General features: G+C 38.1%; 2 protein-coding genes and 1 long non-coding RNA gene across 14 annotated transcripts in view; 1 reads left to right on the top strand and 2 right to left on the bottom strand.

The window, feature by feature from the left end:
* Window positions 1-16,614, bottom strand: part of eys (eyes shut homolog) — a 268,769-nt gene extending 252,155 nt beyond the window's left edge. The window contains exons 1-3 of one of the 3 annotated variants that reach the window (XM_036126396.1): window positions 16,458-16,614; window positions 2,568-3,459; window positions 1,115-1,231 (exon numbers count right to left, since the gene is read on the bottom strand). In XM_036126396.1, the coding sequence (XP_035982289.1) occupies window positions 1,115-1,231; window positions 2,568-3,312 (862 nt within the window). In that variant the 5' untranslated portion in view covers window positions 3,313-3,459; window positions 16,458-16,614. The remainder of the gene's footprint in view (window positions 1-1,114; window positions 1,232-2,567; window positions 3,460-16,457) is intronic. The other 2 variants (XM_036126397.1, XM_036126398.1) reach the window with 2 other exon arrangements.
* A 93,767-nt stretch (window positions 16,615-110,381) lies between these two features.
* On the top strand, window positions 110,382-277,357 carry adgrb3 (adhesion G protein-coupled receptor B3). 10 transcript variants are annotated; one of them, XM_036126586.1, is made up of 32 exons: window positions 110,382-110,982; window positions 112,577-113,345; window positions 187,091-187,201; window positions 189,612-189,773; window positions 195,513-195,677; window positions 197,019-197,183; window positions 199,995-200,159; window positions 200,722-200,823; window positions 210,661-210,767; window positions 213,529-213,732; window positions 217,414-217,482; window positions 220,476-220,584; window positions 225,127-225,273; window positions 225,893-225,968; window positions 229,712-229,814; window positions 231,419-231,462; window positions 247,842-247,968; window positions 248,849-248,952; window positions 249,117-249,219; window positions 260,802-260,952; window positions 262,697-262,766; window positions 263,174-263,240; window positions 265,500-265,603; window positions 266,270-266,368; window positions 266,667-266,838; window positions 266,973-267,068; window positions 268,560-268,599; window positions 271,854-272,533; window positions 272,647-272,682; window positions 273,527-273,631; window positions 275,173-275,261; window positions 276,308-276,497. In XM_036126586.1, exons 2-32 carry the CDS (start codon window positions 112,592-112,594, stop codon window positions 276,381-276,383), a joined length of 4,602 nt encoding a protein of 1,533 aa, XP_035982479.1. In that variant the 5' UTR covers window positions 110,382-110,982; window positions 112,577-112,591; the 3' UTR covers window positions 276,384-276,497. The 10 variants fall into 10 exon arrangements, with proteins under 10 accessions (XP_035982479.1, XP_035982483.1, XP_035982481.1 ...); XM_036126585.1 differs by lacking the exon at window positions 275,173-275,261 and having other exon boundaries at window positions 110,385-110,982; window positions 265,500-265,585; window positions 276,308-277,357; XM_036126582.1 differs by lacking the exon at window positions 275,173-275,261 and having other exon boundaries at window positions 110,385-110,982; window positions 276,308-277,357.
* On the bottom strand, window positions 150,254-150,680 carry LOC118557178. The gene is made up of 3 exons (XR_004927680.1): window positions 150,651-150,680; window positions 150,392-150,528; window positions 150,254-150,292 (listed from the first exon to the last, which is right to left on the bottom strand). It is a non-coding gene; the product is annotated as an uncharacterized LOC118557178 (long non-coding RNA).
* Window positions 277,358-288,358: the final 11,001 nt, after the last annotated feature.

The raw sequence follows: 288,358 nt of genomic DNA, 5'->3' as shown, positions 1-288,358 counted from the left end.
GATTAAAAGATGACTCTCTTGCTCTGCAGTGCACCCATAATCATCTCTTGTATGAAAGAATGCCAGAGAGTACTCCGAGCAACCTTGAAACCACATTTCTGAAATAATAAGCTGAAAGCATGGGTTGGACCCAGAAGGCAAAACTATGACACTTCAAAAATGCTGCCAAGGCAAAGTGTGCTGCAAACCAAACAATGAATCAATGTAAGGAGCCACCTGGAGGGGCTTAATCCAGAAGGTTCATTACATATGCTTTTCCTCAAGTTTTGATATTCAGGGCAGCCTGAAAAGTATCCATATCTTCTAGCCCAAGTGTTTGTGATACACATTAACCCAACTGCGTTTCGCTATGGTAGATTAAACTACATTATGACTGAAGCAGCAATAATATTCAATCTGCAAGGCCAGTAGAACATTACTGCCATCTAATTTTCATACATGAGCTTCCAGTACTTTGTTAAAATGACAACATGATAGCAGTTTGGTCTTTATAAACATTTTATAGTGAAGGAGAATTAGCATAAATTAGGACTTAAACGGCCACAGTGAAACAGAAAAAAAACTAAAACATTGGTCTTAATCATCATATTTTGCACTGCCGTTCTTAGCATAATTTTAGAAAGAGGAGACTTTTATATTAAGATTTAATTTTCACTGGGTGTGTTAATGAGGCACAAACTAAACATTTAATGTTTGGTTTGATACCCTTTTTGTCTTTTCACTCTGAAATAATTCAATTAATATCTCATTTTCAGTAGAAGCAATGTGTTGTAAATTACATTTAAACTGAAAGTTGTAAGCTTTTGTTTTAATAATTGTGAGATGCTTCATTACTTATCAGCTTAAGTCTTGGCCCTCAACAGCAGCATAACATGAAGAGTTTGATTTAACCCTGCTGCTACATATAGACATATTTTTTACCTCGTTAGTTATTAGCTATCATATAAAAGTATAATTGTTTTATATTTTGACAAAATTGACACTTTTTTCTGTGCTGGGAAGCATTAAAAAAAGTGCCTATTTTTAAGGAGTTGTTGTTAAAATTGCTGTATCATGTTGAAAAGGGTTGAAAAGTAACATCTGTATTATACTAAAATTCAGTAGAAAATTTTACCTGAACGTCCAGGCTCACAAATGCATTTGAAGGATGCCGATGACAGTTGAACACATGTCCCATTTCCACAAATTCTCTGACAGTTTTCTTTCCCTACGATTTCCGAGCAGTTGATGCCTATAAAAAAAAAAAATATAGCACACAAGTTTGCCTTTTTAAAGAAACACTAAATAATAGTTTTTTTATTCATCACAGCTATGGAAATTATTTGAGACAATTTTGTATGAAAATTTTATGGCCATTATTTACACCACCTTGCAAAAGTATTTATACCCCTTAAGTAATTTCAACCTTTTTGTCTTTCTTCAACTACAAACTTTGAGGAAAACAAGTGGGAATTTAGATGACAAACCAACACAAAATAGTACATCATTTTGAAGTCAAAAGAAAATATTAAACAGTTTTCCAATCGTTTTGCAATATATCTGAACGGTGTCATTTTTACTTGGCCCACTGAGTCAATTCTTTGTAGTACTGTCTTTTTTTGCCATTACTGCTGTAAGTCATGAAAGCCTCAATCCAGATTTTACTTGATAGAGTCTAAAATATGTTTGACTAGCATTCCTGTTGCGGCTTCACAACATCATGTTATCACCAGTATCTTTCACCATGGTAACGATGTTCAGAATAATGTGGTGTTGATTTTTGAATTTTGCATTTAGGGCACAAAGCAAACCTTTGGCCTTCTCTGACCAGAGCAACGTTTTGCACTTTTGCTTTGTGCCCTAGATGGCTTGTGTCAAGCTGCAAACAGGAGTTCCTATACATTTGTTTCAATAATAACTATCTTCTTAAAATTCTTCCCCAAAGGTCAGATGTGTGGAATAAATGGCAAATTTATTCAACAGGTTCTTATACCCGATCAGTAAATCTTTACAGCAGCTCTAGCATAACCTTAGGGCTCTAGGTCAATTCTCTATTTAATGCTCTTCTTGTCTGGCTTGTCAGTTTAGGTGAATGTCCATGTTATCTTGGGATTGCAGATTAGTCAAACTTTCTTCATTTTTAGAAGATGGTTTGGATAGTGTTCAAAGATGTTTAAAACTTTGGATATGTTTTATAACAAAACGCATTTTAATTTCCTCCACAGGTTGAGGACCTGCTTATCAGAGCAAGAACTGTGTGGTCTGATCCTTGGCCAAATAAAACGCATTGACACTCCTGGCTAAAATGTGTAATATATATATATATATATGTATGTATATAGTAAGGCACCATAAAGATGTTGGGCTTTAGCATAAATAAACCAATGTCATACAATGCTGAAGAGGTAAAATTATTGTAATTAATGCACACATTGCGGTATCTTGACACAAAACAGTCATTTAAAAGAAAAAGTGTCTTAATTTGTAAATAAAGTACAGAGTGATTTAAAAAAAAGGAATAATACATATCAACCTAAACTTGAAACAATTAAAGAGAGGCCACCTAGGAGACTGACATTTCTCCTTACCTGTAAAATGTGGTGGGCATAGGCATTTGTAGGGTCTGTTGTTTGGGTCAATGGATCCATTGCTCAAGCAGACTCCTTTGTTTTGACAAGGGTTATCCAAACATGCGTCAAACCTTTCACAGAACCTCCCAAAGTAGCGGTGGTTGCATTGGCAGTGGTAGGCGTCCTTGTAGAAATCTGTCCGGCAAACTCCATTACCCGAACAAAGTCTAAGAAGAGGCGAGGCCTGGCAGAGCTGTGTTTTAACAGACACATTGAGCCTTAAACCAAGCTTGCACAACTGCGAATCCCCTTCATGAAGTGCGATAAAGTAATGATGACCTGGAGTAATCCACTTGGCCTCAACATGCTCACTTTCATTTATATTGTGGGGGAACACAAACTGATTCTTTAACTCTGCATTTGTAATGCAGGTTTCAAAGTCCTCTCTTGACACGTTGAGGAGTCTGATGCCATACGACTTGAGAGTTTCATCAGCAGACATTAGCAGCCTGTCTCCATGTTGTAGCTGAAGTGGGCAAATCTGGGGGAAGTTAAAAGGCTGCTTGCTCACTTGGACCTCCCCCCGAGAACCCCAGCACTCCAAGCCACCCTTACAGATGTTTCCGATTAAAGTCCAATTCATTTGGATTGTGTGTTTTTTAAGGTGCCACTCTAGCGGCCCTTGTCTGTTGCAAACCGCGTGGCACTTGGTAATGTGGACGGCCTCAAAAACAGCAATCAAGCAGAACAATGATGCCCACATCTTTCCCCTTGGTTGCAATTAACGCATAATCAGCTGTGAAGCATTAAGAGGAACTCCATCAGGTTTAAGGATGACGTAAATGGACTGCTTTGAGTGTCATGTGGTTCTTTGGTACACACACTTCAGGTGAACAGGCATGGCACCGACCTGAAAAAAACAAAAAACAAAAAAAAAAAAAAAACATAAATTTTTGCAAAATTAATGAATTCGATTTTTTTTTTCTAACATTGCAAAAGAACTGACAGAGAGCAGAGTTTGAAGATCTACTGTAACACCAGACTTTTGTTGTCAGTCTGTTTAGCAGGAGTTGTCACAATCATGCGCAGTGCTGCTGACCACCAAGAGTGTCACAGCGGTCTCAGCCTCCCTGAGGTTTCTACAACAAGTGACAATGTCAGATAAAATATTCTCTCTCCCATCCCGGTGCCTGATACCTCGGTGTCGGGCAGTGAGATGAGTTAAAGCAGACAGCATTGTCTTTCTCCCTCAGGCCGTTTTCATATGTGCGCTCCAGATAAAACCAACAAAGTAGGGGAGGCTCACTGCAAGAAAAACTGCCCCTTGATCAGCTCACAAAGGCAGACATGAATAATTGCTTGCTGATAAGTAATAACACCCTGAATATGGAACACTGATATCAATAGAAGGGAGGAGTGATAAACTGAAAGAGATTGCAAGTATTGTCATTAGAGCTCTGTGGCGACTTAGAGAACGTAATTTATATGAGATGAGCTTGGCTATTGTGTTTCACTGAACGTATCAGGAAGCTGCACCTGATTTCTGAGGAGAGAAAAAAAATCCAATTATCTATTTCTAATATGTCCAAAAAAAAAAACTATTGTCATTGTATTAGTGTTTGGAGAATATTCACTATAAGCAGCGGCTCACGATCATTTTGCATTAAATTGATCTATTTTTTAATTTAACTTTTTTAAAGCTACTTTCAAAAGAATGTCTTTAATATGAAATGCCTCAATGAGGGTGATAACACTTTAGAGCTGTATTTCTCAGATCTAAACAGCACTTTGATGTTTTTTTTTTTTTTAAGGATGGTAACTTTACTTATTTTGTTCACTCTTATAACTCTTGTTATTGTCATTCTCTGCAAGCTCCTGGTTTCAATGAAAAAGCTCCAAAATCCCACTTTTTGGTATTGTCAAGCCCCAAAGGGACTTATTGAGAAGTTCTGGCACATCATTACCACCTACAAAGAGAAACATGCTACCAGCGAAGACTACCAACAACAACAACAGAAAGCGTTTTCAGACCTCCCTGAAAACTTTTGCTTTGTGTGTGATGGAAACAGAACCGTATTTGAAAAATAATTAACTGTCAGCAACACAATTAGTGAATAAAATTGGGAAACTGAGTTCTTATCAGAAGACATTTGTTATGGTTGCTTGCCATTTCTTTTCTTCACCGCAGATAGGGTTTCTAACCATTGTGCCGACAACATATTTCCTACCAACTATGTGTCGAATCGCACCCACCTAGCAGAGATTTTGCATTTGATTTCAGTTATTTAAAGTCATTTTCTATTATCTATGATAGAAAATTACCCAACCCACTGAGCCAGTGCTACCAGGGCATGTTGGCAATAACACTTTAATGGGGGGGTACAATAACTGTATACAGAAACTATACACGATTACAATAAATAAAGCAAATGGGCAAAGTTCTCCATCTCTCTTGTTTAAAACTTTCCCTTCCTATAAATTAAATCAAATCATACTGATTGGTCAAAACGTTTATATCAAAGGAAAGCCAGCAGTTTGCATCAAGTCTTGACAAGCAGCATTCATTCCTCCTGAAGGAGAGTAGAGCCACAGGGACAGTCGTCTGCATTGTCCATGGCTTTGCAGCAATCCCTTATACTGAGCATGCATGAAGCAACAGTGGAGAGGAAAACTCCCCTTTAACAGGAAGGAAACCTCCAGCAGAATCAGGCTCAGTGTGAACGGTCATCTGCCTCGACCAACTTGGGGTTAGAGAAGACAGAGCAGAGACACAAAAAAAGCACAGAAGCTCACTTTAATCCAGGGATCCTTTCTATGTTATATGGTAATGAAAAATGATCTGCCCCCCTAGATTATGTCACAGCTAACAGAACGCCAGACCAGGTATACCTACTATAAAGAGAAAAAAGACAGAGAACAAAAAGTTAAATGTTGTACAATTGGGCAACAGTAGGGGATCACCTATCCAATTTTACATTTTCAGCAGTTATTGCTGCCATTAACTTTATGTTCTCCCTCTTTTTTTCTCTTGTGAGAAGTTACACCGGTTCCGGTGTTTCCATTTAGCTGTGACATCTTATTGGAAGGGGGCTATTGACTGAGCAACTACAGCTATTAACTTGATGTTTTCTTTCTATAGAAAGTTTTATATACATTCAGAACTACAGTTAGCCCCAGTTCCACTGGCTTGTAATGGCCGCGCACCGCACAGCTCTGCCCACTTTCGACTGTTTTAGGAAGAGTGTTTTTCAGAACCAGCCAGGGTATTTGTGGCTCTGCTGAAGAGCAGGGTCAAACCGTGCTGGCTTGATAGACGTTTTGAGTGAACGCCCCTTTTTTCAGTGATTGGCCGCGGGGCGGAGTGAAAGGAGAACTTTTTCTCAGAGGAAGTCCAAAAAACTGAAGAGCAACACATTGATATTAAGGACCACTATGAACATAGTGGGTCAAAGCTTCGTGAGTTGCCCCACTGAAAGCAACTCAATCTCGGTACTCCGTCCGCTGACAGAGCAGCTTGCTACCTGGTAAAAATCCCACAATCAAACCGCTAAAAATATATATGTCACTGCGGTTAAAAATCCTTTAAACTATTAATGTGTTCTCCTCACTCCTGTCATGGCTGATCCAAAAGATATAATATAAAGCTTTTAATATTAACTAATTATCTAAAATCCCACGGGCGAAACAGTGGTATTCTTCATGAGCTCTGGGGAAACGTTTGAAGCTCGCTTCACTCCCCTGTATGTATGCAAGTAGTATGTATGTATGTATGTATGTATGTATGTATGTATGTATGTAAGTAGTATAAATAATGTGTTTCATTTAATAAATTCAGTTACTTAAATATGTTAACTTTTGAATCACATTAACTTCTCAGAACCACGGATACACAAAGGAATATGCAAAGTGACCACAAAGCTGGTCCAATCAAAATGAGCAAATCAACATAGAAAAGATGAGTATGTGAATGTTTTTTTTATCATTCCAGCTAACTTAATGCGAAAAGGAAATTTGTTTTTGTACTTCTGAATCCTACTTTGAAGGAACTTCAAACAAATTCACTTTGCAATGATTTGGATGCACCTTGGTAACTTTCCCGTAAAATAATCTCCAAAGAAAGACCTATCCACTTAGAACAAGCTCCTAGTCATGGTAAATCTCAGGTATGTCATGTGAACTGACCCTCCACATTGTGTTCATTTTGGAAAGTCTGAACAACAGAACACATCAAGTATCTCCTAACTCGCTCCACCTAGTGCCCGCTTACCAAAGCTTGGTTTTACCCAATCACCCTATCAAATGAAAAGGTTAGTGTTTTGCCCTCTGCTCTAATGAATTATGAGAGGTACCTGGTAACATTTGAGCTCAGTAAAGGACTGAGATGCAGCAAACGTCTTGACTTCATTTCACTTTATTCAAAAGAACGCTAAACCCTTCATTTGTGCTGGCGCAACACAGTTCTGACAAAAGCAGACGATCTCAGCATCATCAAACTCTCAATGAGCTGTAAATGGTACTCTATTAACAATGTTTTTAAATGGAACAACAACAAAAATATTAACTGTGAAATATGAATAATTTCATCTCTAACTATATTAATTATGAATTAATTAATTATTTAGCCCATCACATAAGCATCAGGCACCATGAGAAATTACAGAAAGGTAAGCCAGTCAAGGCACTGCTTGACATTCTTCTTTCAAAGAAGGAATTGTGAATTTTGACATAACAGATGTGATAAAAGAAACTCCGTGTTAGCCTTCCTGCGCTGCCATTTTTATTTTGGTTCAGCTGTGGGCTCGGCAGCTCTAATCACAGCTGGTATGTCCCGCCTTAAACCATAACACGGCAACATGATTGGCCCGAACAGTTTTTGGTTCGGTCACAAACAGTTGAAGCCGGAGCGGTACAAGATGGATTGTCATGTGTTTGTGAATGCACAAATACTGCGAGAATTCAGCTTGCAGGCAATGTTAATTGTGCGTGACTATTTGTCCAATACCAGTAATTTAATTACTGCAAGAGATTGTGACTCGTTGAAAGGATTAAAAAACTATGGAGTTCAATCATACATGCTGGGATTTTATATTGCTGTATTGTAATAAAAAACATAATGTAATTAACATACATGTTAAAACGTAAATTAAAAATTGCAAGAAAACAACGTATTGATATAGGGTGATTTAATGGCTTTAAAACTAGTATAAAGAAAAGTAATGGAAAAAAAATGTAAAAGGTAAGGAACCGAATATCTATTTTATGTACATCCTAAGCGTTTTTGAAAAATATTCAGTAGGCTAGTTTTCCTTCATGTCAGTTGGTAGAGGGTTACGTTATTTTGAGGGTGTAGTTAACACAAGCTATGTTATCTGTCTTCTTACAGCTGTGGTAAGGAACCTTTTGTAAACTGGCAATAAAAGACCACACTGGCCTGGAGGGCTATATAAACACAAGGACAGTCTGTAATGCAACTCTGTCCAAGACCATTAAAGTGTTTACATGTAAGAATGGGGACCTAAAAAAATCAATTCTGAGTTAGACAGGAAGCCGGCACAGCAACTAAAATTGGAATAATTTGCTCTCTTCTAAAGGTTCCGGTCAGGAGCCTAGCTGCAGAACCATGAATAAGTTTGGATCTTTTTGATAGGTCAGTTGGCTTGAAAAAAAATTATTTATCAGGTAAAAAAATAAATACATTTGGAGACCTTATTTCAAATCATAGACAATAGGACCCAGAGTCATGATCTCAGATCCAGTGAGTTTACTCCTATTTCACTTATATGGCTAAATAATAGCTTTTCTCTTTTATTTATTCTAAGCCTTAGAAGACTACGGCTCACCCATTTCCTTATTTTGCTTAACAGCTAGTGATTGGATTTAAGGTAACTGAACCACTTGGTTCACCAGAGATGTAACGGTAGGGAAAATAACAATGGAAATATGTATGAAGTAGTTTCAACAGCTGACTTCCTGCCAGCCATCCTATGAGATCTCCAGAAGCAACTGAAAACCAGACAGTGTTGCTGGAGCAACACCACAAAGGTGTTGCTTTTCACTCCTAATTAATTTTCTGTCTAATTGTAAACTGTGGAAATAAGAGATTGAATTATCTTTCATCGTTTATGGTTCATTATCCCGTAAAGATAATGGTGGGATAATAAAACAGAAATTATCAGGCCAGAATTATGTTTACGGTATCAGGAGTATCACAGAAGGACTTACTCAATTCAACACTTGCACACTGTCAACACTGGCTATCACTTAAATCAATTTAGTCTGTGTTACTTTTAATTTCCCTCAAGAAGCAGTGATTTACTATTTCAATCTGAAAAACTCACACAGAAAGAAAAAGACAATTAGAATAATTTTATTGATACAATTATTTTAAGACGACGGCGCTCAGACCTCGGCAGGAAACATTAGCGCTGAATTTTACTTTAATAAGCAAAAGCAGGTGTATGAGAACAGGGATGTTTTCCCCAGGCCTGAAACTGGTGGTGGAGTGGAGATGGACAAAGTTGGTTCAGTCCATAGACGCTGGTTGGCGAGACGATCTGCTTGAGCTGTATTGGTGAGATCCAGTAGACTGCGTGAGCTGAAACTAGTGCTTCACTCAGAGAGAGCTTGGGACCTGGAAAGATAGATGTCCAGCTTGGATAAACACAGGTTTGCATGAACCTGTCCATGATGAGCAAGCATGAAGCGACAGTGGAGAGGAAAAACTCCCCTTTGGGAAGAAACCTCTGGCAGAACCAGGCTCAACATGCCGGTCTTCTGCCGGACCAATTGAGATGTGATAGGTAATGTAGTAAGAGTCCGGGAGGACTTACACTCTGATAGGGACGAGGTTGAAGGAGTACCATGGAAATGCCAGAGATGGAGCTTGGCTACGATGGTGGAGAAGGGGATGGAGGTGGGTTGAATCAGGGTCATCTGAGTCAAAATCAGACATAGCGCAACCACTGCTTGTGCTTTAGCTGGGTAGTAGGCTGAGTTGTGGATTTGAAGACCTTTTAAGATGAACTCTGGATGCTGATTGGGCTTCGTGGAGGTGCGGTTCAAAGCTGATTGGCTTGCGTCAGAGGTGGATGAGCCTCTGATTGGATGAGGGTAAGTAATTCAGTTTCTTCAGTTGAACTTCTGCCTAGGCTTGATTTATTGGACACCACCAGGCCATGGCTAAGCCTACTGACAATTGTTTTACTAACGTGCGATTGGCATCTTTTTTACGAAACCTAAACTGCATAAAAATGTCTAAGCCCATTCACAAAATTAGTAAGTGTATCCATAAACTTGAAATGTGACATGTTTTGCTTGGTTTTAATGACTTTAATGGTTAAATAAATAAATTAAAAGTTAAAAGAAACCACCAAAATTGCCTACCTTATCGGTTATAACAGCTGTGTTTTATGTACGCCAGTGAATGTTTCTGGTAAACCAGTTATGAGATGGACAACACCGATATGATATACACCATATCGGTGTATGAAATCTATCGCAACCAAAGGCATTCCTGATTTGGACAACATTTACTCTTCGGTATCTGCTATGGGCTTAGTCCGACAATAACTGTCAACTTTTCATTACAAGCTTCCCCATCTTAAGTCACTAAGTGCTTTTCATATTTGCTTTCTCTAGTATTCCCGTTTGTGTCACCATTGTTATGCTCATTGGTTGACATTAAAGATGAGCTGAGCTTATTTTTCAGGGCATCAATGGAACCACACTTTCATGCTTTCTAATGATACCAACAAGAGGCACCATGCATAAAGAACATGGTGCCTGGCCGAGCTCCACTGGACTACCCCATAGCAGATGTCATTTTTGTTTAGAAACATGGTCACCCAGATGGACATAGTTTGTCTAACCTGAAATGTATGTTCTGAACTAGTTTAAAAAATAATATAAAATCCCAGTTTTAAGAAATGTATTAATTTTTTTCCTTTTACTATTGCTTTCTTAGACCCGGACAACTGAGAATTTGCACAGGCATATTGCTTTATTTTCCTTTATCACAAAGTCCTCACTCCTTGTTGTGAGCTCTAGCATCTCAACCATGCAAATTAAATACATTCAAAGCAGGCATGAAGGGCATTGGAAGTCTATTCAACAGGCTAAATATATTATTTCCATGCTCGGCACTTGAAATATTATATCTTCCCAAATATTGTGTCCAAGCTGTCTCTTGGGATTGCAATATTACACAGACTGATAATGTGATGATGACTGCAATTGGATATATTGTGCAGCTCTTAATTTGAACTAAATGTTCATAGACCACAAACAGCGCAAGTTATTTGTTTAAATGCATTTAATCAATAAAAAATAATGAATGTCTTGTTTTTTTGGGGTAGTTGACCTGCTGATCACTGCGTAGAGCTGATCCAGGGAAAATTGGATGATTCTGATCTCTAGTTTCTAAGACACAGCTGTGAATAAGTTTTACTCTCCTTTATTATGAACCGAAATACTTAGAGGCTATTTCAACCCACTTAGTTTGCATAATGCAATTTAAATCCTGAAGCACATTATTCTATCTCAATTGAGGGGTAGTTGAAATTCATTTAATCTGAATCTCATTCAAAATAATTTCATACTGTAATTCTGCAGAATCTTTACAATTAGCACACATTTAAATAAATTTTGCTTAAACATGTGATTCAGGAATATTTAGACGGCTATTGACCAGCGATGATTAAACTGAAGGCTACAAACAACAGTGGTTTCTTTGGAACAGGAGTCAGAATCTCAGAAGAAAGGTTAGGGAAGATGGGGTCAACTGATTGTTGCAGAGAGCACCCTCCTATCCATAATTTGAAGTTCAACCCTAAAATTACCATGCCAGTCACACGGGTGCACAGAGGGCAATAGATCAAGGGAGTGTTGTAAATTCTCACTTGGCTGATAACTAAGAGAGACACAAGGAGGATGCAACAAATTATCACATCAAACTGGCGGGTTGCGTGTCAGTTGCTGTCTGTTACTTGAGATAAAATGGGATGCAATTGCTATAATGCCACTTCAAAGGGGAAAAAAATGATCAAAAACATTAATCAGCATATTTTTTCATAACTTAAAGTCCCTTTGTAGCATAAAAGGATTAGCTTGGCTCTTCAAATATGAATATTTGCTTAATTTAAGCAATTCTCTGCATATAACTACTCATTGTGGCATAAAAGATAAAATATTTAATAAATAAATGAACTCCTGCAGAGCTACAGGTTCCATTCTATTACCATATACAAATACAGTACATGCAACTTAATCCAAAACTAGGCCATTTCTAAAGAACATTTAGCTAACTTACCACCTGATGAAAAACATTGCGCTTTCATTTTTCTTCAGAAGTAGCAAAAGTTTGGCTCATTAAGCTGTCAGTGCACCGCATACAGACAGTGATGAAGATGGGGCCAAGAGAGTGAGGTGCAGATGCTAGTTACAGCACAATGGCACTTATGCAAAAATGGGGACACGCAGGTGTAAGTTGAGGTAAACATTGCTGAGATAAATAGTGCAAGCCTCCTTGCATATGGTAATTTCTCATTATCGCCAGCTTCATTCAGAACTTCTTACACCCTGACAGCTGCAGAGACTGGATCCTGGTGGTGTTTTCTGTGGAAAACTGAGTGTACTATACTACTGTTTTGCCTGCTATGGGACTAGTGAGGACTTTTCAGAGGTTTACATTTGTACTGTCAGAAAAAGGTAGAATATAATTTTGAATTCCAACTGACAAAACTGGGTGCTTTTCTGTCGTGACTCTATGAAAGTTCATCGAGATTTATTGAACCCTTTAAAATAGGAATTATTTTGTAGTAAAGCTGCTAAAATGGCAAAACCTCTCTTTCAAATAATTAGTGCAGAAAATAACTGAAGAAAACTCATGAACTTCATGATGTCCAGTATAGGTTTTTGAGAATAGTTCTTAACCATTTGCCATCATAATGCCAATCAACAAACGTTTACTGTGGGAAAAAAAATAACATACATATAGCTTATGGAGCTTTTGTCACCCAAGAATGTCTCATTTCAAGCAAAAAAACATATTTTAAAAAAAGCTGGCACAGAGCTCATTCTTTATTTCACACAAGAGTGAACCTACATCTGTCTTTAAAGCTGATAATAGGTGATGATATCCTATTGGACAGTAGGCTAAAGCAGAAACAGTCAAATGTCATCATTAGATGTGTTAGACTTCAGACCTGCTTCTGAGCTTAGAAAGTAAGAGAAACTTTTATCAAGATTTAATTTTGAATGATAGAACAAAAAAAAGGATCATTACTTGACAATACAAAGCATATTCACTCAGGCCACTAGCAGGTAAGCTTGGAAGCTACAGAAGTCAGTTTAAATTTCGGTGTGCTACTAGAAGCGGGATACCACTGAGACAACGCAGTGACATGTCATTGCAGAGGCACAAGAGGACTGCTGGACTCGTCACTTGTGCTCCCATGGTTGCTTAGTGGATCCCCGCAAAGCAGTATTACGTAACACTGATGAGCCTCCACGCTTTTATACCTCCAACAATGGAGCCCAACATTGAATTTCTGGATTGAAATGCAGCAATGCAGGAAGCCGACGCCATAACCTTCTTCTACCTCAGATACAACAAAGTGCTGCAGTAAACGTGTCATCTCCATCAGACAACTTTTGTTTTGTTCAGTGCTCTCTATAAACCAAAGGAATACTTAAAAGTGCTCTGAATGAAGGAAGTTTCAAGAACTTCTTATCTACATTTGAGAGGGAGCGGTTAGATTAGCTCATCAAGAAGCCCGGCTCCGTTGTAGGATTCCCCCCTCGGCCCAGTGCCGGTGTTGGGAGGCAGAACAGCTCTGGCATAAATAGCGTCATTGTTGGGCAGTGTCTTCCACCCCATTGCATGAAGCTGTTTCAGAACTGGAGAGCTCTTTCAAGGAGAGACTGCTGCATCCTAAATGCATAAAAAGGAGCGCTATCGCAAATCTTTGCTCCTAGCAGCTGTTCGACTTTATAAACCTCACTGCTCCCAACAAACTCAAGAAGATGTTTACATCCTTGCTGTTAATTACATTCCTATTTTCCTGTAAGTAGTCTGCTGTTGTTTTGATATGGACAAATATACATTTTTTCTTTTTTAATTACCACACTCAGTTACACACTTCTTTGAATCTGAGTATGCATTTTTTTTTATTATGCTATAAATGTGCCCTCACTGTACAGTCTCTTATTCCTCTTTTCTGTATTTTTTTTATTTATTTTTTTGTCTTCGGAGAGGATCTGCATGCTTCCATTTGCCGGTCACTTTACTGCTGCTACACCTGAATTTCCCCACTGAGGGACAATATAGGATATTTCCTTTCTATTCTAACATAACACCTCAAATCATGTTTGAGGGTTGAATTAGCCCAGAGCCAACAGCAGCACAGCTCTGCCAAGCATAACTTCACGTTGCCTGCTCTGTTTTTTTCTTTTTCTTTGAGGCAGTACCTTTATCAGTCACTAGCCCCTGTGGTATATTGTAGCGAGCTTCCTATTTATGCAGTGCTCTGGAGGAGAACCACAGTAAGGTATAGCTGTGTGCTGTTTGTTTGCAGCACTTGCACAGCGGTTGTGGGAATTATGTGCACTCTTTGCCACACAAAGCCATAAGAAAGCCCACTTAGGAAAAAAAAAAAAAAAAACACTCCCCAGTGCAATATGGCCATGGATATCAAAATCAAGGGTATGTATTGCACCTGCAGACCAGAAAATGACTTCATGAGTTTCCAACTGTATTGGAGAGGTCAATGCATATATTAAACTTTTTGCTCCAATACGTACCTAAATCCCTTTCCTTATTTTTCTGCCAAAAAAAAATTAATTAATGCAGACATTTGTAAAATATATTACATATTTTGAAAAAGGTGTACATAAAGTGAAAATATAAATAGATGATATTTAAATACTACACCAGTCAGACAAAACGTGATGACAGAATGAGTAACAAGGATTGCCGCTTTGTCGTGTTGCTCGTTAGTGAGAAGGATATCTTAGACAGTAAATTAAAATTTTCCCCACAAAGTTGATGTATTAGAAGATGGGAAGAAGGGCAAATATGAGAATGTGAGCGTGCTTTGCGAGGGCTGGAATTGTGATAGCTTGATGACTGAGTCACAGCATCTCTAAAACTTCAGCTGTTGGGGGTGTCCCTAATTTGCAGTGATCAGTATCTGTATAATGGATATTTGCATCATGGACCTGCAGGGGTTTTTCTCTGTACATCTGTCACTGCATACAGTCAGCATCCCACAACCCCAAATACTAATCCCAACAAGAACTCACCTATTATTATAAAGTTTGAAACAGTACATTTGCAAAGTGTAATTGTACAATTGAAATGTATTTGTTCATATATCCAATTACATAATGTGATTAATTTATGCTGTATGGAACTAGCAGTGGAAAACATAGCTCAAACAACCAAAGTAAGTCCAGGGATAATGTCAACTTTTGTGTTTTACAGTCACTGGCAATCTAACTTCCGTTTAAAATTTAAAATCCCAACTCTTATCATAAAAATGAGCTTTTTTTTTTACAAACAACAGAATATTCAGCTTTTCCTGGCGCATAAAAGGGAACAGTGGGGTTACAAAGTGCATCACAGTTTCTTGCACGGCTTGCAACCTGTAATGGTGTTTGTGCTGACCCCTGCCCAGTGCCGAAAGCGCCAAGGCGGATTGTGCGACCGTTAGAACTGGACAACAGAGCAGTCGAGGATGATGTCCTGGTATGATGAATCATATTTTCTTTTACATTATGCGCATTGCTGGGTGCGTGTACATAAATTACCTAGGGAGCACATGGCACCAGAATTCACAATAGGACAAAAATGGTAAGCCAGTGGAGGCATAGTTATGTTGTTGAGCAACTTCTGCAGGGAAACCTTTAGTGCTGACATCCGTGTGTTAATGACATCCACGGGTGATACATTTACATTCACCACCTACGTGACCATAATTGCAGCCTATCCGCACCATTTCATGGAGAAAAAAAAAAAAAGGATCCTGAGGTGGATGTGGCCTCTTTCAGCAGGATCATGCACCCTGCCAGCAAGCAAAAAGGGAGCACAATAACAAATTTGAAGTGCCGACTCGCCCTCTAAACAAAACTGTGAATATGTGGGATGTGCTTCAGAATATTCCAATCCGTGGAGGCCACCAAGGGTCTGCAGGACTGTTTTGGAAGATTGTCATAATATTATGGCTGATTGGTGTATGAATTAAAAACATTACAACAATTGATGTAGTGTAAAATAAAATTAGGGTTAGGGTGTTTTTTGCAATTCTGTTAAAACAGGTCGCTTGACATGAGCAAAACGTTTTCCTCATTAATCCTTGAAGACATCCTGAACACGTCCTGATGCTGAGCTCCATTAGCATCCCACACTGTGTGAGACGAGAGTGTTTGATTATCGATCGCCTTCAGCAGTGTGGAGGAGGACGCCTCACTCAGAAACTCCCTGTAGATTCACATCAAGACTCTGCAGGGGTTATTGGTGAGTTTACACCATAACGTCTCTGTCTGCAGCTCCCGAGGCTTTACCTCATTGAGCAGGTAAGCCTTAATGTGTGAGAGTTTAAAGGACTTTTAATCAGTTTTGGTTGGTCAAAGTCAACCCTGGGCTACGTCCACGCGCGTAAAAGTCGGGCAAGGCAAGTAGCCAAACAACAACAACAACAACGGTAAACAAGAGCTTTGCTTGTAGCATCACACTAACCCGACGCGTCTGTCTGCAATTCTGAAAACGCTGGGCTCGGGATTTACCATACGGTAATCTGACATCTAGGGTACGCACATGGACCATCTGCTGCATTCAACGGTGCAAACTGCGCCTCAGCTGCTCAAAGTTAATTACTCTGGTAAGTTTGCTCTGCAAGGGTGCATGCTCACCAACAGGCTGCAAATGGGTTCCGCTCGCGGACGGAGACGTGTAACATCGTTTTGGGAGAGCGGGGTTCGGATTCGGAAGGCTGCGGAGACGTGTCTCTCCGTGGGGAGTGACAGACGGCTCAATCGGCGTCCGCGCGCGCGCGCGCGCCGTGAGACATGTCGCTAAAACTGTGATCAGACGCTGAGGTGCTGGGGGCGCGCGCCCTCTGTCACAGGGCAGAGCTGCGCGAGGCGGGGCGGGGACGCGAGCTGCCTGATTGATTATTTAATCAGGCTTAACCAAAGATTCATTAGCAGAGTGCAGTCATTATCCTGTGTAAACAACTGAACCTGTTACAGTAAATGAAAACTAACATGATAGATAGATAGATAGATAGATAGATAGATAGATAGATAGATAGATAGATAGATAGATAGATAGATAGATAGATAGATAGATAGATAGATAGATAGATAAGCTACCTAGTTATTGATTGGGGTCCACCTGCATCAAGTTCAGTTTCAGTAAAACTATAGCTGTTCTGTGAAGGCCTCAGAAGTTAATGAATAATAATAACTTTTATTTATAATGCAGTTTACATTTCAAATACAATCTTAAAGTTCTACAATAGCAGGGGGTTAAAAACAGTTTCCAAAGTATAATAAAAACAAAAAAACATAATAAAACACCATGAAAGCAAAATTTAAATCATACGTACGTTTGAAATAGGAATGTCTTTAGGTGCTTTTTGATTAGAGAAAATTGCTTCACAAAATAGTGAAAAAGAAAAAAAGCTGTGCAGTTATTTAAAGCCGGGGTCAGAACAAAACAATACTCCAAGTTTTGAACATCTCAGTGAACACTGTTTAATTGGAAAGAGTGTGACACGACTGGAAACATACCAAGTCGTGTCAGTCCACCTAACTTGACAGGCCAGGGCAAAGAGAGCAGTAGCCTACTCAGCGAATCAGCTCACAGGCAAGTGGTAACTCATGAGGAGCTGCAGAAATCCACAGCTTAGGTGGAATAATGCATTGACGTGACAATTATTAGATATGCTTTCTACAAATTTTGGCCTTATGGAAGAGTGGAGGGGGGTTTAATGAAGCTGGTGAGGAGGAAATGGCACAGGACATTTCTGGAAGAAAATCCATTAAAGGCTCAAGGAGAACTGACTGCAGGGCAGATGTTTATCTTATATCAAGACACTCCTAAGCTTACAGCTACATAACCTCCAGACCAAGGTCCACGCAAAAATGGAGCACTTGACTTGGCAAGACTTGAAAACTGATCCTCACAGATGTCCTATAGCCAATCTGACTAAAATTGGGTATTTTACAAATATTAATGGGTACAAAAATGATCTAGATACGCAAAGCTGGAAAACATACCCCATAAGACTTAAGGGAATAATTGCAACAGGCTGTATTATAGCATATGTACTCAGGGGGGTTGAATACAAATGCAAACCACACTTTTCAGGTGTAGTTTAGTCTAAAAACCTTTGAAAACCATGTATTCCTTTTCTCCAATTTCAACAGTCAGTCTACTTTGGTCTGTCACCTAAATTCCAACTAAAATATATCAGGGTCAGTGGCTGTACTATGAAAAAAAAAGTGTGGAAATTGAAGAGATAAATTGTTTTTTTTTTTCTTTTATAACACCACATTTAAATAAAATTACTACTGAGCCAGTATAGTATAAAGCTAGTTTCATTGTAGGTGTATTTTATTTATTAAATTGTAATTAACTTTATAAAGCACAGCTTTGATAAGGGTGGAATAAAATAGTCAAACTTCAGTCTGGTGATGAGGACAAACACACTAACAGAATGCACAACTGTATCCGATCAATAGGGCAGAATGTTTTTTTTTTTTCTATTCTAACTTTGCAGCTTTGACACGCTTGCTGTTAGATTTTTTTTTCTCATAACATCTTGGGCATTCAGGGGTCATTCTTCTCGTACAGATTTTTTTGGTGATGGTAACATTTATCGTTTTACTAACCAGGCAATGAGCAGAGACTCCCCACCATCTTATGTGGTACACGTTAAAGTTCACTTCTTGACTTTTACATCCTCCTCGTTTACAATAGACATACTTAAACTCACATAGATAGAGAGAATCTGTTTTAGCACCACATTTTTGTTATTTCTAATGTTTATTTGCTTAGGGAATATTTTGACAGCTTGTTTACAATGCATTTTACAATGACCTACATCCCCATTTACTGTACAGGTATACTCACACCAGGGAGCAGCGCAGCAATCAGTCTTCTACTGGTGGTTGATGAAAAGCAGTATGAAGCAAGGGGTTAAGTGCCTTGCTCCAGGGCAATTCAGTGGTGTGCTACTGAGGGACAAAAAAGTGTTGGCCATTAACATTCCCAGCCCTGACTCCTCTATAGCCTCCCAGTGTCCTTTCAAAAGCTGGCTGGTGGACCAGAAAATGTACAAGTTTCCCTGATAAAGTCATTTTAAGAAACATCTTCCATCTTTGTTTAAAGGGAAGCCATGGCATTTGCATTAAGATGACAGAATCCTTTTATTTGTCAATAATCATAACGTGTGGCAAGACCAGACCCGGCTGCAGAAACAAATTACAGGGGGGGCATTCCATTTTTTTTAGGGGGGCACACTTCATATAAAACAAATTATATATATATATATATATATATATATATATATATATATATATATATATATATGCTTCAGGGTGAACAGTGGCTCTGTGACTACTTTAATGAACAAACAAATAGCAATAGTGTAGTCAGTGTTGCCAAATTAGTCAGGTTTCCAGCCAATTAGTCTTTTGAACACATTGAGCTGGAACAAAAATACCTTATGGGCAGATTGTAAAAAAATTCAGAAGCTTTTCACAAGATTTGTTGGGCTTTTAGAAAGATTTACTAACAAAATATATCAAAATAGTTGTCTATGTCTGGAAGAAAACTAAAACCATTTTAATATAATGCCATCTCCTTCGACTCATACTGGTCAATTTATTTTTTAAATAAGTCGAATCTGTCGATCTGACATCATCAATGAGTAATAGTTATATTAATTAATATTGATTGTTATAATATAGCAAGAATAATGGTTAATCAAAAGTTTAGTCAGTATAAACACCCAAGAGGGATTGAGTTCTACTTATCAACTTAAAAATATTTCATGACTGCGTGTAAGAGAAATGTTTAATTGAGCTATACTGAGAGAAATTAAGTTTATATTAAGGTAGATTTACAGCTCATGTTGGGAAGCTATTTATAAGTTGTTGTTTTTTTTCGGCATGTTTTATGTGTTTAATAGTTCTGTGCTTTTAACATGAGAGAGTTTGAGATTTGGGCTTGTTTTTTTTCTTTTAAGTTGGGCAGGTTTTGTGCTGGGTTTGGGTTACTGGAAACTAGCAGTGAGATAGGGTAACCTGTAACGCTGTTTCATGATTCAAAAGTCCACCGTAAGCTACACGCTGATAAACATGAGCACTGGTGTCAGGCTGAACACTGACTGAAGTAAAAATTCACACTAGAAGAGGTTCTGTAATTACAGCAGCTATGAGAACAAGGACCAGAACAAAACAGAGTTCACTTCTGCCTGCAAGTAACTCAAGTTTTTTCAGTTTGTTAGTATTTTGCTTAGTTCTGCTCCTTGTGCTCCTAGATACTAGATACTACATACTAAAAAATGTATATTAATAGTATCAATAATGGTTGGAGAAATGTTATTTTCCCCAAACGTAAACAAATAAAACACGGTTGTTGCTACAATCAAGACCTTGTTGTGGCCACATGTGCAAACGCTAACTTTGACCCACTTTTAAGCTCCTCCAGGTGAGACGCAGAGTAAGATGTTTTCATAAAGGTCACTGACACCTTATTTTTCTTTCATTCCTTCCTCACCGTTGCGTTTGCGGAAAGAAAAGGAAAGAAAAGAAAAAAAAAGATTCAAGACCAGTTGTGCTTGGTGCTCCTCTCTCTCTCACTCGGGACCCCACAAGTGCTCGCCCTAAAAGAGATCTGCAAATCATCTTGTCAGCAGACAGTTTCAAATAATTTCAGGAGGATTTGTAGGATGGCAGTTCTTATCAAAATACATCAGGATGAAGCACCTGCCTGACCTTAAGGGCTGACATATTCTATCTCATATGCTCATCTCGGAGAAAAGACGCTTAAGTTCTCGACTTTGGTTTCCTCCCCCACTGCGACTAGATTAACGAGCTGCCCTTTTGCGTGCAGCATTGGCCATATTTCCTGCAGCTTAAGGTAGCTTCATTATACACAGAAATATTGACCTTCCGTGCTTTTTATGAGAATGTATCACTGAGAAAAGCCAGCATTTATCTATATAGCTTGGCAAACTACACTCATCACTCCATATCTCCAAGTGTTGTACATTCTGGCATGGATGTATGGCCAAGAATTGTAAGGGCTCTCTATAACAGCAAGTAATTATATGATTTTATTACTAGGGTATATTCTATAATAAAAAAATAAACCACTTCAAGAAATTGCAATCATGAAGACATGATCGATTAAAAGAGACTGTTTAGCAATTCTGGCATACTTCTGTCTCTTAAAATTGTGCTGTATGGTGAAGCTCAGCTTCATGAAATTAGATTTTTTTATTATTCAGTAATTCTCATAAATAATCCAAGGGAGTGTCAAAGATAAAAAACATATATATTTTATTTTGAGCTATATACATCTGTCTGTCTGTCTATCTATCTATCTATCTATCTATCTATCTATCTATCTATCTATCTATCTATCTATCTATCTATCTATCTATCTATCTATCTATCTATCTATCTATCTATCTATCTATCTATCTATCTATCTATATATCTATCTATCTATCTATATATCTATCTATCACACTAAAATAATGTGAATGCATTATTGAAGTACTATTAAAGTATGTCTGATTCTGATGCAATAAGATTTACGCTTCAGTTTAAATGCAAACGTGAAGCTATAAGCTGATCAACAATAATATCAATAATTAAATGCATTTATTACTGTGGCAATGTCTATTCACTACCATTGCACTAAAATGAATGAAGCACAAAAAGAATAATCAAACAACTTGTTAACAAAAACACCAGTTCTAACCCACACACTACACTTATTAGTAATGGGGGGATTTTATTATCCAAGAAATCAACACTGAAAACATTAATATCAAAGTAAGACTCTTGAAATTACCAGGAGCTCATTGGTTCACCAGAAGGAAAAGGTTGCATGGCCTAATTCTGAATACTAATACTTAAGGGGAGTAATGGCCTAGTGGTTAGAAAGCAGGGTGCTCGCGTCCCAGAGAAGCTGCAAATCCCACTCCCTTCAAACCCCTTTGAACCCTTCCCACGGACTGCCATTCTGGGTAATGGAGCAAGACCCTTAGCATGCTCCCTGGGGCGCCGCACAGTGGCAGCCCACTGCTCCCTAAGGGATGGATTAAATGCAGAGGATGAATTTCTTTGGTATGTTTGTTGCTATGACAAATAAATAAAAAAAAAATATATATAATACAACTTAAATCCAAGAAGTAAGTGGAAATGTAGATGAATCCAATAGATGGGAGCACCATGGTGAAGTTTTGTCTATGTGCTTATTATTGCAGTTAAAAAAGAGGAAGAGGAGGATGATCGAAAGGAATGCAAATGCTCCTTGCTGGGGAAAAGCAGACAAGCATCACATGTTGGTTGCAGCGGCAGCAGAAAAACTTCATTTCCCAGAGACATGCCAGCCATGCTGTAGGTTGGAGAGAGGTTCATCAGCTGTCACTGCGTTTGTCACACTGAAAGAGCACTAACTGCTGATTTAGGCTCATGGTGAGAGATTTTCTTTCACAACAGAAGATTTTGGCTCCGACAGCCAAAAAATTTCACAGTGGGAATCTGGCTTTCAAGAATCCGTCTGAGTCACTGTAAACGGTGCAGGTCCAACATCCCCGCTCAAATTAGCTGAAGTCTTGGCACAACATCTTGGGGTCACTCTGGGGCAGGAAATTTTGGTGACATTCTTTCTGGCAAAGGCAGTGGAAGTCTGGATGATCCAAGTTTTGGATCGTGATGGAACCTTATGGTAATAGGAAACGGGAAACCCCTATAAATAGAGTTGTTGATTTAAATTGACATTTGTGTGGGGACATATGTAGAGTCTTATATGAATTTTGCACAGACTTGACTGACAAACAGAATAACAACACAGAGCTGCAGGAACAGGGGATTGATTTCATCCCAAATAAGAGCTTACTGGAACAGTGGTGTCTTATGACCACCCATCACAGTTCCAGATAAGACTTCATCTACGAGCTAGACTAGTCAGGAAGGAGTTGATCCATTAACCTGTTGCAGATTTGGTGAGTCACGTTTAAGTTAATAGACATCAGTATTCCAATTGCTTTATTTTTAAGCTTTTTTGGATTTTCCCTTGATGACTAATAACCTTCACCAGCATATGGACATCAATAGCTTTCATGGTATAATTCTCTTTAAACCTGTTTTCCTTTGGGTGCCATTAAAAGCCCTTTTAAGCTACACAAATACAAACATAACACTTAGGCCATAATTCTTAACTCAGCGCTGACCTGATGGGATGAAACTTCCCAGTTTCATCCATGATCCGGTACTCTCACACATGCAATCAGTTCATTTGATAAAACACAGTATTCACATTCATAGTTTGACACAATTAACAACAAATAAAATAAAAATATACAGTTAACTAAGAAAATACGATTATGAACCTTAATAGAACTTTTTTTGTTTCTTCCTCATCCTAACATAAGAGAGACTTCCACAAGTACTGCTTTGTATTCAGATAAACAGCTTGAGAAAAGCAGCCCATCAAGTCCCATACTGATGCTTTAAATCCCAGGCCACCATTGAGGTGGATAAGAATTTGTTTATACTAAACCTACGGTTCTACAAGGACCTTGAAGTGACCTGCTGAAAGACAGTTATTTTGGTTTGAAGTTCACATCCAAGGTACACCTGTTTAGGTACAGCTGTTCACAAAAGGTAATTTCTCCCACTTAAAATACGTGAAGTACGGACTCAACAAGGAGCGTTGAGGCTAGATATGTGGAGGGTATTTTAACAACCCCATTTATCATGCATCTTTAAATGACTAGACAATGATTAAAACCCAAAGTTCAGTTTGTCAGGACTAAATCAAACCTTACCAAAATATAATTTTTAAGACTAAATGAGAGTGAAGACAAAAACTGATTTGCAGCAGTTTATTGAGCTTTAAATCACCTTGCTGTAGGTGAGAAAGTCTTTGGGCTTCATGCTCTTAACTATAGTTTGTGCTGACTCAACAATTTGGTAAAAAATCCTACTTACGCACACACATTTAGCTGCATGAAGCCCACTGAGAAATACTTACCTCCCTGGTTAACACATATATAATTAGTTACAAGTTCTCTGTTCATATATTATACACTCAGGTACATACCGTACATTCATCTTATGAGTGAACAACAAGGACAGCAAACAATTTGACAGAAAACAGATGCTTCACATTAAATGTTTTACGTGTGTGTTAAATGTGAAATGATTCATTTTTACTTTGTGATTTAAGTTAAATGGAATGTTCTCACCTACTAACTCTAACAAGACTTGTGAATGTAAAAACATACCTCAGCAGATGACATTTTAAGAACCCCCAGTCGAGAATGTGAAATATGAAAATAGAGACAGGAACGTAAAAATAATGAATGTAGACAGACGGTGCTAAAATGTCACAAGAAGAAATACATTAATTACTGATTCATAGGCCAAATGCCATGTACTACCCAAATTGCCTCAAAACTTAAATGTTTAAGGCGACAAGAAACTGAAACTGTACTTTATCAATTTTCTTGAGACTTGCAAGAGTTAATCAACATTTACATGTGACAAATTCTACCTCAGAGTTATGTGACATTTCCTGCTCACGCATGCCACACAGAGCCAAAGGTAAATGGTGTCGCATTTTCACATAAACATAAAATGCAATACATCATCATGCACCTCCCCAAATTGACTTACAAGTAATGTATTTCCATCAGGCTCTGGGGGTTGGGGGGTTTGGGTGTTCACTTTGTGTACAAAGTGAGTAATTGCAGCAAATAGAAGGAATGAATCTGTGTTTACAAGGTCAGAAAAATCAAAGACGGCACACAGCAAGCACATATGATTCTAAATACCACACCAAGGACCAGTGGTGCCTGAAGCCTAAATAAGCAAACACCTTGAAACATGAGATCTCAAATAGAAAATGTGGTTTTCCTGTTTTTTTTTTTTTTGCTAAAATTGAATCCAAATGTGTTTTGTGTATCCCTGGCCTTGGTACATTTGTTATTCCCACATCATTTTAACAATAATCAACCTTTGTACTATTGGAAAACATGACCTATGGTCTCTGCTGTTTTGACTGATTACCCTGGACCCAGTTGTGAGAGTATTGAGGGTACTGGAAAAGAGGACAACACCATCATTTTGCTCCACCTCTGGGATTTAAATATTAAACATAAAGGACTGCAGATTATTATCCCTGTCACCTTGCCTTAAGCAATGATATTCTGTTTTAACAGTACAATCAAATACCTGCTGTGTCACATATTAATGTTATACAAGTTTTGTGGAAAAAAATACATGTTTTTACAGGCATGGAATAGGCTGGATAAAACATTTTCTTGAATGTTAAGCGCTGTTCTGGTGCATAATGCGTTGGTACAATTTGAAACAGTGAGAAAAATACCAATGAAAATGTTTTGTAACATGAAACCATTTTATACCAAACACTAAATCTTGTTGCTATATTGCTATATTTTTTTTTTGTTTTTTTAGATTTTGAAATGCAACATGCAGTGACTTAAAAAATTATTGACGGCACCTTGGCTTTTTTCCTATTTTGTTACATTCATCCATCCATCCATTGTCTATACCTGCTTATCCATGCAGGGCTCCGCCGACCATTGGGTGAGAGGCAGTGTACGACACAGATACACACAGGACAGACAGCTATGCACACACACACACTCACACCTAAGGCAAATTTGGAGAGACTGACTAACCTAACAGTCATCTTTCTGGACTATGGGAGGAAGCTGGAGTACCCAGAGAGAACCCATGTAAGCACAGGGAGAACTTGCAAACTCCATGTAGAAAGACCCCAGGCTGGGATTTAAACCCAGGACCTTCTTGCTGCAAGGACTACCAATACTACCATCTATGTCTGTGTGCAGCCATTTTGTTACATTCCAACTTTATTCCAATTTATATGTAATAATCTTATTTTATGAGATGGATCTGCAGAAAAAGGTTTTGGTTGGTGAAATTAAATGACTGAAATATATATGACAAGAGAATAAAAATAAAAATTGGCATATGTGTCCACACCCTTAGCTATAAAGCCCCTAAAAGGTTCTGATGCAAACAATTATATTTAAAAGCCATATATTTTGTGAAATTGAGTCTGCCTGTGTGCTATTTAAGTGCCACACGATCTGTCAGTATAAATAAACGCTTAGGAAAATTCCCAGAGGGTGCAATACCACTAAAGAAGAGGCATCACACCATGAAGACCAAGTAGCTCTCTAAAGTCAACACAGGTTATGCTACAAAGTATTGAGGTGAATTTTTGTGATTAACCAAATACTTTCCAACATAATTTACAAATAAATGATTTAAAAATTCTACAAAGTTATTTCCATTATTTTTGTCTCGTTTTATCTCTCATAGTTGAAGTGTACCTATGAGGCAAATAACAGATTTCTTTCATCTTTCTAAGTAGTAGAACTTACACAATCAGTGGTTGACTAAATACCCCCCCCCCCCCCTACTGTATTACCAGTTTTACAATTCCCATCTTGTTTTTTAAAGCCTGTACCTTTTTATCACAATCTGCTTTTGCAATTAATATTATTTTCATTGGCTAATTGTTATGGAAATATTATAACAATCAGGGCTGGGCTTAGGTTGCGTGGGGGCTTAAGCAGATATTGATTTTGGGCCCCTCTTACAATTAACAACATCAACGTCACTAAAAACATCTCAGTACAGATTTAATGGAATCAGAGGGAGGGGGCAAAGTTTAATTGGTTAAGCATAAGAACTATCACGGATAATTGGTTGTTATTTGCTGAGATGCATTTGCTAACAAACCAAGCTCAAACACAAAGATTAAACTTGTAGCATCAGATTGTAATAGTAGGTTACAACAACCATGAAACAATGAAGATTATTCTTTGCTCTTTTACAGATTAAATTTACCAATTCAAATTCAAAACAATTATATATTTTTTACCTATGCTAAAATTGTCAAATATATATATATTTTTTTATTATTCTCACTCTCAATAAACACATTCAGAATTTAGATGTGTGGTCTTTGTTTAAACTTAAGCATTTTTGGGAGGCCCCTAATGATCTGGGGGCCCTGAGCTGCCAGAGCTCCCTGGGCCAGCTCTGATCTCAACTATCTTGGTTCAGTCTTTTTGAATGACAGAGGTTCATAAAATCACCTCTGAGAATTTGACTTACAACATTTCCCTAAAGGAACCCCAGAGTTTTTATTGTAAAATAAACTACCTGCTCGTTTTAAATTGAGTATGTTGAGACCAGAAATGTAACTCTAAAGAAGCTTTCCAAAGGTCATTTCCAAAAGAAAAAAAAAGGTTTATCTTAAACTACACAGAAGGATTCTGTAAAGGAGATGCTTTGACCATACATAGAGCCACAGCTTAATTCTGAACCACTTTTTAACCCCACACCCCCAAAATAAATACGACAAAGTAAAATATTTTACAAACTTTGTACAACCAGCTTGCTGATAGATTTAACACTAATTTAAGGAAAGCTATGGAGTCAGAGCCATACTTTTACAAGTATTCAACTTTGTAGTGTCCTTAGAAAGCTATGTGAAATCCTTAAAGTCGGTGAAACATAAATCATCTCAGAAGTAAAAGACATAAAACTCACTGAGCTCTGCTCTCACATGAAAGTCTCAGTCCATGCTGGGAAAATAAGAAAAGTGAAAATGTCACTGCTTGTGCTTGAGTACTTTCTGGTTGCATCCTCAAAGTATATCTGTGACTTCATCTGTATGATCATTTGGGTTCATATTTCATGACATTTTCAGGAAATGTACTGTACTCTAGTTGCCTTAATATAACATCTAATAATGACACAAGAAGGTACACAGATAAGGTGTTATAGCCTAGTAGTGATACCATGAGGCAATCCTAATTTGCCACTTTCTTCTTTGACACTTGCTCATTTCCCAGACCCAGCCAAAATCTTTAGTATCTTGTATTTTCTTCATTCGTAAGGCAGAGCTTTCTGTTTTAAAGGAACCTTTTGCCCTGTGTTAAAACAATAAAACAAACAAACAGAAACTGTAGCAACAAGCATGCAAGCCAACAACCTTAACATTGATTCAGCAGCTTTAAAAATATATTTAAAATAAGAAAAGTAATCAGAAAAGTCATTTTCAGTATTGTCATCATGGGATACAGTTTCTTTCCCCCCCTGTTGACTATGTAGTTGTTTTATGTTGACAGAGGCATAATTTGAGCTAAGTAATGTACTTATTCATCCATGAAGCAGTTTAGACTTGTAGGCTGCCTAAGTGTCTCTTGGTTTAAATCAGTGATGTTAAAGCAGCAGCTCTTGCTTGCACACTGAATCTGTAGTGTCATGATGACATTACAGTGCATTTTGGGAATTCACTAAAGGTTGCCACTTAAAATTAGAACAAGCTATCTAGGGTCAACGTGTGCAGCTAAGCAGTTTATCTTTTAAGTAGACAATGGAAATTACAAGTTCTAGCTGCAATATCTATGTATCACATTGTAAGCAGATACTAAATATTATGGACCACCAAAATGTTCAAAATTAATTAAATAAATAAAACATTATGAAAAAAAATATCTACTTGAAAAAACAGATATACATATTTAAAGTGGCAATGAAACTGTGAAATAACCGAATGTTTATAAAATGATCAGTTTTTTAAATTAGACATGAAATGACAGTGGAATTATTTATTTACTTCATCTCTTGCTTGAGAGAAAATAATGTTTCATACAAAACTGTGATTTTATTTATTAGCTAAATGCATCCCTTATTTACTATGATTTAACACATACCTTTACTTTCAAGTTTGATTAAAATATTACTAGGAGAAACTCACTTCACAGGCCCACTCCCTTTCTAAAATGTTTTAATCATTTATCCCAGTCAGATAGCATTGACTAGTTCGTCAGCAGTAAACATTTTAATTATCTCTGCCTGAGAATATTAAATATTTTAGAAACTATATACCAAGATTATAAAATACATTTCAAAATACATTTTGAACATTTTTATGCATTTGAGCTAATGAACGGAAGAAAGCACACTTTATCCATGCATTTTGAATTGTTGACACCTATCATCTACTTAGTTTAATTAGGATTCCTTCAAAAATTGCATCACATAATACATTAATAATGAATGAAGTGTTTTCTTCCAAAATAAAGAATACTAAAGTCGGCAAGCTTTGAACAGCAGATGGGGGGGATCAAGCACATTCTCCTTTTGACCTAGTTATCAGTCAACTTGGCCTCCCTCCAACAGAATCATTACATCTCTGGTGTGATTCAAACAAAATGCCATGACTGTCCATTACCCACAGGTGTCTTCAAGTCACTTCTGACTTTGCTCTGTCTCACTGTAATTCCCTTGATATATTATGGGATGGTAATTGGATGGGGAGTTGCCATGACTCAGAGAGGCCAGAACATGAATCAAGTTGAACAGAGCATATCTTTTGTACCCAATGACACCTGAGAGGTCATAGCTCTTGGAGTCCATGACCATGGATTTATTTTTGACAGGTACTGACAGTGCATTGTTACTTGTTTTGGTGCTGTGTTATTTTCCTTGATCTTTAATTATGGCTGCATATTTCTTGGTAAAATTAAAATGTAGGCACAAACTAGAACATTAAATAGGACATTTTTAAATGCTGCTTCATGGCTACTGCCCACTTACTCACCTGCTTTTTTTTTTTTTTGGTCAAACTAACATCACAACCATCAAAAGCAAATGGAGAATCTATAAAATAGTACATGGCCAAATAGTAGTATTTGGGACATGTGGGATAGAAAGCACAAAGTGATATTCTGGAAGCCACAAAAAACACGAATAACTGGTCTGTGTTTCAGAGTAACATGATTTTGTTTAAATCTGTGACCTAACTGGTGGCTGACCTCCTGAAGCGTCTGTGGTTGCTCCAAGCTGCTGCAGATGCTGGTAAAATGATTGGTTACATTTTTGACAGCTTGTTGAAACTTGTTCTACTGCTGCTATCAAAAAAGCTAAATGTAATTATTTATGTAATATGACAGACAAAATCCTAAAACATTTTGGCAAATTTACCCATTTACTCTTGTACTTCTAAATTCCCTATTCATATTGTTGTCAATTCCACACATGTGAAAGATAAAGAGGAGACAGTTGTTTTGATGAACATTTTATCTTCTGCCTGTCTTTATTTGGAAGGCCCTCTTTTAAAACACTGCTGACACAAACACCATCTACTAAACCTGGACTAAGCCACAGCTCTTCTTTCATTCCTTTCTCTGTTTGGGATGTTCAAAAGGCCCTAAGGACACTTGCTTCCAAAAAGTCAACAAACCCAGACAATTTATCTACCCACTTTCTACGCCTGGCTGCATGTACAATAGCAAAACCAATATTCTATAGTCCCTGGAATGTGAAACACAGTGTATGTGCTGCTTGTACTAAAACCTGTTGAGCCCTCTGACTTGAATAGTTGCAGATTAGTTCAACGCTTTCACTTTTTGCTAAAGTTTTGGAATGTTTGCTGTTAAAAGTGACCAACTTAAGAATCATTTGTAGTCCCACAATATTCTTTCAAATGGTCAGTCTGGTCTTACAAAGAAAGACACTGCAGTTTTTGCTGGCAAAAAGGTATTTAAATGCATTATAAATGCATTGGACACTAAGATTATTCTAAGATGTATTGCTCTATTTATTGACCTTTTGAAGGCATTTGATACTGTCAGGCATTGTGTTTCAAAAACTGCAAGCACTGACTGACTGTGCACTCAGCTGCTTTAGTGATTGGTTGTCAAACTGAGGGCACTGTGTTAAAGGTAATGTATCCTCCTATGGCCTTTGGGATGTTGTTGGTGGTGTGCCTCAAGGGTCTGTTTTAGGAACCATCCTGTTCATGATTTAATTAAATAATATAGGTCAAGACACAAACGCTCTCACCGCCCTCTGTCCCACAGGTTCTGGGGATATTACCTTATCTTTTGGATGTCCCACATGCCAATCATTCTGACGTGTTCACATCACGCCAGTGTGCATGCTTGTTCCTAGCCAACTCTGTCTTCTTTTTAACCGACTAGACATGGAAGTAGAGATGTTTTACTTTTGTTAAAAAGTGAAAGAGGAGTATCTACACTTTACTATGCAGTTACTGGGTTAAAAAAAGTACAACTGTTATTCTGTTATTGTTTCAACATCCCAAGACTGCCTAATATGATTATAATCACGTCTGTTTAAACTCCAATTACGACATTAATGCTCAATATTTCACCTCCTAAACAAGTAAATGGCTCTGTGGTTGTTTCCAGATTTCTGATGCAAATTAATTTGCTCTGATTGTCACTCATCTTCTGTCTGCTGCAACCAAAGCTCCACCTTCCTGAGTCCATTTCAGCTGTCTGCATTATTCCTGTAAAACATATTTTGTTTCTAGATACATCCGCATGAATAGACCAAATGAAACAGACCCAAAATGTACAAATAACCACGGCATAAAGTTAAGACCAAAAGTATTTATAACTCTGATTGTTCTTCCTGCTGCTTTGTTAAAATTAACTGCAGGAATTACTGATGACTGCAAACTGTGAAAGAAGCTGAAACAGCTCCACAGAAGGCAGTGTATAGACTGAGCTCTGAATGAACAGTGCTGTTAAGGCATCACCGGCAGCCCAGATGGGCTTCGTTTTTTTTTTTTTTTTTGGAATGAAGATTGCCATGTATGCCGTGCATGCGGTCAGGAAAACGCGTGTCAAATGGTCATCGTGGGAAAGTTGAGAGCAACTCTATCGTGGCGTAATGGCAGATGATCTGCCCCCCCCCCCCCCCCCCGCTAAGAGAACGCTGTTGAAATAACAACAAACAATGCAAACCGGAGAACAGTAGGAGAACTCAGCAGAGTGAGAAAAATAGACTCTGATGTCCACCCGCAGCCTAAGCCTATAGCAGCAAAACTACACTAAAAAAAAACAAAAGAAACAAACCAAAAAAAAAAAAAAAAACACCTACTTGCTATGGTTATGCGTCATGAGGTTGTGCTCACATTGTTGCAGAGGCTTTTGAGCCTGGATGTGATCAAATTCAGTCTACATTTGTCAATTGTAACAGTTAAAACTACGACAGGTCAGACTGGTATTGAACACAGACAAAACTAACGTCAGGCTGTTTTTCAACTGTAAGAAAGCGCCAGCTTTTCTACCCTATATTTTATCCTCAGAAAGTTCCTCTATTGAGTTTGTGTCTTCCTATAAATATTTGGGGTTTCTGATAGATAAATGCTTAACTTTTAAAGCTCGCGTGGAGAATCACTGAAAAGACAAACTTTTTTTTTCCTTCTATAAAACCAGGACACATTTTTTTTTAACTAAAAAAACTAAGTAGTTGCTGCCACCATCCTGCCTCTTTTAGACTAGGTGAATAATCTATATTTAAATACGTCCATATTCTCTTCAGTTATTCAGTTTTGCTGATCACGGATCAGCAAAACTGTTATGGGTTAGTTTATTGAAAATCCAAAATAACTTACAAACACTAGAAACACACAGGAGCTAGAGCAAAACAAAAACCATAGAAGCGATCAGGCAGGGTGACAGGAGACAACAGTATTTAAGCGCCAACGAGAGGAGCTTAAATACTGAGAGGATAGGAGCTGGAACAATGGCAGGGGTTGATCGACTAAATGATCGCAGGTGTGGAGAAGGAGCTGGAAGGAAAACTGAGGAGAGAGAGAGCTAGTGGCAACAGGGGGCGAGAGAGAACAACAAAGGAACCAGAAAAACAATCTAAATGTAACTGAGGAAAACAATAACGCTAAATACCAAAACCAAGAACTGTAACAACCATGACAGTCAGAACCAAGGCTAGTTTGTAGCTATCCTGTTATATTCATACTATAACCTTGTACTTTTATGACCAGTTTTAATTAGAACACAACATAACAAAAATGTCCTTTACTGTCCTTCTTTAGGTTAATCCAGGTGTAAAGGGATGCAGATTCACATGAGGCAAAATTTAATCACACAAAACAAGAGCTAGATTTAATTTGCAATACCATAAAAATACTGTACGCTGTGCTTACCTATTTGTGCATATAAAATAAGAAAATAAAGCACGGTGTTTGCTTTTCATTACAACAGTTTACAGCTGTTATTAATCCTGGTCCTTAGACATATCTCTGGAAAGTTTCACATTCACATCACTGAGTGACTCAATGATATTGCAAACATGAGACAGATGGATGAATGCATATAGGTGTATCGCATCAAGCACTCCTAAATTTTCTAATGGACTACATCTGCACACAATGGAAATGTACATTGTTTTTGTACATTGTACATTGTACAAAGATGGAAAGGGAGTCAGATACTACCTTAGTTGTGTTTATTTTAGTGCTTGAAATATGCAAGCGCTGCTTCAACTTTACCACTTAAATGTCTAATACAGTGGCTCACAATCCTGGTCCTCAGGACCCTCTGTCTTTCATGTTTTGAATGTCTCTTCTCCAGCACACCTGATTTACATTACATGACCTCCTCCACACATCAAGTGCTGTAGAAGGCTTTTAATCATCTGTTTATTTAAATCATGTGTGTGGAAGTAGGGGAAAAAACGTAAAACAAGAAGGCCATTGGGCCTTGACGACCACTAATGTAATAGATCATATTTTACAAACATAAAAATAGAAGCAACATAGTGTGGCATTCACATCAAACACTTCTAGATTATTCTGGATGATTCACACAGACATTAGCCAATACTGACGCGATAGAGCTGCACTTTTTTACTTTTAATCTTTATTTTTTTTGTTTAAAGAAAAGACAAAACAAAAATGTATAAGTATCTTTTCCTGCCCTGGAACAAATGCCCCTTTACTCTTCTCACTGTATACTAATGACGGAACATCTGTGAACCCGTCTTTGCAACTCCGGAAGTTTGCAGATAACACCACTTTCTTTGAGCTGATCCAGGATGGTGATGCAAACCTGCTACCCACTGTAGAGATGATGGTTGACCCTCTGTTTGTCTTCACATGTTGCAAGCTTTTGAATCTGAAGTCAGATTCCTTGTTTGTACCCTCAAACTTATCGAAACAAAGTTTGACTCTGAATCTTATAAATTAACATTTCAATCTAAGGCCATTTCACAATGTACATTAATTTTATTTTACAGCCTACTGTTTAACCTAATTTACTTTATTGCAATCGATGTGCAAAGATGCTTCCATTTGATTGACCTAGACTCCTACAATTCAGACAATCAGCCTTTTGTAACACATTTTGTTAGAAGTTATCGCTTCATGCATGCTCGGTATGAGGGATTTCTGCAAAGCCATGGACAATGCAGACAACTCTCCCTGTGGCTCTATGCATCTCCAGGAGTGAATGCTGCTTGTCGGGACTTTGATGCAATCAACTGGTTCCCTTATATTGGACATTTTTGACCAATCTGTATAATCTGACCCAATCTGTATAATATGATTGAATTTGACTTTGTAAAGTGCCTTGAGATGACATGTTTCATGAATTGGCGCTATATATATAAAATTGAATTGAATTGAATTGAATCATTTGCAAACAGTGCAAGCTTGTGAGAAAAGCCTAAAGTAAAGTAAACAGTGTGTCAGTCAGATTGCTGATATAAATACAAACTGTGAGGTTAAATTAAAATTTGTATTCTGTCCTGCTGCCTATGTTCAGTGGTAACAAGTTGATCTAGAGGCTGGAGAGGAACCAAACATGGAGCAGCCTGTATTATATAGATGAAGTGAAAGAATTTACAGCGTGTTGCTACAGTAATGGCTTAATCATAGCTCTGTTATTTTATCTTTCTGACAAATCAGAGTTTACAGCCAAAAACAAACAAACAAACAACACATAACTAACTCCTATTAGCAACAAATCTAACACTGTGACCATGTTTTCAGGACATTTGGCTCAGTTGTGAAACACTTTAATGATACTCTGATTACTTAAAGACTTACAGTTTTAACATATTTAAGACAAACGTATGACTTCTCTGTGTGTTTAGAAATAATAGTTCAACTTCAGATAGGCTTTCACAAGTCAACAAGTACAAAAATCACTTAGAATAATTAATTCTGTACTAGAGAATAAACATGCAACGATAGCAGCTCACTGTTTGAGTCATACTAGACAAGTAAACAAATATCTAAACTAATATTCGAAGAAAATGTGTATTATCTTTTATTTTCAATGTGTGATTAAATAAATAATAGCAGCAAGAGTTACGTTTGTATTGACAAGTGGACAGCAGTTATCGTGGTGAATGCTGAGGCACTTCCACTTTGGCTAAAGAGTCCTTCCCGATTCTACCTTTTTAGATGCAGCCTATATCTCACTTTCAGCCACTATAAATAAATAACAGGAAGGGAAAAATGACAGTGACTTTCCAACATCCGGCTGCGGTCAGTGAAGAAAATCATAGTCACGCTAAGGAGAAAGAAGATGGGTGTACCTACATTTTGATGTACAGGAGACATACATTGTATGCATATTCGCCCAATTTAGCCCATTTCGATACAGTTCATGTTGTGAACCTTTAATTCACGCCTGAAGGTGTTTTTATATAGGGATAACATCTAAATTACTCGCTCCATTCACCTTGCTCGCATTTGGTGTGAACGCACCTTAAAGAACGAGGGCCTTTTCAGAATTAGAATATAATTTTAAAAAGCAGAAGGAAATCAAAACAAAACTCTAAAGTCACTAAAACATTGCAAGCAAAAGCATTATTAAAATAAAATCTGAAAGAGTGATCAGTGCTCCCTGTCCAGATAATTATTTTTAATTTACAGATTAATTTGGGTTTGAGAAACAAAATATTAAAATAATAAAACAGACATAACTAGCCAACATTCAATATGATTATTTTTGATTTTATCAGTTTTTAACTGTGTGTATTTTTTATCTAATGAGTTTTATATATTTTTTTTATTTTTTATTATGAAGAAAGTATGTCTCAGATTTGGGGCAGGCAATAAATTTGATCTTGCTACACATCTATCTATCTTGATGTAACAGTATTCAATGTCCTAATTTTTAGGTCCATCTTATCAAAATCACATAAAGAAAAAATACAACGTGTATGAGGAGAACTAAGCAATAACATAAACCAACATAAAAAAGACCACTACTACACATTTTTCAATCTTAATATCAGCATGCATAGCTGAAAATGAAATAGACTAAAACAGATTAGTTTGCACAATTATTTGTAAATGGGTTGTGGTTATTTTTTTTTCCACAGGGACTTTCATTTCAGTTTGTGCTGCATTGTTCTGTCCAACCTTCACTTACTCAACCAGGTGTTTGCAATCCTCTTTAGAGCTTTCCTTACTCAGCAGGCTGGTTTCTGATCTGTAATATCTCTTTTACAGTGTGCAGCAGGTTATTTCTTGTTTCCCCTGGTGGTTTATACAATATACACTTCAAATGCAGTTGGACGTGTGCAGTGGAACGATTGCTTTTTATGATAATATATACAAACAAATGGTATGATTAAAATTGAACAGGTTAGAAATTGTTCTGCTGTGCCAATGTATCTATCTATCTATCTATCTATCTATCTATCTATCTATCTATCTATCTATCTATCTATCTATCTATCTATCTATCTATCTATCTATCTATCTATCTATCTATCGTCAATAACTGTCTAAAATAATCAATGAAATGTTTTGTTGTTTCATTCCTCTTTCTCTTCTCTTGACCTTGGGTGGGCTTGGAGGTGTTCCCAGTCGGTACCCCACTGTGCTCGGCAGATTTCAGTTTTTCAGATAAAAAAAAGAAACACCCGAGGGACATATTGAAACAGAGATTTTTCCTCTAGAAATGTTATGTGTTTTCTGCCATGTTATAGAATTTTTTTTTTACACCAACATAGCTTTATTCCCCTAAGGCATGCACCATCAAGGCAGTCTTCTAACTGAAATCAGTGCCGTCCGTACCGTCTTCACTATGCTGCCACCTGCAATGGCAACATCTGTAGGGAGTTTTCAATTACATGCCCTTATGATGCTTAGCTATTATTTAAAAGTTGTAGTAATAGAAATACAAATTAAACATTTAAGATTCCAAAATGCAAAAATTTTGCCTTATAAAGCTCTCAGACCATATTTGGACAGGCATCAACATTCGTTGTTTTTTTTTTTTCCCCCTCAGAGGAAGAAACTTATACAATGCACATCCCTTTCTTTTTTCTCTGGCTATACTTAGCAAGCAACCTGCCATGCCTCACCAAGAAGGCCCACAGACACCTCCATCCTCATTCTCTGTTTTTTCAAGGACTTCTCGCTTTGATGTACGGAGACCTGGCATTGTTAACACAGGGAGAGTGCGCCTGGCATGCAAATACTCCGGATATTTATTATTTGTGCAGGAGTGTTTCAGGACTCTTTCTCCTTGATGCTTGCAGTGAAGGTTAGTTTCTGAATGTGGCTGTGTTATGGATGTGTCTACGCTTTCATTTTTTTACAAAAAGAAAAAAAAAAAGGTAAGGGAATGTGCATGCCATCTCAAACATTTTATCCCCTCAGTATGTGAATTTCTATGCAGCTGTTTCTCTGAGCATCGACTGTAGGATTTTTTAAGATTTTTTAACAACTATCAATGACATTGCACATGAATTACAACCACTAAAGCCATGACACAAATATAGGATTTAAATTAGAATCTCTCTGTTGAACTAATGAATATAATTTTGCACAATAGGTTTTATTTTAATTAATTATAAAAATGTCTGAATCATTTCACTTTACCATCTCAATTAATTATAATGTCAAAATATTTATTCATTGCAACTTTTCACTTCAAAAAGTAACAAAAAACGAATAAATCATATAGATTAAAGAGAGTAGCATAATATGAGTGTTACTTTCTGTTAATTTTGATTTATATGTTAATGATAACTTTGAGTTAAGGGAAACCCAAAACTCATCAACTCTTAAAAGTTAGACCATTGAATAGGACCAATAAGAAAGGATTACAGATTATCAATGTAGTTTGGTCAGTGCAGTTTTCCAGCAAATCAATCCTAGTCATATCATGCTCATTGAACCAGGTTTTGGTGTTTTTGGCAGTGTGGGCAGGGGTCAAGTTGTGCTGGAAAATGAATGGAAACAATGAACTTCAGTTGTCTGAGAAAGAGACACTACATAACACAATTTACATTCAGTTTTTTTTATCCCCAAACAATTGCTGCGACGTACAAGATGCTATAATTATATTATGATCAGGAAATATTCCCAAGCTGCAGGTGATGCAGACTAACAGTCCCATCTAACAGGCAGAATAATAACAGTTTTTTGTTGTGAGAACAAATACTCTGAGTTTGCATTATTCGCTGCGAGGCTTTTTGACTCTTGACAAGGAATCACAGAAAGAAACATAGCACAGCAAATTAAACTAAAGTGAAGTACACTGATTTAGGCCCAACTGTTTAACATTTGAACAACAGCTTCCAAATTAAGGATCAGATAGAGAACAAGCATCAAAGCCAACATGTACCTTGATTTGATTAAATTGATGCCCTCTTTTGATGGGTCTAATCTGGAAAATCTTCCTCAAAACACGTGCCTTTAATTGCTTTTGTGATACTAGCAAAAGCAGCTCTGCGAGATGAAACCGCTTTCCAAGACAAATGTTCTTGAAAAGCCGCAGATCAATTGACAATTGCTTTACATCACATATAAATGGAAAGTGAGCCATTGATGTAAAGCAGCGTGCTGGCCATGCTCCAAGAGGGGACTTTCAAACAGATGGGAAGCTGCCTCTGCCAGGTATGGATGCAGCAACAATGCCAGCAATGTGACATGTGGTGATACACAGCTCAGAGTACTAATTCTAAAATTACGTCAATTCTGTCTCCGCTGAATGCATCAAGGTGGAGACTGAGCTCTGGAAGCTACCACATAAGTGCAGAGGAAGAACTTATGTATTTAATAGTGTGCATGCAACATGAAATAAGTTATTCACTGGTACCTATGGCATAAACAGGAAGGGTGAAAAGCTAGTGCTGCGATATGGCCAGGTGTAGTCTCAGTTCCTGTCTGCTTGGCAAAAAATTGCCAATCTTGTATGGAGGTAGACTGCGAAACCTTGAGAAAATCTAAGGAGTGAGTGTAGCGAATACAGACAAGTTGTTGTGCACATCGTGGGTACACACTAACAATTAATTAGGAAGGCATGTCTTCCTTATTGTTCATTTTCAATGAAAGAAAGGCAAAGAAAAATCACAATGTGCGAAGAGCCTTTGTATGATCGTGAATGCCATCTGCCTTTTAATACATGCATATTTTCATTTACTTATTTTCATAACTATGTTCAGTGTTTGGGTTAGCTCAATTAGTAAGTCCCACCCTACAATAGCAGTGCCCAGTATGTAACATACGTGGGTGGAAATCTGAGGGTGTTGTACTGGTTGAGAGCTATCCACACAAATTTTCTGTTAATTGGGTGCAGCATTCACACTGTTTCATATATTGCTTTGGTACATAAACAAACTTCTCTGTATTTAAATGTAGAAACCTTTAAAAGCCATTGATATTTTTTTTTCATTCCACTTCACAATTATGCACTCGTGTATTGTGTCTAACATTAAATCTAGAAAAAAAAATACAAAGTAGCACAACACTGTAAAATGAAGTGGAAGCTGCTTTTAAAAACATTTTGCAAATGAGTATTCAAAAAATGTGTAATGGACTTTTATTCAGAACCCCTTTCCCATATACTTTATAGCTACACAGTTTGTCGCCTCTTTTATACAAGTTCAAATATATTCCAAAGAAATAGAGGGATAAGGAAAAGTGTAACGGATGTTTTGCAATGTATGGTGTTTGGGATAATTATTCTGTATAATTTAGGTTCTAATATCATGAAGAAAAATGCTCCTTTATGATTGCTTGCAGCGATAAGAAGCTGGATCGCAGGTAGTCTCTCAAACCTATCGCCCAGCCTCCTCAATAAAATCAATAAAACCAGTGTGTTATATGCAAAGGTCAATCCGAATGGTACTGAAACAACGCCTGGGGCTACAATAAAACAAGTTTGATTGATTATAGTAAAAATGTCATTGTTAATACCATTATCATACCACTGATTTAGCAATGTGTTGTACACTGAACACCATACTTCTTAAAGAACAGTGATTCACCCGCAACCTGTTTACTTGGATCACTTTTTAACCCTCTCATAAAAGGATGAGCGCTCAGACAATGCGAGCATCTCATGAAACACACAGACAACCTACTCCCACTCACTTTGCTCCCTGAGACTGTGCTCTGCAGAAAATATCTCCAGACCCAGCAGGTTTCTGTCTTTGGCATAGCAAATGGACGTAAGATAGTCATCGGGCCTTTCTGCCGTGGGCCATCCAGATACGAGGCTAAATAGGACAACAACAATAAGTCATGAGTCTAATATAGAAACAGCTTTTCCTGCCCACAACTTATCTTAAAAATGCTTTTACCCTTATAGCTGACAGGGGGTTTATATTATTGTAGACGAGGTGATATTTTTGTCCCAAAGCAGCTTTTAAGATGTGGCGAATAATAAATTCAATAAGACCAAAGAAAAGAGTCGGGATGGATTTGAAATTAATTGTTGTTCTCTTAAATGGTTGTGTGATAAAATTGGATAAAACGCAGAAAAGCAAAAATGAGTGACAGCACAGCTGCTAATTTCTTGGCCCAAGGTGCCGATGGTAAAATCCATAATGCATCTCCTCTAAAGGTTACCTAGAGGACACAAAAACAATAAATAGTCAAAATGTGTTTGATGTCTAAACAAACAAAAATCCAGCCAGACATAAATTTGATAAAGATTTTGTCATTTTAAAAAGCAAAGCAGGTAAAATGTGTGTTTTTTTTTAAACTGCAACACATTTATTTTATTCCGATGCAATTCAAATAAACTCTTAATATTTTGTTATTTTAAAATAAGAAATAAAGGTTTGGGCACTGAGGGATTTATTTTTGGCCCAGCTGTGTGACTGTATATGTGTGACCCTTCAACAGTTAGGCTAACCATTTCAACATCAGCTCTGAGGATTTTTGTTGGATGTTGTTTTGCTGAAGGCCAGACATGTAAGAAATTCTCCTTTGAGGCATGAGATCAGTCCAAAGGTTGTGATGTTTCCTTCACACGGCACTTGATGCTTCTCATCATGGATTTTGAGGTATATTTAGCAATATGTTAAAATGGTTGTGTTCCTAATATGGTTAAGTCTAGTAATCCAATACAAAAAAAAAAAAACATGATGCGACCATTCTGATATTATTTGCTTGTTTATTTAGAATATCTAAAATAGTTTTTTGCTGAATTTTCCTGATGAATCATTCATGAAGGTTCTACTTCATGCTGCAGGGTAGAAAAGAGCACCCCCATGCTTGACTTTTTTAAATCAAACTGAGCGACTTCTCCAATCAGAGGGTTTAATACACCTCTTCATCAGTCCTATGCCCAGATCTCTTGTGTGGTTTTCCACATTTTTTAGAAGTCATTTACAGCTCCAATGTTCCTTTCAAGTGTAATTAGTGAATCATTTCATTCACTGAGAAAATTACTGACGATTATTGAGAGAGCTAAAAGGGAGAGAGCGAGATGGTTTTAAAGCAGAGTTAATAAAAAAATGCAATGCCACAACCTTCTCACCAATGACTGCCAACAAGTGACAAGTACTGAACAAATGTTGTGTTTTGATTATTTCAAAAAAATCTAAATCCCTCAAACATTTGGCTTTTGTCTGTGTACACTTAAAATGTCTTCCAGAAGTATTAACCCGTAAAGTTAACATGTTTCTCCCTCAATGTATTTTAGTAGGAATGTATCTGGTAGACTGAGACAAAGAGGTGGATAATTGTGAATTGAAAAAAAAGATACATGGCTTAAAAAAATTCCTCTCCTCCCCAAAAAACAACAACAAACAAATAAAAAAACAAACTCTGAAACATAGTACTAACTCCTGAAAAGCCATATAAATCCCAAGAAATCCCAAGTTTATATTATTTGTCCACTTAAATAATTTGGCCTTTCTTCTGGAAGACTGACAGCGTAAAAGCTATGAAAAATCATTTGGAATTTACCATGATCCATGTAAGGGAGACAGCAAATATTTCCAATAAAGGTGCTCTGGTCAGATGAGACAAAAAAAAAAAAAAGGTCTAACTTACATTCCAAACACCGTGTTGAGGAAAACCAAAACACTTGATTCTGAAAGCACAACCCCCATTGTGAACTTTAGGGGTCACAGCAACAGCAGTAAAACGAAAGCCAGTCAGAGTTCATGGGAGTATGGATGGAGCTAAATACTGAAGGATCATGGAAAAAATCCTGTTGGTTATAAAAAAACATAAGAGGTTCATCTTTCAGCAGGACAACCATCCCAAACATACATGCACAGTTACTAAGGAAAGGTTTGGATCAAAGCCTATGTATGCGTTAGAATATCCCAGTCAATGTCCAGACCTGAACCTACCCAATAATCTGTGGCAATATTGACAGTATTGACAGTCTCCAGCAATCCTTTGGCAAGGTACGCTGTGGACCGGTCACCAGTCCGTTACAGTGGGAAAAAAGAGACAAACCGCAAACAACCTTCAACACAGACCCATAGGGAGTTGAGAGACAGCACAACCTGACCGTCACTGTGGGAGAAAGATATTGTACTCCTTTGAAATAAAATGACAAGCAATTCATGCAGATCTCCCATAAAAAGCTCAATGTGCTCAAATTTCCACCTACATATGTTACATAAGGGATGCTACTGATGCCTGTTATTATATAACATTTAAGTATTTTTTTTTCTGGGATAAAAACAAAAAATAAAATTAAATATGAATGCAGTAAAAGACAGACGACAAACATGTTCGTGATCCAAAGGTTCAGACAGCTTTGCTGACATAGTTTTGGAATTTCTTGAAAAAAAAAAAAAAAAGATCAAGTTGGAGGTTTTAAAGGTAAAGCATTCAGGAAAACAGTTCAAGTGGTTCAAATACTTGTTCCAGACACTACAGCAAACCATGCTTGCTTCTGGCCCAACTACTTGGCAAATTAGCCGACTTTGTGCAACAAGGCATTGTGAGTAGATTTCAGTCCAGTGATGGTGCCAAGAAAACAATTGTACCTCCCTCTGGGGGTCTGGTGTAAAATATGTTTGGTTAGGAGAAAAATATTGGACTTCTGCTATGATGGAATTTTAGAACTGAAATTTATCACATTTTTAATACGATAAAATAAATAACAAATTAATTAATTTTTACTTAGTAAAATCCAATTGTTAAAACCTGACTTTGTTCTACACATGAATTTATATCACTGCTACTACATTCCATCAGAATTAATGTTTTGTTATTTTGTTCAGCATATTACAAAAATTAACAAAGAAAGTTAACGTATAGTCCTGTAAAATTAGAGAATATTTAATTAATATCTGTTTTCCCTTACAATGAGAGGTTCAAAAAATAAGGCAGACTTATAAAAACATTGGCTCTGCATAATGAACTCAAAAAAGTGGTGCATTTGACCTTTTCTCTCATTATTCTTTTCAAAAGTAACAAAGGACCACCAAGTGTCACAACAGTAAATCTGCTTCATTTGCAGAAATGCAAAGTAATTATATAATGCATTCGGAAGGAGCAGAAATAACAGAGGACATGAGGTCAGCAACACAAATGACATTATATATGTTATCTAACAAAGGTCTGTGCAACCCTAAATGAATAACATTACATCAGGTTTTTAACCTGCCTTGTGGTCAAATTAACCTCACCTGACTGTCATGTAAGCGTTCTGTTAGACCCTTGTCTAGGCAACAATTACAGATGAGTCAGGCAAGAGAATATGTGTTTGGTGCTCAGGAAAGGAACCCAAAAATTTACTGAGGAAAGAGAGGTGAGTGTCATCAGAGAGCTGAAGAGTATAGAAAATGATAACGAGTAGAAAAATAAAAATGACTTACTGTTTGTTGGGATGGTGACGACCCAGGAGGGAGGCGAAGACATCCACAGGGGCAGAAGTTGGCAGATTATGGTTGGTAATGATCCATTACTTGTTTCCAGATTGAGGTGGTTATGGCGGCAGAGCGATGGAGGCTGGATAGGCAGGTGAGAGGCGTAGGTGAGAGGCATTGGTGAAATATGGAGGAGGTCTAGGGGAGAAGAGGACCGGTGAAGTGATTGCCAGAGGGCTTTTTTAAGGGCTTTCCAAAAAACAGTGGCAGAGGTCCTGGATAGAACCAGGGACTGCAGATGAGGGGTTAAGTGAAAAGACATAAGAACAGGAGCAAATATAAAAGTCTTGATAACCTCTCTAAGAGTAAGAATGAACTGGCATCTGTCTCAGCTGAAATGACACCGACTGTCATGCTATAGGGTTTTGTTTGTTTGTTTTGAACTTTTTCAGCCCTGTCACCTCTCAGCCACCATCCTATTAGCTCTGTCCACTCCTCAGCCACCAGTTATCCAATCAGCTCAGTCTCCTTCCAGCCAACACTAATTAGAGTCCACTCTGCTCCCCTGTTCCCATGCCTACTTGTACCTGCCTCAGTCATCCACTCTCTGCCAGAAAGTCTCGTCTTGCTTCATGTGCTCTGCCGCCGTGCCTCTACCAGTATCCGTGTGCCCAGCAAGCTGGACTCTTCTGTGTCATTTGTGTTCAGCCCTCACTGATGTATACTGCCAGTGTCTGCTTGCTGCACAAGTCTGCCCTGTGTCCCTGTGAGCTCCAGCCGCTCGCTCTGCCTGTTCTGGTGGTTCTTCGGTTTGCATCGCCTGTACTGGTCAGCTTCTGCTTTCATGTCTGGTTCAAGTCTGTCACTGCCTGCTACACCTGTTCAAGTCTGGTTCTGCCAGTCACCCCACCTACATCCTCTGGTCTCCTGCCCATTACTGTCTGCCTGCCTCTTCATCCACGATCTATTATTGTAATAAAGTTTTTAGAGCTAAACTCTGTGTCTGGCTGATGTCGGGTTGTCCAGCTCTATTCATAACACTGACAACAAGTGCTGCTGTGAACATGCAGGATATTTGTTCACTGAAACCTATTAAAGATATGAAAAACTAAAACTGGTTTGCTCGGTTTTTTAGCTTAAAAACTCTACTCTAACTGAATGTCCTGGACAAAACCTTATCAGCATTTATTGTTGAATGCAGAATGGATGGTGCATTTTCCAGTAATAGGCAGAATTTAAATCCAGGATACGGTAGAACTGCTTCGCCCGATTAATTATGAAGAGGATTGTAACTGTGACCCGTCCATTAAATAAATACAAAAATTGGCACAAGGCATTTTTTTATTTAATTTTTTGCAAATACAGTTGTCCATCACAAGACATTATAATTAGCTTTTCTGATTACCACTACGGGAGAACAATTAACAATAACAAGTAAAAATCTAACCCTAAACAGGGTCAATTATATAAAGACCATATGATTCACAGCTTTTTTCCTAGCTTTGATTATCTGCATTAGAGTGCTTTGACTCGGGGTCTACATGGGGTATATATGTGCACTTTGCACAAATCATTCTTGCAAATAGATTGGTCACGTGGTGCGCTTTAAAGGTTAAGCACATGAAGGAAATGACAAAGTAATTATGGAGATGACTACAGCATCCCGAAGAACTGCTTTGACTAAGTACACATTAGAATCTCTAAATATCACTTGTTATGCGTTAGAAAACATGTGAGAGGAATAGACACATGTAAACCGATCAATGAGATATAGCTGCATGTGTGTGTGTGTGTGTGTGTGTGTGTGTGTGTGTGTGTGTGTGTGTGTCTGTCCGCATGTTCCATTACAAATATTCAGTTGAGGGCATTGCAATGGTAAATTACAGTCTGAGGTTCTCTACTCTCTGTTCCACCAGAGATGTTTGTGAGCCACTGCTGCAGCTAAGCCATCATTCAGGGCTCTCTTTCTTTGTTGTCAACGATAGATTTTTTTTGACTACTTCATAATTCATAAAGTAACTTTCCTTGACTTTCCTTTATAACTATACCTTCACGTAAACACAAAAAGTCCCATTCTTGGCATCTTTTTCTTGTCAAAATACCCATCATACTTCAGCTCACGTGGATCTGAAAAAATAAATCTGATTGTAAGAGGCTCCAGTTAGGAATAACATTTGTTTTATTAAAGAAAGTTTGCTTCCGCTGTCTTACATCAATGCCCTTTAAGTTGGCTTTTTGACAATATTTTGATATCTTATGGTAAGGATTATGACTGATATTTTTCCAGTAGTCTTTAGCTTCTTCTTTAGGCGCTGTCTTTAGAATCCTGACAATAATGGCTGTATCGATCTTTTAAAATGAGCTATTTTAAAAACAAGGTTCAGGACAGGTAACAGGACACATAAAAAAACTACATTTGAAGGACTTATTGCCTAAACTGTTCTAAAAGCAAAATGAAACCCTAAGGGTTCCAAAAGTCATAAAACTAAATCATGACACATGCATAGAAACTACCTACTAAGAACCCTAACCCATTTTGTAATTAAATCTTGATTAGTAAACCGTAATAAGAATTAGCATTAGCTTTTTGCTGGCAACTGTGGAAATGAGAAAAGCAAACCATGGTCGAAGCCACTTGACATTCCCTGTACCTTCACACCACTGAACAAAAAATAAGAAAGAAAAGAAAAGAAAAGAAAAATGGGTTAATTGCAGAGTTTCATTGATGATCTGGATTATATTGCAAAACTAATGGATATATGTTTTCTTTTTCTGTACTGATAAACATAATTTAAAAGCTCAAAAATGTATGAGTCTAAGGTAAGACTATGACCTTTGTTGCATTTTTGTAAAAACAGCCATGCTAAAAGCAATATTATCTCATTTATTTCTGGATAGGCTTTATTCGCTATCAGATTAAATTCACAAAAAATGGCAAAGGTCCACTGTTAAAATGTGATAGCTCTGATATGTCCCTGCAATTTTTCTAATCATGCTGCTATCAATATTTCAAACACGCTTAGTGGAAAAGTACATTCATAAGGTGGCTGTGTCAGAACACCTGCTCCTTTTCCTAACAAGATGATGTATATGACAGAAAATTTCCAACACTGGCCTGGGTAGATGTCCCTATCTATTGCTTGTTGAGCCATTTATCTTACCAACATTGATGAATTCATTACATTGAAGGTTCTTTTTGGCATAATGAAATGCCATCCAAAACATTTGGGGTTTCAAATGTGGAGCAAAGACATATGGCCCAATTATGGAAATGCATCGTTACTCTGTGGACTCATATTACCTCACATGCTGTCTTGTTTGCTCAAAGTCTCTTGACAACAAAATTAGTTTGAATAGTATGCCTTTGCAATCCTTTTTTTTTCTAAATAAATAAGCTTTGGCATTGTATTTATCTCAAGATAGAAAGCTTAATTGCACTTTAATTGAAACCCAATGGACCAAACGAGTGTCATAAGAAGCCATTAGGATTTTACTGTACACTATATAGTCAGGTTTAAATAGTTGTTAGTCTTGCATCGATTATTTCCTTTAGATATTACAATATAAAATATTCAGTAATTTATTTATTTGATTAATTTGAAACATTCTAAAAATATGTCTGTCTGTGAATGACCAAACATTTTGGAAGTTTGTAATTCCGCTCATTCCACAGGGGTTAAAAAAATCTTTTTAAGACAATGTTTTGGTAAAACTACTCACCGTTTTTCAGTTTAAATGACATTGAGTGGATAACCTAAACCTAGTGTTTATCACTGCTTGCTGTCACCTCCCCACTTGCCCGTGCAGTAAAAGTTTAGATGGGACATGTGTCACTGGTTTTTTTCACCTACGTTCCCCCCCCAGGTTTTCATTGCAGGTCTTTGACATGGGCACATGCATTTAGTGAGACTCCCATGTGTCGCCCAGCACAGCAGGACCCTGTAAGCCTCCAGGAGACGTCATATATCAATGTCGTAAGAGCAATCATCCACTTCAGGAAGGCTCGCCTTCTGCAGCAACAAAGACACATATTAAAGTGTTTTGCTCATGGTTTTCTTGCTCATTTATTGCTCCATTTATTTACATTTTTCCTTTTTGGGCTGGTATTATTCAAAGTGGGTTAAAAGGTATATGTCTTGTCATAACTATGGGATTAACCTTTGCATGAACACTCAGGCAAAATCTAAATGGTATTTGCTTCCTTCACAAGGTTGCCTTTCCCAATTTAAGACTATATAAACGTCAGAATCATCTGAGATTACGTAATTGCTTCTTATGAGATCTGTAAAAGCAGGCAGCAAATTGAAACTTAATTATGTATGTATGTATTTATGAATCCTTTATTTAACCACAAAATTAACTAATAGAGACCAAGACCTCGTTTTTTAAGAGTGATCTGAATGAAAGGCATCACATAATTTTACAGAAGCCAAATGATCTGGTGTCTCTGTAATTTCAAAATGTTTTGAATTGCACCACATAATCAGAAAAAAACCTTGTAATGTTCATGTTGCTACTCAAGAAGTATTCGAAATAATGTGAAATGAGACAGAGGTGAAGAGTGTTTGTTTGAAAAAGTTAAACACAGGGACAGAAAAATTAAAAGGTATAAAACTCTTAGCATTGAGGGGGACGGTGTTCATTTGAATCCCCAAATCTGGATAAACTATAATTTCTTTGCAAATAATTTTTAGGGCAAATATGGGGATTTGTAACAGCCAGAAAAGGATTCCTGTTACATACAAATTAATGTACACCAATATTGCCATTGAAAACTTTTGAATCCCTGGTTTAGGATTACGTAATATTGCTCCAGAATTCCTCCACTAAGTTCTTGCCTTATGAACTCAAATTCATGTTGGCAACTTTGCTATGACTAGTTTGCTCTTAGTTGGTTATGGTACTATGCATTAATGCCAATTTGATTATTTCATATATAGTTAAGACTTTACGTTGCATTCTCAACAGTCTCGGGGTTACTTCACTTCCTACTTCTTAAAGACATGTCACCATTTCTAATATGAAAATATATTTAAATAGTATGAGCTCATATTTCAAAAAATTTAAATAGCAAAAGCGGTAAAAATTAATATCTAGATGCCTTGTGACAATTGTGTTTCTCCTTATAATATTCCTTAGCTCGGGAAAAAAAAAAACATATTCGTTGTTGCTATTTGTTTCCTCTATCACTCCAAGTGCTCATAAATTACAAATAAGATTAATATAAAAACTGACAATGTCATATAAACATAAAACTTAGGAAATATATTTTTGAAACATACGATGTAAAGATCAATTAAAAAAGCTCAAAATTGGATTATGGTATAAGGAGGTTGCTGGCACTGGGTTTGTGAATTCAACGTGGTGAATGGAATACAGGGTATTGAATTATAGGGTTATTAAAGATAACCCCTTTTATCCTAGAACGAAAACCACACAACACAAGTTTAGTCTGTTCTATAGAAAAGGACAGAGGATAAACCCTAGCAATGGACTTTTACTCCCTGACAGTTTGGTATCGTCTGTGCCGGGCCATCTCTGTCCTTTTGCCTTTATTGTCACACATCAAAAAAGGGTCAGGAGGATTCAGGAATTTACAACATGGGGGTTGAAAACAAACAAGGGAGCAAGCTTTGTTGCGGATGGTGATCAGTCACCAGTTTCATGCACAGCGGGATAAGGCAAGGCATTCCTTATCTGGGAGGACCATTTGTTCTCCCTGTCTAAGGTTAAAAACAACAGAACCTTCCTGAAAGCAAACTCTTAAAACAAACCAAATGCTGTAACTTGATAAAAATAAAATTATTACATTCATATTTTTCCAAAAGGAAAGATATGTAATAAAATGCCAAGCCACCATCTTGACAGCTGAAATTCAGGATAACTGAAGTATCAAACACAACAAAACACCAAACAATTGGTTTATTTTCTTTGTGGATTTCAGGAAATCACAAAAACATTTAAAACTTATGCTGCTAAAAATCCAGTGTTTGAAACTGCAACAGTGAAATGGCTTTAATTTAACCTACATAAAGCCCATACCCTTATATATTTGTACTGGCCTTTTGTTCAAATTGGTAATACTGCACATCAGTTGACCATTTGGGCTCTGTTGCAGTTATTTAAAATAAAAAGTTAGTGTACACCAGTTGTGCTAGCTAGGAGCCAATACATTATTTTCAAGCTACATTAGTAGTACACAGACAAAATGTCTGTTTGCACAGCCTAGAGCTCAACGATGAAATCCTGCACCAAAATGTAGAATAGGGAATCAATCACAGCAGCACATGAGCAATATCAGCACACAGACAGTTGTTATAAGATATTCAGAAGCCTTATAGTACATGCCAAGCTTTCTACCCACACTGATCCCACACTCTTGTAGCCTGTTATTGCAGTCTCCAGCAAGGAAAACCTGAGGACTTATTATTTTAGTGCAGATCATGAAATAAGATTTTTAACTCATTCGGTTTGATGGAGCTTGCTGGCTTTGGAAGAGAAGCCGGACCTCAGCAAAGAGGAGCTCTGACCCAGGACACCTGAAATGATCCATCTGCACCTCTGTACAGTGGTTCAATTCAGGGCATGCAGCCATGTTTTAGATGACCCATGTCTAAACAGCTTAGAAACAGGATCATGCGTAATTTTCTTCGGTTGTCCAAGCAGCAAATGGACGATGTCTTCATTTGTATCAGAAATTTGAGGAATACTTACATCCTTTTTTTCCATATGTTTAGTAGAAATGATGGACGGCAATTATCAGAACCAGGATGGGAGGTAATTGGTGAAAACAATTAAATTGAATTAAATTCTTGTCTCATCATCAGAGGTTTGGCTTTTGTTTTAACACGAAATTTTGTCTGACTATACGTTGAATACTTAGAAGCAACATTTTATTTGGTTACATCAATCCTTAATGAGTGCGGGGCTGCAGCTGACAGCTGCATTGCCCTGAGCTGCAGTATAACTGCCCGTGCTCTTTTCCTCTCTGCAGCTTTCGCGATGGGGGGCTTTGTTAAACAGCAGAGCCAGAAAACATCCTCAAGCCCAATGGCCATAAACAGGATTGATGTCTGCATCCAAGGCATTTGACTTTATCCAGTCAAGCCTGAGAAAAATCATTTGGCATCGTTGAGGCAGTACTGGCATTCTAATGAACATGTATTCACCTTCATATCTTTTCTTTCACCTGTTTTCAGCAATTACCACCGGATGCAGTTTAATAGGATGATTAAACATGAGCTGGCTCAAAAGTGCAGTTATATAATGACCTTTACGTATGTTAGAGCTTACTCTGGAGTTTTACAATTATTTTATTTAGTAGCTGTTTTATAATGCACAAGTTATGGAGAAGAAACTGTGCTAAAACATTTCTAGTTAAGCTGTTTTACTGAAACATCATTAGTTCAACTTTGTAGTTTCTATTTTCCCATGTTTTATTTTGTTTCTACATTTTATTCCAACTTGCTTTTATTCAGTTTTCTTTTCCTATATTTTATTCAGGTAAAGCACTTTGCATTGTCTTTGTATTGAAATGTCCTATACAAATAAATTTGCCTTGCCTGCCTTGCCTAAAAGAGCAGAGAATGTTTCTCAAAATAGGGTTTGATAACTTATTTGCTGTCAGATGTCTGGAAAAAAGTATGTTCAGCTTCCTAAAGATGTTCTAAAAGTTTTAGATCGGTTACAGGAAAAAATAAAATGAAAGTCAAAGCAAATCATACTCGAAAGGTAAAACAGAACTTCATCATAGTGTTTGTGAAAGCCTTTTTATACGTGTGCCCAGTGTGCCAGGGTATTAGAATCTAGCAATACTGACGCATAATGAGAGGACACTGTTTGGATCATTGCATGCATCAAGCACTGGATAATAGCCTCATATTTCTTGGTAGCTATTCTAAATGCATTGCAATCATGGAATCTATTGTTTTTTTGTTGTTTTTTTTCTCAAGCCAACTGGCCATACTATTAAAGGACCACCACCACCAGTATGCCACAGTCATACCATTTTACTGTGTTCTTTTCTTCTTTTCACTAAATCTAGTGTGGTTTTATAAAAGCAGCACTAACAATGTCACCTTGCTGTGTTCTTTTGCTACTTGGAGACACAAAGTCGGTATTTTCTGAAAGCTATTTTTCACACAAAAGAATGCAGCACCGGATACTTCTGGACATGTTCTAGTGGGACTCATTTGAGAATGCGACTGACTGCAAAATACTCTCTGAAAGAGTTCTTGTTTTTTTCTTTTCTCCTGAAATGTGTATGCAAACAGTAAAAACAGATGGATCCAAAAATACACGTGGTATCGGTATCAACAGGAACACATTGAGCATTACAGAGAGGTAGCGGGCCTCAGCTACCTTTTCTTTTTTTTTTTTTTTTTTGCTCTCCCTCAAACAAAACCCTGTAATTTCCACACCTTGCTTTTTGTATCATATCATGGCTCCTGGGTGCTTTAACTGGATGCAACCCTGGAGATTTTCTTACTGTGAGATTGCTTCTCCAGCAGAGAACATCCAGCTGTGTAGCGCATGAGCCGCAACTGTGAAGAAGGTCTGGACCTAATTCCCCACAGAAATTCGCTTCTGTACATCTGGGGAAACAACTCAAGTTATTTTTGCACACTGCTCTCCGTGGTTCCGCTTAACTTTGTGTACAAGCAAACAGCTGAATAACAAGCGTAACGATGGCTTTCCTACTGCGTATTTATTCAGCTCAGCAAAATGAGGCTCAGAAGTGATTCCAAAATCTATCCTACTGTTTGGACAGATATGGTCTGACTTCTAGAAGATTTTGCTGCTCTTTGATACATTAACATTTTCAGGAATCGCTGAGCAAAAACAACATGTCCACAGCAGCTTCTCTTGCTATAAAAACAGTAAGTTTAGCGAGTTTGCAAGGTAGATAACCTTTGATGATGCATTATCTTTTGCTCAGGGTGATTAAGAATTTACCACTCATAGCTGAGATGAGTGACATGACTACACCACTGGATTATTTATGGTTGTAGGTATGCATGCAGAACGTTCACCGATAAGTAAGATACTGCTGTGTTTTTGTTTTGACTGCGTCCAAAGCAACATCTCTGAATCCAGGTGGACGTGCCGCAAGACTGACAGCTAAAATCCAGTCGTCCTGTCTGAACAGTGCAGTGTTCGCTGCAAAGCCTTCATCCCGATGCTGTACTACCTATCTGGGTTTAATCCGAAGCCGTTGTGGAAACTACGGCCGTCGAACGACCAGAACAACAGCTGTGGACGATGAAAGCAGAGTGTGGGCCGACATTGCTAACAAATGAGTTACACCGATTTCCCACACAAGTTCCCCTGCTGCATCTACGGATAAAGACGTGACTTATCGTATATAATGATGTGAGACATGTTTAAATGTGTTTTAACTCCAAGAACATGCCTATGCTTCCGTCTATTGTAACACATCATAGATATATTTGGTTCTTAACGTTTTATATTGGCAGGTTTGTCATAAAGGTAAAAGTACTGGCTTGCCATGCAAAAAAACTGAAAAACTAAACAACAAAAACAGCAATATGCAATTAAGGTGAGATCATCTGCCACAACATGATCTAATACTAAACTTAGATTACCAGCAAGCAATAAGAAAAATCTGTTACACAGTTTTTAAATACATGTAGATATGCAATGACTGAAAATTTAACGTTTATATTTGTGACCAAACAAAAAGCAGCATAAGATCCTATATATTTAGTTGATCTTTCTTTCTTTCTTTCTTTCTTTCTTTCTTTCTTTCTTTCTTTCTTTCTTTCTTTCTTTCTTTCTTTCTTTCTTTCTTTCTTTCTTTGGATTAGTGTTATTTTGAACATCATACACATTGAGTAAAGATTACAGATTAGGAAAACCCTCAATGTGTAGCTTGTTTAACGTTCACACAATACGTTTGGTGTCTGTATTGCGCCAGGTAAAAAGGTTCGGCTGGACTCCCAGTTGTTTTTCAACAACATTCATGCAGCACATATTCTGCAATGTGCAGCCACAGTCTTGCTGAGAGTATGTTCACTTCCAGGCAAAGAATGTTGCTGGAGTTAGGATGGATATGGGCCTATATTATAATCCCTGGCAGTATCAGCCCACAGCCTACATGCAGAAATCTCCCAGTTTTTGCTTATCCCAAAAGTTGGTTAAATCCTACCTGCCACAGTTATTCAACACCTATTCAGAATGTCGACAAAAGAACTGGCATAAAGTGGTTTCCCTTAAACTTTTGCTTGAAAGTGGGTGAATGAATGAATTCCTAATACTTAATTAACCTACATACTTTTGCATTGCCATGCTGTACTATTTCTGAAGACTTTATAAAAAAATGAAGCATTGATAACTTTTATTTTTCATATTCAAACTTTGATTTGATGTGCCCTACGGTGAGCATTATATTTTAATTGGATTCTGGATAAAGCATATAGCTAATAGATTATCCATAAGACCAAAAGGTACACACACAAAGAGAGAATACAATTAAATAATAACAACTTGCAGTAAATATAGCTTGTGTTTCTACCACCCTGTGGCATTATATAAAGTCAACTTGAAAATGCAACTTCAATGTCTGCAGTTTGCAGGAGGATTTATTACTCCACATATTTAACCTATGTAATAAAGTTTTAACTCCTATGGTCTCACCATCTGCCTTTTCCACACAACACTGTGTGAATACCATACTTAAATATCACACAGGACCCCACAAATGAAAGCTAACCAGTTTTTCTGTCACATAATTACCATTAGTGGATTAGATAAATAGGTCCTGGAGGACACAGGATTGGGTAAGCCACTGTATAGTCTTTTGGATAAATGTTATCAATGTACAATGTGACACATCCCAGTACTGGGTAAATTCTTGATTGCAATCAAAAAAATCTCACGTCTAATCAAGGCATTACAAATCAAACCAAATTATGACAAAATAGGCTTTGAGCATCAGAGCTTGAAATAATGTTCCCTGTGGCCAAAATAAGCGTCATAGTGAGAACAACAAAAATACAATCAGTTCTCAGGATGTGACAAATGATGAGCAATGCAATACATCTGCCCAAACAAGATGAATGTTCAGGATATTTCTTTCTTTTTTTTTATTTGTGGAACCATTTTCACAGTAACTTAAGAGCAAAACCCCCTGCAGCATCGCTTTATACATTGTACAACTTGTTTGTGAAAGAAAATTTACTGATCATGGAATTGTACCTCTAAACAACAGAGACATGTTTAGAAAAAACTGATTACTTAATATTTTGTCCATCCTGTGGCTGTAGGTCACCTCAAAATAAAAAAAAGTATAGCTTATTTTAATTCTATGATTTGTAATACTTAATTTTTAATAATTATAACACAAGATAAAATATTAAAAAAAACTTGATTCAGCATGTTCATCCTTTGCAAATCAGTCACCGCAGGGATTATGAATAATTAACCAGAGGTCCATTTAAGGGGAGTAGAAGTCTGAAGAAATGCCTGTCTACATAGCGAAAGAAATTCATACCCTGCATTAATATATATTGGAAATGGAGTAGAACACATTAATATAGATGGGTATTTTCTATATGGGTCAGTTTAACTGGTCAAATGACATTAATGTAATGGTTTCTGAACATCATCTTCATGTTTCTAGTCTTTATGATATTAGCAAGACAGCTTGATGTGTATGAAAAGTAAGTGTAATTGCCAGCAGAACAGTAATTTTTAAAGTTAAAATGGCTGCTTTATCATTAAATTAATTGAGTAAATAAATGCATTGTACAAATGTATACTAACAATAAAAAGATTGATGGGAAGAAAGGTGTGCCTCCCCTTCATTTTTTTTTTTATTGGTCTGATCCTATGATAGTGAACTGTCCAGGGTATGACCCCACCTCTTGGCCAGTGACTGCTGAAGATAGACAACAGGCCACCTGTGACCCCGCGGGTATATACAAATGGATGGATGTTTTGATATAATATTCTAATTTTAAATGTTGTGCTTTCATTAGTGATTAGCAGAAAATCATCCTAATTAACAGAAGTAAAGGCTTGAAAGTGTTGATGTGTGTCTAATTAATCAACAGTAAACTATGTGTCTCACTCAGTGAACTATTGAAAATCCACTTTTCAGTAACATTCTGATATATTGAATACAACTGTATTTGGATAGATGACATCATGTAGCAGTAAGAGCTGATCAGCTAGAATTAGGAAACAATGGTAGATGAACGACTTTTGACAGATTCAACATTTATTCCGAAACATTTGAGTTGTAAAGTGTTCATTTTACGCGTGTTAAGCCAGAGTTTGACTCAGATAATCTGCAAGCAATGATAGATGCTGACATGGAAAAGTGAAGCTCTTACAGAAGTGAAGATGGACATGATGGTATTCAGAACTCCCACTTGTAGAAATCTATTCATAGCACTGTTGCCTTGCAGCAAGAAGACCCTTAGTTGCATTCCTGTCCATTCACCTTTAGTCACAAATCTGGAGTGCAGGTGCAGAAGGCGGATACGCACCTGGTAGTCACATTAATCTAGAGCAAGTTACGAACCAGACCAGCCATTAACATTTACCAGCCTCCAAACTTTATCTATCTGTAATCTTTTTTTTTTTTTTCATTTTAAATGTTTTTACTTTATTGTCTGTGCAGCACTTTGTCACAGCTGCTGTTGTTTTACAGTGCTTCATAAATAAAGCAGTAGTAGTAGTAGTAGTAGTCATATTGGACCTATTGTAATTATAAATTCCATAAGCAATAATACTCAACCTGTCGCTGACATTAACTACTGAGTTTGTGCCAAGAGAACAGAGAATGACAGGACCAGCTATAGTCCATAGGTAACAGGAGAGAGAACAGAAGGTAGACTATACACCTTAAGGCATGTTCGTAAGGTGACATATGTACATTGAATAGTTTCTTTATATCAAACTGATGGAGTGGCTGCCTGACCCAGACCAGAAAGACAGACTAAAGCTGCGTATTTTCTTCTCTCTGCCTGTAGTGCACTGAGCATTTTCTACTTTACTTGAGTGGCCTAATCAACTCAGAGTCAGAAGTTTTTTCAGTGGCCAAAAAATTGGCTGTTACAGGATGACCTCCCTAACTCTTACACCACTATTGCCCCAAGTTAGTTACTAGTTTCACATTCAAGTGTTGATTGTCCTCTTAGTCATAGTTCAACTGTTACACTACGGTTTCTACGGTTTCCATTTATTTAATCTATGTTGACGTTGTTTTTTGCACTTCCTGACATTTAAAAAAATCATGGTAAATCAATATCAGGCTAAACTATGAAAAAACTGGTGGAGAAACAGCAACCGTACCCTCTTGAATGTTGTTGGACCTTTTATTCCCAAAACTCATGTGTTGAATAATTATGCTGAGAGTTCCTGTGCAAGTGAACAACTCAAAAGATGAAAAACTAAGCCTTTTTTAACTGAACAATGTATACAATCAGTGTAGTATTTTTTTTTCATACAACATTTCACTCCATATCATTCTTATCCATGCAAGTTATTTTCAGGTTATTGTGCTCTTTAATGATCTGAAAATGTAATCACTAATTCTTTGATGCAAAGTATGAAAGGTATAGGGATGAGGGTTTATATATATATATATATATATATATATATATATATATATATATATATATATATATATATATATATATACTTTTTTTTCTTCAAAATCCATGCAATACAACCATTTGGAGGGCTCCACACTGACAGCTTTAGACACAAAAGCAGAATTTTAACAAATATGCACTAATTTGTGAAAATAATGAGCTAATGAGCAAAGGAAAATGTGATCCAGGTTTCTATATCTGTAAGTAAAATCAGTTTTTAAGAACACATATTTCTTATTTACATGTGAATGGGATTTCTTGTTTACATGTAAATGTTTGACAACAGAATAGGAGGCAACAGAGAGAACCATCTGTTAGAACTGTGCGCGTTTTGACTGTTCAAGAGGAGACAATTTCACATGAAAACCCACAATGTGTTTTTGACTAATCACGGATAAATAAGGTCATTTTAAATTCTTCCTGGCATACAAAAGAGAAAGCTCAGAGCCAACAACCTTTTGAAATCCTTTCAGCAAGGATTAAAGGCATTAAAAAAGACAAAAAGCAGCCTGAATAACCTTGCGGTCACTTTGGTGGATTACCCAAATGTTTTAAGCAAAGTCTCTGTTTCTCAAGTATTGTAACATCTTGATTATTTTTTTGTCATGTTACAGCTGCAAAGCTCAACATATCTTAGAAGGATTTTAGATAGACCAACATAAAGTATTGCATAAAATTAAAGGAACTGTGTGTAACTAATGTTGCTTTTAATTAGCAAAAATCAAGTATTGCTTTTATGAATACATATTCTGGAAAAATCTAATAACATCCCATCAAAACTGAAAGTATTCTCATAAGTTTTGAATTAGTAGTTTATTAATCCATAGGTAGGGGCTGCACAGTAGCGCAGTGGGTAGTGCTGTTGCCTTGCAGCAAGAAGGTTCAGGGTTCAATCTTGGGCCTTTCTGCATGGAGTTTGCATGTTCTCCCTGTGCATGCATGGGTTCTCTCCGGGCACTCCAGCTTCCTCCCACAGTCACCTAACACCTATCCTAACACCTAACAGTGTTAGGTTAATTGGTCTCTCTAAATTGTCCTTAGGTGTGCGTGTGTGCGTGAATGGTTGTTTGTCCTGTCTGTCTCTGTGTGTCAGTCTGCAACAGACTGGTGACCTGTCCAGGGTGTACCCCGCCTCTCGCCCACTGAACACTGGAGATAGGCACCAGCAACCCCCACGACCCCATTAGGGATTAAGCGGGTCAGAAAATGGATGGATGGATAATCCATAGGTGTCAGTGCACCCACTGGGTGGCACTATGTGGCAGTATAAAACAAGCAAAGTCAACCGTAGTTCATTCTATTTGCTGTTTTCTGTTGAAATGGAGGACCATCCATACTCTGCCCAGTGAGAGGAAAGAAAAAGTAACCAAGTAAAAAAATTACTATTACTATTAAAAATTACGATTATTTCCAGTTGGGGAGTGGACAATTCATGAGGGAGCGGTGATTCAAATGGATGCAGAGGTTGCAGGTTTTCTGCTCAATAGGCTGGTTAATTCAATATAACAGTGAAGTTTATTTCCGTGTTATGATAGAAACTGGGCAGTGTAGTCCCGCAACTACAGGAGAGGGGTAGTTTGTTTGTCTTGTCTCTCTCCCTCTCAGGGAGTATGTGTGTATGCAGAGGGGCGGAGTGATATCAGCCAGCCGATCACAGAGTCCATAGCGCAGCAGTGTGAGCAGGTCTCTTCAATCGTGTTCGTTGCTTATATTAAAGCTCAAATAAGCGACTGCAAGTTCAGAAATGAGCCCAAAAAAACGTGACTCACGGAATTTACAAGCGACTTTAGATAAAAACAAGGCCAAAAAACAAGTGGACTTGGAAACAGTGCCAAAAACCATTTCACATGATGACCGTAGCTATTGGCAGTAGCTTGGTTCCAAATATTTGGAGGACATGTTGACATCGTCACATATCTGATACTTCACGGCTCCTGTAGTAGTTATCACATGCTTAAGGGAGAAGTTGTTTGTAAGGAGACGGTAGAAATTGGAGAGGTGTGGTTGACCTCACTGCTCGCAGTGACACTGTCTTCTAAAATCTGTGATCGGTTGATACAAGTAACAAACAAAAAACAACACAAATGCAATCCTACTAATCAATGGAGAGAAATTGACCTATTAGAATGGATTAAGAAATGTGTGTTATGATGACGTAACTAACCAAGTTTAAAGAATTGTCACACAGCAACAAAATGTTTAAACATAACTTTTTTACAACCTCATCATTATTTTGATTTGTTTATCGTTATGTTTACTCACCATACCGGTGAGTAAACATAACGATATGTTTACTCACCTTTGTTTTCAGATGTTTGTCTTTTTCTAATTCCACTTCATGGTACTCTGGAAGATTGTGCCAGTGTGTGTGGCTTGCCGTCTCTCGCTGTCAACTCTGTTTGTATTCGTGCTGTTTTTTTTTTATGGTGGCCAAGAGGTGCAAATGCACTAGAAGTCATAATTGCGCAGCAAACACAAAAAGTACTCCAAACACAAAACTGAGGCTAACATACAAACACACGCAAAGGCAAATGCTGTATGTAGCAAAACCTAACTGCAAGTTAAGAAAAGCTGCAAACTAGCTCCGCATAAGGAAAGTGCTCCAGACCACTAGGGGGAGTCGACCACCAACCAATTCATATGGGTCTACCGACCCCAGACTGCAGTCCGCACTCTGATTACTTCACTGACTGCATTTTATTAAAACATATTTTTTAGGAGCGACAGGGACATTTATCTGTGCTCTAAATATTAGCTTGGAAACGTTATTCCCCACACATTGTTAAAAACATGGGGGCTGATCATATATTTATAAAAAATAGGTGTTTATGCAATACACTGATCAATATAAAATGTCTAAAATGGTTTATAATAAAGTTTTGCATAGAAAGCAAACCAAACAGGAGTAATATTACCAGTATTCAAGCTCTTTTAGTTGGTCTCTGTATGTTAACATGGGAGTGCTGGACCTTGTCCTATTCCAGCTTACCTTCAGTTCTACATCCTTCATCAAAGCATGAATATCACTGTTTTCAGGACTTACTCCTATATTTCCAAAGAGCCCCATGTGTAGCAAATGTGATTTAGTCCTTTTGTTTGATCTAGTATCAGATGATGTGAGTTGAATGAGCTAAGAAGTAAAGCTGATCTAAAATTTAAAGAAGTTTAAATGACTTGGAGAAAAATATGGGGCTGTAGATGTTTTGACTGATGACCCGGGAATAATTATTTTCTGTGGAAGACATACTTATTGCATGTTTCATTTTCAAATTTTTATGTGAACGGAGTACTACATGTATGGATAACCCAGTTAATTGTGCATATTGTATAAAAGTAATTCATTAAATGCTAATTTAAATAAAACAGTTTCTGGTTAATATCATACTAGGTGATACCATGGGCATGTGTCAATTGTGCAAAAACAAATAATCAAACATTTTATTATACAAAGCAGGGAACTGAGGTGAAAAACTGAGGGAGAAATTAGAAAGCCAAAAACATCACATTAAAAAGGATGGAAGGATAAATTAACAAAATAAAGTTTTGAGTATGGAACAGAAACTTGGTCATATTTTTACCAAATTTCGGATGAAGGCCACTACCATAAAGGATAATTGAGGCATTAGATAGAGCAAATGAAGATAATAAAACATGCTCAACAGGCTACATGTTTCTTCAGAACATAAGTCTCCCTCTCCATGACATCCAAAACCAGCAAAGAAGACTGCAACATATTAAGCTGGAACCAGGTGTCTTAACTACGGATGATATGGCAATCACACCAAGTGTGGAGCTGCACCCAGGATTGGGGAAGCTTTTTGCATATGACATTGCCTGGGCATAGGTGAGAGCAGCAACACATGTATGTGTTTTTATGTCGCCAGGAAGCACAACAAGATAGAAGTCAGTGGTGGTTCACATATTCAGTGGCAATGGCATTAATTACAAGCCAACTATCCTGAAAATAATTGAGAGAGCAGCTTCCATAAAACCTTTTGTGGTGAACATCACCACTGGCATGGACAGTCCAAATCTAGCAATGAGGTGGGCTTTTGACAACAAAATATACATCCAACACCCAGCAAGGTCAAATAAAAGGCTATCACATGAAGCCTTCAGTCTGGTCCCGAAAACTGAGAAGCTTTTCCAAACAAGGTCCGGTGCATCCTTCAGCAAGCTCTAAAATCTTGCAGATACTCCAGAGAAAGAAGCAAGTCTGCAGAAAGCATGCTGCCTTTCATCTCCATCCATCCATCCATTTTCCAACACGCTTATCCCGCGAGGGGTGCTGGTGCGTATCTCTAGCCGTCAATAGGCGAGAGGCGGGGTACATCCTGGACAGGTCGCCAGTCCGTCGCAGTCCTATCATGTCATAATGTTCAAATAAATAAATAAAAATAAAATACCCAGCTTTATGAAAATGCTAAAATAATATGACACAAATGCATTTCCTGTCCAGCAGTAAATACCAATTTTGTGAAGGTCATAGTGTTAAAGTACTATTGTTCAAACATCTTGATTCAGCTCTTATTTCAGGGGACAGAAAATGGCATCTTGTTACCTTGGCGATCCTGTGTAACATGCTTCAGCAGGAGAGCAGAGCTCTGGTGAAAAAGGACAGGCTACATATTTATTTTTGGTATTCTCATGGAGAGCCAGTTGTGCTATCAGAGGGCTGTAAAAGCTGAGAAGAATAAATATCTTTCTGATAATTGATTCTAATTGTACCAACCCCAGAGTTATGTTTAAAACCATAGACTTGATGTTCCCAAATTTGTTGGTTCTGACGCCTCCACTGAAATCTGTGAAAGTTTCCTCCACTAATTCACTGATAAAATTGTGTCAACTAGAGTTTATATCTCTCAACCTTCCTATGACCCTTCTATTCCTTTGCACTATTCTTCCACTTTCAATCAGTCTGAGCCTGTGTCCCTCTGTTTTTTAAAGGACATTGTTGGTCATATGAGACCTTCTGGTTCCCCCACAGACTCCATCCCGCTTTGCTTGTTTAAAAAGGTACATCCTACTATTGAAGTGTACTTCAGATTATCAATAGTAGTCTTTCCTCTGGTACAGTACCTGGGGGTTTTAAGCATGCAGTTGTACATCACCTTTAATAAAATATAAGCTTAGACTTTTCTCTCTGCTTTAATTTCAGGCCTATCTCTAATCTTCCATTTATTTCTAAAATATTGGAGAAGGTTGTCTATAAGCAGTTATTACCATTTTTAGAGGACAATAGTATCACTGAGCCGTTTCAGTCTGGGTTCAAAGCCCTTCACAGTACAGAGAACACACTTATGAGTGTTTGCCTAATGGTTAGAGCAGCTCGCTTGCACTCAGAGACGGATGCAAGTACCCGGTTCGATCCTCAGTGCCGGCACTCTGGGTCCCTGAGCAAGACCCTTAATCTCAGAACGCTTCCCGGGCGCCGCACAGTGGCAGCCCACTGCTCCACTAGGGATATACCACATTACGTTGCTGGTACTTGTGTCAGTGCAATGACAATACAATTGAATTCTATTCTATTCTATGAGGGTTTAAAGTTATATACTTTTGTCAAGCAACTCTGGACAGTTTGTTGTTTCTAGTGCATCCATTCCTTTCAATAATGTTGCTCACAATATTTTAATCTCTCGTCTTGAGCACTGTGCGGGCGTTAGGGGTGCCCCCCTGATTGTTTTCGGTCCTACCTTACCAGTAGGAGTGTTTGTGTAAAGACTGACAATTTTATGCCTTCCATAGCTCCTCTTCCATATAGGATCCCTCAGGGGTCCTTCGTCTGCCTTCTTTTATTTGCTTTTACCTACTCTCCCTTAGCACAAAACAGCACTGTCCAGCAACTAACACAACCCTTAATGAAATCAAAGCATGACTTTATCTTAACTTCCTCAGTGTAAATGAGAACAAGACAGAAGTTATGTTTTTTGGACCAAGTTACTTTCATTCTATCTCAGGGACTGTGCAACCAATGTGTGGATAAAGTTTGACTCTGATTTTAAACATGAGAAACAGATAAGCAGTGTTGTTCAGAAAGCATTTGATCAACTTTGCCAAATAGCAAAGATGAAATAAATTTTAGCAAGACCTCATTTGAGAAATTAGTACATGCTTTTATTGCAGTTCGTCTTGACTACTGTAATTCACTGTATGTAGGCATTAACCAGACCTCTCTTGTCTGTCTGCAGCTTGTGCAGAACTCTGCTGCTCACTTGTAAACGCAGACCCGTGGCGCTAGCATCCCTTCACTCGCTCCCTGTATGCTACAGAATACATTTTAAGCTTCTGTTATTTGCTTTAAAATGCTTGAACAACCTTGCTCCACCATATTTATCTGAGCTGATTCAGCCTTACTACCAACCCCTATCCCTTAGATTAGCTGATCTGATAAAACACACTTTTACTTTGTGGCTTGAAATACATTGTGATCTTGTCGTGTATGGCATTTTAAAATAATCCAACAGTGAACCTGATTTTTGGCTTTTGATGTGTATATTTATAACAATTTTCTTAACCTATTCATATCTATACGTGCACCACTTTGGCCACCCCTGCCTTTTTTAAAAATGTGCTATATAAATAAAGCTGATTGATTAATTGACAGATTGATAAATTGATTTTCCTACTTCATCTATTTGACATTAATGTGCACTCACCTGTTAGCATTTTACTGGGATTGTCTGCTTGTATAAAGCAGCTGTATTTGGCAAAAAGACGACATAAAATTGAAAAACAAAAGGTGGACAAAACCGAACCGGACAGAGGAGCAGCACCTTTCTCCACACAGCTCTAGGAGGAGAATAGAGGAGTGTTGAAATGTAAATTGGGCGAAGGATCACAGGGTGATGAGTCAGACGTCAGCACATTGTCGATCATATTGCTGCATGTTTTTCTCTGCTTTCATGCACCAGCCTGGAAAGCGAGAAACCCTCCGTTCAGCAATCAAAAACCAGAGAGGAGATGGTATCACACAAGCAAATTCTTGATAACTATTTAGGCTATGGACACTGACATCAGGATGTACAACACAGCACATTTTTTTCTCAACTCTTTTACATCTTCCCTGTATATATGTATATAGAGTGTATGCCAGTGTACTTTATTTTGTTTTGTATTTTGAGTATATTTATATATAAATATATATATATATATATATATATATATATATATATATATATATATATATATATATATATATATATATGTATGTATGTATTATGTATATATATGCCATTTTAAAGACTGCAACTAATAAAGAAATTCCTCTATACTATATTGTTTGTACATTTTTTTATTTTATTCATGATTCATGTTTTCCTATTGTTTACTTGTCCTCAGTAAAATTATGTTACTAGATCACATAACTAAATTGCGTTACTAAATTACGTTATTTATCTTTAACCCGACCGGCCACTGTCACTAATTATTCCTATGGGGATGATGAAGTTTATCTTATCTACATATTAATAACTGTATGACTGCTAAATAAGTTTAAGTGATCATTTAGCGATAGATCAGCCAAATAGCTCTCTCTGTCTCCACCATCTTCCTTGCTTAAGACACTCTTAGGCTCGTTAAAAGTCCTCCTATTCCTAACATCATTTCCCTTTAGGAACTCTCTTAGGGGCTAGGGTGCTTTGTGAATAACTTGCATCTTACTGAGGTAGAACTATGTAAAAGGTAAAAGAAAAATCTTAGAATTCAGGAAATTCTAAGACTTTTCTTAAAACTATGTCAGTAAGAGCTACATTTAGTCTTGGGATTATTTGCATACAATCATTTCAGAGGCCATATTTACATTTAGTACTAAATTGGGTGTTACTTTGTGAATCCACCACTAGCTACAATTACAGCTGACCGTCTCTTGTGGCTGGTCTCTACCAGCTTTGCACATTTAGGGAGTTCAACTTTTGTCCAAGCTTGTTTACAAAATAGCTCAAGCTCAGTCAAATTGAGTGAAAACTCTTTGTGAAGAGAAATGTTACAGATTCCCACAGATTGAATTTGGGTCTGGACTTTTACTGGGCCATTCTGCCACTCAAACTTTAAACTTACTGCTTTAAACTTATCCATTCCATTGTGGCTTTGGCTGTGTGTTGTCCTGATGGAAGGTGAACTTCCACCCCACTCTTTTGCTGCATCTAATAGGTTTGCTTCTAGTATTGCCTTAAATTTAGCTCTATCCATCTTTCCATCAACTCTGACCAGCTTCCTTCAATATGATGCTGTAGTGATGCTTTTTATGTTAGACTGTATTGGACTGTGTGTTAAGAGTGATGTGCAGTATTAGTTTACCTCCACACAGTATTTGGCATGTTGGCCAAAAACTTCAGCTTTTATCTAACCTGACCAGAATACATTCTTCTACATGTTTGTTGGCTTCTGGCAAACTGCAAATGGGACTTTGTATGGCTTTCCTTTAACAATAGCTTTCCTCCCGCCACTCTTGCATAACTGCCAGATTTGTGGAGAGCACATCTGAAAGCTGTCATGTCAACAGATTTTCCAACCTGAGCTATAAATCTCCCATGAAACTCCTCCAGAGTACCCAGCCAAATACTTCAAGTAAAAGGTCGTGCGTTGACAGTTTTGCAGTTGTGTCACCTTCTTTCTATTGTTGGATAATAATGAACAGTACTCTGTGAGATGGTCAAAGCTGCGGAAAATTGTTTTGCAACCTAAACAATGGTTTTAATTTCTTCACTGCTTTATCCCTGACCTGTCTGGTGTCTTCCTTGGTCTTTGCTGTCTTTTTATGCAAAAAAATGATCTGATGAATACTAAACACCAAACTTCTGAAGCCATTTGGCTCCAATGGATTTTTCTAAGGGGTATGAGAGTAAGGAGATCTAAATAGAAACCAAACTTTTCATATTATTTATAAAACTACTCAAAAGTCCTTTTATTTATTTTTTATTTCCCCTTCACAATTAGGCAGTACTTTTTGTTGAAATATTATATTAAATCCCTATAAAATAAATTGGAGTGTGCGGTTTCAACCTGATATAATGTGAAGTGTGAATAATGTTGCAAGCCACTGTAAGATTTGGTGTCCAGACTGCTCAATAATTTCATTATTATGTGAGTAATGTTTTTATAGCTGAAGTCTCATGAAACATTTGTTTGAGTAAAAGTTTATTGAATTATGCCTATAAACTAAACCATTGTTTCCTTCTGACTTAGTACTTTTTTTATACTTTTAATAATTTTGTTATCCTGCAGGTGTTAACTGTTTAAAGCATTAACTGTTGGAACTCTTGAAATTATGCCTTTTTAAGCAAGCTTCAAGCTGTTAAGCAAGCTGGTCCTGGATGCAACCTAAAGGTTGATGTCCCCTTTCTGCAACTGGAACTATTTGAAATTTACAAGAAATACAAGCAGCTATGTTTAGAAATCTACGTGTAGAGTCAAGTATACCACTCATAACCTTGCACTCTTGACAAGAGATGGGTTAGTTTACATTAAAAATTAATGTCCTATGATGTTCTGGGGCCATTCTTTCTAACCTTGGTCTAGATACATTCAGAACAATGTCCTCAGGGAAGGACCTGTGCCACCTGGAGTTACTTGGCTGACCTACATCCAGGGCAATAGGGGCAAAACCTGCTGTGACTCACCCTCTGTCTTTGGTTCTGAGCCTGTGGAGATCTGACTGCTTTTTGGAAGGTTTTAAATTCTAATGTCTTAGTACGCTTTAAAATAACAAGATCAATAGTGACCTAGATTTTTATTTCACCCTTAGAGAAGTCTTTCATCACTTTCATTTCACTCTTCAGGTCATTAGGAAATGCTCCGCAAATAAAGCTGATTAAATGGACTTGAAAATGATTTTTACCACTCCCAAAACTGATAATTATAGACCAGAAAAAGTTAGTTAAAAGGTAAATCTAATTGAAACTATATGCATTTTGCAATTTATACTATATGTATAGTGTAGGAAAATAATCTGGTTTCATCTATGCACATCCTCTTTCAAAAAAACATGATTTTCATTTTGTGCTTCTGATAATGCTTTTGAATTATTTTTTTCAACCGTTGAAAAAATGTTTCAAAACCAAGGACTTTTTACCAAAAGTTGTTCTAGCAGTACAGTGACCTACGCTGAAAAAAAGAATTTGGTCGTTTGTTGGTTCTACTTAAGAATGTTTAGTTACTTTAACACTATTATTTAATGTCTTAAAGAGAATGTAATACTGTTGTTTAAATACTACGACTGAAGACAAATAATTCTGCATTTGGATCTAACTAGGCGTATTGTGTTGATCCAACATAATTGTTTCCTCCACTTAGCGAACGTAATAATATTGTGTAGGTACTGCATAATAAATTACTGCAATGAGAGAAATTAATTTCCCTGAAATAATCTGTTGAAAAGAGACATTTATCTAAACATTAGTATGGATAAATATAAACAGACCTATTTAATAAATTGGAATATTTACTGAAAAGTTCACTTATCTCAGTAAATCAATTCATTAAGTTCAACAATTAGATATTTTAATTACACACAGAATGATGTTTCAACCCTTTTATTTCTGTTAGTTCTAATATTTCCATTTACAGCTAACAAAAACATGAGATTTAATATTAGGATATTACATCACTTCAAATAGAAAATAATATACAGATATAGACAAAAAAAAAAAAATCATGTTTTATACCATGTGAAAAGTTGCTGTTCTAAATGCATGTTTCTAAACAGAAAAACAAGCCTCCTTAAAACACAATCTAATAATCTATTATTCTGTAATGTATAATCTACGACTTATATGATCTAATCTAATCTTAATATATAATCTAGCTACTCTGAGATGTTTGCCTGTACAATTAAGCAAATCACACAGTTTTTCTCTCATCGTTCTGTAAAGTGGCTGCTCTCTTTCCTCTATTTAACTTGAATATTGCATTTTTGTCTGAATATACCATATAATCAAAAATTGCACAATATTTTATCTCTTGCTGTTCAGATACATTCATTCTCTTTTTCTTTAGGAATTAAGTTTCAATTAACTTATTATTCATATTACTAATCTAGTGTGTAACTAGTGTATAACAAATCTGCCTTCTAACACTACTGAGCTACACCAGAAGTGTACAGCATGATTTGTTTCATTAGGTGGCTTAAACCTAGGCATAGTATTGCAAACAGCAGTCCCTATGCTATAGTAGCTGTAAGACAACCTTGGTTGGGGCAGTGGTGGCCTAGAAGTTAGAGAAGCACGCTTGCATTTTAAGGAGGATGCAAGTACCCGGTTTGATCCCCGCAGACTGCCACCATGGGTCCCCGAGCAAGACCTTTACCCCCAGATTGCTCCCAAGGTGCCACTCAGTGTAGACAGTCCACTGTTCCCTAAGGGCCTAAGGGAGGGATTAAACATAAACAGTCTGTTGGACTATGAAGGGAAATCTTTCTTCCTTTCTTATCTCTGTCTATGTTATTATTTGCCACCGTCATGCCCAAATATCCCCAATGTGGGACAATAATATATATATATATATATATATATATATATATATATATATATATATACACTTGCTTTCACAAATCACTAAAAATGTACATTTTGTTTATTTGCTTTAGTATAAGTTGGGTAGTTGGTGAATTTAAACTTCTTATCTCTACTTTAGTTAATTAATATTTTATTTGACTTTATTAATAAACTCTAATAGGAAACCTGTGCTTTCTTTTCTAATGAGTCTTAAAGTTATAAATTATATACTAAATTATAAATAAGTGCTACATTTTATTTCGATAAAGTGATTAACCAAATGTGCACACTCGTGGAAGGACATTTTTATTAGACAAGGTAACAATGGCACATGCAACACCCGTGTAGTATGATGCACAAACGTCAAATTATCTCTGCTTTGGAATTGCAGCTCACATCATGAGCACTCATGAGATAGGGAGGATTAATGTTATAAAAACAATACTCCTCAACACAGGCTTATTTATCATCAGAGCAACATTTCCATGATCTCTGCTGGAGTGGCCAAAAGCTGCCGAATGATTCTCTTCTCGTCTGCAAACATTGCCAGCTGTGACTCCAAGGAAACATACAGTGTCCATCTGTGAGACTCCAAACCACAGCAGGCAGTGTTAAAGACCTTTCAGAATAAAATAAAAAATAAATAAAAACAAAACACTCTCTGTGTAATAATATTATTGTGTGGCGTACCAACAGTGAATAAAAAACCCATACACATTTAAGGATATGGATGAAAATGGTCAATTAGTTAAAACACCCCCCTTTTAATTTATTTATTCACAGAGGTGAGCACTGAAGTGGCTAATTAAATGTAAGCTGCCCAATGTAATTTGTCATGGCATCTCAAAGACCCAAGGCATACTCACAGCAGGCAGATGCTACTCAGCACTTCTCTAGCAACATTTTTCATATGGGTCACCATTTCCTTAGACGCTGTTCATGCCAGATGGTTAAGTTGGAGGTGGTGGTGGTGGTGGTGGTGGTGGGGGGGGGGGTATTTCTTTTCAGAACCATCTATCTGCATGTTTTAATTGTTCATAAGTGCCTTTGTTATTGAGAGCCTCATTTTTATTCCAGGTTCTTGAGAGTGAGGCAGCAAACCCCACCCAGCCCCCGCTGCTTGGTGATCATTAACAGTCATACTGGACAAATACTGGGGGGTTAGTGTATAATCCAAAGTAAACTGCTGAATAACCAAACTCTGTCTGTGTAAATGCAGAAGAAATATCTGTTTGTTGAGAAAACTTGTTATTACAAATATGACAAATAAGAGATCTATGATGACACCTTTGCCCTTCTTAATGAGGTCTCTCCTTAGAGAACATGCCATCGATCTTTTTTTCCCTCTCATTTAACATGACCAAATAATGAAAATTGTGACTTTTGAACCTCTTTCAAAAGACAGGATGGTTGTAAAAGAGAGCAAAAAACAACAACATTTATATATGTACTATATAGAAATAAGAAGCCGGGTCAGTGATCAGACAAGACAATTTGCAATGAGTTATTGAAAGTAGACATTGGAGTTCCGCCCCACCTCATTCGGCCATTTCCTTTTATTTTTTTTTAGTATGCTGGGGGAAGGTGTAATGAACTGTGTAAGGTAATGCACCAAACAATCGAACATTTTAACTTATCCACTTGTAGCTTCAGCATCCTTCAGCTTGGACTACAAAATCCATGTGTAAAATAAAAATGGCGGATTTGCCAAATTGGTTAACCAGAAGTCCATGAACTTGTTAAGGTATTTGCTGCTTGTCAGCAAACAGTGTCACATTATTGCTCAAAAATCTATTTGGGAATAGAGAAAACTGAACTGATTGAAAAATATGATTCAAACACAATATAAATATATCTATGCATCACCTGGTGAGACTATATTTAACTTTTCTGCATTGCCTGAGACTCCAAGTACACAATAAATAATTGCACAGTATTTTTCCACTTCTAAAAATGTTGTATCTTCTGCTGTACAGCTTAATTTTAAATGTATCTTTTTTCATATCATGTTTTGCATTTATGATGGTCTTCTGCCGGAATGCTCATTCTACTGTAGGTTTTTCCCAAGAGTATTTTTGATTTGTGTCTGTGTTACGTATATGTCCATTCTAAGCTGGTATCTCACCAAACGTCCATTATGGTTACATAATAGCAAAAAAATATTTATTTTTTATTCTGTCTTGTTTTGTTTCTTTGTCTATGAAATGTGCTTTATAAGAAGATTACTTTGTGGCTTTGTACTTATTTTAAACAGAAAGAAAGAAAGTAAACACGTTTTAAGTGAAACAAATGAAATGATTCCAATGACTTTCTGGAACCTGAATGTGAAAATGAGTATGAAGTGGAAAAGTTAATTTTGTTGGCACACTCAGAAAACAGGTTGAGCAACCAAAAAAAATTGCCCCAAATTTAACTGTTTTGCTGCAGCTGGTTTCTCTAGTGTCCTTGGCTGAATTATTGTCTTAGCCTACCGGCAGGAAGCAAAACTCAAAAGTGAAATTGTAATGTATCCTCTGCGCAGTAAATAAATCCTTAACTTAAATTGTTACGCTTCTATAAACAACATACTACAGATGGTTCCCAGTCTTCTTTTGATGTATGTGTCACAGGATTACAAACATGTGTTAGTCAGTCCGTGCACCTTTGCATTATCTGAACTCTTATACCACACAAGTGTTCTGGAAATTGTCTGTGGTACAGTTAACTTTGATACAAATGAAGTGTAACCCCAATGAAATAGTTGTAGTGTTTCAGAATGACCTATTGATACAGAGACAGCCCCAAATGTAATATACACTATGAGAGTGGAAGATCTCCCAAGACTGCCTGGCGACTCAAGCTAAGGCAAAAGTTAGATTGCCTTAGCTTGATCTAATGTTCTAATGTTCAACATGATCAAATGTTGATTTACCTATACAAATTAATATTTTGCTGTTGGCAAACATAAATGTATACCCGACCTCTGCATGATTAAAGGGTTTCACTCTTATTCACTGTTTAGAAACAAAATTTCAGACTTTCTACAGTGACAAAAAACAAGCAACAATTGTTAATATTCTAAACTACCAAATATGTCACCACCATAGCCCCCAGGTTGACAGAATAATTTATTTGATTTAGCTTGACTGACAAAGAGGAAGTGCCACACTTTCATGTTTAATGTAATTTTCAACAGGAAATCATGCTGAGATTGTGACCACTTTAATATTTACTGCAATAACAGTCTAGCAGCAACTGCAGGAAAAAGACATTTTTTTTAATCTTTTTTTGGGCAGCTGAAATCTCAAAGTCAGAGTACAGTTAAAACTATTTAGAATCAATTAATGAAGGCAGACATATGATGACAAACACCTACTTTCAAATGAGGTTAATAAATGGACAAATCTTAAGACAAATGAAGGATAAATAACTGCAATTTAATTTTATGAATTTGAAGTTTACAAACGTCAAATGTTTTGTTTGGGTATTGTTTTCACGGTTGCAGCAATGCATCCTTAATAAATCTTTTTGAATCTTATTGTTAAAAAGCCTGTTTATGAACGCTGGAAATAGGCACCAGCAACTCCCGCGACCCCATGAGGGAATAAGCGGTTTGGAAAATGGATGGATGGATGGATGGAAGCCTGTTTATTTACCCTTAGATTACGCAACATTTGTGAGGAAAAGGATTTCAATTGTTGAACAGCAGAGTCTCCAACACTGGGAAAACGAGGGTCGTCATACATGGTCGTCATCAATGTCAATGCATATCGAGAAGAGATTCTGCAACAAGTGGCCATCCCATATCTGCACTCATAGAGACAGAGCTCTATCCTCCTACATCTGAAAGAACGTCAACACAGAGCAGGGCTGCTCAGTGACTACCTCCAGAGTTTGGGAGAAGGGGTGATTGGAATTGCCAGCCTGCACAGCTGACCTCAATGAACACTTGTGGGGGTCATAGAGAACGTGCTGTTCATGCCCGAGTGACCAACATAAGCATATTTGCTGTCTAGAGACAACTGTCGTTTAAGAAATGGAAAGCGATCTCACATCAAGCTTTTAACCAGCCTGCGGAGGAGGAGGAGGCTGTTCTGGTACAGTTCTGGTAACGTTCTCCCAAGCATTACTGAGGCTTCTCTTTGTGTTCAGTGAATAAATAAGTAATTTGCCAATACCTCAAATTTCTTCCAACTTCAATCATCTAATTCCATGAATGCCACCAAACATGGTCAATAGCATAATAAGTTGTGCAACAATAGTAGAGAGGATTCAGATGGTTTATAATGCACATATCCACACATGCATTTTCCCTACAAACGAGGCACTATTTAAAGGAATTTCAAAAAGTATCCCAACAGTAGAAACGTTGTTACAATAAGAATTGAACAAAGGCGATTTATTTTACTAAGTATATTTATAAAAAACATTTTAAAGGGTGTCATTGCGTAGAGAAAACAATTAATTAAAGACAATATTTTATGTTGTATTTTGTCACTCCTTCAGGCAAATATAGCTGCAGTACATTTGTGTATCGTACAAGCCCACATGAACAAGGCTTTAGTCAGAACCATGCCATTGACATCAAGGTGAGAAATGTGTTCCTTAGTCACACTGCTTTTTTGTTGTTGTTGTAGGAGGATGAATTGTTATCTGTGCTTATTCTATCAGAGACCTAATGCTTCATGACTGTTGCTAGATTGTCATTGTTGATGGAAGTCAATAGACCACAACAATCTGACATGAAATCAATGGAATTCTTTCTAAAATCCAATTCAGCTTTAGCTGAACATACATCAGCACCTGATGCAATGTCTTCATATGACCTCATATCTGAGCCATGCAATTTGAATAAACACATGAGTTATTCAGGGATAACTAATAACTCCTCTAACACTGCATATGTGTGGTGATCATTTAGCCCTTTAATACAATAGTTATGGAAAACCTGCAGACCTGATTTGTCAGCCATGCCATGTGAACCCCTCACTTAAAGATTACCAACTGTGCACAGGCAGAACATCTGCCGTTATTGATCCACTGGGCTCAACTCCCCTTCTGATCTTTATGACATTGAGACCTTATCAGTGACAAACAGGGACACTCTGTGATGCTAAAAGAGCCAACTGAAGGTTTATACATAAATACTTTACACGATACCAGAATTCACAGCATAAAATATTTGAGACTGTTACTGCATCAAATATTCAGGGCTGCAAAGTTTGGTTAGCACTGTCCCCCTGCCTCATTAAAGTTGTCGAGTTTTTGCTGTCCAGGTCTTAATGTGTGGAGTTTGTGTGTTTTACTCACGCATGTGTGGGTTTTGATATTCCCAGTTCAATCCTTTTTAGGTTCTGTTGGTGACACCATATTGAATTTTGAATATTGGAGTCTTGTAACTCTGAAAAACATGGTCCTAGAAAAAGGAGGGCTGTATCTATTCCATCTTTTATTTGATTGCTTCTCATTCCACAGCAAGCTGTTTTTGCTTATTCCACAGTGATTTTCTAACACATGAATACGTTTTCATTTAAACTAAGTCATTGTGACTCTGGCTGTGTGTTTGTTTTTTATGACCCAGCTTGAAGTTGAAAACACCACCCTAGTCAGACAATTTTTTTAGGTTTTCTTCCAGAATTGCCCTGTATTTATTTATACATTTCTGTTGAAGGAAAGCATCACCACAGGATGACCTTGAACACATCCACCCGAGGGAGGGTGTGTTCAAGGTATTTGCACTGTTAGTTTTCTGCAATATGCAGACATGACATTTTGCTTGTAGGCCAAGAAGTTAAATTGTGGTATCATCTGACATTGAAACACATCCTTTCTCATGTTGTGTCGACGTGGCTTATTGCCAGCTTTCGGCTTTTGTGGAACAAAGTATATTGCTACTCCTCAAATGGCTGCCCTATTTTTGGACTGCAACTCAAATTGTTGACATATCAAACTGGTTATCTTACTTGAGTTTTGGACCTTGGCAGCTCCTCCAGAGTTACCATAGGTTTTTGGCACCTTCTGTGATTAATGTTTTCCTTGCCTGGGCTGTGGGTTTAGGGGCTTTGCCATATCTTTGTTGGTTTGTGGCTTTACAAAACTCTTTCCATTTCTGATGAGGGATTACACAATTCTCAGTGAGATGTTCAAATCTTGGGATATCTTTTATGTAGGGCTGGGCAAGTTAACGCGTTAATTTCGCGTTAATTCATTAGACTATTAACGGCGATATTTATTTTATCGCGCATTAACGCATGTTGCTCACATGCTTCAGTCAGTGTCAGTCAGCAGGCGCGCTGACTGACACTGACTGAAAGCATGTGAGCAACATGCTTTCAGTCAGTGTCAGTCAGCAGGCACACGTCAGCACTCTCTCGCTCCCCCTCCCCTCTCGTACATGGCTCAGCGGCGCCAGCCAATCAGCACGCAGGCTCAGCCTGGCCCGCGCACTCAGCTCTTACACAAACTTAACAAAGAAACAGCTGAGAGAGACCGCAGCAGCGAAAAAACATGAGCGCGGGAAGTAGCACCGTTCGGCTTTATTTTAATACCGTAAATGAAATCAAGCTGTATGTTTTGTAAAAAGCCGGTTCATTTCAGTGGAAACACAACAAATTTATCTAAGCACGTGAAAAAACATGAAAACGTCGAGCCCCAGAAACGGAGAGAGGAGACGAAACTTCTCTCATTGCCCCGGCAGACCCACAGACGTCACTGACTGAGGCGTTTCAGTCCTCCAGGGAACATCCATGTAGATCAGTGGATGGATGGATGGATGTTACTGGAGCCCACACATAACATGTAATTAAGACCTTGAAAGAACCCAGTACATATATTAAAAAGTGTTATTTAAGATAAGATAACATTAGCTAATCCTTTTTTTTATCCCACGACGGGGAAATGTATAGGATTAAAGCAACAGGCAGGTGCACACAACACAGATAAAATTACATAAGGATTGAAATATATAAGAGGTGGATTAGCGAAAAAACACTGAACATAACATTATTATTATTATTATTATTATTATTATTATTATTATTATTATTATTTAATTGTAATAATAAAATAAAAACCACAAAACCCAAAAGGTCAACAGTTTCATGATACATCAAGCTTAGGGACTGGCTAATATACAGCAGGTCAAAAAAGGCCATATTTTGGCTGCAGTGCTTGCTGTTCTCTTATGAAGAAAAGATCAACTAGTGCACTAAATTCAATAGATGGGTTGAAAATATCCAGTATAAAATAAGTGCTACAAATGTTACAACACTTTTGTTCATATGGCAGCAGAACATTAAAATAAAAGTGCTCTTTACACTACTTTTGAATTCATTCTTGGAGTTTGTAAATACAATGCGATTAATCGCGATTAATCGCAATTAATCAGGGCGATTAATCGCGATTAAATATTTTAATCGTTGCCCAGCCCTACTTTTATGACATAACCCTGCTCTACACTTCCTTACCACCTTATCCCTGACTTGTCTCTGTGTTTCTTGGCATCTGCTTCCTTTTCTTTCTTTCTTTCTTTCTTTCTTTCTTTCTTTCTTTCTTTCTTTCTTTCTTTCTTTCTTTCTTTCTTTCTTTCTTTCTTTCTTCTTTCCTCTTTTTTTGTTTTGCTTTTTTTAACATGTCCTGTCTGGCAATGTTGCATTAAAAATCGCTTCCTTAATGTCAAAAAGAGCCCAACAAATTTACTTTCACTAGTGGAGCATTACTGCTTTCGCTATAGTGCTCCGCTTGATATATATGCACTTAATAGATATTATTTTGGGATTTTTTCTACTTTAATGGACACAGATGCTGTTTCCTTTCTAATTTTCTCTGACAAACCAGAGACTTTCACAGAAGGGCTGTGTTAAAATTGGTTTCAGTTTAATAGTTAGAGGTTGTATGGGGGAACTATTGTTAGCACTGTTGCCTTGCAGCCAGAAAGTCCTGGTTTCAAATCCTGCGCTGGGGTCTCCCTACATTCAGTTTTCTTGTTCTTTCCATGCATACGTGGGATCTCTCCAGGTACCCCTGCTTCCTCACACAGTCCTAGAACAAAAGTGCTACGTTATTTGCTGTCTCTAAATTGTTTGTCCTATCGGCCTCTGTGGTACCCTGTTATGGGCTGGGAACAGTGACATGTGGTAGGGTTCATTGCTGGTGAGGCACTGACGTCATTAGAGTCAGATTTACAAATATATACACTCTACAGAGTAGACTCATTGCAAAGTGCTGAAGGAGACTGATTGAGCCAAATCAATTCACCAAGATACATGGAAAAAATATTGATTCTTTGATGAAAAAATAATAGTAAATTCTTTGTCATTTGATTGGTAACAGTTTATGAGTTATGGTGGATTTTAGGGGTTTCTTTTATTTGTGCAATGAGAACCCCCAAAACTATGTATTTTTTCCTCTGTTTAAAAATTAGATGTTCCTTTGTGTTGGTCTACTGTGTAAAATTTAAAGTTTGAGGTTGTACAGTGACAAAATGTAAAAAACAAACAAAAAAAAAACATTATGGATACTTATTCTTACTCAAAAGTAGTGCATATATCAGCAGCAGGCCCGTATTAAGACAATTTGGTGCCCCTGGGCACTATACCTCCCTATACCCCCCCCCCACACACACACACATACACACACACACACACACACCCCACCCCACCCCTTACCCATGTTGTCCTCCGGTCAAAAACATCAGACATAATCAAGGGGATTTCTGTAATGTAATTTGCTATTTACTAACTTACACAACTACATGTAGGCATATGAGCAGTGAGCAATATTCAAATATCTCAATTTAATATGTTGAAATAAAAAAAATCTTGATTTATTTATCATATATTATTATTCTGACATCAGTGTTCACAAAACGAATAATGCATGGTCTTTCAACAATTTCAAGTAAATAATATAACAATTTATGAAAAATATATTTTTAAAGCCTGAGTCATGTGATGCCCCCCCATGGTTGGTGCCCCTGGGCACTGGCCCTTATGGATAATCCGGCACTGATCAGCTGGACAGGTTTAATTTTTGAAGCAGTTTTTTGTTCGTCCATTGGAACCGATCATTAAAGAAAACTGAAGTATATTAATAATTTTCAGTGAAACATTTTGCAACATTCAAAACATCTGATGGATCAGAACTATTTTAAAGATACATTAATCAGGAATTCTGTCTTCTACAAGCCAATTTGCATCAGGGAACTTTGCCCCACTCTAAACATATAAATTTTCTTGAACACCGTGGCTTGACCACTGACTTGTGTACAGGCAAAAGCTTGTGTTTATGTTTATTCTGGCAGTCCTAATGGAGTAAGTGAAGAAGGGCCAACTGTAGTAATGCATCCTGAACGGGTTCTCACACCGTTCTCCTGTTCCTTAAGTATCAGTGACTTGAGAAGGACTTGCTTTTAAGCCCGTTGTTTGTTAAATCAGACAAATTTGCAAATGTTGTTACTTTTATCATCTGCAGTTTACAACTGATTATTTTGAATGCACCAAAAACCTGACAAAAGACCTCACATGTACAAAGGGCCTTTCATCTGGCCATTTTAGTTGACGTGACACGCTTTGGCCAGCTAATACCGGCACCTTTTATGCTCGCAGATTGAAAGCTTCACGTCCGGTCTATATGAAATATTTGGGTTTTTTTGCTTTGCAGACAGAGGTGGGTTTGAGGTCTGCTATAATATCATAAAACCTCCGTTTTATGATTTTCTGCTGGTTTGCACAACAGCTCACAAGCTGCAGTTGTTACTATGGCAATATCAACTCTCATCCTTTGTTCATATTGCTGTTCTTAGCCCCCATCCTTTCCAATTCCCTACCATGTCTCGTGTCATAACAAAAACCTTAGCATTGCTAAACTCAAGAATTTCACTAGGATTTTATACCATAAACTGGGCACCATTTTTATAGAAGAGAAAGGAAGAAGAAAAAAGACAACCAACACTAAAAAGCTTTTTAAAGTAACATTACAAATATGTTATTCAATATAATATTGACAAGCTATATCAATAATTAAACGAGTCAAAAGAAAATGTAAAAATACCACCACTGACTTTTTAATAATGTACATAGATGCTGTTTCTTTGCAGTTAAATTAATGTTTCCTAGCCATCTACTTATCTGCAGTAGTGATCATTTGCCCTTTATATTTATCTCCTTCAGCCAACTAAATACTCAAACCGGCTGAGGTACCAGCAGCAAAAAGAGACATGACAAAACAAAAATAACCTGGACTCCACACATACAGTCTAACCACTTTCCTGGCCAGATTATAATCTCCCTTTCCTGTTAGAAATAAGTGACTTATGTTGTTTCTTCTCAATTCAAAGCCCATCTCATCTACAGTGACAACTTTCAACTGTTTCCATTCAGCTTCTGCTCATAACATAGGCCAGAATCAGTGCTCCTCAAAGTCATCAGGAACCTCCTTGTTTCCAAAGGCTCAGGTTTCATCAGCATCCTCATCAACCTCACAGCAGTTATCAAAAACCTTCATCACCGCTTCACTTCTCTCTGCCTCGAGTGCAACCTCAGTATGACTGGTTGTGTCTGCTTAAGGTCACATCCAACAAACAGACAACAGTTTGTCACATCAACAACCACACCTCATCTATCACTCATCAGTACCAAGGTGCCCTCATGAGGAACAGTGTTTAGTTCTCCTCTGTTTATCCTCCACAATATTCCTCTTAATAACAACATACAAGTAATGGTATCCACCCCTATTTTTACTCTGCATCTGCACCAATATCCATCACTACCGTAATTCACTCAGCTCTGACCATCTGCATTTCTAAAATTAAATTATGAATGCCATCCAACTTTCCCCAATCCTAATTGTCATAAATCAAGCGTTATGATCATAGGTCTAACCAGTCACAATTTGTGTTCTACCAGAAACATTACCCAGTATTGTCAGGAGTAAGAAAGTGGAAGTTCCTGTCTCATATATATGCACTATGTACTGTGTTTTTTGGACTATGTAACACTTTTTTTCATATTTTGGCTGATCCTGCAACTTATAGACAGGTGTGGGATATATATCAAATATAACATGTTTTTAAATTTTAATTCACACTGACCAACACGAACCAAGAAGTAAACATTACTGTCTATAGCCGCAAGATGGCTCTCCCGACTTGTAAAAACTATATGCTGCTTGTGTACCTCTTAAAAATTAATAGAAACATTAACTCATTGATAACAAAGACTGATCGCAATGTTGTTTTGCTGTTTCAATATGGATTCCTGTAGCGGGAGCGCTGCATGATGCAGCTCAAATGGGCTCCCAGACAGCGACAGAAACACATCACTGGGCTGCCTGTCAAGTTAGTAACAGCTAGTGCTAGCTTATCTTTTCTCTAAGGTTTACAACTTTGCCGATGCATGTTTAAGATATTTACTGACCTTTCTATGTTGCTCTCAAACATCTATATTTAGCTTAGCACGTAGCACCGTCATGCTCACAGTCTAATTTCAGTGTAATATTGACAACTTTCAGTGTAGCGCAAAGTACACTATTGAGAGCCTTGCCAGTTGGAGTTGCAGGTTTGTTATGCTAATTTACCCCATTCAACCTCCCAGGTATGGTCCATGTTATTCAGGCTGTTGTGGATGCAGTTGTGTAATTGAATAAGTTGCCTTACCAGATTAACTCAATTACAAATTAACCAATCAGAGGTTTATAAAAACCATGACATCACGGTGTGGCCTTTCAATTGTTTAGAGGCATAGTAATGTTAGTGCATGTAAACTTCTGAGTTTGTGGAAAGTATTGAATTTTCTTAAAATCTTTCATTGATTTCATTATTTGACGAAGAAAGTACAGAACTTGCCACAAAGGAGGTGGGAGCAGCAAACATGCATCAACCTATTAGGTGGTATAGTGCTTTACTGAGAGGAAGAGCACTAAGCAGAGCAGTCAACAAATTATTTGCTCTAAGCCTCTCCTCCAGCTTTCCTTTGAAGAGACCAGGGTGATCCCATCATAATCAAAAAGTTCAATTTCTCTAGGGTTTTGAGACTGCCTTCCTGTTATGCTCCTTTTGGACCTGCTCCAAACACTGATCCTGGCATACATGTGGATGGCATGCTCGGCACAACCTCAAAACACATCAAGGGACATTTCTCAAATATAGAGGAGCACATTGCCCTGAGTCCCTTACATTCCAGCTCACCCTTTGGAGAAAAATCTCTTCTGCCATCCTCAGCCAAGAGGTTCTCACTACCTACAGCTCAAGATGGTTGTTAGGGGCGGACAATAGGATAATGAGTAAATCTCTCCAAATCATCTAGAAATATATAATGTAAACACATTTTAATTAAGCAACAGGTCATCTTTGGTCTCCCAAACCAATCTGCTGAATCTTAAAACAAAATAATGGTTCACAAGCCTATGAGATTAGGTAACTTTGTTTACAAGGAAATTATTGGTGCTGCACTCCACACATCTGGTTTTTAGGCAAAATGGAGAGGAGAGATGTAAAAATTGGTATAATGTTCTGTAATGCTAATCAGATATGATCCAGCCCCTGTCTGTAATGATATGCAACACCAAAAACTAAACACTAAATATCATGATTCAAAGCCACAGTCCAAAACTCATGTGGGATTTGAAGTTGACGAAACATTTTTTGCATAAAGTGATATAGATTTCCCTAGCACACATAAAAAAAAAAATAAAAAAAAACATGGACATTGTAGCAGAACATTATTTCCTTTTGGAATGTCATTTCTACAAGAAATTACCAATTTGTAAAGATGGCTGGTAGAGATCATTTTAGGCCCTAAAGCAAATGAGCAATGCTGCTGTTTTTGTAGTGAAAGCTGGTGCTATAGGCCACTTGTGGTGCTATATCTTGAGGCACTTTGGCACAGTCATACATTCTTGGCCATGTGGTCACTTGGCTTGCTGCCTCTTGACAGAATCCAGGCTAAGCATAACTTATGTCCTCCATCACAATGAAAATATTTTCATTGGGTGACTTTTTAATATTCTAATATTTTAGAGCATTTCATGAGCCACAGAGTTGAGTATTGAAATGGATGTAAAAATACCTCATTGTTTGGAAAACCATTCAAAATATATTTTATTTTATCTGTATTTATGAGTCACAAAGGAAAACATAACTGAAACAATTTCATCAAGATCCCTAGAAAAGTGAGGTAGCTTAATATTCCTCTACACAACACTCTTTTTTTTTATTTGTACGACCAATGACTCATTAGTAGCACAGTCTGTGGTTCAAATAAAATATTAATGCATATCTGTAGGTCTTTTAACTCCAGCCAAGTTAACACTTGCAGCACACCTAAACCCCGTATCAAACAGCAACAGCTGCAGAGGAGCCCCGAGCCACCTCAGCTTAATCCAATTTGACTGGCCATCACTGTGGGCGATGCTGGATGGAAAATTATGTGAGGTGGAGGGAGCTTTTTACTTTGCATAAGTGCCCAACATTTAATATGCGCTGGTTTATATTTGCTTTGGAAAAAAAATCTGTCAAATTTTTATATTTTACATTCATGTTTTACCATTCGGTTGGTTAAGTGATTACATTTCTAATCTGTTGTTTTTCAGAATGAGTGACATGAACAGAAGACAGTGGGTGTCACTCATAAATCTTTGACAAGTTTCTGTGTATTCATAGGGATTTTAAAATTAGAAATATGGCAAATGTATGAAATAGCCCAAAGGATTACAGATTGTATCAACACTAAAATGCTGGATCTTCAGAAGTAGAAACTGGACAATTCTCTTTCCTATTTATTGGATCCTTTACAGCCTACACATAGTTTGGAAAAACGGCACATTGTCTGAGAAGCCTGAGCTCCACAGTGACAGAAAAAGTGCAGAAATAAGCTTTTAGCTAATCCATGCCAAACATATCAGGCATCTGTCACTTGAAGTCCTGGCCAGCCTTCTGCTTCGCAAGCTCATTTGGCACTCGAAGCTAAAGATTTTGGAGACAATCTTAAGATTATGCTGCTACATAGCTCTCTCTCTATACTTTCACGGTGCATGCTCTTTATTCTGGCTGCCAACATATCAAGGGCTCCCTGTGGTTTAAATGTCAGACAGATGCTCATTTTTAGCAGACAGAATTAACTTACAGACAGCTCAGCAAGTGGGTGCCTGGAATGATGGGCTGCACCACCAGGAGATAATGTTACTCACCTAAGCTACAGTTTCGCGAAAATAAATGAGATGTAAGCAGATGCAGACGCACCATGGCCTCAAAACAAACAATTAGCTTCCTGCAATTTTTAGGTAAGGGGGAAATGTAGCAGATTGTCTTAATCCAGTTTTTTCTTTGACAGTATTTATTCTGTCACAAGCTTCTTTCACAGTTTTCCATGACAATTGATAAGAGGGTGTCACTCAATTAGATTTACATGATAAGAAGGCATCACCGACAGTGATAACTTGTAACTTGCAGCAATACGGATAATATGGAGAACGAGAAAATCAGATGCATGACGGTGAATTGGAATTTCACTGCAATGTTCATTTATTTTGGCAATTGAATTCAAAATCTATAACTCCTAGATAAATTCCAAATCAACTGATGTATTTTAGACACTTATTACTTTTCATTTTGATGGTTGAGCTCCTGAGGTTGTGGTAAAACGTTTTGTGTCACTTCCTGTTTTCTGTTGCTGTGGTGATGATTGTGGTTTGGTGTTCCAGACTCTTACACATAAGCACATTTAAAACACATTCTCTGTTGCTGCACTTCACATTTGGGAACTCCGTGTGTTTCACACGGTTTGCTTTTCCCAGTGTGGTAAGAGGTCGTTAGCCTAGGTTTAGCCTAGCCTAGCTTTAGCCTCACAATGGCATTCTTCCCCTATCCTTCCACCAACTTCTCCATCTCTGTATATGTCTCCCCCTCTTTCCTGCACTCTGTGTCTGATGCTTGGTAATTCCTCTGCCTCCTTTAGTGATAACAATATGTGTAATAAATGTAGTGTAGCTTTGGAGACGAGAGTGTCAGAATTGGAGGCCTTGCTCCGTGCTCTTGAAAAAACAGCAAATAGCCGAGGTACCTTAGCTAAGGTGAAGCCACAGATATTAGCTTCACATAGCATTCCTCCAGCAGTTTCCGAGCAGCCGAGTATCCAGGCTGGCTGGGTGACAATATGCAGGAAGCATAGCTCTAGATGCCAGCCCCAATGTCACCACCAATCCATCAATATTTCTAACAGATTTTCCCTACTCAGCGACTCACCCGCTGAGAAGCAGACTCTGGTGATTGGCAGCTTTATAGTCAGAAACGTAGCACTAGAGACACCAGGGACCATAGTAAAATGCCTGTCAGGGGCAAGAACGGGCGACATCAAATCCTACTTGAAACTTCTGGCTAAGGATAAGCATAAATACAGTAAGATTGTTATTCATGTGTAGCGGTTATGACACCTCGTTACGCTAATTGAAGGTCACTAAAGTTAGTGTTGCTTTGGTGTGCAAGTTTGCTAAAACAAAGTTGGACAAACAAAATTTTCTCTGGTCTACTGCCTGATCTGACTAATGATGACATGTTTAGCCTCATGTCATCATTCAACTGCTGGTTGTCTAGGTGGTGTCCTGATAACAACGTGGGCTACATTGATAACTGGCAAACTTTCTGGGGAAAACCTGGTTTGGTCCAGAGAGACAGCATCCCGTCCACTTTGGATGGTGCAGCTCTTCTTTTTAGGAATCTGGTCAGATTTATTAGTTCTCCAAAATGCTGACAACCCAGGGTCCAGACCAGGAAGCAGAGCCATAGTTTAACACACCTCTCTGCACCCATTACGCCATGTCTTTTCCATCGCCAAAACTAAACAGATTGAAAAATTATGTAAAAGGAGCAAGTGATAAAAATCTCATGAAAATCAATATGACTCAACTTGAACCAGAAAATAACTCAAATAAATGTTTTGTTTATTAAATATAAGGCCTCTCCCTTCAAAAACTTTATTTGTTAAAGAATTAATTTCTGATAATCAGAATGATTGATTTTGTCTCACAGAAACCTGGCTGCAAGAGGACTGCGTTAGTATAAATGAGTCAACTCGCTCTAATTATTTGAATTTCCACATTCCCAGAACTACAGGACGAAGAGGAGGAGTAGCAACCATCTTTCAGTCTGATTTATCAATTATTCCCAGGCCAATTAATAAATACAATTCTTTTGAACATTTGACCCTTACTTTCCCCCATCCAAACTGCAAAGCAATAAAACTTCTTCTGTTTGTTGCTTTGTATTGTCCACCAGGCCCTTACTCACAGTTTTTAGATCAGTTCTCAGACTTCGTCTCTGTTTTTGTGTTAAACACTGACAAGCTTATTATACGGGGGAATTTTAACATTCATGTTGACAATGAATGTGATAATGTTATTGTTGCCTTTAAAACTATCCTAGATTCAATTAGTTTTGCTCAAAATGTGCATAAACCGACACAGTCTTGCCTTCATACTTTGGACCTTGTGCTGACATACGGCATTGATTGTGAAGAATTAACAGTATTTCGTCACAACCCTGTACTATCTGACCATTTTATTAACCTTTGAGTTCAATTTAACGGAGTTTTCTACACCCAAAAGAAGGTTTCAGTACTGTATGAGATTATGCTGTATCAAACTCTAAGGAGTCTGTCCCCATTTTAATTTCCTCAGTATCATAGAAATTTACAAATTTACAATTCACAAACTTACCCAAAGACATAGCTCTGTTCATCCATCCATTCCCTTAGCTCTCAACAGTAATGCCTTTATGGGATTCTTCATAAACTAAAATTGATTATATTAAAAATAAAAGCATTGGCATTCTCCCAAACATGATTACCTCGTTCTCAGTAACTGATGCAGACCTATACCTAATCTTTTCCTATTTAAAATTCTTGAAAAAGTACTTGCTAATCAAGTATGTGAACATTTACAAAGTAATGACATATTTGAAGAGTTTCAGTCAGGCTTTAGAGCTCATAATTGCACTGAAACAGCTCTGGTGAAGGTCACGATATTCTTATGGCCTCAGACAATGAACTTGTGTCTGTACTTATCCTCTTACATTTGATACAGTCGATCACAGTATTCTCCTAGAAAGACTTGAACATACTGTTGGGATTGAGAGAAAAGTAATAGGCTAGTTTAAATCTTATTTTACCTTCTCATTGACCGCACCAGCTGAATCCACAACTCAGCTGCTTCAGTAAAGCTCATCCCATACACCTGTTTCTTCCCCTTTATAAGCTCTCTTCAGATACCAAGACAGGCATGAAAAATTCTAGACATCGCTATGGCTTTCAATAATCTGACCCTTTTTTAATGTTTCTGACCATGATCTTGTTTCCCCAATTTTCCTGTCTCGCCAAGTCTGTGTCAGGTATCTACCCTGATTTCTGAGATCTGGATCCTGACCTTGCAAAGCCCCTTGGAACTGTCAGCCAATCTCAACTCTGACCACTAGTGCATGAACCAAGCTTGTTCCCCAGACTCAGACCAACCCTGAGCCATCCTGTCTGTCACTTTTGCTGCAAGTAAGCCATCTCTCTCCACCACTAACATCTCCACTTGCTACAAAGGTCTCCTACCTGTGTCACGGGTTCATTCCAAAAATAAACAAAAAAATGATGGCTCAGTCGAAAAATAGCCTTTGTGCTTTTCTTTTATTAGTCCCAGGTGAAAAAAATTAAACAATGTTGATATTTTCAGTTGAAAAAAAAAACACAAAAACAAGTATTCACAAGACTACTTACAGAACAAACTTACTCAGACAGCCAACACTACCATGGGATCCAGCATACCCCTCTAGTGAGCTCAGCTCCCCTTTAAATACCCCTTTAGCCCCTCCCCCGGGTAAACCAAAATACAAATTAAGGGGTTTTAAGGACAAAACAAAAAAAAAAAAAAAGAAAATATAACAAGACTCAAAACAGTTTTCTGCATAGAAACTCAAAAAAAAAAATAGCCAAAATGACTCCAAATAAATCTACAAAACGTCAGAAACATAAACAATATAAAAATACAATACTAACACCCAAAATGGTTAAGTCCTTTGTCACGTGACTGGCGAAGCGCGCTACTCTGCGCTATTTCCAGCATGACGCGGAAGTGGTCCGGTTTGGTCCCTGGACCAGGAACAGCTGGAATGAAGCAGAGACGAGAGGTGAGTGTGTAGAAGCTCGGCGCCAAGTGCGCTCCCGGCACCGCGCTCCCCTGAGCCAGAGGAAGCGCGGACACGTTGAGTCTGGGATGGGCGCTTAGCGGCGCTCCATCACAACCTGCATAAAATCTTTATTAATAAAGATTATAAACACAACACCATGTCTGGTTTGAATATTGGGTTCCCTGTCTGTCTGCCCCGTGGGAAATATAGCTTTCTGAATTTGCTCAGACCATGAAAACTTGAAACTAGTACTCAAGAAACTTGGATTCTGTACCTCTTCACTCTTCCTCCAGAATCTGGGACCTTGATTTTGAACTGAAATGCAATATTTACTTTTGTTTGAAAAGATATCTTTGGATCAGTCCTTCTTCTTAGCTCAGGTAAGACATATCTGACTTTGTCGCTGATACAGGAAGGGTTTAAAACAAAGAATGCTGCAAGTGTAACTCAAGTCGGGAACATATCTGTGTGGTGACTGTGGAAGAATTGTATCCAAATGTATCAGGCCTTATGAATCTAGCCAAAATTGACTTTGCTTCATAATCCTCTCAAGAATAATGCTGCTATTCAGTTGTACATGGAAGTTAGAAGTTCTTACTTACGAGAAGGACAATTCAACTGGAATGCCCTTGGAGGTCAGATTTGAGTTGGTATGTTGGAGCACCACAATCATACCCAACTTCAGGATTCAAGCTAACTGTAACACTTTAACTGTTTTTAGCAGTTGTTAATCATTTATGTAACATTCAGGCAGTCTTCGTACTCACAGTTTATAAGACAGGATTTTGCAGTAATATGCACAAAATACCAAGTACAACAGTGTTATTGTCGCTGTTGCTTTAACAAAATTGTTAAGACTTTCCATTGTGGCTTAACGAGCAATAAGGAATTGGCACCTATTGTTGCTGATGTTCAGTTGAACAGTTCAGCACGGCTGAAGATTTTGCAATAAAATGTGACTTTAAAACAATTCTGAGATTCTTGCAGGCTGATTTTTTTTCTTTTATTCAACAATGGTTTTGGACAAAGTGTCCATGTTTTTTCTTACTATTAACTAAGCTGGAAATTGGAATGCTATCAACTTGAAGATGTCGTCACTCCCACCAGTTTCAGGTTTTAAGTTCCAAGGAAATTTGACCGCAGCATAATTTTATTATTATAATATATTATTATTTATCCCTGTTGCTTGTGCATAGTTTTTGACCAACATTTTTCCTTCCATTTAACTTTATATTAATATGCTTGGATATAACAAACTGCAAACAGTCAGCTTCCTTAAGAATTATCTTTTGTCATATGCCCTCCTTGTGGAAAGTGTTAATGACTGTCTCCTGTTGAACTGTCAGCAGACTTTCCCATGTTTGTGTATTGCAGTATAAATTTTTTTTTTATCTTCTATGTTTTCTTTGAAGCTAATTTGGGAGTTTTATTAGCTGCAAGGCTTAATCATCAAATTTAATTATCTTATTCTGTATAATATATCTATGAGTTTCACTTTTTATTTTGAATTAAAATTGAAACATATTAGAATGCACTTGTAATGCAGTAATCATTAAAGAAGAAAAAAGAAAGGACACAATAGATTATAGCTAACAGGGATTACATAATTCTGTTTTCACAGTTTGTCCAACAGGCAGGGGCAGGTTGTTGCATTTACATGAAGCTCCCCTCCCCCCTGCTCGCTGTCTTCAGCTGGTATGATTGAGATGTTGGACGTTGCTAAATGTGACAGAAACAAAATGTTGCATCTAAAACTGAATCTTTAAAGGCAGCAGGATTCTGGGTGCCTGTGAAATGCACTGAAATGGAAAAGCTTTGGCACCCTCTGCTGTCTGAGGGTTTTCCAGATGGTTGATATTTACACAGAGCTGCTATAGAGATGCAGTCATAGCAGAGGGCAGAGAAAGCAGCATGCTTGGTGGAGAGGGGGGAAGGTAAAAGACTTTCTCTCTGTGTGGCTTTCAGGTTTATCATGCTCAGATCAGTGCCCTATTAAAGTGTTTTTGTCATGTCTTTTTTGAGGCAGTGATGCATCCGGTGTGTGGGTGGTAGTGGAATGGGTGTAAATTATTTTGGTTTGTATTTTTTTTATATGTCTTCTGTCATTAGAGGGATTCCTAATATCTAGAAAAATCAGTAAAAAAAATAAAGTAGTTTTTCTCTTTTGTGTGTGTTCAAAGTTCTTTCCCCCCGTTCCCAAAGGATCTCCAGACTAATTGTCGCTGTTGGTTGTTTGATATTCACATAATACCTTGCATCTTTTCTCACATTCCCTGGAGTACAGCACATTTGCTCGGCTGTTATTTGCCGGGGCAGCGCTTTACCTGCATGGTGTGCAGCATTCTGCGGATATCCAGGGTGCAGTAAGACAAAAATTAATTGGTGACACTGAATCCTGTGGTCTCTACCCGCTGTGAGCCCACACCATGCTTTGGTGTGGTAACCCCATCATACCTCCCATCCAAGATTTTCTCTGACAGGTCCAGCAACACTGAGCTCCTGCTTATCATTTATCATCCCAACAGATTGGCTTGTGTAATGCATGGCAGACTGATGGGTCATCCTCATGCTGGGGTTCTGGCTGGAGTAAATGTGTAGCAAGTTGTCTGCATGATTGGAGAGCTGAGGAATGGAGGATATTACTTGTCATTAAAGTGTGAGGCCTCTCTAATTCATCTCTCCAGGCTTCACCATGCAAAATAAATTCTTCAGAAAGCTCTGATATTCTATTAGCACACCTGCAAAGGCCCCAGAGGAACGGCTAGGACTCCTTAGTGGTGTTCCTCACCAGATTCCTTAGAGATGTACTCAAGATATTACCCCATTAATGTATCCCACTACTCATTGAGGTGAGGTGTGGAGGGTGGGGACGTAGTTCCTCATTAATGCACATTTGCAGGACATCACAGGTGGCCTTAACTCTGCAAGCTACCCTGGTAAGGTTTGTAAGGGCTTTGGGAACTCAATGGATAAGTTTTGATTTGCCTTGTTTGAAATAACGACTGTATATATCAAGCATTAAGTAACCTTCTCAGTTTTCATTATTGTATTGTGGTATGCTTAGTTTAGTTTTTAATTTGTTTATCTAGCACAATAACATTCAAAAAAATAATGTTTATTTTAACAAGATTTAAATTTATCATTAAAAACCATTAAATTGAAAATCTTAGACCAAGTCTCTTTGTCCATCATGGGATAAATTTGCCTTGGTCTCCAATCTTTCACTTGATCAGGTGTGTCTCAAGGTACAACACATGGGATTTTTAGTTTATAAGCCATTTTTTTTGTTTTAGTTTTTCTGCTTTCTTTCTTTTATTTCAATATGCTAGTAAGAAGGGTCAAAAACATTCAGCAACATTTTACTACAAAACAGACCTATGTATTAAACTTGACAAAATAAAGTAAGGGTTTCAAAAAGTTTTGTCTTTCTGTTTGTGGGGATAGACTAAAACATTTAATAGACAAACAAAATAGAGAAAAATTCACAGAAAATAGTTAGGAAATGGTGCAACTTTCTCTTATTAAACCAAACATCTGGCAATAAAGTTTTAGTTAATTTTAAAAAGTGCATGTTTAATTTATTACTGAGCAGGTAAAAAGAAAACAATTCAAACTAAAATGATTTTGTGTGTGACAGTTGGCTGACAGGAAATGGAGTTGATATGGGAAATGACATGCGGCAAAGGTCCGGGGCCGGGACTCAAACCCAAGTGTCTACTGTGAATAAATATGGGAATAAATAGGAATAAAAATGGGAGGGCCATTGTGCCTGTAGCTACAGTACACCTCATTGTCTTTATGCTAATTCAAAAAATACATATATCTATAATTTGTATCTGATTGTAATAACAATGTTAGTCGCAAAAAAGTTAATATATATCATGCCAATTAACTAGAGTCCAGTGAACAAACAAAACATAATTGTAAAACCCCCCCAATTATAACATTATTAGAAACACAAAAAATTGTGTTTGAAAAAGTTTTATAAACTAATAAAACACAAACGCATAAGCAATAAGTATTTTTAATAACAATGGTAAAGTAACAGCTAAAAGACATATTCAGACATATTTTGTTACATTTTGTAGGGGAACATTTTTCAGCCCAGTGGGACATTTTCTGGTTTAGTAGTAGTGATGGAAATCCAATATGTACCTGTGAGAAAAGTAGAAGAATGACGACCCAAACTTTGATGAATTGAATAAGAGTGAATATATTGTTGTGACATAGACCTTTAACTTTAGATATATTCCTTCTATGAAACTGTGTCTTGTAATAAAAACACATATTCAGAATATTTTAATATAATAAGTAAGAATTCCAAGTTACTGAAATAATATGATCAAATTTCAGAGTTTGATAGGGTGGCAATCCTAATAGAGCATTTCTGACCACCAAAGATTTATGAAGAGTTGCAGGAAAAGTGCTTTCCCAAACCATGTTTTTACAACATAAAAAAAAGCATTTCCAGTCCCTGAGAATTTTGCAGATGAATCAATAGAACGTTTAGATAGATCCTAGGTGTATAAAAATGTTCTGCTGCAAAAAATATAAGTAGTTTAGTTTTTTTATTTTTCATATAATTACATTTTTTTAAATAAGCAGTAACATTTTTAGTCACTAAAACCAAGTTTGAATAAGCATTAGCACGAGTTGTATCACTTTTAAACAAAATTGGTATAAGGACATGTCAAACCTATTGTATAGAAAGTCAGTCACATAGATAAGGAACAATAATGGTGTGATGACTGATCCTTGTGGAACTCCACATTTTATTTTGGCCATTCAAACAAATTCCGATCTTCAGATCTTCCCACTTTTATGATGGAATCAGTAAGCACTATTGTTCTGACATATTGGAAATAAAAGACAAATCAGAAAAATTCACTGAAGAGAAGCATACAGAATCATTAAGCTTTTTATAAACAAGTATATGGTCTCAGCAATTTTATTTCAGTTAGTTTTATTTATATAGCACAATTTCACAATGTCATCTTAAGGTACTTTACAAGGTCAATTCTATCAAATCAATCCGATAGACTGGTTAAAATGTTTCATACCTAAGGAAACTCAGCAGATTGCATTGAGTCACTGACTTTGCAGTAATCCCTCCTACTGAGCATGCATGTAGCAACAGTAGAGAGGAAAACTTCCTTTGAGCAGGAAGGAACCTCCAGCAGAACCATGTCAGTGTGAACGACCATCTGCTACGACTGACTGGGGGTTTGAGAAGACAGAGCAGACACACAAATTGAGCGCAGAAGCACACATTGATCTAGGAATACTTTCTATATTAGGGAGGGTAATGGCAGACTAGTTCCTTAGGTGGCTTTGTCTAGAAAAGAAACACAGTTAAGAGCAGATTAGCTCAGAGCCAGTTTTCAGGTCAAGAGGATGAAAGAGAGCACATAGAGTTAGTTGCAGTTAAAGCTCAGCCAATAGCTAGGAAAGAAACGGGACTAAACACTGAAAGACAGGAATGTATCATCTATAACATGAAGTTGTTTACAGCAGTAGCTCAGTCGATCTGAAGTGAGAGGCTTGCTTTGATGGCAAAGTTGTTGCTCTTGTTCTTATATAATTTATTACTTCAAACGTTGTAACACTTTATTTTAGCAAGTATTCTATCTCTGTCCTGTATGAGTTTTTAAATGACAGGTGTCATCTTGTCTCAATGAGACTACCTGTAAATGCACGTTTAACAACTAGAATAATTTACACTGGCTGTTTTTTTTATACATTTTGTAAAAAAAAGTGTAAATAGACAGAACCTAGATTTTACTAACTATCTTCATTGGTAATATATAAACCATGTTTTAAATGACACTTTAAGCGTACCAGAAAATGCATTTCATTTTCTTGCACCACAATCATCCAGCTTTCTTCCACCTTCTTGACTTCAGGGATGGGCAGGTCGTGACAGGGTCTAATGGGTAATAGAATGGGACTGAGTTGCACCAGCTGTCATTCCTATTCAATGAAAGTCACTTACAGCACAAACAAAGATTAAATAAGTGCAAAGTTGAATAAAAATAAGTTGAAATACCAAAGATTTTATTGACATTACAATAAGATTTAGCTTTTAACATAATTAAATAGTTATCTAAACAATCAATCTGTAAAGCTCCTCCTCCTGAGGACAATTGTCAGTATATGCTCATTCATCTCATATCCCTGATACACTAGAAGAGGAAATTCCCCATAAAGTTGTGTGTGGCAATTTAAACGGACTGTCTGGTTGTGATGACACAAACACAGTTTACCGTGACCATTCCTGTTGCTGAAAGCAGCTCTGTGAGCAGATGCGATCAGCAGAGGCAGAGTCTACCTCAAGCTCAGATTGACAAGCCAGACCAGACTCAGGAGATGGATATCACAGGGGACAGCTGGGCTGCAGGAAAGCAGTGGTGCAGGCAGTTTTCAGCCAGTCTCATTACCCTGGACAGGTTGATGCAGGCAATTGCTCCTCAGACAAGGTGGGCTCCAACAAAATGATTGAGCTCTCTAGTGTTAAAAATGACAGTTAACAATTAGGTTGTTTGCTTTTTTCAGAGCAGAATGAGGCATGCGTATGCTGTATTGTTAGCACCGTGTACAGGCACCATTAAACAATGAGCGGTGAGGGAAAATGTTTTGACATCTCGGGCACACTAGATTAGTTTCTATATGTTTCTTCTTAAAGACACTTCAGGAATCAAACTGTAAATTTGTTATTTCAGATGGGTAGAATCCAATTAAAATAACAATTAGTGCAATGAACTAACATGATGGTTCCTTGTCCTTATCGTAATACAGCACTTTCTAAAGCTTGTCCTCTACCATTCCGTAAGAGTTGTGCCTCCAGTATGTTTTCACATGCCTTCTCTGACCGTAGCAGGAACATAATGTCTGAGCACTAACTTTTATTTATCAGCCAAACCGTTAAAAGTTTTCAAACATCATGTTAAGAGTAAAACAACAGCAGGCAAGCAGCCATTCTCTTCACACAGACTGACAATTTCAAATGTTTGCACTGAAGAAAAATGCATGCATACCCAATTTTATATCAACACATATCCAAATCTAAATGTATAACTTTAGATATAAAACACAGACATTTGTCTTCAAACCAGCTGTGAAAAGTGACAGACATTTGGACAATGGAGTGTGTGCATTAATACTATGTATGTATGTGCAATCAGCAGCACTGAAAACATTCTATTCATTCATATTATTTTCTTAAATGATGTATATCTGGTCAGTACTTATGCCACTTGAACCTTTTCACCTTTTGTAACGCAACAAACACATTTTTAATGAGGTTATTTATTTATTTATTTTTAGAAATAGACGTATGGAAACTCTGGCATGCATTTGCCTTCAGCCTTCCTTTCATCAATACCTTTATAGATATTCTTCGCTGCAATTTATGCTTCGAGTCTGTAGGGGCACGTCTCCACTAGCTTAAAGCTGGGGACACACTACACTGTTTTTTTGCTCCATTATACCTCCTATTCCCAGTCGATGAATGTCTGCATCAGTCAATGCTAGTTCTAGTCATTCAGGAGGGAGTGTTGAAGCAAAAACACGTTTTAGTGTGAGAAGAGGTGAAGACTGGAGTTTGCAAGTGTGTAAGAGGAACCGACCCCACCCAACTTCAGCTGCAATTGAAAAAAACGTTGAAAGCCAATTGCTTTATTTGTAATTATACAACATAATGAACATGAGGGCAAAACGGCACTTGCCAAATTCAAATTCTAATTTGACGAATTACAAATCAAGCAGTGATAAAAATAAAATAAAAAAAAGCAACAGAGAGATATTTGGATATTTAAAACTAAAATACAGTGAATAAATCCACATATTTAAAGAAAGGTAATCATTCCATTTTTGAGAATGTCTTCTATCAGAGCCACCTACATGTTTGTTCCTTCAAACTGTCTTCCTCGCAAGAGTTTTTGCGAGAGTTTCATGTGCTCAATCGGCTTTGGTTGGTATAAAAGAAATCCTGTAGTCTGTGATCGAGTAGCAGGCGCGGTTGTTAAGTTCTTGATCTCCAGTCTTTCAGTCGCGACACCAAAACAAGTCTGTCACAGTGAACACGAGTGTGAATGCCTTTTCAGAATCTGTCACAAATCTGTGGAGTTGTGTGTGTCCTGCTTTATTCATCAAGAGGCTCCATTTACACAAATTATTCTTGCAAGACAGTTCAAGATCATTTGAGGTCTTGCCACAAATGCTTAATTGAAATGAATTGAGGTTAAGTCTGACTGGCCATTCATACACAGGAATATGCTTCTATTTAAATAATTACATTTTAGCTCTGGTTGTATGATTCAGAAATGCTGTTGTTTGCTTTTAACGTTTTAAATGGTCCAGCCCCATGCTAGTTACATGATCACATCCACAGAAGTTCAGGAGCACTCCAGTCCACCACCCAGTTTCCTCAATGTCTGAGATCACAACTAAAATCAAGCTTTTGCATGGCTGCCCTTAAATTGTGGAATAACTCTACAAAGTTGCACTGCTCACACTATAGAACCATTAAAATGTGTGTTAAAACTCCTCTTCTTTTATGCCTTAAGTTATTTTATAACATTTAACTTATTGTTTTAATCTGTATTTATTTTAGTTTCTTTGGTGAAATTGTCTTTGGATTCACTACTGTTGTTTTTAAATGTGCTTTATAAATAAATTTGACGTTGACATTGAGATTGCTGAAAGGTGAACCTCCATTACCTGACTCCGCCAGATAGATTTGCTCCGCATATCCATCTGGAAACCTTCCGTTGAAGTAATTTTGGGAAGGGGCGAAAATATTGGTTAGCTGATTGGCCTATGTTGGTGATAGACGGGCCAAATAAACCAATCAGATTTGTCGTCGCTCGTAACAGAGCGACGACGAAAACACAACCACAAGCCAAGCTACTCTTGCTGCTGCAGGTAAAGGCTCGTTAGCTCAGCAAAGAAATACTCTGTAATTCCGATAAAACTTGCTCGATAGCCACGCTAACGCTAGTTTCATCGGCTGAACCCGCCATGTTCTTTAGACTGAACTGTCGCGCTTCTCGTTGCGTCACACCTCAACCCGCCTCAAAGCCAACGCTGATTGGATGTTCGTTTAGTGAATGGCTCCAAATTTTCTTTAACGGAAAGTAGCCAGACTGATCTGCGAGTGAAACCTTGAAAGCTCGCGAGATCAGGATGGTCTCACGAGGCTAGAACCTCCAACCCAGTCTCAGGTGTTTTGCAACCTCTTATACAGGCTTGTCCTTCTCCAGTCCTAAAGTGCAAATGTCCTGCATGTTTTACACGTGTTTCTTTCTACAGCACAAATTGTTCAAATATTTAAATTACCTCCTCAGTTTGTCAGGGTGTCCTGTAGAGGTTTGGCAATTAACAATTACATGATTCAGGTGCACTGAATGAGAGAATTATCAAGAACATGCATTATATTGGCCCATCAGGACAATATTTGGAAATCATTGCTTCAAAATGTTTTCTACCAGAATTCCCTTGAATGTAGCTCTGTCCCTTTTCAAATAAACTGTAACCAGCTTCACTGTCCCCAAGCCATGGACATGTTTAGGGTAATGAGCAACTGTTAGTTTTCAGTCCCACAGAGTATTTTATTTGTAGGCCAAATGTGTTACTTTTAAACCCAATAACCAGAGCGCCTTCCTTCACGTGTTTAGAGGCTGTGGATCTCTGCAGCTCTTCCAGAGTTACCATGGACCTCTTGGCTGTCTCTCTGATTAATGATCTCCTTGCCCAGCCTGTCAGCTTTGGTGGGTGGTCGCGTCTTGGTAGGTTTGCACATGTGATACTCTCCACATCGTTTTCAGATAACAGATTGATCTGTGCTCTACAAATGTCTGTGTATTTTATTGGATTTCATGTGAAAGACCCACACGAAGGACAACTAAGTCAGTGTTTTGGAGTCGCCATCACAAGAACCCAATCTCAGTCCCTTAGAACATTTGTTGACACAGCTGAACGGTGTGTGGGGTGAGGGCACACTACAAACCCGTTCAGGATCAATGCGTAAAAATCCCAGCAAGCTTTTGTGAGAAGACTGTGAAAGGCTACCCAATGACCCAAGTCATTTCATTTAAAAGGTGATTCAGTTAAATGAAAGGAAATTTATCTAAAGTCATAAATCTGAAAATTCTAAGAATTTTTCCAAAATCCTTTTACTCTATATTATGGCCTTTAGCAAATAGAAATCATTTCATTAATCTTATTTGACCTAATTGACAGGAAAGGTTTTGGTTGATTCAACGACTGAGAGTGAGAAAAAAAAAATGTTTTCTTTTTCTACAGCAGTATGCAATTGTTTGGTTTCAGCTTTGTATGCCGAAGACCAGACCCTATGTAACCTAAATAAACCATGTTCCAACTTTAAAAGGCTTGTTTCAATAAAGCGAGGTTTCAGGATTCTGTACATTTTGTTCCAGAATAAACATCTTCTGTGGTGTGGACATTTCAGAAGAAAACGGTCTCATGTTGCTAACCCAAAAGCTAAGGTTTGTCTGGTATAATTTTCTGTTTGCCCTGTCGACAGCTGATGCTTGGAAACTTTATCATTTCAATTCAGCAATTATGTGAGAATTTCATCTTCCATTGTCTGCCAGGGAGACTAATTATTTGATTGTAGAAATTCCAATTAGCAGTATCTCAATGTTGTGCAAGTAGCAACAAAAGGCAGATAGACCCAATGGTCTGTGTTAGGGCTTTATACTTCAGATAGAGAAGTACAAAGAACAAGGCCCGAACAGGATGACTGAGGAAAAATAGTGCTTGTTATGCTCAAATATTCTCTGCACAGCATTTTGCAATACATCCGGTAGAGCTTTGGGGGAATGTCTGTATTAATGCAGAGTCCGTCTCACAAAGCTGCTACCGGTTGAATGAGTGTTTAAGTAGCAAAAGACTCACTGGAGTTGGATTTCTACCTACAGTAGAAAGAATGAAAAGATGAACGGGATGAAAGATTTGTGTAAATGATAGGATCATGTACAAATCCAACTAAACCTTGTACAGGTTGGTTTGAGTAACGGCTGGGATCTGGGAATCATTTCGGAAAAGTAGAGCAGATAACAGGGGGTTAATAGTGAAGCTAACATAGACTGATCGATGGCTTATGATTGATAAGATGGGCTAAAGCCTACAGAAGACAATTGAGTTCCTAGTATATTATCTTAGCACTATACATATATTTTCTTCTTTATTAATGGCTATGCAGCTCTCTTCAAAGCCTCTCCTGGTACATGGGTACACAGTTCCTCACAGGGTAAAACAAATTATGAACGGGAAATTAAAACGTGGCAGGCGATTTGTCGGAGAGATAGTTTGTTATTGTGCACATTCAGAATTGATAATTGCATAGCTGACCTATGATCTCCATGATTAACAGGGATGCATCTCACTATATGATGACTGCAGACAGGATTTTTTTCAGGTTTTTTCTTTACGTATGATTTTCTGCCTTTTTGTATGAAATGAATCAAGCTACTTTTAAAAACCTGAAACATTCTATGAGAGGAAATAAATTACAAATGTTGTTTTGTTTTTTTTTCAACATTTGTTTATTACTCAATGAGAGGAACGCCTACAACTTTGGGAGCCATAGCCTTTTTACTCTTTTCTGTTTCTCAATGGAAAGATACACCCCTTAACGCACTGATACTTCATATTGGTTTTAGTCTTTCATCCAACCCACAGTCAAAGATGAGTTTTTGTAGACAGATACTTGTCGGTCTACAGTGCGGGGGCGGCAGCCGCTCCGCTCATGGAATATTTACTGTGTGTGTGGGTGTGTGTGTTTGTGAGCATGTGCATGTGGGGGGGCACATTCAAAGGGATGGATAAAGGCCCTGAGTATTCATGCTATGCGTATTGTCTCTGATGGGGAAATGAACCTTGCTTGGGAAATACCTTGATTTAAAATTAATCACTAAACCCAGACATGGAAAATTCAAATAACGGTGAGAGCTGAATGAGAAACCAAACTCCAAATCTGTAAGTAGAAACATATGGATGTTATAATATATTTTTTTTACCTATATGAAATATTCTATAGCCCCACATCCCTGTGATGATGCAGGTATATATGGATGGATGCAATTCTGCATCCATCCATATGTACCTGCCAAACAATTCTGCATGTTAAGACTTAAAGTATGTTCATTCATATGATTCTAACCAAACACTACACACCTTTAAATGGAAAATTAAATAGAAATTAAATTTTTGATTTGGAGATTTCGACATGCATTGTAAAACCAAATTAATTTCTGAATATGTATACCCAGCCATTTGGTGAACAAGTAACAATGTGGCTTGGAGTTTTGGTCTGCTTGGGTGGAAAGCATAATCTCTCTCCTGAAAGGAAATCTTTCCAGTGCCTGTCTTAGACTTAACTAAAGATTAATATATGTAATATGCAAAAACTTGCTTGGAAAAGTAATAAATGACACTGGTTAACAGCAGGAAATAGATAATAATGTTGTGACTGTTTAAGAACCCAATGGAAGTACAAAATATAATTTAAAGGTCAAAGCTTTTAAGTTTGAAGCCTAACACCAATACCCTGTTTCACAAATTACATTTCGGAGCGGTTTCTGAAGGAGCTTGATAACTAAAGGATCTGCCTCCCATTCCATTTTTATAAACTCTAAAAACCACCATTTAACATGTTGTCTGAGAGCCAATGAGGAGAAGCTAAATATATGAGAAAGGTGATCTTTCTTTATAATGTATGATGGGAAGAAAAAAATTAATATAATGTATGATGTCTCTTCCAACTATGTTTTCTTTTTTTACATTTTGATTTGATAATCTGAATAATCTGAATATATATATATATATATATATATATATATATATATATATATATATATATATATATATATATATATATATATATATTTACAGCACTGTATTTTCCATGGTATATAATAACACTGCTAAATCCTGAAGTCTAAGAGCATAATTCATTCAAAGAAAATCTTCATGTGGGTCTTCCATCAACAAACTTAAACTACTGGGAGAAGTGTTGTGACAGTTATGAATTTGTAAGTAAACAAACAAACAAAAAAATGTTTCCCCACAGCAGTTTATCTTTGAAAACAATTTTTCACACGCTTATGTAAAGGTGGTGTAAGCCTTAAAAAAAATAGAAAGTATAATTCTAACACGGGGTAAAAAACAACCTCATTCAATCATGCATGCTCACAGAGCCTCACACTTGCTTTTCCAGTGAGTTTTGTAAATCTTCACTGGATGGTTTCGGTCTTTGGGAGGAAAACAAATTTCCTGCAAAAACATCCACCACCATGCCACCCCATAACAGCAAACGGAGTGTTAAATAAAATGCTAGAAACAGTATTTCCAGTCCTCTGCTGTTTGTTTGGTGAAATCCTTCCCAAAGCAACACAAAGAAAAATGCTCCTTCTTCACTTTGAACTGTGGCACTATTTTTTATTTCCATTGTTTCAAGGTGTTACCAAAGCCTCACTTAAACCTTTCAGTGAATTTGAATGCCTATTATTGCTTAACATCTTGTGCCTGACAATAGGCTGGAAAAAGACTTAAAAGGCAGCAGAGTAGCTGCTGTGAAAAAGATGAGATCATATCGCCCCCATAAAACATTTTTTCACTGCTGGCTAACTGACTTTTAGATTTCCCAGATTACTGTGAAGACGCTGCAGGGTCAGAAGCACATTCGCATTCAGACTAAAAACACCATATGAAATAGACCTTAGCCCAATGTCTCAGAGCAAAGACGTTTCAAGACAATTTTCTTACAGCAGTGGGTATCAAAGTGCACTATGTAGTGCACTATATGGTTCACCACATTAATCACGCAAGGTGGTTCTAAAGTGGGGCCGCATAAGCCTGTCACTGCAAATAAGTTATATCACAGAGTCTTTGAAAACATCTGAACTACATTTCAATTATTAAATAATAATGTGTTTAAATTTTAATGCTCCAGTGCAGTTAAAAGTTTTATACTCACTCAGAAGTTGATACTGTTGGTCTGGGAAAATTTTTGTTTTATTGATAAATGACGAGAAAAGAAAAAAAAAAGATTCTTGTTTAAAACTTAATCTCCCCGTAGCCAACTTATCTACAATTAATGCTGGAAAGTTGAATATATCAGCTTTTATTTGCCACATCTAGGAGAATATGTGAAAAATAACAATCCATCCAGCTGTTGTTGGAAAAGGCGCTCTTTTATTTTCAGGTGAAAGAAAGTGGTCAATAATTCATTATGATATTTACTGGTCAAGACCACAAAGTCAAAATCTCACATTTCACACATTGGAAGTAATTTTGATACATCGATTCCATGAGCACTACGACTTGAAGAGACTTGGCTATCCACCTCGCAGACAGGCATTGATTATCTTGTAAAGTTAACATGCTTTTTTTTCCCTTTGCTCCTTTTTGAAGTATTTATGATCACAAAATAAGAAGAGAAGCATTAACATCCCTCAGCACTTAACCTTATCTAGACTACAGCACTCTGCAATTTCAGGAGGAGCTTTTGATTAAATACCAAGAACATTTCAAGAAAAACAGTCCTTAAGGGGACCGAGGCAAGGACCCGCACTTTAATTTGTTAATAGGGTGGTAAATCATCATTATATTAACTGTGTTGAATTATAAGACTCGGGCCTGTGTACACTGATAGTGACGTTCATGTGACATGAATCAAGTAAGCCCATAACTAGAAGCATGAATCCATAACAGTTTATGGGACCGTTAAGGTAGGCGCATATGAAGTGTTTGTGGATACCAGCAGTCTCACAATAGGTCTAGACGTGCTCATAAGTCTCACAGGTGTGACACCGTGTGTAAAAGCAATCATGCTCGCCTAGTCACAATCCCTGGGTAGGTTACTGCTTCTTTACTTAATCATGTTGCTCTAAATATTAAGAGATCTGGGAGTTCTTCCTTTGAGATTTTTGTTTTTTACACGAAGCGGCAAGACAAAGAAACCTTTTTACGGGCACATGAGTAATATTAAAAGAGACTAAGAGTCTGCATGCATTCCAGCTCCTTGCTGGAGGTGTATAAAGAATGGCAAAGGAGGATCAGTGATAACATAAATATGGAAGATATCTGGTATTGAAGTTTGGATTGGAACATCGGGGAATGAAAAACTGTGTAACACCCACTGAAGTAGCCTAATATTTGTTTTGAGGAACCTAGGAATATGTGAGACAAATATTCCTTCAACTAATAAGTGTTAAAACCTTTCACTTGTCTTTATGGTGATACAGATGGAAACGTCACCAACGATCTGAAGATAATGAAAGAGACAAGTGAAAATTTGTGTCTGGTTATTTGTGTTTCATTTGAAAAGAGAACTTGTTGACCTTCCAGTAGCACTCGACAAAGATACATAAAGAAAACTTGAATCCCTAATGTAGCTGATGTTGAAAAATAGCATCATACATTTCGCTGTAACAACTTTGGGCATATGGTAATTTTTTTTTCTGCTCTGTAAGCTTTCAATTCACCAGCAAGTATGAATTAAAATTGTTTTATATAAAGCTTCCAGGTGCAGTTCATTGAGATAATTTCCAGTAAAATCAAACACACACTGAGAAGAATTGCTATAGTAACAAAAACAAGAGGAAGTGACATTTGCCTCTTCTATTTGAAATAAAATGAAATGTATGGCAGTGCCAAAGGGACATGGTAGGAGACAAAAGACATACAAAGTTAGTAATATTTAGCGATACACACAAGAAAATATTAAATAGTATTTATTAGGCAATTGCCAAACACACGATACAGAGCTAATAATTAAAAGAAAATCTGTTCTTCAGTCACATTAATCTTTGCTACAATCAAGAACAAGTGCTGGAGGCTAGTTTACCATGTACCTCTGAAGTCAGTGCTTGGATCTGAGAATAATACCAACCATACAACACTGTGCTCCATTTTCGTGTCTGACAATTGGTGGATATTGTGGACCTTTCCAGTGACCAAGTTAAATAATATTAGCAATGCAGGCTGGTTATGTCTTTGTTTGACTCTGCACAACAACTAAGTGGTGTTTAGCCCCTAATAGCAATATCAAAACTTCATATTTGTAGTGACTTCTATTCAGAATGAATATTTTGCATTCACTTTGAAGATTTATGAGTAGCAAATCTAAAATAAATGTATGTAATTTTTTTCATTGAAATTTTGTTTAGGTTTTAAAATACCTGGGAAATAATTGTACAGATACCGAAGAAAATATTAAGTCTTATACTTATTACTCAATATTCAGTTTTGCTAAATCATCTCGTCTTAATAGTTTTTCGTGCCTGTGTCTGCATGGATTCTCTTTTCATGCACATCGTAGCAGCAAATTAACCAGTTGGTAAATTTTTAAAGTTTTCCATGCATGGTTGTAGGCATGAACATATAAAAATATTGAAACGCTACACAATGGCTTAACCAAATTTGTGGATAAGGGAAATGTTTATTTTATAGATATCATGAAGTTAATTATTATAGAAAATTATTCAATCAGTGATATAGTCAATGTGTTGACTTACTATAAGATAAATAAATGATTTTGGATGATTCAGTTTTCCATTTCTTAAGGTTTTTTACCAGTTAATACTGTATTTCAATTAACAGTATATCTGTGTCAGGATGCAGCCTGTAGGCTGCATTCTGAGCTTTTCATGCCTCCTCCCTTTCCAGCGCAGCCTGATTGGGTTCACCTGTCAGGCTGCAATTAGCCCTGGACTCATTTCACCTGCTGACACAACTATTTAAACTCACCTCAGTTTGCTCTCGGTCTTCGGCCTGTAAAGGTTCAATTCCTGCTCCGTCCACAGCCAGTAACTCTATTCCAGCTCAGCCTGCAGTCTAGGTTCAGCTACACCTTCACCACGGTTGTCCTCTGGCGCTCCGCCTTGGTCTCATGTCACCAGCTCTGGCGCTCTGTCCTGGTCTCAAGTCCTCTACTCCAGTACTCCTTCCTGGTCAGTCTCTCCGCGCTGTACCGGCCAGCCAGCTTCTGCACCCTACAACTCCGCTTAATAGAAGACTCTGGTTCCTCAAGTCATCCATCATCCACCTTGTACAATAAACTCTCTTAAAACCAGCTCTGTGTGTGCGCGCTGTGTCCGGGTTAATCCTAGACAAATATCACGACAATCTGTAAATTACTTTTAATTTACTGTTCAATTTTATATCCAAATCATTTTATGGTTGGTAGTACAGTGCTGTTTTCCCTCTAAACACTATTTTAACTTTCAATTTTTAATACACCAGCTACAGAACAGTTGTTGTGTTGTCATCAGTAGGTTACTAAGTTAATAATAAACTGTTTTGAAATTTAGAAGTATTAAATGCGCAACAAGGAAACAACCCAACTTGGGTCATTTTAAAGAGTGCTGTGATGGTTGGCGGATGATTGGCTTTAATTAATTAAAGTGGGATCCTGAAATCAATTTCTGCTTAGAGCCCCATTAAAATCTTGGGCTGGCACTGGTGGCTAACGTAAAACTTTATATGCAAGGCAGCCATATTGGATTTTGAGGTTGGTGAAAAACCTCTTACTGTCCTACTCAAAATTCTGATTTCAATTTTTCAAACATAGGCAATTCAACTAGAAATGCCTAATTATTTTGCATCCCTCAAAAAAATCAGTGAATGCCAGTTTCTATGAATGTGGGAGAACGAGCAGCATTCCTGTAATAAGGATTTAGCATAACATTTCTTGAACCACATATTGCATCTTTGTAAACAATCAGAGAAAAACTGCAAAGAAGAGTACGATAAAAAAAATAAAAAAAACCCTGAACAGACATGCTCATTTGTGAGTCACTGTTACATCATGCATCAGGGCTTCCAGCATGGAGAAGTCTTATCACAGTGCTCAGAAAAATGTGACTAAAAAACAATTAAGACTTCATTCATTTGACAGTATGTTTTGCATGTTTGTATTAAATCCACTCATTAAAACTGACAAAAACCCTTTAAAAAATATATTTAAGTATATTTAAATCACTTATATCATATGGATAGATAAAATTCTATGTACATCAATAAACTGATGTTTAGCATGTCGCCAATAGACTGAAATTGATCATTAAGGATTAGGTTACAGGCCTGGATGATGTGAAGCAACTCTTATGCCAAAGAGAGTAACAATAAACAGTCAGACAGAAACGCACACATGCTTGAGTGCAGGCTCAGTCACACAAACAGAAGCAGGTGATAATAGGGCTATTCTTTATTCAGAGCTATGAATAATTCAAAATCTGCGCGCCCAAACAGATTCTTGAGTTGACAGAGTAATATGACAGATTTTGCAACAGATGAGAAATATCGCAAATGCTTTTGAGATTCCAAAGGGGATATATGGATCTGCTGTATGCGGTGTGATAGTTTAAATGAGTTGATATAAATGTGATACTTTGGAAGGCCTTTATGATTGTGTGCACTTCTTTTTCAACACCAGTTGTTCATTCTGTTACTTTCTAGACACACTATTGTTAATTTGACTGCAAATAGCCTAACAGTTCAGATTTATTTTTCCATTGCTGCTGGTTATTTTAAGCAACTGCCAGGAGGAGTATAAATATGTCAATATACTAATTATGTGTATGTTGCAAGCCCCACACACATACACAAAAAATAAACAACAACAAAAAAACTCCACAATACAATAATTTAAATAACAAAATACTTCAACTTTCAGTATAAAAAACTCTTTAACAAATTAGTAACAGTAAACTAAACTATTAAGTATAACTGGAAAGAATATGGAACTACAAATGAACTACAAAAATAGTAAAAAGAGAAAAAAAATGACAATAAAACTGAAACCAATTACCAATGAAACAACACAATGACATCACAGTTCAGTTTAAAAGCTAAGAAAAACAAAACAATGCAAAGCAAAATGGGAAAATAAAACTATTTTCATAAAATAATGTTTTAAGAATTATTTGCTGAATTAGAAATCAATACCATTTTGGATAATTGATTTGTAATATTAATTTGACAACACAGTGACTGATTGAATGGAGCGATGGACTCTCAAGATGGTAGCGAAAAAGATTTATGCCAACATAAGTAGGCTTACGAACAAAAAGTGCAGTGATGTCATATCCGGAGTTAGTGGCTCTGGTTTACAACAAAGAAAATAACCTGCTGCTGCGTTATGAAGTCTTACAAAGTACATGTCGCACATGTATTTTTGAAGCGAACATATCATGCAAAATCATATTTTTCACATTTAAAACATTCTGTTGTGCACTGGGGAGTCTCTGAACGCAGAAAAGTTGAAAATTGTCTCTCCAGGTGCTGCCAGAAAGTGAAATGTGGGGGTAAATTAACAAGGAATTCAGAACAAAGCATTGCAGTTTCACTTTATGTAGATCACGACTGAATTATTTAAATTTGAAAAGAATTAAAAAGCATGAGAATCCCCCCTTTAAGTACCACTAATAGAAATATTAATGTGCGTATGAGCTAGTAACATGCTATGGCCCATCTCAACGCAAAAGAAATGAGCTGTGTGGTAAACACAGCAAAACTAATGGCGGCTGCCATCTTAGCATTAGCAGCTGGAGTAACTGAGACTGTTTGGCAAGTTCATGCAGACACATTTTTAGGCGAGTCAGTGAGAGGAACGGAATGGAAAATACAGACAAAATGCAGCGAGCTCACATTTCTGGAACATCAGTGTTTAGAGGTACTTGATGAAAAGTTTGTTACAACGTCAAAACACAACCAAATAAACAAAACTGAAATAGTTTTATCCTAAACTTAGTTCTTCTGCCCAGACACAGCCTTACTGTGAACCATTCTAAGGAGCAGGATAGCATGGACGAACACGGAAGAAATGACGGCCGCTCCCACACAAGCAGCTGGGGCAAGTGTTTGCTTGGATCGGGGCTCGCTTGAGGCATGCGGAGCTGCGGTTTTAATCCAGTCTTCTTCAGGGAGTGGACAGAAAACTGCCTTGTCAATCTAATTAGGAACACCATCTCTTTTTGAGGACTCTGTGATCAGATTATTTCTGTTGAAGCTCAGACAGATGGGATCATGGGGCCATGTCTTCTTTGAAGGTGGAGTCTTTTTTCACACCCAGCCATATCAAGACATTTGCATGGATGTCCTCCCCAATGCAAAGAGTTTAAGAGTTTTTGAAGCATGCAGCCAAAAATCACGAAGTAACAAAATGCAATCCAGCTGTGTGTGGGGCAGAAGAAATCATTAAAAAATGTATATAAATAATCCAGAGCAGGTTTTCTCAATTAACCTTTCATTTAAGTTCAGTTTTAGTAATTCCACACTGAGTCACACAGTTCTGTTCTAGGTGATTATTTCCCTGCAGTGCTATTATTGATTTTCATCTTGTGGCTTGTGTACATTTAGCCACGCTTTGTGATGGATTTCCTCTTTCCTCCTGGTCATAGAGATCAAACTTGAAGGGTGCCATTTGAGTTTAAAGACAAATCCTTGCTCAAGAGACTGATGGCAAAGTTCCTGAAACTTAGACATTGGCCTACCTGTGTTCTGGCCCAAGGATAAATACTGTTTTCATTGCTTAATAAGGCTTTGCATGAATTTCTTCCACCTATTATGTAGATGCCTGTAAGTCAAAAGACCCAAGAAAGCTCTAGTGTTTATTAGGGCTGTGGAACGTGGGCAAGCCCGAGGTCACCCCTGATGATCCACTGGCTGCCCGTGAAAGTGCCAAAATAAAAAGCTGCCAGTCACAAGACAAGGAGACCAACTGTGCTAGAATAGTGGCCGTCTCAGTCATAAATTTGGCAACAGATTAACAATGGCGTAAACACGGCGTGCTGCAGAATGCTGTGAATGAAAACAAGTTCTTTCAAACTGTCACAGTGCTGTGGCTTGCTATGCTCTCTGGTTGGTTTTGGAGCATTCTTTGGTGAAGCTGGCTCACAAACACTTCAGGCTGAAACTTCCTGGAGATAAAATCGACAAATGGGCTTTCATGGGCAGCATCTGCTCGGATGGAACCAATTCAGTCAAAGACTAAAAGAGCCAGCCAGCCAGGCTAATGAGAGTTAACTGTTTATGGTAACAATGATTAAAGCTGATGACCCAACCATCCAAAAAAAGCATTCTCGTGTTGCAAATTCGGCATCCTGCAAATATATTGATAGCCTTAAGCTTTTTCACAAATTGCAATGTGACATATAACATATTTCACATGTTTTTTTTATATTTTATTTGGATTATATGTGAGAGACAAACACAAAGGAACTCATAATTGTAAAATGTATACATGGTTTTCAAAACACTGAAATGGGTGAAATCCATGTTTTCAGCTCTTTTACTCTGTAGCCACTGATTTAAAAATAAACAGTGCAAACAATTGCAAAAAAAAAGAAGGAAAAAATGGCATTGTGAAGACCAAGGAACAGATAAGAGATTAGGGCAAGGATAAGTTCTAAAACTATTTCTAAGCTTTGAACGTATTCCATAGTTTGATAATGGACAGCATATGCCTCACTAGTAAACCTCTCAAATAAATTCCTTTCCATCTAAACTGACTGGCTAGACAAGGAGAGCATAATCAGGAGAATAAGCCAAGAGGCCCATGGTAACTAAGGAGGATCTATTTGTGTACCTCAGTGGGGAGACTATTTTGATAGGACAACCATTGGGTGTGCAGTCAACATGCCTGGCCTTAAGAGTTGCAAAACAGTTTACCACACCCCATATAACAAAGAAAATATGTGAAAAATCACCCTAAAGAGAGCACACCCTTAGTGAAACATGGTGGTAGCATCATGCTTCGGGATACTTTTCTTGAGCAGAGACATAGAAAAGACTCAAAAGTTGATGGGAGGATGAATGGAGCTAATGACAGAAGATTTATCAAAGAAAATTTGTTGGAGGCAACAAAATACTTTAGATGCATGGGGCAAATGATTCACCTTCCAGCAGGACAATGATCCCAAACATAAAGGCAAACATTTTAAATACAATAGTCTCAATTAAAAAACATAAATTTCTTAGAAGTTGCCACTCAATCTCCAATTACTTTTAAGCCGATATTACTAATCTTGAGCCATTTTTGCAAATAAGAACTGTAAAAGAAATAAATGTCTCTGGGTGTGCAAAGATTTTAGACACATACACTAAAAGAGCTGCAGTAAAAGGTGCAAGGTATCGTGGACTAAATGCAAATAAACGCCACACTTTTTAGATTTTTGTCTCTAAGAAAAAAAAAAAAAAAAAAGAATCGGAAACTGTTTGATTTTCCTCCGACTGCAACATTATGCATTACTTTGAGTTGGTCATCATATAAAAGCCAAACAAAACGCACAAGTTTGCAACGTGGCAAAATGTGACAAAGTTAAAGGGGTTCGGATACTTTTGCGCAGCGCAAAAAACAAAAACAAACAAAAGAAAAACATATTGATAAACTTAGCTTAACTGTTCAAGAATGTGGATAATAATTATCCTCTAAATGTTTTTGCGTCATAAAGTACATCCACCTATGTGAACAAATCTCTTCTCAATCCTTAACAATAATAATAAAAAAAGCAATCAGATCCATCCCCGTGTCCATTATGTTTCATTTCTCCGCATGAATTCAGCCAGCAGGCAACGGAGGCTATTGCAGAGCCATTGATAAGGCATTGTCACTGACGAACTGCTGAAGCCAGGGGCTTACCGCGGGATTTAATTGACTGTTGATTATTAAATAAATGCCTCTCAGAAGATCAGGGCACAGCGTTATAGAAAAGAAAAAGAAAGAAAAAAAAGCAAAGGTCAAAAACGTATTCAGGCTACACAGGCGCGCCTGTGAACACATGTCTGAGGAGAGCGCGGATGGAGAAACCGCACCTGCAAAGAAAGAGACAAGCAACTCGCAGCAACTTTTTTTTTTTCTCCTCTCTTTCTTCATTTCTTCCGAAGACAGCTCAAGTTGTCCCACAAGCGTTTGTTATTCCGGCAACGTGAAAGGTGGAAGCAGTGTATGGCTTTGACTCATCAGAAGAGTAGGAGTAAGGTGGGGGAGGAGGGGTGATGCCAGACAAGCCAGGTCCCATTGACAGAGCGCGTGGATTGCAGTTCTGATCATATTTATACTCCCTGTCCTGGAAAAAAAAGAAAAAAAGAAAACAAAGATCACAACAAATAATCCACGAGAATAGTCCTGTTTGCAAAGGGTAGCAGAGTTGTCTGAGCACCGAAGAGGGTCCAGTTCAAGGGGGGGAACCCTTTTGACTCAAAATAAGAGAAGGCTGTATTGGGTATATAAAAAAGGGGAGAAGAAAAAAAAAAAAGAAAAAAAAGGGGAGGAGGATGGCAGGAAAGAAAGTGGTGGTGGTGCCAGACGCAGCGGCAGTAAGAAGCGTACGTACGTGCTTTATCTTAGCGGCTGAGTGTGACGTGATATTGCAGCCTTGCTTCTAGAGCTCTGCAAGCACCCAGCAAAAGCGCGTCTGTTTCGCTCTGTGTTCTTTAACTCACAAGTCAAGCCAAACATCTCACATCCACCCACCAAAAGGATCTGTTCTTTCTTTCTTTCTTTCTTTTTTTTTTCTTCCGATATCTTTTTTTTTTAACCCTCAAACGACTGGACTTTGCCGGAGAAGAAATCATTGAGGGGGGGAAACATATAGAGACGTGGAGATTTATTTTGTGGTAACACAGAACAGAATTCGCTCGCTTCTTTTCATCACTTCAAGAATTTCTTCTTTCCCTTTCCCCCTTTCCCCCTCTCTCGCTCTCTCTCTTGGTATTTCTCTCTTCTGCTCGGTGGCTGTCGTGCGTTTGTTGCGCTCCGGTTTTGATGGGAAAAAGCCAGCCGAAGAAGAAGAAGAGGACAGGGAGGATATGAGCGGGCAGAGCGGAGTGTAACGCATTTTATTTCCATCCACTGAACCATCTTGTTGCGCCGGACTTCTATTGTCGGGAATGGGGAGTATTGATTCACCGAAGGGCTGCAGAATTTATTTATAAGGATGTGGCCAGTGTTGGGAAAATAGCCATAGCTTCCGCAGTGTAAGGTAAGATATTGTTATAATTATCATAATAATTATGGTTATTATAGATGAAGGAATTTTCCTGTGTCATGTCTGTCGTAAAGTTAAGTACATTTGCCCCATCTATATTCAGCACGATGAGCGTTCATCCGCTCGCATTAGTCTGGGGTGCTTAGCAGATGATTTTCTATTTTTTTTTTTTTTTTAAAGAGCTGATCTCCCCCTTAAGAGGCTAAAATCACTTTAAAGTGCTGCGGTATGAGATGTCGCCCCTGCGTGCCTCTATATTCACATCTACTCTCCAGACCAAATTGCTCCAGGAAGCCTGGCCAGTCAAATCGGGACTCTCTTGACGACCGATATCTCCTCTCCGGAATACTGATTCTTTTGTGAATCCCTTGCATGGCCACGAATCTTGCGGGAGGGCTGTGGGATCATATGGGTTTACATATCGCAGCAAAAGCTGATCTAACTCTGCACAGCTTCCGCAAATCCTTACATGACACATATTATCCCAGTCTGCTCTGACGGAGAGCTTTTTTTTCTCCCCCTTCATCATCCTAAAAGAAGTTAGAGGCGCATGTACGTTTATTCTCCGGGAGAGAGAAAAAAACTGCAATCTACAGCCTACTTTGGGATTTTTCACGCCTACACTCACATACACACACACACACACACACACACACGCGTGCGCGCGCACACAGGGGCACACACGGTTTGAGAAACGCGCACACGCATGCACATTCTGCTGTGACACTGCTCACAGCTGCATTGCCTGTAGGATTAAAGCAATCAGGACATCGCATTGCATTCTCTCCCTTTTCCCCCCCTTCTCCCCCGCGTTCATGCAAAGACGCGCGCGCGCGCACAGACCCACTCAAATGCTGGCTCTTTATCAAATTACATTATCAAATATGTCAAGCTCTGAATTCGAGAGAGACGCAGGTTCGTGCGTAAGTCCAAAAGCGCGCAGAATGATGAAAAAAACGACGGCCCTGCATGAGGATACATTAAAGATATGCGGACCTTATCGTTTACGACCCCCCAAAATAAAATTCACCCTTTTGTTATCTAACTGTTCAGTCTACATTTAAAGAACCCAGTTCGATTGAAAAAAAGATGCTGGTTACTGCGTAAAAAAGAAAAAAAAAGAAAACAAGAAATCGTCGCATACTAAAACTCGTGAGGACCTCCATGCCAATATTCGCAGTTTGTGTTTGATCAATCTACCATTCCGAACAGCTATATTCGAATATCTCCTGGGATGGTGCCAATCCAAATCTGACCCAATTAATAATGTCTAAATGACTCACATTATTGCGCCCACCTCCCTCAAAAAAAAAAAAAAAAATTAAATAAATATAAAAACAAAGAAGGGCCGAAGCAGCCACAAGGTGGCAATGTTTGCACAAAGTATAGTTGGAGAGGAGAGGCAGGATGAGGGGGTGCAAAAGACATGCTGCTGAGGTTAATGTGTCTTTTTTTCACCCTTTTCATGGAAGGACTTGGCGAGAACTATGTGAAGCATGTCAATTAGACTTGACAGAAATCATCCTTAATGTGTCTGTGCTCTGATTTAATATTCTTTTTGCATGATGTTCTTCATCTTTCCCTGCAGGCCAAATGACATAGGATGAAGGCTGTTCGAAACCTGTTGATTTATATATTTTCCACCTATCTTCTGGTTATGTTCGGATTAACTGGTGCCCAAGATTATTGGTGTTCCACTCTGGTCAAGGGGGTCATTTATGGATCATACTCGGTGTCTGAAATGTTTCCCAAGAACTACACAAACTGTACATGGACGCTGGAGAACCCAGACCCAACCAAATACAGCATCTACCTTAAGCTATACAAGCGAGACTTGAGCTGCTCCGAATACTCTTTGCTTGCTTACCAGTTCGATCACTACTCGCACGAGAAGATTAACGAGCTGCTCAAAGTGAACGCATCCATTGTGTATCTCTGCGATTCAAAGAATAATTACATATTTTTGCTCTACGACAAAAATTTTGCTCAGCTGCGGAGGGTTTTTCCCTACGATTACAATGGATTGACGCCGCAGAAGCTGGATGAGGAGGAGCAGTCTATCCTGGAGTTCTTAGTATTGAATAAGGCGAGCCCCAGCCAGTTTGGGTGTCAAGTGCTTTGTACGTGGCTGGAAAACTGCCTGAAAGCAGAGAAAGGGACAGTGGAGGCGTGTGGGATCGTGTACACCAAATGCACATGTCCCCAGCATTTAGGCGATGGAGAATCAGAGAGCATGCTCATGCTCAATAATGTGGTTTTACCTTTAAACCCACAAACGGAGGGTTGCTTGTCACCTCAGCTGCATGTCGGTCAGATCTGCAATCTGAGTGCAGAAGTAAGACGGCCTCCTAAAGAAGGTAAGTATCCACTCATCCTTTTTTCCTTTTTGCTCTATTAGTAGAAAATTTAATGCACCCTAGTCTCTGCATAGATACGATAATAAACATGTCAATGAAATGTGCACGTCTGTCACTCCTTCCTCTGCCCTAAATGCATGTTTGAAACTGTGATGGCCCATGAAACAAAGAGCACACATAGATACGTGGACTGCAGTTGACTGAGAAATGTGTCAACTACAGATTCAAAGCTGACAGGGGAGTTGGGTGTAGCAAAGACCATGCCAGCACAGAGCAGACCACCTAAAGGGGTTCTTTTGTTTGGTCAGACTAAATTAAAAACGCATTGCAGTGAATTTAAAATGGATGGGTTTCTTTTTGTTTTATTTTATTTATTTGTTTTTGGTTTCTTTGTGCACATCAGTATATAAAATGGCTCCAAATCCAAATATACTATGTTTGTGTTTATGTATACATTTATGTCACAGTCATCCTTATAAAGTTTGACAGTACTCATCTGGACACATTTTGCTTTCTTATTTGGCCTATAAGAATGGGATCATTGATGCAGCAGTGTCCAATTGGTGTACGTCGCTCAAGCGAGGACTTAAAACTTCCAGTGCTTCGTCATTCAACAGCAGTAGTACTTTTCAAAAGTATTCATACCCCTTGAACCGTTGAACATTTTTGTCACCTAACGACCAAAGATGTTGACATATTTGAATTGAATTTTTGTGTGTGCACTAGACCTGTGCAACATAATTAAATATTTGTGTAGTTGAAGGAAAAGAATACTCATTTTTCCAAAATGTTTTAAAATCAAAATCCAATGCAACCAGTTGCCCTTCAAGAGGGAAAACCAATATGCCAAAACTTTGAGCATCCCAGGCATTGCCGTTTGATTCACCCTGAAAAGTGGAGCCAGCATGGTTCAAAACTTACCAACACATACCCATTCACCTAAACTGACAAACAGCCAAGAGGCCCACATTAACTCTGGTGGAGCTGCTGAGATCCACAGCTCAGGTGGGATAATCTGTAGGACGTGACAACTGTTAATCATGCACTCCACAAATTGTCCCTTGTGGAGTGTGGTTAGATTGTTGAGTTATGAAAAGAAAGCCACAAGAAGTCTCATCTGCAAATATATGGGAAATGCAATGGTCAGATAACAAAAATAAACGTTTTGGCCTACATGTAAAATGCCATGTGTGTCAGAAAACCAACACCCTGAACACACCATCTCCACAAAGAAGCATGCTTATGGCAGCATAGTGCTGTGGAGATGCTTTTCTCCAACACAGACAGAGAAGCTTGTCAGAGCTGATGGAGAAAGCTAAATACTGTAAAGTAGAAAACCTGCAGAAGACTTGAGACTGTGTGATGGTTAACGTTTAAGCAGGACTACAGCCCTACCGTTACAGCTAGGGCCTCCGTAGAAATGTTGAGATCAAAATATTGTCATGTGTTGGAATGGCATGGACCTAAATCTAATTGAGAATATAAAGACTTGAAGGTGATTGAACATAGACAGTCTGTGTCCAATCTGACTCAATCTGAGATAGCTTTTTATATAGAAAATGATCAACAATTTTAGACTCTAGATATACAAAGCAGGCAAAAATACGACCCATAAAAGTTGGAGCTGTAACCACCGTGCAAACTGGAGATCATACATATGCCACACTTGTCAGGCTTTTATAAACAAAAAGAAAATGCCCGTATTCTTTTCCTGCCACTTCATAATTAAGCCCTAATTTGTGTTAAGCTATCGCTTACAATCCAAATAAGCCACGTGGAAGTTTATAGTTGTTACAGTGCAAATTGTGAAACATTCAGGGGGGTAATGATACTTTTAAAAGACACTGTAATCAACAATCTTTGAATAAAACATGTTTGCAGTTCTAGAGCTGTTCAGCAGGTATGCTGTCCGTTCAGTGTTGCCATAGAGCAATGCAACGTCTTTTTTATGTTGGAAATCAGCAATAATTTATGCAGTGGAATGCTTACTTAAGAAAATGTCTCAATCATGGTACCTGTTTGCTGTTGAAATTTGCACATGCACATGATATGCATACCTACATCAACACACATTCACACATAATTAAGCTGCTATGATAAGGTCTCAGAATTAGGCTCGCACATGTTTAGAAGAGGGAGTCTTACAAGGTGTTAAATCTTTATTTCTGAGAAGTTGTTTTTAGAGACGTGTTTTATCAGAAAGCAGTACAAAACAAACAAAAACAACACAAATGAGTTTGCAGCAATTTCGTTCAATTTCAATTTATATAATACCAATTCACAACCCATGTCATCTTAAGGCACTTCACAAGGTCAATTCGATCAACTCATACAGACAGACACGCAGCACAGCTCAGCGAGGCTCTTTTGCCATGCGACACAAAGGATGGGGAGTTATTCTGACACACAGAGCCAAAAACAATAAATCAACTTCTAGGTTTTTTGGCTGAAAAAGGTTGTTAGCGGAACCTTGGTGCAGTTTACCAAAAACAAGCAGCATCCAGTATAGCAGGTGGCGGCTGTTTGTTCAACTCTACCTGAGAGTTGCCGAAAGCATCAAAATCTTTGGGACATGTTCCAATTGTGTCGTTTCTGTTTTTTTTTTTTTTTTTTTCCTTTTTGCTTTTTAGAGAGAGAATTTTAACTTGGCAATACTATTATGAGTCACTCTTGCTTAAAATGTCTGCATGATGTAACAAGCATGGATGACAAAACCACTTTAACTGCAGTTCACCTACCACTTGAGTCCCTTAAGCAATAATGCATGCAGTATCTCATGTAAATTACTATTAAAGTTCAGCCTGCAGTCAACTAACAAGTGCAGCAAGAGCGAGTGTGATTCAGCTTTGTATAACTTTCTTTTTTTTTTAACTGTATGATGTAGTGAGAGATACAGTACCAGGAAGCATTATTCCGACTTTCACAGAAAAAAATATTTGCAGCTTCAAAATAACATTTCACATATTCTTTCTGTTTGCATGTTAATAACAGCTTAAGAGCACAGCTTATTTTTTTTTTTTCTCCTCTCGGAAGATTTTCCGCGAGCTTCTATTTATAGAGTTGGTTGATGGGAGGTTTTAATAAATCCTTTTTCATCTGGATAACCGTGAGATCACCACTGGGTTTAAAAGAGCACTGTGCTTCCCGTGGCATCCTGGTGACGGAGTGAGTGTTGCTGATGAAGAGTAAAGCATCGCAAACAGCCAACAAGAGCTCCATTTGATAGAAATCGCATGTCTTTGATCTTCTCAGTTCCTGGTAGACCATGGCTTTTGGAGAACATCAAAGGAAAGCCAGGCTGGAGGTTGTGTACTCAAGCTATTGCCACCGTAACACCCCAGCGGCGCTCCACGTTCAAGGAGCATAGCACTTAAAGGTTAAAGCTCTTAACTAGTTAAGATGATTAGACAGACAAAAAGACAGATGCCATTCCTTGATATTGTGTCGCTTGTTGAAAGCCAAGCCGGCTCAACAGAATCCAGATGTACCATCTATTCGCGGTAACTCATTTATTCGGTGTTATTTTTATAATACGTTCCCCTTTCATGAACACAAAGTTGTAAAGGGAGGCACAGCATGGCAGATTAAAACTCTCCTCTTTTTTTTGTCTCGGGTGTTCTCTGTTTGTGCGGGTTTTTCCTCCTACGTCCCTCACAATCAAAATCAAGCAGGCTGATGACTCTTAGCTCCTGCAAAGTGAATGACGGTGTTCTTATTCCTCTCCTTCCTTTTGCTTTGAAATCCAATTAATGCTCGGATTAGCTCAAGCTAGTGTGACTGAATTTTGAAGCATGGGAGGTAATTGCTGGTTTAAGCAGAGCCAAGCTTGCGAGTGTTTTACAGATTTCCGCTTTTAACATACATTTAAGGTAGGCAGACATTCCGTAGCCAAACTCTTCGGTAGGTACCGAAAAATGACTGGGCTTTACAGTTGCAGGGTACTACTTAAAAAATAAGGCACAGTGAGAGTGCAAAAATATTAAACCTGTTTGGTATTCTGCTCATTGTAGGTGAACTCTAGAGAAGAAATCGCTAATATTGACTGGTTAAGTATTAGTTGAGTAAGAGTTCCCAAAAATCACTGTATGATATCCTACATAGTTTTGTCAAATCACAGTTCGGTATGTATTTGTTACATTTAAATCAAGATAAACAGACAAAAATGTGTCAACTTCCTCTCTATTAAACATTAAATGAAGAATGTTTACTTTTTCATCTTATTTATCATGTCCCACCATTGGCCAGTATTGCAAAGGTGACACAATCATGTTTTATCAATTACTTAAAATAGTGTTTTAGGAATTTTTCAAGAAGACTGTGTCAAAATATTGATGCTATAAAATGGCTTAAATTGTTTTTGAGTCATTTTAAAAATAGATAAGCGCACCATGGAGTTAAAATGCAAAAAGCACACATAGTTGTGAAACCCTTCTGGACAAACATTCTCCTCACCACACAATGCCTGTGTGTCTCCAGAATAAAGACCCCTATTGCCTGCTGGGGCTGGTTGAATGCATCAAGAGTCTAACTTTAGCTTAGATTTATTTGTACAAGTGATGTGTACCTTTGGTCACTACAAGTGAAAAAACAGATTCAATTCAGAGCAAGTTGTGTACTATATTACTGGTTAACATTGCGTACACAAAGATGTTGTGCGGTGCCTCTTTCTTTTTTCCAATTACTCCGTAGTTGACTAAGAAACCATAATTTTCCCTGACCATGAGACTTCAGTGATATGTGGAAGCCCTCCAACTCTGCTTTGTTTTGGTACCTCTGCTAAAGGTTGTAGCGTAGTGTTCTGGACTTTTGTTCTGCATGTGTACAAGTGTACAGCAATGCTGCAGATATGTGTGGTGAACCGAAGGGCGTGAAACAAAACCTTTTGGTTTGAGGACATGTGTCTTCCAACCCTTATTAATCAGGTAAATTATCTGCTGGAGTAGCTTGCCTGTAGTTGGGTGATTAGAAGATGGGCCACGCGCACTTTGCTAACCGTAGTTTACAGCACTGTTACATTAATAATAGTGATTAAATGCTGCTGCTTTAGTTTCACACGGGGACAGATTTTCTTTGTGATTGGAAATGTTCCAAATAGATTAATTATCGCATCTTCGGCCAGCTGGACATCGGTGAAAAGCAATATGTCAATAAGGGGCATCGCCCTTTTACCTTATGTTCCATACGGCTGCAGAAAACTGTGGGCACTCTGGGACTTTCTGTTCCATCTGATTAAACGGACCTTAACGTGAAAGAATGGTAGGACATGTTTGCGTTTTTCTTTTGACCTTGCCCAGGCATTTGACCTTGCTGTATCTCAAAATGACCGGCTCATGCCTTCTCTTTAAACTTTGGCTGCTGGACAAAAGAAAAGAAAAAGAAAAAAAGAAAAACATTGTTAATCATTATTCGGTTAAATTATTTGTTTTTCTCCTCGCAATTAGCTGGGAGTTGCCAGTTTTCAGGAATCATAAAGAAGTACTGAAATAGAGAAATGTCTTCTTCTGAGGTTCCCCCCATAAGTCAATATTTGACATTATGAACAGATTGTTGTACCTGAAATTAGAGTTACCTCAAACATATCAGTACTGCATAACCGGTTTGAAGTGAAATAGCTACATAAATTATTTTACACAAAAATCGAACTCTGATATAGCTGAGTCCATCATTACTTCCAACCTTATATTATCATAGTGATACTGAATTATTAAGAAAGGGCTCGTAGGATTTCAACATGTATAAATTGGTTCAGATAGATTGATCCGACATAAGAAGTAAAATTCCCAAATTTCCAGCTTAATATTTTATAACTCAAAGTGTGTCCCCCGCTTTATTAGAACAATAAGTAGGCTAGAATGGATTCAGACAATACAGATGTTTTTTCCTCTTTTTTGCTGTTGCTGTTGAAACAAACCTATTGTGGTGAAATGTGTGATCTAACTCAATGTTTGATCTGGCTTCTCTCAAAGTAGGAAATAAGTCCCCTATTACAGAAACAACAAAAGGACAAAGATTTCACCAAGTGTGTAAGAAGAAGCTTTTTTTTTTTAATTGTAAATGCTTCTAAGACGCAGACAGCGTGCCATGTTGAAAAAGGCGGTGGGATTTATTAGAAAATTAAATGTGAATGGAGCGTCATGATGCGCCGTCACCCGCCAAAGTCCTGAGCACTGCAGCAGCTTAGCCTGGCTGTTGCACATAGTGAGGCCCTTTATTCACTTTGGATCTCTGTCAAGTCACTCAGTAGTCACACTGCATTATGCTCACTCCCATTGTTCAGTACACTTGGAGGCCATTTTAGTTCCAATTCAGTGAAGGAAAGCGCGCAGATCAACGGCACAGAATCTGTTTTGTTTTATACATGTATTATCTGTCATTAGTTACAGTAGGCATCTCGAATAGCCCGTGTCCCAGTTGCCCCAGAAATCCCTCCGTTTTAAGGTTTTCTGAGCCGACAGCAGATATTTCTTTTCCACGTTTAGTTGTTGGGTTTTAGGTTTAGCTTCTTTAGCTTGGATGTGGAGCTGAATTTACTTTTTTAAAATAAATCTGAATACTCTGCACCTGCAGAATGCTTCACACGTCGACTTCCGAAGATATGCTAAAATCAAGTCAAACAACAAAACCAATCCTGTATTAGGAGCTGGGAGGGAACCTATGATTTCCTAGATCAAGAGAACCAGAAACAAGTAAATAAATAAATTATTACTATTATTACTATGTATGAAAAATTATTCTTGGGTCCTAGTATGAATAATATAAAATTTCAAGACACTCTGAAATGACGTCTTTGCAATCAAACATTCTGATACATTGAAGAAGAAAAAGTGCTCTTTTTAAACAAACTTGTCTTAATGTAAACTAAACCTCAAAAGGTTTCCTTTAAAAACAAAGCAAAAGCAATGCAGAACATTTTAATTCTTATAAATGATTTATAAAATGCAAATGCTTTTTGTACATTTTCCACTCACAGTATAGTCAAGTCCAAACTTATTCATAACCCAGGGAGATTCTGATGTTAAACTGTTTCAACTTAACCAAGGAGTTTGAAAATATATATTAAAACAATTTGAGAGGGGGACAAATTTAAAGCAAATAATTTAGCAGTTTTTATTGTATTTTACTATATTTTATCAGAATGGAATATGAGAAATTACTAACCTCTTGTTAATTATCTATAGAATAATCTTTATTGGCATTGCAGCACTCAAACAGTTCTTATAATTGCTGGCCAGCCTTTTGCATGTTTCCACTGCTATTTTAATAATTTAGCTTGATAGGCTGAACATATTTGTGGTTGGAAGGTCTCTTTACCACCACCCTAATCGTTTTCCCCCTCCATGGATTGTTTATCAGATTCAAGCGAGATCGTGGTTGGGTCATTCCAGAACATTCATTTTACCCAGAGTCAGAAGAAACACGGCAGTCAAACTGGAAGATGACTTTAAACCTAAATCTGCCTGGGGCTAGAATAATTTGGTGTTTAACCGATGCTCTAGCTATCCAATTTAACAAATAAAACCAAGTAGATAGGTCAATCCAGTTAAGCTTGAACACATTTCTTATGGGTATTTCAGGTTGCCAAGCCCTTTTAATTTTTTTTAGGTCAGAAAGTATGTTAGAAATTTCACTCTTTTAAAACATATATCTATATATCAGAATGCATCCAAAACAAATATGCTGATAGTCGGGCTTTTGGTGAGCGTATTCTGTCAACCCTGACAAATTTTCAACCACATATAGACATTATTAAATACCTTAGTATGGACAATTTTTCATCTTTAACTTTTAAGATAGAGGGCACCAAAGCCTTCATTAGCAAATATATTAGATATCTAAGTTGAGGCTTAATTATGACTGCATACCTACCTGAAGTTGAAATATTTGACCAAATGGCATGTGCCAAATATATGCATTGCTGATTGTAACAGAATAAAATGTACATTTTTGGGAATCAAAATTAATATAATGAAACTCTGCAAGTCTGACAGTAAATCAGTTTGATAAGTGAGGACCTGATTTACAGATACAGTTGGAAACCTGTTGTACCCCACTCTTATAATGAGGGTACTAAAAATGTCAGCACAAAATTGTACAACATATAATGGGTCTAAGTTTTATTTTCTAGATTTTTTAGGACTTCAACTTGAATTTAGTTTACATGTAAATTATTTTCTGTAAACTTTGTAAGGCACCATATTTCCATTCATTCTAGTTCAGATTCATGTTTGGGCTGGTTAACTGATGAAATAAGAGAGATATCTAACCTCGGCCGAGCCAAAACAGGTCTGAATAACCTCATGCTGATAGATGAGATTTACTGGGGCAACATAACCATATTTCCTCACCTCAAACTAAGAGCACATTGTGGAACACTAATTTAAAATCCCTGGCTGTCATAGCAGGTAGGAGAGATAACCTTGGCGGTAACAAAATGATCCACACTTGGTACAAAATACACTGCAGATAGTTCCATTTCATACTACATAAATCAGGTATAAAATTACCAAGGTACAAACAGCAAGGGGGCAAAGTGACCCGTACCCTAGTTTTGCACATTTGTATAATAAAACATACTGGAAATCTACAAGTCTGGCAAGAGATTCCGAGCATGGAATGCTTTTTGTTACAGACAGCGCTACCTTTGTCAGGTGTTATATATTATTGAAAAGGAAAATATCAATCAACAGATTTTTTATAAGCAGCAAACAGATGTGTTTTCGATTTTGAATGAGAATGTCATTCCGTGCAGATTCATTCGATTGCCTCACCTGTGTACAGTAATACCTACAAACAGATGTTGTGTACTGACTCAAGCGTAATGTGCCAACTGCATTATAGAGTTAGAAATGTCAAACGAAAGCTTCGGCAACATTCACAGCTGGCGAAACAGTCTATTGGCAAGGTCTGTGCACTTTCTCGCACCGAAGATGTAAACGGCAGGAGGCTTAATTTTTGTGCTGAGGGAAATGAGTCCCATTTAGACGACGTGGAGAAGTGCTTATCAAAGGATCAGGATTTGTTAAACCAATTTTACATTCAGTTCCAAAGACAAAGCGAGCCTTGGCTGTAAAGATCGAGAAATCTCATTCAGCTTCACAGAAATGTTTTCGGACAGATATAAAGTTTCCTATTTTCAAGGGACACCTGCATTGAGACTGACCACCGACAGGTTATTCTCTTATTCACCTTGCCATACTTGTCAGAGACTTCAGAACCCGTGTAACAATCAAAAAACAATATCTGTAAGATGTGGTCAACAGCATCGCACCTGACATCTGATCTCTGAACACCTAAGCAGCTCAAGGTGGCCACATAAGTGCAAACAAGAGCATGAAGGGATTTGGATGGAAGGAATGGAATGCAAAGTCTTTTTGCAAAGACAGGGAAGGGACAAGTTCAATTATACAGTCATCAATAATCTTTGATGACTATAACTAATAATTATGACTAATAACATTTTTTTAATGGCAGTGGCATGCAAGGGTTGTCAGCAATGACAAACACCTCTTTGTAAATCATTTGCAAGTTCCAAGAAAGAAAAAAAAGTGAAAAAATGAAAATAAATAATTGAGCCGTAAGCAAAGGCTTAGAGACTCTGAGGTCAGAGTGTAGTATGAACACCTTAGCAGATGTTGTTAGCAGCTCATAAACACCTCATGAAATTAGGTTAGATGGTTTCAGTTCTTATGGGTTTTTTCATGTTTCCAAAGGCTTCTCATGCACTTCATATGCTTACTTTGTAGTTGCTTCTATATGCAGTAAGCATGTCCGCGGGTGTAAGAATGTGTTCATTTGTGGATGCTTAGGATTCAGTTCTGGCAGATGTATGATTTGAGCATTTGCTTGTATTTGAGCACGTCTTGTCTCCTCTCTACCTGCCACCGACTGCAGCGTCAGTCCAAATCATTTTTGTTCCACTTCTTGAATTACACAGTGAGAGGGGTTTATTTCACAAACTTCTACTCTCCTTTTTTTATCTAAACAAATCTTTGCTCAAAGCGGCTGAAAAGTTCTTTATTAACTTTATCAACTCTCAGGACTCTTTTTTTTTAATGTAGCAGCCAGTATTTGAAGGTTTTTGCTGTGAAGTTCTGAGTGTAAATTATGAGATGAGGATGAAGATAGGGTTCTCTTCAGATGATTCTTTCATGAAAGTCCTATTTATGTGCGTGTGTGTGTGTGTGTGTGTGTGTGTGTATGTGGCTTAGTAGATCAAGGCACAAACCCTCAAAAGTCATTTGAGTTTAGTGAAGATCCTTTGCTTTTAAGCAAGGGCTTTAATTTTCCTCTCTAGCTGTGAGCAGTTCTTGGAAAGTTTGCTCTGATATCCAGAACTCAATGTTTTCGGTTTTATTGCCACGTGTTGAGGACGCTACAAATGAATAACTTTGTATACCTTAATTTTTGTTTTCAATTATATGTGAACATGAATTATCTTAGCTGCTAAAGAAAGACTTACTAAGATGTGGTCATCTACTTAAACTGAAGGGCTGGAGAAGGAGAGTATTAATCAGAGAAGGAGCCAAAGGCCCCTGAAAGATAATTTGTTGGCAGGACAACTACGCGTACGCATTCGTCAAATCTGGTCTTCATGAATAAGTGACAAGAAGAGAGAGGAGAGCCACTGCTAAAGGAAAGCACCTGTTAGATGTTGCAAAATCCTCCAGACTTGGACCTTTAATCAGGGCAGAGACCTCAAACATACCGAATGAAGGAGGATTCAGAACTGATAGAATAGTTCAAGTTAAATCTCAAACTCTAAATCTGCAAAAGTGTTAAAAATTTCTAAAGGCAGTGTAGTCTGTATGCTGACGGAAGCAAAAACTCAAACGTACCTGTCTACTTTAGGTATCATCCATCACCAGGGATTACATACGAAAGCACAATTCATGCATTTGGCCCAAACAGGTTTCAGCCTGATTTCATGACTTAATACCATGAGTGCATCAGTGCTCTGTAACAGGTCCCTCTTTTTTCACCTTTATTGTCTACGACAAACAATACTGCAATAAACATTGTGAGTAATAGGTTTTTCCTATAATAATGTCATATTACAGTGGGATTTGTAATCGGAGCAATGACTTATGTAACAGATCCAATCTTGTGATGTGCAATGCCTTTTGTCCCAAAAATGGTGCTGCTTAACCAGTAAAATCAGGCATGAGCAATGAGTAGCCGTGCAAGTCTGATTTATTAGTGTTTTTATCCCACCCATATGCATCTCTCATGTTATGATTCAGGGCTAGATTTGTGTGTCTGTATATCCCAGCTCCCACAACAGTTCATGCATTATTATTGAGAATCCACAGGTTTATCTGATTTGCTTTGAAGTTCCAGTTTAGCTCTTTCAGCTCTGCATGTTAAAAAGGGGCACAGAACAAAGTCATGGACATCAACCATCACTGACCGATGCTGTTGAAATGTTGAACAGAAGCCTGGCTGGACCACCTAGTGGAAATACAAACAAAAGAACTGAAAAATGGCCATAAAGAAGCTTAGATATCAGCTGTTTTACCTTTTGATTTTTCACTTTAGAAGCTACTTCTGTCATATTTCTTTGCAGATCAAATTTCTGTTAGTTTTGCCCTGATGAACATGTGGCTAATAGGTTTTCTATATTTTGTCAAAAGATTCTATAATGACACACTGATCAACATGCTATGGGAAACCTTTGGATGTTCGATTTTTGCAAATCATTGATGTGTGAGTATGGATTGTGGCTCAGTATGATTTATCTTTAAATGCAATAACATTGCAAGGTTTTAATACAAGATTGAAAATACTTTTATAGCCCTCTTGCTGTGACCAATCTTTACTTGTTAATATTAACACACAAGGCAACAACTTGCTGTGGCCACTGTAAAACAGTTTTTTCTTCATTATTTTCAATGGGATTTTAAAGAGGAAACTTTAAACTGGGTTTTGCAACTTGTATTAGTTGTTTGCCTAGCAAGCGTTATAAAAACAGGAGTATATGCATGAATATTCTGGACAAAGTAGGGAAGGCTTCCAAAAGGCAATCTTTCCTTAGTAACAGCATCAACACCAAAGAGGGTTTCACAGCAACGTCGTAGTGCTACATATGATTTGTTTTCTAAGTAGTACAAGATCAGGTTCTTGAGTTTCTGACCAGCTAATCAGGCCAATCAGGGATGATCACATGTTGATCTTTCATTAAGCTGATTTCTTACTGCATCTTGATATTCAGCTGATCAATAACTTTGATTGACCTTTTGATGACCTTATGAGACCTTATGATTCAGAGGTTTAGCAAAAATCTTTTTCACATTTAAAAGATCCCTGTGTCAGAATGAACCTAAGAAGTAAGGTATCCCTGCAAGTGAAGACACTTTTCCAATCTTCTAATTATCCTAATTGTTTATTGTCATCAAAATGCATAATTCGGTGCAATGATATCTCATTACTTGCCTTAACGACAAAGACTCTCCCAGTGTTCCACAGAAGAGAAGAGGGAACATAATCATCTTAATTTTATTGCATGCAGTAAGCACTTGGTATGAAATTAAGGTTTGATATTTTTGCTAAACAGCAAAAAGAAGCAATTCAGCTGACTTGTAAAAAAAGAAAATTAAAAATGAACAACAGTCATGATTCTCACATGACATTTTTTTTTACAATGCTATGTTGTTCCAATCACTATTCATCCTTAAAAAAAAAACATTCATGTGAGTCTGCTAGTATAATACCCCACAGCCATGATGGGAGGGCAAGACTTAGAAGGTCTTTGTGTGGATAAACACACCCAACTATCTTCTCCATCTTTTATCCATTAAAAAATAAAATGAAATCAGCAACAAAAAAAAAATAAAGCTCACTTTCATGTGGAGTGGCCTAATGCAGCATATTTCATCAAGCTCTTGTTGTGCGGAGCTAGAGATTTCAATGTGAATTATGCCGAGGCTTCAGCCCTCTAAGATGCATGGCGTCTGCGTTTCAGCACAGTTAGTTTTGGTCTGTCACTGAATGGCTATTTCAGCCCACAGAGGAGATGCATTTGCATAAACATCCACCCACAAAATCTGGCAAATGAGTCTGTCACTCAAAAACACTGTCTGTGTGGTAAAGTGGAAGCAAAAAAAAAAAAAAAGATTTTCTTTTTTTTTATCTCAAGGGGTCTCTTGCTGCTTTAAAAGGCAGTCTGTTTGCAGCGTACGGCAAGTGTCCTCCTGTAGCTGTAATGGATGCCGCCTTTAAACTTACAGGGTATGCAGTGATCTAGGGCATCATACCTAATCATTATATGTATAATACCATACAGGCTATGTGGCTCCAGGTAAATAATGTAACATCTGTTTGACCCAAAGTACTTGCACCCTATGTTTGAAGTATTTAGTCCAGAGTTGGATTTTATGAGGAGAAAATGCTAATTATATCTCAGGTCCACATTTGCACCCCAAGTGATTCCACAAATATGTAAATGTATACCAATTTGTCAAGATGAGGAAGGACATTTTTTTTTGCACCTGTCTACACAATGCGCAATATTTCTTTTGGGTTCCTATCTGTGTAAACAAACCAAACTTGTTTCTGGTTGTTTGCATGAAGGTTATACTGATGTGCATTTTATCAAAAAATCTAAACAAAATTACATGTAATGTAATTAGACAAAATAAAAAAAAAATCATATAGGAGAAGAAGAATTAAGAAAACAAGAACATTGTGACACGGTTAGGCTTTGTCAAAGGAAGAGTGCATTATGTTTAATGAATACTAAACGGAATCTAAAAAGAGCTTCCAAAAATCAGCAACTGCATGAATAAATAAACAGCATGAATAAATAAATGTCATTACACAGAGATTATTGTTATTTTTTAGCTGATCCGCATGAATATTCGTCTGTTCCTTGTCTGACTGACTTTAATGCAACATTCTATTTTTTTTCTGCTATCTAAAAAAAGTGGTAAAGTGTAGGCTATGATTAAATGCCGTGCATCATTGTTTTGGCACTCTAACATTCTGCTTAGATTGCAATCATAACTATTAATTGTTATTAATTTTAGACCTTTTCTCTGGATTGCATTTTGAATCTCAGTAATTGTGCTGGACAGATGTAAGGAGGGACATTCAGTAATTAAGCCGTTGCTTACCAGGACAACTAATACACGCTTGCGTTTGCCTGTATGGTTTCATCTGCCTTTTAGCTCCCCTCCCTTTAAAGTTGAAATGTTATGTAATGCGGAATGAGATGTAGCAATTATCACTGTGCAACTTTCTTGTGCCAGATTGTACACAGCTTCTGTACTTTTTGAAAGAGAAGCAGCAAATGTCTGTTGAGTCTTTTCTTGAATAAAGTAAAAAAAAAAAACAAATTCATTAGTCAACACTGATATTTTGAAATATGATGTTTTCAGCACTTGGTTTTTGGTGTCAGTTGCAATGGTTTTTAGCATGCAAAGCTTCCTTTTCAATGGTAATGGTAGCTTTACTTTGATAGATTTGGCTGTTTTGGTTTGAGTACCTTAGGTACTTGGCTCTATCACTGGGAGCTTTATATTTTTTTACCAATAAATATGATTGGATTGTGGATAAAAAAGCTGTTATTTTATGTTGGGGTTTTTATTAATAATGTATTTTATGGGGTTGTTTTCATGACAAAAAATGTGGCCCACTGGTTTTTTGGTGACCCCGCTTTAATGAATATTTTGACTTGACAAATGCTGTGCTCAGCGTTGTAGTGTACAATATGATTGAAATGCAGCTATGGGCTTCTTCTTATTTGGATTTTCGCTCACTTCTTTACTTTTTCCCAGTGCCGATCCATTTATATCTGGCTCATTGTCCCTTGGTGTTCCCTGTGCCTGGCTTGTACCACTGCACTTGCTGCCTAATTCTCCTTCTTTCACATAATGGGATGATCCTATCCTGCTTTTGTATTTGATTGGCTGGATGGTGCACCATTCGAAATAAAATCTTGTCCCTGTCTGCATGGATTCTCAGCAGTGTGGAGTATCTGAAGATTAGGGTCTTTGTTACAAAGACTCGTTTCAGACTCCGTGACAATGGATTAATGAGAAATGAGAGGGCATTTTAGCAATATTCTTTGAAAATCTAAAAGGACCCTTTTTTGTTTCAACAAACAGATTAAAAGTTTCATAAAACAAAAACTACGATTTGAATAATCTGTAATCAGTGCAAAATACTCAGGTTTAGGTTTGACTAATGCATGTGGGTTTAGTGCTTTTTCAAATTGGTCCTAATGTCCAAAAACAAACTCAATGATTAAAAAGAAAATGTTGATAGGTTCTTGTTATACTAAATCTGGCTTTTAAGTGTCTTTCTGGCAGTAAAATTTAAATAGTGATGCTAAATATATTAGTTCTCATCGGTCAAAGCACAATCCAGTCATGACGCCAATATGGAAGTCTTGCTCATAACATCTGCTGCAGACCCATTCCTAAACAGAAGGTGTCACTGCATAATGCTGCCTCTTACCAGGAATAGTGCCTAAAAACGTTTAAGCTTATCCATGTTGGAAGTTGTAAGGGAGAGAACAACAGGCATTAACATTGAAGCAAAGCTGTCACTGATGGCATTGAAAGGGATAGCTTTTTCCATTTTCAAATTTTCTATTAAAGCCTATAGTGTAAGAATATCTTCTCAACTCATGATTTTTTTTCTTTTTTCAAAGTCAAAAACTAACACATCAATACATGCATCCACATAATAATGTGCACATTTAAAGATATGCTGGTTGGATCAAAGTGATCAATAAAAAAATTAAACAAACTAAATAAAATGAAGAAAACAAAGATTGACAGATCACTTAAAGATAAAATAAATAAAAGAACGAGATTTAGAGGATCAAATTTGGCCGCAATACATGCCATAAAAAACATTAAAACAAGTAAAAGTAAAAATGTTTTTCCCATAGTTCCATGCTCAAACAACCACTGCAATGTCACAGGAGCAGGCCACTTTGCAGAGACCACTGTGCATTGGAGTTTCACTTTAAAACAGGGTATGTATTATTATCAACTCTACAACCATCTAGAGCAGGGATTCCCAAACTGTGGTGCGCGCACCCCTGGGGGTAATGGCGGTTTGACAGTGTTTTTTCCCCACACCATAAAGACATGTAAATAAACATTTCCTTTGTGGAAACTAAAATCAAAACAGCAAATTTAATTAATAAATAAAATGTATTGACATTAAAATTTGTTTATTTTAAAAAGTCTTGTTCTACGCTTCATTTTAAGATGAATTTATCTTCTTCTACGCATTGAAGCACAATGCGTAGAAGAAGCAGCTTGTGCCCTCTACTTCATTCATTCTCGCAAATATGCTCAGTTGACTGAAACCAGGGAATCGTAGGCAACTGACGAGTGAATTGCAAACCAATGACAAATGTCAATGTCATTGACAAATGTCTCTCCAACTCTTTCCTCGTTTCACGTCGTGTACGTCAGTAGAGGGACAACTGAATTCGGGCCGAAAGTTTTTACAAGCTTAAACTGAGCGACACAGTCTCTCTATCAATCGTGCAGCGCGTACAAACAGCGCTGCTCATGTTGCTCATGGTGCGGTGACTCTGAAGCTCTACCAGCACTGACGCGCATGACCCCGGTTGCAGCCTCCGCGATTTCTTGACTATGGTCACGCACAGAGCTGCAATATGTTTCATTAAGATTCAGACAGGCGCAGTTCATTTTACAGATGCGGTTTTAGCGCATATTCAGACAGGGACAAACCGGCGGTGGGGCTGAGGGGAGCTGAGGTGTGTTGTCATGGGCGTGTTTACCTGCTGAATGTAGCCGCTGTAAAAGTTTTTATTTCTCTGATTAATAACATATTTATGGAGCGCTCTGGTATTGTTACCCTGGTCTGCTCTACCAAAGTGCTCTCTCTCTCTCTCTCTCTCAAATCAAAGTTCTTCATGTTAGTATTTTGCGACGGAAATTGTGAGTCAGACTCAGAAGAAGCTGGTGCACAAAAAAAAGTGAGAACACACACAGGTAGATCATCAGTTTAATCCCTTGCTTCAGAGACATTTCAGGTTGTGGAGGTGTGGCCGATCTGAGCGTGTCTTTCTTTCTCTTGCTCCAGTCTGAGCCACTGATTCACCTGAAAATCTTCAGGATTCTGTTGTGGATGTTGCAACTTTATTGCAGTTTAATTCAATTTATGTTCTAATTTTATTCCCACAATTTTTGTTAAGATGGTTGAATTCATGTAACTGCAACAGATTCTTTTCTTTTTTTGGAGGGGGGGGGGGGGGGGGGGCGGCCAAGCCGGTTGGGACACTGAAAGGGGTGTGCGGCTGAAAAAGTTTGGGAACCCCTGATCTAGAGCATGAATTATAAATTACAGACTTAATCCCTTTGTTTCCTTGACTGCAGGGGTTTTGTCAATAACAGTGGACTAATGATTTTTATCCTTTGGATAATAACAAGCTCTGTTGGAAGCAATTGATTGTCTTAGACTTCTCATATTTATGTTTAGCACATTAAAACAGCATTAAGGCTGCAATAACACCAGTTAATCAAATCATTAAAATTTTGACCAGATATTTGGGCCAAGCCATTACAAGGTGAGAACAGAATTTCTGCATACCTTTGCTAAATACACCTTTCTTTTCACCCTCCCAACTGAGCATCACAGTGTGTTGGTATCAAATGCAGTCCATGGTTAGCCTTCCATCAATGCTGCACATCTTGAACTCATCAGTCAATAATGCTGTCGGGCAGAGTGTCAGAGTTCTGAACCACAATCAAATTTTACTACAGCAAGAACTAAAAGATGGGCCTGCAGCATATCAGTCACAGTCTGGTTGCCCAGTCACTGCGTCTGCACACTACATTAGATTGCTTTGCAGTCCTTAAACAAACACCAGTTAGCCAAAACATTTTGACCACTAATAGGTGAGGTAATAAAAAAAAAAAAAGATTACTTTATTACGATCGAACCTGGCATCTGATATATTAGACAGCAAGAGAACATTATGTCCTTGCGGATAATGTTGGATGCAAAAAAAACAACAACAAAAAACAAGTCATATGTGAGGCTATGAGTGAAATTGACAAGGGGTAGGATTGATGGCTAGATAGCTGGACAATGTCTCTGTGGCCAGTGGACTCCTGCGGAAGGCACCAAGAGCCAGCTCAAGGTTGTATGGGGACCTCGTAATTATTTAGTGGGACCCGTGACTGCAATTCTAACTGCTAAGAATGACCTTTGATAATTGACCCAAAAATGCCTTTCTTTTTAAATGAAGCATAAGTGTGATTTTTGTTTTCTTGTTTGGATTTCATATGAATGACAAACATCATACTACTTAATTTCTATCATTAAAATACTCCACGTTTAGTTTATTGCTGACCATGTAAAAGTAATAATAGTTAACTAGCTTCATTATATCTAGGGGCAAATTTTATCATGTACAAAAGCTAAAACGTCAAACAATGTGACTCAAGCTTGGAAACTAATATTGGAAGTTGTGAAATTTATTGCCTTTAATTGTAACATCTTCAACATGGTTATAAAAACTAACTTCTTAATATTGTCAACTATAACGTATGGATTTGTCAACTGTTCTTGTGTTTATTATATTGCTTTTAGAGCCCCTAAGACTAAGCCAGTGTTCTACTTCTTCCATAAACAAAGACCAAACACAGGGTGAACTGTATATGCCAGGATATTTACTGTAATTTAACACTAATTTTATGCACTGAATGTCAGCTACTTTAAATTATATTCGGATTCATTAGCCAGTTTCATAATCAGTCCCTGTCAAAAAGGTCAGTTCATTACTATAGCACAACAAGACAAGTAACAGTAACAAGACAATTCAAAGTACTGTACATGAACAGAACATAAGAAAATAAAACATTATAGAGGAAAGTAAAATGCAGTGGAATAGTAGCAGTAGGTCAAGATAAATCGGACAACAAACTTAATATATCCATCCATCTTCTAAATCGCTTAATCGCTCATGGGGTTGCGGGGGTTGCTGGTGCCTATCTCCAGCGTTCACCGGGCGAGAGGCGGGGTACACCCTGGACAGGTCGCCAGTCTGTCACAGGGCAACACAGAGACAAACAACCATTCACGCACACACTCACACCTAAGGACAATTTAGAGAAGCCAATTAACCTAACAGTCATGTTTTTGGACTGTGGGAGGAAGCCGGAGTACCCGGAGAGAACCCACACATGCACAGGGAGAACATGCAAACTCCATGCAGAAAGACCCAGGGTTGGACTTGAACCCAGAACCTTCTTGCTGCAAGGCACCAGCGCTACCCACTGCGTCACCGTGCAGTGGGTACAAAAGTTTGAACTGAACATTAAAATTTAAAGGAAACTCTTAATGTTTCTAACCTATATTTAAAGGAACTCATGATTTCAGAAATTGTAAGGTCGTTGGCAGTTTGTTTCAGATAAGTAGAGCATGGTAACTAAATGCTGTCTCTCAGTGTTTGGTTTTGGTTCTGGGCATGCAGAGTAGACTTGAGCCGGAAGACTTGAGTGGTCTGGATGGTTGAAACACTGATGGATGACTTATTCAGGCAAACCTCCATTCTATCTAAGCCCACACGTATGCCTACAAGTCAAGGAAGGGTACTTAATCAGTCAATCACAACAAGATTTTGATTTAAGCATGGTAATCTGTTAACAGAGAAAAATATAATATTTTTACATTTGGCTTTCCCTTATGTAGAGACAGAAATAGAAGGATAGAACAAGAGAATGTTGCACAGCACTGGAAACATTTTTTTTCCTGTTTTGCCTTTGTTGGTGAAGGCCAGAGTCAAGAGGTGTGTGTTGCTACATGACTTACAACATTGGAAATTACTTGCATAAGTGAGTCATTTCATGTTTCATGACAAAAAAAAGGAAACTTATTTTAGATATGTACAAACTCATCGGTGAACATTTTAAGCAAGGTCAGAGTGGTGGATTTTTAGCAGGTTGGGAATTAAGAAGATAAAACCTCCAATGAGCTCATATTTCCACACAACATAATCAAACTATGCATTTAAACAAAATAATCTAAGTGTCCGGTGTGTGGGATGGAAGGGCATCTAGTAGCACATTTTGCAACCAATTGTGTACGCCCACCTAATCTCCAAACTCCATGGGCTTCATAAAATATAAAAAAAGGCTCGTAATTACAGTGCAGTGCAACATTGTGTGGTAGAAGGAAGGTGATTGTGATCCATAATATTGGCATTTTAAGGAAAGCTGAAAGCTTTACAACATAAATTAGACATGATTCCCATCCCAACCTGTGAACTCTTTAAAAATACACTTAAAAACGTTCTTGTTTAAACAGGCTTTCCGCTGATAGTCAATAGTTATTTTAGGGATTTTCTGTGCAGTGCTTTGTAATGGTTTTGTTTGTCAAAGGCCCTTAACTATGGGGTTCCACTTAGGGCAGAAAACATTTTTTTTCCTCTCACATACACACCAGTAAAGCCATGCACACATTACTATAGACACAGTCACACACACTCTGTCCTAAAGGGCACCCCACACTTAAACAAATAAATGTTCTTGTTTTAATAGATGCAACAGTAAGCAGCATGAGGAGCTCTCCAGTCATTTCCTATTGTTGACGGTTATCCTCAGTTCAGGATGATTCAGGAACAACTCATTAATAGTTTGTTAATCATCAGACAGTTACAGATTAGTTGTTTCCCAAGAACAGTGAGTACTCGGTTTGTTGCGCCATTCCTGTACAATCAGACCAAGAGTAAATATCCCAACACGAAACCTATGACTCAGCATGTCATAAAACACATCTTTTGTTAGATTACCTGCTGTACTGCTTTTTGTTTACCCACTGAAACAAATAACCCTCACTTCTCTGGGCAAACAGGGTCTATTTTGCATGACCCTACTTATCCAGCTAGGATAAATACTCTAGTGTACTGAAAGAATAATGTGATCTTTTGACACAACTTCTAGTCTCACCTTTGTCTGGCAAAACAAGGACCTGACCCTTTAACGCGTTCCCGCTGAGAGTTCATGGATGAGGGTGTGGAAGTGCTTTAGAATTCCCCACTATCAAAAAACAGTGGCAACTTTTAGAAGGCAGGGTTAGCGGCAAGTACATTTCAGAGGTATACTCCGTAGAATAAAAGCGTACTTGTAGTATTTAGAGCACTGGCTTTTTTTCTCTGTGTTACACCTCGCAGTTGGTAGCCTACAGGGCAGCATATTTTCCTGCAGCAAGCCCTGGGGGTCTGTGGAGACAGAAGGTGTTGCCACAATTAGACTTGCTAAAGTTCATTTTTTTCTGATTTCAAAGTGGTTTTGTTAGTCAGGATTTCAGGAGTGTTTTTAGAGTACAGCATATGTGGGCCAGGAATTACTAAAAATTATGTTTGATGCAAGATAATATTCACGATAGCATTCTAAATGTTTTAAATGTGCATATAGGCTTTATTATCCATTCTTGTTTTTAAAGACATATAGGATTACTTTGATTTCTCCCCATTTTTTTTACCCTTAGCACTGCATTTTTGCACTGACTCGTCCTAACCCATTTTAAGTTTTATTATTCCTCAGTTCCTCTTCATGACTCTGCTTCTTGATTCCCTGTCCCCTGTACCAGAAGAGACGAGGACAGACAGAGAGTGCGAGAAAGAGAGAGAGAGAGAAAGAGAGAACAAGACAGAGAGGACGCCAAGTAACTGGCATTTATCATTTATCAGACATCCTATCTTGGCAGCCGTCATGCTAAACCAATCAATTTGAAATGGTGTGTGACAAAGCCACATCATCTACCCATTGTTTCATAGCACACAGACGAATTTAATTATGCTCTTAAGATAAGCACAAAATAAGTTTTTCATAAAGTTATGTATTAATGGACCTCAGCAAAGAAAAGTCTCTTCTCTCCTTGATCTTCGCTCCTTCATTTTAGATTTGAAACAACCCTCAAGATGTTTTTCTGACCTCGGTTTCTCAGCTCCATGCAGGAGAGAAATAAAGAGGAGAAAAGGAGTGAGGCACAAACGGTACAAATGAGTTGAGCTGAAGTCCACTCAAGCCAGTGTTAACTGGTTTTTCTTCCCTGTTTTGTTTATTACAGAAACATGCAATTCAGTCCTTAAAAAGCTAAAAAAAAGCATAAATTACAGTATTTTAAGTAGATTTTGCTACTCTGGCACTAAAGGTATGAGAAGCCCTAATATTTGTAGCTATGAGATGTATACTAATAATTAGATCTGAATATAACTCCCTGTACGTTAAGGTAATCAGAAACATCATGTAAAGCTTATCTTATCTTATCGTAACAGCACGATCTTTTCAAGCTAATTCCATAGTATGGATTTGCATGTAAGCATGGCCTTTTTGTTTCATTTGAATTGAAGTGATCTTGCATTCTTTTTCCTTATCCCTCTTCCTACTTTTAAACCCCCATCCTCTCCTAAGTGAACATTTTCTTTGTCAAATTAGTGCAAGCCTGCCGCAGAGACCAGTCAATTCTGCCAAGACTGATGACTGATTAAATGGTTAAATGTTCTTTTGCAGCATTGCATTAAAAAAAAAAAATGTTTTTGAGCACACCAGCATAATGAAATGTGACAGATAAATCAGAAGCACTTGGAAGATGGCTTTGAATTAGTGAATCGATATTTTTCTGCCAAACTTAATCTAGAGCTTCCAAACCTGCTTTGATTTACAGACCTCATGTAAAAGCCTCCAGTTAGGTCTGCAAATATTTTCCTTTGGCATTAAATTTTAGTGCAGTTTAAGTTGTTCTTGCCTGGATCATTTAACAAACATAAACAAACAAAACAAAAAAAAAAAAAGAACACCAAACAACAAATAAAAAGGTAGATATGTGAATTCACAATTTTTGACTAGGATTTCTAAGAAGATACATATTTCTATGAATAGGAAAAAAATGCATATTCCTAATCTCACGGTTGAAATTAAATCATATTGAAATCCTTAATTTTGCCTACTGAATAAAGCTGTCAATTTGCTATCATAATGTTATGGTACGACTGAAAGGCAATTAGAGAAGAAACAGGGCACACATCTGAGAATAGGTCAGGTATTTTCAGGATGGCCTTTAGCATCAGTGTAGGAGTCAGCTGTGTAAAGTGCCATAGCAACTTTTTCACATTTTTCATACGACAAACTTTAATTAATTCTATTGGCTGTAGTGCAATATTGTGGATTGGAAAGGACAAGATTGATAGTTTACCCCTAAATAAAATCTTTTGCAACCAATTGCCTTCAAGAGGTCACATAAATGTGAAATAGATTCCACCTGCGAGTCATTTAAAGTCAAGTCATCAGATATTTGTTGGACAACATTGGTGAACAAATAGCTTCATGAAGACAAAAGACCATGCCTGTCAGAGTTCAAGTGTGGGACTCTGCTGATAGGACAACCATTAGTTGTGCACCACTAAAACCTTAACCAGGCCAGCTAGATTGCTAATGTGTAGCACTCCCTGTTTTTCCCAATATAAACCTGCGACTGTTTCTATCAAATCTGTTCAGGGAAAAGAGAGACATTAACTTTTCGAGTTCATTTGGGGGAGCGACACCTAGTGCCCGTCCACCAAAGGTTGGTTTTAGTCAATCAAGATATCAGATGAAAATGCAAGCAGCAGGAATAATGAGAAACCATGACAAGGTAAACTAGTCAAGGCACTTCTTGCTGTTGTTCTTTCATAGATGAAATCGAGGATTCTTATGAAATAGACGCAATAGCATCTTGGGGGCGCGACAGCTCTTGCGTTCTTTACAGCTGTATGTCCCGCCTTAAACCATAATACTGCAATGTGATTGGTCCAAACCTTTTTTGGCCCGGTCCCAACAGTTGAGGTGGGAATGGGAAAAGATTCTCGTGTGTTTGTGAACGCACAAATTACAGGTAAGGTTACTAAAACCTTGCCTTGTTGTAAGGATGGAAAGAAGAAAGTAATTGTTCAACAAAAGCCACAAGAAGTCTAATTTCCAATTGGACACTAGCCTTGCAGGGGACAAAGCAAACATGCTGAAGGCGGTGCTCTACAGAATGCTATGAGTGAAGGAAAACAAAGACTGCACATCACCTACCAAACATAACAAAACCCCTGGTGATACATATAAATGGCAGCGTCAGGCAGCTTTCCTTCAGCATAGAAAGGGAAGGTGGTCAAAGTAGAAGGGAAGATGGATGAGCTAAATACATGGCAACACATGTGAGAGGTGGCAAAACCCCAGAGACTGAGGTGGAGGTTCACTTTTTAGCAGGACAATAATGCTAAATATACAGCTAGAGCAGCAGTGGGATGGTTTGAAACAAAGCATAATTATGTGCTAGAGTGGCTGTGTCAAAGCCTAAACCTCAATCCAATTGGGAATTTGTGGCAATAATTAAATTCTGCTGTTCACTGATGCTCTTCATCCACTCTGATATAGGTTGAGCTTTTTTACAAAGAAAAATGGCCAAACAGTTCAGTTAGCCATTCATTTTCAGATGTCCAAAGTTGGTAGAGACACATCACAAAAGATTCAAAACTGTAATAGGGTGAAAGGTGGTTTGACAAGTTCTTGACTGGGAGGGGTTGGGGGGGGGGGGGTAATACAAATAAGTCACACAATTTTTAGATTTTAATTTGTAAACATTTTGAAATTATTTTTCCATTCTCTCTATTTTGCACCTATGCACTACTTTTTTGTTGATCTGTCTTATAAAATCCCATAAAATAGATTGACATTTGAGGTTGTAGATGTTAAAAAATTCAAGAGGTGTGAATACTTTTGCAAGGCAAATACAACCAATAGATAGTCCATTAATTTTCATTAAAATTGTTGTTTTCTCTAAAACAACAATTTGCAGTTAAGAAATTGTGATCACACCATTTTGTTCTTGAGATAACAGTGACAAACATGTTTTGTTTTATAGCCATTATAGCAGTTCTTTTCTCTAAAAACAAAGACGTATTTTAGATTTTGAGTTGTTTGAAGATTTAAAATTTAATAAATGAAAGCACAAAATATTTAAACAGTAAGACAGTTGTACTATTTTTCAAACATTGCTGAGAATCTGTACAGAAACATAAGAGTTTCATACATGATGACAGTGTTTGGTGCAAATCAGTGTTGTCATTGTGGTAATCACTAAGGTACATTTCTATTTTGTGTTTGCTGTATACCAGAAAGCTGTCTACTGCCTCACTGAGGGGGATCCAAATCAAAAATGGCTGCTATGTAAATTCAGTGTTCACTTGTGTAATCTGTTTAGTCTTTGATTTGGTGCATTCAAAGGCACCTTTGTTTCCAAACGAAACATTAATAGACCGTTTTTACGTGTGAGGCACTTTTACAAGGCTTTGATTTTGTCTCTTTGAAAAACAAATCTATGAAAAGAGGTCATGTGACAAACAGCTGCTCTGTGTGCATGTGTGTGTTTGCGTGACTGAGTGTTTTATAAAGCTGGTGAATATAGAGCAAATGGCAGTAAAGTAATAATGAGGAGAATTCTCGCATTGCTTCTCTACTCTCTTCTCTGAGCTGCATTTAATTTCTGCCACTATAAATAAACATTTCTTGAACCACTGCTTCATGATGACTTTGACAATGCAAACATATTTATTATCGTTCCCCATGACCTCTGAACAGGAAAAGAGAAATGAATGCGAAATTTCAATAATCAAATTTCTTTGCCGGTTTTAGATGTATTCAAGCTGCTCTTTTAAGTAAAGGCCATGGCATAAATCTCCTGGAGTGTCTCACGGTCACTGTTGAGTGCTAAATTCAAAAAGAGGAAGTAAAACCCAAATCACATTCACACACATATTGAGGGGTATTGACTAAAACATAAGCACTATTTTGTCTAAATGCTGTGTGCTTGTGGCTCATTAGGTGCTCATGTGCTCACTCGATATGTAAAGAACTACCACTTTTGTCCTGTCAACATTAAGCTTAAAAAATTAGAAAGAACATTGTCCTGAACAATATATATGGATTTTCTTTTCAAATAAAATGAACAAACAAATGAACCTATTGTAGCTGTTAAGTACCCTTCGCAAAATTGTCTATCTGCCTTACGTTTCTATGGCAAATGCAACTACAAGAAAAAAAAACATCTACAGCCACGCCTTTTCCGTATTTTATACTCCATCCTGGATCTGGATTATTTTTGGTTTCTGCCAAAAAAAGAGAGAAAAAAGAATAGCATAACCGTAGCTACTTAGAAATGTCTGATACAACTCAAATACGCAACATTGCTTAGTAATGAGCCAGTAATGATGGTACACAGCCTTAATTCTCTGACACGTATTCCCTTCCAAAAATACTTGTACTGGCTGATTTGTCTAGGTACTTGATCCTAATTTTGGGATTTTCTGATTGCTTAATTTGTTAATTATTTGACCACTTGGAGGTACTCATAAACCGTAAACAGAAAAATTTGAATTTTCAAGTCAAGTGGATTCTTCTACAGTAAAAGAGAGTGCTGTCATATGCACGTGTCAAAGTAAACGCTTTGTTCTAAGAATAGTACAGTTTAAATAACCTGACTCGGCCAAGATGGATTTGCTCCACATATCCATCTGGAAACCTTCCGTTGAAGTAATTTTGGGAAGGGGCGAAAATACTGGTTAGCTGATTGCCGTATGCTGGTGATAGACGGGCCAAATAAACCAATCAGATCAACGATGCATATGACGTACTAACAGCAACGACAAAAACACAACCACAAGCTCTTGCCGAAACCAGTCGGGAGAAGAGCAAAAACATCTTTTCCTCTGAGAAAAGCCTCCAGAGCAGTGTTTTGCTCTTCTTTCAGTGAAGAAATACTCTGTAATTCCGATAAAACTTGCTCGATAGCCGCGCTAACGCTGGTTTCATCGGCTGAAGCCGCCATGTTCTTTAGACTGAACTGTCGCGCTTCTCGTTGCGTCACACCTCAACCCGCCTCAAAGCCAACGCTGATTGGACGTTCGTTTGGTGAACGGCTCCAAATTTTCTTTAACAGAAAGTAGCCAGACTGATCTGCGAGTGAAACCTTGAAAGCTCGCGAGATCAGAATGGTCTCATGAGGCTACTGTTTAAAGTCATTCATAATAAATAGTATTAAAGGAACAATATGTAAGAAATTTACCGTAAAATTAACCAAAATCATTCTCCTTTGTCACCCGGGATGAAAGTAACATTCCCTATAAACAATCGGTGCTCTCCACCAACAATGTCATAGTAACGTTTTTCTTCTTTTTAAAAAAAAATAGGTACAGTGCGGAACATCTTCGGTGCAGTGTGTAGCTCTTGTTTACTTCCTGGTTCCTGAGCCAATCAAATCAGAGTTCCAGGGTTGCCAAAAGAGAGCACAGCATTTGTTATTTTACGTTGGTAAAAGAGCAGCAGTTGACCAGAAATAGAACAGAATAAAACAGCATATAACTATCCTGTGTGAGTGAAAATTCAGTGGCGTCATTGGGAAGTGTACTTGCCCATGTTTCACAGCAGCAACGGACCGTTGAGCAAACGGCATAGGTCCTTTTTGGATCTCCGCGTCTCTGTGAGCAAGCTGTCCAACAATAACAACTTACTTTGACTGAATAGTCTTCACCTGTCATCTTGAATATAGCTTGAATATAACTCTTCAAATGGTAGGAGGAGGAGAGGGATGTTGTTCCGATTTCAACCACTATTATTACTTATCACTCTTTTAAATAAATCAAAATACACACAGATTCATAAAGAACAAGGCGAGCAGTCTGTAAAATGCTGTTTGTTGTCAAGCAGCTTTATATAAATGTACTGAATTGAATTGAGAGACCGTCATCAATATTAAACATCATATGCTTGTGTGAGGGACCTTACTTTTGCCAAAAAAAAAAAAAAATCCTCTTTTAATAACGCGCATAACATTGTAAACATCCTTTTCACACCAAGATACATGACTGTTTGGAAACAGCTTTAGTTCATTTGCTGCTCCAGAAAGTCTGAAATTGTCAACACTTTCAAAACAGGAGAGTGTAAAAGAGAATATCTGATAATGTGATTTTTGCATTTTAAGGTTAGGTTAGTTTTCTGTTTCAAAAAGGACATAGTTCTATTAATTAGGTCTCTATAATCATGTCTTACTTAATCTCTCATATCTTCTTAATCTAATCATTAAATCTGAATTACAAGACTTTGTAAAACACAGCTTTAAGACTTTTATGAAATAACAGCACTAAGCAAGCCCTCAATTTGTGTGTTAAAACTCATCCAAGAATATTGGTATCCATGGAAACCACTGGAAAAAAAATGTATGGTGCATCCTTAGACAGAGGTCCTGTGGTACAGCATCCTCAATTGGCATTCACTCCTAAGGACCCAAGCTATTTATGTATGTTGACACTTTGTAAATATTAAATAGGTTGTGTCTCTGTACCAGAGAATAACCTTGCAGACAAATGCTGAATGTAAAGATTTGCAAAAATAATAAGAACACAAATTAGTTTATCATTTGTGTCACGCCAAGAAATGTAAGCTGAATATGATTGTAACTTATAACTGAATTGATCAAGTTTCATGAATAATTATTTTAACATTCTAAATAGTTTTTAGGTATTACTGTTTAGTGCTTGTAAAATGGGATGTTTCAGCAATGTTTATATGTACAAAAATACCATGTAGAACAGTGTTGTTGTCATCATTACTGTTTTAACAACAGTGGCGATGGTGGCAAAACCAACAATGAAGAATCACCACCTATTGTTGTTAAACATTTCACGTTCAGTTGAACAGTTCAGCGCGGCTTAGAAAAGAAATAGATTTTGCAATAAAATGTGACTTTAGAACAGATGCTGAAGCTCAGGTTGGCTGTATTCATACGTCTAACAATGGCTTTTGTGCGAGCCTCCATGTTTTTTTTCTAAGGCGTTTGAGCCCCTGCTGCAGCCAAATACACACAAACAAACAACATGATGCTCCCACCTGATACTTCACAGTTGCGATGGTGCTCTCAGGCATGTTAGCTTCCACCTTTACCCTTCAAAAATGACATTGACAACAGAGCATCTCTCCAAAAATGAAGGCCTATGTCCTAAATTGCTTTTGCAAACTGCAGTCTGGATTTTTTCTGATGCGTTCAGGGTAAAGCCTCTTTCAACCCGTACCGGTACAAGACTCGTTAATGACATCATCCTACAAGCATAAGGCAGCATCTTCAAATCTTTGCTTTTGCATTTGCACATTTTCCACCTGAACATGTTTATTTTGGGGACATACACCCGTCTCTTTGCTGAGCTGTATGATAGCTATGTGGTTTATACTTGCATAAAACTGTTTGGACGGATGAACGTGGCACATTCAGGCTTCTGGAAATTAATGAACCAGACTTGTGGAAGGTTATTATTATTATTCTAATATCTTGCCTGATATTTATTTATTTTCATTCTTTCCATGATGTCACACAAGGAAGGAATATTTTCGAGGTGTTGCCTTAAAAAAACAACTTAATTCCAATTTACTGAAATGTGAATTGCATTAAAGAAGATTACACAGCATCTTCTACTGGGCTTTCTCAATTTATTTAAAGGCAAATGTTAGGATATAGAAATGTCAGACTTTAACAGAAAGTAATTGGAAATTATTTCTCTCATTATTTTTGTATTTAGCGATAACCTTCATAACTTTAACTGCCCTAAGTAAGAACATGTTTAGTCTTATTTTATGCCAGAAAATGAGAAAAAAAAGCTTTTGTGTATTTTTATCCAGTGCATCTAAATATTTTGTTTCAACTATTTGTCTTTAATGAGTAAAAAATCCTCTAAACTTCCTGTGAAGTTTGTTTATACTTCAGCATACTTAACATTCAAAATCCGTGATGTTTCCGTAAGTGAAAGCCAACTTAGCATCGATGTTGGCACTTCAGGTTTTCTTCGGTTACAAACACCTGGAAGTGCTTCAAGGAGGTTCTGCTCTAGGTGCACGTTTATTTGAAAATGTCTTTACAACACAGCTCACTCAAGCAGTGATCTAAAGTGATCACTTAGCAGGTGCCTTCGAGTTTGGAGATGCTCCAGCTAAAGAGCTCTGCTTCACAGACCATCTTGCTGAACCATCAGCTCAGCGGTGTCCACAGTTCCACTGTTGAGATGTTGTCTCAACAGTTACTGAAGTGCAATAATTGCAGCTTTGTTCTCTGAAATGAGGTGACAATTAGACGAATGGGTGTAAGTTGAGCATTAGCTGTGAAAGCGAGATAATATTTCTTGCCATTTGGCAATTTGAACAGGCACAAACCAAATTGTGGGAAATATTGCAATAGATGGTTTTGTGAGTGCTGTTCTTTTAGGGTGCAGCCCTGGACTGGATAGTGTCTCATATGAAAACTAGACATTTTGGGCATTATTCGTTGAAAAATGGCACATATAAACAGTATAGAGTAATCTACACCTGTAATACCATCTTTATCCATCACTGTTGAACCAAAGGAGACATGATGAAACATATGCTGATTTAGTTGTCTTAGTATTGAGCACACTGGCTTAACAATAACCCTAAGAGATCAGCGGCTGAAGGCAGATAAATAGATTGCTCATCCCTAGTGTCAACTCTTATCACCGCAAAGTGTCGATGTCTGCGCAGCCCTGTTATGATGAGTCTCCATCCAAAGCCTCACTGTTGAGTCCTTGAGGTGAATTTCACCCCTCACTTGCTGTCATAGTGTTGACTCTCCATCTGCTGTGGTGCTTAAAGGTGCATTTGAATGTCAGTATTTGATGCTGGATGCAGACAGAAATTATGGCAGAAAATAAAAATACAGATCAATTTTAATTTTAAAGTCCTTGAAAAGGAATCTTGTTGCTTTTGTCATCTAGTCTATGAAAAATGTGAATCCTTGGAGTGGATGAACTTGGATTTAAAATATTGATGTATTTAATGTTGGATGTTTCGGCAAAGAAAGTTAATCTGAAATAGACGATGCATATTTATTAGACTATAATAAGTTGTGAAACTGTAAGTGATACACTACACTACAAAAACCAGTCAGAATCACATACACACTGTTTGATAGAGGGACTGTTCCTTGTGTGTTTTAAGGAAAGGGAGTCCACAAGGCAACTAACTGGAGCACAATGACTAACTGACAGCAGTTGGCCAAAACATCCAGGGACGCTAAGAACTGACCTAGAACTCAGAAGCTGATTAAATACACAACAAAAAAGCACTAAAGTTTGAACAGTGCACTTTGTCCGAAGCCAGTGAACATTTCTGTTTCATCCTTAGTTTTGACTGCAGGTACAAACATTTTTCTGTTGTTAGTGTTATAGACTTTTTAAAATGAGGTAGTGTTGAAAAAAACGTTTTTAATGGTTATAACATCTGTATTGTTGTAAAATGTATTTAGTCCAACCCAATCCACTTAATAAAATATGAAGTAGACAATAGAAATGTAAAAGCAGTAAAATAAAATAAAATACAGAAAACAAATAAAAAAAATAAAAGGCACTGCCAACACGCGATACAAATATGCATGTATACACATGAAAGTCAACACTCTACATGGTATCAAAAGACAAGGAGAAGACGTGAGTTTTGAGAAGATATTTAAAATGAGACAGATATGAGGTGTGTCTAATGTGCAGCGGCAATTTGTTCAAAAGTTTTGGAGCTGCAATGGCAAATGCTCCATCACCTCTGAGGTTAAGCCTAGCTTTAGGCAATGTCAGGAGCAGCTGACCTGAGAGATCGACTAGGAGTGTACGGGTGCAGCAGCTCAGAAAGGTAGCGTGGGGTGAGGCCATTCTAGGCTTTAAAAGCAAATAAAATTATTTTAAAATTAATCCTAAAATGGATTGGCAGCCAGTGGAATGAAGGTAAAATAGGTGAAAAATACACCTCATACTTCCTCGTTAGCGGTTCCGTTGGTCGTTAAACTACACCTTCACTGCATTAAGAGAATAAACAATAATAGTTAGATTTTCAACCCTTTTTTTGTTTGTTTTTATGGTATACGGGGGCTTGAAATGTTTTCATTTGTCAAAAAGGGGGCACAACCGAAAAAGTTTCAAAACTGTTGGTTTGGATGAATAATTACGTCTTTGATTTGCGTCAATGTGTTTTATTGTGACTTCTGAGCCGACGTCTCACCAAAATTTCATTATGGTTACATAATGACAATAAAGGCTCTTGATTCTTTATTCTTATGTCTTGGTAGATCTGCAGCCGGGCTCTACTATTTCCATTTTTCAGTGCTTTTCCAAAACACTGCTCCGTGAGACGTTCAAAGCTTGACATACTGTTTCATAACCCAGCCCTGCTTAAAACTTAAAACTCCAATGTTATCCCTGACCTGTTATGTGTGTTCCTTTGTCTCCATGCTGCTGCTTGTTTGCTGATGTTCTCGAACAAACCTCTGAGGCCTTTACATAACAGCTCTATTTTTTACTGAGATCACATTACACCCAGAAGGACTTTGTCTCTGAATGTAGTTGGTTGGACTGGAATTTGTTTAGGGGTTTCGCAGTAAAGGGGGCTCAATTTTGTTTTACAATTTATATTTAAACAGACACACACACAAACACAAACAGTTATCGTTCTCCTTTCACTTCATAAATATGTATTTACAGTATTTTTGTTCTTTTACAGAAATTTCCACTGAAACAAATTGAAACTTATGGTTGTGATGTTTAAAACTTAGAATGGTGTGAATATTTTAAGCTATGTAGACTGCTGTCATTTTAACAGGTCAGATTTTCCCCACATCTGCAATCTTATCTAGAGGGGATGCTGTAAGTGAAATACATAGGAACTTTGCTCAGGTTCTCATTTAACGCATTGAGCTGTTAAAAAATGTTGGGAAATAAGGAGTTAATCCTGGAGGTATTTTGACAAGGTCGGCATATAGAAATCTGGATTGGTTGTGTAGTGTTAGAGCAGTGATACACACACAAAGCGAATCAGAAGTAAGCATGGCATGCTGAATGGACTGGATCACAATAGCTCTCAAATATGAGTACCTATAAAAATAAATAATTTTATTGATAAGCTTTTGTTAGAATTTAGAAATCTAGAGTTGAAAGCATTTTTATGTGCCTTATCTTTATTTATTTTTTGTTCCTGGCCGTAACCAGTGTAATATTATGCACATGCTATATATTAAATCTCTTCCTGATTAGCCAGAGCTTTTGATCCCTTTTTCTAGGCGCTGGCTAACGTTACTTATTTAGTATTTCAGTCCCCTTTCCACCAACTGGGAATCATTTTTCTTCTTTCTTTTGTTGCTTTTTTATGCTCAAGCAAGCATTAAGAGAACTCTCATGTGAGATACTTTATATGAACACAAAACACTGAACGAATCTCCGTTTATGATTTCTGCCCCAAGGCCGCAATTGTTCACAGAGAACAGTGCAGAGAAGAGTTTTCTTTTTTTTTTTTTCTCTGTCCTTGTGGTTGCCAGGGCATATTTGGATGTTTGGCCACTACTTTTTCTATGTATGTCCTACAAATGTCCTCCATCAGTGTCTTTATGAGATACTTTGAAAAGACATTGATTTATTTGCCTACAGCTTTTTTGGACATTAGCAATGCGAATAAAACAACAACAAAAAAATTGATCTCAGGGGGGAGCGGTGGTTTGTATCTATTCCTGCAGCATGTCAGGTGTGTCACTTGCAAATCTGACTGAATTCCCAGATGGACTGCAGCCATCAGTGCTGGCCAGACAGACACATCTAAAGCAAGCAATGAGATTTCTGCAGGAGTCTGTCTTTCAGGACGGAACAGCATTGGTGAAGTTGGTGTGAAAGATGTATTTGGTTTAGAAACTGTCTCCCTGCTTTTAATGCACAGAGGAAACAAAATCTTCATTTAGAAGGCCCCTCACGCTCATGGGTAGGTCAGAGCCTGTCAAACAAGGACTGTCACAATACCTGCTGTCTTTAACAAAAAGGAGGAGCGAGTCGATGCCAATTAATTATTCAAGATCCCGGCAGGAAAAAAGAAACCCACCATCAGATAATGTCGGTGCTGGCTTCGACAGAGTAAACACCCACACAGATCTGTCACCACCTTGGTATGTTAGCACTACATTTTCTCATGAGACTTTAAAATGTAAATTAAATGCCTATGGGGAAGTTCAACTTGTGTTCCAAGCAAGTTTTTCTAGAAACCGTTGCTGTGATTAGAACGTCCATCATGGAAATATTTCTAAGATTGAAACTTTCTTAGATAAAAAGGTCAAATGTAACAAGCACATGTGTGTGACTCATTTTAAAGGTTATCATTAAAGTACATAGACTGGCATGTGTGCTGACTTTTAAAACATGCAGAGAGGAGCTGGGCTTTAGTGTCTATTACACGAGCAGCCCTCGTTTCTGATAATCCCCGGGTGCATTAGAGAGCAAGATGGTAAGAGAAGAACAAATTTTCAGTCATTACAGTAACCCTGTGGGCATGGTACGGATCAAAGAGCAGACCTATGGTTACTAACAGCAAAATAAGACAAAGTACAAGAATGTTTTTTGTCTTTTTTTTTTTTTTGGGAGGGGGGGTGCTTTTCTGTACTAGCCAAATGCTACATTGCCTTGCATCAGTATTCATCCCTACAAGTGCTCAGTAGAAAGTAGTAAAAGGTCCTGCTTACAATGCCCCAGAAACCATACACTGGACACAGCAAACACATATAAGAATGTGCTCTGGTCAGGTGAGGCCAGAATGGAACTTTTTTACATTTGTGATCAAACCAAAAAGGGTTCAGGTCAATCATGTTGCAGTGTTATGGTTTAAGGCAGGACATACCCGCTGTGATGAAAGCAAGAGCTGCTGAGGCCACAGCCAAATCAACATAAACATGGCATCGCAGTAGGATACACACTAGCTGCTGCTATCACACCTGTTTTATCAGAATGCATGATTTCATCTTTGAAGGAAGAACATCAAGAAGGGCTTTTTGTACTTTTGGATGGCAAAGATGTTTGTGCCTTCTTACGACATTTTCATTTGATACCGTGATTGATTAAAACCAACCTTTGGTAGGCAGGCACTAGGTGTCGCTTTATCCAATCAGCTTGGAGAGATTTGCTAAATGTCCCTCCTTTCCCCAAACGGTTTCAATGGGAGTAGACCCAGACTGATAATGGGTAGAACGGAGAGTGCTACACATTATCAATCTGGCTTGCCAGGTTAATAATTATGCCAAGTCATTGCATTGCTTACAAGATTTGCAGCTGTAAATACAGTGAATATTTTTCTACAGTGTTGTCTTAGTGGAGGCTGAACACAAATGCACACCATATTTTCACAAACAAGAAGTTGTTCCCTTCCATTCTACATTTTTGCACTACTTCGTATTAATCTATCACATAATGCTAAGGAACACTAGGTTGTACCAAGATTAAAACATGACATTTTTTAAAGGTGCACACTGCATGAAAAGTGAGATTTTCGTCCCCGTAAACTACCGCAGATCTCCCTCATTTTCGGCAGTTACCGACAATTTGCAACCCGCGCTTGTTGCCGTTTTCAGTGCCACAAATTGTCGGAACCGGACTCTGACGTATGTGGAGAGCGATCAGCTGTACTAATGGCCCTAATTAGCATATGAATGCAGCGAACCCGCGCGGCTGGCCAGGTCTGGCTTGAATAACCTACTCAGTATTGGCTGAAACCACTATTTTTAAATAAGTAAAATCGCTCCTGATTGGCAGCAAAACCACACGTGGCCAGGCCAGGCTTGAACGTTCTTACTGAGTATTGGATGGAACCACTTCTTTCAAACAAGTAAAATCACTCCTGATTGGTTGGCAGATCCCCAATAACTTATTTACATATATATATATATATTTATATATTTATTCATATATTTATTTATTATATATATATTTATTTATTCATTCATTCATATTATGCTGTATATTCATGTTATCCTATGTAGGCTACTACACTATTATTAGGCTACCATCAAGGACATGAATGAGTTTATACAGGAAATGAACATTTGCCAGGAAGATGTTTATGCAAAGAAAGAGCTTTATTAAAACAAACACCTATATACAACGCGAGGATCCAAAAATTACAACTCCGTGAACTGTCCGTTTGCCTCCTCGGGGTTGTAGGTAACTGCTGGCGGCGTTCTTTCTGAGGCAGGTCCGATGTGCAGACGCCTCCTGTGCGTGGCTCTGTACTTCGGCGTCGCCTCTAACCGGGATTGCAGCTTCACACAGAGTTCAGAGAAATCCGGTGTTGTGCGCAATTCTGTTCCCCCGTGAAAATCTGTTTCCCCCGTGAAAATCTGTTTCCCCTGTGTCGGGAATGCGCTTTGCAGCCGTTTTCCCGGCGCTTCTAATTGATTTCTCGGTAAAACAACTCATATAATCATGTCATGGTTGTAACAGTCAGTTTAATCGGCAGTTGTTTACAAAATTGTAGAATAAAAATAAACAAACTATGTCTTCTTACGCTGTATTGTGTTATAAATGGCAAGATAAACGGTCTTTTTCCAACTTTTGTCACTTTAACCTGACAAATAAAAGTAAGCCATAAAACACTATTCCAGCACCTACTGTGTATTTATGATTTTACATTGCTGAAAGAGGAGGATGGGATGGCTGATAGCAGGACACAAACATTATGGCTGTTTCTCAATTCACGAGAATGCGAGCGCGTTCTCGTGAATTGAGAAACAGCCTAAGACTTCCTGAAAACACAAGAGTGTAGACTTCCCAGTACATCCCTTTGTAATATAAAATATGACAGTTTACTGGATTAAGGAAATTTCTAGTATACTACATGCTATCACACAATTTTTGACAATTTAGAAACATTTGCTCTTTATTTCCCAAAGTTTTCGGGAGATGTCTGAAAGACCGTTTATTTATTTTTATTTTACAATTTTGTAAACAGTTGCCGATTAAACTGAATGTTACAACCTAGACATGATTATAGGATTTGTTTTACCGAGAAATCAACTAGAAGCGCCGGGAAAACGGCTGCAAAGTGCGCTCCAGAGACCACGCCAACAACGCCATCTTCTTCGCCAGGCTGGAAAACAAATAAATGAGAGTGGTATGAATAAAAATCAAACGCAAGTCACAATAACATTAAACAAGGAAGGAGAAGCAGTAAAAACAAGTCACTTACAGATAATGTCGTCTTTATCAACATCGTGTAAATCTGGAATTGCAGACATGGCTCCGAGCAAATAGGAGGTCACCGCCTCGCTCCGGTTCATAGCGCCTGCAATTTGTCTCCGAGTTGTGAAGACGGCATACTGCTTCCTGTAAATGAAAATACACTTTAATAAAGCTTGTTCTTTTGCAAGGCTACTAGGCTAATCTTAGATTTGGTTGTAGGCTAGGCTACTTTTAGCTTAGCTAGCAGTCACCGAACATATTCTTACCTAAGCTTGGGATTCTGCACCCGTCTTCTCTTCTTGGAGTTAGTCTCTCCCGCACAGTTGTTCGACTGCAGAGCCGCCAACTTGTCCTCTATGGACAGCAACCTGGAGTTTACCGAATTCTGCAGTTAAGTGAACCGCTAATTCATATCGGCACTATTAGCTGACGAGACGGTCCACTGCTGCTTCTTCTTCTTCTTCTTCTTCTTCTTCTTCTTCCGGTTTTTATGGCGGTTGGCAACTAACTTTAATGGTGCATTACCGCCACCAACTGGACTGGAGTGTGGTACTGGAGTCTAGCCTTCCCTAATAGGTTGCAAACAAATAAAACAAACACACAAACAAACATAACGAAACAAACCAATCAAAACAAAACAAACAAAAAGATCATACTAAATTATTTTTATTAGTCCTGTATTCCTCAGGAAGCCAATTACGTAGTTTACACTCATTTCCCCTGTGTTTTTTTGCAGAATTTCTTATAAGTTTAGCCTCATCTGTTCTCCTTGTAATTGTAAGACTAGTCTTTGTCTTTCTTCCTGATATTTATTACAGTGTACAATAACATGCTCTATAGTCTCTGGACTACCACAGAATTCAGTTGCTATCAGCATGCTTCTTCATTATTAACAAAGTTTTATTTAGACGTGTGTGTCCATACCTCATTCTAGAAAATACATCCTCCTCCTCCTTGCTTCTGTTTGTATTTCTGCTCTTTCCCACTTTATTCTGAATATTATAGAACTGTCTTCCAGTCTGCCCACCGTCCCATAATGTTTGCCATTTACCCTTAACTATGTTTTTGACCATACTTTTAATTTCTTCTTTGCTGTAGTGCACTTCAACATCTATATTAGAATGTCTTGCTGCTTGCTTAGCACTTTTATCTGCTAACTCGTTTCCTATTACTCCTATATGAGCTGGTACAATACCAGAGTTATATTAATTCCTGACTTTATTAGATTATTTGCAGCTTGCAGTATATCATACACAATGTCTTGCCTTGATTTTGACCGAAATACTGATTAAAGCTGAGCTGGAATCTGAAGCTTGCCTTCCTTGGCCTATTGACCTCCACCCAAAGCAAAGCTAGCCACACAGCAATCAATTCCGCTGTGTAAACTGCTAAATCATCACTAATTCTTTTTCCAACTTTAATGTTTAATTTTGGAATGACATAAGCAACACCCATTCTTTTATCAGTTAGTTTATATGCATCTGTATATATAGTTAAATCCTCACTATACCTCTCCATTAAAGTGGGACTTATTTTTAGTTCATTAAACCCCATTTCATTTACTTTAACCTGAATGACCCAACCAAAACTTCTGACTTGAACATTTCCACGCTCTTGGCATTGCTTCAGTACCGACTGACTCATATGAGACAGTCCACTGATAGCAATCAGCAGTTTCTTCTCATCAGTCTGCGGACTGGCTGAAAGTTGTAGATCGCGTCCAAGAGGAGTTGAAGGGGAGTTGAATGCGAGACATGGGTAAACTCCCCCTGCAACCCTGATTTGCATTTGTATAGCTCACAGCATTTTCATTTACATGTTAAAGCCTCTCCTAGAATTAGGAGGAGCGGGGGTCATGGGGGGACCACGCCAAGCAAGGCCCACGACAATTTCTGACAATTCACGGCAGTTTTCGGTGTTGCCTGCAAATTACCGTGAACAGCCGTTAACCTGAACTTCCACGACAATCTACAGTGCCGCATAGTGACGAAAATCACACTTTTCATGCAGTGGCAAGACCTTGTATAGGACATATAGTTGTTTGTTTAGGCATGATTGATTTTTCAGCTAGTTATCTTTAGCAATGTTTAAAGGGTGAATGACTGTAGTGTGATGCACTTTGGGGTTGTCGGACTTTTTTAAAGCGCTAAACAAGTACAAGCCATTTACCATTTAACCATTTAGAATTGGGTCGTTGTAGTTACAGATAAGTTATTATTTACTTAAAGTAAATAAAACCATACCATACCATACCATACCAACTTTATTTATGAAGCACTTTATACACCGACAGGACCAAAGTGCTGTACACAATCATAAAATACAATGCAATTATGAAATAGAAAGGATCAACTATAAAATACATATTAGAAACAGACACAATAAAACAAAGTGAAATCTCTCAGATTGTGCCAAAAGCCAAAGAAAAAAGATGAGTCTTAAGAAGGGACTTAAAAATAGCAAGTGAAGAGGCCTGTCTTATGCTTAAAGGAAGATAATTCCATAGTTTAGGAGCTGCCACAGAAAAAGCTGAATTTAATATTTAACATACAAATTATGGCAATCACTAAAGAAATATTTTGTACTAAATTAGATGCAAGAAGTGGATTTTTTTCAGATTTTTTCTTTAGTTTCAGCAATCTCCCATAGAATGTTGCAGTGCTATTCAAAAAGTATTCATACCCCTTGTCAATCTGATAACCTAAATACTGTAGGATTTAGTGCAACCATTTCCCTCCAGAAGTTACTTGGTTCACGGGTGTGTCATCGAATTATTGTATAAAGAAAGCTGGTCGGTGAATGCTTCTGAGAAGCACATTAGAGAAGAAACAGCATAACGAAGAGCTTGTCTGTTGTGAAAAGTCAGAGATGAAGTTGTGGAGAGGTTTGAACTAGAGTTGGGTTTTAAACAAGACCCCAAGCTTGGCATATTTTGATGCTTAAAAAAGGGTATTTCACTAGCTTTTCCTCCAACCCGGATGACGTCAGTATCTTCAATAGTTTCACATAATATCTTAGCTCAGCCTATAACACTGAAACTGACTCACCAGATGGCTATGCTGCTCATCTGACCATAGGCTGGCTCTCTCCTCCATCTCATTACTGGAAAGGGCAGAGAATGAAGTAATAGTCTAGTTAGAGGTTGCCACCTGCAGCTTTACAGTGCGTTACCTTAGAAGACTAAGAACCAAAGCAACACATTTAGGGATAAATCACTTAGGCAAGAGCTTTGTTTTAATATTATTTTGAGGTTTGACAGTTTCTGCCACAAATTGCAAATGTGCCCCATCTGAACAATAGACTGCAAATTATTCCACTCATAAATCAAATTAAATGTATTTAAAGCAGGCGAGATTGTCAAAGAATATTCATGCACATTCCCTAAACCCCTCATTGGACTGGGCTCTGAAACATTTGCACCATTAAGCCGGTAATTTAATGACATAATGATTTGTTCCGTGATAATGCTTGCTGCTATTTGTTTTGGTCCATGGGCCTGATCTGAGTACATTAAGTGTAGTCATAGCTCGTTAAATTCTTAATAGCAAACAAAACACTGTGTATTTTTTAATCATACGGTATGTGTCAAAATCCATGGTAATAATATTCAACATAGTAGCAGCAGCATTCTCTTTAAAGAAGCTGTTATGGAAAACAAGGGAGAATGTGTATGGGTTTACATCCTCTGTATAGTCATCTGGCCCACTCACCTGTCAAGTCTTTTTAAAGGGCAAACTCAATTATTTGTTAGTTGTTTGGAACAAAAACAGAAGGTCACCATTGTTACTTGCGGAGGCCACAGTAGCTCTGCAGTTTGGAAATTTGCTAAAGAGATTTAATTATGGATGGAATGGAGAGAACATCTATCACATTTTACACCTAATATTATGACATATTTGTCAGGGCATTAATTTAAATTAATGGCATGGGGGAGGCTGAGGAGCTCTGCAAAGCCTTTGACAGCCCAGCTCTTCAGAGACAGAGGGATTTTAATGAAGGTGATGGGAACAAAAAGCATGGGGTAGTTTGAGTTATACCTGTGCAACTTTTATTTAAAAAAATCCTCAGCTTGTTTTGGAACGTAGCAACTGTCCCAGTTTTTATCCACTTTTTCAGTAACTAACTTGGCAGTTTATTACTTGTAAGTGCAAGCGGATCTTCTGCAAGAATATTCCACTTTCTTTCACCACTCACTTCCTTATTGTCACTGATTCCTGCATATTTTTGGAGGCACCAGTAACTGTCGGGCTTGTCAGTCTGATTCTCCCACCTGAGCTCTGGACATCTCCAGTTCTCCCAGAGTCACAATGGGTCTCTTGGCTGCTTCTCTTCTTAAGCTCACCTTAGCTGATCTGTCAGTTCAGGTTGACAGCCATGTCAATCATGTGAGTTTTCATCTGGGACACACTATTTCCATTCCCAGATGATGGATTGATCAGTGAGAACATCAGATGTTCAAAACTTGGAATATTCTTTTTTATACAACTGAATGCTGCTTTGAACCTCTGAAGAACTTCTTCCCTCACCTGTCTGGTGTGTTACTTGTTCTTCATCATGCTGTTTGTTCACCAGTCTTCTAAAATAAATTGCAGATGCCTTCACAGGAAAGCTTTAACGTGAGATTAAATTTCATACAAATAGACTCTTTTTACTAAATGACTTTTCAAGGTAAAGAGTTTGGATTTTTGCTTTGGCTAGAACCTTTTTCTTTTATTTAACAAATATTTGTTTCTTTCTGTTGGTCTATCATATAAAATGCTAATACAGTGAGTATGGGAAGAATTCAGACCGAGTGAATCAGAAGATTCACTCTGTCTCATTGCAGCCATTTGCTAAAATTAAAAAGTCAATTTTATTTTTTTTTTTTTTATTTTTTTTTTTATTTTTTTTTTTTTATTTTTTTTTTTTTTTTTTTCCCAGTGTCCTGTCTAGCACTATGGCAATAGGAATTGATATCTCAATGCCAGATGGAGCTCGACAGATTTTGCTTTTACAAGTGGAGCAAACAGCTTTCGCCATAGTGCTCCACTTGATTTATGCTTGTAAATAGCTTTATTATGATTCCTGCAAGGAGAATTTCAAATTATATGGACATGACAATGGGAGAGTAAAGGAAGAACAAAAAGTGAAAGAAAAGAAAAAAAAAGAGTAGAGGTGAAAGAAAGAGGAGATAAAAGGAAGAGAATGATAAAATGTCCTCTGTCTGCTCCATCACCTGGAAAGAGACACAAAAAGAACAGCACAACCAACAGACATTAAGCAACAGATACACTCTTATTACACCTAGATGCCATTGCTTAATCATATATATTAATATGTAAGCTGACATGTGTAATGTGATATTTGAAAAAATAAAGTGACACAACATAAATAAATAAATAAATAAATTATAAGATTACTGTATATAAGTGAACACTTAATACCTGGGACCCAGCACCAGTGGGAGATGTGAAAGTGCACTAGTTTAGGTGAAGATTATCCAGAAATAGCTTGATAGTGATTGTGGAGAACCAAAGACCCACCTTCCCCGAGCACAGAGGCAGGCGTCAGGGGACCCGTAACCCCAGACTCCCAAAGGGGTCCCTAAAGCAGGTCGCCCAGGAGGGGCCGACACAGGATATCTGCAACCCCCCCCCCAAGGAAGGAGCAGAGACGACCCCGAGGAAATCCCCCAGCCACCGCAATGTCGACGCCCTCAAGAGCCGCGGAGACGAGCCCGTGGGCTCCGCCGGCAGCCAGCCCCGCTGAAGTGGTCCCGGCCATGGGCCCTGAGGGCCAGAGGCCCCAGGGGCGCCCCGCCCCCGCGACGAGGGCCCCGGCCGCCCCCCGGGGGGCCAGGCCCCGCGAAGAGGCCGCCAGGAGCGGGCCGGCGCACGCCCGGGAACCCGCCCCAAACCCGAAGCCAACTAATGCGCCAGGGGGCCAAGGCGCCCGCCAACGAAGTGGAGGAGGGCAGGACGTGGGGGGATGGGCTCCGCACCTATCGGAGGCTTGAGATGTTCTTGGGAGAGGGAGCGGACCACACCCATACCTGAAAAAAAAAAAAAAAAAAAAAAAACTCATTCACCCCATCCCTCCCTTGTGCCCCACTCGCCACACACAGAAAAAAAAAAAAAAAAAAAAAAAAAAAAAAAAAAAAAAAAAAAAAGACGCTGTACACACATTCCCACATAACACTCACATCCAACACTGACCAAAGGGGGGGGGACACCCCAAATCGACTATACGACTGCTTGTGCCCGACCCCCGGCCCCGGCCCCCGACCAGACGTCCCCCGGACCGGGCCCCCCCAAGAGGGCGGGCCAACACGACCCGCACGAGCCACCCGGCCAGAGCCCCCCCCTCCCCCTAAATACCTAATAAACCCACTCCCTCCCCCCACCTTACCCTTGCCATCCCTGCCCCCCGCCCCCTGGGGGGAGCGGAGGCATCAGCCCCAGACCTGGTAGGCCGCTGACTGCACACCGCAGCCCCCCGCCAAGACCCCGGACACAGTGGCCCGCACCTCCTCCAGGCCCCAGACTCCTTGCCTCCATCGGAGAACGGGGGTGTGCAGAAGACCCCGACCCTCCCTACGCCTGCTCAAATGTTGTGTTGTTGCATGTTGTTCTCAAGTGCGTTTAAAAACTGGGAGCGCCGAAGGGGATGCACGGCACAGCCCACCCCCCTTTCGGAAGGTAGCTGTTGCCAGCGCACCCCTTCCGTGTGACTGCCCAGAACCCTCAATGTCTAAGTGGGAGAGGAGGTGAAGGGAGCCGTCCGAGGTGAGGCCCACACAACATAAGCCCCCTCCCAGACGTCTTCCCCCCACCCCCCCCCCCTACCATGGCCTATATAAGTGTGTGATGTGAAAAATGTTTGAAGTGAAAGTGTCTAAGATGCAAAATAAAATTGGGGAGAGGGGCGTCACCAGAAAGTGGCAACCTCCAGTAACGCCCCCTCCCTCATGACCTGCATGTGTGGCGGCGTGATGGAGCAGGCAGAGGGAGGAGTCCGGGGATGGGGAGCAAATGACTGGGAAGCCAACCCAGGGAGCCAGCTCCCCTACTGACTCCAATAGGCACCCCCGCTCCCCGAAAGCCCCACCTAGAGAAGGGGGCCTCGCCAGCGGCACCACCGTAGCCCGGGGGCCAGGGAGAGGCCGCAGGGCCCGCCAGCCAACCACCCACCAGGACCAACACCTAAGCCCCCCCCAGCCCACCCACCAAGCCTACTTAAACTAAATAAATAAATAAATAAATAAATAAATAAATAAATAATAATAATAATAATAATAATAATAATAATAGGGGGGGACCCTGGCCAGCCGGCCCGCACGAGCCACCCCAACCCCACCCCCCAGGTGAAACCCGCACCGGAAGACGACACAGACCAGGACCGGGACAGGGGGCCGGACACAAGCCCACCAGAACGTCAACCCCCCCCAATCCCCCCCCCCCACCCGTGGATTTAATCCCTCCCCAACACTAACGTTCAAACAACTCACCATACATTCGACAGTAGACATCCAGGCTGGGCAGATCCCTACTCCCCCTCCTTTCCCCCTCCCCCCACTGGCAGAGTGCCTTCCCAATAAAGGAGAAGAGCATCTGCCCAGAGGTGTTAATGACCATGCCCCCCTACCAGCTCAACGGGCCCCGAGATCCCCCAGCGCACCAGAGGCCCCGTGCAGGGGCGGACACCCGGGCGCGCGCCGGCCCACACCAAAAGCGGCACACCCCCCGGAACCGGAACCCCCGAGGCCCCGCCGGGGCCCGCGCCCGAGGGCGGCGCGCCCCAGGGACCCCAGACCCCCAGACCCACCCCGGCCCCACCCAGCGGCAGCACAGCTACCAGGTCAGTAACCCACGTCCGTCAACACGCAGCTCCCAAAGAGCGCCGCAAGCGGCTGCTGTAGGCCACCCGTAGGCCTCCCAAACTCCTCAATTTAAAGTCAATTTTATTTATCACGAACTTACACTCAGCACCCCATCTTGACATGTAGAAAATGTTGCAAATTTCTTAAAAACTAACATATAACATGGTCATAAGTTTTCAGACACTTTGCTGTGACACTCATATTTAACTCACAACGCTGTCCATTTCTTCTGATCCTCATTGAGAAGGTGCAACGCCTTCATTGGAGTCCAGTTGTGTCTAAATAAACTGATTGGACTTGATTAGGAAAGGCACACAATTGTCTATATAAGACCTTACAGCTCATAGTACATGTCAGGGCAAATGAGAATCGCGAGGTTGAATGGACTGTCCTAGGATCACTGAGACAGAATTGTGGCAAGGCACAGATCTGGCCACGGTTACAAAATTAACTTGAGGTACCTAAGAGCACAGTGGCCTTCATATTCTTTAAATGGAAGAAGTTTGGGACCACCAGAACTCTTCCTAGACCTGGCCGTCCAGCCAAACTAAGCAATCGTGGGAGAGGAGCCTTGGTGAGAGAGGTAAAGAAGAACCCAAAGATCACTGTGGCCAAGCTCCAGAGATGCAGTAGGGAGAAAGAAAGAAAGTTCCACAAAGTCAACTATCAATGCCGTCCTCCACCAGTCGGAGATTTATGGCAGAGTGGCCCGGCGGAAGCCTTTCCTCAGTGCAAGACATATGAAAGCCCGCATAGAGTTTGCCAAGAAGCACAGGAAGGACTCCCAGACTATGAGAGAAAAGATTTTCTGGTATGATGAGACCAAGATTGAACTTTTTGGCATTAATTCTAAGCAGTATGTGTGGAGAAAAACAGGCATGGCTCATCACCTGCCCCAATACAGTCCCAACAGTGAAACGTGGTGGTGGCAGCATGATGCTATAAGGGGTGTTTTCAGCTGCAGGGACAGGACGACCGGTTGCAATTGAAGGAAGGATGAACGCGGCCAAGTACAGAGATATCCTGGAAGAAACCCTCTTCCAGAGTGCTCAGGACCTCAGACTGGGCCGAAGGTTCACCTTTCAACAAGACAATGACCCTAAGCACACAGCTAAAATAACAAAGGAGTAGCTTCGGAACAATGCAGTGACCATTCTTGACTGGCCCAGCCAGAGCCCTGACCTAAACCCAATTAAGCATCTCTGGAGAGACCTGAAAATGGTTGTCCATCGACGTTCACCATCCAACCTGACAGAACTGGAGAGGATCTGCAAGGCAGAAGGACAGAGGATCCCCAACCCCAGGTGTGAAAAACTTGCTACATCATACCCAAGAAAACTCAGAGGGGTGCTTCTACTCAATACTGAGCAAAAGGTCTAAAAACTTATGACCATGTGATATTTCAGTTTAATATTTTATAATAAATTTGCAAAATGTTCTATATGTCTGCTTTTTTCTATCAAGATGGCGCGCTGAGTTTATATTAATGAGAAATAAAATTGACTTTTTCAGATTTTCGGAAATGGCTGCAATGAAACAAGAAGTGAGGTCTGAATACTTTCTGTATCAACTGTATATTTAATAATAATAATAATAATAATAATAATAATAATAATAATAATAATAATAGTAGTAGTAATAATAATAATAATAATAATAATAATAATAATAATAATAATAATAATAATAATAATATTTGCAACAGACATTCAAAATTATACTTTAAGAGAATGTTGAATGCAAGCTCGTTTACAAGCAAATCTCATACTGCAAGTTTGAGTTGGATTTGAATCTATAATAATCTAGTCTTTTCTAATTAGAACCACGCCCTGCTTAGCTGAGGTTTTGTGAGTATTACATGCAGCTGTTAGAGCACCACCCAGCATAGACTGTTGGGTCCAAATGCCTTTTGACCATTACCTCACTTTGTTTCACCGCAAAGCACAGAGGATGCCTGCATTATTCAAATGCAATTTGTGTCTCTGTCATCTGCCATGCAAAGGCCTGTCAAATGCCATAAAAAAGGTGGGTGGTGCTTTTTCGTGTTTCTCGCCTGCTACTGAACTGAAACGAACTTGGCATATATGTAGAAGCAATAAACCAGGGGCAGATATTTGTGTGAGAGCAAATGCACGCTTTCATGGGTGTATAGTTTAAAGCACTGCATGAGTCTGCGTTTTCTTTCCAAAAACTGCATTCCAGCAAATGTTAAGCAGAGTTACATCATGCAGATACACTCTAATTAATGCTCATGGAAATCTCCAAATAGTAATTAGCATGATAAAAAGACTGCTTTTATTTCAAGCACGTTGTTCATATAATGCATGGATTAGCACTTTCAAAAACGATTTCACAAAACAATAATCAATATTACTTAACAATGGACATGCTCTGTCTCGTATACACACCCACTAATCAATTCATTTTGAAGTCTCAATGCTATCTTGATAATAAAGAGATGATAAAATTGTGTGGTAACTTTTTGTATCCTATCTCCTTCCTCTGACTTTGTTGCAAATATTGCCCAAATCCACCTATTTGTGCCTCTCGTCTTCTTCCCACTTGTTTTAAAACTCTGCAGAGAATTTATTACTCTAGCCACCACGGGCCAACTGCTTTGGATTCGAGACACATCAGCTTGCTAGTCTCAATAATGCCTCTACATGAGCCAATTTCTCATTAAAGGAATTTCAAACACCCTACTTAAGCTTTATCTGTCGTCCGCAATCCTATTGCTGTGTCCATTAAAAGGATACATTCAAAAAAAAAAAGCTTTGGAAGAAGACACAGCACTCCAATTCCTCCCTACGCTGTCGTTAATATGGACAAAGTGGAATGCAGGTTGGATTTGACTGAGTTGCTTAGTAACAAGGAATCAGGAATCTCATTTTATTCTCAGCCGTTTTAAATGTAATTATGTTCTTTAAGGGAAAGGTGACTTGCCTCATCTTGAACAAGCCAAGTTTAATATCAGACAAATCAGAAACTGCAGCTACAGTGTTAAACTGAGTGTTGAAGGATCAATGCAAAAATGTTTGTAATCCTTCCGAAGAGTTACCTGTTTTCTGCGGGAGCTAAACTGAACGGAGTGTTGCCAGTTTCTTTCTGGCCATTAATAAAAATAGTTAATTTTCGCAGCATCAGCTAAATGCAACAGACATCAGAGGACAGAAGCCCACTGCAGTGGTAAACAAAAGTGCTCTTGTTCCCAAGAAGCTGTCTTCATCGCCGCAGTCTTCATCGCCCTCCCTCTTTACTGCGTTTGATATGCTGCTGAATAAATAGTTGGTGTGAATTGGGTGAGATTATAAGCAGAAGGAAGTGGATAAAATATTTTAATTGCAGAAAGCCTGTTAGGGAAACATTTTTTTTTTTTTTTAACTCAGATCTGTTTGATTATGTGAACGTACTTGCTGTATCTCATTAACAAATACATCTTACTTACCCAACTCCTTATAAGCCACACTGAGTCTACAGCTCTACAGTCTACAGTTTTGTAAACCGGTGCTTAGGAACAGTAGTACCTGGAGTAAAAGAATAATATCAATTTGTTACTCTGAGTGCTGTGTTTACCTTTTAGTTTACTGATTCTCAATCTGGATCCAGGCCGAGCCCACACCTTATTTCCAGGACACACCTTATGTTGGTATTAGAAAAGATCATTTTGACAGGTGGTCTTTCACAAACCAAATCATTTTCAATTTGAAATCAAAAATAATCCTTGCCCTTAAGGAAATGTCAGAAAGTGTGAGTTATGAGGGAGGTTTCCGTTCACTAGAGTAGGCATGAAAACGAACATTAGAATAATAAGAAAACAATTTCTTAAGATTTAATTTTCTCTTATAATAATAATGACAAGATGGTCAATATAGAAAAATAAATGTCACTACCCAATCAAACTCTTACTCACAACTTTTCCTCTACTAATGAAGGATATTGCCACAGAAGCAACATTTTCACAAGAATCCCCTTGGCTTTTCTCTGCTTATTCTTCAGCACCTTCCGGGTTTCATGCAGAGATGCTCAAAACACAGATGGTGGATATACATCTAGGTACATCAGAGTAAATAGAAATATGCGTTCTGATAAGGCTGGTTTGTAAGGTTAAAATTCCCTTATAAAAATAGCAGCATTAAATCTTGTATAAAAATAATTTTACTAAGTCCACATTTCTGATTTATTTATTTATTGTTGCTGTGAAATAATATTCTAAGCTTAAATGTTTTGTTCAGTTACTTTTAAGTTTTCTTTTTCTAATCCTATTCTATTCTCTTTCTTCCTACTCTTATATAGTTTTATTTTACAATGTATTCTACTAGTTTATTATTTATGTATGTTTTATTTATAAAGGCCAAACAGTTAGACTGAGTTATGACAAAGGCTTGTATGCACATTATTTTGGTAACTAAAAATTCCTTCCAAAGACAGTCCTGGGGGGAAGAAAACCACAAAATGTTACATTTGCAAATGGTTTATTTATTGGAAAACACTACAGCGTCGACTTGAAAGTATATCTCAGCATACTTTGCATAAAAAGTACAACACACATGATTGCAGTAATAACTAAGATAACAGTTCTCGTTTAAAACAGATTTTATTAGCTTAAAATATGAGCAGTAAAGCTAGTTTAAAAGTGTGTTGCTGTAGTACAGTATTAGGGTGTATACTGACCTTAACAAATGCATTTTTAAATGCATTGACAGACTTATATTTTGACATCGTTTGGCACTGGATTGAATAGCTGTTTAGCTGTAAAATATATGGAAGTGTCTCATCCAAACTTTGTTATATCTTTTATTTTGGTTTGAGCAATAGGGAATTGGATGCCGTTAATAGTCCAGATCTCTAAAACTGTGGAACAGTAAAGAGAGAAAGGAAAATAATGAAGCTGGAAACATGAATAACTATGATGCCTGCTTTTGGGAAGAGAAGATAATGAGAGAAAATCTCAAACAGATTTGTGCTCTTGTGAGATTCCCCTTGGAAGTCACTTCTGCTGTTATGTGTGTCACATTTCTGCAGTTTAAAGAAGGGATGTGTGATCAAAATGTGAGCACTGGATCTTTCTTTGCTAATCATAAGTTTATTATGAAGGAGGTCACACAGTGCTGACTGCGAAGCAATAGTTGACCAAGACATTAAAACAAGGAGAAATAGGAATGCCTCCACTGTTATGAATTATTGAACATGTCGTATAATGAATCCGGTCTCCCATCTCTGCAGGGTGCCCAGAGACACAGGAATCACTGATTGCTCCAACTTCAAATGAACATTCTGCATTTTTCATTGACTTTTAAATATAGTCAGGGAGAAACTGTCTGGAGTTACCAGTATTAGTAATTTATTTGTCAGTTGGTATTAGGAGAAATGCTAGATAAATAAAATCTGCCAACACTAATAAACCCGTTTCACTTTAACATATTCCCTTTAATTTCAGTGACGTAGGAACATAGGACCATGCCATAGTAACGTATTATCATAAATCTATGTAATATAATTACACATTTGATACTAGCATACAACAATCTGATCAATAGATAAGAATATACCAGATTTTTAAAACATGAAAATGATTCCAACGCGTGAGTGGCACAGATCTCACACACCATCTATATCGAACATGTATGCCACTGCTACACCATTTACACATCTACTTCTTAAATACCTCAGCAATGATCCAACAATAACGTTAATTATTCTCATGCAGCACTTTCACGATGTTCTGAAAATGTGCTAGATGCATGAAATTAAAGGGGACCTTTTCTCCTACCTTCTAATTGATTTGGATAATTATCATATGATCTCTTGAAGGCATTTATAGAGCATTGGATTTGTTTTCCAGCTGCTCACTGAATCCTAAAATATCAAAGACAAAAAATTGAGAAGGTGATATCACTGTAAAAGCTATGGTCACCATACTCATAGCATGGTCAGTTTAACACACCTGATCCCAATGGACATGCATTATTCAGAACTGGACTGCATCAGAAATTACACGTGCTTGAAAGACATGACAGGACTTGACATTCTGCAAACTCTACTTTGTTTTTCAATGTCACAACATACACTGCGTGACAGGCAACAGAGAAGCCGGTTCACATCATTAAAATACGGTAGTATTAGCAATAACCAAAGTTTTACATATTTGTGCTTTTACTTTAGAACTATACATTAGCTGAATTTAAAATTACAGCACAAGCTGGTGTCATTTATGAGAAAAAAAATAAAACCAAAGACATAAAAAGATAGATGCCAACCTTCCTTATTACTTGAGCTCACTTCATAATCATTTTTCATTTAATAGAAATATAAAGACATGTCTGCATAAAGGGTCTTTTTTTTTTACAATACTCAAATCTAATTTATGTTTTACTAATTGACTTGATTTTGTACACTACAATCATAAACAATAAAATAAAAAGTAATAAATAAACAAATGAATAAATAATCCTTGTACCATATAAAATGGGTCTTTAAGCTAATGCCTACTGTTGTACGATCAGTATTAAAAATAAGCAATGAAGAGCAGTAAATGCTGTATAAATACAGATTGTAGGAGCTCTTTTAATGAGAAAAACCTGGACATTCGTCTAGACAAATCAATGTTATTTAAGAACACCATTAATACTGTCTTTCATATTTAATCAATATTTATCAGTAAATGATCTTAAATCTTTCACCACAGGAAAAATACAAAACCTACTGGCATGATTATAAATATTCTGGGTATGTTATATAAGAACAAATGTCTGCAAAGCTGTTAATGTTGTATTTTAACAGTAGTTCATAGCAGCTGGTGGTTGTGATGCATCTGTTATCTCGAAGAGTGAATTAGGGAACATCTTGTGTGACAGAACACATGTGTGTTGTGAACGAGAGCTGGCTGTTTCTTACTTGGACCCAAAGTATGAGATAGTCAGGGAAACAAGACTGAAGAACAGGAGCTGTGTGGGAGCTCTTGGACTAGTTCTAACAAGCTTGGGGTATAAAAATGCCAATGCAATCAGATAGCATGGTATTTCTCTATTTTGGGATAGACTGCAGCTGTCATTAGTGTAATGCTTTTTCCACTTTTTTTCAGTATTTTGCAGCTACAGTCCAACTCTTTTGAATTTGAAACTTTTTTTCCTCATATTGACAGAACTAGACCTGATACACTGATATTGTAAAAACGTTAAGGTGTTTTGATATGCTATGTAGTATTACCAAATGGGGTCAAAAGTGCAAAGATGCATAAAGTAGAAACGCGGTGATGCTAAAATAACAAATGTGCCAAGTCTCCTTTTGTCTCTGCTGTAGTCTGAGAACAAAGTGGTTTGATGGTAATATTGCAGAGTAGATCTAATCTTCACAGTAGGAGACCTATTGGGATTATTTTATTAATTTCAGACTGGCAGTAATTTCAACTAACGGCCTGTTCTGTGTGCACACATAAGAGTGAGATGAATAAAATTCCTCCAAATGAATAAATGCCACACATATATCTAATGAGTCATTGGTATCACTGTTTGCATGCATGTTCAAAAGAGGCCTACACCACATAGAAGAGATTGAGACAACAAATATTTTCCAGTTTTTAAAACCTGCTAAAACATGGACCTTTATGAAAAGGGAAAACGTCTGCAAATAATATAAAAAAATCTTGCTAGATAGTTGTACCACATGGCCACTTATACTTATCCTGCATTCCATTTGTCCTCGGTAGACAGAAATTTCCACTGGACCTGCCCCTAAAGTTGGAATTATGAGTTGGAAAGTCGGTGCAACATGGTAGTACTACTTTTCAGTGTTCAAAACATGGTATATTTCAGCACTGTTTATGCACACACAATACCACAAAAAACAGTGTTATTGTCATTGTTATTGTTTTAACAACAGTGGCCATAGTGGCTAAATGAGCAATGGATAATCGGCACCTACTGTTGCTTAACGTTTCATGTTCATTTGAACTGTTCAGCACAGATTTAAAAAAGAAAACATATTTTGCAATAAAATGTGACTTTAAATTAATTCTGAGATGCAGGTTGGCTGTATGTTTACCTTTAAAGGGCTTTTGTACGAGTGTCCATGTGTTTTTAAAATAACAACCTGTATTAAATATACCTTTCATTAAGCCTATAATAAAATGTTTTTATGGGTTTGATGTAATATTCATATGTTAAAAATCATGTTTTAATTAGCTGTAAGTGAAAAACAAATGATCATAATTAACAGTAATACAGGCTTGAAAACATCAGTCTGTGTGTAAGTAATCTATATAATGTGTTTCACTAATTAAGTTGAGTTCCATAGTGGCACTTAAACATTGTGTATTGGAAATTGGGGTGGGTGGGGGGATTAAACAAGAGATGTACAACAAATGCAACATACCCCATCTACTAACACTGTAAATTTGTTATAATTGGTCATTTTAAAGCATGTAGCTGTCTGGTTGGTTGTTTAAAAGGGCTATATAAGTGAAAGAAGGGAAAAAATAACTAAATAATAATTTGATTTGATCTTAATATTTAGCAGAACTGTTTGCTAGGATTTTAACTGGACATGAACTAAACTGAATTTTATATAATTAAAACTTATTTAACATATTTCTTTGGTAAAGTGTCTTGAGAATACATTTCTTATGCAGTCAACACAGAGTAGAATTAATGGCATTGACTTTCTCATAATTGTGTCAAATTAGCTACTAAAGCAGCTATATAGTGTAAACTGCAGAATACTGGCAGAGCTAAATATTATAGAAACATTTCAAAAGATGTAAGAAGCAAAAAAAGCATGTTAAAATAATTTGAAAATGCAATATCTAATGTATGAGGAACTCTCGAGTTGCAGAGAAGTATGTTGGAGTGTTACAGGACATGTATGAGAGCTCTAAGACAGTGGAGATGTGTGCTTTTGGAGTGACACAGGAGCTCAAGGTGGGAGTGTGACAGCATCAAGGATCGGATCTGAGCCCCTTCTCGTTTGCTGTGGAGAAGGAAGATGAGTCCAGACAGGAATCTCAATGGGGTATGATGTTTGCAGATGACCCTGTGATCTGTGGTGAGAGCAGGGAACAGGTGGAGGAAAACCTAGAGAGATGGAGGTTTGTCCTGGAAAGAAGATGAATAAAGGTCAGCAAGACAAAATACATGTAAATAAGATGGACCCAAGTGGATATGTGAGGTTACTTGGAGCAGAGATAAAGAAGGTGGAGGATTTTAAGTAATTAGGGCCAGCATTCCAGAGCAATGGTGAATGTGGAAAAGAGGTGAACAGACATGTCCAAGCAGGTTGGAACGAATGGTGAAAAGTGTCCAGTGTGTTGTGTGATAAAAGAGTTACAACAACAATGCAATAAAAGGTTTACGAAACTGTGTGGAAACCAGCGATGTTGTATGGTTTAGAGACAGTGGCACTGAGGAAGAGACAGGAGATAGAGCTGGAGGTAGCAGAGATGAAGATGTTGAGCTTTTCTTATAGATAGGATAGGATTAGGGATGAGTATACCAGTGGGACAGCGCATGTTAGATGTTTTGGGAAAAAAAAAGGCAGAGAGGCCAGACTGAGATGGTTTGGACATGTACAGGGGAGGGATAGTGGGTACATTGGTAGAAGGATGTTGAGGCTTGAGGCTGGATCTGCCAGGCAGGAGGCCCAGAGGAAGACCAATAAGGAGATTAACGGATGGAGTCAAAGAGGACAGGTAGTTGATGAAGTTGGTGAAGGTAGTTGGTGTGAGAGAAAAACATGCAGACGACAGGGTTAGATGGAGACAGATGACTTGCTGTTGTGACCCCTGAAGGAGAAAAGCAGAAAGAAGAACATTTTATATTTTCCCATTAATAGTCATGGTGGGCTTGTTCAACGCTAAGAACCGGCATGCAAATGGCATGCTATATATGTCTTCAGATTGTTTTAAAAATGCTATCCTCACTTAATATTAGCCATAAAAATCAGTGTTTTCATGTTAATTTTCATTTTAGGCAAATATGATGGTTAGTCAACAGATAAATATTTTAGAATGTCGGCTTTTCTTCAGTTACTGAAGACAAAAAAGTAAAGCAGTAATAGAGCAAATATATGTTGTATTTTTTGCTTAAGTTTACCAAACAGGACATTTTTACACATACTCATCTCCCTCTTGCTGGCTGCACATGAACTCTTGATTTTCTGTCTGAAATCATCTAAACTGGAAGAGATAAGATTAACAAAGGTCAAATAACACACTGCATGTATTTCTGATTTTCTAGGGACAAGCAGTCCATGACACAGTGTGTCATGTAGATGACCTTTATTTAAATGTTATTGCATGTCCCTGTCGATTAAATTATTGGGTCAATGCAGGTGATTTAGTATATGACTATTCATGAATGGGTGATTTCAGATCAAGAGAAGAACAGAAAATATGCATTAATCAGCTTTCTAAAATTCCACAATGAGTTCAAAGTTAGGCCTTCAAGGTGCTACATCCATTTGGCCAACAATCATCTTTTCTTGTCTAAAAAAGTTATCTCCATGTGTGGAGCATAACTTCCAGAACCTTTCGCCCCGATTAAGAAATGCTAATTAGATTAGAGCAAGTGAGCTCAGCCCTTTTTTTCTTATGCTGATTAGAGCTAAAAAAAAACATATGCATGTGGTAACATTTTGTGCACTGAGAAGCTCATTAAAGCTGCCTTCACAGAAGTGGAAGAAAAATCGGTTTGTTACTCAGGCTAACCAACGGATCATGTTTTGTTTGATGTGCGAGCAGCAGAAGTCACATATGGTTGCTTCCACATAAAGGAAATGTTGAAAGCACTGGTGCAACATCTGAAAATGTATTCAACATGACTACTTTTCAGAGTTCTGTTATTGCAGGCCCTGCGATTAATTCTAACATGGCGAGTTATTTTGTTAAACTCATGCAGGCGAGACTTAGATAAACTGGAAGACATTATGTACTCGCCATAGCTATTACAGACACATTATTTTCTTCAAATTAATAGCCTCCTCTGGTTCCATCAGTGAAGAAAGACATGTCTTAAATCAACCCCCACCCTCACAGCAGTCTCAAGAGGCAGACTACTTAAATGCACTGACTGCATATCTGTAAGATACATCGACAATAATGCAAACGTGCTGACAATAGGTCAGGCAGGCTATCGGGCCTTTGGTGTTGTGGGCCTTTAAAACTTGACGTTTCTCTGCGCTGAGTGTGTCACCAGCTGCCTTTTTCAGTGCTCTGTAGAGCAGAGCTAGATAGACAGCCACCATTGTGTTCACAGATAATGCTCTTCAGTCATCCTTAATGTCATCGTGGCCAGAAAAGGCTCGGAAGCTGAACGGGCTTCTAAGCGCCGGGAGAAAAGAGTTACCTTTAATAATAGGCCTAGGGGCGGTGATTGTTTTACTCGCCAATTATTTCGAACAGATGAACTAAATGTTGTTCTGTACCTAACAGCAGAGAAATGTGGAACAGCGCTGCAGTTGTCGTTTATGCACAGTTGTTTTAGCCAGTTGGTGCAAAGCAATTAAAGACTCCTATTTATGTTAAAGCTGATTAAATTCACCTTTCTTTTTTTTTTTTTACATAATACTTAATATTCCGGACATGTTGAGCTGCAGGGAATGCTTGTGGTGTGGTAATCAATTCCATACATTGGCCATCGGTAGGATGCTGAATGGCTAATTGACCAATGTAATGGTGCATAGCTGCGTGCTGGTGGACGATGAAGACATGCACATTAAGAAACAATTAATTTCCAATACTAATGTCACTCTTGGCTGCCTTTGCCGCTGCTTATAACAAGGAGCTGTCAGTGATAAGTCATTTCACACTTCATCTAAAGTGCAATTTGATCCAGGCTGGGCAATGCCACAAGGTCTTTTTGTTGGATTGAGGAACAATTGTAGTTTCTTTTTTTTTGTGTGTCGAGAGTCACTATATCAGATTGTCTCATACCTTTACTGCCTTCTGTGCAAATGGGCATGGCATGGGCCAGGATTTATTTTTCTGGATATTTCCTTTAGGTCAAATTTGTCCAAAGGACATTTGTCAATTTTTGTCAGGTTTGTAGAATTTCCTGAGTTCCTCCTTTAACCTATTGAAGATGCTAGTAATACAGCTGCTGCTGGCTTAAGATAGGGGATTTAGCCTTTTACGCCTCTATCTCACTTCACTCACTTCAACCCCCTTTAGTGGGGTACCTGCCATTTTTGGGTTGATTCAAGAAGGTAGAGGTGAAGGTGGAGGAGTAGCAAGCTACAATCTAATTTTACATTTTGGGCTAGTAGCCAGTTCACACATTGAAATAATCAGTTTTTCAAGATACAGTAGCCTATGTCTCTCTTTTTTGATCTAACTTTAAATAAAACTGCAGTAAGAGATTTTACACTTGGTCGTTCACAGAGTGCTTTATCCGAGTACATTTATTGAAAGTTGAGTGGAAAGAAAAAGCGCTTTAGAAAAAAGTGCACTGGGAACAAGATTTCAGAGAATTGTCAAAAAACTCCAAACTTTTTCTTTATATTCTATATTCTGAATAAATTATAAACGGCCTTGCTGTTAAGCATGTAATAACTACTTCAGAAGCCGCAAAGTGTCACAAATGTGACAATGTTAAAAATGTTCTACGTTTATTTGGCACCAAGCTACTACTATTAGCTACGGTAGTCATGTTAAACGGTTTTTAGCTCTTTTGCAAAGTCCGCTTATTATAAGCGACATTGGGCTTGTTAAATTCCATGAATCGCGGGCTGAGTTTTTTTTGTTGTTTTTTTTGGGCTTGTTTCTAAATGTGAAGTCATTTATTTGGGCTCTAAAATAAGTGTTATGGATTATGATATTACAGAGACTGGGCTGCAATAGGCAGTTACTATGGAAACAACAGATAAGTAACAGACACTGAAGACACAGAGCCTGACATACTTAGATTGGACAGAATGATTAGGGGGAGATGTGTCAGTTTGGACGGCTCTACATTATAGTATGATCTTCTCCACCAATGTGATGAACGGAACACTGATATCATACTGTGCATGCCCTTAAATGGGTGTACACAATTGGTCCTACTTAATGTCTGTGTGAGGAATGAACGGGCCCTCTCTGGCGTCGTTGTGTATGAGAGTCCAGTACTGACGCTGTAAATATCCTCCCGACTATTAGATTAAATATGTTAAAATATAGTTTCAAGAGTCTTTTTATTACTACAGACATCTACAATAGAAACACTACATTATTCAGGCAAAAAATACAAGTTATAAAGAGACCCGCTCGCGATGCTGCACTACAGACATTGTGAACCAGATGAAATATCACTCTGCATTCACACATACTCCCTGAGAGGGAGACGAGGATGGACAAACGAGTCATCTCTGCCGGGAGGACAGAGTAGTTGGTAGTCTACACTGCCCTGTTTTTAACACAGCACCAAAATAAACTTCACTGTTATATTGAAATAACTAACCTGCAGCAGAAAGTCTGCTACCTCCGCATCCGTTTTGAGTCCCCACTCCCCCATGAATTGTCATCACTCCACCTAATAATTATAGGTACGTTGATGTAACCTCTCATTTTCTCCCAGTTATTATTTCATTTTCTTTTCTTGGTTACTTTCTCTTCCCTCACACTGGGCAAAGAGTATGGATGGTCCTCCATTTCAACAGAAAATGGCAAACAGAATGAGCCACAGTCATCTTTGCTTGTTTTCTACTGCTCCTCCACCACCAACAGAACGTCTTAATATAGAAGACAGATAGGGAAACGCGTAAGGCTAACAAAAGTGTCCCTTTTTGGCTACTGTAATCAGAAATGCCGATGTACTCATTCTAAGTTATGCAAACATTTTTGATCTGATGTTATTAGACTTTGGCAAAATATGTATTTATAAAGGCAATACTTGATCTTTTCTCATTAAAAGCTAAATTAGTTACACGCTGTCCCTTTAAAAGATTGTAACTCACTATTTCTTTCTGTTATTTGCACACCTACATGTGCACCATATTACAAGATCCATTAAAAAAAAATCACACAAATGCCCATTGAAATATTTTAGATGTAAAAAAAAAAAACTCAGCTTAAACTAATACGTACTAATTCTAAATATTAGGACTGCAGACAATTTTTTTATTTTATTTGTGAGAGAGTAGTCCGCATCATGCAACTCTGCAGTTAAACAACAAACAAAAAGAAAATAATTACTGAGCGGAGATTTTAAATCTATTCAGCATATTTTGGACTTTTTTTCAGACTATATAACTTTATTGGTAAGCAAAAAAGTTTAAGTCAGCAAATGTCAGAAAAAAAGTTGACTGACCGGTTGGTCGGTTGGTTGATTGACTGATTGATGTGTTTATGTAAATAACAGCGATTCTGAGTGATGGTGCTATATGGGATGCCACAGGGTATAATATTTTCTCCATTTGTGTTTCCACTGTACTATAAATGGTTTATTTTGATATCAAATACACTGATATCAAAATAAAGGAGGTATCTCCAGCGGTCACTCGGCAAGAGGTGGACTCATACCCTGAAGTCTGAAGTTAATTTCATTTGCCAAATATTACGGCAAATATGACACAGCTTTTGTATATAGTGGAACACAAACCTTAAAACTTGACTAAACTAAACTGTTTTGAAAAATTGTTAGTGTTAGTAGCAGTAAACCACAGACACAAGTGGGATGTCACCCTGTGAGAAAGAGCGGCATTAAAAAGTTCTGTGGTAAAAAAGGATTTCACCGATATTTTAAAACAAAAACAAAAATCATCAAAGTTTATATTTTAAGCTCTTTTTGGCAGTAATTAGCACGATCAGTGGAAACATAGCTACTTGTAAACAGCATCCCATATTCGCTTAGAGTGACTAGATTGTTACTGAAAATAGGAGATTTCTATGAAAGTGTCAGAATTGGACTATTCAAGGGGAGGAAAAAGTGAAATTGGAGTCTTTGAATGAATAAATCATTGCAATTTTGTTGTAATATTTTCAGTTTCTGATTCCTTTTGGTCACAGCCTGAATGAAAAATCTCTTTAGAAAGATACAGTTTCTCTTCTAGAAGCTTCTTACAATTTTTTTTCTCCTTCTCCTTCCACCTCATGGACTCTATAAATATCTAAGTCTCAGCTTTCTTGTAACCTTGTGGTGCATACGTATGGATTTTTAGTTTTTACCTGTCCGATCATTGATCAGGGTCAGTCAAGTTTAAAATGGGCCAATTCCAGTCGACAGCTGATTTCCAAGTATATTGCTACAAAAACAAACAAGTCAACAGGTCGGTTAAGACATGATTGATAGATACAGCTTTCTGTTTGTAGAGTTTTTTTTTTCCCAAGCTGTTCAATAGTTTGTTTTAGTTCAGAGTTGGATTTATCACTTCTGATAGATGTTCTTTCTCGTATTTGCAGATAGTTTCTCTGTTGCGGTGCTATGTAATCCAAACAAATCAATATTGACACCTAGCATGAATTTAATTTAAAGAGAGAAAAAATTACATTAACATTGTACATTAACCCCATTTATTTTACAATCCATGTGCAGTAAGTGATGTTTTCTATTTATTCAATGCCCAGGGAGCTGCTTACCTGCATGACTTCTAAAAAGCAAACTGATTTAATTTTATTTCTCCCTGAGGATAAAATATCACTGCTTCCATAAAAGATGTGTTTTTGTTTTGAAATTTACATTTACAAAAAAAAAAAAAAAACTGTTTGCACTCTGGTCAAGGAACAAGTAACTCAAATGAAATGTGTAAAAATGCATGGTTTATTATTTTAGTTTGCTCAACTCTTAATACATCTACTGAGCCCTTTCAGAATAAAAGCAGCAGATCTTGTTTTATCAATATGTGCTGCTCTTCTTCCGGTAAAACTTATGAGATGCGCCTACTGTCCTGCTTAGTCATACGGCGTAATTAAGCTTACATAGTACTTACTTTCTAAACCTTTGAATCTTTATTTTCACATCAAGGCAAAGGTCTTTGCACATTACCTTGGTTTTGAGAATCCTTGAAGATTGTAGCACTGACAAAGGAGGCATTTTACAGATGTCTGAATAGGTTGCTTATCTTTGAAGTATAAAGTTTTCAGAGGTCATCAGGTGGTAAGATCACCCGTCAAAAACTAAATGCTGTTGTTGATCTGGCGCTTAATCCCAGCAGAGTTTTCTTACCTATGCTTTCAGGTTCACCTCTTCCAGAGCACTTTACAGACTATATAAAGAGAAGAAAGCATAAAGACCTGCCAGTTTTAGAGATCATTAGAGTTGATCTATCATTTTTTTTTATTATTATTATGAATAACCAGTTATGAGAAGCAGCAAAATTATCAGATAATCCCCATTAACAACACTAGGCTAAAAATACCTTTAATTCATTTGATAAAATCATCACTCTAATATCCTCATACAGGTCAAGGGGAAATTAAAAGATGAACTGGAGTGACAATAATTTCATCAAATTAATGTAGTCTAAAAACTATACATGCGTAGATTAAACAGAAATAATAATAAAAAAATGTTTTTTATTTATTGCAGTGCAACCATGCATGGCTCCGAAAGCGTGTAACAACTCTGATTGTTCTCATGCTCCAAGACTAGCCATCAGAATCCATTAAAGGCCATTCCTACCGGACCACTGCTGTGCCCTGATTTGTCTGCGGACGCTGCGGCATCCTGTCAGTGTCCTTGTAATTATTTTGGAGAGCGTATTTGGTTTAACATGAGCTCAGCCAATGAGCCACGACAGGGCATGTTGCAGGCATCTTCCTCATGACTAACTTGCACATGACACAATGTTCCCTGCACTGATAGATGCAGGGTGGCAGTCCGAAGCAGTGGGTTTCGCTGCTGTGAAAAGATCAGACGTGATTGGTGCTGTAGAAAAAGCTGACAGCATGAATTATGAAAGTCTCATTAAGGGCTGTAGGAAATGATTTATCTTGCCACAAAATATGGTCATCCAACCACATTTGTCACCAAGGTTACGGGGTCCATATTGTGTTTTGCTCATTTCATTTTTTTTTTTTTAGGTGTATAATTTTCCGTTTATTAGTAAGGGATTTCCATGGAGGTTAAAGCATGACTCTATTAAATGGAAGGTCACTGTCTGGTCCGCCAGACAAAATAGCTCAGGAAAGGACAGGTATGCTCTTTGGAAATTGGCTGCAGTCATAGAGGTGTTAAAAAAATGTGTCAGGATTCTCACTTGACAGATGCATTGCTTGGCATGGTGGCGGTGAGCTTGGCAGTACATGTGACTACCAGGTTATTTGCCGGGGTTGTGTTTTTCTATACTGTAGCCAAGAGTAAATTTTCAGTGTCCTGTATAACAGGAGGGCTGTTGAAAAATACACTTCAAGAGGCAATTAGGCAAAAAAATTTCCCAACATGTCGCTGACAGGATATATGTATTTTAAGCAACTTGGATAAATTTCACAAAAGAATATTCCTTCAAGTGCTTCATAGTAGAGTCCTAGTTTTTGGAACGTCTCAGTATTTCAGTCCAAAGAATTGTTTCAACACTATTCACATAACTTGACTTCTCTGTGAAATGGTTTCATTAGTAATCTGCTTCCATCTTTGTTTCTGTCAGTGCACAGTAAGTCCTTTCAGTTGCGGCCCTGCAGCAGCCCTACTTTTAGTCACGGGTGGCTCAGCAGTGTCGCCTTTCCAAACAGGCTGGCAATTCTGCAAGTTAGAAGCTGCAGTCTTGGAACTACTTTAAGTTTGCCATCCTGCTTAGGCAGATCTTCCTGAAAGCCTCTTACAGTTTAAAAAAGAAAGCTTGCACATTAATCCGCAATGGACAGTTAACAAGGAATTCAGTCTCTTTATTTGTTTCCTAGATTTGTTTTCTCTTCTTTCTAAAGCTAATTAAGGTTTACATTTCAGCAAGCACTTGATAACAGCAACAGTTATGGGGTTGCTGCTGGATGTTTATTGTGGCAGCATAATGAAATCAACTGTTTAGACTAGAATCTGTAACTCAGCTGTTTGACTTTCACAGGAACATACATGTTTGGTTGTGCTGAAATGATAGAAAAACAGACTGCTTGCCGAAGTGTGAGGGAAAAAGAGAAGAAAATATCTGCTCACGGCACCCAGCAACAGGGCTTCCTGATGCAGTACTTTGATAACGTCAGAGCTCCATCTAGGTTGCTGCGCGCGGTACTGCTCGATAACCTTGTGGGTTCAGATTGTGCTGTAAGTTATCGGCGCAATCTCCCACTCATTTGAATGTGCATTAGTAGTACAAAACATATTCTCTCTGAACAGAGCAGACTGCATTCTGGTCGTTTATCCCTGCGCACATCCTCCATTTTTGGGCAAGTTCACATGACTTTTCAATGAGATGCAGTGGCAGTTGCACAGAATTCTAATTTGGCTTCAATCTCAGTCATTAGGAGAGTCAACAGGAAGCAAACAGATGGCAGAAGGAATATGATGGATAATTGTATGTCTCAGAGGACAATTCGTAATTTGTATCTGATTCCGAGCAACCCCCTCATTTTCTTAATGAGGGACTAATTGAGTTTTTTTTTGTACCTTGGCTCAAGCATATGGTCCCGGCTTGATAGGATAGTGGCAGGAAGGAGATATGCTGAGGACACCAAGATGAACTTTCTAGACTGTTATGCTTGGATGGTCATTTAACGCTGAGTCTGGATATAAAAGTGTACTCATGTGCCAGAATATGATGAGTCTCATCACATCATAATCACTTTGTAAGACTTTATCATGTTTATTGTTTCTTTCATCGAAAAGTAGCTTTTTTTCCCCTTTCTACTTGGCACTGGCATCAAAATGACACAGATATGTTCCATAGCTGACATCTTTGAACTAAGTGAAATAGAATTGCAGTTTGCCTTTTAAAAAATTGTACGTTCAATTTTTTTTTTTTTTTTTTTTTTTACGTAATGCACTTTTTATGTATTCCCTTTGTAGCTGCTGTCCTGTGAAATGTGATTTTAGCACATTTAATTTCCTTTCTCTCCTTGTCATATTCTAGCTGTCAAATGTAGTTGGAGTCATTTTCTTTAGAGGAAAAATGTTAAAACAAAGTCCGTGTTCATCGAATTTCATTGATGGTTAGTTGTTAATAACAGTTGCATTTTGACACACGGCTCAGTTGGTTTGGATAGTAATTGTCTTCGTAACTCAAATTGGTTTCGAAATGCATCTTTTACTGTGATTACTTTAGCTTTGATTGCTATCAAAGAAATAGGATCTGAGACATTTAACTGAAAAGCAAAAACAGAAGAAATCTGTGAGGGGGGAAATACTTTATTTTATTTTTGTACTTATACCAAAAAAGGGTGAAACTGTCGGGTTTTTAGCCAAGGTTATCATAGCACCAAAATCTTAAACTGTCACATGCCTAGAGAATTAGTTTTGCTATTGTCATTCAGCATTGCTTAGTCTAAAAAAAAAAAAGTACGCTTCTATGCCTGAAACTGACTGTATCTTAAAACGTATTTTTCACAGGCAACACCAACATGTCAAATAAAAACTATTTGTCAGTCCCAGTAGCTTAGCAAGAGTTAAGTAATGGCTCACAGACAAGCACAGGTTAAGGAGGCATTCCTCTTTGCCGTCTGCAGGCAGCATTCTCTCTATTTGCAGGGACTTTACCTTTTCAAAGTGCAGTAGCAATGAAGTGCCTCTCATTAAAACCTGCATTTGTGCCAGTCAGTCAGTCAGGAATGCTGGGGGAGGCAGTAAGCGAAGCGCCCCAGATAGAAGCTACTCGTCGTGGCTTCTGAGTAAAGGCTCATTTCATGCAAGGTTAGACACATCAGTCATTGGACATGGGGCTGGCTTTTACTGCCTTTCAATAAAATTACACATGGAACGTGTCCACAAGGTGAAGTAGAACCTGGATATAAAATGTCTACATCTGGATTCTCTGCACCTGGCGTTCTCGCTGTCAGTGTGGGCTTAGAATTCACGGCACGTAGCGGATCAAAGCCTCACTGAGGGCCACAGCCACAGAACCTAGAGATGTTCATTCAGTTTGAACATACTCTGTGTGTGCTTATTGCTACGACATTAATTATATCAGGCCCAGATATTACTCTATCTGTTGATCCTAATTAGCTAAAAGCTTCAGTGAGCTGTGATGGGTAAGGAACAATTTTAAAAGCAAATTATAGCCATCGACATGTTTTTTCATTTGAAGAATTTTCCTGTCCAACAACATCCATGTGTAGAAACTCCTGACAATACGATGATGGCTTGTGAGACCCTACAGCAAATGCACCACTATTGCCTTAAATTATGAGCCCTGTTATCATTCTGTTGTAACAAGATCATCTGCTGTGTTTACAGCCCAGCGGTAACTGGGTTGTTGCTGGGCCTTGGTAGCCAGTAATCTGAACAGACATTTTTTTTTTTTTATGTTTTGGCCAAAGATTTTTTTTATTATTGTTTCCAATGCTCCACAACTGCCATGGCTGTTTCTGTTTCAGCATGTCATGCTGAATTTCGCTAACAAGTGCACTACTGGAGACCAGCTTGTGAAGCTGATTGGGATAAAAGAGTTAGTTATCTTTCCTTGTCACAGTGGCTGGCCCCATCTAAAGCACCCTAACTCAAAAAGCATATTAGTGAGTCAAAATTGTTTTTAAAAGTTGAGAGAAAGGAATTTTTGCTACAGATAGCTGAATCTACCCCCACCCTCAGATAATTATTACTGATCTGCTCATCAAGCAGGCAAAAATGTCTGCCATGTTAAGTCCATGACACAGCAGGCCAACAGGAAGACGGTTTCATTTACAGTTTTTGAGATCTTTTTAATTAGTTATTCATTTCTGCAGAAAGCAATAACAGGTTTGATGTTGAGATCTAACTAATGATATTAGTTGAGATCCAATTATTTTCATTTTCCCAAATCAGCATCTTCATAAAACGTTAAGCATGTGATACAAAGAAATATCCTTACATTTTTCAGAAAGAATTTGGTAATATTTTTCTCTATTTTCCATCACACCAGTAACATATGTTTGAGTAATATTTGGGGAAAAAGTATCTAATCTAATTTTAAGATTTTTATTCATATTGCTAAAAATCGCAGCGAGAACAATATAATTGTTACCGAGATAAATATGGGGTGGGTGGGAATGTCCATGCCCAGTCTGTTGAAAAATACAAAAATTAAAATTAAAAAAATCAATGACATCTATGTGTGTGCTTAAAAACGCATTAGCTTCAAAATCCTGTGAAAAACATCACATTTCATGAGTATGACATTATGAATGTTTGAGTATGTATTGTTCTGGATGAGAGTGCTAAATGAAAACATGATTCTTGATCTTACCATGTTGAGCAATACCTTGAACAAAACAACACATATGTGCCTGCTCAGAGTGAACAGTAGTATTTTACTTTGAGTAGGAATAATAATGATTATAAGTCTTAAATTAGACAATGATAACTAAGAAAAGTCCATATTATTAATGCCATTTAAGAAAAAATATACTCCACTGTATTTGCCTTAGTGTCTTTGTTGCAATTTCTTTAAATATTCAAATATTTTCCATATAACTTTGAGGAGAGGTGCTCCTTGAAGGCAAATTCAAACTTTAGAGTTAATCCATATCCCTTTGGTTAAAAGGACATTGGTCTTGGTGAAGGACTGTGCTCCCCAGTTGTAAAAGCTGCTCATTATATAAGGGAAATAGATTATGTAAATGGTTGCAGTTATATGCGTGTATTGGGGGTTTTAGTCCAAGATTCTGAAAGCGTTTAAAGACATTTAGTATGGAATCCTATCTCCTTAAACAATTTTGCTCTCTTCAAAAATTTATGAAATTGTATTTGGATTACATTTTCCCCAAAGAACTATACACTGACTGCATATTTGATTAAATTATAGGCACATTTTATGTAATATCTAAGAACATATGGTTTCTTTATATTTTATTACAGAATGTTCCTTGGTTATGCATAAACAACAAATAGAGATGAATTTTGCCATAATTTGCTATGACCTTAATTTTATGTTTATGAGCTTTCCATAGAAGGAAAGACCGTTGCTGCACAAACAAATCGTCTGGCTATTTTAAGCAAATGTATGCCAAAAATCCTCTGGAAATGAGCATCGAAGAGCAATCCCTCTCTTCCCCAATTTGCTTAATGACGCACATTTTCAGGGACACCATTGTGGCTCTGAGACTTCTTTCTTTGATATAATGATTCATGGCTGTGAGGTGAAGTGCAAGCAAAACAAAGTAAATAAATCATTTTTTTTCACTGAGCAAAAGGAAAGAAAGCTCTATGTGATGGATTTGTCTAAATGTTATTTTCTCTCCATTGTTGCTGAAGTGTTAAGGCTGATGGATATTGATAATAAGTATTCTGTTTGGTTTTGACTGAAAGACAGACACCTCATAAATCTTAAAGTTATTTTTTTTTTCACAAGTGCATCATTTATATGTTTTGAATATTGGCCAGGAACAGTGGAAATGTTCCTTAGTAGCGACATACTATATGCATCATCTGTGCTTTCTGCCTTGTAATGCTCAGAGGAATCATTGTCTTCTGTTGCTTTGACAAATGACAACAGCTCACCCCTCCGGTTATTAAAATTCTTGTTCATCTCTCATGTTTACCGTCACATGGCCACGGGCTCAAATACAATCGAAGCAGTTCAATTAAACCATACTTCACAGTACTTTTCTTCTTTTATGTTTTCACATCTTCTTTCTTTTCATTCTACTGCAGACTTTCTAAAAAAAAAACATCTTGGGTTTGTGGCATCAAAAGTACCTCCAGTCTCATCGAGTTAAAGCTGAGACACACCGTGGACCGCATTAACTAACTGCAATTTGTGTACCAACAAGTTGAGCTTTTTTAATATTCTCCTGTCCAAACTGCTGTAGATATAATTACTCAAATGTCAGAACCTTTTTTGTAGAGAGTGTGCTCTGTAATAACTGGTTGAGATCTAAATATCTTATGAACTCTGCAGTTAAGGACAAATTGCATGTTGCTTTTGTCTGGTTTTCCTTCATGCTCTGTGAGGAGATTGATTAAATCTTATGAGATTGATTGCACACATAATGTCACACCAATAACAGAATGAGTTGATCAATTATTTGCAGATGCAAATAGCTATGGAAAAAAGATACATTTTTTTATATTTTTTAAATCCTGAAACTTCATTGGTTAATGTTTCAAAGTGATAACACAGAATGAAGCAGCCACTGGCTGAAACACTGTTACATTTTAAGTAGAATATAAAGAATCTTTCCGTACATTGCCTTACAAGGCCAAGTAGCCTGTTGTACATTCCCATATTTGCTTTAAAGGGACCTTGTCACGTACTACGATTTTACATATTTCTACTTCAGTAGCTCACTCTGGTTGCATACAAAGGTTTTTCGGTTAGATTATCACGCCCTGTTGGCTTTTTATATTTCATTTATATGGTTTACACTTTGTTTTTGCCCTATTTGTTAGTAAACAAAGGGCTTTTGTTTATATTTACAACAACAAGATCTCATGACCGGATATATGATGCTGTGCATGTGTGCAATGTGTAAATAAGAGAAAGCAATGGACCACACAGACTTATATACAACATTATAGTGATGTTAAAATTGATAAATACAATCATAATTTCATTCTTACCTGTGAAATGTAATGCCAGTAGATTTGATTTGTACTGTGAATGGGTTGGTGCAAATCCACGCAGCTTATGAGACCTTTCCTTATCAGTACACTATGCCACTTATAATAAGGCAGCGTCGTCAACATGCGATTCAGCTCTCAATGAGTTGTCTACGTATATATGTCAATGGATAGACTTTACACTTCAATCTGTCATTCACACACATATTCACATCCTGACGGGGGTGAGCTATGTTAGTAACCACAGCTACCCTGGGGCAGACTGACAGAGGTGAGGCTGCCATATATCAATACCACCGGGCCCCCTGACCACCGCTACCAGGACACAACAACTGAGACGGTCGGATTTGGGGATGCGGCATCCTGCCAATTGCAGGACGAACTCCCTAACTCCTCCACTACTGTCGCGAAAAGAAATAAGTTATGCAACCCTAACCCTGTAGATTGAGTATGTCTGCAGCTACACTGAGCTGACACTTTACTGTGAGGCATTGCAGGATGGTTAACTGGCTCTTAGAGTCACTGTGTCAATTGTACTACTTGCAAAAGGCACAAAAATGTTTATATCTCCTTTTCCATTACAAGCTCCAGGATTTCAAGCCCCATTGTATGGTCCCCAAGGGTAAACCAAAGTCTGGGGCTTTTGGGGGTTTTGTGTTTCCATTTGCTAAGGACCATTTATGCAAAGCGGGTTAATCACGTGTTGTGAGGTTATGTGGAAAACTGCAGTACCACTCCAGTCCAATGAGTGGTGGCAATCATGGGACATCATGGGTCAAACAGATAGAGGCAGACTGAGAAGCTGAATCCGTGTCCTCCTGCCACTTACCCAGACTCCAGACAAAACAGGATGGACAACTTATGCAGATGCCGTTACACCTCCTTAGCCCCTTTTACAACGATCCTACCTTTTCTCCCTGCTGCAATCTGCTGGGCTTCATTCTATTCTACTCCTGTTGGTATAAATAAATAAAAAAATTAAGCACAGCCTCCCTCTGCGTGCGCAGGGACCACAGTGGTGCGACGCAGGGGACCAGACAGACTGATCTGTCTGATCCAAACTTTGCCTCATGGAGTTAAAATTTAGAGCTTTGTGAGTAGGGTTTTGCCTCATCCATGGCAAGAATAACCAGGGGGATTTTTCAGTACAATACCGTGGACTTTTGATGGGAGCAAAATTATCTTTATAAGGTCAATTTTAGGACCTCTAAACTTTTCTTTATACTTATTGCCTTTAGGCTCCATCCTCAGGAGAAATATAATTAATTCCCATTGCTATGCTGACAATTGTCAGATCTATCTGCCCCAGAAGCAGGGTGACGGCTTCTCGGTGAAGGCCCTGCTGGACTGGCTCGAAGACATTGAAGCTTTTAACAATAAGAAAACTGAGGTAATACTATTTGGTCCAAGTTGATCCTGTGACTCTAGTACTGACTTGGGACCCCTGAGGGCATATGTTAAACCAATTGTCACTGATTTGGGTTTTTAGTTAGAGAGTTAAATTAGATCGCCAGATCACAGCAGTTGTTATATCATGTTTTTATCACTTAAGGCAGCTGGCAAAATAGAAATTCTTTTTGTCAAGACAACTCCTTGAAACAGTGATCCATGCTTTCATATCATCCCGCCTGATTTATTGTAATGGACTCTATGTTGGAGTGAATCAGTCTTTGCTTTCTCGTCTACAGCTAGTTCAAAACGCTGCTGCTCGTCATTAACAGGTACTCCAGAGACAGAATACTCCTATTCTGACCTCATTCAACTGGCTCCCAGTACATTTTAAACAAGTTAATTTTAAAATTCTTATTATCGTTTTTTTAAGTGTTTGAATGACCTTGCCCTGCTGTACCTCTCTGAGCTTCTTCATCCCTACTTACCCACTCGGCCCCTTAGGTCAGCTGAACTGCAGCTCCTAGAGGTACTGAGGTCTAAGAGGAAGCTCAGAGGGGGCAGGGCCTTTTCCATTGTTGGTCCTCAATTGTGGAATAACCTACACCTGCACATAAGAAAGGCTCATTCACTGCCCACTTTTAAATCTCGGCTTAAAACCCATTATTATTCTTTGGCTTTTACCACTACGAAGACATGGTTTTCATTTTAAAGCATTATCTTTTTTATTTTAATTATTTGTGGATGTGTTTTAGCTTGTAACGATGTACATCACTTTTTAGCTGTTGGTTGTTTTTAAGCGCTTTATGAATAAACATCGTATGGTATGGTATTTGCTGACTTCTTAAGTTAAGTGGTTGCACTGGACTTATTTAGAGGTATTGTAGTGAAGGACGCTGAATACAGATGCACACTGAACTTTTCAGATTTTCATTTGTAAAATACTTTGAAAACCCTGTATCATTTTTCATCCTCCCACTTATGTGCTACAATATGTTATGTTGGTTTTTCACATAAAATCCAAACAAATGCACTGAAAAAACAGGTTGTATAATAGTGTGTATACTTTTATAGACACTGAAGATGTGTATAAAAGTGAAAAATAGCTTTTTAATTTGTCGACAAATCAACCCTCCTGCAATTTGCTTTCATGTTAGTGAAAAAGATGAGAAAGTTAGTAATACTTGTACTGTCTTTATTATGTTGGTGACTTCTGCAAGGGTTTATCTTAACCTAACCCTTGAGCTTTGGTGTTTTGTATATCTGTACAGATTTTTGCTTAAGCATCCGCATTCCTACAAGTATCCCTATTCACAGTGTTAGCATTTAATGAATCAAGAGTTGTCGGTTTGAGCCAAAGATGGGTTCCGAGCATTTTCACATTTAAACAAAGCAAATATAATTATAGTGGCATAACACATTTAGTTTAATTTGGATAAATCAAATAGAAAAACCTTGTGCTTTTATTTTATGATTTTCCTAAAAGATGAAATAACTGACCAAAGAAACAATTTTGCCAGAAAAAAATAAATAAAGGTTCATAGTCATGAGTACCACCAGGTACAACAGAAAATACAGAGTAAGAGATACAATGTCTGCTGTGGTTAACTCCGCTGACACATCTGGCTATTAGTTAAACTGCCTGCTGTTTTTCCAGCCATCAGCACGGCTGCACATTTCTCTTTTGGGGCACAAGGGTTCACACAGAAGCTTTCAGCTTAATTTCAGCAAAACAGATGTGGACACAATCAACTCAGACTCAAAGACCTTTTAACACGCCTTTGAAGCCGGGTACTTTATGAGCTCATAGTGCTGAAGATCGTTATCGGCATCAAAAAGGTTATGATGTTTGTTTCTACCTGCCGGCTTTTCCCTCCTTTCATTATACCCTTTTAATATCATCATTCTCTATGCAAATACAAAGACAGCTTTCTTGGTGCTACTCCGGGGATATGGAAGCTAATCCTTGGATCATTGCCTTTTGACTCGCTCAAGTTATGGATCTTTTTCTTTTAATCAAATAATTAATAGATCAATACAATTTGTCTTGTTGGGTAGCTGTATCTTCTGGTTGTGACCGAATGGTTTATAATAGCATTTTAATTTTGATGAGATCAGACGAGATGATTGATCGACCCCTTTTTGGAAACAGAACTCAGACGATGTTAGCTTTCCGAAAGCTGAAGAATTCAGAGATCTGAGGCTAACAGTCAAAAGATAGTTAACATTGTTAAGAGTTTTTTTATCCTATATAAACAGGTGATATCCTACCTGCAGTGGATAACTATCTAGGTATCATCATTTAGTATAAATCCACATTTGATTATCCAAGTAGCTGAAGCTAACGGCTAGTCTGGGAAAAGACCAATACCAAAATAATCTTCTATCATATTGACTGCAATTTTTTTTTTTTAAATATAGCAGTTTATGCAAACTCTCTAGTTTTATTAACTTTGAAACCATTATCAAATTTACAACTTATTTACAAATGCTTATTTACACATGAAGATGTTGTTTTAGGCAATGCATTGCTAAGGATCTTCCTGTGTGCAATGAAAACTTCCAATTCAAAGTAAAGTCATTGTCTGATGTTAAACTGTTTTAAAAGCAGATTATAGTAGTTTTGGTGTGCGCTATTTTTCTAATCTTAATACATATCTATCAGTTTCTCTGGCCAAAAACTCTTGGTTCAGTTCTTAGTTTGTGTTTCACACTGGAAGATAACCGGTCCTGCACTGCTTCAGCCTCCATTCACTGTGTAAATAATCATCATCTCCTTTGCAAATACCCGTCGAGTGCAAACATGACGATGGTTCAAAGGATAATAAATTGGCCCTAAGTCTGTTTTGGTCTTGGTACCTTCTTGGACCAAGAGAACTATCTACTGCAGGTAAGATATCCACTGCTCATATCCGTCTGACAGAGCCTCACTTCAAAAATCCTGCACCAGCCCTTTAAACAAGAGTCAAGACTTTAAACATCCATATCACTGGCTGATGCATTGTATTGTCTGATGTACTAACATAAGTTATGTGTGAATCTGTTGTTAATGCATCAAGTGTATTGCCAAACAGCAAACGACAGAATCATCTCATTAGGCCCACACTGCCAGAAGTAATGCTAGTCCTAAATCAAAACTTGAAGTAACAAATAATTTGCATAAGCTATTTAAGTATTGATCAGTGCGTCGGATTTACTTCAAACGGCTGATGCAAATTCCAAAAGCATTATTTCTAGCATCACTTTTCTCAGTGTCGGAGCACCGTTCTCATTGTGTCTTTGTTCCTTCGTGGGAAACAAAGAGGACATGCACTGTAATGTATACAGCTCAGAATACATTTGTATCTGGTTATACTTTGGGCTTTTCTCAACCAAAAAGAGATGACATGAAAACGTAAGTTTACTGAGGAAACCGTGGATCAATAGCATGCTATGTCCATGACCCCTTCCTATGTGGCTTTCTGATGGCTTACACATTTTTTTACTTTCATTTATCTTTGTTTTCTTTTCTGGGTGTGCAGGAGGGAGGGAAGGCGGGCTTGTAACTAGTTAGATAAGTTGTTAGAGTCTTCCAAATCCAAGTGAAATTACCTGCATGTTTGCTATGTGTCTTCGCTGTGCTTTCAAGTTCAATTAATACTTCCAACTCACCCTTAAAAATTTGTTGCATTGTTCTATGCCATAGAGAGAACAAAAAAAATATATACTCCAAAAAAAAAAGAAAGATAACAAAACTTGTGTGGTCTTTGTTTCTAGCCATGTATCGCAGTTTGCTTCAAACATCCTGAAAACCGAATGTAATAAGCTTTTGTTCTATAAGAAGATCTTGTTTAAGCATAGCTTTCATATGAACCTCTATTTTGTCCCATAGAATATGGAATGATCGGAGAGCATACAGTAAAAAGTCAGCGGCCACGATCAGTTCATGACACAAAGGCCCTGAAGGAGCAAGCTGAATCTGCTAAATTTATGGCACAAACTGGTAATGCAATAGTTATGTTTCTTTACTTTATTTTGTTAACTAAACTTAATTTCCTCATGCATGCTCTCTCTTGTACTGCAGTTTTCAAGTGGAAATGTTTTGCATTCTTATTTTTTCCTACCCATTCTCAAACGCCACATACAAAAGTGAGGACGATAAATTTCCCATCCCTTCATGAGTATTTACTTTGAATTTAGAGACTAATTGGGTTTTTGTGAGTGTTTGTTTTACTGTCATATAGTGAGGTGACATGTAGCTTTTTCACACAGCGTTTTTTTAAGAACATTAATTAAACGACAGTTAATCATTTCCTCCAAGACATGATAAATTAAATGTCATTTGATTTTTTTTAATGCCCCTTGAGCCAAAAATAAAACACTTTCCAAAAGTGATCTGACAGATGCTGCCCTTAGAGAATCACTGAAGCTTTGTGGCTTTATCAAGTGTAGCATCAAATTCATTGTTAAAGCCTGAGGGAATCTAAATTCATTTAATGCACTGTATGACATGTCACCCTATGCATTTCTAAATATAATTATAAAGAAAATAAGCCTAATGGAAATTAAAGCAAAGTGTTTATTTGTAAGAGTTAAGTTTATTCGTCTTTAAGTTAGATTACAATCTTTTTTTTGTTGTTTACATGGGTGGGTTTATATCTAACTTATTGAGATTTATTTATTTTTTTATTAGGGGAATGTTTTATTTTTTGTCATGTGTTGTTCCATTTATATTGCTGTCGTTGTTTGACAACTGTCTTTCCTTTCATTATCGTTTTGATTTCTAAAACACTATACATCCAACACATACCTGCCTGTACTAATATACACTCATTGACATCTCTCCTCTCCATCCGCCGCAGGTGTGTCTGTTCCCCTGTTGAGTCACATTGCTGAGCTTTTCTGTTTCTCATTCTCACCCAATTTACTCTCCCTATACTGCCTCATTGAACAAATTGATCCACCTTTCAGTTTATTTTATGATCTCCAAAAATTAACGGCAGGATTAAGATCACATTTGGCTGAATCTGTGTCCTGTGAAACAACTTTAAAGCGTACCGTGTTGTTGTTTTATTTGTAATTCTGATCCAGTCTGATGACTCACAATGACATAAATGTATTCAGAGCTGCAACTAAAAAAAATGTTCATCTCTGTGTTAAATTGTTTCTCTCTAACATGAAGCCTCAAAGAAAATTAAGGCTTCACCTGGGGGTTTGACATAATCAGACATCAATTATTCGGCGGCAACTCTCATGAAAGAATTTGTCTCCGCAATTCCCACCAAATGATTCCTTTTACATCTAGACGATCATGAATTTGGAATCAATCTCAGTGCCTCATCATATTCTCATGGCTTCATTTAGTATTCATGAGCTTTTTTGTTCCCTATTTGAACACAAAGACATATAGGCCCTATAATGGTTACTGTTACTTATATATCCATCAAAAAGTTGCATACTGTAACTCCCCCCCCCCGCCCCCAAGTCTGGATGCAGATTCAAAAGCTTGATCCGTTGAAACAAAATTTTTACTACGTCATGGTTTAGACAACTTGCTAAGTGTATTTTAGGACAACCACAGTGTAAATTTGATCTTCCAAAAAGCTCTCACTCAAACATGAAGATGGCTATGATCTGCTAAAAAAAATAACATAAAAAAATACATTTATTAAAACACTGCTAAAGCTCTAATTTACCTCAATCACAGAGTAATAAGGGGAATATCGTTTAGGAAAAAAAATTGGAGCCAACCAAACTGGCTCCAATGTTGTCAACCAGATGGTTCACCGCAGTGCAAGGGAATCCTCCTCTTAAACCCCTTTTCCTGTACTAACACTCATCAATTTCCATTTTCCTTTTTTTTTTTTTTGCAGATGTCTTTCTTGCATGTCACAACACTCTTGTAAACCTTTTGTTCCTAGTGACCTTTATTCCCGCTTCTTTTTTGTTTAACCGAAATGCATGCAGTTCTTTTTTTAAAAAAAGAGAAAAGTTAGATGTAACCCTGTTGTTTACTGTAATGCCTTCGCTGTGATCTTTGCATAAATACACTTTTTTTCCAGTTTCCTGTAGACGTCCGACTAATTTACACAGCTCTGTGACACTGCAAACATAATTAATGCAGCTACTCTCTGTAATCGCAGTTGCAAAAACACTTATGTGCTGCATGTTAATTAAATATGAAGCCAGACAAATTAGGCTTGGGTATTCATCAAAGATCACATAAAGGTGGCACAGACTGTATAATAGCGGTTCTGTAAATCTTTAGAGTCCCCTTTCTAACCCCAACGTGACTCATGTTGGCCCCCTCCAACCTTACTCAACCCAGCCCGACTTGCCCCACACCCGTTCCGTAATCCGTGGCGCAGGACCGTATTGCTGCATTTAACTAGTGTCACCCTTCTCCCACACAGGTGAATCAGGTGCAGAGGAGTGGTCCCAGTGGAGCTCATGCTCTGTAACATGTGGTCAAGGGTCGCAGGTGCGAACAAGAACATGTGTCTCACCATACGGAACACACTGCAGCGGCCCTTTAAGAGAATCAAGGGTTTGCAATAACACTGCCCCTTGTCCAGGTAGTGTTAGCCGCAGATTCTTGACTATTAATGTTTTGCTTCTTTGTTGTTGACATGAGAGGAATTTTGCTGTTCTGTTCTAACAAAACTTGCAATGTGTCTATTTAAGTATGTGCTGTTGTTATTTAGAGCTATTACATTGAATCTAATCTTTCCCTTTTTTTGCGAATACTTTGTGATTGTTGTTTGGTTTTTTTTTTGTTTTTTTCATTGCCACTTTTTGTGTTTTCCCATTCCATATAACTGTAAAGCAATACATCAGCACCAAAAAAATAAAAAATAAAAAATTAAAATGGCTTCATGACACGTGGATCCTCATGGAGCTTGGGGAGCCGTAGATACTGATATCATCAGCGTAATTTTCTTGAAGGTCAACTGTGAATTTGAAAATAGCTTGGGAGTGTTTTTCTATACAAGCTGGAAGGCATTTCATCATAAACTCATGATGGCATGGCAAATGAGTCACTGGTAGACAGGTATCAAAATCAGAAGCTTTTCTGACTGGTGATTGCAGCAGGCTAATGCTTGTTAGTATGCAACTGAAAGGAACGATAGCCCCCACTCCCCTCACCGTCGTTATCCATTTTTGGAATTATTTGCACAGATAAATACATAGATTTGGTAATTAAATTCTGCACTCGTGTTTGGTTTGATGATGCTGATAAGTGTGGTGCTTCTGAGACCACATTGCAAACACCAAAGTAATTGAAATGATTAAAAAAACAAAACACTCCAAGCTGCATCCACTGAAAGCATCTGAGATTTTTGATGAACCATACTTCTCTTTCCAGATGGGGCGTGTGTGTAAGTAAGAACCCAGTAGCTTTCAAGCAGGGAACGACCTTTTGTTGAATGTGAACTGTGAGAAGTTCAACCTCACTCAGTCCAAAACTGTAATAATTATTGTAAGTTTGTCTCTTTATAGCTACATAATTTAGGTTTAGCACAAAACAAAGAGAAAAATGGTTTTCCGACATGAGAAATATTGACCAAAAACTTAGTGTGCAGCAGTTTTCTTCAATTTTGTTTACTCAGATGTATCAAAGAGTTTCTGTTAAGCCATTTTACCATTTGATTGTTTTGCTTCTCTTTAAGTCCCATAGTGATATATTAAGAGATATTTTATTTATATTATACAACAAAAAAAAAAATCAGGATCAACTTTTTTTTGGAGCTATCTTCAAAATCCACCTTATATTTGGTACAGTAAACCTTGTATCAGGCCATTACAAGCATATTATCTGTATAATTAATATATTGTAAAGAAGACATAAATGATCTTCCTTCAAACTATCTGTAGTATGGCATGATGGAAATATATCCCCATACTGTGTAAATATTTTCATGTAACAGTTGCGGTCTAAGACAAACCCATGCCTTGTAGTCACAATCAGTGAAAACAGCAACACCACTGGTGAGCACTGCAGGGTGAAATCAAACATGCTGTTAGAAAACCGAGGCTTCCACAAAAGTTGTGAAGCTGTTCTCAAAACAATGCATCTGCCAAAATACATTTCTGCTTCGTGAAATATCTCCTTTGATTCACGAGTCCCCTTTAGAGCTGAACCGACAGAGTGTTCGCCTTTCCTTCCTTTGAACTGAGTTCACTTTATTTTGCAAAAGAGAAGCAGCTCAGGAATTATGAGAAAACGTAGCCCTAATTTTAACCATGAAAGATGTGTGCAATACCAGCCAAAAGTACAAATAATTAATGCCTGTTATATTGTATCACGTACTTAGCCATGTTGACAAATGCTACGTTTGCTAAAACATTGCTGAACGTGTAATAAATGATAGCACCAATTTATAACATTTGTGCTTTGTACTAAAATTATAAAAACTGATGTAAAATTTTACATATTTTGGTATCTTTGTAAAAGGTCTGACCTCTGATGATATGATTAATGAGCAAAAACACTATGGTTTCAAAGCAGCATAGTGTTAAAAATTAAAATTAAAAATGAACCAAAAATCCAAAAATATATCAAATGATTTAAAACAGCTTATATTATCTGCTGCTGCAGAAATTATGTTATATATTATTCCAATTATTTATAGGTATAACAATGTATTTCATAATTATTCTAGTTTTGCCTCCCCTTGACATAATAATGATGAAAAGATAGGTGAGATTCCTCAGTGGTCATAACATGAGGGTCAGCTTGTTTAGTTAAGTCATCACTAGCTTTTGATAATTTGAAGACCAAGGTTGAAGTTCTGATTCAATAGCAAGTACTGAGATTGAATTAAAAGTTGATATCCTCTAAAACACCAGAGAACCAGAAGATCGATTTGAAGTCTTGTGTTTAATGCAAATGTTGGCACTGGTGGGCAACCTCAAAAGTTGATATAATAAAGACCATATCAATGTTGCTGTATTTCTAAAACGAGTTTGCTTATTGCATGCACCATTATGCTTTTTCTGAGATTGTACTCTTCATAAATTCTGACAGCAGCCCAAAAGGCGAATGTTATTTAGTTAGTCATGTGAATTGCTTGCTTATAGTCTCTTTTCTTTTACCAACCGAAACACTAACTTTATTTTTTATAGCAAAGCGGAATAGGAGGGGGACCTTTGCTGCAAAGCAGGGATTGTCCTTATTTTTTACTCTTGGAAAAACATATAAACTAAACTGGCTTTTTTGCTGAGAGCAAAGTGTTGAGCTCAACACACAGTGTGCTATTTAAAAAAAAAAATAAATCTAAAAGGACTTGAAGATGTCACACTGTGTAAGCCGAGTATCATTAAAAGTTGTTTGTTTCACATTGATGTGAAATTATCCAAATTGTTGCCTCAGCAGAATCTAGTAACAGGCATTATACAACAAATGGAAAAGATGTGCTATCATCAATACTCTCAAAGTTAGATTCCAATTATAGAAAAAAACAGGACATGGGTGAGGAAAAGGAGACAGCTGTGGACACATGCATGGCTGGGAATAGGAGGACAATAATAGCAAGTTGGTCTGAGCAGCAGTTAAACGACACAAACTTCCCAGGAATCCTAATAGGTCGCTACTTGATGTTATTTCTGGCCGTTCTTTTGTCATCAGCTGTCGCTCAGCTTGTCACTGAAGAATCACAGATCACCAATCAATCTCATGAAATATTTTATTTATGATAGCTGATAATTGCAAAATGTGAACCCAGTTTTACTCAAAGCTATAATGGCAAGAAAGAAAGAAAAAACATAGCACTTTGCGTTGCATCGCTTTAACCAAAATTTCAACCATAGTAATGGTGTGATGAAGGATTTTGGTGGTTTAAAACCTGTGATTTTTTTTTTTTTTTTTTTTTTTTTTACAAATATCATATAACTTGAAAGCAGAAACCAACCTATACCTAGTGAGCTTTGGAAGTGATGGTGATGCTAAATTCAGACTGATCTCTTAATTGTGGCCTATAAAACTTGAAAACATTTTTCCATCTAAAAAAAAAAATACTTTTGTATAATCACAATGGGTTTTCAAATCTCATCTCTCCTGTGACTAAAAGCTAATTCAAAATACTGTTATGTCTGTTTGATATTTCAAATGTTAGTCTTAACAAGCGGAATCATATTAAATGTTCAAGTCATCTTAAAATTAAAACAACCTCTCTTTGGTAATGTTTCTGTTCTGAAGTGGATCATATACATGAGGAAATATACTGCATGCACTACAAAAGCAGTGATTGTATTGCCAAGTAAGAATAAAAAGAGGAAAAAACATGAAAAGAGACAGCTCTTGGAACAGGAATTATAAACCGCTTTATTCTGACTAGAGCTAATCCAAGATAACAAGGTAACAAGGCTCAACCTCACTGAAAGGCCTATTCTAGTCTATTCAAATTCCTCATGTTCCAGTTTAACACTAAAATATCATATTTTTTTTGCTGATGTTTGATCTCTGATCGTGTTCTGGTTTAAAGTTTTACTCATTGTTGCACATCATCATTGCTCTTGGCCGTAATCATGGCTGTAGTTCAGGAAAAAAAAAAGAGACGCAACCCTATTTCATCAGCTAACTGTGTTGACTGGCTGCTTTGAACCCTTAATTTTCAAAGTAAATGCTTCAACCACTAGGGGACTCTTAGCTAAGAGCATCAAAGCAGCACCTAGAGGCAGGGACAGATGATAGCTTTCCTTCCGACTATCAACCTGATCCCAAGATTTGTGCTTCATGGATAGTGACCCTTCTGAGGAAGAATCGTACACTCCCTGTGGACAAAGATGTCAGATTTTAAGTTCTTACACCCTATTTTCAGTTAAAAGATGAAAAAAGGCCAACAGACACCCCGGATCTGCATAGGGTTTCTATAAATTATAATCCAGAGTTGATTTTTTTTTTTTATCTTTTGGACCTGGACGGGTTTTTTTGAACAGATGAAAAAAAAAAATAATCCTATCAGTCCTATTACAGTATTTTGTATATAATTATAGATTATTAAAAGAAAAACTAATAAGATTTTTTTCTTAATTTCATAGATCTGCAAAAGTAAAAGATTTTTTTGTGATTGGATTTTATCATTGACTGCTTTTATTGGTTCCATTAAGAATTCAACAGTCTCCTCAAACATTTAATAAGAGGTTAATTGCTCATATTTGAAAGAAGTGTTTTTCATTATGGCGAGCGCCAGGCGAAACAGGAGGGGTGATGCTTCCGCATGCCTTTCAGATTTCCATATTTTACTCTTCGAAATAAAACTTTTAGCCAATGGCAAATATTCTCTGCAGCTCGGGGAAAATTCACCATCTGTCAGCTAAAAAGATTAGCTGAGCTTACACACAAACCAGGATGCCACAGAGACGTTGTCTTTCAGTGGCTGTTGTTAACAATTAAGTTTATTCTTCAAGGCAAACATTGAATAAAAATAAACTAAAACTTATGTCAGAAAAAGGCTGAATATATTTGATGTGTATACATTTTATTATCTGTTATTAAAATGCAGTTTAAAGTTGTTACCAGCAGTATGATCTGTAATACAATAAGGAGGACTGTTATAATTATGTTGCAGGAAATAACCTGAGAATTAGAACTAGACGTAGATTCAGATGCTGTTATATTCGCCTAATGTTTGGTGAGGTAGCATAATATGCCCTAAAATTGCAAAAATAAATAAACAAAATGTTACAGATTTCTAACCTTTTCTATTTTGACTACCCTTTGAGAATGTGACATAAAATATACTTCCTTGTTTCTAATTTGTCTTGATAATTAGTCTGAAAGACTATTGTTTGAAAAAGTCAAAAAAAAAATGTGACCGACTTTATAGAGGTCCAGAAACAAGTTACAAGTTGTGTGTATACCCTACAATATATATTTTTTGTGTATGGGCAGATTGCTAGGATCATTGTCAGGTCACATTAATCCACAGGTTGGCAGCTACTAAACTCAGGGCCACCCAAGAAGCCCCAATCTGAAGGAAATGAGCTAAGTGTTATCACTGTGTAGTCATACATGCGAGCTTAATCTCTTTATTCAGATTTTTTAAGTTGTGTGATGAAGCTGGTTGTTAAGAAGCATTTGCTGTGATTTTGCAAATGGTAAATACCCAAAAGAGCAGCGGAGACAGATGTCTCTGGCAGAGGCTCTGGGAATCCGTGAACTCTGCATGTGTGTTGCGTGTATCACTAACATGTTGCTAAACACTGTGATTGATTTTATTTCCTTTGTGGCTCAGTGACGTTTAAGTGGTTTGTCTATGCTGTAACAGAGATGGCGACATTGATTAGGCCTGACGCCTTTTCTGTGCCCGCAGTACACGGTGTATGGGAGGAGTGGTCACCGTGGAGCCTGTGCTCATTCACATGTGGCCGAGGTCACCGCACTAGGACTAGGATGTGTGCTCCTCCCCAGCACGGAGGCAGGGCCTGTGATGGACCTGAGACCCAGACTAAACTTTGCAACATAGCCCTGTGCCCAGGTACCATTTGTCTGCTATCTAAATAAGTTAATATCTTACCATTCTATAAATATTCTCTAAAGGTATTAATACAAGAAGATTTTAAAAGTTTAAATACTTTAGATGAGCTCATTTTAAAACATCACATTCAGCTTGATTACACAGCTACGCTGTGCTGTCTTTAATTAATGCAATACGGCGGAGGTAAGTCAAAAAGAAAAATCGAATGGAGGATTTGCGTTGCATCTGAGCCTTCTTGCACAATAATGCAGTTTAGGAAACCCTGTTGAGATTGGAGACAGTAATACCGACATCAAAATCACTTACTTGCAATTGCCTGGGAATGGTAAGCAGATTAGTGATGATTACTTTTTCCACACAGTGAATGTCAGCTGTGCTCTGGAAGCAGACTCAGTGGAAGACCCTTCCGTTCTTGATGCTCTTTTCCTGGAAGCGGCTAATAAGAAACTATAAATCTTCATGAGATAGATTTTGGTGTGAGGGATACCTTACCAAACTCCATTTTTACAATATTGAAATTTGTCTCGCCTTTCGCTAACTCTGATTTAAACCAGTTTACAACCAGAAGCACAGTGCCTTGCAAATATATTCAAACATTTTAATCTTTTTCACATTTTGTCTCATTACTGCACCAAACTTCAATGCGCCATTTGTGATTGCCACAAACCATGTAAAGGACACATCTAAAAAGCATGTGCATGTCTTACAACAGCATGTGTTAATATGGCCCAGTCCAAGTCCAGGCCTAAACTGAGATTCTGTGGCAAGATTTAAAAATTGATGTTCACAGATGCTTCCCATCCAATCTGATTGAGGACAAGTTATTTTGCAAAGACGAATGGGGAATAAACTCCAGTCTCTAGATGTACAAAATCAGTAGAGACATCCCAAATTATGTACAGGTTTAACTGTTGCAAAAGGTTGGCTAAATATTTTGGCACAGCTCAATTTTTTTTAGATTTTTACTTGGAGAAAAGAACATAAATAAAAACAAATGATAATTTCCCTTCTATCTCACAAGCATGCAGTGCTTTGTGTTTATCTAATACACAAAATCCCTATAAAATACATCACATGTTGTGTCTTTAATCAGATAAAATGGGGAAAAAAACATCAAAGGGTGTGATTTATTTTGCAAGGCAGTGCAGCGCAGAATCCCAGCCTGCGTAATTTCTTGAAAAAGACCAGTATTCATGTAACAGTTTGCACTCTGCTTGATATCTGCTTTATTGGCTTTCAATCTGAGAGAGGATACAAAAATCTGAATATCTCCCCGTTTCTGTCTGCCCTCTTTTTCCCCTCGCTTGGGACATGCTTGTTGGGTTGTGGTTGGTGCCTCAGTGGACGGACAGTGGCAGGAGTGGAGCTCTTGGAGCGATTGCTCGGTGACCTGTGCCAATGGCACTCAGCAGAGGACCAGGCAGTGCTCAGCAGCCGCCCATGGGGGATCTGAGTGTCGCGGTCACTGGGCAGAAAGCAGAGAGTGCCATAATCCTGACTGCACAGGTAAAAATCCTGAGCCTCTTAATTCTTTATCCACTTCTATGTCTAAATTGGAAATAATGACAAGCAGAGACAACATGCGTATTCTAATACGTTTCTATTACCATCATTAAGAAGTACTGTCATCATTACTATAACGTTTGGATAGACTTTTAACTTGCTTTTACTTAGCTCATGCACTCTTTCCTTTGCTCAGAGAAAAGCCCGATAGCAAGAATCAAAGCTGTGTCGTAAGAATCAAGAATTATGTCTAAGACCTTGCTCTATCAATTGGATTTGAAAAAAAAAATCCTCTTAGATAGACTGTATGCATTCCACATAATTCAGGGTTAGCTGCCCAAACTGTCTGTCAACATTGTGGATGTATTAGATCCTCAAAGATGTCAGCTTAATAGTCTCGATCAAGCTTTGAATTGTCTGATCATGTGAAGGGTCTGAGCACTCCCGTAATCTCCTGATGCAATTTCCACTGCAGCAGCGTAAAACAGAAAGGTTTCTGTGCTGCTTTCCACCGGATTTCTTGTGTGTGTGTGTGTGTGTGTGTGTGTGTGTGTGTGTGTGTGTGTGTGTGTGTGTGTGTGTGTGTGTGTGTGTGTGTGTGTGTGTGTGTGTGTGTGTGTGTGTGTGTGTGTGTGTGTGTGCAATGTGTTCATCTCTCTATTTCTGACCGTCAGTCTAATTTGTTACCAGCCAGCTGACCTTGTTCTCTTTTTGACCCATAAGTTATTAATGCTCAACGATTCATAGTTTTTAATTTATGCTTAGGAAGTGGTGCCTCTGAATGAATCCACACATTGCACCACATTGCTTATCGGTAATGTTGTGTCTGTTTAGCAATCCGTACCCTTTTCCAAGCATTCAGTCGAGCATTGCTCATAAAACGGCGTCTCGGTTTAACAAGTGCGCAGACTGGCCATGAGAGATCCAAGGCAAAATTTGTTGAGATTTAAAAGGCCCTATTTTAGGAAAGAAACGACTAAGGCCCTTGCTGGATTGAAAATTACTATTTTGTGTATTGAAATCAAAAAAGAAAAAAATATATATGTTTGAATGACTGCCCCTATAAGCTCTTTGTAGCACCTTGAGCATGCATCCAGTTGAGCAATCATTCGCTCGGGCGTGGACTGATCCACAAGTATGTACCAGGGTCCAATCGATATCTGGGGAGAGTTATGGCCAACAGGTCACAAGGGTTTAGGCTTTTTGTCTCATCTGGCAGCCTTTCTGACAGAGGTTAGCTGTAGGACGTGAGATGTGCTCCGTGTGTGTGAAACAAGGGATACGTGACGGTTAAAATGAGAGTGGAGAGTGTTTCGAGCTCACAGGGTGCTGTGCTTTTCTGTTCATGCAAGGGCGTGTTATTGAATAAATTGCTGAAGGGAAGGGTCTTTTGGTGTTTAATAGTGTTCATGACCAGGATAGAAAACATGACACTTGATCTAAGAAATTTTGCATGAAATTGTTAATTATTTATTTTTTCATCATTTGTTGTGATGTGGGCTTAACTATGATAGACCAGTACAAATAAGTTTACGATCGTTAACTGGAAGGAAAAAAGATATGTGGTTTTCAAAATATAAAAAACAAAAAAATTATGCCCACAGGACAATACTGCTACCACCATGATTCACTGTGGATATAGTATGCCCAGAGTGATGTTAGTTTGTCAACAAACAGCATCTTTTATGTGGGTCAAGAAGTTCCGGTTTGGTCTCATCTGAAAGAGCCCCATCTTTCACCTGTTTGCTGTGTCTTCTACATGGCTTTGGGACAACTTCTAATGTGACCTTTTACAAATGTCTTTAAACGATGTTGTCCGTATTGCCACTCTTCCATAAATGCCAGATTTGGATAGTGCCTGTCAACAGATTCTCCCACCTGAGTTGTGGATCTCTGCAACTGACTATTGTTTGACTATTGAGCCGACGTGACAAGTGAATTTCTCCAACGTGAGATCAATAAAAGCCTATCTTATCTTATCTTATCTTATCTTATCTTATCTTATCTTATCTTAACTCCTCCAGCATCACCAATGGCCTCCCTGGTCTCTTTTTTTGGTCTCTTTCAATACCTGGCCTGTCAGTTTAAGTGAAAGGTCATGCTTTGCCACATGTGCCAGACTTTCCAGGTGATAGATTAAGCGTGCTCCATGAAATGTCCAAAGCTTGGGAAGTCCTTCTTCTCCACAGCTTTATCCCTGACCTGGGTGCTGTGTTCCTTGGTCTTCATTAGGTTGTTAGTTGTCAGATATCCCGTGCAAACCTTTGATGCATTCAAACAGCAGTTGTATAAATGAGATTGAGTTACACACAAGTGGACTCCATTTACTATTTAGCAAATGTCTGTAGATGACTACTTGTCCTGGACTTTTTGGGGGGTGATCGGAGTTAAAGGGGAGTGAATACAGTGAATAAGGTTGTTGAACACATTTAAAGTCTGACATTATGTGCTACTTTATGATGGTTCACTATGTTCCCCAAAATATGGTACTTTTTGGAGTTTTAGCATGGACAAATGTGAACAAATTTCAGGGGTTGACATATTTTATTTCTTTACAAGGGACCTACCGATCAATGTTTAACCATGATAAACGGTAGCTTACTAAAAACTAAAGTAGACATCTAAAAACTACATGAAATGATCAAATACATCAAATATATTTCTAATATGACATCAAAGTTAAAAGCTTGAATGCCACTTAATAAAAATACCATGATGGACTTTATCTCCGAGTTTGCTTTCACTCTCTCTCTCTCTCTCTCTCTCCTCTTCTCTGAAAGTATCAGTTTCTCACCGGTATTGATTCTGTTTTAGCTAATGGCCAGTGGAATCCCTGGGGTCCGTGGAGCGGCTGCTCTAAGTCCTGTGATGGAGGATGGCAGCGGCGTGCCAGAGTGTGTCAGGGGGTGGCGGTGACCGGGCAGCAGTGTGATGGGAACGGAGAGGAGGTCCGAAAGTGCAGTGACCAACGGTGCCCAGGTGAGTCAGCAGATAATAAGCCTCAAGTCTTGGGAGTCGCAGCAAAGAAAAGAGGGGTTGTGTGTAGATAATTATCTGTGCAGAGGGAGTGACGTGTCTTGTTATACAAGATAAGATAACGCAGAATCAGAAGGAGATGGAGATAAGATGACGTGGACGAGTGAACATGAATATGTATGCTTTGATGCATTAAGGACAGACTGAGAAGCTGAAAAATCCATCAGCTTGAAGTGGAGTCTGAAGCAAAAAAAAAGTCTCTTAATGCTTCCATTCTGTGATGTACACAAAGAAAAAATAAATAAATAAATAACATCAAAACCCCTTTTAACTTTGTAGTCCCCACATTCACAAAAAAAACACAATTTAAGAGGCAACGATTTTATTATAAGGCTTAAAATCCATGCTGATATTCCCCGACACTGTTGCAGCTTTGATCTCGTAGCATTTCCATACATCCACGCATCCTCGTATGAAGTATGAGGAAATTGTTGCGTCATGTTGGAAATACTTAAAAAAGAGCTTTGGATTGCTGTAGCGTCACTTGTATCGTTTTGCTCTCCAGCGCCGTATGAGATTTGTCCAGAGGACTATGCAATGTCGATGGTTTGGAGACGGACGCCTTCAGGAGAGCTCGCCTTTAACAGATGCCCACCCAATGCCACAGGTAAGCGCTGAAAGTCTAGTATAATATAAGAAAAGCAGTTAACAAACACTGAAAGGGTTAAAAATATTGCAAACTGTGCTCTAGTATTATAGGTTGAACATGCATCTAATTTAGTTACTACGTAAAAAGCATTTTTAGCTATTTATTGGTCATTGGTTAAACTCCCAACTTCCCCACTTTTTGTGCTCTCCTTCTTTAAGCAAGTAGTCCTCACTCAAAAGCTGCTCTGCAGTGAAATCCTCTGCTAAACGGATATAATACCCCTATGGTTATATACCAGAATGTGTTTGTTCATCTGAGAAGACAGCACATATTCATTCAGTCCATTTCCATATACTCTGGGGTTATTCCCGGCTGCCCCCGTCAGTCCACAGTCTGTGCACTGAATGGGAAAATGGTTAACTTTGATCCCAAAGGCATTGTTAAAGGTTCAAGAAAGCCAGTCTGAGATGTCTTATCAAACATGAAGCAAAGGGAATGAATGTGTGGACTAGGAGAAGAGAGCAGGCAATGCATGTTTTGAATTTGGTGGGATGGCATAGGATGAAAAGAAGGGGGAGGAGAGAGGAAAGCAAAGATAAATGAAAGAGATGCCTCGGATAAATCTGCCGTGATACAGGTTACTTTTGTTCTTGCAGAAGGTCAGACTGCTAACTAACATGCAACAGAACAATGAGGGGGGTTTGAATGGTGAGGCTGGATGTTGGTTCCACACAGTGAGCTATGTCTCTGGTGTTCCTACACGACATTTATTTCATAGGGATGAAATGGCACTCTGGTAAACTTGTCGCAAACCCACTCTTATTCACAGATGGCTCACCTGCGGCAAAGTTGGGCAGAGGAAGATTTACTAGAATGACATTAACTTTCAGGCTTGACATTAGTTTTATGGTCAATAACTTCTTGACACTGTGCTTGCAATAGCTATGTGTGTGTGTGTGTGTGTGTGTGTGTGTGTGTGTGTGTGGGGGTCTTTTCACTTAGTTGTGAGGTCTTGAAGGAAAAATTAACCTTTCATTCAATGAAAGATTATACCGTTTCTTAATGACCAAGTTAGGATGGAATGTGGCCTCTATGTTGTTTATAAGGGGATTTGTTTATTGAGAAAACACAACTTGTGCAAGAAAGGGTTCCTATGAAGTTTGGAATTTGATTGAATTGTTTTCAAGGTTTGGGTGTGCATGGAAATATTTACAAAGCCTATGAGGAAAAAAAACTTTTTTGTTTAAAGGCTTTATTCCATATTCTGTTGAATCCATTTATCCATCCTTGCATCTGCTCACCAGTCATCCATCCATCCATCCATCCATCCATCCATCCATCCATCCATCCATCCATCCATCCATCCATCCATCCATCCATCCATCCATCCATCCTCTGTTTACCCAGTATACATCTGTTTTTCCTTCCAGTTGGTTCCATATTTAAAGCCTGGCCATACTAGATTTGTATTTCATTTGTTTAACAAAAGCTGAAAATGACTGATTTGAGATTTTAAAAAAATCTGTAGCAGCCATGGGAAGATCAGAACTACCTGTGTTGTAATAATAAAATGCTAATAGAGGTTTTGTTCAGTGCACCAAAATAAAAAAAATAAAAAAAGTTTGCTCCAAATTTCATCATCATTTCTCTTTGCTTGAGAGCTATGTCATCTCTGAGTAGTATTATGATGAAGTACAAAACTGGAGAACACAGACATATTTCATATTTAGGCACAGTGCCTCAGCTTGTCAAAAGTGGCATATTGCCACAGAAAAAAGAGTGACTAACTACGATTGAGTTTGGGTCAAATTTATTTGTAAAGCCGTTAATCACACTTGCAGTGTCAGCACGTTTTCACAGGGCCCCACATTATGAAACCATATGAGAACAAACACAACATTTGACTTTTTGCAATTCCTGCTGAGAACATGATGAACTATTGAGCTGAAATTTAAAAAAAAGTGCATGTAGTGAATGTAGAACAGACATGTTTAGGAGCTTTAGCACATCCTCAGCTGCCATCGGTAGGATCATCAAATTCATCCTAGGACAAGAGCAGGGTCATCAACGTTGCCTTGGTGATTATAGATGACAGCTGCTATCAGATACAGGAAGTAAGGAGGAATTGGCAGGATTCAGATATGCATCACATCACGCAATATTTTTTTAATAAATATTTATAAATAGTGGAGCACGTAGAATTAAATTATAACCTGGATCACCTTGTGTGGGTTAAAATAAAGCAGAATGAGAATAACAAAGAAAATGAATCATAAATAGATGCGGAGAAATACATTTTAAAACAAAAGAGTACAATGTAACCTTCTTTTTGTCTTCTGTTATTTATTTGGATCACCAAATCATTAATTAAAGCATATTGTAGTTATAAAAATAAGCCCACTGCTAATTAAACAAAAGAGTTTTTACATGTACAGTATCAGACAAAAGTAAATACACCCCTCAGGTTTTTCTACATATCTTATTATACTGTATCATTTCATGGAGCAACACTGAAGATGTGACACACTGAATTATTTTGAGGTGAAAGCAAATTTATCCCGTTAAACAATCTTTACACTGACGAGTTTACATGTATCAATGTGCACACATCAATTTCTAAACCCATGGCAACAAAAGTGAGTGCAGCCCTAAGCTTAAATGTTAGGTTGAAATCCAAGGGGGGAAAAAGTAAAGAAGGAAAACAGACAAGCAAGTTTTGCCTAAGAACCCCTGCAAAGTCCCTTACTGGTGCCAAGAACCCTTAAGGTATCCCACAATCCTTTGCATAACACAATGTACTGTATAAGCACAACCCCCTCATGGAAATCGACGAAAATGTCCAGAGAGCAGAGATCACACAATTTGTAGTTAATTTTCGGAAGGCTGTAGGCCCAGATCCGACTTGCATCATCCATGTGTGTTTTTACCACGTAATAACGTCGCTGTTAAAGGCTGTCCGAATTCGGGACAGCAGTCCAAATCTCACTTTGACACCATGACAGAGTTCTTACTCTTGACCCCGTGAAAGGTCAAGGAACAGGAGGTAAGAGCAGGAGCTAGAAGGTGTTGTTAATGGATGGAGTCAAAGCTTTTAAATAGACTTGAAACCCCTGCGTGACTCCCTAAGCCTCAGACATGCAGAGGACAAAAGGACCTCTGTGATCAGTCTGGAAGATGCCACTAGTAAAAAAAAATTAACATTTTCTCTGATTATGAAATGTTATTGTGGACCATAGGCTCGGAGGGGTTGCAAAAGTAGAGACTTTGAAATATCTGAAATTAATCATTTCTGTGTTTGTTTCATTTTTAACCTTAAACAATGACAACTTGCTTTAATTGTGACATATTGTAGTAAATCTTTGTTTGATTTAAAAATCATGAGAAATCATGTTGTTTAAACTAGATTTGTTTCCAATTATTAAAGAAACATCGTTTGAACTTTGGATTTGGCATGTTGAAGTAAGTGGAAACATTTGTTTATTTGTTTAAAGGTTATCAACCTGATATTGTCTTCAACTGATATTGCCTTAAATAAATCTTGAGATAAAAATGAAAGACAGAGAGTTGTCCCATGCATTCTTCAAGGTTAAGCTTTTTTCAGGTTTGGGCAGAAGTGAGTAAAGCACTTCACAGTAAATGTCCAAATTCTGCCAAAATGATTCATGTTTTTTGTGGCTACCATTAGTTTCCAGCACTGCCTTAGGTCTCTTGGGCCTGGAGTTCACCAGAGCTTCACAGGTTGCCACTGGAATCCTCTTCCCCTCCTCCAAGATGACACCATGGAGCCGATGAATATTAGAGACCTTGTCCTTCTGTTTGAGGATGCCCCAAAGATTCTCTTTACGGTTTAGATCTAGAGAAATGCTTGGCAAGTCCAGCACCTTTACCCTCAGTCTCATTAGCAAGACAGTGGTCATCTTGGAAGTGTGTTTGAGGTTGTTTTCATGTGGGATTTCTGCCCTGAGACCCAGGTACCCAAAGGCAGGGGATCATTCTCTGCTTCAGAATGTCAAAGTACATGGTGGCATTCATGGTTCCCTCAATGTACTGTAACTCCTCACAGTTAGCAGCACTTAAATAGCCCCAAACCATGACCCTCCTACTTTCATGCTTGACTGCAGGTAAGACCTACTTGTCTTTGTACTCCTCACCTGGTTGCCACCACACTTACTTGACTTCACCTGAACCAAATGAGTTTTTGATCTCATCAGACCACAAGACAGGGTTACAGTAAACCATGTCCTTTGTCGGCTTGTATTCAGCAAACGGTTTTGCGGGCTTTCTTGTGCATCATCTTTTTTTCTTATTTTTGGGGTGCCAGCCATACAGACCAGTATGGTGCAGTGTACGGTGTGTTGTCTGAGCATGGACAAGCTGACCAGCCCAACCCTTCGACCTCTGCAACAATGCTGCCAGCAATCATCCATCTAGCATTTTCAAAAGACAACCTCTGGATATGATGCTGTTACACGGGAAGTTGCAGTGTAGAAAATACATGACATCACTCTGCCTTGACTGAACAGCAAAAGAGCTCCGTTTATTGTCATCCAGTCATTACATAAAGCAGCAGCTTTCAAAATAGCAACTCATCCATCTCTCACTGCTACATCAGCGGCCCACCTATATATACCTTCAGATCCCCTCTTTGCAATTCAGATTAGCCAACCACATCCTTCCAGGAAGGGGAAAATAATACGAAGATCACATTGCTGATAAACTATGTCAACATTAAAAAATATGTATCAATAATTAAACATAAAGTAAACATGTTGTATACTTTATGTTTAATTATAGTAAACACAGTAACCAAATCTCAACCCTTTTGAGCTGCTGTGGGACCATCGTATTTCCTCAGATTACCTCAACAAACTGCCAGCTATTCCGAACGTCTGCAAGGCTGTATTTCATGCAGATGGAGGGTTTTTTAATTAAATCAAAGTTTGAAGTACAACATTATTATTTCAAGTAAAAATCATTATTTCATATTTCATATATGTCTTAACTATGTTATATTATTCATTTTGCTACTCATTTGATTAATTATATGTGAGTTTTATGCAAAAACATGAAATGTATAGGGTGACCCCAGACAATTGACCGGTAGTGAACCTACACAGTGTAAGTAATTTTATACTTCTTTTAATTAATTTGAATTTCTACACATGGCCAACCAATCAAACTTATGGTCTTCCCAGCCCACATCCTACAAAAGAGCAGGCTTCATCTTTACCTGCAATACAGGATGGCATCCACAGAAGACACACCTGCATTGTTGTTTGTCCTGAATGTCCTGAACACAAAAACCAGCACTTTTACCAGTACATTGTTACACAATGGGTTTTCTGCACTCATTTAACGACATTTAAATACCATCAAGTAATTAGGGTAGCACCCAGTGCTCCTTAACAGATGCTAAGCATGTCCACTCAGCAAATTTACAGCAGCACTGTATTAAATATATATATATATATATATATATATATATATATATATATATATATATATATATATATATATATATAAACACCATTCCATTACTGTCCATCACTGTCCTTCTGAAAAGTAAACCTCCTCTCCAGTCTCAATTATTTGGCTCCAGTCTCATGGTTCTTCCAGGTTTGTGCTGTGTTTATCTCTGTCCATCTTAAGTTTAACTTTGAACAGATTTTTTGTTTCCTTTTAAGAAGAGCCTCCCCATTGCATGATGCTGCCATCGACCATATCGTGGTATTATTGTGCTGATGGCAGATACACATAATAGATGGCAGATTAGCATAAAAAATTAACAATGTATGGATTTTTTAATAGCTAGGAAAAATTTGGAATGTTTGTAATTGATGTTTGAAATCTCTATGTCACTATGACTGTGGCATTCAAACATAAAACAGTACATTTACCATTAAATTATGTACAGATGATCTCTGGTTACTAATTATGTGACTTCTGCAGCTACGTGTTTGCTCTGGATTTTATTTAAAAGTAACTGAGTAAAAGGCACTGAATACAAATCCTTCCACACTTTTTAGATTTTTATTTTTTTCTAGAAAACAATTTGAAAACCATGAATTGTCCTTCAAGTCATAATAAAATATATTGAAATGTGTAGTTGTAATGTGAAAAAATGGAAAAGTTCAAGGAGTATGAATAGTTTTTGCAAGAAACTTTATAGCTTTGATGTCTTTAAACTTTTATGTTTGATGCAGTTTACTATATATAACTTTTATTTTATTGGTCCATCATGCATGAAATCATTTTAGGACAATTTAGTTTTGTTTTGTCCCACCACTTGATCAGGTAACCTAAAGAAATCTCAAATAGTTTGGTAACCTGCCATCTCCCTCACTACACTGTTAACACATTTTGATTTATCTTTTAAAGCTTCAGTAGGTTACTGTTATAAAAATGTATGTTTTATACATTTGTTAAAACTGTCACCATGTCCAGACACTATAATACAAGACAGATAATCTGTGGGAAAAAATCAGGCTCCTCTGGCTCCTCCCAGTGGTCCTCCTGCCATTTGCAGAAATACACCGCTCCCAGTCAGAAGCGACCAATCAGAGCCAGGAGGAATGTCTTGGTGGTGTCAATCACACCGGTGTGAAAACTGCATATTTCTCGATTTGCAACTGGTCTGAAAACAAAGACAGCTAAACAGAAGAAGACCAGTGACAAAAAGCAAGCATTTAAGTGCGGGACAGAGCCCGCACTAAAATGGGGGTAAACATGGGATAAACAAGGCAGGCTCCAACATGGATGATGAGCTGTGAGGGAGGGCTGTAGCACAGCAGAGAGCAAAGGAGGAAGGACCTGTAAGGTGTGCTTGTTCAAATTTTCAGGCTAAGTCAACAGTCTTCTCAGAACTCCCTACTGCAGTTTTAATGCTGATGAGAGGTGGTTTATAGAAAGGTCCCTCTTTAAGACTCATGCTCAGTATAGTGTTAAGGAAGCAGTGACAGTGTCTTAGTGAAGTGTCGTCTTGAATTTGATGAAGCACATCTTCACTGACCTATGATTCATACACAGACTACTGTACATGCTTCACCAATGATCTAAGGACAGAAAGATTTAGTAGTGAGGAATCACAGTGAAGGTCTTGGTTTTCCGCCTTAGACCCTGTGTGATCCCACCATGAAAAGGGATCAAAGCAAAGCGAAATATTTTTCAAAATAACTGAAAAATATCTGCATTCCTCATTAATGCATGCACCACACATCCACATCTATGAAATGCAAACATTTGTTTTAAGGCTTTAATACATAGGTTTTCATACTTGATAAGCATTTTTTTCTGAAAGGCTCTTATAAGCAAAGAACTAATGTCTGGTCCAGCCATTCAAATAAAAAAAGGCTCAGCCTGGGATCTATCGTTGTGGGATTTCTGTTAAGTTTTTCACATCTCACAGCTTAGTAATTGATATAAAAGCAAGATTCAAAGGTAACTATCTTAATGAAACAGTTTATCTTCAAACAGACCACATGTTTTACTGTTAATTTAGGCAGAATTAATAGCACGTTTCCTCTCTTAGTTAACTGTGACATTTAGGAATGCCAGAGTTAGATCACTAAATGAATGCCTAATTCCCAGGTATCACGCTGTAATGCGATACACCTCTGGTGACTTCATTGAGCCACGGAGCCTCAGAGTATTCTTTTGATGGCTGCAAATGTGACATAAAGCACCCAGGAGAAGCCAGTTTTGAGGGAGACAGATGCTCAACGCAGTGTAAAGCGGTAGGCATGTGATGCTGCCCTGTGGGCAGGCTCATGGTGCTGCATGGGCGCTCCCAGGATGTAACAGTGTTTTGTGCGTGCTCAAGGCTTCAGACATATCTCCAAGTTGTGGCTGTGGAGAAGAGTGGGTGTACGAGGTGGTGTTTTTGGATCTCTTTCTGTTTGTGTGCTGAGGAAGAGGAGATAGTAAAGAGCTTTTATGAAGTGTGGATGCCCAGGGAAATGTTTTGTACCATGGGAGTGTTCCTTTAGGATATGAACCACCTGTGCTGAAGCAGTGAGGTGACGTATGAAGTGCACTCCAAGTTATATTGGACCCTTATGTCGGCTGTGCACCGCGATGTGGGTGGATATTGGGTTGTTCCTCTGTTACTGTATCTCTGTTCAAATACCAGAAAGACAGAGCTGGGAGGTTTTATGGGGTCCTGAATAGAATGGGATTTGGTGTCTTCCCAGTTACCATTGCCCACCACAGCTCAAATGACATCTCCTTCATACTGTGCATATTTGAAAGCTTGCGCATCACACCACTAATCCATTATTATAGTTGGTGACTAGAAAGTAATAAATTCAGCCCACAGTATAATAGATTATTAATTGGACAACTGAATGTGTGTTGCATGCCTCTTGTGGGTAATTTAACATAATTTATGTGTAGAATATTAAATGTATAACGTCTACATCTTATGATGTTTATATTTTTCTTTTTAAGTTTTTACTCATATAAACTGAGCAATCTGGTAAATAGTTGTCATCCTTTAGTCATCTATTATTAGGCCTGATAAGGGTTACTTGCGCTGTATATTACCCAAAAGAAAACAAAGCAGCTATTTGTAAACCTGGATGCTGTGACTGTTGTTGCATTTTCTCCTTTCTTTGTGAGGATTTGAGGTGCATTTCAAAACAAACTAAGAAATCTATTCCTATTCAACTCATCAATCTGCAGATCTTATTTCTCCTGGAATGAGAAATGAAATGGCAAGCAGAGGCTCCGTTTCTATAAAATGACCATTTACTTTAAGGAAATAAAAAGTTATCACGACGTTTATTTTCTTAAAGACACTCATGTAATTTAATTAGCTGTTTGGACTCATCAGCTTTAAAGGATTAAAGAAAACTGGTTAGCTTTTACCCTAGATTTTCTAATTATATTACCAAACTGCATATATACATAGCAAAGAAAATTGTCTTAAGCACTAAACACAGTTGTACCTAAAAGCTAACGTAGATGCTTGGGGAAGGTTTACTATCAACATAAATAAAGGGGGTAACAGAGATGCTAAACTTTGGAAAAGCTTTTCCCACATGTTTAAAACATTTTATCTACATAATGTCATGACAGATGATTGAAAGGACATCTAAGTGTGCTACAGGTTTTTATGCAATACTTGTTCATGATTTTGTGTCTTACTGGTATATAAAGCAACAACGTTATGAGTATGCAGATGTGTAGATACATTTTCTGAAACAGATATTATTAAATGATTATCGTTTTCTAATTTTACCTGGTATGACTTAGCAAATCAATTTATTATTATTATTATTATTATTATTATTATTATTATTATTATTATTATTATTATTATTATTATTATTATACTTTTGCTCATGCTTATCCTCTGCTAATAACTATAATAGCTGAAATGCTCCATGTTTGAGCTTGAAGTTGTAAGCACTATCAACACGACCTGGAAAATAAAATAAAAATACGTAAAATTAAAATCATTCGGACTGTGTCGTTTGCTATAGTAAAGCTATTTTATTCATAAATGTCATTGCTTCCTTACCATATTACCTGTTCTCCCTCTATGCACAACAGTGGGATCAATTTTAACACAAATGCTTGTAAACATCATGGTATTTTGATAAAGGGTTATGTACATATGAGATAGAAATCAGAATAAGGATAACTCTCACAAAAACAATTATCTCTCTGTGTTCTTTTTTTCCTCCCCTTTCCACTCCACCGCTTCCAACTGCCTTTCTTTCCTCCTTTGCTTTGCTCCTAATCCCCTCCACCCTACCTCTCTTTGTGCTCTCTGTGCTTACTCATCTCTGCTCTTATCCCTCATTCACTGATTCCCCTCTCCAAATCTGTGGCTGTCCCCCTCCACTCTTGCAGGCACCACTAGTCGACGCTGCTCTTTGGATCACCGCGGCATGGCCTTTTGGGAGCAGCCCAGCTACGCTCGATGCATAACAAATGAATTCAGATACTTGCAGCAATCAGTAGGTGCAAAGTCAGCTTCCTCTCACAGCCTCTGTGTCCAATGGTTCATAAATAACCTCCCCAGTGTTTTCCCGCCCCCTTGATCTCATCACGCGGTAGCTAAAGATTAACAACTTTCAATAGTGAAGCAAATTAAAATGCAGATTTGGCTGTATTCTCTTTTCAATGACTGGGTATCAGATTGTTTGATTTATTATTTTTTTTGGCATGTTCTTATCTGTGCCTTTGTTCTTATGCTACTCTCCCAAAAACAAGCTGAATACATTATTTTATACATAATGTACTATAATACATTTTATGTATTATAGTATTATTAACATTGTTCCTATTTTAAAAGAAAAACATAGACATACAATCATAGTGTAGTCAATGATCATGTGTGAGCTCTTTTTTTATAACCAATTATTTTTTTTTAAACCTAATGACTTTATGTTGTGCTATTTGAAAAAAAAAAAAAAAAAATATAAATATATATATATATATATATATATATATATATATATATATATTATATATATTACCTGGAAACACAGTAGTAAATCCTTCAGTTCTGCTAACCTCCCTATTACTGGTAAAAGCAAAATGATCCACAAAGGCTCAAATTGCACATAAATACAAAAGTGTAGAGCTGCCAGCCTGGACAAAGAACGATAGAGCTATATTAAGTTATAAAATGAAAACTTTATTGTTCTAACAATGCACTTTTTATGTTTGTACAATATACAATCATGCTATTGCAATATCCTTTTCATTCACTGTGCAAATAAATATACAGACAGACAGATAGACAGATAGATAGATAGATAGATAGATAGATAGATAGATAGATAGATAGATAGATAGATAGATAGATAGATAGATAGATAGATAGATAGATAGATAGATAGATAGATAGATAGATAGATAAAATAAATCACATACTGTTGTAACATAATTATATATTGTGCAAACATGAAAATTATATGACTAAATAATACCATTTTCACATTAAAACATGATGATTTTATTGTTACAACATCATATATGTCTACCTTATAACAATATCATGTTGATGATATTGCAGATACAGTAAGTGGTTGAGAAAATGTCTCGTCTGTCTGAAGTCCTATTTCATGCTTGGATTGAGCCATTCAGATTTTACTGGTATTCAGCTGATTGGACAGTATTGTGATAATCATGTGTCCTCTAAGAAGGAATTTAAAACACATGGGTAGGAATGAGTCTGATCCAATTGAGGTAGAAGCATTTCTCATCAATTCAATCAAACCAGTTTATTTATATATCACCAATTTACAACACATGTCATCGCAAGGCACTTTACAGTCAATTCAATTAAATCATACTGACTGGTTAAAGTTTCCAATCTAAGGAAACCCAGCATATTTCATCGAGTCACAACTTGCAGCGTTCACTTCTCCTGGATGAGCATGTAGCGACAGTGCACAGTCGCTGGCCTTGTGTCATTGACTTTGCAGCAATCCTTCAAACCAAGCATACGTCTAGCGACAGTGGAGAGGAAAACTCGATCAACTGGAGGTGCAGGGGAACTTCATGGATACACACTACACCACCTGACGTGCATTCACACAGGTTGTGTGAATGCACGCAGCCTGTGTCTTCTGTAACCCCCAGTGGGTCGAGGCAGATGATCGTTCATACTGAGCCCGGTTCTGCTGGAGGTTTTACCTTCCCGCTAATGGGTGTTTTTTCTTTCCACTGTCGCTTCATGCTTGCTCAGTATGAGGGATTGCTGCAAAGCCATGTACAATGCAGACGACTCTCCCGGTGGCTCTACGCTTCTCCAGGAGTGAATGCTGCTTGTCGGGACTTTGATGCAATCAACTGGTTCCCTTATATAGGACATTTTTGACCAACCTGTGTAATCTGATTGATTTTGACTTTGTAAAGTGCCTCGAGATGACATGTTTCATGAATTGGCGCTATATAAATAAAATTGAATTGAATTGAATTGAACTGTGTCGTCACGCAGCGTACCTGACGAAATTTGCAGATATATGTTGATCCATACAGGGTTGAGCAAAGACAGAATTGGCCAAAAACAGCCCTAAATTAATGTTTGATCACCTTGTCTTCTATAACAAACTGTAACCTATTTTAACAGCTATAGATTTAGCAATTTAGAAATGTTTCACTTTGTAACAAGAAAATAGATTGTTCTAACAATACTATTAGACACATATACGTTTGCACAATAAATGATGTTCATGTAATATACGTATTGTAAGAAGCTGAAAAAGTTTTTTTGTCATGATGAATATGTTTATTGTTATAACATTTTATTATAAGTATATTGCAATAGCATGATGGTATATTGTACAAACACGGAAAAATATATAGTGAGAACAGGTTTTTACATTATATCATTTTATAGCTCTATTTTTCTTTAGCCTAGGTGGCAGCTCTGGGCTTCCATACTTCTAGTACTGCACCTGTGAACATGTATTTACGGACATAATTCCAGTGCAATGATGTGAAATGTAATCTTGCCATGCAATTTCTGCCTAAATATGAATCTTCTGCTCCAGTTACCTCCTTTATTCATATTGGCTCATTTCAAAACATCCGCAAGGCACAAAACATTTCAGCCCAGCTTAGATATAAGTATCAAATAAAGTGCCTCGAAGAGTCGACTCTTTTCTTCCCAATTTTTTGCACTCCATTTACTCCAAATGTGTAGCTCTGTGTGTGCCTGACAAACTGGCGAGAGGACACTGATGCCCCAAGTTCTTTCCTCTGCTGTTCTTGGAGGTTCAGGGCCATCTTGCAAAGGGCCAGAGGATGCTGGCGGGGGATGGGATGTCCCAGGTTACCAAGAATCTGCTGGACCTCACCCAGCGGAGGAACTTTTACGCCGGTGACCTGCTCTCATCAGTGGAGATCCTTCGCAATGTGACAGAGACCTTCAAGAGGGCGAGCTATGAGCCTTCCTCTGATGACGTTCAAGTAAGTGCTTCCAGCTGCTTCAGTTTAACATGAGGAGTAGATAATCTTTTTCACCAAAAAATATATCAAATAGACAGTAAAAGATTTTTCACTCAACCCTGCATTAGATCAGATAAAGCAGTTTCTAATATTTCTGAAACAACACAAAGGCTCACAAATACCCCTTGTGGCTTTATCATATCTTGAGATCTTGATACATCCTAATCTGTTTCATCTCATCGTGCTGGGGTTAACTGCAGTCTGATCCTCTTTTTGTCAATAGGATGATGGAGATTATAGCTAAAGCTCCACCCCCATCTCCAATAAGACAATTTATGCCCTAAACATTATACCAATGCTGAAGACGTACTTCTCAGGCCTGCATACATGTTACAGTTTGTATATATATTGGTGACTGTATACACCTTGGGATATGCAAAAAGGCTACAGAATAGCAAATAGATAATTATCGTCATTCTGAAGGTAACATTTGAATATTACAGGCATTTATGTGTGTGTAAATGAGGAAATTAATTCCTCCTACTATTCCTCTTATGAGGTTCTTATCTCACTTTGTTACATTATAAAGTTTGTTTTAATGTCATTGTTCCCCACACTAATGTGAGAAATCGATAGAAATCACAAAATTTCCAGGAGCCAATTCTTTGTTTGAAATTTAAAAAAACAATAATAAATTAAATTATTTAGAAGTACACAGTGAGTCCTGTATCACACTGTACATCATCTGCTGACTAAAAAGCCTTTTAAATGGGAAACTATAAACATGTGATCTGCAGAAAACATGAACATAACATACATTCATATTGTTATGTTGTCTTAATATCAGGATTGGTGATCTTCAACCTTTTTTTAAAAAGCGTTGATGAACACAACTAAAAACTTATATTTAGATGCAGGGTAATAACCTCCTTGCAAAGTATTCATGCCACTTTATCTTTTTCACATTACAATCACAAACTTTAATGCTTTTTTTTTTTAATTCATATGTCATATGGAAGACCAACCCCAAGTGGTGCATGTTTGTGAAGTGAAAATAATCTAGTACATGATTTTCAAAAGTGCACTAGATTCAACCCTCCTGGTCCAATTCTTTGTAGAACCACCTTTTGCTGCCATTACAGCCACATTTTTCTCGTTATGACTTTCCTGACTTTGCACATCTGGAAGATGCTTGTTTATTGATGCCTATTCTTCTTCCGCAGATCATTTAAGGTCAGACAAACTAGATACAGAGCTTCTGTAAACAGCAATTTTCAACTCTTGTCACAGATTCTTAACCTAATATAAGTCTGGGCCAGTCAGACAAATTACCATTATTTGCCCCAAACCATTACATTGTAGCTTTGGCTGTATTTTTACATCCCTTGTCCTGCTGGGAGGTGAATCCATTCTAAAGTATTTTGCAGTATCTAACAAATTGACTTTAAGAATTGCTTAAGATTTAGCTTCATCCATCTTGCCATCAACTCTCACTAGCTTTTTCGTCTTTGCTAAATAAGAGCGTCCCCACAACATGATGCTGCCACCACTCTTATGACGGGATGATGTGTTCAGGGTGGTGCTCTGCTATGCAAAGTGTTTTTAATGTAGACCAAAAAGTAATTAGAATGAGTTAATTTTCGTCTCATCATACCAGAGCCGCTACTTCCACGTTTGCCGTGTCCCCTTCATTCCTTGAGGCCACTTGCAAACGGGACTTCCTAGGGCTTTCCTTCAACAATGGCTTTCTTCTTGCCACTCCTGTATAAAGACCAAATTTGAAGAGTGCACAGCTTATTTATTTAATCTTAACACAATTATCTCAGTTGTGGATTACTGCAGCTCTTTCCAAATTCATCATGGGTGTCCTCTAGCTACTTCTGTTTCACCACAGGCTGGGCCTTTGAGTTTAAGTGGATGTCATGCCTTGGTAACTTTGGATTTGTACTCTTTCTTTTATCGGATGAGGAACTCATTAATGCTCTGCGATGTTCAAAGCTGTTATTAAGTTCTCCATCCTTTATGGTTGAAGTTTGTCTTAAACCCAAATGCTGAGATGTAAAACGATGATGTTTTAGGGAAGTAGTCCATAAAAACTTACAAAAACACAGGGTGCATAGACTGGATACTAAAGGCAGCGCTAAGCAAACAACATTGGAAGAATAAGGCGGGGAAAAAACACAACAGATTTAGCATACATGCTGTTTTATTATTATCATTATTGTCATTCTGGATACTTAAACAGGGGCTAGCACATTTTCCGTGTGCATGCATATCCAAAAACATACCTGTTAGGTTAATTGGTTTCTTTTAAAATAACAAATAAAACCAAGGTCCCACAGATAATGGCACCATACCTTTATCCCTGACCTGTCTAGTGTGTTCCATAGTCCTCATAGTAGAAACCTTTAACTGGTAGTGAGATTAGATTACACACAGAAAAAACATCTGTTTACAAAGTGATATCACAAAGCAAATTGTTTACAGTATTGGATTTAGGGTATCGGAGGAAAGGGGGCTGAATTTATAGTCACATCACATTTTTCATACTTTAATTTGTGAAACGTAAGTTCACTTCAAATTAATCGGCAAATGCGTTTTGGTAAATTAAATAAAACCCCAGTAAAATACATTGAAGTTTGGGGTTGTAACATAGTACAATGGGCTGGTTGATGAACATTAAAAAAAACATTGCAAATAAAAAAAAAAAACAGAAACACTATATAACTTATTTAGATATTCAAAAGCTGTAATGTGTAGATTAATGATTGTAACGGATACTATTTTCTTAGTTTTCTGATCTATCAACACTCTCTTTCTCTGTCATAAGAAATGTGGTGCTCATTATTTTCTGTGGAAATGAATGCCAAATGTCCTGGCTATGGATGGGGAACCTCGCCCCATTCAGCCAATTTCTCCCCATGCCACGGAAAAACATATGAGATGAGGAGAACATCCCATCTCTTGTTATTAGGAGAGCTCCATAGTGTGTGTATATGTGTGGGCAGGCAGGAGAGCAGTCAGCCAGCCCAACCCCTCCATGTGCCTGTGCGCTAATGCAGTGTTAAAGTGGGCACATTACCACCAGAGGGAGCATAAGCATTCAAGTAGAAAACAAGATAGCCTGTGTCAAGAGAGGGAGACAGAGAGAGAGAGAGCCACTCCCTCCGGCATATTGTAGACCAGACAAAATAACAAGGCGAAAGATCAGACAGGGGTCCTATTACTACTGTAGGCATGCATCCCCGAGTAGGCCCTGCTTTTCACTGCCAAAGAAGACAATCTGCACAGCTGCTCAAACATTCACTTTCATCTTTTCTTTTTTTTTTTTTCTTATTGCAGCTTGTGCTTGTCTCCTGTAGCAATAAGTGTTCTCTGCAAGCTGCAGGAGATTGGAAGGTGTAGGTTTTCTCCCCCTGCTGTAGCTGAAACACAAATTTCATCTTTTCCCCATTTGTTTACCGACATGGTTCCAGTTGCACATATTTTCGAGTGTTATTGAGCCCTGCAGGGACCATCATTATCCCCTTATAGAAATACTTGGTTTTTACTCCACATTAAAAATGTCTGTAAATCATTCAGAGCAGTTAATGTCAGGATTTTTATTTATTTAAAAAAAAAAAAAAAGCAAACCGGCTCCAGTGCCTGCAATACTTGTGCGTGGGTGAGTTATGTATTTTTCTCTTTCATCGTTTTCCACAGAACTTTTTCCAAATCATAAGCAACCTCTTGGAGGAGGAAAATAAGGAGAAATGGGAGGATGCACAAAAGGTAAGCAAATGTGCTGTGCTCCTAAATAATTCAGATTCCTGCATGAGCATTTTGTCAGAAATGTTGCTTTTCACTCCATCTGAAAAAAATAAAACAGATAAGTAAAGGTCAGGGGTGTTTTAGTTAGGTATTCCCTATACAAACGCAAGGTCATTCAGCAGACTTGACATCTGGTCTCATTTAAAAATCCAGTACCTCAGACTTCCACTTGATGGCAGCAACACAGTCACAGAAACTGTCCAGCCATTAACGCTGCAGAACTCATTCCTCTTGCCTGCACATTGTTTTATCCAGCCCACAGAGATCATCGTGTGATTAGAGTAGCACTTAAGTTGAATTTTAACAAATGCACAGTCAATTCAGACATTTTAGATCTTGAGGCAAAGCAGCCGCATCTCCAATTCCTGCCTGACTTGTGTGACATTGACACCGCAACCCAGTGGTGACAGAACAAAAATGGTAAAATATCCCCTACAAATAAAAGGAGATACACCAGAACATGAGCTGTGTACCCTCGTGGATGCACTCCCATCTTGAGGGGTGGCATATCTTGTTTTGAAAACTGCCCCCGGTGTCTAAGACAACCTGAACTCTGAAGTCGCACATATCCAGACTCTGACAGAGACGCCATCTGTGATGACCGCAGGTCTGCAAAGGGCATCTGCTCAGGTGTCACCTTCAGTGGTAAACTGACTGAAATAGGGTGTCACCTGCTTTGACACATCAAGAAGAAGCTGCCCCACACCCCCCCCTTAAATAAGCCAGATCTCTCCTGCTAGTTGGCAGGAGATCATCCTACTCCAGCTAAAACCGAAGCAGTTTTAAGCACTGCACGGAAAGCCTGGCTTTGCTGTCGATACAGGTAGTAATTAGGTGTTTACATACTGGAGCCTCTGTTTACCAGCCCCCATCGAAATGTTGTCTGAAAAGGAGAGCTCATAAACAAGCGGTTTCATTAGTCGGAATGCGTCAGAGACGGGTACAGACAGATTAGAGAAAATGTAGGCACTGGAAATGTTTGTGGCTGATTGAGCACCGAGAATGTAGATGTGACAAGATAAATTATTTCTGTAGTGATTAATGTGTGTGTCTGGTTTCATCACCCCGGCGATTGGACAGCGACGTTGCCCGATTCCAACAGACACCGCTCTGACTTCACAGCTAAATGTTCTTCGCACTTGTGGGTTTTGCTTGCATTAATGAGCTCCGTTTCCACATCACCCACACACGCGCTGCGCACTGTGGACGTTCAAAACTCCCCTTACATGAAACACCTCACTATGAGCTTTAGCTGGCTGCAGGGTTGGCTCTGTGCAGAGATCACTATATATTCACCTCTTGTCACTGTTACCATGGCAAGCAAAGGAAGAGCTCTGTCTACACAACCTCCACTGCAGCCATTTCCCCATGCCGCCTTCACATCCTGCGGTTACCATGGAGACGAGCAGCAAGAGCATGACTGCACTCTGCGTCAGACGTGCCGGAAGGGGCGATGTGGTGCTCCACCCCCGGCCCAACCCCTACCCGCCACCCCACCCCAATCCCTGCGTGGCTTTCACTCTGCTGTGTCAGAGGCTTTCGACTTCACCATCACTGATGAACTTAGCCGGCTTAACGGCAGCTAATGTGTAGGCACGTGCAAAATACAAGTTACAAAAGTGGCAACAGAGGAGGGACTGAAATACCTACCTCAGGTGTTTGCATGATATCAGCTCAGACGAGGGTGTGAACCGCTAATTTCCACTCAAAGGCTTTTTCTAACCTCACAGCGTTAGCAAGGTGTGTTCACACATTTGTCCGAGCCATGCACCGGTATTTGCACAACTTGAGAGGAACCGTGTCTAGCACTGAAATGTATTACATCACTGGTTTGTGCTGCTGGGGGTTTGTGACATGTTAATGCACAACACATTCACATTTAGCCAGGAGTATTTACATAATTCCAGATTCTTTCAGAACACAGCTATAGCTATTTAAATCCTAGCTATTAGATCAACATGCATTCAAATTCTTGATTTGTAGGGCACAGCTGACTGGACCAGTAGTGCTATAGGTCTCGCCATGTCCCCGTTGCAAGCTCTCGCCTAGTGCCAATGCACATCGGGTGGCACATGGACAGAAGCAATTGCCCTTAACTTGGCTGGGCCTTTGAAAGCATTAGCCAACCAGCAACTGTGCTGGCAGAGCTGCTGATTACAGTTCTGATGCTGATGTTACATGGGTGGCTCAGCTCGGGTTTTATTATTTATTTTGAGTATTTATTTTTATTTCTGTTGTTTGGTTTATTTTTTTACTTGTTTTAAGAATATTCTAAGGAAATTATTCAGAGCAAATAAGATTAGGCATTAAATACGTCACTAAAGACAGGTCCTTTATCCACCACAATTCTCGGAAACAATCAAACAAAACAAAAGAACAGTAAACCGTGTCAATAGAGATCACGATACATCAAAAGAAACAGTTTACAGCAACTGCAGATGTGTGGAAAAGATAAGCACTGAATTTTAATTCCTGAAAAAACAAGATGGCAGAGACTGACACATGAAATAGTAGTCGTATGCCAAGACGATGCCTTGCAGATCACTTTTACCTGAAAATGTGTCATTTAGTAGATAAAGCAGCTGAAGGACGACAAGTGTTTGGAGTCCAGGGTCAGGGTTTTTCCTTTTTGTTTATTATTTTATTATATTTTTTTTTCATGTAAGACACAATTTTCCAGATCGTGGTCCACCTTTGCTTAGTGACTTTACAATATACGATCTTTTGCAAGTATCAGTACTGGACATAAATCATCAGCCAAAACTTTAAAGGGAAAACTTTGAAAACCTGGAAACTTCTATTTTTGCATAGTATGTAAATATTTGGTATCAACAAAAGAAATAAAATGCTGTTTTTTTTAATCCTCGGTATCTCTTCATTAATATTTACCAATGCTGAATTGTACGATAATGGAAGGATGTTTAGTGTCCTCTTGTCCTTCTTATCTTGTTCAGATCTACCCTGCGGCAGTGGAGCTCATGCAGGTCATTGAGGAGTTCATCCATATTGTTGGGCTGGGCATGAAGGATTTCCACAATGCCTATCTGATGACTGGAAACTTGGGTAAGAATCAACTCCCTCTCTCCCTCCCAGACTCACTGCCTCCGAGTTCGTTTTCACCACTTATCTCATCTCGATGTGGACACATAATCCCAGCGCTGCGCTGTCTCCCTGAGTCAATTTCCCCACCATCATTAAATTAGGATAAATGGTGGATGGTAAGGTTGAGGGGAGTAAAATTACTGCAAATCAATAATCTTAATTAAAACTGATCCTGTGGTCTCAATGAGCTAAATTCCCATGACACCGACAATTCCAGTATCACAAAAATAAAGGAGGGGAGTGACTCGCCAAAAGTACATTCCGTGCACATTTATTGTTTCAAATGCTTATTTCAAGAATAAGATCAAATATTAATTGTGTATTTGAAGTTGAAATAATTCCGTCTGACATGACATCACTGTGAAGCTCTTTGAGCAAGGCTTGATTAGCAGTGTGTACCCTGAAGGATGTTTTTTGCAGAAGCGCATAAACACAAAAAGACTGTCATTTCCTTGCAACATTCTTGAACAAAATAAATAAAATAAAAACATACTATGCGAGTTACTGATGAAAGGCCAAGCAAAATTAGCAAAGTTATTCTTTGCAGCTATAATGAGCTTTTCCGGTACACTGATTTTTGTATATTTTACATCTCCCCTTGTTGGTCTCTGGAGTCTGACTACAGAGTTTATGCAATATTTCTTTTCCTTGGAGTTCCTTTGTATTCTTTTAATTTCTGTTGCATAGCATCTTGGATGATCCAAGGTCCCTGTGGTCTCATTTTGATTTCTTTCTCTATAATGAATGGCATCTCACTACCATGGAATAGTAGAACTGTGGGCTTGACTCAGTCATGCATGTGAATGCGTACATTTACTGTGGGGCTTTAAGAGGGTCGATTCTTACTTTTATTCCTCACAATAGACAACATTTGACCCACTTCCAGCAATTGCTTTCACTACGTGAGTCGTTACAGTGTGTGATTTCAATAATGTTGAATACGTAGCCCCCAAGAACCGCACACTGTCGTTGAATGAATGGATCTATCAAAATGTCATTATGACACTGTGTAAGAGTCACATTAACTGATAGCGTTGGACTTAGAAAGAAGCTTAAGTGCATTTCATAATGCCAGGCATAATACTTTTTCCATGTAAGAATATCTCTGTGCTCTTCTTTGAATTAATCCTTTTTTTTAAACTGTCTTAATGGCATTTGTCCCCACTTTACAACCAAAACGTATGAAATTAATCTGTGTACAGCATTAATAGATAACTGACTAAGTGCAAAGTGTGAAAAACTTAAAAAAAGTTGCCTCATCAAAAAGTTGTAATGGAACTTTTCTTGTAAGGGTTTTGATTTTACAAAACTAAACAGATAAAAGCTTTTGTGTGATGTTTACTGCCTCTTAAGTGTATGTTAAGTCTATTTCATGGGTTTCAAACTCTTATTGCTATCGTGACATGGAAAGATGAGTGAATATTATTTATTTACAAAAGGCAGAAGATCTTTACATTTGTGGTTTGAGCTAGGATTTAGATATGCAACAGTAATTTCATTTGGACTGAATATATGAAATCGCTGAAATAAATTTCTCTATGTATTGTGCATAATTTAACCTTTTCTTTTGTGCACGTTTCTAAATTTTACAACTGCACAGGTATAGGCCATTGGAAAAATGTATTACTATCCCTTAAATCTTTTGAAAATATATAATTTCACAGCCACACATTTCACAGTGTGTTTTTTCTTGGGATTGTATGTAGTAGACCAACACAGGCAGTAATGTGAAGTGGTTTGTTTGAAATCATCAGTGAACAAAGAGCATCATGAAGATCAAGGAACACAGGAGATAAGTCGCAAATAAAGTTGTAGAAAGGTTTAAAGGGGACATATCATGTAAAATCCACTTTTTCAGTCCGACAGATTTTGTTGTGGAGTACTTAGTCTCTTGGAATTAATATTTGTGTGTAGTCTGTTCAGGTGCTGTGTACATATCTTTATGCTATGTTTTGGTCATAGGTTTCAAGCCGTTAAGTTTTCTCTATTCTCCTTTAAAGGTTTTTGAACAATTACCTCACAGTATTTGCTGTAGAGCTGCTAAACAAGGCCACGGACTTCCAACTTAGCAATTTTGTGAATCTGCTATTTTTATTTTTTGCTGAAATTTTGTCGTCCAGGCTGAAGGATGCAGAAGCTACAAGCGGATAAGTTAAAATGTTAGGTTAGGGGTTTAACCCACACAATTCATTACACCATCCCCCAGCATACTAACAAAACGGCTGAACAGGGTTGAGTGAATCTTGGAGGGGGCCGCGGTGTGAAGTGGCTCATTTGTTTTTAAAAAGACCACACCAAACAAGTTCCTCCCAGGCACATCTCGAACTGGGGCAGAAGAGGGGCTGAAGGGGTAAATTAACAAGGAATTCAGATAAAAGCACTGCAGTTCCACTTTTTACATACCACAACTGAATGATTTAAATGTGAAAAGGAAGAACTTAAAAGCATGATATGCTTGTCCCCTTTAAAGCAGGATTAGGTTATAAACACTAGCCATCTTTCCCATTTGAACATCTAACAGAAAATTAATTAATTCCATTATCTAAAAATGGCAAGAATAAAACACAACTGAAAACCTACCAAGGCATTACTGTCTTCTTATCTAAAAGGTAGGACAAGGAGAAGAAGCCAAGACTCTGGGACTCTGTAAAAATCACATCTGAAGCTCTACAAATCTGTCCTGGAAGAAGAAACCCCTAAAATCAAACTAAAGTCAAAGCATGGCCTGTAAATTTGCCAAAAGCCATAGAGTGGACACACAAAACTTGTGGAATGAGGTCCTCGCATCAATTTGACACCAAATGTAACTTTTTTGCATATCATAAAAACAAACTCTGCACACCACCCCAAACACACCTTCAACATCATGAACAAGAGTTCATGGGAAAACAGGGCAATCCTTGAAGAGAACCTGTGTTTAAAGAATTTTTTTTTTATAAAATTCCAATACAATTCATTGTGGTTGTAGAGGGGCAAGTGCAAAAAAATTTCCTTTCAGTAACTTTGTGGAGCACTTTATCTAGTGAACCTTCATGGAGGTCATAGTTTATGGATAATTGGTATATGCTGGGAAGCTGCATACTTATTAGGAGTCAGACATAATAATTTCAGCCCACAACACTCCATCCTCGTGGTCACATGGCCCTTTTGATTAGCGCAATGGATGGTTTGGTGGATCCATTGGTGGAAGCCAAGTGGGAAGCATCTGGCTGAGTAAGACATTGCTGCATCTTTTTGTCACTTATTTATGGCAGCCTCTTGACACTCGGATAAATAGTGGCCGCCACTGTGGTACCGTCTTCTGCCCTGCTACTTTTGGTAAATAACCTTAATTGCAAAAGGCTCTCCAATCCAGCAACTCATTCTCACTCCTTTTGAACATTTGGAGGACACAATAAAGCTTGAGACATCTTAAAATAAATTATGCTGAATACACCATGCATTTCTGCCATATTTGTTTTGAATCTTTTAGTGCGAATGGTCATATTACTAGAAATACCGTTTTTATTTGCAGGTGTTTTTTTCCTTCAAGCAAGATGTTTATTATGAGTTGATACATTGAATATGATATAATGTTGCCAAAATTATAGGGCTGTTTGTGCAATGCACATAGACATGCTGTGACTGCTTTACCTAAGTTCCCAAACTGGATAAAGCAGGTGTGAAATTTTTTATTAACCTGCAGAATTGCTTAAAAAACCAATGAAATACAGCTTGCCTAGGATTTTGTTATTCGTCATTGTGTGCCCTGCGACTAAAACCACATGCCCAAATAAACACACTCTTACCACCGCTGCTCTCAACATCTGGCGCTGGGAACAAGCCTCCTGCTGCTCGCTGATTTCAAGCTTACTATAGGATCATCCCAGATACACAGGCACACACCTCCACTGTCACAGATTTCCCTCAATCATGGAGTCGTGCCAGGATATAAATTGTACTACCAGAAGAGCACAATGAACAATGGAGTTTTTACATCAATGGTGGGATTAGCTGGAGTTTCCCCTTTGCTGAGCCACCACCTGACTGGGGCCTGATATGATAGCAGGTAGAAAACGGTGCAGCTTTGTCCTCCCCCTTGTAAATTTGAGGCCTTTTTTTTTGGTTGTTAATCCATGGTGTTTTTTTGTTGTTGTTATTAGCTTAGTACACACTGTTTTTTTTTAGCTTCACAACAGGCAGATGAGAGAATGAGAGGTGATAAGTGAGATTAGCGGTTCTCCAGTTGTGATGGGCCTGTTTTAGGTTTGATTTAAGACTTTCTGATGGATGTGCTGCTGGCTCATCTTAAATCTTTGTATTGAAGTATAAAGCTTTTGTATAGAAATATCCTGGCAAGATTGGCAAGGTTTTCCCTATATTTGTCAATTACTTCCAAAGCAAAAATAGACTGTTTTCAGTCCTTCTTTTTGTGTCTGGTTTAACTGATCATGAAATGATCTTCAGACTCATATATACCCTGGAGTACATCTGTAATCTATATTTCTTTATTGGTTTCTGCAGTGGCCAGCATACAGAGACTTCCAGCCGTGTCTGTGATGACTGACATCAACTTCCCCATGAAAGGTCGTAAAGGCATGGTCGAGTGGGCCAGGAACTCGGAAGATAAAGTGGTCATCCCAAAGGGCCTCTTTGTTTCCCAGTCAGCAGGTATATTACTGAATACATCCAGTATTTCATGGAGTCACAGCCACTCCTGTCCAAATCTTCTTCTTTTTTTCTCAAAGCCGTACACACAGACTTCATGCATTAACTTGGTTCTTTGTCAAACTTTAAAATGAACACAGACACCGATGTTTTAAATAACCTTATGACAGATCCTTCAGTCCCCTGAGGAAGCTCTTATTGTTTATTTATGTTGCATCACCAACTTTTTGGTATTATAAATTTATCAAGAAATAATTTTCCTGTGCTGTTTTTACTCATCAATTCCTATTTTGTGGCATGCATTCACAAACTGCAGCTGCCACTTTATATCCTAATCCAAAACTAGGCAAATTTGTTAACTGGTTTAATCAGTCTTATCTGTTACGAATCAAAGAGGACAAAAGAAGTCACTGATTAGGACTGAGTCGTGTGCAGTCACAGCTGCCTCACGGTGCTTTAGACTGGGTATAATAAGGCAGACTCCCTGAAAGCATTTAGGAGTCATGTTTTACAAAATTTTAAACCCTATGGAAACATTTCCACTGCTTTGTTTAAAATTCAGCGTCTGTTGAAACAGGTGTGCATTCAAAACCATCACCTGATCCCTCATTTTCTATTTCAGACATGGAAGGATCCCCTGTGTTCATTCTGGGAACTGTTCTTTACAAGACACTTGGACTCATGCTACCTTCACCAAAGTAAGGAAAACATGTCTCTTAGACACATGACAGTAAATAGGACTTCCAAGGGTTTTATGAGTTTTGAAGGCGATGCCTCGTCTAATGTTTTCATCACAAACAAATGAACATGGACAAAAACATGCAAATGTAGCACATGCCTCAGATTTTGAAGGGGTCGGATGAGGGTAAGTGTTTTAAAAAGCAGTTTATCTTTTGCTTGTGAAAACGTTCCAGCTGGGATCTTGAAACAGCTCACCGCTACCCAGGAGGAGGTGGGCTGCTGAGCTAGAGCAATTTTCTTTTATTCAGGCAAATAACAAAAGGCTGATAGTTAAGAACAAAGGGTGTTACAGTACAACCAGCTTTGGAAACAACAAGTTACACGGCACTGGGATTATGAGAACAAAATTATATGAAATTTTAGCAAATTTTGGAAAGAATTCCCATTTCTTGTTTTCACAAATACAAGTATCACAGATCACAAATGCATTTACAAAAGTATCTGCCCCAGTCCTGATTTGACTACAGACCTCAATAAACAATTATTTATTTTGAAATGTCATTGAAAAGTTAATTTATTTAGGCCACTAAATTCAATAAGTGAATGGTTTTATAGATGAAATACACAGAGAATTATTTTTTTTTAAACCTTTATTTCTGTTAATAATGGGAATTTGTTGCTTCCAGCTAATGAAAATGCAACATTTAAGATTAGACTATTACATCAGACCAGTAAAAATACAGATTTCTGATACAGAACGGAGGGTGTGGGTAAAATAACACTAAATACCTGCTTAAAAGATTTTCAAAAGGTATTTTTAAACTGATAAACGAGCCTCATCAGAACCTAAATTCTAATTTATTGAATATGACTGTATTTTGCAGTTTTGATGTTAGTCTAATACTTCACATGTAAGTTTGTGGGTTATCCTCTGCAGATATAAAATTCTCATTTTACCATGTTGTGCATTCAATGTTTCTTTACAATTTTTGTTTTATTTTCATGGTTATACATATTAGTTAGTGCACATCTTTACTATTTTCAACATTACCACAGTGTATACACTTTTCAATCTGCAGACTCATATGGCATTTAATAAAAATCCATCTGTAATGCTGCTTTGTCTGGGAGCATTAAAACGACTGTTACAGCCTTAAACCAAAATTGGCCTTCATTAGAAAATTTAGAAGTTAGATTTATTTATGATCTTAGAGTATTCTGTAATTTCTGGACACTTTTAATAGATGAGGTCTATAGTTACGCAGTATTACACATTTGGCAGCTACATTTTCCAGTTTGTTCCATATGTTATATCCACCAAAGCATTGCTACCTCAGCCTAGCTGCTACCATGAAAGAAAAATAAAATGCAATGTCAGGGACCTCTTTAGCACAAATGACAGATTATTCAATGGTGGATCAAATGATCTGGTGGTAGATACAGAATGTTTTCAATTGTTTTCCTCCGATAATCTCCCAAGACAGTTGTTTTCCTCATCTGACTTCAAGGAAATTAGCAGCACTGCTAGAACGTCCAAGTGAATCACCTGATCAGAGGGGTTTCCTATAGAGACAATCAAAAACAAAAGCACTACCTTTTCTTTACTGGAGTTGTTTTGCCTCATAGGCATTTTCAGTGCAGCTCTTCCCAGATAACAAGACATGAATAATGTTTTATTCTCCTTCGAAGGTGTATTCTGCCCATTAAGAACACAAAAATCTGCATCACAATGCATGAAGCAAAGATAAAAACAGGAAACCGTAAAGGAGCAAGAATTGAGCAATAACATCTTGGACCTGACAAAACCATCAACCCTTTTTGAAGTAAAGTGCAACAATACAATTGCAACAAATGATACAGAGCGTGGCCGTCTTGCTTTCCCGCTCAGAGTGGGCCCTCTGTATCCATCAACAGCTCAGACAGTGGGTCATCTTTCCATATCTGTGGTTCATACATAAATGGCAACAACCCTCCTATGCCGAATGTCAACATTTTCTTCATAATTTGCTATTAAATCTCTGTAAAAATCTCTATAATACTCTGAATTACTGCTACTAAGTCTCCTCCTGACAGTCTTGATTTGGGGAAATAACTCAGCGGTTGTGATCGCCCTTCTTCTGTGACACAGATTTAATCTCATTCATCTCTAGAAGTGTTTGCGGTATTTCTGACCATTGCTGTCTGAGTTTTATTCTTTTGATTTAACAAAACTAATGCACTAACTTTTGGCTTGTTAACTTGTGACAGAATGGTATTTATGACCTATCTGTTGTACAAGCAGTGGTGCCGCAAGGAATTTTGACTCTTGTGAAATAATCAAAATAATCCCAAAGCTCATATATTTGTATAAATGTTATTTTTTTGGGCCCCTGTTAGTTTGGGGCCCTTGGGATTGTCCTAACTCTCCCCCTACCCCCACCCCATACGGCACCCCTGTGTACAAGGATTCATAGCAGAGAAATCTGGGCTTTAAAACAAATGACACTTCAGATTATTGCTTGTGCACTTTTTAAAGACAGTTAGAGGACTTTGTTGGCTCTTTAGGAAATAAAATGCACTCACTGTAGCGTGGAGTATTTTGTTAATTAAGAGTGACATAAGTGTCTGGAAGAGCTGTGGGATGGCCCAAAGAACCATCTGACGTCTGCTCCTGGAGAACAACTCTCTGGCGCTGATATTCAAGGACAGAGCGGTGATTCCAGGACATGTCAGGCCAGCTGTGCAGTAGAGCATCAGCAGCAGCCATCGCTGTCTGTGTGGAAACAAACCCATAATGGGACGCTACATATTGCCCTTTCCAGACCGACACGGGAATACGCTTATCAAGAAGGGGCCGCTAGACTTGAATAGTTTCCATTTGCCACTTTTTAAGCATGTACTGCTTTGACGAAAAAGTAACTCCTATGTCACTAAATGTCAAAAATTTCAAGCGTATTCTGGGTGGAGCAATTTGGTCCATTGAGTTCCATTTGGACGTCAGTTTTAAAAATTGAATTCTTCAACAGAAAAAAGGCAGAGACAGAAAAAATATTTTCGGCTCCAGTGGTGTTTGGAGCAGAAGGGCTTTTGCTCTTTTAGCTCAGCTTTTCTTTCAGCAGATGGCAGTTTAATTTTTAGTGGAAAATGTTCTTTTTGAGAACAAGAAATTAGGGCAAGACTTTGAAAGCACACGTGACCGTTGTTAATTCTGTTTTCTGGTCTTTTTGGGGAATTTTAACAAGATACCAGATACATGTTTTTTTTTTTTTTTATAAATTCTTGCCTTATTAAGAGCTTTAACACCCTTTTATTCAGCGTGTGATATTAAATATTCAGTGCAAAAAAAAAACAATCTTAAGAAATATTGGAGTAAACACCAAATTTAAAATCATTTGAAATGTTTGCACATAAAATTGTATGTTACTACATAGAGACATTTGGAAAAACTCACAATTAAAAATTGGTTCTTTTAGTTTGAACATAAACACCAAACACATCTTTAATACGAAGTTGCCATCTAATCTTTAAGTATTTATAGTTATGGTTTGATTACAGATTGCTTTGCTGTTTGAGATTCTCATTGAGCTTCACACAGTGGCGATTTTGTTTTGACAGTCAACATAATATAACTTGCATAAATATATGCAAATGTGCTAAAATAAAGTTTCATTTTATTTATTTATTTTAAATAGGAAGCACCAGTAGACAGTTTGGCAAAAAAAGGAGTGGGAGGAATTTAATAAGTTTCATGAATCTGTGTTTTTTTTTTTTTTTTACTCAGGAATCACACTGCTGTGAACTCCAAGGTTATCGCTGTGACTGTAAGACCCGAGCCCAAGGCAACCGAGTCCCACCTGGAAATTGAATTGGCTCACCTGGCAAATGTAAGTAAAGTTATTCTGAATCTTGTCAACCGTCAGTCCTTTTGTCCATGTCCAGTTTAGAATGATTAGGCGACACCTCAAATTAATTTCAAAGCGTAAGAGTAAAAATCTGTATAATGATTAATTTAAAAAAAAAAATAATCTAGCTGGAAATAAATTATAAAATTTCTTTGCATATACGTGGTTTCTAAGCATATCTGACAGTTTTCTGTAGAGTTAAAGTTATGACCTCTGTGGACAATTAATGTTCATCAATTTCTATCCTTTTCTAAACCAGTACAGACATGTATTTTGGATCATTGTCATGTTAGAACAACCAAATTCAACCATCAGGCTGTTGATCAGAAGTGAAGTTGAAAACTTTCCCCCATCTTTATCACTGCTCTCAATTTGTATAATACAGATGCCCCACTTCCAACAGTTAGTATAGTCTTCCTATGTTTGGCTCATCTTATCTCTTCTCATTCTGGAAAAAAAAACCTAATACTTGTCTCAAGTAACAATAAAATGTCTCATGAAGGGAGAAGTGTTGGTTTTGGAGCAGGGGATTCCATCTAGGTTGACATCACACAGTTAATGGCAATGTAAAACTTGCTTCAGTGTGGACAGTTTCACTGGCATTGCTGTATCTCCTCATTTATTAGTTGTTGTACATTCAAACTAATTTACGTTTGTCTGAATAGGAGAATTTGAGTCAGATAATTGAAACCATAACACAAGTGGGTGCTCCAAAAGGACAATGACCCAAAATCCATGTTAACACTGGTTTTGGAATATATAATGTAAGCTAACAGTCATGTTGAATGATCCCAGCCTAAACCCTTTTAAAAATGAGTTATTTAAGCTAAAATAAAACAGCCTGGAGCTTGACTGGAAACCATTTGCCATTGGTGATAAGACAAGTAGTCAAATATCTAGAAATAGCAGAAATAATGTGTGGTTGTTTGTATATATTTGAGTTTGTCTGTATAATTTTGACCATGTTTGGATAAGATCAAATCAGCAATAAAACCAAACTTGTGTGACCAATTCTTGTTTTTTGGAACTATTACAATACTTGCACCCGCATTGAATTTTCACCCGCACTTCAGCTGCAAGCCAAATGATAAATCATTTGGATCGTTTGGATCTCTGGTCTCTTTTCTCATTGCATTTACACAATTTCATGCCATCGACCTTGTGTTACGTAAATAGCCTGGGATATTTTTGCGTACAATCTTCTACAAAGATCACAGTGTCCATCGGCGTCGTTTAGGAGAGGCACAGCGACGGGTAAATGGCTGGATAATTAATTTGCAAGCACAGGGTGTCAGAAGTTGCGTTCATTTAATTACAAGGACAATCCCTTTTTATGATCCAGACCTTCTTACACATCTTGGAGATGAAGCGAGTGTAAAGCTGACGACATCGTCAAATGTGTCTGTGCGGTGCTGTGATAGTGCTGTTCATGCTCTAATTCATGGTTTCTGTGAACCATGAACATTTTCAGAAGATCAACACTGGACAAATAAACAATTATTTGTTAATGATGGTGCTGTGATGATAAAGATGATCAGTTATAAACGTGATTTATTGAGATTTGTTACACTTTTCTTGTATTCCAGGGAACAATGAAGCCGTATTGTGCGCTCTGGGACAGCACCGTAATGTAAGTGGGCATGTGATAATCTATTCCATATGAGTGAGCAAATCTTAGAAATCCCACAATATGATTCACAGCCTTCCTAAAGAGCAGCAATAAATCAAACAGATATACAGTTAAGCAACTGATGTTTATGTTTGCTGAGACTCCCGCCTATTCTGGACCGAGGCTGCATGAATTCAGTTCATGGTTTTTGTTCAGGCACTGGATCTCTGGCCTCTTTTCTCGTTTCATTTACAGAATGAAACGAGAAAAGAGGCGTTCCTCTGCCGCCATCAACCCTGCAAGACTTTAACATGAGTCATACTTGAGTCATACGCTCACCCCTGGAAAATCATAGCCGTAGAGAAATCAGTTTCGATGTTTTCTGGTGCCATGTACTTATACAATGAAGAAGCAACCGGAGATATAGAAAGGGAACAATTTAGGAGCAGGTGCTGATAGAGATACACACTTGATAAACAGAGTGGGACTGATCAAACTGCTAAAGCATCAGTCCTGCTGTGCAATCCAAATGTATTTAGCATTTAATATTTCCACCATAACATTTGTCATGTTGCGGCAATGAACCTCCATGAGTTGTATTCAGATTTTATCTGACAGACCAACAATGAGTAGAGCATAATTGTGAGTGACAGGAAAATGAAAACGTTCGTTTGAATAATTTACAAAAAAAGGCTGAAACATGCTGGTTGCATTTGTATTCTTCCACATGAGCCTGATACCCCAAAAATGAAATTCAGTGCAACCAACTGCCTTCAAACGTTGCTTAGTTAGTAAACAGAGTCCACCCGTGTGTGATTTGATTTCAGTATAAAGACAGGTATTCTGCGAGGGCCCCAGAGGGTTCTGTGAAACATTATTGAACAACCAGCCTCATGAAGACCAATGAAGTCATGAGGCCAGGCAGGAATAACTTGGCCAGCCAGATTGATAAAGTATAACGGAGTGTAGCACTCTCCGTTCTGCATCCGTTTGTGGAGAGGGGGGACATTCAGCAGAACTCTCCAACTTCATTATGTGAAGCGACACCTAGTGACCACCTACCAAAGGTTGACTTTAGCCAATCATGGTATCAGATTAAAACTTATGCAGCAGGCGTCATGAGAAACCACAAGAGGTAAAGCTAGTCAAGGCGCTTCTTGCCGTTTTTGGTTCGGAAACAAACTGTTGAAGTAGGAGCGGTTCAAGATGGATTCTCATGTGTTTGTGAACGCACAGATATCACAAGAATTCATCTTGCAGGCAAGGTTAGGTCAGGGAAAAAGTTGTTGAAAAGCTTACAGGAGGCTAATAGGGCTATAGTTAGTATGTAGGAGCTTCAGATGGCGGCAGCTCAGGTGGGTCTGTTAGCTTCACTACTGTGGAGTCGTGCACTTTCCTTCAGAAGGAAGGGGGAAGCAGTTCAGAGTTGATTTGGAAGATGAGTGGAGTTAAATGCAGGTGACGCTGAACATACTGCCACAGCTACGATGTAATGTCTCAGTTCAAAGCATAATTATGTGTTAGAATGGCTGAGAATCTATTTATGTTTATAGATGTTCTCCATTCAGTCTGATTGAGCTTCAGCTAATTTAAGAAAAAAAAAAAAATGGGGCTCTTGGTGTGTAACGCTTGTAAAGATATACCCCGAAACATTTCTACCCTTAGTTGCAGCACAAAGGTAGATCTATAAAGCATTTACTCTTGGAGGCTGAATGCAAATGTGCCCCACTCTTTCCAAATTATATATTTGAAATACTTATATTGTGTTAAAGTTCATAATTCATAGTCCTTCCACTTAATAATTATAGAGTACATTGTTATGGCCTATCACATAAAAAGTTAATGAAATACATTAAAGTTTGTGGTTGTAACATAAAATGTGGAAATGTTTAAGGGGTGTCAGTACTCTTACAAAGTGCTGTAAATCCTGACTGGAAATGTGTCAACACAACCTTAAACAGTGTGATTTACCCATTTATTTGCTCATGCATTGAGATGGCTTATTTCTATTTTTGCTTTATGCGCAATATGAAACTTTGTGGTATTTTGCCTGTGCTTGTCATTATGGTGATGTTTAAGGTGCTTTGTGTCCTTTTGTTCTCTGCTTGAACGATTTTGTTTCTCTGCTGGTAATGTTCTCCACATGCCATCAACTGTTATAAACAAAGTTGTGAGAGCACTTTCACCTAAAACTAGAAACAAAAACCTTTTTTTCCCCTATACAGGGCAACAACAGTATAGACAGAACAATCTAAATCTCTGTTGGGGGTTGAAGATAGAGGAAATAAGCTGGCTACTTGACCTCTGTAGGCCAAGAGTTCAGGCTTTCCTCCACAGGACAACAGCAAAAGAGGTTAATTGAACTGTTGCTAGGAAACTGAGGGTAGAGGTTCTTTAGGAAATTACAAACAGAAGGCAGGGCAGATGGGCGGGGTTGCTTATAAGAATGACTAATATGTAAAAAGAAGACTTAATACCACAGCAAAGCTTTATATAGATCTAGAGTTTTATTGGAGTATATGATTATGCTTTGCTTTTGTTTTTTGTTTTGTTTTTTCCTTAAAGCTTCATCCAAATAACATTACCTAATGTAAGGACACTCCGGAAACAATAAGGAAATAGACCCAGGGTGCACAAGTCCAGTCCTCAAGAGTTACTTTTCTGTGCATCCTTAAAGATGGAAACCCTCCTCCAACAGACCTAAATCAAATAGATGAATTCCCTCATCAGCATCCAGTCATTTAAGTCATTATCAGAGGCATGATAATTAACCATATATTTGATTCAGGTTTGTTGGAGGTTTACCTTGCCTGTAAGCTGAATTGTTGCGGTATTTGTTCGTTCACAAACACACGAGAATCCATCTTGTCCCACCCCTGCCTCAACCATTTATGACCAAACCAAAACGGCTCAGGTCAATCACGTTGGAGTATTGTCATTTAAGGCGGGACATAGCAGCTGCACCGAAAGCAAGAGCTGCCGAGCCCACAGGCACACCAACATGGCACGCAAGAAGACGCACACGTAGCTGGTGTTATCACATCTGTTTTGTCAGAATCCATGATTGTCACTAGTGTCACTAAGCTTGTTGTGGTTGCATATGGAGCCTGCTGTTTACATTTTCATTTGAAACCCTGATTGGCTAAAACCAACCTTTGGGTAGGCGGGCACTAGGTGTTGCTCAGAAAGTTCTGCTGGATGTTTCACCTTTCCCTGAATTAATTCAATGGGAGTGGACCCAGATTGACAATGTGCAGAACATGTAGTGCTATACATTATCGATCTGGCTTGCCAGGTTAGTTTGAGATGGGATGCATCTATAAGTTGTGGGATGGTTGCTCTTGAGCACTAGACTTGGGCACCCCTGAAATAAACTGTCATACTATCGATCGGTTCATGACCTGAAAAAAGTAAAACTGGACACAGCAAACAGAGTCCGATCAATATAAAAAACATGCAAATGGTTTGTAAACGGTGAATGCGAGGCAAACATGTTTGCATTTTCAGGTAGCGGTTGCTTCACTGGTAGATGCTTGTTAAAAACAGGGATTAACTCCTGTGACTTAAACCTGAGTAGACTTGCACCCTGAAGAATCAAGACTTGATTAAAAGTGTTGCCCTTGGACCCCAATCTCATGAATGATCTTTATCGCATGTAACCAGGGTAGTATGACAAGCTGTCAGTGAGATTATTTAATTAAATAATTAATGTCTCCCTTGAGTTAGAATAGTGTATAAAGGTGATTTGTTTTTTCATGGTAACATTTAGCACAGTATGCAGGTGCCTGTAGAAGGGGTTCACCGCTGATGCCAAGTTACTCAGTTTTCATTTAAAGCTGTCTTTAAGTGACAGTTCATAAAGAGCAATCTACAGATTGAAGCTTTGATAGAGATGCACTTATTTTCTGTGAAAAGGGTGGCTTTGATTTATTAACCAGAGAAGTTAGCAGATTGATGCTTTTATTGGTTTACAATAGCTGTTCATCTTAGTTATACCTTTATAATAATGACCACACAAATGTCTCTCAAGAACAATGTTGATAATTCATAAGCTATGGCAGTGCAGTGTTATAGTGGACTAGATGGCATTTGGAAATGTTAATTTCTGTCAATAAAGACTTGAATCTAACTTGAAAATAATACTTGTGAACGAATCTGCCACTAGTGTGGCAATTGCTGGTTTTACAATTAGATTAATACATAAGATTATCTTAAAGCATCACTATGTAACAGATTCATGTGATTTGCTGTCCTCAGAAATAAGTAATATACTTGATACATTAAGTTTGCATTTAGAATTAAAACCTTTTTTAATAAATAGGATTTATTAGAAACTGCAAAATTATAAGAGCAACCAGAGAGAAAATTGGTTGGTTAATAGCTGATCATGTAAACTATACCTTAAAACAGCATCTGATTTTAGCATGCTCTGTCCTGTCTTGCAGTATTTGAGGGCAACTGATCTATTTTTGAACTGCAAAGGTACAACTAGGACAACTCTCCTCCATTTCCTTTATGATTTTCACAAACCATATGCTTTCAGATCAGCATTTTTTTTCTCTGATCTACAATAAGTCATTTTAATCAGAGTGCTGCTGAATGACTCCACGGGACTGTAATCATCTTCATTTCAAACATTTGGCACTCCCCATTACCCAATAGCAAATGCTCTCAAGACTCAATGATGGGGCAATGCACCATCTGTCGAACACGTTGGTTTAAACCGAGTTAACATGCTCTTTGAAACTATTGGCAGACTAAAAAAAAATAAAAAAAAATAAAAAAGCAAACAAAAAACAAATTGTGGATCAGCCTTACAGCGATCAGTTTTCATTTAAGACTGGAACATCTTAAAAACCAAAAAGTTACCAACCTGATTGTAAACCAACAAACAAAGAAAAGACTTATTTTAGTACTTAACGGGTGTCTAAATGTAAAAAGAATAGATAAAAAAAGTTACAAAATCAAAATTAGTTGAGAGCTGTAGTGTAAAAGTGAGTGATTAATTATAATCGGTTACATTTTATATTAATTTATCCCAAAATCAATTTTTTCTTACTTGCTAAAGAAATTAGCAGTATGTTTTCTATATTACTGACTACTGATCACAATCTAACTGAAATTCTCAACACAAATAATTTGATTAGTTTCACAAGAGTCTATACTGTGTTTTACTGAGATGATGACAAAGATAAAGCACATGGATAATTCTGAAACAGCTCTAATTCTTTTAATATACTGAAGTTGCAACTCCACAGCAGGAGCAGTAAACACTTGAAATACACAACCTTTTATCTAATTTTTAAATGTCAAAGCTTTTAGCTCTGAAGCTATTTTAAGGGTATCAATAGTATCCCACCTCCAAGGAAATGAAAATCAGATTTAAACACATTGTAGATCACTTTAGAATAAATTAATTAGCTGTTTTTAACATTTTATTTTTATTTTGAAAAAAATATATATAACATCTTCTCTTGGTGACTCCAGTGTCTGCTTAAAGTGGTTACTACAAGCAAAAAACATCCCATTAAATAACACTACTGTGGAGATTATTTGATCCAATTAAAAAAAAAAAATTGTATTAAACATGTAACGCCAAGGACAGGTCTTCTTTTTGAATGCCAAGTTTAGAGAATGAAGCTAAATTTCAGTTTGTGTTGCTTTCTTCTATAGATGAACAAGCTTAACATCCTTTGAATGGTGCAGAAAAAGCCACCTCACTGTCTGACATGTTGATCTTCATGATCCTCTCTCACATTATTCAGCAGTGTCTAATGGGTTTTAAAACAGAAGTATTTGCAGGTTAGCCTTGGGAAAATATTTTCAGCAACTTTATTCCTTTCACACTTTTAGTCCATCTGCAATACGTCTTTTTATATACATTATTAGCTTTATTTTTGTTTAAAAAGTGAAACAAATTTAAAGTTATACAAGTCTTATTTTGATTTAAAAGACTTTTAAAGTCCAAAACAAGTATAGATGTGTGTTTTCAATCATAGTCCATAATCATTTTTATTAGGAATTCCTATATATCACAAACCTTCCTCATTAAACACAAAAACAAAATAAACTTGCAGGAAAACAAAACACAGATTCAGGGATTAAAGAAATTACAGATAAAAAAAAAAAAAAACTTGTGTAAGGATTTCAAACATTAATGTGAAGCCAAAATTAAAGATTCAAGACATAAACCCAGAACTGGAACAAGGAAAGGGGAAGATGGCAGTCTGGCTGGAAACAAAGGAAATGCCAAGGTATTTACACACTTGGGTGGTTGATGACTAACAACAGGCAGGTGCTGATAATTAGCTGAAGCCAGGAGAACGGAGAGAGCACAAAACAAAATGGACCATGAACCTATGAAATGAGTGAATGAAACAGAAAACCAAGATGAGCCAAATAACACCTGAAGCTTTTTGCTTTTATTACAAAATAAATACAAGAAATGGAAAAAATACAAAAAAGGAAGACACCTAAATTAATACATTTAAAATAAAGCATTTTAGCCCAAACACTAGCTTCTAATGAAGCATTCTACGGTATGTGATTATCATGAAATGACAGCAAAAAGTAAAAATAAGAAAATAAACCTAATCTAGCCGCTTTTACTGAAAACAGAAGTGCAACAATTATTCCTACTGGAGCTACAACTGAACAAATATGAATAATTTATTCCAGAAATTGCAAACTAAAGACTAAAACATGACAGAAATGATTGGCACATTTGTCAACAGTTAAAATCCAAATGGAAATGTTTTATAATACCCAGTGCAATCAAATCATTAGTCATATGAAATGGCTTGTACTTGTATAGCACATCAAGTCTGACAACCACAAAGCACTTCACACTACCGTCAGTCATTCACCTATTCACAACCCTGATGGTGGTGAGCTACGTTAGTACCCACAACTGCCCTGGGGCAGACTGACAGAAGCGATGTTGCCATACATTGCCGCCACCAGATACTCTGACCACTGCCAGCAGGCAAGGTGGGTGAAGTGTCTTGCCCAAGGACACAACAACTGAGACAGTTGGAGCGGGGATCAAACAGGCTACCCGCCAGTTACAGGACAACCTCCCTAAGTCTTGCGCCACAGACGCCCCAAGTGTGAAAAGGCAGTAAGAATTGACAAATACCGTTGAGCATGACCTCTCACCACTACTGAATATATTGTTGTCAACAACAACTATTATTTTTTATTAGTATTTAGAAAATATGAGGTCTAAAATCACATTCCTTTTGGCTTTATATTTTGGTCAACTAAATCAAGAGTAAATTGGATCAACTTAAATGATTCAGTCAGCTTAGATTAAACTAGAAGTAAAGTGACAAGAGGTGACCTTATTCTGACTAAAACTCAACTGTATTTTTCTCAAAAGAGTATCCAGTTGAAACAAGTTTAAAATATCCTGTCAGAAATATCTTTGGTTGCATATAAAATATTTAGACATGTTATGTACCCAAACAATGTTATTTGGGTTTCTGTGCATACACTTAAGCAACAAATAGTGTGAACACATGCTGTAGCATGTGTTCACATTATTTAGTGTGGTAGTTTCAACATCTTACTTCAAAGATTTTATATTGTTACTCTTTCACTCTTTCTAAAGCACGAAACATATACAGTATACCAAAGTATTACTTAATTCAAGCTGTGCATGCATTTGGTCTTCAGTCTGCTGTTTTGCAGACACACTGCTCTTAGCTGACAAACTGTATCTAATGGTGCATCTATGTCAATTTCTTTTGCAACTGTATATATTTTGAAACAGCGTAATTTGGCTTTTTACAAAGTGAAATTCAGTCAGCAAGCTGACTAGCAGTGAGCAGTGAAGCTGCAGGAGTGATAGCTTTGTCATTAAAATGACTTTAAACTGAATAAACTGTATGACGGAGAGCAGCTTTGAAGCTGCAACTTTTTAAAACCATGGCATACCTTGTTATCAGTCACTAACTTACTCCTATTTCTGACCCTGATTAAAGGTGTTAGTTAAACTGAACTTAAAGATACCAGTGCCATTTGCACTCCCTGCAAATGTTGTCAGTCTAGAATCAAGAATCCTTAGAAGCTAAGACTACATTAGGGCTTGTTAAATAAACACTAGAATAACACCTGCAAAATAATTGCTAAATCTTATGTGTCCATTCCAGATTTTTAGTTTAAGCTGCCTTTCTTCCTGTTTGAATTTTAACAGGATTCTTTAATTGTGTTTGATTTCTGTGTCAGGCTTAACATTCCCAAACTTTTTTGACAGTGTTTCGCCTAAAAAGGAACACTTTGCTTCACATACCTGCACTTGATCAGAATCAGCTTGTTTTTGTAAATTTTTGATTGTTGACAAAGTGCAACGCCAATATTAAGATGAAAACAATTTGATGTTGTTAATTAAGCCACTCTGGGTTGGATTACAATGTACAGTTATGATTTTTTTTGTGTATAACAAAAGAATGGATGCTTAAGAAAACAACGTGGGAGATGTTGACCGCAGCTGGCTTTAATCTTACTGTGACTAATGACGGAACAAATTTTGCATTGATCTTTATTCCATGTTATTGTTGTGTTTGTGTCTGTGAGAGTTTTGCGATGTGAATGTACCCTATCTTTATATTCTCATGTGGTAGTTTGAGTGCAGCATTAACATGTTTTGGTGATATTTCAGTCACAGTGTTATTTATTTATTTGATCCTTTTTTTTTACTTTAGTGTAATTAAAAAAGGGCATTCAGACATGACAAAAATTTAGCTGTGGGCTTCAGTAACTGAAATGAGCCAATATAATTTCAACAAAATATTCAAACTGCATATAGACATGCTCTTACACCGTATGTCTACCACGTTGTCAGAGTTTTTCCTCACTCTGAATTAATAAAATCTTTCCCGCTACATGGAAATTCACACTCATTTTTCATTCTCCTCGTCCGGTTAAAAGACTCAGTGTGGCCCACAGGCTGGTATAAATTGCCCATCATCAAGATATTCAAGATGGATGGAATAATTTTCTAGCACTGGCTCCCCACCCTCTGCCTGTCATCATCTGTCAGTCTTACAGGAATTTATAAAAACTGCCTGAAGTGCAGAGCTCAAGGCCCATTCCAAGCCCCCCACCTTAGTGTCTGGAAAATAAAATGTGGGCATGCAAAGAATTCAAAGATGTTTTACATGCCTGGAAATATACAGCATGGGGGGAGTAGTGCTCATGTGCTTTCGGGAGAGCATCGGGTAAAGAACTGCTGCTTAGTGTGTTCGTTTATGCCGGGCTTCTGCACCACCTCGTTAGCTCAATAGCCATTAGCTTTAGTGTTTAACACACATTGTAAGTGGATCCCATTGACATTTAAAAACATAAAATGGCTGCAGGAATTCTTGTGTGTATAGTTTATGCAAAAGGTTATGAATATTGAGTCAAGCGTTTCTGCGTTTAAAGCTTTAAACACCAAATCAACACAAAGCTCTATCAGCCTTATATTTCAGTTCCATCCTGATGTAAAAAAGCAAAAAACACTTTGCTTCTTAAAACATTTCCATTCATGTAAGTTTTGATATAATGTTTGAAAATGCATTGCTGAATGTGTACAAGACACGGTGACTTGGGTTTGAGAATCTGACTCGAGCTGCACATACGTCACAAAAATGAAAGACTTCAGACTTCGACTCCTGGTCTGAGACTCAAGTCCTAGGCCTTGTCTACATTAAGATGAACACTGTCATTTTATATAAATGATTAAGAAAAAATGTGGGTCCAAAATGAATGATTAAGAAAAAATGTGGGTCCACACAAGAGGATGACACACAACTGAAAAGGCTGTGGTAGATGTAGCAGCATATGGAAGAGCGAGGAAGTGAAAAGTCTTGGAGAACCAATCGATGATGTTGAGAGTGAAATATTTAGTTCTGGATATGGGGAGAGGTGACAAAATTTAGGGCAATGTGGGAACATTATTGGCTGGGGATTGAAAGAGGTTTGAAAAGACTAGTTTGAGGACGGCAAGAGCTCTTATTCTTAGCACAGATTGTTATTCCAGGGTGGCAGGAGAAATGTGAAGTGTGGGCCCAATGGATGACCTTAGAAAGGTGCCAAGAGATGGCTTGGAAGACCAACCCTCTCCCTCCATTTAATTCTGGAGGGCTTCTTGGATATGTTTCTCCACTTCTCAAGAGAGGGAACCAAGGGTGCACGACAGAGGAATGGCAGATTCTGGATCATTGGTGCTTTCGTTGAAGGAAAACTGTCTGGAGAGGACAACATGTCTGATATTATGGGAACCCGAAAGTTAGGGAATCGTAAAGTTAAAACGGGAGAAGAATAGGGACAAACGTGACTGTCGGGGGTTAAGGCATTTTGCTGAGTGCAAGTAAATGAGGTTCTTGTGATTCATCTAAATGATAGCTGGTGTTTTCTGGTGTTGGGTGTGGGCCAGTCCTGTACTGCTTTGAATTTTTTGGTCTTCAACTGTCCACCCTCAAAGATGTATTCTAGGAAGATACTAGATTAATTATGAAATACCCAACTGTGAGCCTTGATAAACAGGAGTTGTTTTACAATCTGACTGATGTTGAGTTTGTGTTCTTGTAAGTTTTTTAAGAAGATCAAGATATCGCCCAGACAAACGACAAACAAAAATGTTGAGGAAATTGTGTAGGACATCATATATGAAGGCTTGCAAAAGAACAGACGTATTCCTAGAAAGCAAGACCAAGTACTCATAGTGATTTTGGTGGGCTTTGAATACTGTCTGCCATCAGTCACCTTTGCAGAGAAGGACCAGATGGTCTGGTTACAGAGATTTATTTTGTTGAGGAGATAGTGGCTTTCTGAGCCAGCTCAAATGCTGCGGATATAAGGGGAAGTGAGTATTTGTCTCTAACAGTAATTGTTTGAGACTTCAATAATCAATGCATGGTCTAAGAGTTTATTCTTGTTCTTGACAAAAAAAGAACCCTGTCCTAACAGGAGAAGAACATGGTCAAGTTATACCTACATTGAGAGTTTTAGAGATCCATTTATCTATGGCTTTGTGTCCCAGGTGTGAAAAGTTGTAAAAATGCCCTGACAGAAGAGGAGTACCAGGAGGAGGTCAACAGTGCAGTCTTACGGACAATGGAGGCGAAGAGCGAGAGCGAGTTCTTTACTAAAGAGCCGCTCAAGGTCATGAGACTCAGGAAGAGAAATGACCTTGGGAGGATCAGGAAGAACTGAATGGAACGGCATAGAGAAGGCGGGTAGTTGGGCAGTGAGAACAACGGGATTCAATGAGAGAGTCAGACTAGTTGATATGACTGGTCTGACATTTATAGATCCATTTCATAATCTGACCAAATTTAAGCTATTTTGCAAGAGGATTGAGACAAAAACCCAGTCTCAATATGACATGAGAAACTCCAAAAGACGTACAGCTGTATTTGCATAGTAAAGTGGTTAAACAACATATAGGTGGGAGAAAAACAAATGTGCTCAGCAATCTATCCTTTTACCTCCTGTACTCTTCACACACAATTGTATTCTATCACAACTATCCCAATAAAATACCTGATGGCTGTGGGTTTTAGGGGGTCAAAATTTTGCTTTGCCTCTATTTTATCATCTAAGAACATGTAACATAACTAAGAATGATTGAATTTCTTTACAGATTCTAAGTCACGTGGGTTTTGACACAGCTGTGGATGTATCACTGAGTACATACACAGAAATGCAGTCAGCAAAGGGTATAACATGAATCTCATGTCATCAGTTTCACTTTGGTTAACATCAACACTGACACGTCCTCTTGGGGGCATTTTATATTCTGGAGGCCACCGAGCCCTCATAAGGTCATACAACACATCAAAAGTGGCCCGCAGAAAAGTCCCCAGTCAGCAACTGTTCTCCTGTCAGCTTCTCCTGTGCAATGCACAAAGGGGAAGTTATTATTTAGCAAGTCAAAAGTTAGGGAAAGACTCTTCACCGGGGGAGATAAGTCTACATCCAAAAGTCGAAGACAAAGAGCTTTCAAATGAGCTTTCAAATGTGTCACACTGTCATACATCGCTGCAGACAGAGTTTGCATATGAAAGTTAGGATTTCAAGCCTGCAGTCGAAAGTAGTGATCAAGCACTTTATTAAAAAATAAAAAGCGTCTCTGTCCAAACGTGCATCTTTTTTTTCTCTGCATGAATATCATTTTTATCCAAATAAAAAAAAGTTTTCATGCTGCATTGCTTCACAAAAGACCTTCCCCAAAGTATTAAAACTGTGAAAAAACTTCTTTAAGTTTAACTTGTCACCACCAACCATCACTGAAGTGTTGATGTTTGAAGGGTATTCACATAGGTCCTTATGCTTGCTATCACGTGTTTTTCCTTCTATTTCTCATGGTAACTTTACAACACCCACAGATCCCTCCTTGCTTCAGCAGGCAGAAACACTTTTCCGATTGGAGTTTTGATCTCTTGTTCCTAGTCAGAGATATTACTATATGTCTGTGACAGTCTTGGTGAGAAGCCATGGAGAAAAGAAATTAAAACAGTTTATTTATCACCCAAATCTCCCATATTTGAAATTCTGATAACTTTTATTTCATGGATTATAGCTCTTTATTTCTCCTTTGTGAATTATTCCTCCCATTTGTTGGGAGAGATGGGCCTCATAAATCAACTTTATTATGCACGGATGATAAAGTGTATTTTAAACAAGACGTTTACTGAATTTAGTGTATTTAATTTACTCACTGCTTATAGTCATTCTGTCTAATGTCTAATTAAACAAATGTCCTCCTAAAAAATTTTTTATGACTCTGCCAGACACAAATACATAAAGTAAGAGGAATTCACTTGCTATTTGTATCCAGTCTGGGTTAAAATATGTTATCAGTTGGTTACACAGTTTAGTAAAGCGTAGTGGTAATAAAACAGGGAGGGTGGGGGTGAATGTCATATGGGGACATTTATGGTTTCAAACCCCGAGCAATGGTTCGAAATTTGCAACTGGCTCCAAGGTTCCTTCAAGGAATAATAAATATTGCTGCCATATTGATCAAATGACAAAGCAGGATTGCCTTGCACTGCACTGCGCTCACAAATCAACATGCAGTATGTTCTCTGTCGTCGTAAATCAGGTGCTCGCATCTTGTTTTGCCTTCTTGCCACGGAAAGGTTTGGATGCAGAGAAGAGTGGAGAAAGACAGCCAGATGTTTAACAGGTCAACAGTCAGTGGTGCCACCCGGTGTATGTGTTGGAAGGGGGTGGGGGGGATTATCTTGCTGAAGGGTAATGAGGTAATGGCCATCCCTATTAAGTTGCTGGCCGCCATCCTCCACCCACTTTGGCAAAGGCAGTTTTGTATGCATAACATTTTTTGTATACACTTAACAAAGGGTAGACTATCTATAGTTGCTACATTGTTTAATTATTAACCTCTTTATATTGGTATGCTTTCTGCATCCGTCCTTCATTCAACCCTGTTTTGAATGTCTCCCACTTACTCCTGGTTCTGCCATTAAACAATATCAGGATCCGTCACATGTTTAGGCCAAAAATTGGACAAGGACATGGAGATGATTAGCCTCTGCCTCTGTTGAGGAATTGAAGAAGCTTAGATTTCTTTAATATTCTTTAGCACAGCTACATTGTCAGGTCTGGTGTCTCTCAACCTCCTCTTGACAATATTCTATAAATTCTCAGCTACTCTATAAATGTGCTGTTTAATTCAGGTGAGTCTCCTCGCCAATCAATCACAGTGATATCATTTCTCATTAAAACAAATATGAGTACTTTTTATAGTTTTGGAAGGAGCCAAGCCCTGTTGACAAATGAAATCATCATCACCATAAAGTTAGAAAGCAGAAAGAATCAAGAAGTACTCTAAAGTTTCATGGTAGAAGGTTGCGCTGACTTTTATATTGTTAAACAAAGTGGGCCAACACCAGGAGATGACATGGCTCCTTATCTGCTGTTATCTGAAGGTAGATTTAGCAATTCACTTTCATCTTAAAACAGAACAGTGGGGTATTAAGCAACAGTCCTGTCCCTTTTTTTTCTTCCTCAGCCCAGGTAAACTGCTTCTGACATGCTCTGTTTCAGGAGACCACAGGATACGCTCCAGTTGTAGCCCATGACATGAACACCGCTGTGTGTGGTAACTCTTGAACAAGTGACTCTGGCAGCAGGATAAGGCCCACAGTTTTTGTCCTTCCACCCAAATTTTAATTAATTTACTAGGATGCAGCATTGAATATATTTCTAACTTCTCTAGCAATAACATTGTGTGGCTTAGAAAAAGAAGAAACTGAGGGTAGGTCCTCTGAGCGGGTTCTCGCAGGAGAGACTTTCTCAGTCTGAAGAGTTCTAGGTAAACTCAGCCTTACAAGCAGTACCTTTGCAGTGTGGATCAACAAGTCTAAGTGTGACAATCAAAACTAGCTGTTCACATGCAAAAGAGGACCATCAGAGCCCCGACCAATCGTTGGGGCTCTGATAGCCGCTTATTGTTCTCAGGGGCTGAGTCATGCTCACAATAAGAGCATTGTAAAAGGGGGACCATTGGATGCGGATGCCGCCACCCCCTTTTAACGACTGGTTATTTCTCTTCACAAAAATGGCCTCCTTTACTCGCCCTTCAAACCAACTGTCCTCCCTATCAGGGATACGAACATCTTCATGCCTAAAAGAGTGACCCTTGCCATGCAGATGAATATAAACCACTGAATCTTAGTATGATGATGTTGTTTTTCTGTGGGCCATCCTTTTGGCCAATGGCTTACTTGTTTCACCGACGTATAACTGATCACAGTCCTTCTGGCACAGCATACACAACATTGCTCTGTTTGTGCCGGGGGACCGGATCTTTGGGGTTACCCAAAGCCCTGATATGTTTTGGGGTTTAAAAGCCACTGGGTGGTCATGTTACCCCTACCTGACATTTTACCTAGAACCTAGAAGTCTTAAGACTAATATTTATTGTTAAAGAGACAAGTATTTCAACAAAGAGGAACCCATCCAGACGACCTACTCAATTGTTTTTGTATTTATTTATTTATTTATTGCATTTGTCTACCTGGATTATTGAGCTGCATCAGGACTTTTTGTGGCTTACCCTTTATGGCATGATTATTTAAGATGAATGTCTTGTGTAATTTAAATGTTTCTGACTAAATGCATTCTTAGATTTCAGTAGCCTTAGCCAAGAAATAAACCCTTACAATATATACCGCAAAATCTACGTAATAATATTGTTTCCTTAATTAAACTTAATTACTGTATGGAATATTTATTGACTTCATATTAACTGAAATGCACCCTTAAAATTTTGCTTTTGTTGAAATTTGTTATCGTCTGGGGTTTGCCTACCCAACATTTTAAGTGGCTCCTATATGATCACCCCTTGCAAAACTTTTTGGAGGATCCCCTGACAACAGGTGTTTCCAACTGTGATCAGGCTGCAGTAAAGATACCTGTTAGCGCCCAGTTGCTTACAGCCTTTGTGTCAATAAACTGCTTATCTTAGTCATCTGTTTTTGTACTTGAGGGCACAAAACCAGCCAAATCGAGTCGCTATGTTCATTTCTCTTTCTAGCTCTGTAAAGTGGAGACTGGCTGCAACCACTTGCGCCGTGTGCGCGGGGTGGTCTGACTTCTGCTGTGGTTTATTTGTCTGGATATTGACAACTTTCATGTGCAATGTTTATAATGAGCAATCCTAAATGATTCCTTCCTCCTCGTAAATTGTGTAAATTAAAGCAGATTTATCAAATCTTGTGAGAGTTTATTGTTTCATTGCACCAACCTCCCCCCGATCCCCTTTCCGGCGGTGAGGAACAGAGTATCAATCTAATGCAGCCCACCGTTTCCAGGGTGAAACCCCCCCCCCCCCTAAGGAATCGTTCAAAAGCTACTAATTAAAACAGTAGTGGGAAAAAAAAGAAACATAGTAGGAAAACGGAGGGTGGAAACGTAAAACAGACGTTTGGATTAAAGAAACGATCAACAGAAAGGGAAATCCAAGGTAATTATAAATGTTTTCAGCTTGAGTGTTATGCGGGGTTGATGGTCTTTTGATACCAGGAGGCCGGTTGGTATTTATGCGCGTATAGCGAATCAATCAGCACCGGTCTGCTTGGACAGCTCCGCGCTTCCTCCCTCCTCCTCCCCCGTATCTCTGCCTCTCTCTATCCGCTCCAGCTGAAACGCTGCTCGGAGCCGCACAACGAGCCGTGTCTTGTCTGCTCGCCTCTCTTTTTCTTTCCTTTTTTCCCCCCCTACCCTCTCTATCTCTGCGGATCTGCTGTGTATTATTTAATCTTCTCTCTCGAAAAAGCTGAAGCTAGATATCAATGTGTCCTGAGAAGTAGTCGTGCCATCATCGCTGGGGAAAAAAAAAGAAAAGAAAGAAGAAATCTCTAACAGCTTTTGCCTCCTCCTCGCAGGAACGATTCTTGGGGAGCCTGGTCCGCGAAAGGATGCAAAACGGTGCTCACAGATGCATCCCATACAAAATGCTCGTGTGATCGTGTATCTACCTTCGCCATTTTGGCTCAGCAACCGAGAGGAATAGTAAGTAGCATATTGATTTGTTATTCAGTGTGGGTTTGATGGGCTAATGTAAAGGTGAAACCTGCGTGTTTGTGCGTGCGTATGTGCGTGTATGTGTTGGAGAGAGAAAGAGAGAGGGAGGGAGAGAGAGAGAGAGCGATGGTGAGAAGCGAAAATTGAATCTTTGGCATGCTAATCCCCTTAAATAGTAATTCACCAGTGCGTGGAGGGTGTGTAGGGATATTTTCTAGTATCTCCTCAGATTTCCATAGTTTACTGCAGAAACATGTATGTGAGAGAGGGTGCGTGCATGCTTAAGGTGTGTGTGGCATTTTCCTATTCCCATCTGTCAGATTCATTTAGAGATTTAAAAAAAAAAATTGTGCTCCTAAGATTTTCCCATCGCCATCAGTGTTAGCAGCTTGTAATTTGAGGATAAAGTAAGTAGAGGTGAAAACGTAAAGCACATAATCTCAGCTGTGCTTTTGTGGTACTGCAACAAAAAATATGTTATAAAATTTTTCTGCAGGCCTGAACCATTCACAGATAAATAGCCAACATAGTTACCCAACTATATATATATATATATATATATATATATATATATATATATATATATATATATATATATATATATATATATATATATATATATATATATAAATTAATCACATGGTACCATAGGATGGAACGTTTTTTGGGTATCTATCCAAAGCCTATAGACTCCTCCAGCCTCCTAGTTAATTAAGGGGCCCACTGTGGATTGGTTTTGAGATTAGTAATGGTTGCTTTTATTGCTTCTCTACTTTTGACAATAATAAAGATGTACTGTCCTGCATGAACCACGCATACAGCCTCCCACGAACTGGTTTGTCTCTGTTTGTCTGTGTCTTCTCCACAGACTATGGAGTACTCAGGGGTCCCATCTGTGACACTGATAGTTGGCTGTGGTTTGTCTTGCCTCGCCTTGATCACACTGGCAGTCATCTATGCCGTCTTATGGAGGTAAATGTAATGCTCCAAAGACATATGCTCCAGCAATATGATGGTTCATTTGTGTGCTTGTAACATATTTGATGTAATAAATATGTTCCATGTGTAAACCATCAAAGTGCACAGCTATATTTGCTGTTGTCATTTGTATTTATTTATTTTTTTGTTTGTTTTAGATACATTCGATCTGAACGGTCCATTATCCTGCTGAACTTCTGCCTATCTATTGTCTGCTCGAACATACTGATCCTTGTTGGACAAACACAGACCCACAATGTGGTAAGTCTTACTTATGCATAGAGTGAAAAGAGTTTGGAAATTGTAACATGTTTCTGGCATTTTAGTTAAATGAGAATAAAGGCCCACTGGAAAGATTTAGGAGCATTGTTGCAGCTCAGAACCCTGTTTTAGACTCTCTTGTCAACTCATAAGCTTTTGTTGCCAAGTGAAAAAATGTTTAATAGATATAGTTTGCTATGAATCTCTCTTTTACAGTCATGGCCGAAAAAAATGTGCCCTCTGTCAGTTTTATTGTTTTAACCTGGAATTCAGCAATCACCAACCTTTTCCATCCCAAGAGGCATTTTTGCCCTTGCCATTATGAAATAAAATTCTTATCCTAATATATGCAATGTATGTTTTTATAAAGATCAAACAGTCAAAATACCTTTTAGTTCTATTTTAGATTTTAGCAAAAAAAAACAAAGGGTGTAGCTATTAAAAACAACTTTGATGATTCTTTTGTGAGACAATGCCCATTTTAAAAGTTATTTCTATATTTATGCAAAATTAAAAAAAATATTTACCCCACTTCAAATAAAGTACATAGTTGGTAGATAAATGCCACAAATGGACTGAAGAAAGCGCTGTTATTGGTGTAATTTTGAAGTAGAATTTCCTTGCAGATGTTGCTTAGAAACATAAAACAAAAAAAACGACTAAACCCACCTTTTCTTTTGCCATTATAATTAAAAATATTGCTCACTTTCATACTATTGTTGCTCAGTAACTAGGACTGCAGACGGACCAAAGAGCTACATGTTGCTTTGGAGCAGCATGTTGAGAACCCTCTGGTGTGACCACACAGGCCAATGCCATGCTCTAAATTGATTTAAATAAAAATACAAGGGCACACACCACAGATTGTGCCATTGCCATTGGAACTGTCTATTATCAAAGGAAAAATTACAAAAAGGTTCAGGAAAAATCAAATATATCCCTAAAACTCTAGATGGATGTAAAATACATGAAGTATTTTGATTTACCATGAAGTTTTAAAGTGAAAGCTAACATTAAAACGTTGTTCTTGGTTCGCAGCTTTTCCCAGTCACTTAGAAAATGTCAAATGTGTTCCCTTTCTTTCTCAATACCTGCTTTTTATGTGTTTCTTCAGAGTAGAAAAAGAGACTGAAGTAAAATAGGTTTCAAGACAATTGCTCCTTTTTTGCATGTATTTTGCTATAATTATAGCAAAAACAGTAGTGTTCCAAAGTCTTGTCCAGACTGCTATTGGCTCAAACCAATTACCCTCTGGTGAGCTCGATTAGTCCAATCTGTTGTTGAAAGAGGTTATTTAAGGGCAATTAAAACTCAGAATCAATAAAGAAGAGTCAAATTATGAACATTAGGGATCGTTGAATGACTCTGGAGCTGGTTTTATTGCAATTAGGCCTTATGCACACATACTTACACAATTCAGGATCCAAAACAATTTACATTAGTAGCTACACGTTCTCCAGCATTCGTTTATAGACAATATAAAAAGAGTCTGGTATTATCAGCTATATCGATGACAGAAGTTCAAAACACTGCACAGTTCAAATACAAAATGGGCGCACTGTAAGGGAAGGACTTCTTACACTAAACTATTTCACTTTCTCTCGCCAGCATTGTAACCAGTCCTCATTACTGATTGCTGTTTAGGGAGAATAAATTAGTTTGAATTCACAAATTGCCCACGCAAATGCCCTTCTCAGTGATCTAGCAGCTTTACAGAGAGATGTATTGTCCAACTACTGGCATTTTATTGTATAACAGTTTTCTCAGTGTCTTTGTACCTTTTGCAGAATGCCTTTTTAATTCTGCAACTTGTCATGTCCCACTTTCTCTGCATGGATCTTGGGTCTGTAGTTTGTCTCTTCATTAGCATGGCAGACTTTTTACTATTTGAGCATTGCTACAGTGCAGTCATCTTAGATTTTAAATAAGTTACACAGTGCTGACATTTTATTTAGAGCTGAAAATGTCACAGTTGCGTGTAAGCTTATTAAGCATGCACAATACTAGAAAACATGCAAATGCAATTTTACTGATATTTCCATTGCAATTAAAACACTTTCACTACTCTTCTTTGCTATCATAATGATGGCCACACAGCTTTTCGTGAAGTTTAACATCTCAGTTACTATAATCTGTTTAAAAAACGGTGAAACTTTTTCCAACTGGAAAAAAATGTCTCACTGGGATATAAATCATGAATGCATCACATTTAAATTATGGGAACCTACTGCTGTTGCATCCAAGCAGTCCTTCTCCCTATTGCAGAAACTGATATTGTGATATTTTGGGATTTTAAATATTGTGCAACTCTTCTGATTCCATATGTGTTTAAAAGACCTACGAGCAATCACTTAATATAAACCATAAAGATAATTTTTCCATAAAAAAGCTGACTTGTAAAAAGAATTTAACACATAAAAATCATCAGATCATTCTTAAATTGCATTTCTTCAAACCCTGCACATTAAATGTGACACAGTTCACGTAGGCACGTACTTGAAACAAAACTGACTCATTTCATGCCAATCATTTTAATGTCAAAACATATCAGAAACCGCATGAGTTCATCTGCTTACTTGCTGGCCCTTGCATAGCTGGCACACAGTAGTAGCATATTCCATGAATGTACAAGGCCTCAGGGCATTTTTTTTTAAAGCTGAACTGATTTGAAGCCTTGTCAGATTTAATCAGGCCTCCATTCATCCACCTTTTGTTGATTATAAAAAACACTGCTTTACATGGAAAAATCACTCTGCCTTCTTCTAAAAGGATATCTGTCTATCAAATCGGGGAAGGGATGATACACTTTTCAGAAAATCCATTGACATATTTAAGATGTCATTTTGAAGTGGTTCAGACTGACTCAGTGAGGCAAGTCAAGGCAAGTTTATTTAAAAATCACTTTTCAGTGACAAGACGATTCAAAGTGTTGTAGGGTACAGTGAGGTACTTTGATTCAATACAAGGGATTTATAATCCGTCAATCTTGTTAATAATAAATATAAAACATTTTGCATAAGCAACAGGTAAAATAACAATTAAATGTCAGAGATACGTGATTATGTTTGCTGAGAAGAATTTTAGCACATGTTTCTTTTCTTTTTTTCTTTTTTTTTTTAATACCCTAAGCTCAGATATATTTGAAGTCTGGAATAAGTCTAAGTACAGCAATATGCAAGTCTTGCCACATATTATCAATTGGATTTAGGTCTAGACCATGACTAGGCCATTTTAGCACATCAATACGTTTTGATCTAAACCTTTCAGTGTAGCTCTGTTTAGGGTAAATGTTCTGCTGTAAGGTAGACCATCTCCCAGTAGCAAGTCCTGTGTAGCTCCAAATAGGGTTTCTTCTAAACTCTTCTATGTGTTTTTACCAATGTCACATGGCACACTCAAATTTCCCACCGGTGGGACAATTGGGGTAGTTATCTTATCTCATCTTATCTTCTTCTAAGATTGTGTTGTATTTAGTTCCATTCTTGGTTGCATCAAGTCTGACCAGCTACCCTTTTCTTGGTAAAGTAAGGAAAGGGAAGAATTATGCATAGCATTATCCTACCACTTCCACATTACCCTTTGGGTGGTTTCAAGAAGCCAAACCACCCAGTTCCATTTGAAACATACCTTGATATGGTTGGCAGGATCCCCAGGGGGTTGATTACTTCGTTTTAGGTTCCTGGGGATCCTGAAGGTTTTGTTTTCTCACTTTAATCTTGTTTATTTATTAGCCTGTTAGATTTGGTTCCTGTTGTTAGTTTATGTTCATTATTATTTAAGTAGCTCTGTTAGATCCTTATTGGCCTACCTACCTGATTTTTAGTTATGTTAGTGAGTTATTTCTGTCTGTTCATTTACCATGTTTTCCTGAATTCATTCATTCAGCTCAGTCACTCTCATTGTTAGGTCCTCCGCTATAATACCCCGGTTTTGGTTTCCACCTTGTTGTGTTCTTGGTTCTTGTTTTCACCTGCTTGCCTGTAAGTTTTGTTATTTTGGTTATTTATTAAATCACCTTCATCCTATATGAGATTCCAGAACTCTTGCCTCCAGTCCACAAACCTAAACTCAAAGCCTGACAATGGTAGATTTATTCAGTCACATTGATAAAATGGTAAAATAACTTTAGGTGCTTTGAATTTATCAACTTTTTCACTTTTGCTCCATGTTGAAAATCCAGCTGTAAAAATATTTGGGAAATATTTCATCTGTTTGATCAGACGTACAGTCGAGTCCCATGTCTGAATGGTGGGCTAGCAGAAGGAGGAAACACAGTCCCTGTGTGGGTTTAATTGCCACGGTGCCTGACACTGCCTCACTTGTTTTTCCTCCATCTCCTGTAAGAAGTGCATATAATTGGCTCCTCTGTTTGTGGATTCAGAGTTGCTCGTCATCTAATAGAAATCGTCTCTTCTCTGTGGAGGTGTCCACTGGGAGCAGGAAGTCAGTGAGTCACCTGTGTATGCGTCTCTGCGCTGTTCCACTGTCACAGCATTAGCATGATTGTGTAAAACTCAATACTATAATGGGCAGATGCACAACAGGCATCTAAAGTCCAGTAAGAACAACCTAAGAGAACCTTAGCTCCACAAACTGGCAGAACCATTGAGATATATTTTTACTTTATGTTTGAATGCTTCAAACTATGTTTCAGTGCAAATAGCTTATTAAAGTTGATATGAGTTGCCAAACAAAAGATTCTAACAGCTTTAAAGACATTGAGCATATCTATTTTCAAGACATATTGTTAGGTTATCTGATGGTTGCAATCAAGATGGCAAATCGACCCATATATAGAGGTGTTTTTAATATGACTTCTAAAAAAAAAGAAGGAAATAATAACTTTTTTCACCCTAATACACAATTAATAATGTATATACATCTTTACAATTAAGGTTGATAGTATAACCTTTTTGTTATGTTACATAGAGAACACCCTTACTGTTTTTGTAAGGTGTACTTATTCATCTGTTTTGTTTAAGTTAGGAGTATCTCTAATACAAATTCTAAACAGATCTTCTCACATTATTTGGTAACAGCCATATTTAGATGAGTAATTAAATACATTGTTTAGAACTTAAGAGTGTTATAACTACAAATATGTAATTAAGAAGTTGAATTATTAAGCGAGGAGTAGTATTGTTAAATATTTTCTTCAATATTTGTCAGCACCCTTTTTATGTTAATGTTTTTTTGTTTTGTTTTTTACCACTGCTACCCTTTTTGGCTGCTTTTTAGAAGGTTTACCACCCAAACAGCTATTGTTTAAAGCACTAAGGAAGGGTGCTTCATCCAAAATGACAACCAGCTTTTTCCTCCTACACTGAATCAGAACAAACTTGAAAATTCAAGTTCCATGAGTTGGTTCAGAGACTTTTAAAGCATTTTAAATGATGTTGCATGTATCTGCCAGAATGTCCTAGAGATGTGTTGCAGTTTTCACCCAATTAAGTTAATCTATTAGATTAGAACATCCTGCTTTTACTATGCTGTGTTGCTTCACTATTCGACAGCTGTTAGGGTTAGGGTTAAACAGTTCACAGTACCGTTTAAGCAATAAATGACAAAGGTTGTTAACAATTTTTAAAATTTTGTTTGAAGAACTAATTTTGTTCATTTACTGCTCTTTAATCGTTTGAAATAAACTCCATAAGCTAACAATTTGGAAAATTTAACACAAATTAAAATGACCAATAGTTTACAAAGATTTGACAAATAAAACTCTTAGAATGTGTTACAGATATATTTAGCTCAACTCAGCCAATGTTATAGCTGCCATTATTTGGAAAAATACATCTATTAGCATTGTCCATCAGAATACCAAACTTTTTACACATTCTTTTTTGCAAGATGGCTCAAGCTCAGTCAGACTATAGGAAGAGAGTGTGTACACAGCGATTTTTTTTATGCATTGCCATAGCTTCTCATATTGATTATATGTGAACTTTAATTGGGTAATTTTTACACAGAAAAATGCTTTGATATAAACTATTCCATTGTAGCTCTGGTTGTGTATTTACTGTCATTGTCCTGTTGGAAGGCAAACCTCTGCCTCAATCTAAAGTCATTTTTTATCCTCTAACAGGTTTTCTCCCAGGGTTATCTCATATCCATCCATCTTACCATCTACTCTGGCTATTTCCCTGTCCCTGTTAAAAAGGAAAATATCCACAAAGCAAAGTCCTGTCACCACTCTGCTTCATAGTGTACAATGCCTGGTCAGGATGAATTGTCCAGTTTTAGGTTACTTCCATGTAGACAAAAAGTTTAGTTTTGACCTCAGTTGCTTCTTTCACCTGAGCTGTAGGTCTATGCAGCTTATTCAGTCGTTTCATGGGCTACTTGGGTGCTTCTCTGACTAATCCTTCACTTGCTGGGCCTGCCGGTTTAGTTGGTCAGCAATGTCTTGGTAGATTTGCAGTTGCACTCTTTTCTTTGTTGGATGATATTTTTATAAATATTTAATACCTCCTATGGCTTTCTTTTAACAAGGACTTTCTTCTTGACTGGTGCACACTAATAGTTCTGTCCACAATTCTTCCACATAATCTGTGGACTTGCTGAGTACTTTTAATCAGCTTCATGCTTTGTAATTCTTTGTCAGAAAAACTGAAAAATCTGTCATTTCTTTTGCTCCTGTAATCCATCAATGTTCGTTTTGGAGGTCTTGACAATATACTTTCAGTTTTTAATATCTGAGAGAGCATGAAGACTGAAAGGTCTTGGCCAAACCTTTGGCGTTTATTGAGGCCACTGAGAAGAAATTCCTCACATTTTCTCCCCTCATCTGTAACCGCCTTTACCGACCTGGCCTGAAGACACCCCATCACAGCCTCTCCTCACCTCCGCGTCTATCAGCCCTGCCACGTTTTAATATGGGCCCTTCTTCAGTGCCTTTGTTTCCATGGATACCGACACAGTGTGCTCAACATCTCCCAGCATTTGCCTTTCAAAAGGGCAAAGTGAACTCAAGGTTTAAACCTCTGCTTAGTATGACTGTCTGTGCCCAATCTGTGGTATAACGATGTGGTCCTGTTGTACCTTCCTTTCTCTTTCAACAAACTGTTTTTATTGTTTTAGAAAAAAAACGAGGCTGGACAGTATAGGCATCCAAGTGAATCGAGAAATATAACAGTTGCAAATGACCTGTTTCCAAGTAACAAGGCAGGCTCTATTTTCAGCACCTTGGACAGTACATGAGCAGCAGCCACATCAGAGCTAGCTTTAGGGGTAAGTCTGCAGGCAGAATAGCGACCAAACCTAACATGGTTTCACATCACTGTTTCTTTACATTACCTTAAAATCATCACATACGTTTCACATCACAATCAGGCATGTTTTCCTCACTGGACATGATTGATGTTTACGTAATAATCCTCATTGCAGGTCAGGGCTATTTGTTCTGGTTGTAGTACCTTAGAGATTGCATTATATTGTTGGAAACATAATTTATTTTAAAGCATGTTTAATGCTTTAATCCTAAGTGGTGAAAGCCCTGGAGTTCAGCAAAATAAAAAATGTCACAGAAACCATTTTCTTGTATTTGCCTCTGACTTTACCTGTCCTTAAATATTTTACTGGAAATTTTCTTTTTTTTGTGTATTTGGTATTCATACTATTATAATAAATTACTTTATTATTATTACTTTATAAATTTGCAGTGAAGAATATGAAAGTGGCAATCAAATAAATTACTGTACAGCCTTTCATACCCTTTGAAATTGTTATTTATAGCATACATCATTTTGTCACATTATAGCCACAAACCTTAATGTATTTTTGGGGGTTTTATTTGAAAGACCAAAGAAATTTGCGTATACCAGAGAGTTCAAGCTAAACAATACACACTTGTCAGTTTATTCACAAATACAGGCTTAAAATTGTTTACACTAGATTTTAAATAGAGTACACAAGGGTTCACAGAGACATGTGCCACACTTTTAAGATTTATTTGCCAAACATTTAAAGAAGATGATTTGTTTACTTTTCCTTGAATTTTTATATACATTTTATTCCAGAATTATGTGAAATAATTAAGAACCAAATTTTAGTATATCACACAAATCATCTAGAAAAAACACATTTACATTTGTGGTTGTGACATGACAGATGTAGGATAGATCATAATGTCTGAAGAACATACAGCGAGCTTTTAAAAATATTCAGATTTCTTATTTTCTGTAAAATGTAGGTTAAAAAGTTACTACATAAATATTGTAAAAACAATTCTAAAAAGACATCAATGTGTAAATTAGTAATATCCCTTAAGAATATTGTTCCCAGGAAGACACTAATGCTGGATTATTGGCTTGTGTGAACTCTTTCATCACCACAGGGGATGCATGGACTTAGGATAGCTTTTGCTTTAGGAATGTAAAGTATATTGAGGACCTTATAGTATAGTGTGGACTCTCTTGAACGTGATTGTACTTCTCAACTCTCCTTGTAAAGCAATAGGATACACTTGCCTTGCCCTGCAAACATATCTTCTTACTCAAAAATGGCCGTGTGTATAGACAAGATTTACAAAATACAAATTTTTAGTCATTCTTGTATTTATAGTCAACTTCCTGAGCATGCACTCTCTGAGAGTGTTGAGGTCGACCTGCTTCATGTTGCTCTTCCTGATTTCTCTCACAAGAGGGTCCAAGTAGACTTGGCTCAGTCTCCGGTTCCATGGAATCATGTTCTCCGATGAGGGAGTCCAGGTTGGCTCTACTTAGTCTCCTATTCCAAGTTCCCTGATGAAGGGGGCCAGATCAGCTGACCTCCATCACCTGCTCCTGATCAGAGTTTCATTAAAGCTTTAATTCTACTATCCAGAGCACGCAATGGCTCCAAGTCTGCCCTCAAAGTTTTTCTGTAGTCTCCAATGGCTGCTCTCTAGGTCTCCTTTGTGGATTCTAGCAGCCCCAGCACCGATCTCTAGGGTACCTCTGTGTAATCTGGGAGTTTCTGGAACACCCTGTAGATCTCCATCATGGGTTCCAGCGTCCTCTGTGGTATATCCCAGCCTCCTGGTCACACTCCCAACAAGATTTGACACGGGTTTTCCAAGTACCCTATCCAAAATCCCAGACCGCATGCACCAGCAATGGCCTCCAAGGTTACTTTGTGGCTGGTGTTCTGGTCACCTTTCATGATTCCTCCATCAAAACATTCAGCTGTTCCAGTATGGGTCTCTGAGTTTCCTTTGCTAGATCCAAAGACTGCCAGAACTCTGTGCCTCCTCGGCACAGAGGAACAAGTGTTCTGTTTTTTTGTGTGTTTCATGCCCACCTTTTGAGGCCCCCTCCACATGCCTGGTTTTGGAGTGTGCTTTTTTCAGATACTTGAGGGCATGTGGAAGCCACCCTCATGCCAGGCTCACAGTGAATATGGTGCACATACAGTTCTGCCACCGCAAGGATCCTAAATTATTAAAAATCAATGTGTCCACTCAGACATGCGCAGTTGCGGGTCCGGTTACCGAGGCCCTGCGGCGCTGCAAAAAATTCCGCAAGACGGAAGTTTGACCCCACACTGCAGATTAAGCTACTGAATTTCACGAGCCAAACAGGAAACATCGGGCACTAGACAGGATAAAGTTCTAGTGAATTTCAGAAAAAAACCACCGCACCAACTTACGCTAACTTGACCAATGTAAACAAAATGGCGACACAGAAACATGAGGGAACATTCAGTGTAATGAAGCTGCCATTTTCATTGGGGGATGAAATAGGATATTTATGCACACGGATAAAAAGTTTTGCCCTAGAAAACAAAGACCATAGCCTTTTTTTAATAGTTTATGGGGGACAGCAACAGAAAAGACCACGTGAACCTCTGTTCTCACGAGCACCATTTTCACAGCTGGCCGCTGTTTCCCTTGGAGCAGTGTGAATGGATGTTTGCAGCAAACCAGAACTGGATCAGTTCCGTAACCTACTCAGTGTGATCTCCATAGAGGAGAGGGTCCTGTTACGATCCTTGGGTGTGTGGGTTTTAGTTTTCATTTCAGTTTTGGTCAGTTCTGAATTATTAATTATTGTTTCAAATGCGTCATATATTAAATCTCTCTCAGTTCATGATTGTTCAAATGTGCTGTCATATAGGTTAATTCCTTTGGTTTAGTTTTGTACTATGTTCTGGGTATTTTAGGTCATCCTCAAAATCAGTGTTAGTTTGTAGGTTCCTTTGGGTCTGGTTTAATTCTCTGTGTTACTCATTCCCCCGTTCCTCGGGTTACCTGCACCATTATTCCTTCCTGATACACATTCCAAGTTCATGTCTGCATTATGGTCCTACTTGAAACCTACAAAAAAAAAAAAAAACAACAACAAGAAAAGCTAATAAAGCTAAGGAAGTCTTGCTATGTCATCAAACCTGAAATGAGTCCGTCGCCCACTACATATGCACTCTGTTTCTTTTTAGTAGTGTTGCAGGTTGTTGTTTTTTTTTTTCCTTCCTCCTCTTGTCAGTGTAAAACACTTGACCTTGGCTCACATGCCTCCAGGTGGGATCCCCAGCATACTAATGAGGGTTAGTACAGAGGAATGCTTCGCCATCGCTTTCTGTGTCAGCTTGTCTGGCTGGCTTTTGAGGTGAACTACCTTCAGCACCTCTGGTGTTTGCAGTTCAGACTGACGCTTTATTTCATTCTTTGCACAAGGACGCCAATGTAAAAAAAAAAGTACACAGGTATTTACGGTTAACTTATAGATGAGTCAGTCTGTAGTAGGTCCTAAATTTGTCTAAATCTTAGTTTAAGAATACCCAGCGAGAAAGATTTCACTAAGTCATTATTAATAAAACAAAAATGTATAGAATTGTGAAAAAATTTAGCAAACCAAACATATTTACAAAATACATAAAACCCTTAAATTCACCATGACTGTACTGCACTGACCTGCCAAAATGGGGAAAAAATGCATACAAGTGTATTTCTGTAATCCACTTTAAAAAATAGGACTCAAACACAGAGCAATATATGTTTCAAGCATTTATTTCTAATAATTGTGTGAATACCAATACTTAGTTTCTCATACATTTACATAAACCCCTCTCAGAGTGCATAATTTACCAAAAAAAAGGGGGTTTTGATAGAGATTATATGTCATCGCCTGCATAATCTTAGGGAAGGCTACACACTTGAAAGTTGTCCAGCAGACAGTCATTGACAGTCGTTGTGGAGGGAAGTAATAATGAAGACAGAAGTAAACCCCCAAAAATATGCTGCTCACAGAGTCATGTACCCAAGCTTGTTAATGGAAAATATGGCATCTATGATGAAAGAGATAACTACAGTCTTTAGAGGACTGCAAAGTGAATCAAGCCCTACAATTTACTATGACTACATGCTCATCTAAGAAGAGTTCCAAGAAATGAAAGCATATCAATATATTTGGTGTGTTTCTACAGGGAGTGTCTTGCTTTGCAGGATTATTTACAAATCTAAATGAGCTATCAACCTTTTCTTGTTTCAGCAGCATTAGAGCTGCATCTCAGTTTGCATATGTAATAGATTGGCGGTAACCCACATTCAATAACAAAAAAAAATAAAACATCTACTGACTCTTTTATTTTTCCCCTTCCATCAACAGGGTGTGTGCATCATGACAACTGCCTTTCTGCACTTCTTCTTCCTGGCGTCCTTCTGCTGGGTCCTCACAGAAGCCTGGCAGTCCTACATGGCAGTGACAGGGAAGGTTCGCACCAGGCTCATCCGGAAGCGTTTCCTGTGTCTTGGCTGGGGTGAGTGAGTGGCTCGTTTCAGCAAACTGCTTCCATCACTTCTTACAGCTGCCATTTTCTCACAGCAGCTCACGGCGAGGTGTCTTTACACAGCAAATTGTACGTCTTTTCACTTTGCTCCTCTCGTCGTCTCTGTAAGGCGGCTGGATCTTCATTCTGTCAGCCTCTTTGTTGTGATTCCTTTGTGCTTCAGTCAAGCTCTCTGAGGACTGGATAAATAGACCGGCCTTGAGCAGAGAGTGTATGTGCGTGAGCGAGGAGATCGGGGTGGGGGAGTGTTGCTGCATCTCTCCTATAGCTGGTTGCAATGACCTTATGTCTGATCGAGAGGGTGGGAGCCTGGCATACAGTAGACTGCAGCAGAATACAGTTTGAACATGTAAAATCTAGTAAAAATATAAGGTGTAGGAGGATTTAGTATGAGGAACTTTAAATTATCTTTTATTAATGTTAGACAAAGTCAAATAGCCAGTCTGGCGTTATGCTTTGCAAAAGAAATGCAGTAGGCAGCATGACATAATCTGTATATGACAGATTATAGTAAAAACAAAATCATTATGCAAAATATCAGCACACAAGCATGTCTGGTAATAAACCCCCAACAGGCAAATTATTTGTATCAAAATGCAAAGATTTCTCCTTCATGTGATAAATGTCAGTCTGAATCCCCTGTCCGAATAGCTACTTCTTTCAGACTGTAAGAGAAATCTCTACTTAAAAAAAAAAAAAAAAATCAATCTGATTATGAAAGAGCCCACTCTCATTCTTCTTGTTACCTAGCAACAAACAAGGCTCTCTTAGTCATTGCATCGCCACTGCTTGCTGCAAAACATAGACAAAGGCTGTTCGTACTATCTCTTGGATTTCTTGTCTTTAAAAAAAAAAAAAAAGCATTTTGGTAATAAACTGATCACAAATTTGAGTAGGACACAAAAATTAAAATAAAAACATGAAACCATGCACACGCAAAGCCTGCAAAAAACAACAACATTTTGACATGTAAGAAAAGAGGTGACCCTGACATGATTAAAGCTGATCTATTAAGCAACATGCAGCCCGACAACTAGCGTTTGTGTCTGAATTCGGCTCTCTTCGGTACAGCACCCACACCACGGTGTTGCTGCGCTTTGATTTATGGCATGCTTGTGAGCACTCAGCACACTTTACCTCTTCAGCACTGCAGAAAGGCACAGGATGGCCACAGGGTCTTTGGCTCGTGCCTCCAGGAAACTGATTACATCAATAGCACCTGCCCGCGCCGCTCGGAGAGGAAACGCTTTAATATTCCGAGCACACAATAGTGAAGATTGAATCAATTACGCTGATCTGTAATGAGGAGCCAGATAGCACAAAAAAAAAAAAAAAAAAAAAACTATTCCTATTGCGGGTGGGGGGAGAGTGAAGAGCGGTAACAATTTCTCACAATGCAGTGATGAAATCTACATGGCTTCCTGTGTGTGATGCACCGCTGGCATCTTATTAAAGCACCGTGTATTTTCCGTCACCTTTTAATGGGATATTTTACAATATAATGAGTAGAATGGTAAAATATATGTAGCTGATCATATACTCTCAGATGTCTTCAAAGCCTCATGCTGTGGTGTCTAATGGAATCGCTTTAGCTTGTACTTTGTTTAATGACTGGAAGGTACAGGGCCTTGCTTTTGTATGGCACACAGAAGTGAGTTTATGTTCTTGTGACTCATACTGCTTAAGTAACTATTTAATGTTCTGTCTTTTAAAGGACTACCAGCTTTAGTTGTCGCCATTTCAATGGGATTCACTAAAACAAAGGGCTACGGGACACCCTTATAGTAAGTTTTTTGCTCTTTTTCCCTCCATCTCTTTAATATTCTGCCCACAGACACCTTGGGTTCATGGCAACACTTAAGAATAATGATCAAATCCTTCTGCAGTGGCTTACTTATCCTAAATAGAGCCATAAACAAAGTCCCATGAACCCAATCAAATTTCAAAATAGCACAGCAAGACCCCAATTTCATGTGAGCTGCCACTCTGCTGGAAACCAAATGCATAAACACTGCTTAAAATCTCCTTAGCATTTTATTGCTCCGTGAAACTTTGGGTGTGGAGTAACAGCATATGGCACCTCTCCGCTGACAATTGAGCAAAATAACAATGGTGTGCTGGAGTGCACCATTAACGTGGAAGTAAATGCTGTAGTGGGAGTTAATTGTTTTTTTCCTTGTTTCCCCCGCAGCTGTTGGCTCTCCTTGGAGGGTGGGCTCCTGTATGCCTTCGTTGGACCTGCAGCAGCTGTTGTTTTGGTACGTCTTGGTTACCGATGTTTGGCTTTTTATCCCACTTTACTCTTTTATATAATACAATGTGTTTAAAATGGGGAAATGCGTATTACGCCGTGAATTATTTAATTAGCAATGGAAAGCATTATTGCAAATAATAATGATCATTTGCTTTAGCCATGATTCAATATGTTGCTATTTAACCATGATGTGCTTTCAAAGTCAAAGTAATGAGCATCCCATCAGGGACTGCTCAAATAATCCCTTTTCATTTACCATATAATGGCCTTTCATGTGGCTATGGGGTTATTAAGTATTTATGATTTAGATTTGTCCAGCATCTCGTATGGAAGGGTAATTTAATTACCCTATATTTATATTGTTGTAATTACCCACAGACTCGTCATTATCCAGACTGCTAAATGACCAAGAAGGCAGATATGTAATGCAATTTTTCACTGTCAAGTTTCTGTTCTTTGGCGGAATATAAAAGTGACTGAATTATTTAATTTATGAGTGAAGATAAACAAGCATTTGAAGTCTTGCTTGGCCGTAGTTTTCTTTTGTGATGAACTTCAGAGGAACACAAGCTCCCGTTTGGCCATCTGCAGTGAGAATATCATGCCACAGAGTTTTCATGTTGGGCTTCATCCCTGTTAAGAAAATGTCTGAATATAGTGCCTTATAGAAGTATTCACACTGCTTTTCCACATTATGTCATGTTCCAACCGCAAACTATATTGTATTTTATGAGCTAAATCAATACAATGTAGAACATAATTGTTAAGTGAAAGGGAACGTGATTTTCAAATGTCTTACAAACAAGAACTCCTGAAGAATGGACAGAAGTATTCAGCAAACCCACCTTTCATTGCACCTAAAGGTATTTTGGGTAAGGATTAGGGGTTGTTGGTATTCTTCTTTGCAAAATAGCTGAAGTCAGTTCCTATTGGTTGGAGAGAGTCTGAAAACATCAATTTTCAAGTCTTTTTAAAGATAGTCAATTGAATTTAAGCCTATAATTTGGACCATAATAACATCCATGTATGCCTTTATTTAAATAGTAAATTGAACTTTGGCTGTCTGTTCAGGGCAGCTGTCCCACTGAAAGGTGAATCTCTACCCCCTTCTTAAGTCAGTTGCATTTATTTTAATAAATTTTCCTATCAGCTCTGACCAGCTCCCCTGCCCCTGCTAAACAAATTCAACCCCACAGCAAAATGCTGCCACCACCATGTTTATCTTTAACACTGTGCATCATCGTGGACACGCCATGCCAGTTTTCTACTGCACAGCGTTTTTAACAAACAGGCCAGAAAGTTTGATTTTCTTCTTCTCTGACCAGAGCACCTTTTTACATGCTTAGTGGGTAGAGCAGCGCGCTTGCACTCTGAGAAGGTTGCAAGTACCCGGTTTGATTCCTGCAGACTCCCACTGTGTCCCTAAGCAAGACCCTTAGCCCGAGATTGCTCCCCGGGTGCTATGGTAGCTGCCCACTGCTCCCTAAGGGATGGGTTAAATGCAGAAGACAAATTTCATTGGAATGTACAATTGCAATGACAAATAAAGATGTTGCAGCAATGTGCTATTCAGGACTTCTAATTGTTTTATTTCAACAAAAGCTTTCTTCTTGATAACTCCTTGGCGTAATTCTGTTGTTCCTCCCGAGTTACCATGGGCCTCTTGGCTCCTGTTCTGATCATTGTCAGTTTAGGTGGAGAGCCTTACAATATCAAGGTTTACAGTTGTGCCATGCTCTTGTAATTTTTGAATAATGGACTGAAATGTGACACATGTGCACATGCCAGTTTTCAGTCTTTTCTGCTATCTGTTTTTTTTGTATTTAAATTTCCTCTTTTCTATTTCACCAGCTTATACTGTTTTATGCAGTTCCATCACATAAAATTAGAATAAAAACATTTGAACTACAGGTTGGAATGTAACAAAACAGGCGAAAAACCAGGGTGGTTGTGGGAATCTTTTGCAAGGCACTGTATGCAAACCACAATTTTAATTTTTGGATTTGTAAAGCATTCGTAAATCTTTCTTTTTCTGCAAAATGATGCTTTGCTTTGTGTTGTTCTAGCCAATACAATCTGAATAAAGTGTTATGCTGTACTTTATGATTATGATGTGACTGATCTGGCAGAGAGAACTTTTTTCTTCTTTAGGGTGCTGTGCTGGGAAGAGTGTGCAAGTCAATGTCTCATACAATGTCTGTTTGTTCAACAGAAGGTTGGGAAGTATCAGTCTGAATATTCCGCTTTTCCCCTCTGTCAACAGGTCAACATGGTGATTGGTATCTTGGTATTTAATAAGTTAGTGTCCAGAGATGGAATCCTGGACAAGAAGCTGAAGCATCGAGCAGGGTATGACAGCACATCATTGTTAGTACCTGTTTTTCTTCTTCATTTTTGAATATTGATATTTCTTTAAAAAACAAATGGTCATATTCAATAAATTAGAATATGTGTTTCAATGGGGCTCATTTGTCAACTTAAAAGTAACATTTGAAAATAACAACCTTAAAACAGGTATTAAACATGATTTCCATTAAGCCCACATTTCTGTAATAAATATATTGTTTATTGGCCAGATGTAATACACTAATTTTAAATCCCATGTTTTCATTGGCTATAAACAGAAAATCAAAAGCTTGAAAACATCAGCCTGTGTCCAAAACAGATATTTCACTTAGTGAACTGAGTGACTGAAACAAATGAACGTTTCAATAATATTGTAATTTTTGAATATGACTGTATATATATGTATATATACTGTATGCTATGAATATTTTCATGTCCATATGGAGATGTGTACCTACTTTTTTCTGTATTTCGGGAAAAAAAAAATTAAGGCATAAAGAGGTTAGCTCCCTCTTGGGAGCGACCAAGCTTCGTTTTTCTTCGGCAGAATGAGTCCAAGATGAAAATGATTTTAACACCCACACACTCACCGGCCCTGCTGTTGTTAGCATGATGGAGGAAAGTGTGCAGTCAGGTGGATGTTGGCATTGTTTGTCATGTTGTCCCGATATCTCTTGTGTCCCACAGACAGATGAGTGAGCCGCATACAGGATTAACTCTCAAGTGTGCCAAATGCGGTGTTGTATCAACAACTGCTTTATCAGCAACAACAGCTAGCAATGCAATGTAAGTGCCTGTCAGTGTCTGTGAATCAATAAAACGATGCTGCGGGGAGTTTTTTTTTTTTTTTTATGTACAGGGTATCCACTGCATAGTGCGCTAAACTCAGTTTCCAAATGCATCCACAGTACCTCAGAACTACATTGTGCAGGGGTTTTTTGAAATGAGCTTACATAAACATCAGTATGCAGAGCAACGCCCCGCCATCATTCTGGAGGAAAGAGGTCGTCATGGAGATTTAACTCAGCTCTCCAGACCTTATCTTGTTTATCTCCTGCACAAAATCATTCCTCTCTTCTTCCAGGGCATCGTTGTGGAGCTCCTGTGTCGTCCTACCTCTGCTGGCTTTGACCTGGATGTCTGCCGTGCTCGCCATGACGGACAAGCGTTCCATCCTCTTCCAGATTCTGTTTGCCGTCTTTGACTCCTTGCAGGGATTTGTCATTGTGATGGTGCACTGCATCCTACGGAGAGAGGTAGACGATAGCCCCCACCCACCCACTCATTTGTTTCTGCTGACGCTGAGAATGAAGCAAATGTCCCGTCAGAGCGATCAAAATATGTTTAACTTCAGTCAAAAGTTCAAACTGAAATTCCTCTCGTGTTTAAGGTGCAAGACGCTTTCAGATGTCGGCTCAGAAACTGCCAGGATCCGATCAGTGGTGATGCAACAGGAACCTTCCCTAATGGGCATGCTCAGATAATGGTAGGCACAGTCACCCTGTTATCTGCAGTCATTAGAGACTCTGATATTTGAGCTGGATCCTGTGTTCCCTTGTTATTTATAATACACTTGCACCACTCTTTTTGTTCTATACTAACCTTGACCTAACTTATTGGCTTTTTGTATTTTCATTGTCTTATTTTTCGTTCCTCTTTTTTAGTTTAGAACCGGACACAAAGTATTTTTCTCTTAGATCTGATTTTTATAACCTGCAATACCATGCATGACAAAACCTCTGAACATCTGATGAAAAGAAAAGTAGTTTTGTTTTCCTTTCAAAATCCTTTCAAATTGTTCCATTATGCTTGATTAAAGTTACTTTCCTGTGCATCTCTTTGTTTTCCTTTCATGGGGTAACGGGACTACTGCCTGCCTGACCTTTGAAACAGGACACCAGTATATTCATGTTGCGCTGTCCTCCTACAGGCAACTCAAAGCAATAATCTGCCATTAGGATTCTCATTACCATTTTTCACATTAGCAGTGAAAAAGGCACAAAGGCTACTTACTTATAGTCTGTTAATAGTTAGCGCAAAAGCTTTGCCTCTCCTTCACCAATATTTTTTTTTCTTTTCTATTCTTGTCGTAATTTTATATTAAAGCAGATAAGAAAAAAACATGTTCTTGTCAGCCACTTGGAAATGATAATAAAAAAATATTATTTTTATGGATTTTTGTAGCTGATTTTGAACTACCTTATTTTTCACTGCATATAACATTCTTCACATTTATTGGTCTCTCCTGGCCAAAGACATAATAATAATATTATAACCTTTGCAATAAATTGATTAATTGGAGTAGCATACCAGTAAAATTATTTGGATATTTGTAAATAAATTAAGAGTTATGACCATGTATACCTAATTCCACAGAGGGGGGTAATTTTGCCCCCACAGAAATGAGAAAAAAAATCCTGCATGCTTAGCTGTGCAGTTTGCATCCTCTTAGGTTGCTATGGCAACCCTGTTTTGTGTTTTCTGAAGCATAACGAGCAAAACAGTATTTGCTATTGTTGATGTATTGATTGAATAAAACATAATTGTAATAAATGAAACAGTAGTGTATAGTGTACTAGTTTTCCAGGATTAGTTTTTGAAGAGGAAAAAGAAAACACCAATATAACCATAACTGTAGTACAAAAGCTCAAATACAGTATTTTAAAGAAGCCAAGTATTTATCTACCTTGTTTGGAGATCTTGCATGAATGTTTTGATTTGCTCATGGCCAATTTTGAAAATAACCACAATCTATCCATTCAGTATGCTATAGCAGATTTTTTGTTTTTTGTTTTATTATGGTTATAATTAACCAAACCATATATATGCACACTTTTAAAATTCTTTTCTGTTGTAGAAATCATTCAACTGCATTAGAATGTTATTTAATTTAAAGCATTGAAATTCATTCTACCAGACACTGTGCAGTATAAAATGTTTGATAAATTAGGTGATATTGTCATTTTTGTTTTTACAGACAGACTTTGAGAAAGATGTGGACATCGCTTGCCGATCAGGTAAAGCACATATGGTCTCTTACTTACAAAACTTTCCCTCGCTCTCGTTGAAAAAAGGTCTGAACTGTGAGGGGGGAGGGGGGGGGGAGCAGGTTGTGTAACAACCAACACAGCCCCAGAGGAACTTTTTACTGTTTAAGAAAAAAAAAAAAAAAAACTTATTGTGAGAACAAAGCTTCAGATGGAGATGCTCTCAGTGTGTGTGTGTGTGTGTGTGTGTGTGTGTGTGTGTGTGTGTGTGTGTGTATGCATTGTTCATTTATTTCAGCTAACACCGACTGATGGTGTTTTCAATTCAGCTCAATTTACTTTCATTTAGTATTTCTGATTTTGATTTATGTAGCGGCAATTCACAACGCATGTCATCTCAAGGCACTTTACTAAGTCAAATTCAATCAAATCATACAGAATGGTCAAAAAGTTTCCTCTTTAAGGAAACCCAGAAGATTGCATCAAGTCTTGACAAGCAGCATTCACTCCTCCTGAAAGAGCATAGAGCCACAGGGACAGTCGTCTGCATTGTCCATGGCTTTGCAGCAATCCCTCATACTGAGCATGCATGAAGCGACAGTGGAGAGGAAAACCTCCTGCAGAACCAGGCTCAGTGTGAACGGTCACCTGCCTCGATTGACTGGGGTCATTTTAAAGCCTTCATTTCTGTTGACAAGAATTATTTTTCACCTCCAGCTAACAAAAAAATTAATAAAATAAAAACAAAACAAACACAGCATTCAAGATTACAATATTTCATCTGACCAAAAGAAAGTGCAAACCTTTTCATGCAAAATGGGGCTTGACAAAAAGTATGTTTGATACTGGCTAAGAAAAGATACTTTTAAACTTACAAACAAGCCCCTTAGAAATGCATTTTGTAATTTATTGAAAGAAATTGTATATATATATATATATATATATATATATATATATATATATATATATATATATATATATATATGTATATATGTGTGTGTGTGTGCGTGTGTGTGTGTGTGTGTGTGTGTGTGTCATATTCAATAGATTTACTTGTGTAGTAAATAGTTTACTTGGGTTAGGGTTTTTCACTGCATTTATTAGAAGATAGGGCAATTGTAAACTGTAAAAGTATTTAAGTTTTCTACAACATAAACAAAGCTGGCAAGATGCACTGGACTCAAGCTTCATCAGTCTCCAGTCCTTTCCAAACCAGTAAAGAGCACATCCAAAGTGGAGCCTAAAGGAAATCTAAACGGACCATTATTTAGAGCCCAGAGAGACAGAAACTAAAGAGGCTGTCTGGCATCCTTTACTTACACTGTGCCGTCTTGTAAGCTAAAGTGGATGTGCAGTACCTGGTAGCAAAAGGCCAAGCTGACAGGCGCATTAATAAATCATGACCAAATCTGAGAGCAAAGAAAAGCTGTCAAAAAGAAGTGCATTGTACCAATAACTCAGTCAGTCTGGAGGATTTATGTTTGATATTATGGTAAAACAAAACAGCTGCTTCTTTCTGAGAAAGGTGACTTGCTAAAGCATTTGGACTTTTTGAATTCTTCAGTGAATTAAATTTGGATTTTAATATGATAGACTCACACAGAGTAAGACATATTTGTAAAATGAGACGAAACGGATACATGGTTTTACAGATAAAATTCTCAAAAGTGTGGCATCTATACAGTATGTATTCAGACGACGTTACTCTCATAAACCTAAATTAAAATCAAGTGTATTCTATTGCTTTCAAACATCACCCAATTTTCCTCTGTGAAGGCTTTCCTCCATTCCTTAGAGAACACTATTGGCAGGACCAAGACCAAGGAACACAGCAGATAGATCAGGGATAAAGATGTGGAGAACTTTGATGGATTACATCCTAAGCTTATGAACATCTGGCAGAGCACTGATTACTTTGTTTTGTTTCTAAAAATAGAGTTTGGCACCACAGCATATTCACAAAGACGAGACTGTCCACCTAAACTGACAGATTGGGCAAGGAGAACATTAATAGCAGAGGCCCAGGGTAACTCTGGAGGAGATGTAGAGAGTCTCAGCTCTGGTAGAAAAACGTGTCAGCACTCATCAGGACTACTATTAGTCATAAAATAGACTTGATGGAAGAAGTTTTGTTTAAAGAAACCATGAGAAATGTGGTTTTTAGTTTTCCAAAACCTAGGTAGAGGGTACGACAAACATGTTAAAAAGAATTCACTGGTCAGATGAGACCACAGTTGAATCTTTGGGGCTACAACACATGCAGAATGTTCTGTGTGGTGGAAAACTAACACTGCAAATCACACTGAACACAACATTCCCTCAGAGAAACATGGCACTGGCAGCATCCCGTTGTGTGGATGTGTTTCTTTAGCAGGGACAAGGAAGTTGCTCAGAAGTTTTTAAGAAGATGGATGGAACTGAACACAGGAAAATTACGGAAGAAACGCTGCATAACACTTTAGACTTAGGCATAGGTGCACCTTTCAGTAGGCGGATTCTAAACAGCCAATTTTGCAATAGAATCATTTAGATCAAAGCATATCCATGTGTTAGAATGGCCCAGTTAAAATTCAGGCCCATCCACAAAATGGATCTGTGGCTAGATTTTCAAATTGATGCTCAGATTTGCTTTCCATTGATTCTGACTGAGTTAAGCTTTTTAAAACGAAAAATAAGCAAAAGCTTCAGTCTCTAGAGTGTCTTGTGTATGTCACACATCCAAAAACAGAGTTGCAGCTACACTTGCAGTAAAATGTTTTATGCAGCATTGACTTAGAGGGGATACCCACAGCTTTGTTATTTTAATAAAAATGTATTAAAAACAAACATATTATATTCCTTCCACTTTACAAATTTTGCACTATTTTGTGTTGGGCCATGACATAAAATCACGATAAAATACATTCTGGGGTTGTAATGTGACACAATGTAAAAATAAATGCTTCGTGCAAAGCACTCTGTAGTGCTTCATCAGGTCGTCGCCGATCACTGAGTTAGCATTAGTACGGCAGAGGGGATTTCAGGGAGAGGGTGAAACTGTACTTATTTACAGCAACACTCCCTCGAGACTTCAGTGTTGTGTTCTTTTGTGTTTAGCGTAATGTCACACTCAAAGCATTTTCACAGTTACTCATCCTATGATTACAGTTCTGTCTCGACAGAACAACATCCCTTGAGAATCACATATATTGATTTGAATTGTCGTGTTCTTTTATTGTCATTTTGCAACGTTTAAAACGTCAAAGCAGAAGACTAACTAACACCTGTATCGCCCTGCCCTCCAGCGCTCCACAAGGACATGGGCTCGTGTCGTGCCGCCACCATAACAGGCACCCTCTCCCGCATTTCACTCAACGACGAGGAGGACGAGAAGGCCCCTGAGGGCCTCAGCTACTCCACGTTGCCAGGCAACATCATCTCCAAAGTGATAATCCAGCAGCCTTCGGCTCTACACATCCCAGTAGGAATGGGCGAGCTGAAAGACCAGTGCATGTCTGACAGCAATGCCGACATGCGCCGCACAGTGTACCTGTGCACCGACGACGGCATGCGCCAGAGTGAGCACGACATGGGCGGTCACGATATGGAGGGCCACCCGGCGCAGGGGCAAATGATGGAGACGGACTACATAGTGATGCCTCGCGCCTCTGCGGTTGGAGTTTCGGGGTCGGCCACCCTGCCCACCCTCATTAAAGAGGAGCCCAAGATGAGTGCCGCAATGGATACGCTGCCCCACGAGAGGCTAAAGCATTACAAGATCAGCCCTGACTTCAATATCAACCCGTCAGGCATGGACCACATGAATGTGAATCTGGAGCACCAGTATCCTAGTGCTTCAGAGCAGATGCAAACCCTGCCCTTTGAACCTCGCACAGCTGTTAAGAACTTCCTTGCAGAGATGGAGGAAACCGGGGGCCTATCTCGGAGTGACACCGGCTCCACAATATCAATGAGCTCCCTGGAGGTACATGTTGTCATGTGGATTCAATTCAAAGAAACACAGTGTTGCCAGATATTTATGTTATTAATTATGCTGATGACTTAATAAGTACGCTCCTTTTATTTTTCTCCTAACAGAGAAGAAAGTCGAGATATTCTGATCTGGACTTTGAGGTATGTGAAAAAGATACTTCTTTCTGAGGTTGAGCTTAACTACTTATGCATAAAAAGGCAGCTTTTTGCAGATGTGTCAGTCATTTGATTTACGAGCGTATGTCGTGCCTCTTAAGCTTATTGGAGTAGTACAGCCTTGGCTCATCAGGATTTATAGACTTACTGTGTAGTTAAGGTAAAAGCAAGGCCGTCAGCTGACAAACAGGGCAGCAGCTCTCATCAACATTTTATCCTCCTCCATCTCCTTCATCCATTAGCTATATGTTGATTTTCAAACTGTATGCTTTTAAAGTCATTTGCACATTTCACATCTGAGTTTATCACTGGTCAGCAATGAATATACTGGCTTGCAAGAACATGATCAAACCCCCTTTGGCATATTTATTCAGTATTTCCTTTTGCATTGTCAAAGCTTTACTGCATATAAATATTGTAATCTCTGTCAAAATACTGGAAACGTGTCGTTCTGGCAGCTACTTTGGCTCTGGTTGCATTTTGTTTGAGCATAGATGCACACCAACACTTCGAATGGAAGAACTGTGCCAAGGTTTTTGATCACATGGATTTCCCTTACACCAACAAAACCCTAAATGAGGTGATTTATCACAGAAGAATTATGTTTAGGCATTAGGTGTCCCATAAGCCTAACTTTAATTATCTGCGTGTTTCCTTTATTTTGGCAGTCATTCTTGTATATGCAGAGGAAAGTAGATTTGTTTCAGACCTGGCCTCTAAGTAAACTACCATGACACTAACAAATTGATCAGAGGTGGAGGGGGTGGGGAGGAAGATGCATTTCCATTATTGGCTGTCAATACCAAAGCAAAAACCCTTGCCATTGCAGAAAGTCATGCACACCAGGAAAAGACACATGGAGCTGTTCCAGGAACTGAATCAGAAATTTCAAACCCTGGACCGATTTCGAGACATACCAAATATGGGCAGCATGGTGAGTAACAGGAAACCCAGGGGGGTGGCTGTCAGCTAATTCAAGAATTTAGCATTCAAATAATCTATTTCGATATTTGGTGGAGGAAACATTTATGTATGATTGTGTAAATGAGTGGTTATGTAGCAAAAGTGTGTCTTCCTACGTTTAATAAGGCTGCAATCAGCAGAAGGGCTGCCTCTAAAAGCACCAAAGCATTGTCTTCACTAGGCGAGTCTCGAGAAAAAAAAACAACAAAAAAAGCAGGACCCTTTGGCAATTTTGCTACAGTCGAGTGCATCCATTCCAATGCAAGGCCATAAATGCACTTTTATTTACATGCACATTTATCTACTTAGCAAACTCATCCTTTTTTTACTCATTAATGCATGGCAGATTATTTATTATATCAGCATTTATGCAAGTATTAGCCTAATAAGGCCAGTCTCTCTCTGTAACTGTGTGGGAGGTGGGACTTGACTCCATCAAGAAGTCGGGCTAATTATGCAACACCTTACGACCTTGCTGCAAAGCAAAAGGCTCACCATCTGTCTCCACACCTGAAAGGATGTGTAGACAATGGGGACATCAGACTTAATCAGTCTGTCTGAGATGAGCTGCGTGTTTTTCTTTTTTTTGTTTGTTTTTAAACACTCAGACCATGTCAGATACAGCGCTATGGAGTTAGAATATTTCTCATTTTGCTATTTTTGCCACAACTAAATGTTTCAACTGAATTTAACAACAAAGATAAACAGAGTGAATACAAAAAGCAGTTTTCAAATGCTTTACTCTGCTGAGGAAAAGAAGCTGTCCAGACTAATCTGGCTTTATGTGAAAAGGTGTTCAGCCCTCCTTGTTAAATCATGCGATAACTGCGATCAACCCCATTATCTGAGACAGCTGAGTTCACTTTTAATAGTCTGATTACTGTGACACCTGTACAATTGATAAATCCCTGAAACCCAACCTATCTGACAACGCGATGTAGACTGAAATATCTCTAAACTGTGACACATACCCTGATCTAAATACATTCCTAAACAGATGTGAAGCAAAGTCATGGACATATATTAATTTGGAAAACAAAATGTTGCAAAGCCATTTCTAAGGTCTTGGCATCGCAATGAACCACATGGAGAGCTGCTATCCATCAGTGGAAAAGACATACAACGTCATGAATCTTCTCATGTGTGGCTTGCCAACCAAAATTATGCAGAAGCCAAAACATCTAAAGCACTTCTTCACCATGCTTCAGTTAAGATAGAGTCCATTATTCAACAACAAGGAAGATACTGGTAAAAGACACCATATATAGGATAGTTACAAGGTGAAAACTACTGATGTCGAAATAACCACAAAAGACTAATATTTGTCAAGAAACATATGTATGATCCTCAAAATGTTTGGGAAAATATTCTGTGTAAAACTAGACAGCCGTGCAGAGAAGAACGTAATACGGACATTGCAGCAGTCGTGTAATGGTCTGAGACTGCATTGCTGCTTCAGGGCAAGGACAGCTTGCCGTAACTGATGGAACTATGAATTCTGCTCTCTACCAGAAATTCCCAAATGAGAATGAAAACCACTGGTTCATGACCTTGGGCCCAAGTGCACCCAACTGGGACAATGGCCTGCCTGAAGCATACCAGTAAGTCCACCTTTGAGTGGCACAAAAACAAAAAGATTTTGCAGTGGCTTGAAAGTCTGGACTTGAATCTGATTAAGATGTTATGACATGTTGTTGTTCATACTTGAAAACCCTCCAATGTTGCAAACAATTCGGCAAAGAAGTGGGCCACAATTGCTCCAAAGCGAGGTAAAACACTCACTGCCAGTTATAGTAAACACTTGATGATAGTTGTTGCTACCACAGGTGGCACAACCAGTGATTAGGTTAAGGGGGCGATTCCTGCTTCACATAGGGTCAATTTGGTTTGGGCAGCTTATTTTCCTTAAAGAAAATCTATATTTGAAAACTGCATTTTGTATTTACTCGTCTTATCTTTGCTATAAAAAAAAGTGTCTAACGATTTGAAACATTGAGGCGAGACAAAAAAAAGCAAAAATAGAAAAATATCTGTAAAAACTTCTCCACAGCATTGTAAATAGTAGCCTTTTGACTGCATATTACCACCCTCCCAGTTCCAGTCACCCCTGCAGTACAACGCAGCTTCAGAACAGTTGCCTAGTTACAGTGCAAGTACCTTTTTTTGTAGCAAGTGATAACTACGTACTTCTTCTATTTTCCCTTTTTTCCCCCTAAATGAATCTATTGCAGAGCTGGCAGCTAACATTAGTATCCATTTTATATTCCCCTGATGTGGAGCAGCTTCTTTCCCTTATTTGCACTAATGTCTTTGGGGCTGTCAATGAGAGCATTCTCAGATGAACGAATGGATCACACATGCAGCACCTCCGGTGCTCCAGTTTCTGAGCCGAGGAAAGCAGAGATCTCCTCCATGTTAATAGAAAGCATGTTCCCATTTAATACACTGCCATTATCTTTTTGTTATTTGATGCTTCTCTCAGCATTAATTCATTATTTTTAATTAGCAATGCCAGGAGCTCATATAATGCCCTTCTAAATGAACTGACCTTATTGAAAAAAAAGAGTCAATTTTGAATGAAAAGTAGCAGCCAAGCTGCTGGGGATGTCATGCTACTAACATCATCCGCTGTTGGCCATGTTCGCAGGACAAGGCAATGCCAAAACAGAACCCGTGGGAGAGCTACAATCCGGCCTGTGAGTACCAGAACTACGCCACTATGAATGTACTAGAATCCGACAACAAGGACTCACTAGAGATGACGACTGCAGAGTGGGAGAAGTGTGTCAACCTACCCTTAGACGTCCAGGAAGGAGACTTCCAGACAGAAGTGTAAAAGGGTGAAGAAGTTGGAGGAAAAAAAAAATGCAAACTTGGAAAGGAGGAGTAGGGGATGTATTTTGCACTGATTAAAGCAACAGACTTTTCTAACAGCCTTGGCAAACATATCTGGATCTTACGAGCGTGGCAGGGACATAATGTGCCAATACAATATAAGGACTGGTGAGTGGCGGGAAAAAAGAAAACAAAAAAGGGATAAAAACATCCGTGTTATTTTTTGTATTCTCACTAGTGTACTTAGTGTGGGGCAGCCTGGTGTACAATATTTACCATCCTGTGTTACCAATTATCTGTGGAGAAATTGGCTGAAAAAAAGAAACTCTCTTAATGAAACCTCACAAAGCAAATGACATGCCATGTCGTCCCAGCTTCATCGGGTCTAGTTTTGATTTCCTAAAACTAGACCCGGGAGCACAATGTATATATTTATGCAGTTTTTAAAAAGTTTATAACAGTCCGTTTGGCCATTACTACACTTTTTACTTTATAATATAAAACATGGGAGGCAAAGAGGATTTTTTCTGTCATATTAAAATGAATGTTTGTCAAGCTACATTCTTCATTGCTTTAAATGCAATAAAGATAATACTCACTTTTATATAAATAATATATTTCACAACTTTAATACTGCAGAATCTGCTTGAAGGATCCCAGCAAGCTCTCTCATCTGCAGCTCTGTATAAAATATTTAAAAAAAATGTTGTATGGTGTAAATAAACTTTTGTCTACATATGTTTTACTTGTGCCAATTTATTTTAATGAGGATAAAAAAAATGCCAACCTGACCAGAAGTTATAGCGAAAAATGTTAACATTTGAAAAGGAATGTAAATAAAAGAGGAAATATGTTCGTACTGCTTCAGAGGTCGTGTCAAGTTTATGTTGTGTGTTGAATCTCAAATGCATCACTCACCTTAAATGAGCCAGAATCTGAATGGGAATTGAATGATAACTGCAGAAGTGAAGACTTGATGGTTGAAGACATGGTTCAGAATTTTTGAACTTTTGGTTTTGGTGCAAGGGTATATGCTCTAGAAAATCTTTTGATTTAGTGAAAATTCCAGATTATCAGGTCCCAGAGGGAGTGCTAACCAAGTCAGACGTCTGCCATATCAAAACAACCACAATGTGAAAAGGCATTATAGAGGTCTATCCGAATGCTAGTTTATAAACCTGTGAACCATCTGGAAATCTGTATAAGGAGGTAATTGACAAAAGCTAATGATTGTTTAAATGGGAAATGAAATCAGGAGGCAGTGCACCGATAATGATCTCCCTGTGTGAAACGCACTAAAAATAGAACATTTCCAATGTTTCCTGGTCACGCCAATACAAAATGGATCTCCATGCACCGCCAACCCAATAAATTTAAGTTACAGGAGCAGCAAGCACCAATTAGGTACAACTCGATTCACAACTAAACCCCAATTGAACTAAATAACATTTTATACATATATTCAGCTAAATCACAATATGATGCACTATGACAATGTAGATTAACATGAAGCAAGGGTATGATTATTTGCAACTGAATAGCTGTTATCAAAGCTATAGTTGGTAATCCTGTTCAGAAACATGTTTTGTTACAGTATACTGGGTAGAATTGTCTTTCCATCCTGACTGTAGTCAACACAGTATGTATTCAGAAAAAGGAGGTTAAAAAATTAGATCTCTGTGAGAGCTGCAGGTTGTGAAACGCCGTTCAGTCTGAATGGCAGGGATTGGTCGGAGTTTTGGTTCTGCTCTCACCACCCTCTGCCCCTGAAGTTCTAGGGGGTATCGTCTAAAGGCTGGTTCACACGTCAGGATTGTTTGCCGATTTTTTCCCCGGTCTTCCCCTTCCGTTAGGCGGTGAATAAGGCCGTGGCTCCTAAAATAATCGTAAGCAATTATCGTGCCGTGTGTGGTGTGTTAGGAGCGATTTGGTCAGCTTGATGGAGTGTCTGGACCGCCCCGACCTCAAATCGGAATTATTTAACATATTGGATTGTCTAGGCCCGATATCCTAGTGTGTGTGGTGTTCCCCGAGGACAAACAAGCAGGCAGCCTATTGAATGCCACATGTAGCCAATCAGAAAGGTAGGTGAGAGAAGACTAACCGTAACATTTGAAGATTCTTTATTGTCACCGCGTGTTACCATGGTGAAATTTCTTTTTGGACACTCTGGCTAAGAGTACACAAATAACAGACAAGAGACTATGAACAAAGAGAAACCCTAAAAGGAAAAAAAAAAAAACTTTAACCAACACCTTTCTTTTTATGTTTTTCCTCTGTTAAAATCAATCCACAAACTATCGCCATTATTCCTCCTCGTGTCCATGTTTATTCACTCTGGACTCGCGTTTGATCTTGAGATGTTTCGCAAGATTTCCCGTCCTACATCTGAATGATCTATTTGTGTGTGGTGTGTTATGCTCACCGTCTGACCGTACACCATACACTATACAACCAAACCTGTTACACGTACAATTTGTTATCGTTACATGTGGTGTCTCTCAGGCTTTGAACATCGTCTGACTTTTTTTTTAAATCTTTTCGTGGGAACCAGCCTTTTACTATTGGTTATCACACAGGCCAATCATTCTGAGGTGCTCACGTAACGCCAATGTGCGCGCTCGTTCCTTGTTAGTTTCTGCTTGCTGGCTGCGCATGCGCGCTTCTAGTGTTTATGGGTCCAGTTAGCTTCGCTGTTAGAGTTGCAAGAAGCAAACCGCGTACAAGTTTATGAGAAGAAGAGGAAGGCCTCAGTAGGAAGGAATAAGACCAGAGTGGATTTGGGAGATTTCTTTCATGCGATTTCCCTGAGGAGCAGAAGAGCAGGTAAGACGGTCTTGCGCATGCTCAGTAATTCTAAAAAGGACTTGAGGAAACTTCCAAAAAACTCGCTGACTCTACGTTTAAGAAGATACTTTCCTCAATAAAAAGTATTGTATTATGATTTCAGTACAGTGATACTCAGACAGATTTGCAAATCAGTACCTAAACTGATGAGCAGAAAAGTGTATTTTCTATATTTGAACATTGAAAAACACGTATAAGTTTTCATTTATATGAATGTAAATTTAACAAGCATTAAGTGACATTAACAGTATGCAATAGTCTCATTGTTAAACTAAGAGGAGTTAATTTTTGGAAATTTCAACCAAAATAATCCATTAAGAACAGCAGAACACTTTGTAGCAAATCTAAATATTTCACCAAGAATTACACTGTATTTAACCCACATGCTACAAAACAATTTGTTTCTTCAATAATAAGAATTAATCAGTTTGATCAGTTTGGAAAAAAAAACTGTGCTGGACTCATGAGGCCCTGAAAATATTTTCTATGCTTTCTTGTTGGCACACTTGTTGAATTTGGAGGCAATGTCAAGGGGGAAAAAAATGATTCAACAGCAGCATTGGCAGCAGTAGAAGAGTCTTACAAGAATTCATTTACAAAATTAAACTTTTCAGATTTTTGCCAAAATTTTAAACTGACACAGCAAGGTCTCATACTAAAAAAAAAACAGTTTATTATGAGTGCCCTACTACAATGAATCAATACAAATCAGTTGATCTTAACAGCTACATAATTTACAATTTCCCGCACAATGCATGTTTAAGTCAGAAAGCTCATGGGTGTTGCTACTCCTCCTCTGACCTTTTCCTGCATAGGCAATCGTAAGCTTTTTTGTAAATAGCTGTTCATAGCCTATTTTGGCCTTGGCTGCTCTCGAATTAGCCGTCATCCCAACAAATCGGAATTTATGTTAAATGAAGGTGCCAAAGAGAGTTTGCCACTGCAGGCATTATATTGACGGCTTCTAGCCTAATACCAGAACCTTGTTTCAAAAGTCTAGACCTATCCCTTTATGTAAATTTGAGTTTAAAAATATCCCACTGTTGTAAAAAGTCAGTCTTCAAAAAGTAAAAAAAAAACTTCTGTTTAATTTAGGACATATGGAATAATTCAAAAAGTCCTCATGAGGGCCTTATGCGCCATCTGCTTTACTGACATTCATCTTAGCTTGAGCCGATGACTTAAACGTTCCCATCACAGCTAAAAGTTTGCTCTGTACTGTTTTCTGCCTCCTCTCATCAATCCACCAACTATATTCAATTTCCAAATCGGGCTGGGAAACATTTAAACTCCTAATATGTTTCAGTGCCTCCTAAGGGTTCTCCTGCTAGGATCAGCTTCCTCAGGCAGTCAGGTCCACACAGAGCTCTAATGGGTGGGTGCTGCTCGAGCTTAGGGAAAATCTTGTTTGTTCTGTCTGCTGGTCTGTGCAGTATGGCAATGAGAGTTGCAAGCATGTGCTCCCTTCCTCATCTGGGATGTGGGGGTCCACCGAACAGGGGAAGAGGAAGTGCCAGAAGAAGTGGGAGGAGGAGGTGTGACTTCATCTTGAGAGACGAACAAGGACGAGAGAAAAGACGAAGAAGCAGACAAGGATCCCTGGTGGGCTGAAATGAGGACTCTGGAGTACTCTAACATTGTCTATGCACAAATTGAAATGATGAAATACAGAGCTCATTCAGCACAATAATCTCTGAATTTACAATGCCTTTCAATTTAGACTACAAGGCAAAATTGGGTTAACTATATACACTACTGTTATTGGGTTTGTTAAGGTTTTTTTCTGTTTCTTTTCTTTTTGTATCATGCCATCACCCTACAGAATCACTTTAACGCCAACAATGTCTCACTGGCTTGGAATAAATATTTTATGCTGAAGAATATCTGAAGTGGTAACTTGTAGTCTCAGTATGAAACTTTATCAAAAAACACTAAAAGAGCTGGAAGCGTGTTCATTAACCAGTTTAAAAAAAGCATTATGTAAATGTCTTATTTGGGAACCAGTTTTTGTCAAAGACATTTCCAAACTCGCAGCCAAACGGGTGTTTGAATCTGGAAGAAGCTGTTGAGTGTTTTTAATCGTAACCTTTAAACCAGGGACTTGAATCCATATCTAAACTAAAGGAGGATTTGATAAATACTTCTTTATTTTATAACAGATTAACAAGTTGTGGTCAAATATTTAGATAAATTACACAATGATTTGCTAATCAATGAAATCCTAGCCCAAAAAGTATGGAAATTTGTGTTTGAATGAATATATCTTTGTTGTAAAAATGCTTCTTGGCAATAAATCTTATCCCGTTGGATATTTCATTCCAAACTGTTCCCACAATTGTAAGGAAAATGTGTTTGTGGTTTGAGCAGCAGGGATGATGTAGACTACGCATGTGTCAAATATGCCAAGTTCTCTCAGCCAATGCCAAACAGCTCTTGGTGGAGACAGAGTGATGTTGTGGGGTGGCATCTCCTTTGATGGAAAAAATAAGGCTTGTCACTGGTGGCTATCTGAATGCAGAGACATGTCAAGATGAGATTCTGCAAATAGTGTTGATTCTGTTTCTCCATTCTTAGGGACCAAACTCTATCCTCAGCTCCAATTCCAGAATTTGGGAGTGGAAAGGATATATTGTCCTACATGCAGTCTGAACCTAAACCCTTTTTTTTACTCCTGCTGTCAGGCATGCTGTTTGTGCCATAGTGACCAAGATTGACTGGCTTGCGACAAATGCTGGTGAGTGGATCGGGATCCCATCCCACAGCAGTCTGTAAACAAACACACATTTCTTTAGCTTTGTATGTAAATTTTACTTAATAAGAATTACAAACATTCAACAAACAAAGAATAGGCTTATTTCAATGTCCAACATCGGAAATCTGTATCAGAGTTATGAAGAGAGTAGTAGATTCAACAACTACATTATTACATATTATATATATATATATATATATATATATATATATATATATATATATATATATATATATATATATATATATATGGTAGCTGATTAGGACCACAAGTGGAGCCTGACTGACACACAACCTCTGCAATAAAGCTACCAACAGCTGGATCTGTTTAATGATGTTTTGCAAAAATACACCAGGAATTTCATGATAAATAATGAGATAATGGCAGTCCTGATGCATCTGAATAGTCCTGGTAGAAAATAATAAAATAAATTGAGCAGGTTCTCTTGCAATAGACTGGTGACCTGTCCAGGGTATATCCCGCCTCACGTCCATTGACAGCTGGTGATACGCACCAGCAACCCTCCCTACCCCACAAGGGATAGACGTGTTAGAAAATTGATTGATGGATGGAGTAGGTCCTCTGGTCAGGCTATTTGTTGAAATGCTTTGTCTCTTCTCCAAAAGCACGTCCTACAGTCTGAACAGTTGTAGGTAAACTCAGCCTTATGAGCAGTACATTTGCCTGGTGGATGACAATCAAAACTGGTTGTTTTCATGCAAAAGAGGCCATCAGGCTACCAATCGATCGTTATTACCCTGATGGCCACCTATTGTTCCCAGAGAGCTGAGTTTAATACATCCAGAGCCATACTACCTTATTTATATACTTTTCACTTTTCACATACACAGTGATGTGTATGTACGTAATATACACATCACTGTATGTTACGTGGTAGACAGACACAAAGTAGTGCTTGATTGTGAAGTGGGGTTGTTTTGGGGTATGTGTCTATCAAGAAAAGCATTCACAGTGCTTGACGATGTGAGAACCAGATTTTACTGTGGGAGAGGTGTGTCCAGGGTCAGTTAAGGTACGTTCACACCAAACGTGAACAAAGAAGTGCAGTAGAAAATGGTGGTATGCGCCGAAATGGGAGCATCTCTGGAGGATCTGGCTGGCATCAGACCCACCTTGACTCACTCGGTAAAATCCATGTCCACCACAATGAGTTGAACAGACAGGAGGAACCAGAGGAGCAAATAGACACTCTTCCTTTTTGGTGACATGGTGAAGCAAGCAGGGGAAAACTGACTGCATTGTCAGTGTGAATTGTTTGCCAGTGACAGGCGAAATGGCAAGCGTCCAATGGCAGGTGACGCTTTTTCAATGCGAAAAATCTGCCTTGATCACGTTTGGTGTGAATGCCCCTTTAGTCTAAGTTTTCTGTGACATAGTGATTTGCATTGGAGCAAGAGTCATATTTTGGTGTCATTTGCAGTGAGCACTTTTTTTGTTTTGTGGGAAACTTTAAAGAGGCACTTTAATACCTTTTGATTAACGCCTGAATAGAGCTTCGTTCAAAGCTTGGAAGTATAGTGGCATACTTTAACTTTGCTTTAAACTTATCGATTACTTTTTAACTGGCCTACCTGGTGTGTCACTTACATTCACCAATAGTCTCTTTCAAGCCACTTAGGCCTTCACATAATTGTATTAATATTGAAAATAAATTACACAATCATTGAATTACTGTACTTAGGAATTGGATGATTTCAGACGGCAGATGATTGCAAGGGATTTTATTCTGAAGCATCAGGATAAATGAGGCTTAAAACAAAATACTTTTCATATATTTCTCATGTATGGTTGTTATTCTACTTCACAATTAATGCCTGCATTGTGTTGGCCTATCACATAAAATCAAAATATAAAGATATTGAAGTCTGCGGTGTGAAAAATAGAATGGACTGTTTAAAAAGTATGACTATTTTTGCAAGATTATGTAAGCTGTGGATAAAACAGACATCTGTTCTTTTTTTGGGTGTCCTGTTGCAGCATTTCATGCATGACACACACTGTAGAGAAGCTGATTGCCCGCCTGCACCAAGGCGCTTTGCTCTACAAAAAGGACATCTCAAGACAGAATCCTAATTGCATGAATGGCTTTATAAAATTCAGACTCAATCCAACATCAAAGTAAGCAGACCACCTTAATGTGACAGGAGCCTGTGTTTGTATGACCTTCAAACATTTGGATTATTTGTGTGGCAGTGCTTTTGGGTATTTATGTGTGTGTGAGGGTTATCGTATGTGCAGAAATATGTGTGTTTGAGTTGAGTGGGTGTTCATGACTGAGTTTGTCACCTGGAGGTGTACAAGAGCGATGAGCGTGGTAGAAGGCCCATAACCAACAGCACCCAAGAGCAGCACAGGGTAGGCGGGCCCGGCTTCAGAGGGCCGCATCAGCCTCAAGCAGACAGACAAAACCCATCTTCCTGGGGCAGCCATACGCCCCCCACAAAGTTAGGCTGTCAGTGAAGGACAGGAGCAGCAGCAGGCCCCCTGGCCACGAAGGCATAGGGTGAGATGTAGGGTACCGAGCCCCCCACCCAACCCCCGGCAGTCTTGCTGCTGGGGCTAGAAGCAGTTAATATTATGGCTGCAGTAGCTAACTCTCCTCAGCGTCTTCATTTAACATCAATTGCATCACAAGATCACATATTTGTTCAGTGCCGGTCTAAATGCCCCGGGGAACAGGATTCCTAGAAGTGTTGTTTTTTTATCCCCTGCTACTACTCTTTTCTGAGGTCGAATGCAAAACGGTTACCTATTTCCTGCAGTTATAAAAGTCGTTATGTTGCATTAAGCTTTCATTGCAAATTTGCAACAATAGTTGAAGGTTCACGTTTTTTTTTTATCTTATATTGATACATTTGAGATATAAAGGTTGTTGAAGCCTACTGTGAAGCAGAAAAAGATTCATATGAATGCTAGTACAGACATTTTTTCAGTAGATGTATTTCCTTCCATTTTAATTTATTATTTTAAGAAAGCACTGATGTGCCTTCTGCATGAGCTGCAGTAGATATTTTGTGTCACCAATTATTTTTCTACTAAAGCAGTTAATGTAAAAAAGTAAAAATGTACAGCTATTAAATTGAGTGTGGATGCACTGGTTACTTGTTTTAAGGTATAGCCTGCTTTTAAAATGTATTTTCATTAAAATGCCACATAAATAACTAGAATGAGTTATTAATAGGCTAGCTTTATAGAGATTAAAGCAAAACAATGCCCCTCACCCACCCATTGTTGAGCACTGCCATGCAGCTGGTAATAAAAAGGCTCCTACCCTTTTCTACTGCATACTAAATAGACACATCCTGCTCTTTTATTGGTGTTTATTCGTTTATGTGAAAATCAAAATAACAACAAAATACATTGTAGGAAGCACTATCTCTGAAATGAGAAATATGTTTCAACAGCAGCGGTGCTAATTGTTTTTTCTCTATTTTAAATAAATCCATTAAGTCAAACACATTTTTACTTTCAAATTTCTATGTACCTTGACGAAATAAAAATAAACCTTTACAGACAAACAATATTTTCCTGCAAGTGGCTTGTTTGTGTGAATGCAGCAAGATGCGTTCAGCTGTTTGTAAAAGGACCATGGGCAAGCTGACAAGCCTGCTGGACAATGTTTTCATCGAGTGGAGATCAGCATGTCCCACAGGTTCATAAGAGCAAAGGACTGTCGCTGCTTTGCGCCTCCAGACACCGAATCAACATAATCATGTTGATCCTGCATTACTTGTGTCCACAGAGGCCTGACTGAGGGGTGAGGCAAGCGTCTTCTTTATCAAGAAGCTGTCTGGGGACGTCAAGCCCAGGAGAAGCAGATTTTGGAGCCAACCTAAAAACTGATCTCAGTAACACTTGCAGATGACTCGATGAACTTAAAATCTTCCTTCCGGATTAAACTTATTAAAACCCACAATGAATAAGGCACGTGTGTAATTTTAAACAAAGAAAAACTTTTTGCCAATAAGCACAGCTGTGTCAGAATAAAAGTAAAACTTTTGAAATCTTGATGGAGTGAAACTTTAGAAGAGTCCCCAGCAGGTACTTGGCATGCACTATAAAATGCATTTCAGTCCCTTTTCCTGGAGAACAGTGAGACAGATGATGGCAACAGAGGCCCAGGACAATAGTTACAGTGGTCTGTAATTCATCTAGGAATCCATTTTAGTCTCCATAGTATTCTAGGCAATCATACTGTATTTGCCTTTCTAGAAAACCCATCTCTCTAGACAAATACCCAAATGTCCGCATGTTGGATTTTGTAAAATTTTCTTTGCATTCCAAGTTTCAGTTACTTGGTAAGTTTAAATGTGTGGAAAGCAGTATTGGCAAGATGGACCTTCTTTAGCCATCCCATCTAAACCACAGCTTTTAACAAAGTGCAATACCCAACAAATCCCGAAGCATGATTACTTCTTATCTGCTTTAGAAGCTCAGCAGAGTTTACCGAGAAGTGACCATCGATCCCTGTCGTAAAAGGGATATACAGTGATGCAAAAAAGAGAAAAAAAGGTGCAGTTCTTGCTTTCTCTGCACACTTAAATGTTTCAGATCATAAAACAAAATATAGCATCAGACAAATATAACCGTGAATAAATAGAAAATGCATAAAAGATGATTTTACTTGTTAAGGAAAAAAAGGCATCTAAACTAACCTGGCTCCTTGTGTAAAAGGAATCATCCCCTTTTTTTAAATCACACCTTAACTACACTGTGTGCACAATTATTAAGCAAGTTGTAATTTTGACCATATAAACATTTATATGCATATTTTCCAACGCCAAGCTGTATAAACTTGAATGTTTATTGGATTTAAGGAAATCCGTTGATGTGTGTTTGTATAGTGGGAGAAGGTGGGATCTAAGGAGATCAACATCCTATATCATAGTGTGCATAATTATTAGGCAGCCTCTTTTCCTCAGGCAAAAGGACCCAGAAAAGAGATTCAAGGGACCCTGAAATGTCTAAATGAATAAAATAAATAAATAAACTTTCAGAAGGATGAAGGACTCTTGAATTTGCTGTAAATAGTCAAGAAACGTGTTAAGAAAAAAAAAAAAAGACACAAATTAAGTGCCAAAGATTTGAGAAGCACACTTGAATTGAATTGACCAATAGCACTACAGTTGTTCAAAAATAAAACTGATCGTCAAAAATACAACTTGCCTAATAATTGTGCACTCTAAATCTTAACTAAATCACCTTCTGTAGCCCCGCCTTGGCCTGATAACTGTAAAACCTTAAGGATTTTGGAATCCCTTACATCAAATCTGCCTGGCAACATGAAGTCGGCTAAAATGTTTTGACAAGCAACAAATTATTCTCGGATCTAAACAAATTTAAGAATTCATGAGAAACATTGGTTGGTGGGCGGTTATCTACAACCAGTCACAAAAAGAACCCAGAATAACATCTAAAGAAATGTGAATAAGTAATGAGGATTCAGAATCAGACATTTGAAGGCATTCCTTCAAATGTAAATCCGTAGAACCATCTAGACAGCTACTGCAGCAAAAACATACATCTGCTCAAAATGTAATTTGTCTTGTAGTGAATTTGTGTCACTTGATCAGCACCAGTGCAGAGCACTAGATGGCATAATCAGGGAGCAGAGTGCAGCTTTGGCGTGGTTCCAGGAAAATCAAGGCCGCTGCCAGCTCCGCCAAGGGAGTCTGTTGGAGTCCACCCCACAAGGTTCCTATCAGAGCTCATATGTTTTATAGGAATGCACCAACAGAGCTTTGAAAACAGAGAGCATGTGGCAGGCGAGTACTTTCAAGCCTGTGCCTGTTAAGGTTATTGACATGTGCTGATAGAGCTCCAAGCACAAAGAAATATTTTTTGAGATCAAGTCTGAAGGACTTTGAAGGAAAAATGATTTCCATGGAACCACTGACTTGGACAACAGGACTATTTTCAGCAGGTACATATTGTGCTGGCTTGAGAGCTGGCAAGCTGCTGATCTGGCACCCAACTCATTACGTTTACATCTCACTGTAAATCAGAAAAAGACAGAGTTTTGAGTAAATAAATAAAATAAAACCTAAGAAGATAGTTTGAATTATGATTTATAAATTTAGAGGTTTCTAAAAAAAAACATGACTTCAAGATCCAGTATGGCTACTGTGGTGAAAATTCATATTTTCATTTGAAAACAGAACTGCCCTTTAGTCCTTGTAGTTGAAAGCGTTTCACTCTTCATCCAAAGGGCTTTCTCAGTTCAAAGCTGGCGAGGGAGAGGTT

The sequence above is a fragment of the Fundulus heteroclitus genome, chromosome 22 (genome assembly GCF_011125445.2).
Source record: "Fundulus heteroclitus isolate FHET01 chromosome 22, MU-UCD_Fhet_4.1, whole genome shotgun sequence".
NCBI classification, from domain to species: domain Eukaryota; kingdom Metazoa; phylum Chordata; class Actinopteri; order Cyprinodontiformes; family Fundulidae; genus Fundulus; species Fundulus heteroclitus.
Note: the sequence above shows the minus strand (reverse complement) of the source record. Positions and strands in the feature narration are given on the sequence as shown.

Excerpts from the sequence above, each read along its gene's own strand:
- adgrb3 (XM_036126582.1), top strand. The coding sequence starts at position 112,592 with ATGAAGGCTGTTCGAAACCTGTTGATTTATATATTTTCCACCTATCTT. Across the intron at positions 197,184-199,994 it reads CCATAATCCTGACTGCACAG|CTAATGGCCAGTGGAATCCC; the intron begins GTAAAAATCCTG and ends ATTCTGTTTTAG. Across the intron at positions 266,369-266,666 it reads ACAACAGCTAGCAATGCAAT|GGCATCGTTGTGGAGCTCCT; the intron begins GTAAGTGCCTGT and ends CTCTTCTTCCAG.